The 288,358-nt window shown below is 39.7% G+C and overlaps 3 protein-coding genes across 12 annotated transcripts; 2 read left to right on the top strand and 1 right to left on the bottom strand.

The window, feature by feature from the left end:
• The first annotated feature begins 557 nt into the window (after positions 1–557).
• Positions 558–31,538, top strand: CDKN2A (cyclin dependent kinase inhibitor 2A). 5 transcript variants are annotated; one of them, XM_063650484.1, is made up of 3 exons: positions 558–4,689; positions 28,024–28,330; positions 31,048–31,538. In XM_063650484.1, the coding sequence occupies exons 2-3, from the start codon at positions 28,027–28,029 to the stop codon at positions 31,059–31,061; spliced, it is 318 nt and encodes a 105-aa protein (XP_063506554.1). In that variant the 5' UTR covers positions 558–4,689; positions 28,024–28,026; the 3' UTR covers positions 31,062–31,538. The 5 variants fall into 5 exon arrangements, with proteins under 5 accessions (XP_063506554.1, XP_063506555.1, XP_063506556.1 ...); XM_063650485.1 differs by lacking the exon at positions 558–4,689 and adding an exon at positions 4,868–4,963; XM_063650483.1 differs by lacking the exon at positions 558–4,689 and adding an exon at positions 5,243–5,377.
• A 39,226-nt stretch (positions 31,539–70,764) lies between these two features.
• Positions 70,765–72,742, top strand: LOC129043710 (prothymosin alpha-like). Its single transcript, XM_063650488.1, has one exon. It carries the CDS (start codon positions 71,687–71,689, stop codon positions 72,041–72,043), a length of 357 nt encoding a protein of 118 aa, XP_063506558.1. The 5' UTR covers positions 70,765–71,686; the 3' UTR covers positions 72,044–72,742.
• Positions 72,387–211,338, bottom strand: MTAP (methylthioadenosine phosphorylase). Of its 6 annotated transcripts, none has more exons than XM_054500601.2 (8): positions 210,848–211,338; positions 198,094–198,180; positions 196,844–196,902; positions 195,417–195,584; positions 175,492–175,594; positions 158,602–158,841; positions 154,025–154,147; positions 147,446–151,472 (listed from the first exon to the last, which is right to left on the bottom strand). In XM_054500601.2, the coding sequence occupies exons 1-8, from the start codon at positions 210,878–210,880 to the stop codon at positions 151,434–151,436; spliced, it is 852 nt and encodes a 283-aa protein (XP_054356576.1). In that variant the 5' UTR covers positions 210,881–211,338; the 3' UTR covers positions 147,446–151,433. The 6 variants fall into 6 exon arrangements, with proteins under 6 accessions (XP_054356575.1, XP_054356573.2, XP_054356574.1 ...); XM_054500597.2 differs by having other exon boundaries at positions 210,681–211,015; XM_063650487.1 differs by lacking the exon at positions 210,848–211,338 and adding an exon at positions 210,051–210,599.
• Positions 211,339–288,358: the final 77,020 nt, after the last annotated feature.

Here is a 288,358-nt window from a genome sequence, read left to right on the forward strand (position 1 = left end):
ACAAATGTGTCCATACCTAAAATACATATATACGTATGTATATATATGTGTACATATGTGTGTACATCTTCCCATACTTACAGATATGTGTGTACATATGTGTATATAAAGATATGTATTATATATATGTTTCATACATGAGTTATAGGAATAGAATTGCTGAGTCAAAGGGTGTATGTAAGTATATAGATTATATACACAAACATATAACATACATACGAACTATGTATACTATATAGTATATATGTGTATATATATTTCCATACATTATTTGTGTGTGTCTTTATATACTTAAAATAGTGGAATAGCTGAGTCAAAGGGTACATATATTCTCATACAGTTTTGATAGATATTGTAATGCTGCCTTTCAAAATAATTACGCCAAGTTGTAATAGTAAGAGTGATTGTTTCCTGACTTTGTCAAAGTAGTCTTTTTTCTTTCTGCCACACTTGTGGTTATATGCCATTGTTTCTGTTTACATTTGTTTATTAATGAGTAAGATTATCTTTTTATTTTTTACCATTTGCACATATTCTACTATAAACTATTATATCCTTTGCCTTTTTTATTGGATTGTTGTTTTACTGGATTATGTATTTATTTATATAGTCTAGTAATTAATCTTTTGACATATATGATCAAATAATTATTTTTTATTCTTGCTTATGGTATCTTTTTTCTTATGACTTTGGGGTTTTGAGTTTGAGCATGTGCAATGTTAGGAAAGTTTCTCATGAAATTTGGATAATCAAGAGTTACCTAAGGGATAAAGCTAGTGTCATAGGACATTAAGTTGGGGGAGGAGGAGAACAAGACAAGGGATATTCAGTAAGATTTTTCTCTCCTATCCCTGCCTATGGAATGAATTTGCTGATCTAAAACAGAAAATTATTTACCCCTTTTTAAAAAAACTCAATTAACTCAGGTTTTTAGGCCAGTGGAAGAGAACCCCAAAAACTTCCAATATTCAGTGATTCTGTCTGCATAAGTGACCCACAGATAACTCACTCCCTATTGACCCTGGCCTTTGGGACAACAGAAAAGGCACAAGGCTTGTAGCCCAAAGGCCTGCCTGATGATTCCAGCCCTGGCTCTTGCTGGCCATGAAGTGTTCAAGATTTGAGCCTTTCTAGGCCTCATTCTTTCCACCTGTAAAACAGGAGTAATCATCCCAATTTTGAAAGGCCACTGTGAGGATAAAATAAGTAATATAAGTGAAAGTACATGCTCAGTTCTTCATTATTAATTTTTTGGAGAGCACATAGCCAAAAGTCACTCCGAATTCCAGAAGTATTTGGAATACCACATACCCATTGTTATGCTAGAGAGTCATCTTCACCATTGTATTTTGCTGAGACTAATACTAAACTTAGAATTCCCCTGCATACTGCAACTGAAAGAGAACAGGTATTGGGCAGCGGCAGTGGGGGAAACCAAGATGGAATTTAGATGTTCAAATTTTAATATTTACATTTTTTGAACAGAGAGCTTACTATATAATTATCCTCTTGTACAGATGGCATTCCTCTGAAATAAGCAATTACCCTTATCCCTAGGTCTAGTTCCTGTGGAGAGAAAATGATTCTACTTTGAGCTATATGGGTCCAATAAATAAAGATAGATCCCTCAATTTAAATTTGATCCTCAGAAAACTGAGGGTCAGAGAACTCCTCAGGCATGATGGGATAATGTGACGGTTAATTTGGTATGTCAACTTGGCTAGGCTGTGGTACCCAGTGTTTGAGTCAAATACCAGTCTAAATATTGCTGTGGAGGTATTTTTTAGATGTGATTAACATTTAAGTCAGTAGACTTTAAAAAGCAGATTATTCTCAATAATATGGGTGGTCCTCATCCAAGCAGTTGAAGAGCTTAAGAGAAATGACTGAGGTCCCTCAAGGAAGAAGAAATTCTGCTTCCAGATTGCCTTTGGATTCAAGTCTTGCAACAACAACTCTTCCCTGGGTCTCCAATTTGTCAACCCCACCATCTTCTGAGACAATTCCTTAAAATAAGTATTTTCTCTCTTTCTCTTTCTCTCTCTCTTTCTCTCTCCCTCCCTCTTTCTCTCCCCCACATATGTGTGTGTAGACACATAATGTATGTATATATAAAATTGTATGAACACACACAGTCATGTGCTGGATAACGATGCTTCAGTCAACCACAGTCACATATTGGTGGTGTCCCATAAGATTATAATGGAGGTGAAAAATTCCTATCCCCTAGTGATGTCCTAAAGTTGTAGCACAACATACTACCTTTTCTATGTTTAGATATAAAACTACATTTTGTTACAATTATCTACAGTATTCAGTATAGTAACATGTTGTACAGGTTTGTAGCCTAGGAGCAATAGACCATACCATACAGCCTAGATGTATAATAGACTATACCATCTAGGTTTGTATATGATGTTTGCACAACAATGAAATCGCCTAAAGATACATGTCTGAGAATGTATCCCTGTTGTTAAGCAACCCCATGACGGTGTGTATATACATATACATATGTGTGGTACTGGCACGCACACACACACAATTGTTTCTGTTTCCCTGGAGAACCGACTGATATAGATAGCGACTTCAAAAGATGTTTAATATGTGCCTTTTCTCCTTTCCCCACCATGCTTTATTGCAACAACTAGTTACATTGTCTAGGCCCAAGAAAGCCTCACCGCCCCCACTCCATTCCTCCAGTATCTTTAAATGACACTATGCTGGCATCCGACATCGTTTTTCTTCCAGGATGAACTAACCCTTTCTAAAGGGCCCTTCCTCTGTGGGACAGAAAACCTAATGCCCTCCTACAGAGGCGGAGGCCGGGTGAAGGTGGTGGTAGGAGGGGAACGCTGGGGGCGTGGCATAGGTGCACAGGAAGACGCAAAAAAGATCTGGTTCCCATGGAGCTGACATTCTACACAACAAACAAGTAAACAAATACATAAGTAAAATAATCTCTTCGTCCTAAGTGCTATAAAGGAAAAAATCACCGTGGTATGAGGGTGCCTGAAAAGGGAAGCATTTCTGAGGAGGGGCTACTTCAGAAGAGACCTGAAGGAAAAAGAGCTAGATTTGTGAAAAGGGAGAAAGAGCAGCCATACTAGACAGACAGGTGGCATGTGGCCCCAGCACAAAGCACGGTGTTGGGTAAATTCTGAGTGAACTCTACCTACCGGGGAGGTGCATTTGTAAATATCTAGATAGATATTTAGAGTGGCTACGTAAGAGTGATCGCTAAATCTCACTTTTTCCAAAGGGCCCCCGTTTTGTCTTGGGTTTCTACCGAGGTCCGGCAGCAACGTCAAGTGATGGGGCGGGGGATGGGGAAAGAGAAGTCTGCCGCTCCTCTAGGCTACCGCACCGCCTTAAGTGGGTGGCTCGGCCAGTGCAGGCCTCACTTTCCTCCCCTGTAAGGTCAGGGGGGCTTGACGTCTGATCTGTAAGGCCCTGTCGGCTCACGCTGTGGTTCCACTTCTTCAACTAGGCCACTAGGCCCAAGCGCATGAACAGGAAGCCACTGAGAAGCGGGCCACATTTCCAGGTTCCCGGAGCTGGGCCTAGTCCCGTATCCTCTGGCACACACCCAGCCACTCAGGCCGCGGGTCCAGCCCGCGAGGTTTAGGACAGATCCAGGCAGACCGCAGGCTCCGAGTCGGGGCACCGGGTCAGCGCGCCGGCCAGAAGGCGGCGTCCTGGGCTCGACTTCCCGCGCGCGGAGAGCCGGCGAGCCCGCGTCCGAGTTCCTGGGCGAGAGCCGAGCCTGGCTTAGACCGCGCAGGACCCGGCTCCTCCACATTCTCGGGCTGCCCCTGTGTCCTCGACTCACCCCTCCTTTCTGCCGCTCCTTCCTTTCCTTGCCCTGCTTTTACTGTTCCCAAACAGGACCGCTTTTCCTGTCTCCCAGCTGGAAAGGAGGAAGGGAGAGAGTCCAGAAAGCATCGGTGATGTGGAAGAAAAGGGGAGGAGGGGACATGGAGGGGGAGACCGGAGAGAGAACGTACGCCGAGGAGTTAGGCGGCGGGATCAAGGGGTGTCGGGGTGTCTGGGCGCGGGGCAGAGCGTGGAGGCGGCTGCGGCCAACGGTCGCCAAGACAACCATTCTACGCCAGGACGCGGCAACAGGAGAGGAGCGGCCCGCGGGGGAGGGGAGCGCGGGGGGAAGAGGAAAGAGGAAGAAGCGCTCAGATGCTCCGCGGCTGTCGTGAAGGTTAAAACCGAAAATAAAAATGGGCTACACACAAAGGACTCGGTTCTTGTCCCAGCTAGGCGCCCTCGCAGACGCGGGCAAATGGGAGGGGAAGGGGCGCCCGGACCCAGCTGGGACCCCCGGTGCGACTCCACCTACCTAGTCCGGCGCCAGGCCGGGCCCGCAGCTCCGGCAGCGCCAGCGCCACGCAGTGTCCAGATGTCGCATCAGAGGCGTGCAGCGGTTTAGTTTAATTTCGCTTGTTTTCCAAATCTAGAAGAGGAGCGGAGCGGCTTTTAGTTCAAAACTGACATTCAGCCTCCTGATTGGCGGATAGAGCAATGAGATGACCTCGCTTTCCTTTCTTCCTTTTTCATTTTTAAATAATCTAGTTTGAAGAATGGAAGACTTTCGACGAGGGGAGCCAGGAATAAAATAAGGGGAATAGGGGAGCGGGGACGCGAGCAGCACCAGAATCCGCGGGAGCGCGGCTGTTCCTGGTAGGGCCGTGTCAGGTGACGGATGTAGCTAGGGGGCGAGCTGTCTGGAGTTGCGTTCCAGGCGTCCGGCCCCTGGGCCGTCACCGCGGGGCGCCCGCGCTGAGGGTGGGAAGATGGTGGTGGGGGTGGGGGCGCACACAGGGCGGGAAAGTGGCGGTAGGCGGGAGGGAGAGGAACGCGGGCCCTGAGTCGCCCGCGCGCGCGCCTCCCTACGGGCGCCTCCGGCAGCCCTTCCCGCGTGCGCAGGGCTCAGAGCCGTTCCGAGATCTTGGAGGTCCGGGTGGGAGTGGGGGTGGGGTGGGGGTGGGGGTGGGGGTGAAGGTGGGGGGCGGGCGCGCTCAGGGAAGGCGGGTGCGCGCCTGCGGGGCGGAGATGGGCAGGGGGCGGTGCGTGGGTCCCAGTCTGCAGTTAGGGGGGCAGGAGCGGCGCTGCTCACCTCTGGTGCCAAAGGGCGGCGCAGCGGCTGCCGAGCTCGGCAGTGGAGGCGGCGAGAACATGGTGCGCAGGTTCTTGGTGACGCTCCGGATTCGTCGCGCGTGCGGCCCGCCGCGAGTAAGGGTTTTCGTGGTTCACATCCCGCGGCTCGCGGGGGAGTGGGCAGCGCCAGGGGCGCCCGCTGCTGTGGCCCTCGTGCTGATGCTACTGAGGAGCCGGCGTCTAGGGCAGCAGCCGCTTCCTAGAAGACCAGGTAGGAAAGGCCCTCGAAAAGTCCGGGGCACATTCGGCACTTGTTTTGTTTGGTGTGATTTCGTAAACAGATAATTCGTTTCTAGCCCAGGCTAGGAGGAGGAGGAGATAACCGGCGGTGGAGGCTTCCCCATTCGGGTTACAACGAGTTAGACATGTGGTTCTCGCAATACCATTGAACCTGGACCTCCCTTCACACAGCCCCTCAATCGTGGGAAACTGAGGCGAACAGAGCTTCCAAACCCACCTCAGAAGTCAGTGACTCCCGAATATCCTGGGTGGGAATGACTAAGACACACACACACACACACACACACACACACACACAGACGGTAGGAAAGGTGTATTTCAAGCATACTTTCTTTCTCCTTGGGGAGAATTATTGCTAACCATCTATCTAAGTTTTCTGGAGGCGGCCTTTTTCTTCCCCAGCCTCCCGGCGGGGTCACCCTCTCTCACCTTCCAGGAGAGTAGAGGACCCGCGAGAGAAGGGGCACGCAGGCAGCGACTTCCTGAAATGCTAACAAGGATCGTAGGATCAGTTACTGCTGCGAAGAGCAAGCACTTGCTTCTTGGGGGAGTTTTGCAGCCAACAGGGAAATGGGCTTTCTTTGTGAGTTAGAGGTAGAGGTCCGGCGGCCTGAGTGATTGAAACTGCTCGGGACAATGCTCGTATGTTTAACAAACGACAGAACTGTAGAACTGTTCCTGAGAAATCCTAACTGATAATATTTTAGTCATCTCAGACGACAGTTAGCACAGTTTAAAAATGAGGCCTACTTCTTGAAAAACAGAATCCGAGGTAGTTTTGTCCTCACATTGACAAATGTTGACACAGCCAGTGTAATTTCCTATAACCAGGAAAACTGAAAGAATATATATACAGTTAAAATATGTACAATGCTAATTAAAACTTGTATAATAAGTCTAAAAGTAATTTAATGAGGCTTCACTTTTATGACCGTCCTTGTGGTATGCTTCGCCAGGAATATATAGCTTCAAAAAGCAAAGGCCAGCGGAGGGGTAATTATTTTTTTACTGCAATGTTAATTGTCTCTCTGACATGGAAATATAAACCTGTTAAAACTATCAGTGTTTAATTTAGTGTCTCAATTTCTATTAGCAAAAATTTATAATCTATAGGATAAATGCACATTTTATTTTTTTACTTTTCATATTATGCAAGTTAATTTTTTTAATTTAGTCAAAGGAGCTTATAAAGGATTTCAGGGCCTGTTGCTGGATTTGATTTTAATTCATTTTGAAACATTGACAAGACCCTGGTTGTTGTTTTTTTCAACAGTGGTTTATCCGTATCAGCAAAAGTTTAGCCACTGTGATCTGTAACTGTATGAATATAGTTCTTAATATTATTGTCTATATAAAAATATTTATTACTCTAGTTAATATTATTCTATATAACATCATTTGTTTAAGTTGCCTCTGGAAATCTATAGTAACAGTAGAACATGTCAATGTATATAAATGCCATAATTATGTATTTTTTAGTTTAGGCCTATAAAACATAACATTGTGGTGATTTTAAGTTAGAGAAAATATTTTATAGTATGTTAATGTATATGCATGAAATGCAAAAATATTTAAATGATAGGTTCATTGAAATAGATCATTTTTTGTTATTTAGGTATAAATCAGTTTTCAGGACGTATGTGAAAAGCCCAATCTTCACGAAGTTTCTGAAGATAGAACACACAGCTTGGATAGAATGTTTGTCTTGAAATATATGCGATTTTCCAATTTCATATGTAAAATGATATACATAATATAAAATCTAGCAGTGTTAATTATAATGATATGTAATTATATATTTCACATTAATATATTTTATGCCCACGGTTATATTGATTTGGGAATATATATGGATACTAATTATGTTAGGATTCATACAATTCCTTGAGAGGCACACGTGCTAAAAATTACTTGTATGAATTATTTAATATCATTGCAAATAAGATGTTATTTTAACTTTTTTAAGTTTCTGCAAATATGTTTACTATGACTTTTTATTTTTATATGACTGGAAATATGTATACTAAAATTCCACGTTACCAGTTTCTTAACCACAGAAACCTGATAAATTGCCTCAGTTGATTTGTTACTTCTACCTTGGTGCATTTACAAAATAGTCATATTTTTATTATGAAGTTAAATATTCATTTGTTTATAGCTACTTCAGAAGGCTCAGATTATTTTTTTCTTTAATAGCATAGAGTCCTCTCAAGGTAAGCACTGTGCAGTTAGCATAAACCATTATTCCCAATGTGTACATGATTCACAGTTTGTATTGTGTTCCAAGTGAACCATAGCCCTTTCAGAAATCAAGGCTTAATATTCATTTCACTTCTTTGAGTACTCTTGAATTTTAGAAAGTCCATTATGATCCTAAGGTAGCAACAACATAGCCTATTACCGTCTGTGATGGTTTACAGATCTATTATTCCATGTTAGTTCATCACTATCAACTACCGTGATAGAGTTAAGCTAAACCATTTTCCCAACATATGAACAACTCCTATTAGTAAAGTAATACAAATGGTATCAAAAATACTTTTTTATAGCAAGGTTGAACAGTGGGCCCAGTGCTTTTACACTTTTTCAAAAGTCCTTGGAGAAACAGAGAAAATCTCACTTGCCTTCTGTACTAAAACATTCTAGGCCAAACTAAAACTGAAACTTCATAGTAGAACACTGTAGGCCAGGGGTGTTCAATCTTTTACCTTCCCTGGGCCACATAGGAAGAAGAAGAATTGTCTTGGGACACACACTAAATACACTAACACTAACAATAGCTGATGAGCTTAAAAAAAAAAAAAAAAAACTCATGATACTTTAAGAATTTGCGTTGGGTGGCATTCAAAACCATCCTGGGCTGCATGTGACCCTCGGGCCCACAGGTTGGACAAGCTTGCCCTAGCCCCTCCATCTGCTGCAAAGCCCAGCCTGATACAAAAACCAACCTGATGAAAAGTTTTTGTGGTGCTTTATTTCGGCAGTTTAAGTTATATAAACAATGGGTACAGTTTCATTTTCTAAATATAAAATTATTACATTGAATATGAATTTTTAAGACAAATTATCTGAATTCTGATTCTCATATACCTAACTACTAATATCTTCTCTATTTGTTGCCCAATGAGATTAATCCACCTCTTAAACACCTCACCATCAAGAAAAACAATTTTGTATTTTAAAATGAACCCATCCACTTTCATTCAGCTATTTTATATTCAGGCATCATCCTAAGGAAAGAAAGGTTCTGACAAAGATTAATACAGATGGATAAGTAGCAGCAAGAAATCAAAAACTGCATAAAATTCTAGCAATAAAGTGTTAAATTATGGTACAGTTACATTCTGGATCATCAGGTATCTGAAGAATATTTCATAGACTGTTAAATGATTGCATCATAAAGTCAGGTTTTTTTAAAGCAAGATTCAAAACAGTAAAGAGTTTCTCTCTCTCTCTCTCTCTCTCTCTTTCTTTCTCTCTCTTTACCAAATTAGTTATAATGGTTTCCTCAGGATGAGAGGGGTTGGGGAAAAGTTGGTGATATTTATTTTCTTCGTTTCACTTTTGAATTTTCCAAAGTGCTATGACCATCATCAGTAAAATATACATTTCCAAAGCCTTTGACACGGTAACAATCCTACACGGTGGATGAACTAAGAGCTTCTCTAGCCTTAGGTGGGTAGGGAGGGAGGAAAGATAAGGAAACTGAGTTGTTTAAGTGTCATACACGAGAACGTGGCTTTAAGGTCTGGGAAAACCTGCGAGGGCTGTGACTTCAGACTGTGTAATGCACGCTATGTCCATTCACCAAGAAGTTCCATTTTAAAACCCATAAATCCGTAGCTATACCTGTTTCCAAGGTGCCTCGTGTTAGGCCTCTGGTCACAGCAGTTGGCGCCCTTCTTGGGATCCCTTCTCTCCGCCCCCACTACCCCACCCCACAAGCACACTCTAGTCCCCTCCAATCAATTTCAGGCAGGTCTCGCCGCCTTCGGAGCCACGCTGGGGGTGCAAGGGCCCTGGACCCCAAAGAGCGCCCGACGACAAGAGATGAGATGCACGCTGCTCCTCCACTCCGCAGCCCCCACCATCCTCCTCCTGGATCCTAACTTCCCCACTCTCTCAATTCCTAGAGACGCTGCGGATCCCAGAGGCTTAACTGGCAGCTGGAACGAGGTCCTCCATCAAGAATTTAGACGCTTGGTCCAATTACCACTCCACCGCGCGCACTTTCCGCAGGAGCAATGTGATCCGTTATCATAACTGTGGACCTGGGGTTCCACGTGGAAGACGATTGGGATTTCACTGGCCGCGGTGGGGGTGGGAGCAGACAGAGTCTGAGTGGGGTTAGTGGACTCGAGACGAAAGGCAGGACATGACAGAAGGCAACTCTGGGTCACCTCTCCAGCTTGGCACTGGCTAGGCCTTGTTTTGGAGGGGATGGGTAGATGAGAAGTGAGTCAGGGTTACCCGGAGGAACCACGGGGAAAGTGCGCTTCTGAGACTCTTGACAGCCATTTCGTTCCCTTCCAAGCCAGATGGAGACCCAAGAATGTTGAAAGGCCACGCCTTCCCTCAGTTTCTCCATCTGGGGGTGCAGGATGGTATAGAGAGTGGCCCGTAGTATTTTTCCAGTGATGATGTCTCTCCATTGTTTTTTTCTTATATTGCAGCTTTCCCCGTGTTTGAAAATTTTCTTTTCAAATGAAATCATTGATTAGAATAAAAAAAAGTCAGTAGCTATTAAAACAAGATCAATTTCCATGACAGTAAGCCAACCGATGGAGAAAACCTTGGGAATTAATAAATGAAGGATTTGTTTGGTAGATGATAAAAGATCCTTTTAAAGGGTCTGACTCTTCCTAGAACAACCCACCAACTTGGGACCTCAACAGATTCACCATATCCTAATTCATGCTATTTTAATGTGTATTCAGCAAACCCACATGTGTTTACAATTGTCGAAGCTACCAAATGTCAATAGCGTTTATTTTCTATTTGTTGAATGTGAATCTCATGTACGAAGCCATCTAAACAGAAGAAATTACAGGAATGATTTTAAATCACATACAAAACCAATAGTATTGCTAGAGGAGAATTAGTCAAGGACGGCATTATGAAGAAAGTGAGGGAGAATTTCCAAAGTGCAGAAAGATAGGGCTTGGTGGACCAACGAACGTTTCCATCTAAAAGGAATGGCAAATACTTACAGTCTCTGAACCCAGTGAGTCTTGGACTATTTAACTAATATTTGTAGTTCCAGATATAGCACAGTGCCTTGTACATAGTGGTATTTTTAAAAATATAGTGCCTCGTAGATTTTTTTTCAACTTTTATTTTAGGAGGAGAGGGCACATGTGCAGGTTAATTACAAAGGTATATTGCACCATGCTGAGGTTTCCAGTACGACTGAATCTGTCACTCAAGTAGTGAGCACAGTACCCACAGTAGGTAGTATTTCAGCCCTCGCTCATTCCCTTTCTCCTCCGTCTAGTAGTCCCCAATGTCTATTGTTCTCATCTTTATGTCCAATTAGCATTTGTTTTTTAAAAAGGGTGGTTGAAGAAATTCTGAGTGCTTGTCAGTGTCTCTTAGTGCATTCATTTAATTCATGAGCCCTGGAATGATGGTTGCATTTCGGCAGAACTATACAATCAAAAAGAAGTAATAAAAGGAAAAAAAAAGTGAAAGCCATCAACTACAGGATTGAAATTCCCAAAGCATCAGAGGTCCTTTCAAAAAATAGTATGTTGATTTTTAATTTTTATGACATATTGGCTTTGTTCATGAAAATATAAACATGTTATCACAAAGGATTTTTTAATTCTTCAACTATTTCTCAGTTTTCTCTTTCACCTTCAAAATAAAATATCATAAATTATTTAAATGGTTGTGAAGGCAGTAGGATTTTTTTAAGAGAGAAAGGTTTTATAGAGGTTCAGAATGACATGAACAAAGACATGTAATCTCTTAAGCAAATTGAAACTAATAAAATCGTACAATCGAGGTAACATAAATAAAAAAGCCTTTGCTTTCTTAATTGAATTATGTGAGTAACTAGAAATTTTAAAAGTATAGCAAAGGTTAACAACAGCATTATTACCTGGGCTGCCTTCAAAAATACATATTTCTGGGGTTCACATTCAGAAAATTTGGTTCAGATTTGCTGTGGGTCTCAGAAATCTGCATTTTAAATAAACACTTGAGGGAGATACTATTACAAGTGGCCCATTGGGACACAATTTGACAAATATGACCAATTTTACTTTTTAAACCTTATTTCTGCTTATTTATCTTTGAATTGAGGTCCAGGATTTTAGGTAAGATTTTAAGTTTAGAGTCAGTTTACTGGATCCCAGGGAGGAGAGTCTGAGTAATCAGTGGAAGAGTTATTTCACCAAATGAAGGAGACCCTTTATTATTATGTGACCCTTTGTCTGAATTGGAAAAGAATGTCTTGTAGATACCACATTTTTACAATCAGAACATAGTTTGAGAGAAAAAAAATAACAAGATATATTTGTGTTTTAAAGCTTACAGAACCAGACAGAAAATTTCCACATAGGCTATATAAGATACGTTGTCTTTTTAAAACACTATATACACTTACTTCTGTTTGTGCAGGATGAATGGATCTCTGTGTGTGTGTGTGTGTGTGTGTGTGTGTGTGTGTGTGTGTGTGTTGTAATAAGGGGTTTCTTTCATTTTATGATCCAGACCAGGCTCGTAATAAACATGACAACTTAAAATTTTGTAAGAAAGAAAAATCAAAGCACAGTGTTTCACAGGTTTAGCTTGTGCTTATCTAAGATCGGGGCAAGATTGCATGAAAATGTAGCCATAACAGAATAAAGCATTTATGGACAAAATGATGGGTCTTTATGTCTCTGTAAAAGCACAGTGATGAGGGGGGAAATATAGATGAAAAATGTAAGCTAAAAAGTAACAATTATAAGAAAAACTAAAATATCATGCCTTTCAAATGATCATTTTTCTGCTTTTAAGCTACAATTTGTCTAATATTACACCAGTGACTTTGCTGATGTATTAGGAAAAAGCTTGTTTTGCTTTCTTTTCTCGAGTGCCACCATTTTCTTGCTCTCATTCTCTTTCAGACTGCCAGATCATCTGACTCAGCAATTGTATAACTCTCTCACCCAATTTAAAGAAACAGCAGCTATCTAGAGAACAATGACTCCCCCAATTGAAAATCTAATTGTTAAATGTCCAACATCAGACACTTTGAATTTTACTCCATGCAATTTACATGCTGAATAGTTGAAGTTGAATATATTATATTTAACATTTAATTTTTAAAAGAAGCTTATTGAAACTTTCTTCCTAAATCACATGGTAAAGTTATCGTTTTCTTCAAAAACAATTAGGAGGAGCTTAACAATAATAGGACACTTCAACTTCCATTATCTAATTTAATTATCACAATATCCTTATGTTTTCGATGTTTCATTTTTTCATTTCGTAGATCTGGAGACTGAGGCTCAGATAGGTTGCATGGCCTGCCAAAAGTCATTGACTAGTAATTCATATATAGTTGAACTTGGTTGCCCATGGAGTGCTATAAATATGTATATGGTTTCAGTTCCATCTCTTTTAGTTAATTATTATTTTGAAAGTCACTTAACCCCTTTGAGCCTCTACTATACTCAAGCATCAGCCATATAAGTCACAGTAAATATTTATTGGTTGAAAGGAGGTTAACATCTTTCAAAAATTAATTTTTTGACCAAAATAAAACCGATGAAAAATTATCATATGCCTGTACATATAAGTTACTTATTCCTACCTTCAGTTAAAAGCAATAAGTGGGATACCTATTCACCAGCACAGGAACCACTTGAAGCATGCAGTTGAAAGATTATTTTCTTTAGCATTCACATGACCTGTGAGCAGATTCTATTTCTTTTACTTATTAGCTGTCATGGTACCAGAATGAAGTATGAGAAACTCTCAGTGCTTTCATGTTCTCATCTGTAAACCTGAGACCCTATGGTAGTCCCGTAATAAGAGGTAGATAAAACAGTACATGTGAAGATTCACTGTAAACTTTTGAACAGCATACGTTTGTCAGTTATTATAGTGCCTAATTAAACTATGCCCTTAAGAAAGCACGTTAGTTTTTTACAGTAAATACCTACTTCATTATAATTTTTCAGTGTAGCTAGAAATTTCTAAACTCCACTTTAAAAATATACATATCATAATAAAAATATATTTATGTATTCAGACTCCTGGTATGTTCCAAGGTGTTAGGTAAAATCAGTGTAAATTTGCATACTTTTAAATTCACATCTGTACAGAAGCTCTATATGGTGGCCTTTAGGGTATGCCTCTAAGCTCTTCCAGTATTCATAATCATTAAAGAGATATTAAGCAGTGTTTGTGAACCCCTGTTTTCTAAGGCAGGAAATCAAGGTAGCTTTAGAAAACTGGAAAAAAGTTATTAGTCTATCTATCTAATAACCCAGAATAATAATTTCCAAAGGAATCACTGAAGATAACTGGATTTTTAATTCCTTCAGAATGGTTGTCACAGTCTGAATATCTGAATCAACAGTTTTGACCAAAACAATTTTCTAAAAATTCTTTAGTATAAAAAATTATGTGTGTGTGTCTGTGTGATGAAAGGAATGATAGGCAGAAACATTACTGTCATCCTTAAGACGTTCAAAATGCCTACCTTGGAGGGTGACCTTCAGTTATTTTTATGCAAATGTGAAGAAGTTATTTAGAAGTAGGATACCAAAGAATAACACAAAATACACTAAATAGTATGCTTTCTTAAGGCCAAATTGACTTGGGGGTTTTAAATCAGTACAGAGTAAACATACAGTATATTCTGTTATCATTGCCTTTTTGAAAAATTAATTATGGAAGTTATCATCTTAACTGTAACAACACAAAAGATAAAACTCTACCCTCAACCCAGAGACTCAAAGGAAAACATGAGTGGAAATGTTAAATCTGTATGTGAAAAGTGCTAAAACATGAATAGGAAGCATTTACTTATTTAATCAAAGTTTATTACATTTCATCAAGAAGTTGATTCCCTTGAGTGGAGTTGAATCACATTATCAGGTGAAGAATGTGATTTGGGGAAGAATAGTCTAACACAAGAAAATTTTCTTGCAATCTTTAATAATATCAGAGGGGAGATTGGCTTCAGAACTCTCCTAAGTTCAGGAAAGGACACAGAAAATTGAACATAACAGTAAGACTATAGAGTCCCAAGAAAGCAAGCTACTTTTAAAGGATAGTTTTTTAGAGGGGCAAAAGGGGGACAACCATTCTCCATTTGATGAGAAAAGCTTCCATGTAGATGGTCCCCCTGAAATTAGAGTATCCTAAACCATTGTTAAACCTATCAGTGAAACATGAATATTAAACCTCCACTCCCAGGAGTGAAAACTGAATACATTATTATTTATCTGTGACTTTCAACATTATCTCAGAACTCTAACAGCACATACATACATCAGCAGCATAAGCAGAAATGAGATATTTTATATGCTTGTGTTAGCAATTTAAAAGGACAGCATGTTTGAGAGGGGAAAATCTGTCCTATCAAGAATGAAAAAGAGGGAGGTTAGGAAAAGTAGTTTAGAGAAAGTAAATTTTGCAATTCCTCAGTTTTAACTGTAGTTTCTCCATCGTACCTTCCACTTGAAATGGACTCCAAGCAGTGGAGGTGGGTAGCAATGAATGCAGAGGAAACACTGAACACAGTGACACTCTCCAGTGTCACTTCTCATGATTTAATGAGGGGTTTTTTTTGGAAATTCTTCTGTCATAACATGGGAAACTTTGTTACAAAGAAGCTGTTTTTTCAGAGGGTTAGAATTCAGAGGTAGCATCATACCTTTTAGAAGAGAATTTGCTTGTTGAAACCACAGATACCTGCTAGAATGTACAGGAATTAATGAAAAATTACTCAAAAGGACATTTATTTTGATGACCTAAATGAATAACTTCATAATAAATGTCATATATATTCTCAAAAAATTAAAAAGCACCATTTATTGCGAGCCTACCATGCACCCAGATTTTTATATATCTGACATTCTTTATTCCTCACAGTAACCTTATGGGGTAAATTTTGTTTTCCCCACTTTGTGAGGTGAGGAAATAAAGGCTCAGAAAGTTTACATAACTTATTCAAGCCCACAGAGCTTGTAAATGAGAGGTCAGTTCTATCTAAGTTTAAAGACTACGCTTGTCCCACTTGCATATGTGTCATTTCCAAAATTATGATTAAGGATATGGTTGGCATTTCCCACCACCCACATTAAGTCCAATTAAGTAGCTGTGGCCATAGAAAGAATGGAGAATGGAGAGAGGAACTGAGTTCAACAGCTACAGCAAACATTTATTAGCTGAGTAACCATAGCTACATAGTTCCTCAATATGTACCACTCCTCCATTTTGTTATCTATAAATCAAAATGGTGGCTTTTTAAAAAGCAGTTTTGCAATATATTCAAGAGCCTTCTACCCTTTGAAAAACTGCAATACTATTTTTAGTAGCAATTAGAAACACCTTAAATATCTGACAACAGGGACATCATTAAGTAAATTATAACTATTTTTCCAGTGGGATGTGTTACAGCTGTTAAAAGTAGCATTTATGAAGTGTTTTTGGAGAAGTTTGGAAAATGCTGTAATAAGTTAGAAAAAGCTCATTTCAAAATTGCATAATATTCACAATGTAAAGATTAAGCAAAGAAAAAGGAAGAAGTATTTCAAAATGTTAATAATTATTGCTTTGTGTGGGGTAGTTTTTCATTTTCTATATGCAGCTAATTCCTTAATTATTTTTAAATATGTGAGCTTTAATCAGGAAAGCAAATCATTCAAAAATGAGGGGACTGAATTAAGTGACTTTCAGGGGACTTTGCGTGTCTTTGAGTTCCAAATTTCTATCAGTATATATTACTACTGAAGAATAATCACAGAAGCACAGTAGTTTCTGAAAATGGAAAGTCAGTAATCTTGGCCCAGGTTTTGCAACTTGCTGTAAAGCAGAGTCCTCAAAGAAAAGGAAGCATTGATGAGTTGTCCACAATATACTGGATAAATTATCATTAAGAAAACAGATATTGTAGTAGGGAGAGTGAGGACCTCTCAAACAGAACTAAGAATCTTAAGTTTGAACTTTATCTTCTTTTCCTTATTACTTAAACACTCTGAGCCTTTTTTTTGTCTGCATTATGAAGAAAGAATAATACTCTCTATCCCATGGGACAGCTGTGGGATTATAAATTACACATATAAAACTGCTTAATGCTTGTCACATAGTTGGGGTTGAAAAAATGATAGCCATTATTTTCTTGGCAACTTTTAATGAATTTTTTATTATCTCTATTTCTTTCTGCCTATCTCCTCTAATTATGTTTATTACTTATTTTGTTCCTCAGGATGAGGCCAATTCTCAATATCTGTGCTGTACATAGTATACATATATACCAAATATGTGCATATAGTATGTACATACATACATACTGTGCTAATCTTTTAGTGTTCTCAGCTGATCAAATAGCTACAAATAGATATAACTAATTTGCCACAAGTAATTTATCAACGTAAAAAACATTTACAAAAAAGTTAAGGAATAATTGTTTCCATGAGCTGCAAAGATTCCTCATTTCACAAGAGTACACCCTAGAGATATTTTAATAGTAAATTTCTCACATAGATTTAAAATCACATTTGTTTTGCACATAATTTAGAAAAGACACCTGCCATATAATAAGTAATATACTTTTAAGTTTCCTTCAAAATATTCTTGGGAAGATGATACTAGGTAATGCTAATTCTATACCCAGTTAACATTTTGGAAACTAAGGTTGAAAATTGTGACTTAACTATACTTATGCGTTAAATCTACAACACATCAAAGAATTTTGCATTTTGTATTCCTTACTAAGATTCAGTTTGAGTAGGAAGATAAATTTTACAGTAATTCTGAATGAGCGAAGATAGCACAGAGTTTCTAAAAGAGTACCTTCCTTATAGCAAATACTAAATAATTGTGCTATATTGAATTTAATTAAATAGAGAATAGTAAAAGGGAGAAAGAAACATCCTCTGTTTTGAAACTTCTAGAGATCTACTCCCAGGGACACATTGTTTTTTCTTAGCAAATCTGTTTGGAGGTCTGCTCTACTTTCTCAGAGGTCTCCCTTTCATGCTGAAGCTATCTTTTTTCCTTGTGGAACATAAATAATTAAATACCTTGCAATTATTTACCTAAGAAAGTGTTTCTTTCCCGTTTAAAATGCTCTTACCACCCACATTGGACCTTGATTATCAGAATTTTTATCCGAGGCAGCTTCAGGAGCACTTTGGCACTTCGAGGCTAAACCACAATCTGTTTTTACATGTTTGTGATTATACCCATTTTGTAGATCAAGACATTGAAGCTAGTAAAAAAAAAAAAAAAGTCATTTTTTCAGGGTAACAAAGTAGGTGGTAGAGCTAGGACAAGGACTCTAATTTCCTTACATTATTGCTTTTCTAAATTAAAGGGATGCATGGAATTATTCCTCCATTGCCTTTGCCTTCGAATAATTATCTATTGCACCCAATATCCTATTCTAGAACTCATCTATGAAGGCTTAACACAGCTGTACCTGGGAGCTCCATTACAGGGCATATATCTTGCTCTCATAAGCTACTTCCTAAGGAATTCTCTTTAATTATGGGATCTTCTCCAGACTCTGAAATCTTTTTTTCCTGGTAACACAAGTGTGAGGTGTCATTTATCAGAATGCATCACCCCAGTCTTCCCTCCTCAAATGATTACTGTAGGCTCCACTCAAGAGCTCATTCCAGTTCAAGACCACCTTCCTCCTCCAGAGAAGCAAATATATATATATATATATATATATATATATATATATATATATATTTTTTTTTTTTTTTTTGGAGACAGAGTCTCGCTCTGTTGCCCAGGCTGGAGTGCAGTGGCGCGATCTCGGCTCACTGCAAGCTCCGCCCCCCAGGTTCACGCCATTCTCCTTCCTCAGCCTCCGGAGTAGCTGGGACTACAGGCGCCCGCCACCTCGCCTGGCTAATTTTTTGTATCTTTACTAGAGGTGGGGTTTCACCGTGTTAGCTAGGATGGTCTCGATCTCCTGATCTCGTGATCCGCCCGCCTCGGCCTCCCAAAGTGCTGGGATTACAGGCGTGAGCCACCGCGCCTGGCAGAGAAGCAAATATATTGATGGTTGTTACCAATACATGCTCTTGACTAAGAAACCTTCTTTCTTAATTAATATTGACAACTTTAAGCCGAGTGCCTGACATATATTAGGTACTCAGTTACTCTTTTTCAAATAAAGTTATGAATGATGATTCTAATAAAAGTAACTTATTTGTCTACTAGTTTTATTATGTTTATTTAATTCATTAGAACAGCCATGTACATAGTACAAAATTCAAACAATACAAATCATGGAATGTGAAAAGTAAGTCACATGCCCATCCCAGTTCTTCATTTCCTTACCTCACAGGTAACAGCTTTTCCTGTATCTCCCCAGAGATATTCTATGTATATTTTATTTTTAACACCAAGCTATATTTAAAACAATTATCTTTAATAATAATGTTAATATTGAAACTGGTAAAGAAATATATGTGTATTATCTCACCTCAAGCGTAAAGAATAGAACAAGAGAGAGCCCATTTTGAAAATTATGGACAATGAATCTAGAAATAATCTCAAAAGATTTTGCAGTCAAAAAATAATTCATTAGATACATGAGAACTCACTTGGTCTCAGTGTAGAGCTATTGCCTCAACTCCCTTTATTTTCCTAACAAAATCGTCTTGCTTATCCCATGAAATATGTGCATATCGTACCTTGCCAATCCTATGATGCCACGTCAGAACCAGAACCCAACTCTGGAACACTACCTTCTCAAGTATCTTTCTGTGTCTTTCTGGTAATATGTTGAATTAATATTCACATCTAGTATGACTAGTCTTTGATTCGTAGGGTTGCTGAAGTAGTAGCACCACTGCAGGGCTTTCTTTAGTTTAAAGAAAGTAATCAGGTGTCCCTACTGTGTCATGATCTCCACCCTAGCTGGGTTCTCCAGTCTGATTTTAAAGAACAAAACAAAAGGCTTCTCTGTCTGAGTCTTACTCAGCCCATCCTCTCTACTTATAAGAGGTATTCCAAACCTTTAGGATTCTCAAACTTCCTAACCCACCATCTTATTTTCACTCTGCAAACAAGCTAACCTCCTCATTCATAGAAGGAAGTGCCTCAACTTCCTCCCTGTTCTGACCTTCTCTCCCTCCCAAATCTATGTATCTCTTGTGACAAAATCTATAACCACCGCTGTACTTTGAGTTCTATTTCTTCATTACTTTTGAGGGACCTCGCATCCTCAAAAATGTCCTATCTTGCCTGTGTACTTAACTTTTCTTTTATTCTCTTCTAACTTTCCCTTCTCTTCACTTGGCCTTCCAGGTATGTGTGTGCTCAGGTCTCTTCCACCTTCCATCTGCCTCACTTCATGGCATAGGGCCTTGAACTATCACAACCAAGCTATGAAAGAGTAGTCAATGCAGTGTCCCCACTTCCTTGCCATCCCATCATCCTAGTTTTTCTTCTGACTCTCTGAGGAGTCCTTCACAGGCTGTTTTTCAGGAATAAGTCTAAATGAATTACTTTCAGTTTTCCTAAACTTCTATGCCTTTGCACATCCTCTTACCTCTGCCTAGAATATCTTTCTCCTTCTTTTCCATCTTTAAACTCTCACATCATTCTTCAAGACTGGGATCAGCTCTCAGCATCCAGAAGGCTTTGCCTACTAGAGACAAATGAGAATGAGTTTGATCCCCTTTTCATTTTCTTGTATCATTCTGTGCTTTATTTTGCTCTTCTAAGAGCAATACATGCCTCATTTAATCCCTAAACAACTGTTTGAGGCAAGTACAGTTATTATCCTAATCATGCAAATGAGAAAACAGAGGCCCAGACATGTTGAGTAACTTTGATAAAAGTTAAAGAACCAATAAGTGGAACAGTTGAGGTTTGAACCCTGGCAGTCTGACTCTAGAGATACTATGTTTGACCTACTCCCCTCTACCCCCACCCCATGTCTGCCCTTAGTTTCTGAGCTTGTTGAATGAACGAACAGGTGGTAGTCTTTTTTTGTTATAAGACTGATCAGAATTAAGACGGGTTTAAATTTCACAGTGCAGAATTTTCAAAACTGCGAAGGCAGTGCAAATCTAAAAAAAGAATGGCATTCTCAGGAAAGAGGAAAAGTAAGTGTGAGAATAATAACAATAACCAACAAACTTTAGTAAATTCTAGTAAATATAGTAAATTTTTACATTAAAAGCTTTTGGACATACATTATCATATTTTATGGCCACATGAAATATATTATAATCCCATTTTGCACATAGGAAATCTGAGACTGGCATAAGGAGCACCAAGATCCAGGACTTTATATTTTCATTTTTCTAGGATTTTGCACCTCAGGTCGATAGGTATGAGTAAACTGGGAGCATGGTGGGCTCTTTAACAGAAAAACTAGGAGTTTTCCCACTATTATTAACTATTTACATAAGATTTTTTTAAATTTTATTATTATTTATACTTTAAGTTTTAGAGTACATGTGCACAATGTGCAGGTTTGTTACATATGTATACATGTGCCATGTTGGTGTGCTGCACCCATTAACTCGTCATTTAGCATTAGGTATATCTCCTAATGCTATCCCTCCCCCCTCCCCCCTACATAAGATTTATAATAGATAATGGACTTCAATTTCTAGAGCAAAATGGCCCCACCCAAGGATGCCATAATCCTTCCAGAGCTCTACTGCATGATATGAGATATACATATCTAAAACTTGTTCTTGGTATTTCCAAAGCAATCAACTTTTACACCTGTTTATAATGCATCCAAATGTTGTTTTTATATGGTTGCATCTCCCATCTTCTTCACCAATAGCTATATATATTTTTCACGAGAGCTGAAAGAGTTCTTGATGTAGGAATCCATGGTAGAGTTTCAGAGAAATCCCTGAATTCCCTGAAAGTTTTATCTAGAAATACATGTGCAAGCGAACACATCTTTTTAAAAAAAATCATTACATACTTTCTTTTTTGAGAAGAAGGTATTTCAACAGACTCTTGAAGGAGCCTACTCTTCCCACTCTCCCACCCCCATTAAGAACCACTGTAGGCCGGGTACAATGGCTCATGCCTGTAATCTCAGCACTTTGGGAGGCTAAGGTGGGTGGATCACCTGAGGTCAGGAGTTCGAGACCAGCCTAGCCAACATAGTGAAACCCTTTCTCTACTAATAATACAAAAATTAGCTGGGTGTGGCAGCATGCGCCTGTAATCCCAGCTACTAGGGAGGCTGAGGCAGGAGAATTGCTGGAACCCGGGAGGCAGAGGTTGCAGTGAACCGAGATCGTGCGGTGCCATTTCACTCCAGCCTGGGCAACAGAGCGAAACTCCATCTCAAAAAAACACACAAAACAAACAATCAAACAAAAAGAACCATTGTATTAGTGATGGAAATGTGTTCCCTCCTTCCCATCCTGGCAACCACTTTTTCTTCCTCCTGCATCATAAAATACCTTAAACTAAACAAAAATAATTTTATTTATCGATAGTTTGAATTTTCCATATCATTGCTACACAGCTAATTGAGAGGTATCCCAAGGAAAATATAAATGGTACAGTAATGCATTGTAGATTTTAATAACATACTTGACATCCCAAATTGTTTTCATTAACTTCATTTTAAAAACTACATGTTTTAAAATCAAGCAGACACTAAAAGTACAAGATATACTGGGTCTACAAGGTTTAAGTCAACCAGGGATTGAAATATAACTTTTAAACAGAGCTGGATTATCCAGTAGGCAGGTTAAGCATGTGCTTAAGCCATCAGCAAAGTCTGAGCAATCCATTTTTTAAAACGTAGTACATGTTTTTGAAAAGCTTAAAAAGTAGTAGTCACAGGAAAAATTAGAACTTTTACCTCCTTGTGCTTGTTATACTCTTTAGTGCTGTTTAACTTTTCTTTGTAAGTGAGGGTGGTGGAGGGTGCCTATAATCTTTTCAGGGAGTAGGGTCTTCTTGGTCTTTCTTTCTTTCTTTTTTTCTTGAGACCGAGTTTCGCTCTTGTCTCCCAGGCTGGAGTGCAATGGCGCGATCTCGGCTCACTGCAACCTCCGCCTCCTCCTGGGTTCAAGCGATTCTCCTACATCAGCCTCCGGAGTAGCTGGGATTACAGGCATGCGCCACCAAGCCCAGCAAATTTTGTATTTTTTAGTAGAGACAGGGTTTCGCCATGTTGGTCAGGCTTGTCTCGAACTCCTGGCCTCAGGTGATCCGCCTGTCTCGGCCTCCCAGAATGCTGGGATTATAGACGTGAGCCACCGCATCCGGACTTTCCTTTTATGTAATAGTGATAATTCTATCCAAAGCATTTTTTTTTTTTTTTTTGAGTCGGAGTCTCATTCTGTCACCCAGGCTGGAGGGTGGTGGCGCGATCTCGGCTTACTGCAACCTCTGCCTCCCGGGTTCCTGCCTCAGCCACCTGAGTAGCTGGAATTACACACGTGCGCCACCATGGCCAGCTAATTTTTGTATTTTTAGTAGAGACAGGGTGTCACCATTTTGGCCAAGCTGGCCTCGAACTCCTGACCTCAGGTGATCTGCCCGCCTCGGCTTCCCAAAGTGCTGGGATTACAGGTGTGAGCCACCGCGTCCTGCTCCAAAGTATTTTCTTTCTATGCCTCAAAACAAGATTGCAAGCCAATCCTCAAAGCGGATAATTCAAGAGCTAACAGGTATTAGCTTAGGATGTGTGGCACTGTTCTTAAGGCTTATATGTATTAATACATCATTTAAACTCACAACAACCCCTATAAAGCAGGGGGCACTCATATTCCCTTCCCCCTTTATAATTAAGAAAAATGCAAGGTATTTTCAGTAGGAAAGAGAAATGTGAGAAGTGTGAAGGAGACAGGACAGTGTGTAAAGCTGGTCTTTGGATCACTGCAACTCTGCTTCCAGAACACTCAGCACTTTTTCTGGTCTAGGAATTATGACTTTGAGAATGGAGTCCGTCCTTCCAATGACTCCCTCCCCATTTTCCTATCTGCCTACAGGCAGAATTCTCCCCCGTCCGTATTAAATAAACCTCATCTTTTCAGAGTCTGCTCTTATACCAGGCAATGTACACGTCTGAAAAACCCTTGCCCCAGACAGCCGTTTTACACGCAGGAGGGGAAGGGGCGGGGAAGGAGAGAGCAGGCCGACTCTCCAAAAGGAATCCTTTGAACTAGGGTTTCTGACTTAGTGAATGCCGCGCTCCCGAAAATCAAGGGTTGAGGGGATAGGGGGACGCTTTCTAGTCGTACAAGCGATTTCGATTCTCGGTGGGGCTCTCACAACTAGGAAAGAATAGTTTTGCTTTTTCTTATGATTAAAAGAAGAAGCCATACTTTCTCTATGACACCAAACACCCCGATTCAATTTGGCAGTTAGGAAGGTTGTATTGCGGAGGAAGGAAACGGGGCGGGGAGGGGGGATTTCTTTTTAACAGAGTGAACGCACTCAAACACGCCTTTGCTGGCAGGCGGGTTAGCGCGGCTGGGAGCAGGGAGGTCGGAGGGCGGTGTGGGGGGCAGGTGGGGAGGAGCCCAGTCCTCCTTCCTTGCCAACGCTGGCTCTGGCAAGGGCTGCTTCCGGCTGGTGCCCCCGGGCGAGACCCACCCTGGAGCGACTTCAGGGGTGCCACATTCGCTAAGTGCTCGGAGTTCATAGCACCTCCTCCGAGCACTCGCTCACGGCGTCCCCCTGCCTGGAAAGATACCGCGGTCCCTCCAGAGGAGTTGAGGGACAGGGTCGGAGGGGGCTCTTCCGCCAGCACCGGAGGAAGAAAGAGGAGGGGCTGGCTGGTCACCAGAGGGTGGGGCGGACCGCGTGCGCTCGGCGGCTGCGGAGAGGGGGAGAGCAGGGAGCGAGCGGCGGGGAGCAGCATGGAGCCTTCGGCTGACTGGCTGGCCACGGCCGCGGCCCGGGGTCGGGTAGATGAGGTGCGGGCGCTACTCGAGGCGGGGGCGCTGCCCAACGCACCGAATAGTTACGGTCGGAGGCCGATCCAGGTGGGTAGAGGGTCTGCAGCGGGAGCAGGGGATGGCGGGTGACTCTGGAGGACGAAGTTTGCAGGGGAATCGGAATCAGGTAGCGCTTCGATTCTCCGGAAAAAGGGGAGGCTTCCTGGGGAGTTTTCAGAAGGGGTTTGTAATCACAGACCTCCTCCTGGCGACGCCCTGGGGGCTTGGGAAGCCAAGGAGGAGGAATGAGGAGCCACGCGCGTGCAGATCTCTTGAATGCTGCGAAGATCTGAAGGGGGGAACATATTTGTATTAGATGGAAGTATGCTCTTTATCAGATACAAAATTTACGAACGTTTGGGATAAAAAGGGAGTTTTAAAGAAATGTAAGATGTGCTGGGACTACTTAGCCCCCAATTCACAGATACCTGGATGGAGCTTATCTTTCTTACTAGGAGGGATTATCAGTGGAAATCTGTGGTGTATGTTGTAATAAATATCGAATATAAATTTTGATCGAAATTATTCAGAAGCGGCCGGGCGCAGTGCCTCACGCCTTGTAATCCCTTCACTTTGGGAGATCAAGGCGAGGGGAATCACCTGAGGTCGGGAGTTCTAGACTAGCCTGGCCAACAGGTGAAACCTCGCCTCTACTAAAAATACAAAAAGTAGCCGGGAGTGGTGGCAGGCGCCTGTAATCCTAGCTGCTCGGGAGGTTGAGGCAGGAGAATCGCTTGAACCCGGGAGGCTGAGGTTGTAGTGAACAGCGAGAGGGAGCCACTTCACTCCAGCCTGGGTGACAGAGTGAGACTGTCGAAAGAAAGAAAGAGAGAAAGAGAGAGAGAGAGATAAATTATTCAGAAGCAACTACATATTGTGTTTCTTTTTAACTGAGTAGGGCAAATAAATATATGTTTGCTGTAGGAACTTAGGAAATAATGAGCCACATTCATGTGATCGTGCCAGAGGTAATATGTAGTTACCATTTTGGGAATATCTATTAACATTTTTGCTCTTTTGCTATCTTTAGCTTACTTGATATCGTTTATTTGTGATAGAGTTTTCAATTCCTCATTTTTGATCAGTGGTGTTTCTCCTCTCCCTACTCCTGTTTTGTGAGAGAGTTAGGGGAGGATTTAAAAGTAATTAATACATGGGTAACTTAGCATCTCTAAAATTTTGCCAACAGCTTGGACCCGGGAGTTTGGCTTTGTAGTCCTACAGTATCTTAGAAGAGACCTTATTTGTTTAAAAACAAAAAGGAAAAACAAAAGTGGATAGTTTTGACAATTTTTAATGGAGAAGGGAGAAGAGCATGTAGAAAAGGGGAAATGATGTTGGCTTAGAATCCTAACTACATTGGTGTTTAATATAGGAACATTTATTTATATAACATTTTAAAGTACTAAATTCATATTAATATATTATTAAGTGGGTTTAAGCATCCTACACATTTTAATCCAATTGATTCATTTTCTTTTTGCTTTGGATTTCTATCATGATTTAAATATTTACATATGGGTTACTTTTTAGATTTTTTCATACTATGAAATATAAGAAAAACCTTTAAGGCTAGTTTTATGACCAAGATGAAGGACTTCACTGAATACACAAAACAATAAATATACTGCAACATTTTGTCTTTCTTTTTGTAGCTGCAATTTGGTTTGCTTATACTTTCTCTTTGTCTCTTTGAAAACTGAGTCAGTTTCACTTTCTCAGGACAGGATTTAATTAACCATAATATAATTTAGTATAATTCTTTGATTTAGGCAAATTATGCAATTTGTGTTTAGTATGAAATGTACCTAAAAATAAGTAACTCCTCTTTAACACCACCATCCTCAAACTAATATAACAAATAACAATTATCCTAAAATAAATTGTCTACTTCCACCATGCAACACTCAAATTTTAAGGTTGCTGTGACTGCAGACAGTATTTTAAAATTCCTCTCTGGAAATGGCTTTGTTTCCAAGATGATTTAGGAACCAAAGAGGTGACGATCTCTTGTTTAATGAACTCTCAAATCATAAACCTGGGAAGTGTTTTAGTTTCCTACTGCTGCTGTTACAAATTATCACAAATGTGTTAGCTAAAACAAACACAAAATTATTATTTTATAGTTCTAGAGATCAGAAGTCAAAAATGGGTCCACAGGGTTTCATTCCTTTTGGAAACTCTAAGGAGCAATCTGTTTCCTTGTCTTTTCCAGCTCCTAGTGACCATCAGATTCCTTGGCTCATGGTCCCTGTATTTTCTCTGTGGCCTGTGCTTCCATTCTTATATCTTCTCTCTGACTGTGACCCTCTAATAAAAACACTTGGGGTTATGTTGGGCCCACCCTGAAAATTCTGGATAATCTTCCTCAAGACCATTAATTAAATCACATCTGCAAAGCCTCTTTTGCCACATAAGTTAATATATTAACAGTTTTTGAGGATTAGGACATAGACATTGGGGGGAGCATTATTCAGCCTACCACAGGAAGGAATTTTAGGGCTAATTAGACCAGCCTTCTTATTTTATACTTGAAGAAATTGAAGTTTTGGAATTGGAGAGCATTATGCTAAATGAAATAAGCCAAACACAGAAAGACAAATATCACATGTTCTCACTTATCTGTGAAATATAGAACAATTACATTCTTAGCAGTAAAGAGTAGAATGGTGGTTACTGGAGCTGGGGGGTGGGAGGAATGGGGAGATGGTAATCAAGATACAAAGCCTCAGTTAAGATGGGAGGAATTAGTTTGATTTTTTTTTTTTGAGATGTGTTTCACAGCATGATGAATATAGCTAAATAGTAAATCCCAAATGCTCTCATTTGACAAAAACGTCAAATATTTGAGATGATGGATAGGTTACTTAGCTTGACTTAATAATTCCCCATTGTGTTCAAAGATCATAACGTCATATTGTATACATAAATATATACAACTGTACTATGCCAATATATAATTTTAAAGCTAATATAATGAAAAATAAATTGAAGTTCAACATTCCCAGAAGCTAAGGGTAACTTAAAAGTTTTGTGAGAATTTGTCTTAACAAACAAACAAGTTTTCTCTTTTTAACAATTACCACTTCTGCGCTTGGATATACAGCAGTGAACAAAAAGAAAAAAAAATCTCCAGGCCTAACATAAATTCAGGAAGAAATTTCAGTAGTTGTATCTCAGGGGAAATACAGGAAGTTAGCCTGGAGTAAAAGTCAGTTTGTCCCTGCCCCTTTGCTATTTTGCCCCTGCCTCACAGTGCTCTCTGCCTGTGACGACAGCTCCGCAGAAGTTCGGAGGATATAATGGAATTCATTGTGTACTGAAGAATGGATAGAGAACTCGAGAAGGAAATTGGAAACTAGAAGCAAATGTAGGGGTAATTAGACACCTGGGGCTTGTGTGCTGGTCTGCTTGGCAGTGAGGGGGCTTCACACAAGCTTCCTTTCCGTCATGCCGGCCCCCACCCTGGCTCTGACCACTCTGCTCTCTCTGGCAGGTCATGATGATGGGCAGCGCCCGCGTGGCGGAGCTGCTGCTGCTCCACGGCGCGGAGCCCAACTGCGCCGACCCCGCCACTCTCACCCGACCCGTGCACGACGCTGCCCGGGAGGGCTTCCTGGACACGCTGGCGGTGCTGCACCGGGCCGGGGCGCGGCTGGACGTGCGCGATGCCTGGGGCCGTCTGCCCGTGGACCTGGCTGAGGAGCTGGGCCATCGCGATGTCGCACGGTACCTGCGCGCGGCTGCGGGGGGCACCAGAGGCAGTAACCATGCCCGCATAGATGCCGCGGAAGGTCCCTCAGGTGAGGACTGATGATCTGAGAATTTGTACCCTGAGAGCTTCCGAAACTCAGAGCATTCATTTTCCAGCACAGAAAGTTCAGCCCAGGAGACCAGTCTCGGGTCTTGCCTCAGCTCACGCGCCAATCGGTGGGATGGCCTGAGTCTCCCTATCGCTCTGCCCCGCCAGGGCGGCAAATGGGAAATAACCCCGAAATGGACTTGCGCACGTGAAAGCCCATTCTGTACATTATACTTCCCAAAGCATACCACCACCCAAACACCTACCCTCTGCTAGTTCTAGGCCTAGACTGCGGAGCAATAAAGACTCAAGAGGCTAGAGGTCTAGTGCCCCCTCTTCCTCCAAACTAGGGCCAGTTGCATCCACTTACCAGGTCTGTTTCCTCATTTGCATACCAAGCTGGCTGGACCAACCTCAGGATTTCCAAACCCAGTTGTGCGTGGCATCATCTGGAGATCTCTCGATCTCGGCTCTTCTGCCCAACTCAACTAACCCGACCCTCCTCAACTAATCTGACCCTCCGCTTTATGCGGTAGAGTTTTCCAGAGCTGCCGCAGGGGGTTCTGAGGACATCAGGACCGAGACTTCGCTGACCCTGGCAGTCTGTGCACCGGAGTTTGCAGCACTCTATGGCAGACAGAGGCCCTCTCCTTTCCCTCTTAAACTTGTGCAAGAGATCGCTGAGCGATGAAGGTAGAATTATGGTCCTCCTTGCCCTTGCCTTTCCCTTTGTGATCTCAAAGCATCCTCCCTCCGCCCCCATTCCATGGCCCCAGTTCCCTACCCCCACAGCTGTCTGCTGAAAGTGCCAACATTACTCAATTGTTTCTGGGGGAGGAACACTTTTTTTTAAAATAAAATAGATATATGAAGCAGTACACGGGAATAAACACGAATATTTAAGGTAAAACATGACCTTGAAGATTATGAAATCCATCTTATTTTGGCCCAGAACAGGGACACTGGGCTCCTTGGGCCATAGGGGAGCCAGGGAGGACAGGGTGGAGAGTTAGCTCTAAGCCCTCTGCTTGGAGATGCTGTAAATACAGAACGCAAAATCACCTTCGAAGTTAAAGACGCGAAGTTCTTTACTCGGCCCTTCTCCCCCCCAATTCCGTCCAGTTACAGCTAGCATCCAGGTCCCAGTGAAGAAGGAGACTTCGGCTCCAGTTACAACTAGCATCCGGGTCCCGATTTAGAAGGAGCTGCCAATTACAGCGCAGTTCCAGGGCTGAGCAAAAAGCCGGAGGAGCCAAGTGGGAGAGGGAGTAAAACTATTGAATTGGGCCACAAGCAAATGAATAAACTGAACGACTCTTAACCAAACCTAATATATTTAATCCAAACACACAAGTCTTTCATTTCTTCCCTCCTCCCTTCCTTCTCTTACTCTCCAACACCCCCTCTTCAAGCACAATTAATTATATGGTTAGATTCTACTGCATGATCAGCCCTGTTCTAGGTGGTGGGCACGCCAAGGTGAATGAGACCAGACAAGAGTCTTGCCCTCATGGGGTTTACATTTGGAGACAGGGTCGATCTGTTGCCCAACCTGGAGTGCAGTGGCGCGATCACAGCTCACTGCAGCCTCAACCTCCCTGGCTCAAGGGGTTCTCCCACCTGAGCCTCCCGACTAGCTGGGACCACAGGTGCACGCCACGACGCCTGGGTTTGTTTGTTTGTTTGTTTGTTTAATAGAGACGAAGGTCTCACCATGTTATCTGGGCTCAAGCGATCATCCCCCCTCCTCTCCTAAAGTACTGCGATTACAGTCCCAAGCTGTCGTGCCCGACCTGGGAAACAGACGTTAAGGAAGATAACAATCTATTTTCAGAGAGCGAGTTTATAAAACCAATGCAATGGGTAAATATGAAGTGTGAATAGGAGGAGAAGCTAAAGAGTGGTCGGAGAATCTAATGATAGCTACGGGAGGAAGAAACTCAAGTGCAAATGCTGCCTCAGGAATAAACGTAAAAAGAGACTCTCAAGTGCAAATGCTGCCTCAGGAATAAAATAATCTTGAGACTCTCAAGTGCAAATGCTGCCTCAGGAATAAAATAATCTTGAGACTCTCAAGTGTAAATGCTGCCTCGGGAGAACCGAACGGCGAGCTGGAGCCCACACGCAACGAGATTAGAGAGGAAGGCAGAAGCCAGATCACATGAATAAATGAGCATCCATTTTGTTTCAGAAATGATCGGAAACTATTTGTGGGTTTGTAGAAGCAGGCATGCGTAGGGAAGCTACGGGATTCCGCCGAGGAGCGCCAGAGCCTGAGGCGCCCTTTGGTTATCGCAAGCTGGCTGGCTCACTCCGCACCAGGTGCAAAAGATGCCTGGGGATGCGGGAAGAGAAAGGCCGCATCTTCACACCTTCGCGCCTGGCACTGTGAGCAACCACTGAGACTCATTATATAACACTCGTTTTCTTCTTGCAACCTTGCGGGCCGCGCGTTCGCGCTTTCTCTGCCCTCGGCCGGGTGGACCTGGAGCGCTTGAGCGGTCGGCGCGCCTGGAGCAGCCAGGCGGGCAGTGGACCAGCTGCTGGACTAGGGAGGTGTGGGAGAGCGGTGGGTGGGTACATGCACATGAAGCCACTGCGAGAACTTTGTCCATAAGTATTTCAATGTCGGTAGGGACGGCAAGAGAGGAGGGCGGGATGTGCCGCACATCTTTGACCCCAGGTTTCTAACGCCTGTTTTCTTTCTGCCCTCTGCAGACATCCCCGATTGAAAGAACCAGAGAGGCTCTGAGACACCTCCGGAAACTTAGATCATCAGTCACCGAAGGTCCTACAGGGCCACAACTGCCCCCACCACAACCCACCCCGCTTTCGTAGTTTTAATCTAGAAAATAGAGCTTTTAAAAATGCCCTGCCTTTTAACGTAGATATATGCCTTCCCCCACTACCTTAAATTTCCATTTATATCATTTTTTATATATTCTTATAAAAATGTAAAAAAGAAAAACACCGCTTCTGCCTTTTCACTGTGTTGGAGTTTTCGGGAGCGAGCATTCACGCCCTAAGCGCACATTTATGTGGGCACTTCTTGCGAGCCTCGCAGCCTCCGGAAGCTGTCGACTTCATGACAGGCATTTTGTGAATTAGGGAAGCTCAGGGGGGTTACTGGCTTCTCTTGAGTTACACTGCTAGCAAATGGCAGAACCAAAGCTCAAATAAAAATAAAATAATTTTCATTCATTCACTCATTTATTGTCAACATTTACTGAGCACCTATTACAACAATTTCATTGCATGGAAGACAGCATCGTTTCTGACACTCACTGTTGTTTCATGTATCTCTTAGAAAAACGCTGCTGTTAGACATCTAACACTATTTATCTTGAGGTGATAAAATATCAAAAGCCGTGTCTCAAGATCGATGAAATGCGGTTAAAATGATGAATAGAAACTCTAGGGGGAACCTCATAACGATAGACTCTAGACTGGCACATCTGGAGATCCGTATTTATCCGGCTTCCGCTTCCAAATCACGCGAGGTTTGGGATATTTTGCTCACTAGGCCTCAGCCAGGTAACTGAATCCAGCCAAACCTAGCCCACACAGTCTCGGAATCCGACTCGGCTCCCAGTCCCCGCCTCGGCGTTCTGAGACCCCCAGGCTGGGGTTCCAGAGGGCTGTGAGGTGGCGAATGACTGCTGCCAAACCGGAAGGAACTCTGCGGTTCTCTGCCACAGTGGGATTGTTGCAGGCACGCGGCTCAGACTTCACTGCGGTTGGGAGATGCTCCTGTCCACGCTGCCTCATCCCATGCTGGAGCACTGCACCTCTATTTTTTTTTTTGAGGGTACACGCCACATAAAATAAAACTCAAAATTTTAAAGAGCAGAATTCAGTGACATTTAGTACAATGTTATGCAACCATCACTCATCACTCTTATCTAGCCCAAAACATTTTCGTCAACTGCATAGGAGGCCCCATTAAGCACACCTGTTAAACCCTTCTTGCCTCCAACTCCTGGCAACTACAAATCTCCTTTTGTCTCTATGGATTTACCTATTCTGAATATTTCTTATAAATGGGATCATACAATATGTGACCTTCCGTGTCTGGCTTCTTTCACCAAGTGTAGTGTTTTGGGGGTTCATTCCTGCTGCAGCATGTATCAGTACCTCATTTCATTTTATGGCTGAATCATATTCCATTGTATGAATATACTGGAAATTACTCATCTACTCATCCAGTGATGAACATCGAGTTGTTTTTTGGCTTAAAATTATTCATAGTGTTCTCATATAAATATAAATATGTAATTATTATTTTTATTCATATTTATTACATTATTATTTATATTTATATATTTATTGTATTATAATATAATAATTTTATAATATTATACTATGATAATATAACAGACCGACTCCTATGGTCTGTCGGTGTGCTCTTCCACTGGCGTGCTCCCTTCCGCTGGGGTGCCCCGCTCCACGTCCAGCTCCTCCGATGAGTTCCTCTGGACATAGAGCCGCTTGTGTGTCTGCCTGCTGGGATCTCAGGGTTTTCACAGGCAAAGGATGGGGGCGTGGCGGGACAGGGTGGTCTTGGGATATGCAACATTTGGGCGTGAAGGAAGGAGTGCCTGTCCTCACCTAGGTCCAGTGGGCACAGGCCCAGGGGAGGGCCCTTACCAGGGACCCGTCTTTGTCTACCCAACACTTCCCTGCCCCTCTTCCCTGTCATTGCGTTTCAGTTACCTTTGCCTTGGTTCAGCACTCACTGCTGTAAAACTTTCTTACTGTTTCCCAGAGTTCCCACGAAGTCAATTCTGGCAGCTTTTGCTTATTTTTCTGTGTTTCTATATAGGAATGGGCCCTACGAGCTCACTACTGTGCCACTTTTGCTATTATCTTTTGTTGTTGTTGTTCAATTTGTTTTGTTTGAGGGCAGGATGGTCAAATGCTTATGATGTGCCAATTTCCTGCCTCCATATATCTCCTGTGCCTGGTACGCAGTGCCCATGCCCGGCATCCTCGCTTTCTGGGCATCTGTCTGTCAACATTTCTCTGAAGCTCGCTAGCTCTACCACTCAGCTGTCCCCCTGAAAATTTTCTCCACCTTCCCCCGCAGCTGTAGGAAGCTCACCTTCCTCCTTACCCTTCCTTAACCCCACTCCTGTTCTCTCCCTTTTTCCCCTTTCCCCCCTCCCCCCCATTTCCCCGACTTCTGCTGGGGATGGGAGGGATAACCGATTCACAGACATTCCCCTCCCCCTCGCCGCTTCTCGGGCGATTGCTGATTCGCAGTCCTACGCTCCACTCGCCAGCAGGCTCCGCTGTGGTGTGAGCACCTCGGGGAGCGCAAAGGCGTCCGCTTTGAGGCACTGGGCCTCGGGCCAGGCAGAGGCTATCTCCGGGACCCTTTTATGGAGATCTGCTGTTAAAGCCCACGCGTGTTTCCCGAGCACACCGAGCACACGCACACTGGCCTGACGACTCCAGGGAGGGACCTGCTCCGGAACCGCGAACTAGACCCGGGTCCCAGAACTACCCGTGGAGGAGGACGCAGTAACCTGCGAAGCAGGCTGAGAGACTCGGATGGGCTTTCTCCAGTGAAAAAAAGGAAGCCAGAGGGGAAGGGTGGATGGAGCAGGAAGAAGGACGGATTCTAAGCATGGCTGTTCGAGGCCCTGAGGCTGCAGAATTGACTGCAGGACTGCGGTTTGGAGGCGGGGACTTTCCATAACCACGGACGAAAGAAACCTCCGAACCAACCGATTGAGCACGAGGGCTTTGCAGCAGAAGGGCAATAAAAGGCCCTGCCCACCGAAACCTGTAAAAGTTTCCTTTGGCAGCACGCGTCACGAGCGAGGGTGACAGGCCCAGGAGCGCCCGGGTGCGGCGACCTCGGAGCCCGCGGGACGGGAGAGCAGCCCTTCCTTTGGGCGGGCCTCCAGCACCAAAACTGGCTGGGATCCTTCCTGGGGCCCACGCCAGTTGCCACACACCCCAAGTACTCTGTATGCAGGCCAGGTGGGAGGGTCTTCACTTCTCCTCCACCTCCTTCCAGATCTCACATGTCTCATTTACGTAATAAAGTTCAGGAAATAGCAGAAAACAATTTTTTTTTTTTTTTTTTTTTTTGAGACGGAGTCTTTCTCTGTCGCCCAGGCTGGAGTCCAGTGGCGCGATCTCGGCTCACTGCAACCTCCGCCTCCCGGGTTCAAGCGATTCTCCTGCCTCAGCCTCCTGAGTAGCTGGGATTACAGGCGCCCGCCACAACACCTTTTTAGTAGAGATGGATTTTCACCATTTTGGCCAGGCTGATCTGGAACTCCTGACCTCAAGTGGTCCGCCCTCCTCGACCTCCCAAAGTGTTGGGATTACAGGCCTTAGCCACCGTGCCGGTCCAGAAAAGCATATTTAAAAACTACAGATTGATATCCCTGTTGGGCATTGATGCTAAAATCCTTAACAAAATACTAGCTAACAGAATCCAACAACATATCAAAAAATAATCCACCATGACATGATCAAATGGGTTTCATACCACTAATGTAGGGATGGTTTAACATATGTGATACACCACAAAAACAGAATTAAAAACAAAACATCACATGATCATCTCAATAGATGCAGAAAAAGCATTTGACAAAATTCAGCATCCCGTTATGATTAAAACTCTCAGCAAAATTGGCATACAAGGGACATACCTTAATGTAATAAAAGCCATCTATGAAAACCCACAGCCAACATAATACTGAATGGGAAAAGTTGAAAGCATTTCCTCTGAAAATTGGAAAAAGGATGCCCACTCTCACCACTCCTCTTCAACATAGTACTGGAAGTCCTAGCCAGAACAATCAGATGAGAGAGAAAAATAAAGGGTATCCAAATCGGTAAAAAGGAAGTCAAACTGTCACTGTTTGCTGACGATATGATCGTTTACCTTGAAAACCCTAAGGACTCCTCCAGAAAGCTACTAGAATTGATAAAAGAATTCAGCAAAGTTTCTGGATACAAGATTCATGTATACAAATCAGTAGCTCTTCTATACACAAACAGCGACCAAGCAGAAAATCAAATCAAGAACTTAACCCATTTTACAATAGCGGCAAAAAAAAAAAAAAAAAAAAAAAACAAATCAAATCAAATCAAATACTTAGGAATACGCCTTACCAGGGAGTCAAAAGACCCTACAAGAAAAACTACAAAACACTGCTGAAAGAAATAATAGACAACATACAAATGGAAACATATCCCATGCTCATGGATGAGTAGAATCAATATTGTGAAAATGGCCATACCACCAAAAAAATCTACAAATTCAATGCAATCCCCATCAAAATACCACCATCATTCTTCACAGAATTAGAAAAAACAATTCTAAAATTCATATGAAACCAAAAAAGAGCCTGCATAGCCAAAGTAAGACCAAGCAAAAAGAACAAATGTGGAGGCATCATGCTACCTGCTTTCAAACTATACTATAAAGGCATAGTCACCAAAACAGCATGTACTAGTATAAAAATAGGCACATAGACTGATGGAACAGAACAGATAACTCAGAAATAAACCCAAATACTTAGAGCCAACTGATCTTTGATACAGCAAACAAAAATATAAAATGGGGAAAGGACACCCTTTTAAACAAATGTAGCTGGGATAATTGGCTAGCCACACATAGGAGAATGAAACTGGATCCTCATCTCTCACCTTATACAAAAATCAACTCAAGATGGATTAAGGACTTAAACCTAAGACCTGAAACTATAAAAATTCTAGACAATAACATTGGAAAAACCCTTCTAGACATTGACTAGGCAAGGATTTCATGACCAAGAACCAAAATGCAAATGCAATAAAATCAAAGGTACATAGCTGGGACCCAATTAAACTAAAGAGTTTTTCCACAGCAAAAGGAACAGTCAGCAGAGTAAATAGACAACCCACAGAGTGGGAGAAAACCTTCACAATCTATGCATCTGACAAAGGACTGATGTCCAGAATCTACAATAAACTCAAACAAATCTGTAAGAAAAAAACAATCAATTCCGTCAAAAAGTGGGCTAAGGACATGAAAAGACAATTCTCAAAAGAAGATATGCAACTGACCAACAAACATATGAAAAAATGCTCAACATCACTAATGATCAGAGAAATGCAAATCAAAACCACAATGCTATACTCCTGCAAGAAAGGCCATAATCAAAAAATCAAAAAACAGTAGATTTTGGCATGGGTGTGGTGAGCAGGGAACACTTTTACACCACTGGTGGGAATGTAAACTAGTACAGCCACTATGGAAAACAGTGTGGAGATTCCTTAAAGAACTAAAGGTAGAACTACCATTTGATCCAGCAATCCCACTACTGGGTTTCTACCCAAAGGAAAAGGAATCATTATTTGGAAAAGATACTTGCATACACATGTTTATAGCAGCACAATTCACAATAGCAAAATCATGGAACTAACCCAAAAGCCCGTTAATCAATGAGTGGATAAAGAAACTGTGGTATATATATATATAATGGAATACTACACAGCCATAAAAAGGAATGAATTAACAGCATTTGCAGTGGCCTGGATGAGAATGGAGACTATTATTCTAAGTGAACTACCTCAGGAATGGAAAACCAAGTATTGTATGTTCTCACTGATATGTGGGAGCTAAGCTATGAGGATGCAAAGGCATAAGAATGATACAATGGACTTTGGAGACTTAGGGGGAAGAGATGGAGGGGGCGAGGGATCAAAGACTACAAATATGGTGCAGTGTATCCTGCTCAGGTGAAGGGTGCACCAAAATCTCACAAATCACCACTAAAGAACTTACTCATGTAACCAAACACCACCTGTACCCCAATAACTTATGGAAAAATAAATTAAAAATGAGCAGCATTTGCTATCCTTTGAAATTGGAAAAAATAGAACAAAATAAATGAATACATCATCATTTCCCTTTTCCACTGTTTGAACTGTTCTTTGAGTGAGTTGTCTTACAACATTTCAGTAGTTTTCTGAATTCTCAACTGTCTCTCAAATAGCTAACATCATAATTGACTGTTGCTACAATTTATCTATACACTGTTTGGTCTTAGAGAACTATTTCTCTAGGGAATAGAAGCCAAAGAACAGATCAGAGAACATTGCTGTTACATTTTCTGTCTATGGATTAGTATTTGAGATTATTTAAGTTGTTACCTCCATTAATATCTTTAAGGCATTTCTGAAGAAATCGAAAATAAGCACTGCAAAATCCCTGTCTCCATTCAGAAGGATAATGTAGCTGCCCCAGAGCCTGTTTGCACTCATTACTAAAAAAAGATATATGAAATCTGGAAGGAAGTAATGCGCAGAGCTCTAACTCTGTAAGTAATATTCTTATTCCTTACTTCATTCAAGAAATAATCAGTGGCCACCTACTGTGTGCCAGGTATTGTGCTAGGTAATAACAGTAAAGGACTAAACGTCTATCTCAAAGGGAAGATAAAACAAAAGTATGAAGTACTGGTGTTGTTCATAAACTTTTCAATGTTCTGTTCTAGATGCTACCTTCTGAGAGAGTCTTCCCCATGGCACAGAGAAAAATTTATTAACAGACTAAATCCCTCCTGTTCCCCTAACTAAGATGAGCCTTCGTGATTTGGTAGAGTGCCAAAAAGATTTAAAAAACAAATTTGGCTGGATGCGGTGGTCCACGGCTGTAATCCCAGCACTTTGGAAGGCAGAGGCGGGTGGATCACATGAAATCAGGAGTTCGAGACCAGCCTGACTAACATGGTGAAACCCCATTTCTACTAAAAATACAAAAATTAGCTGGGCGTGGTGGCACTTGTCTGTAATCTCAGCTACTCCAGAAGCGGAGGCAGGAGACTCGCTTGAACCTGGGACGTGGAGGTTGCAGTGAGCAGATTTTGCAGCATTGCACTCCAGCCTAGGTAACAAGAGTGAAACTCCATCTCAAAAAAAAAAAAAAAAAATTGAATAGCTCTACCCAGAAAAAGCTGGGGATAAGTATTTTCTCATAATTGGAGGTGGGGAGAAAGAGAAATAGTACTCTCCCAATTATAAATCATTTAATAAAATAATTTTTGATGTTAATGACTTAAGTGAGAAAACTGTTGATACGATGAGATTTGAAGTTAGCAGCCCAGGAATTAAATTTTAGGATCCTTCTACCTGTCAACCTCTAAGTCATCAAGACTGATTAACTGCTATCTTCTTTTAAAGCTAAGGTTAAAGCTAATTTAACATGTAGAATGTTTTTATTAATTACCATACTTTCAAGCTTTAGATAGGAATAGTAAAGCAAAACAGATTTGACCTCTAAATCAAAGACTTTATGGATGGGGAACTGAAGAAATAAGTATTACAAAGCTAAATAATAATCAAAAAAAGTGTTTTCTAAGGACCTTTGAAATGAGATTGATGAAAAGAGCAAGGAGAGAAATGGAATGTATTTCACATTGTTAGGGAAAATATCTCAAGTAAGTAGTTTACAGGAAAGTGAGGTTGTCCACTGGGTACTGCCACAGGACCAAAGAGGAATACTTCAAGAAAGTGTGGTCAGAAAGTGACCTAGGGTTGCAAGAGGCAATCTGCTTGGAGGCAAATTTGTGTAATACACAGATGAGCAGAATGAATAATCTCCATCCCACTCATACATAAAGTAGGCCACTATTGTATAAAATAGAAAAGAAAGAATGTGATCTCAGAGTTTCAGTTGGAAAGTAGTATTAATATTATTCCAGGAAATGGGGATGGTGAGGGTAGGGTTGACTGAAATGCATAACTTCTGGGCAAGGCAAAAAAAAAAAAAATCTTTAGGTGCCTATAGGCAAATTAGATTGATTTTTCTTTCTTTCTTTTTCTCTTGTACAAGAAAGTGTTCCCTTAGTATTGGAAAGGGTATGGATAAACATTGCTGAGGGGAAGTATATTTGTATAACATCTATGGATAAAAATTAGCAATATCTATGAAAAGTTTAAAGACTCTTTGCCTTTAAATTTGACTCAGCAACTCTACCTCTAGAAATTTATTCTGCAGATATATTTGCACATGTGCAAAATGGCCCATTTATAAGAATGGTCACTGAAGCTTTGTAATAACAAAAGATATGAAACAACAATCATAAATGAGTAGGGATTTGAATAAATTTTGAGGCTTTCCTACAACAAATAACATAGAGCTATTAAAAGAAATTCAGCAGATCTAGTAATATATAATGATTTTCAAGATATATTGTTAAGTGAAAAAAAAGAAAGATTTGGAGTATGTAAAATACTCCAAATTAAATTTTAGAAATATTCGTATATGTGTTGTATATACATAAAATATTTCTGTAAAGACATGCAAGAAGTTGTTGACTGTTGCCTGAGGGTAGTGTGTGAAGGAAGATTTACTTTGTACTAAATACAATTTGCTACCAGTTTTTGATCTAAGTGTATGAATTATCTAATAAAAAATACAATAATAAAATAAGCACTGGTAGGATGAAGTTTCTCTAGAACTGGCTACATTCTATTTAGTAACAATTGTGTAACTGTCAAATTGCACTAACAGGAAAAGAAAAAAGAACACACCAGGATAAATGAGTTAGTCTTACTTTCCTCATTTATAAAATGGGTACAAGGGTGACTACTTTGTAGTGTTGTTGTTTAGAGTAGACATAAAAAGTATAAACTACCATAGTGTCAGATATACGGTAGTTATTTATTACCTACCAGTACACACACACACACACGCACACACGCACACAGTCCTCTGGTTCAGGCTTCCAGTTTCCCCAAGCAATTCCCAGACCTAGCTGGGCTTGAAGCAGAAAGAATTAGGCATAACCAGAGCATCTTCTCACCATCACAGGATTTAGCATTAACCGTATGTCCATCTCTTAGACTTCCTAACATTACCTGTTAAGGTACTATACTGGGTGTTTGGATACAATGATGAGCAATACAAAACTCCAATACCTTAAAAAATATTATGCAGTTTGTACACGGATGTATTCATGTTCAAACAATACAAAATAAAATTAATGTTTCTCCTCACTACTACTCCTTTCCCTAGAGGTCACTGGTGATATCAGTCCCTAAGAAAAATGATAAAAAATTATAAATTCAAAACTAAATATAGGCCTTAAAGGGGAGCGATGCAGCTGAGGTTTCCTGATGGTTAAATGGAAGTTTACCTTCAACTTCAAGGGAAGTTTACCTTGATCTCTGGTAATCCTATAATCCAGTGCTGTCCAAAAGAACTGCCTACAATGATGGAGATGTGCTATATCTACAGTGTCCAACGCAGTAGCCATATGTAGCTATTTAATATTTGCAATGTCTTTAATGTGACTGAAGAACTGAATTTTATTAAATTTAAAAAGCCCATGTTCCTTGTGACTATCATATTGGACAGTATAGCTGTGGAATAAAGATGTGTAGAATAAAGATGTGCAGAATAAAATAGATAGGATATAGCAGAGAGGAGATACAGAAAAAGAGAACATCTTGGGCTTCCTATAGCACTGCAGTTTCCAGTTGTAACTTTTACCTGCATTTCTGTCCTCTTTCTGCTATAATCTACCTACAGTTGATTTCTATTACTTACAATCTAAGATTTTGTTTTAGTTTACTAGGGCTTCCCTACAAATACCATGGTACATGGTATACCACAGACAGGGCGGCTCAAATAATAGCTGTTTTTTCATAGTCTGGAGGCTGGAAGTACAAGATCAAGATGTTGATGTTGACAGATTTGGTTTCTCCTGAGGCCTCTCTCATTGGCTTGTAGATGGCCGCTTCCCACTGTGTCCTTACATGGCCTTTTCTCTGTGCCCATGCACCTTTGGTGTGTCTTCCTCTTCTTGTAAAGACTCCAGTTCTACTGGATTGGGGCTCCACCCTTACAACCTCATGTAGCTTCAATTACCTCTTTAAAGGCCCGATCTGTAAATATGGTCACATTGGAGGTTAGAGCTTCAACATGTAAATCTTGGGGGAACACAATTCAGTTCATAGCAGATTCCTAATTAATACATCTAATTGATTTCTTTTTTTTTTTTTTTTTTTTTTTTTTTTTTGAGTTGGAGTCTCGCTCTGTCGCCCAGGCTGGAATGCAGTGGCGCAATCTCAGCTCACTGCAACCTCTGCCTCCCAGCTTCAAGCGATTCTTCTGCCTCAGCCTCCCGAGTAGCTGGGATTACAGGCGCCTGCCACCACACCCAGCTAATTTTTGTATTTTTAGTAGAGATGGGGTTTCACCATACTGGCCAGGCTGCATCTAATTGATTTATCTGTATCTTATTCTTACCACAATTTAAAAACCTAATTAGATGAAGAAACTCTGGTAAAAATATGTATTTATAGGAGCCCATAGCTTGTGGAAAGGTCTAGTTTCAACAAAATTTGTGGTGATACTTATTTGGGAATATAATTCTCTTGACAAGATGTCTAGTGGAAGTATCAATCATGCTTGTGGTTTGTCTCTTTAAGATTGTACCTACTACTTATAACCTCATATGTTCTCATTTATGTTGCAAATAATTCCCACATTTTTGATAAGGAATGTGTGTACATAGCAATTTGCTAGTAACTGTTTAACTACAAACAACAAAAAATAAATATCTACATGTTTATTATAAATTTTACTGACATAAAGGATACGTAATACAAAACTTACAAATAATAATAAAATATATAATATTCTCTATTCTGTATAATGAACTTATTCTCATAGAATGTTCTCACTGATTTAGCCAAACTCTTGTATCTTTAGTTAACCTATGGTTGCAATTAACAAATGAGAGTAACTGTGAAATGAATATCAATTGACATTTTCATTTGTATTGACGAATAAGATGAGAGTATAACAATAGAATTGAATGAAGCTGAATCTTGTTAACAATATCAGTTAACCTCTTTGCTGAGTTTAAAACTGTTTTCAAACACTTAAAGAATATTCCTCAATATTTTGTGCTATTCAAATGTAACAGCTACAGACATTTTAGAGTGTAACCTACAGTATTAACCGTGATAACATTTTCCCCCATCTTTTTAAGGCCGGTTATTAAGCACGTCCATCTTTTTAAAGGAAACAATCAACAAAACAATAACTCAAGCTCTGATTTAAGTTTTTTCAATATCCATGGTACAAATATTCCACCCATGGTCTATTTCATATCATATCAATGATATGATGTCATATCAGGGTGACATCACCAAATACAGAATCAAGAAGTAGCACACAAGTATGTAGTATTTCCATTATAGAAATACAGTAGACTTAACCTCAAAAGTATAGATAATAGTAAAATAAGTAGAAGTAATGATATTATTTATAACCTTTGCTTTTAATATGATTTACTTAATTGTAACTTTATCCTTTAATTTTTAATAATGGATGTGCTTAATAAATGGCTTGCCTCATTCTTGAAAATTTAACAACTGGGTCTCACTAGCTGGTTTGAGACAGTTTCAGCGCACCACTGTATATGTATGTGGATGTGTATGTGTGTGTGTTTGCCTGTGTGTGCACATCCCCAACTCAATACCATACTAGAAAGTTAGGATAGTGAATGGAAGAAGGTAGAATATAACAGAGGGCAAGCCAATAGTTGACATTAAGAAGTTTTTTAATCTGAGCTGAATGATTAAAACAAAGAAGTATCATTCAAACCTCCAGAGCTGAGCCAACACACCCAAGCTAAGCTGCCACTGGATGTTTTTAAGAATTGGGCTCAATGGGAAAGAAAAGTAAATGGAAATGGCTGGGCAATGTGGCTCATACCTGTAATCTCAGCACTGTGGGAGGCCAAGGTGGGCGGACTGCTTGAGCTCAGGAGTTTGAGACTAGCCTGGGCAACATGACAAAACCCCATCTCTACAAAAAATATAAAAATTTGTCGGGCAGATGCACATCCCCAACTCAATACCATACTAGAGAGTGACTATAGCGAATGGGAGAAGGTAGGATATAACAGAGGGCAAGGCAATAGTTGACATTAAGAAATTAGGTGTTGTTTTTAATTTGAGTTGAATGATTAAAACAAAGAAGTATTATTCAAACCTCTGAGGCTGAGGTAGGAGAATTGCTTGAACCCGGGAGGCAGAGGTTGCAGTGAGCCAAGATCACCCCACTGCACTCCAGCCTGGGTGACAGAGGGAGACCCTGACTCAAAAAAAAAGAAAAAAAAAAGTAGTACAACAGAACCAAGACAATCAGTAATATTTTTAAAGTAAACTTGATTTTTACAATAGTTTTAGATTTACAGAACTATTAGAATATAGTTTAGCGAGTTCTCATTAACTCTGTACCCAGTTTCCCCTTTACGAACATATTACATTAGCAAGGTATATTTATTGCAATTAATGAACCAATATCAAGACATTACCATAATTGACAGTCCATGTTTTAATCAAATTTCCTTAGTTTTTGCATAAATTCCCTTTTGCAAACCAAGAACCCATCCAGAATATCATATAACATTTCATCATCATGTCTTCTCAGGCCCCTCTTGGTTTTGACAGCTTTTCAGTTGTTCCTTGCTTTGGTCATCTTGACAGTTTGAGAAGAATGGGTCAGGTATTTTTTAAATATCTATCTTTTGGGATTTGTTAGATGTCTTTATCATTATCAGACAGGGATAATGGTTTTTTGGGGAAGAAGACTACAGAGGTTAAGGGCGATTTTCAGCCAAGCGCGGTGGTTTACACCTGTAATCCCAGCACTTTGGGTGGGATGGGGAGAGTGGACCACCCAAGGTCGGGAGTCTGACACCAGCCTGGTCAACGTGGTGAAACCCTGTCTCTACTAAAAATACAAAAATTAGCTGGGTGTGGTGGCAGGCACCTGTAATCCCAGCTACTCGGGAGGCTGAGGCAGGGGAATCGCTTGAACCCAGGAGGTGGATGTTGCAGTGAGGCGAAATCACTCCATTGCACTCCAGCCTGGGTGACAAGAGCAAGACTCCATCTAAAAAAAAAATAAAATAAAAAGGATGATTGGATGATTTTCGTCGTATCATATCAAGAGAACATACTGTTGATATGATTTATTACTGTTTATGTTGACCCTGATCACTCTGCTGAGGTAATTTGTGCTTGTCAGACTTTTCCATCACAAGTTACTCTTTTATTTCCCTTTTTCATACTATACTCTTTGGAAGAAAGTCACTATGTGTGGCCTGAACTGAAACAGTGAGGAGTTATGCTTTATCTCCTTTAGGTTGGCGTATCTACATAAATCATTTGGAATTTTTCTGCATGGAAGATTGTTTCTTTGCCCCCATTTATTTATTTATTCACTTATTTACTTGTATTAGTGTAGACCCATGGTTATTTATTTTATACTTTGTGTTACGATTCAATGCTGCTTTATTTGGTTCCCCAAAGTGTTCCAGATTTGGCATCAGGAGTTCTTGGTATTGGCTCTTTCAGTACATCCATTTGACACAGCCCCATCTTTGTGGGCTTGTTTTTGTTGTTAGCACTTCTTTACTTTCTGGCACTACAAAATGTTACAGGCTCATCTTGTATATTTCCTGCCCTAGTCCTAGAAACACCAATTTTTCTAAGAAGCCCTGTTTCCCTTTATTGCAGAGTGCTATTACAAACCATGAACTGGATGCCAGATGTGCTTGTCACTACTGGGGTACTGTTGCTTCTAGGCCTTCCCATTTGTCAATGGAAGGGAACGTTTGTGTATACTAATCATGTATGTACACATATCTATATGTGTCTATATGCAGCCATGTGTACATGTATGTAGCCATGTGTATCTACATTAAGCCAAATATGATTTAATATTAATATATCCAACTGTAATCCATTACCACAGAGATTATTTTAGCTCCCTCCCTTTGATTAGGCATAAACTCTCACTCCAGCAGAGAGAAACCAGTCTCACTACCCACAATTTACCATAATTTACTTAACTGCTCAATTCCAATACACATGTATAGAAGTGTTAGAATTGTTAACCCATATCCCTGTGAAAAACAAGAGTGTGGTGTTTATAAACAGTTTTTCGTTTAGTATTACAGACTCCACTAATTTCCAAAAGTTACTTAGGTCTGCACTTCTTTCACCACCACCTGCAGTGAGGTTGTTTCACACATTTGTAATACAGTTCGATTATTTTGTCATATTCTACACTCTATCCTTGATATAGTTTGGATCTGTGTCCCTAAACAAATCTCATGTTCAATCATAATCCCCAATGTTGGAGGTGGGTCCTTGTGGGTCTGATGATTGGATCATGGGGGTGGTTTCTAATGGTTTAGCACCATCCCCATAGTGCTATTCTTGTGATAGAGTTCACAGGAGATCTGGTTGTGTAGGTGTGTAGCCCCTCTACCTTCTCTCTCTTCCTCCTGCTCCGGCCATGTAAGACATGCCTGCTTGCCCTTTGCCTTCCACCATGATTGAAAGTTTCCTGAGGCCTCCCCAGAAGCTGTCATGCTTTCTGTACAGCCAGTGGAACTGTGAGCCAATTAAACCTCTTTTCTTTATAAATTACCCAGTCACAGGTGTTTATTTATAACAGTGCAAGAACAGACTAATACAATCCTGGAATTTTCTGATGTTCTAAATGATTTTTAAAAATATTTATTTACTTATTGTAATAGTTATTTTAGGTTCAAGGGTACATGTGCAGATTTGTTATATAGATGAACTGTGTGTTAGAACGGTTTGGTGTACAGAAAATTTCATCACTGGGCAATAAGCATAACACCCAACAGGTATTTTTTCTGATCCTCTCCCTCCTCCCACCCTCCACCCTCAAGTAGGCACCAGTGTCTGTTGTACCCCTCCTAGTATCCATGTGTTCTCATCGTTTAGCTCCCAATTATAAGTAAGAACATGTGGTATTTTGGTTTTCTGTTCCTGTGTTAGTTTGTTTAGCATAATGACCTCCAGCTCCATTTATGTTGCTATAAAGGACATGATCTCATTCCTTTTTATGTCTGCATAGTATTATGTTGTGTATATGTATCACATTTTCTCCATCTAATCTACCTTTGATGGGCATTTAGGTTGATTCCCATCTTTGCTACTGTGAATAGTGCTGCAATGAACATTTGTGTGCATGTATCTTTCTGGTAGAATGATGTATGTCCCTTTGGGTATATACCTGATAATGGGATTGCTGGGTTGAATGGTAATTTTGTTGTAAGTTATTTGAGGAATTGCCACACTACTTTCCACAATGGATGAACTAATTTACAGTTCCACCAGCAGTGTATAAGTGTTCCCTTTTCTCCACAACCTTAACAACATTTGTTACTTTTTTGCTTTCTATTAGTAGCCATTCTGACTGGTTTACGATGGTGATATGGTTTGGCTCTGTGTCCCCACCGAAATCTTATGTCAAATTGTAATTTCCTCATGTCAGGGGAGGGACTTCATGGGAGGTGATTGGATCATGGAGATGGATTTCCCCCATGCTGTTCTCATGATAGTGAGTGAGTTCTCACAAGATCTGACGGTTTAAAAGTGTGGCACTCCCCCTGCAACCCACTTCCTGCCACCTTATAAAGAAGGTGCTTGCTTCTCCTTCACCTTCCCCCATGATTGTAAGTTTCCTGCGCCTCCTGAGCCATGTGGAACTGTGAGTCAATTAAACGTCTTTTCTTTGCAAATTGCCCAGTTCAGGTAGCTATTTATAGCAGTGTGAGAATGGGCTACTATAGATGGTATCTCACTGTGGTTTTGATTTGCATTTCTCTAATAAATAGTGATGTTGAGCATTTTTTTCATATGCTTGTTGTATGTATGTATGTCTTCTTTTGAGAAGTGTTTGTTCATGTTCTTTGCCCACTTTTTAATGGGGTTATTTGGTATTTTTTTTTTGTAAATTTATTTAAGTTCCTTATAGGAACTTAAGGTGTGTGGTGTAAGATAGGGGCCCAGTTTCAGTCTTCTGCATATGGTTGGCCAGTTATCCCAGCACCATTTATTGCTTGTCTTTAGGGCACACAAATGAACATTTGTGTGCATGTATCTTTATGGTAGAATGATGTCAGCTTTGTCAAATATCAAGTGGTTGTGGCCTTATTTCTGGGCTCTCTATTCTGTTCCATTGGTCCACGTGCCTGTTTTTGTGCCAGTACCATGCTGTTTTGGTTACTGTAGCCCTGTAACATAGTTTGAAGTTGGGTAACGTGTTGCCTCCAGCTTTGTTGTTTTTGCTTAAGATTGCCTTGGCTATAAGGGTCTTTTTTGGTTTCATATGGATTTTAAAACAGTTTTTAATTTTTTTAGGTTCTGTGACTAATGGCATTGGTAGTTTGTTAGGAATAACATTGCATCTGTAAATTGCTTTGGGCGCTATGGCCATATTAATGATATAGATTTTTCTTATCCATGAGAATGAAATGTTTTTCCATTTGTTGCATCGTCTCATATTTCTTTGAGCAGTGTTATATAATTCCTGTTGTAGAGATCTTCCACATCCCTGGCTAGCTGTATTTCTAGGTATTTTGTTCTTTTTATAACAATTGTGGTGGGATAGTGTTCCTGATTTGGCTATCAGCTTGAAAGCTATCGGGGTATAGGAACGAAACTGACTTTTGTATGTTGATTTTGTATGCTGAAACTTTGCTGAAGATGTGAATCAGATTAATGAGCTTTGGGGCAGAGACTATGGGGTTTTCTAGGTATAGAATCATGTCATTTGAAACAGGGATAGTTTGACTCCCTCTCTTCCTATTTGGATGCCTTTTACTTCTTTCTCTTGCCTAATTGCTCCAGCCAGGACTTCCAATACTATGTCAAATAGGAGTGGTGAGAGAGAGCATTTTTGTTTGTACCAGTTTTCTTTTCTTTCTTCTTCTTCTTTTTTTTTTTTTTTTTTTTTTGCTTTTGTTGCCCAGGCTGTAGTGCAATGGCACAATCTCAGCTCACTGCAACCTCCACCTCCTGGGTTCAAGTGATTCTCCTGCCTCAGCCTCCCGAGCAGCTGGGATTACAGGCATGCACCACCACGCCCGCTAATTTTGTATTTTTAGTAGAGACAGGGTTTCTCCATGTTGGTCAGGCTGGTCTCGAACTCCCAACCTCAGGTGATCTGCCTGCCTTGGCCTCCCAAAGTGCTAGGATTACAGGCCTGAGCCACCACGCCTGGCCTCTTTCTTTTTTCTTTTTTTTTTTGGCAGGGTTTCACTCTTACCCAGGCTTGAGTGCAGTAGTGTGATCATAGCTCACTGCAGCCTTGAGCTCCCAGGCTCACGTGATCCTCCCATTTCAGCCTCCCGAGTAGCTGGGACCACAGGTGTGTGCCATCACATCTGGCTAATTTTTGTTATTTTTTTGTAAAGACAGGGTTTCCCTACATTGACCAGGCTGGTCTCAAACTCCTGGGCTCAAGTGGTCTGCCTGCCTTTGCTTCCCAAAGTGCTGAGATTACAGGCATGAGCCATCGTGTCTGGCTTGTTCTAGTTTTCAAGGGAAATGCTTCCAACTTTTGCCCATTCAGTATGATGTTGTCTGTGGATTTGTCATACATGGCTCTAATTATTTTGAGGTATGTTTCTTCAATACATAGTTTATCGAGAGTTTTTAACATGAAGGGATGCTGAATTTTATCAAAAGCCTTTTCTGCATGTACTGGAATTATCATGTGGTTTTCATTTTTAGTTCTGTTTGTGTAATGAATCACACAAACATATGTTTTGTATATGTTAAACCAATCTTGCATCCCAGGGATAAAGCCTGCTTGATAGTGGTGGATTAGCTTTACACTGTGCTGCTGGATTCAGTTGCTAGTATTTTGTTAAGGAGTTTTGCATCTATGTGCATGAATGACAATGGCCTGAAGTTTTCTTTTTTTGTTTTGTCTCTGCCAGGTTTCGTTATCAGGATGATGCTGGCCTCACAGAAGGAGTTGGGGAGAGTCCCTCTTCCTCAATTTTTTGGAATAGTTTCATTATTAATGGCACCAGCTATTCTGTCTACATCTGGTAGAATTTGGCTGTGAATCTGTATAGTCCTAGGCTTTTTATGTTTAGTAGATGATATGGTTTGTACCTCTGTCCCCACCCAAATCTCATGTTCAATTTTAATTCCCAATGTTGGAGGTGGGGACTTGTGGGAGGTGATTAGATCATGGGGGTGGTTTCTAATGGTTTAGCACCATCCCACTACTGCTGTTCTCATGATAGAATTCTTACAAATCTGGTTGTTTAAAAATGTGTAGCACCTCCTCTCTCTCTCTCTTCCCCCTGCTCTGGCCATGTAAGACATACATGCTTTCCCTTTGCCTTCTGCAATGATTAAAAGTTCCCTGAGGCCTTCCCAGAAGCTGTCATGCTTCCTGTACAGCTTGCAGAACTGTGAACCAATTAAACCTCTTTTCTTTATAGTTACCCAATCTCAGGTATTTCTTTATAGCAAATGAGAATACATTAATACAGTTGGCTTTTTATTACTGATTTAACTTTGGAACTCATTGTTTGTTTGTTTAGGGATTCAGTTTCTTCCTGGTTTATGTGTCTTGGAATTTATCCATTTCTTCTAAATTTTCTTTTCTTTTTTTTCTTTTTTTTTTTTTTGAGATGGAGTCTCGCTGTGTCACCAGGCTGGAGTGCAGTGGCGCAATCTCAGCTCACAGCAACCTCCGCCTCCCGGGTTCAAGTGATTCCTCTGCCTCAAGCCTCCCAGGTAGCTGGGACTACAGGCACACGCCACCGCGCCTAGCTAATTTTTTTTTTTTTTTGATATTTTAGTAGAGATGGGGTTTCACCATGTTGGCCAGGATGATCATGATCTACTGACCTCGTGATCCACCCTCTTTGGCCTCCCAAAGTGCTGGGATTACAGGCGTGATCGTCCGTACCCAGCCTTCTAAATTTTCTAGTTTGTGTGCTTAAAAGTGTTTATAGTAGTCTTTGATGTTTTTTTTTTTTATATCTATGAGTTCAGTGGTAATGTCTCCTTTATCATTTCTAATTGTGTTTATTTGGAACTTCTGCCTTTTTTTCTTTATCAGTCTAGCCAGTAGTTTATCTATCTTATCAATATTTTCTAATAACCAACTCCTGGATTTGTTGATCTTTTGTATGGTTCTCAGGGTCTCAGTTTTCTTCAGTTCAGTTGTGATTTTGGTTATTTCTTGTCTTCTGGTGGCTTTGGGGTCTTGCTTTGCTCTTGCTTCTCTAGTTCTTCTGGTTGTGATGTTAGGTCGTTAATTTGAGATCTTTCTAAATTTTTGATGTGGGTATTTAGTGCTATAAACTTCCCTCTCTTAACATGGCCTTAGCTGTTTCCCAGAGATTTGGATATGTTATATCTTTTTCTCATTAATTTCAAAGAATTTCTTTATTTCTGCCTTAATTTTATTGTTTACCCAAAGGTTATTCCAGAGCAGATTGTTTAATTCCTATGTAATTTTATGGTTCTGAGTTGTGTTCTTAGTACTTATTTCTATTTTTGTTGTGCTGTGGTCTAAGATTGTGGTTGGTATAATTTCTGGGTTTTTTTTATTTGCTGAGTATTGTTTTATGTCCAATTTTGTGTTTGATTTTGGAGTATGTGCCATGTGGCAATGAGAAGAATGTATTTTTTGTTGTTTTTGGATGGCAAGTTCTATAGGTATCTATTCGGTCCCTTTGGTCAAGTATTGCATTCAGGTCTTAAATATGTTTGTTAATTTCCTGCCTTGATGATCTGTCTAATTCTGTCAGTGGGATGTTGAAGGCTCCCACTATTATTGTGTGGGGGTTCTAAGTCCCTTTGTAGGTCTCTAAGAACTTGTTTTGTGAATCTGGGTGCTCTTGTGTTAGATGTCTATCATATTTAGGATAGTTATATCTTCTTGTTGAATTGAACCATTGAATTGAAGGGTATTATATAATACCCTTCTTTATATTTTTTGATGTTTGTTTGTTTAAAGTCCATCTTGTCTGAAATTAAGATTGTAACCTCTGATGTCTTCTGTTTCATAGACTTTTCTCCGCCCCTTCATTTTGAGCCTATAGATGTCGCTGCATGTGAGATGGTTCTCTTGAAGACAGCATACCATTGGGCCTTGCTTCTTTATTCAGCTTGCCACTCTGCGCCTTTTAATTGGATCATTTAGCCCATTAGGTTAGTACTAATATGTGTGGATTTGATTTTGTAATCATGCTTTTAGCTGATTATTATGCAGACTTTTTTTTCTGTGGGTGCTTTTCAGTGTCATTGGTCTGTGTACTTAAATGTGTTCCAGTAGTGGCTTGTAATGGTCTTTCCATATTTAGTGCTCCTTTCAGGACTTTTTATAAGGCAGGTGTGTTGGTAATGAATTCCCTAAGCATTTGCTTGTAAGAAAATGATCTTATTTCTTCTTTACCTGTGAAGCTTAGTTTGGCCAGATGTAAAATTCTTGGTTGTAAATTTTTTCTTTAAGAATGCTGAATATATAGGGAGGCCGAGGCGGGTGGATCACAAGGTCAGGAGATCAAGACCATCCTGGCTAACATGGTGAAACCCCATCTCTACTAAAAATACAAAAAAAAAAAAATTAGCCCCGCATGGTGGTGGGCACCTGTAGTCCCAGCTACTCAGGAGGCTGAGGCAGGAGAATGGTGTGAACTCGGGAGGCAGAGCTTGCAGTGAGCCGAGATCGCACCACTGTACTCCAGCCTGAGTGAAACAGCGAGACTCTGTCTCAAAAAAAAAAAAAGAATGCTGAATATAGGCTCCAAATCTCTTCTGGCTTGTAGAGTTTCTGCTGAAAGGTCTCCTGTAAGCCTGATGGGATTCCCTTTGCAAGCGACTTGCCCATTTTCTCTAGCTGCCTTTATCTTTTTATTTTTTTTTAATTTCAACCTTGGAGAATCTGATGATTATGGGTCTTGGGGATGGTCTTTTTGTGTAATATCAGCAGGGGTTCTCTGCATTTCCTGGACTTGAATGTTAGCCTGTCTCATGAGGTTGAGGAAGTTTTATGTATGACATCCTAAAATATGTTTTCCAAGTTTCTTGCTTTCTCCCTGTCTCTTTCATGGATGCCAGTGAGTCCTATAATTGGTCTCTTTACATAATCCTCTATTTCTTGGAGGTTTTGTTTATTCTTTTTTAATTTTTTATCTGAATGAGTTATTTCAGAGAGCCAGTCTTTGAGCTCTGAGGTTCTTTCCTCAGCTTGGTCTGTTCTGCTGTTAATATTTGTAATTACATTATGCAATTCCTGTAGTGTGTTTTTAACCTATATCAGATCAGTTGGGTTCTTTTTTATGATGGCTATTTCATCGATCAACTTCTGTATAATTTTATTGTGATTCTTAGCTTACTTGGATTGGGTTTCAACATTGTCTGAATCTCAATGATCTTCATTCTTATCTGTATTCTGAGTTTTATTTCCATCATTTTAGCCATTTCAGCCTAGTTAAGGACTCTTGCTGGGAAACTAGTGCAGTTGCTTGGAGTAAAGAAGGCATTCTGGTTTTTTGAGTTGCCAGAGTTCTTGTGCTGGATCTTTCTCATTTGTATGGGCTGTTGTTCTTTCAGTCTTTAATATTGCTGTAATTGGAGTGGATTTTTTTTTTTTTTTTTGCTTTTTTCTTCTTTGATGCCCTTGGGGGTTTGATTATTGTATAAGGTGGCTTCGGTTGACTGGTTTCAATTCTAGTCCACTCCTGGGTCTTGGAGGGGCCCCCTCCAATTACTGTCTCTGTGCCTATGTTTCTTTTGTTGGGTGTTCGGGTCCACAGTGTTCCCTCAGGCAGGAGCTGCTGTTGGCAGACAAGCTGTATCCTTGCCAAGTCAGCACTAATATGCTATCCATGTGCTTCTTGGGGAAACATGGGCTTGTGCCTGTTCACAGAGTTCAGGTGGAACAGAACTGCTGGGTTGGAAGCTCTAGTGGGTGGGCCTCGTCTGGCTATGGGAGGCAGGTGTGAGTGGAGTTGCTCACCCTGCTCTCTGGGTGTTCCACGGCAGCAGGAGGTTGTGACCCTCAGCAAATTCTGGCAGAAGTAGGACCAGTGAGCCAGAAGTTCTAACAGGCATGGCTCACCTGGCTTCCAGCAGCAGGGGTGTTTGAGGACACCCACCCTACCATCCAGATGCTTCTTGGGACAACAGGAGGCTGTGCACACTGGCTGAGTTCCCACAGATATAGGACCTATGGGCCAGAAGGTCTAGGAGGCATTGCCCGCCTGGCTACCAGTGGCGGGGATGGGTGGGGCTACACACCCTGCTGTCCTTGTGTTTCCTGGGACAACGGGAGGCTGAGCCCTCCAGCTGAGTCCCCATTGAAGTAGGAGCACTGGGCCACCTGGCTATCAGTGGTGAGGATGGGTACATTCTCCTTCCCTGATGTCTGAGTGCTTCCTGGGACAACAGGAGGCTGTGTCCATGGGCTAAGTTGACACAGAAGTGGGACTACTGGGCTGGAAGCTCTATCGAGGGTTGCCTGCCAGGATACCAGTGGTGAGGGGTGGTTGGAGTGGCCAGACAAGTTCAGGCTGAAGTGGGACTGCTGGGCCAGAAGCTGGCATCAAGCCCTGTCCAGCAAGAGGGGGTGGGGCAATCTTACTTCTCCCAGGCACTGCAACTGTGGCCTCTTTTGGGGCTGTGGCACCAGTGCTGGTCTGCTCAAGGGGCCAAGGCTTGTAGAGGTCCCCTTGGACTCAAGAGTTGCCCCTGCAAAACATCTAGGTGGCTCTCTGCCTCGGTCTAGGAGCATGTGGTGGCAGGTGTGCAAGGGGTCCAGGGGGATTCTCCCATTCCAAGTCTTGTGCGGGTCCCTGTGCAGAGTGTGAATTCCTCTGGGGGCTCTCACTCACTCACCCTTTCCCATGTTGGAGAGGTTCTCTTGGCTTCACTCTGAGTCCTGAAAGGCTGGTGCCCAACTTTGCTTGTCTCTGTACTCTGTGTTCCCCCACTGCCTTGATGGATCCCAGCATGGTTTTTCAGATGATCAGCCTGGAGAGTCAATGTTCACTAGCCCTTTTGTTTCCTCTCTATGAGAGCAGCACACATGAGCTGCTTCTAATCTACCACCTTGGCCCTGCCCCGTCCTAAGTGATTTTTAAATTTTGCATACCTTAAATTCATTCTTTGTATTGTAAAGTCCAATGGGTTATGAAAAAACATGTCATGCATACACAATTACAGTATACAGAATAACTTCACTGCTCTAAAAAATCCCCTGTCCTTCACCTATTCAATATTTCTCTCCTTCTCTTGAACCTCTGGCAGTCACTAATCATTTTACTGTCACTATTCACAGGTACTGGGGGTTAGGTCTTGGAAATATCTTTGTGGGAGACACTATTCATTGCTTTTTCTTCTAGAACTAGAGGGGGAAAAGGGCACAGGACCAGAGGTAGATTTTCCAGAGACTAGCCCAAAAGATGAAGGCCCTGGCAAGATCAGTATAAAACATGCAGAATCTCTGGGGAATAAAACTAGAGACCTAACCGAACAAGAATTTTTGAGTAAGCCCAAAGAGGATAAGGATTTGACTTTTTTGGCCATTAGGAAAATCTGGACAAGATTTATCTCCCATAAACTGAAGTGGAGCAACTAACTGAAATGGCCCCTTGATAGCACCAGGTGGATTAAGGAAAATAAATCAGCACACAGGATGAACTCACACAAGGAAAGAGGAATGAGATAGAATGGAGTGGAGCTGCCTTCCTCGGGCGTCCTCTTATGGTGCATTTAGACACAGTCACAGAACACAATCCTGGCCCAAAATAACTAGGAAAAAAGTAACTAGGTGTTACTTTTCTATTTCTCAAATTACTTTTTACAAATAAGATCTCCATAAGTTGTTATTACAGTACTCTAAAGCATTACTATGACAGTTTTAAAATCAGAAAATAGAGGATCTGAGAGATCACACAGTTTATCGAGGGCATGAGAATCCTCCAGCCCTTCAATAGTGATACTGAGACGTACTACACAAGCTTCCTCAACTAAGTGTTATTATTATACTCATTTTAAGAATGAGAAAGCTTGGTCTTAGAGAGGTAATGTAACTGGTCCAAACGCACACATCTAGTGAATGATGGAGCCAGTAATTGATTCCAGTTCTGGCCAGGAGAACAGAGACTATACCTATTGGGACTGACATTGTTCTGGACTGTGCAGTCTAAATTCTTTGGCCTTTCTCAAGAAGGCATTTGAGACTAAAGCCACCACACTTCTCACTCCCATTTTCATCAGTCAGAGATATGAATAGAAGCAATTAATCCTGGTCAATTTATTTTACCTTCCCATCATCCCAGTAATGCTCTCTATACTTCCTTATTTTTGACTCAAACTTCTCCACCTCCCAAACTTTCCACTGTGCTCCTTTGTACTTCTACTCAATAATCAATCTATACAATCTTTATAGCCTCAACCTCCTCCTCAGATAGTTTCAGCCCCCATCTTGGTATAAACACAATCCAACTCTCCTTTGAGAACACTGAATCTCCTGAAGCGTTTTCAAGTGAAAGCTTTTTGTTCCTCATGATTAACCTAGCTAAGCCAGCAGGTAAATTTCAAATTTTCTTTGCTCCCATTGTCTCTTTCTCAACTGGTATGGGTTGTATTGTATCTCCCCCAAAAATACATATGTTGAGGTACTAACTGCAATACCTCAAAATGTGACTTAGTTTGGAAATAGAATCATTGCAGGCATAATTCATTAAGATAAGCTTACACTGGATTAGGGTAGACTCCTAATCAAATATGAATGGTGTCCTTATAAAAAGAAGAAATTTATTCACAAAGACACAGAGAAAAAAATGCCATGTGGAGATGAAGGCTATCTCAGTCTGTTTGGACTAACAACAAAAATACCATAAGCTAGTGGCTTAAACAACAGAAATTTATTTATCATGGTTCTGGAGGCTGGGAAGTCCCAGATCAAGGCACTGGCAGAATTAGTGTCTGGTGAGGGCCTGCTTTCTGCTTTACAGATGGCCCCCTTGTCACTGTGTCCCCACATAGCAGAAGGGATGAGAGAGCTTTCTGGAGTCCTTTTTCTAAGGGTACTAATTCCATTGATGAGGGTTGCACACTCTACCTAATTACTTCCCCAAAGAGCCACCTCCTAATCCCATCACATTGGGGGTTAGGATTTTAACACATAAATTTTAGGGGGAGACAACATCAGTCGATAACAAAGGCAAAGGTGTACAAGTCAAGAAACACCAGATTTCCAGCAAATCACTAGAATCTAGGAGAGGGTCATGAAAAAGAATCTCCCTCATCAACCCAGAAAGAAACAGCCTTACCAGCACCTTGATCTAAGATATTTAGCCTCCAGAGCTTAGAGGCAATACATTTCTGTTACTTAAACTACCCAGTTTGTGATACTTTGTTACACACCCCTAGTAAACTAATATACCAACCCTCAGGTATAAACCCTGTCTCATTTTAAGATTTATGCCATTCAACCCAACTCTTCCTTCAGCTCTCAGTTTAATGATTATTTCCTCCAGAATACTTCTTTGATCAGGATCTTTGATATAAACTTTTACAGAACCTTTTCCTTGAGCACTTATCTACCTCAGTTTACAATTACACAAGATTTAATGTTGCTAGATTAATATTGGCCTTACCTCTATATTCTAAACTCCATGATAGCAGCAAAAATTTTTTTACACGCCATCATATCCCTAAAATAGGTACTTGGCAAATATTTGTTGAATGAATTAAAGCATTCCTTTGTCTCAAAAGTTGATTCCTTTTTGAAATACAAATAACCTTTGTCAAATATAATCCACCAAGCCTTATCAGTTATACAATATTTAATATGTACATGAATGTCAGCCCTAAGAGGGCACTGAGCTTTGTTATCAGATAATTGTTTCCTAAATGACAACTGGCTTCTTTCTGAATTCTATTTTTCTTTTATCTTGTCCACTTTGACCATTATTTTATTGACTTCCACAGGCCTTTGGTCTCCAGAGTCATCTTTATGGTCTTTCAGCAGCAGTTGCCTCTGATACTTTTGTGGGTATCTTGGCAGCAATCGCCAGATTTTAATTTGTTAGAGGCATTACCTGACATCTTGGCCACATTCCTACCTTTGACAATGTTTGTCTTCTAGTAAGGTTTTAGAACATTCAGAAGCATATAGTCTGCCATAAATTTTAGTTTCGAGTAGAGAAAACTTTTTTTTTTAACTTCCAATACTCTGTTGAATAGGAGTGGTGAGAGACGACATGTAGAGAAAACTTTTCTAAATGGTATCTACAGACAGCTAGTGCTAATCTTGATATTAGCCAGGGATATACTATTACTCACCTTGGCGAAGATAATACCATGATGCTGAGTGTGGATGCAAGGGAACCACAACCTGTGAGATGCTTCTTAGATTTTTTCTTTAAATGTATTTTCCCAATTGGATCTCCAATGGCAGATATTGTACAGGGAAATGATGGTAGATTCAGATACCAGACAAAGCCAAGGGAAAAAGTACCAAAATTCAGCTGCATAACTGGTACATTTTAAAATTTAATTTAAATTTTAAGTAACTATTATACGTGCAGGGTTTGAAAATCAAATATTACTATAGGATGTCATGATTTCATACAAATATATATTTGGTCTTTGCTCCAACTCACTTTGAAAAGTTGTCACCTGAAAGCAAATATAAGAGGGTTGTAACTTTTAGCACCCCTTTCCACTTCTCCGGGTTGGGGGAAGAAAGGGAGTAAAGATAATGTTCAAGCACCAATGGTTGGCAATTTAACTAATCATACCTATGTAATAAAACCTCCATACTAACCTCTAAACTTTGGGGTTCAGAGAGCTTCTGGGTTGGTGAACACAATGAGGTGCTAGGATGATGGTGCACCTGGAGAAGGCATGGAAGAAAGAGCCCCCATACCTTGCCCCATGAATCTCTTCCACTTGGCTATTCCTAAATTGTATTTTTCATTATAAACTGGCAATCATAGGTGTTTTCCTGAGTTCCCGTTAATCATCCTAGTAAATTATTGAACATGAGGAAGAGGTCAAGGGAACCCTCAAATTTGTAATCAGCTCAGTAGAAGTCACAGCCAGATACTGGAGGAAATCAGAATTCAGGATCCAGTTCAGTTTACAAGTAGACAACAAAACCTCAAAGACAGTGAACTAGGCTAGAATCTAACAATGGGTGTGCTATAGTTTTCTACTAATATATACTTTTTCTCTTTATAGTCATGCCCATTCCAAAAATAATCACAGTAAAACTGATTTGTTTGCAAAATAGGCCTAGTCCCGTTACACTTGGCCTGATTACTTACATAAGTATAGTAAGAATAGTGATTCATTATATAAGCTTTTTCAAAGTATACTTTGCTGGGACTTTTAATAAGGAGTCTCAAATTAGAATTTAAAAAGTCTTTCCAAGCTAGGAAGGCAAGCCAAGGACTTGTCATCAGACTTCATCTGCAACGCCTACAATTTTGGGTGAATTCTCTTCTTCATTAGGTTCTTAAAATCTCCTTGAGGGTCCTGACCCTTCAAAAAAGTGAACTTTCTCTCAATCTGTAAAGTCAGGAATCCTGTGAGCAAGGTACCAGGACAGTTTTTTCCAAGGGGCTTTATTGGGCTCATAAAGTCAAACTTAGTTCCTAAAAAATGTATTGTCATACAATTTTTTTTTTTTTTTTTTTTGAGATGGAGTTTCGCTCTTGTTGCCCAGGCTTGAGTACAGTGGGGCGATCCTGGCTCACCGCAACCTCCGCCTCCTGGATTCAAGCGATTCTCCTGCCTCTGCTTCCTGAGTGGCTGGGATTACAGGTGCCCACCATCATGCCCGGCTAATTTTTTTGTATTTTCAGTAGAGATGGGGTTTCACCATGTTGGCCAGGCTTGGTTTCAAACTCCCGACCTCAGGTGATCCACCTGCCTCGGCCTCCCAAAGTGCTGGGATTACAGGCTTGAGCCACCGCACCTGGCTGGTCATATAAAATTTTACACATATTTTTAAATATGATATTCTATTTAAAACCTTGGTAATATAACCAGTGTTTCTAATTGTGTCCTGTTACAGGAAGAATATATTCTTTTTTTTTTTTTTTTTTGAGACATAGTCTCACTCTGTCACCCAGGCTAGAGTGCAGTGGCACAATCTCAGATCACTTCAGCCTCCACCTCCCAGGTTCAAGCAATTCTTGTGCCTCAGCCACCTGAGTAGCTGGGATTACAGGCATGCAACACCATACCTGGCTAATTTTTGTATTATTATTTATTATTATTTTTTTCGTAGAGATGGGGTTTCACCGTGTTGGCCATGCTAGTCTCAAACTCCTGGCCTCAAGCGATCAGCCCTCCTTGGCCTCCCAAAGTGCTGGGATTACAGGCATGAGATACTGCGCCCAGCCCAGAAGAACATATTCTTATTGCAGTTATGCATATAACTATATTGCCTTGGAAATAATAATACTTGCTAATAGCTTCTGAATTCTGGAGGGATCAGGTAAGAGAAAAAGTATATGCTTCTTTTCTGTTGATAAAGGTATAATCTGCTAAATTTCTGTAAGCTATAGATAGCTTAAGGAAAAAAAGAAAAAGTTACGTTAAATCTGAAAAATTAGACATTAAAGAAACAGCAATGTTTCAAACAAAAAGTCATAAAATTATCATTATTATCAATACATTTTATCCCATGTGCATTACTCGATTTTCACACTGCTGATAAAGACATACCAGAGACTGGGAAGAAAAAGAGGCTTAATTGGACTTACAGTTCCACATGGCTGGAGAGGCCTCAGAATCATGGCAGGAGCTGAAAGGCACTTCTTACCTGATGGTGAAATGAGGAAGAAACAAAAGCAGAAACCCCGATAAACCCATCAGATCTCACGAGACCTATTCACTATCAGGAGAATAGCATGGGAAACACCAGCCTCCATAATTCAATAACCTCTCCCTGGGTCCCTCCCACAACATGTGGGAATTCTGCGAGATATAACTCAAGTTGAGATTTCTGTAGGGACACAGCCAAACCATATCACCATGTAATTAATTTTTCTTCTACTTGATCTTGGGTTAGCAATTTTATAAATTTAGTTTTTCCAATAGAGTCCTGGAAATTCTTATGCAGTCCAATGTTATGATCTTAAAGTTACCAGAAACCCATACATTTCAATCTTTTCCATAAATCTTCCTGAAAACAAAGCATTTGGAATAACTTTCAGGAAAGTATCAGAGTAAAACTACTGTTTGTGGATGACAACAGACTTAAAAATGGCCATGGTTAAAGATCTGATGAAAGTTCATTATAATGCAATTGACAATGTAATTTGTTATTTCTGAGAAATACAACATTTTAAGGTAACTAAAATTATGACTGATAACATATCAGGACATATCAGAGTTGTAGAAGTTCACAGCACATCTGGAAAACTTACATGAATAATATTATAACATAAGAAGGTTAAACATCACCCTTATTTGACAACTTCCTATGCAATTCTTTTTTTTCTTTCTTTCTTTCTTTCTTTTCTTTCTTCTTTCTTTCCTTTCTTTCTCTCTCTCTCTCTTTCTTTCTTTCTCCCTTTCTTTCTTACTTTTCTTTTTTTTTCACGGTCTCACTTTCTTGCCCAGGCTGGAATACAGTAGCATAATCATGGCTCACTGCAGCCTGAACCTCCTTAGGTTCAGGTGATCCTCCCACCTCAGCCTCCCAAGTAGCTGGGACTACAGGCATGAGACACCATATTAGGCTAATTTTTTTTTTTTTTTTTTTTTGAGAAGGAGTCTCACTCTGTTACCCAGGCTGGAGTGCAGTGGTGTGATCTTGGCTCACTGCAACCTCTGCCTCCTGGGTTCAAGAAATCCTCCTGCCTTAGCCTCCCAAGTAGCTGGAACTACAGGCGCATGCCGCCATGCCTGGCTAATTTTTTGTATTTTTAGTAGAGATGGGGTTTCACCTTGCTGCCCAGACTGGCCTCGAACTCCTGAGCTCAGGCAATCAGCCCGCCTTAGCCTCTCAAAGTGCTAGGATTACAGGCATGAGCCATCACGCTGGGCTGCGAGGCTAATTTTTGTAGATAAGGGTCTCCGTATGTTGCTCACGCTGGTCTCAAACTCCCAGGCTTAAGTGATCTGCCTACCTTGGCCTCCCAAAGTGCTAGAATTACAGGCCTGAGCCACTGTGCCTGACCTCTCTTTCTATAAGGAAAGAAAATAAAGTCTTTTGAGATAGTCCAGGAATCCATCTGGAAAATCCTACTTAGCTTGAGGTTAAAAAAAAGATTTAGTTGAGAATTTGGTTTTAGGAAGTCTGGCAAAATTATCAAATGTTTTAAACACTTGATTAAATATATCAAAAGTCACTGTGAAGACACAAAAAGTAACAACTAAGAGGTTTCAAAGGCAAATACAGAAAGTTTAATAACTGTAAAACAAAACAAAACAAACAAAACTTTAGCTCTTTCATTGGGAAGATTCAATTTTCTTAAGTAATTAAAGACCAAAAAAAGGCAACATGAAGCACAAAGAATTATTTTGAGAAAACACAAAATCTTCATTTTGTAGGCCGATTAGTTACAAGGGAAAGGAAAATTTTTCACAATCACTTTTAAAAACTGGAGCAATACTCTTTAAAAAGAAAACTGTCATTTTCACAGAGAAGACCAAATTCTAGTTTTGCATCGGTTTACTTTTGATATTAAGACTCTTTTTTTTTTTTTTTTGAGATGGAGTCTCACTGTGTCGCCAGGCTGGAGTGCAGTGGTGTGATCTCAGTTCACTGCAACCTCTGCCTCCTGGGTTCAAGCAATTCTCCTGCCTCAGCCTCCTTAGTAGCTGGGACTACAGGTGTGCACCACCACGCCCAGCTAATTTTTATATTTTTAGTAGAGATGGGGTTTCACCATGGTCTTGATCTCTTGACCTCGTGATCTGCCCGCCTTGGCCTCCCAAAGTGCTGGGATTACAGGCGTGAGCCACAGTGCTTGGTCAAGACTCATTTTTAAAACCTTATAATACATTCAGTTCTAGCCAACTTGTCCATACAAGAGTCATTCATTTTGAGTGTGTGTCATCTCTCTTCCTTTTTGTATCCATTTAGATTTTACCTTTCATTCATTCTGAAACAACCTTTAAATCACCTCCAAACTAGACAAAATTATTCTTCCTTTTCCTTAAAAAAAGCACATCCTTATACCTTATGGCTTTCCTTACCAAAAACATGTCTTACTTTCTTTGCATATAGTTATCTCCCCTATTATTTTTAGTCTTTTTAACTATTCTATATTAGTTAAAATTGTTAACTCTTAGTAACTTCAGTTTCTAGTGAAAACTAGGAAATAAGAAATTGTGAACTGTTATGGGGCATTCCATAAATTGGTAAATCTATAAATATACCATTTTGTAATTTCTATAGAAGTATATTCTTTCTCGTTTTTAGGGAGCCAAGATGGCCGAATAGGAACAGCTCCGGTCTACAGCTCCCAGCGTGAGCGACCCAGAAGACGGGTGATTTCTGCATTTCCATCTGAGGTACCGGGTTCATCTTACTAGGGAGTGTCAGACAGTGGGCGCAGGACAGTGGGTACAGTGCACCGTGCGCCAGCCGAAGCAGGGTGAGGCATTGCCTCACTTGTGAAGCGCAAGGGGTCAGAGAGTTCCCTTTCCTGGTCAAGAAAAGGGGTGACAGACAGCACCTGGAAAATCGGGCCACTCCCACCCTAATACTGCGCTTTTCTGATGGGCTTAGGAAAAGGCGCACCAGGAGATTATATCCCGCACCTGGCTCAGAGGGTCCTACGCCCACGGAGTCTCACTGATTGCTAGCACAGCAGTCTGAGATCAAACTGCAAGGCGGCAGCGAGGCTGGGGGAGGGGCACCCGCCATTGCCCAGGCTCGCTTAGGTAAACAAAACAGCCAGGAAGCTCGAACTGGGTGGAGCCCACCACAGCTCAAGGAGGCCTGCCTGCCTCTGTAGGCTCCACCTCTGGGGGCAGGGCACAGACAAACAAAAAGACAGCAGTAACCTCTGCAGACTTAAATGTCCCTGTCTGACAGCTTTGAGGAGAGCAGTGGTTCTCCCAGCACGCAGCTGGAGATCTGAGAACAGGCAGACTGCCTCCTCAAGTGGGTCCCTGACCCCTGACCCCAGAGCAGCCTAACTGGGAGGCACCCCCCAGTAGGGGCAGACTGACACCTCACATGGCCGGGTACTCCTCTGAGACAAAACTTCCAGAGGAACGATTAGATAGCATTTGCAGATCACGAAAATCCGCGGTTCTGCAGACACCGCTGCTGATACCCAGGCAAACACGGTCTGGAGTGGACCTCTAGCAAACTCCAACAGACCTGCAGCTGAGGGTCCTGTCTGTTAGAAGGAAAACTAACAAACAGAAAGGACATCCACACCAAAAACCCATCTGTACATCACCATCATCAAAGACCAAAAGTAGTTAAAACCACAAAGATGGGGAAAAAAACAGAGCAGAAAAACTGGAAACTCTAAAAAGCAGAGCGCCTCTCCTACTCCAAAGGAAACACAGTTCCTCATCAGCAATGGAACAAAGCTGGACGGAGAATGACTTTGACGAGTTGAGAGAAGAAGGCTTCAGATGATCAAACTACTCTGAGCTACAGGAGGAAATTCAAACCAAAGGCAAAGAAGTTGAAAACTTTGAAAAAACTTTAGACAAATGTATAACTAGAATAACCAATACAGAGAAGTGCTTAAAGGAGCTGATGGAGCTGAAAGCCAAGTCTTGAGAACTACATCAAGAATGCAGAAGCCTCAGGAGCCGATGCGATCAAATGGAAGAAAGGGTATCAGTGATGGAAGATGAAATGAATGAAATGAAGTGAGAAGGGAAGTTTAGAGAAAAAAGAATAAAAAGAAACGAACAAAGCCTCCAAGAAATATGGGAGTATGCGAAAAGACCAAATCTGCGTCTGATTGGTGTACCTGAAAGTGACGGGGAGAATGGAACCAAGTTGGAAAACACTCTGCAGGATATCATCCGGGAGAACTTCCCCAATCTAGCAAGGCAGGCCAACATTCAGATTCAGGAAATACAGAGAACACCACAAAGATACTCCTCGAGAAGAGCAACTCCAAGACACATAATTGTCAGATTCACCAAAATTGAAATGAAGGAAAAAATGTTAAGGGCAGCCAGAGAGAAAGGTCGGGTTACCCACAAAGGGATGCCCATCACACTAACAGTGGATCTCTCGGCAGAAACTCTACAAGCCAGAAGAGAGTGGGGGCCAATATTCAACATTCTTAAAGAAAAGAATTTTCAACCCAGAATTTCATATCCAGCCAAACTAAGCTTCATAAGTGAAGAAGAAATAAAATCCTTTACAGGCAAGCAAATGCTGAGAGATTTTGTCACCACCACGCCTGCCCTAAAAGAGCTCCTGAAGGAAGCGCTAAACATGGAAAGGCACAACCGGTACCAGCCGCTGCAAAATCATGCCAAAATGTAAAGACCATCAAGACTAGGAAGAAACTGCATCAACTAACGAGCAAAATAACCAGCTAACATCATAATGACAGGATCAAATTCACACACAACAATATTAACTTTAAATGTCAATGGACTCAATGCTCCAAATAAAAGACACAGATTGGCAAATTGGATAAAGAGTCAAGACCCGTCAGTGTGCTGTATTCAGGAAACCCATCTCACGTGCAGAGACACACATAGGCTCAAAATAAAAGGATGGAGGAAGATCTACCAAGCAAATGGAAAGGAAAACAAGGCAGGGGTTGCAATCCTAGTCTCTGATAAAACAGACTTTAAACCAACAAAGATCAAAAGAGACAAAGAAGGCCATTACACAATGGTAAAGGGATCAATTCAACAAGAAGAGCTAACTATCCTAAATATATATGCACCCAATACAGGAGCACCCAGAATCATAAAGCAAGTCCTGAGTGACCTACAAAGAGACTTAGACTCCCACACAATAATAATGGGAGACTTTAACACCCCACTGTCAACATTAGACAGATCAACGAGACAGAAAGTTAACAAGGATATCCAGGAATTGAACTCAGCTCTGCACCAAGTGGACCTAATAGACATCTACAGAACTCTCCACCCCAAATCAACAGAATATACATTTTTTGCAGCACCACACCACACCTATTCCAAAATTGACCACATACTTGGAAGTAAAGTTCTCCTCAGCAAATGTAAAAGAAAAGAAATTATAACAAACTGTCTCTCAGACCACAATGCAATCAAACTAGAACTCAGGATTAAGAAACTCACTCAAAACCGCTTAGCTACATGGAAACTGAACAACCTGCTCCTGAATGACTACTGGGTACATAATGAAATGAAGGTAGAAATAAAGATGTTCTTTGAAACCAATGAGAACAAAGACACAACATACCAGAATCTCTGGGACACATTCAAAGCAGTGTGTAGGGGAAATTTATAGCGCTAAATGCCCACAAGAGAAAGCAGGAAAGATCCAAAATTGACACCTTAACATCACAATTAAAAGAACTAGAAAAGCAAGAGCAAACACATTCAAAAGCTAGAAGGCAAGAAATAACTAAAATCAGAGCAGAACTGAAGGAAATAGAAACAAAAAAAAAACCCTTCAAAAAACTAATGAATCCAGGAGCCGTTTTTTTGAAAGGATCAACAAAATTGATAGACCGCTAGCAAGACTAATAAAGAAGAAAAGAGAGAAGAATCAAATAGATGCAATAAAAAATGATAAAGGGGATATCACCACCGATCCCACAGAAATACAAACTACCATCAGAGAATACTACAAACACCTCTACGCAAATAAACTAGAAAATCTAGAAGAAATGGATAAATTCCTCGACACATACACCCTCCCAAGACTAAACCAGGAAAAAGCTGAATCTCTGAGTAGACCAATAACAGGCTCTGAAATTGTGGCAATAATCAATAGCTTACAAACCAAAAAGAGTCCGGGACCAGATGGATTCACAGCCGAATTCTACCAGAGGTACAAGGAGGAACTGGTACCATTCCTTCTGAAACTATTCCAATCAACAGAAAAAGAGGGAATCCTCCCTAACTCATTTTATGAGGCCAGCATCATCCTGATACCAAACCCGGGCAGAGACACAACCAAAAAAGAGAATTTGAGACCAATATCCTTGATAACATTGATGCAAAATTCCTCAATAAAATACTGGCAAACCAAATCCAACAGCACATCAAAAAGCTTATCCACCATGATCAAGTGGGCTTCATCCCTGGGATGCAAGGCTGGTTCAATATATGCAAATCAATAAACATAATCCAGCATATAAACAGAACCAAAGACAAAAACCACATGATTATCTCAATAGATGCAGAAAAGACCTTTGACAAAATTCAACAATGCTTCATGCTAAAAACTCTCAATAAATTAGGTATTGATGGGATGTATCTCAAAATAATAAGAGCTATCTATGACAAACCCACAGCCAATATCATACTGAATGGGCAAAAACTGGAAGCATTCCCTTTGAAAACTGGCACAAGACAGGGATGCCCTCTCTCACCACTCCTATTCAACATAGTGTTGGAAGTTCCGGCCAGGGCAATTAGGCAGGAGAAGGAAATAAAGGGTATTCAATGAGGAAAAGAGGAAGTCAAATTGTCCCTGTTTGCAGATGACATGATTGTATATCTAGAAAACCCCATTGTCTCAGCCCAAAATCTCCTTAAGCTGATAAGCAACTTCACCAAAGTCTCAGGATACAAAATCAATGTACAAAAATCAAAAGCATTCTTATACACCAATAACAGACAAACAGAGAGCCAAATCATGAGTGAACTCCCATTCACAATTGCTTCAAAGAGAATAAAATACCTAGGAATCCGACTTACAAGGGACGTGGAGGACCTCTTCAAGGAGAACTACAAACCACTGCTCAACGAAATAAAAGAGGATACAAACAAATGGAAGAACATTCCATGCTCATGGGTAGGAAGAAGCAATATCGTGAAAATGGCCGTACTGCCCAAGGTAATTTATAGATTCAATGCCATCCCCATCAAACTACCGATGACTTTCTTCACAGAATTGGAAAAAACTACTTTAAAGTTCATATGGAACCAAAAAAGAGCCCGCATCGCCAAGTCAATCCTAAACCAAAAGAACAAAGCTGGAGGTATCACGCTACCTGACTTCAAACTATACTATGTCTACAGTAAACAAAACAGCATGGTACTGGTACCAAAACAGAGATATAGATCAATGGAACAGAACAGAGTCCTCAGAAATAATGCCGCATATCTACAACTATCTGATCTTTGACAAACCTGAGAAAAACAAACAATGGGGAAAGGATTCCCTATTTAATAAATGGTGCTGGGAAAACTGGCTAGCCATATGCAGAAAGCTGAAACTGGATCCCTTCTTTACACCTTATACAAAAATTAATTCAAGATGGATTAAAGACTTAAACGTTAGACCTAAAACCATAAAAACCCTAGAAGAAAACCTAGGCATTACCATTCAGGACATAGCATGGGCAAGGACTTCATGTCTAAAACACCATGTTGTCAATTTTGGCAACAAAAGCCAAAATTGACAAATGGGATCTAATTAAACTAAAGAGCTTCTGCACAGCAAAAGAAACTACCATCAGAGTGAACAGGCAACCTACAAAATGGGAGACAATTTTCACAACCTACTCATCTGACAAAGTGCTAATATCCAGAATCTACAATGAACTCAAACAACCTGACAAGAAAAAAACAAACAACCCCATCAAAAAGTGGGCGAAGGACACGAACAGACACTTCTCAAAAGAAGACATTTATGCAGCCAAAAAACACATGAAAAAATGCTCACCATCACTGGCCATCAGGGAAATGCAAATCAAAACCACAATGAGACACCATCTCACACCAGTTAGAATGGCAATCATTAAAAAGTCAGGAAACAACAGGTGCTGGAGAGGATGTGGAGAAATAGGAACACTTTTACACTGTTGGTGGAACTATAAACTAATTCGACCATTGTGGAAGTCAGTGTGGCGATTCCTCAGGGATCTAGAACTAGAAATATCATTTGACCCAGCCATCCCATCACTGGGTATATACCCAAAGGCCATAAATCATGCTGCTGTAAAGACACATGCATGCGTATGTTTACTGCAGCACTATTCACAATAGCAAAGACTTGGAACCAACCCAAATGTCCAACAATGATAGACTGGATTAAGAAAATGTGGCACATATACACCATGGAATACTATGCAGCCACAAAAAATGATGAGTTCATGTCCTTTGTAGGGACATGGATGAAACTGGAAATCATCATTCTCAGCAAACTATTGCGAGGACAAAAAACCAAACACCGCATGTTCTCACTCATAGATGGGAATTGAACAATGAGAACACATGGACACAGGAAGGGGAACACCACACTCTGGGGACTGTTGTGGGGTGGGGGGAGGGGGGAGGGATAGCTTTAGGAGATATACTTAATGCTAAATGGCGAGTTAATGGGTGCAGCACACCAGCATGGCACATGTATACATATGTAACTAACCTGCACATTGTGCACATGTACCCTAAAACTTAAAAGTATAATAATAATAATAATAATAATAATAATAATAACTAAAAAAAAGTATATTCTGTCTCATAGTACATTTTAAAGTGTTTTTTAACAGATGTAAATATATTTAGTTCCTTTGTAATAAAACCAAAAGTAGATTAACTTATGTTAATCAGTTAATGTTTCAGCATTTTATGTTATTTGGAAATGATCTAAATATTTAATGAATGTCCATTATCTAATTTAATTTAGCAAAACTCTACAGGCATAAGTTAACAATGAGAAGCTATTGAGAAAGAAAAGTAGCTCAGAGCAGTCTGAACTATGTGAGGTATGCAAAATTTATCATCATCTGTCTGGATAGACATGTCCAAACAATACCATGTGTTTCCAGGAGATGAAGACATCAAATACCATGGCCTCCAATGTGGAATGCCATCAAATACAAAACTCCCTCCAAACACCTTGGAAGCGACCATATCTGTATTGTTAACCAGTACTTGTGGAGTTAAATTCAAATACATTGACTTATGGATTCATAATTTTTATTTTAAAAAGGCAGCTCTGCCTGAGTGGACAACCTCATCACTGGAGATCTCCTATACATTGATCTTTAGATCAGCACAAGAAGTAGAAAACATATTTATTTGGTTGCCTTCGGAAATAAAAACATTTTTCAGATCTGGCTTTTGTTAGTAATTGTCTTTATTTGCATCACGTCTTTTATTCTCAAATTGATTACACTTTGCACTTCTAGATGTCTAAAATCAACAAAAAAACTAAAATAATGATAGCTAGATGCTTAGAAATGATCCAACATGCTATGGCTCCTTTGTAAGCAGATGACCTGAAATACCATTGCCCTGTCCCTTTGTGTTGCCAATCAACTTGGCCTTCAGACTTCACTGCATTCTTAAGCCATTTTATCTCTCCTCTCTTCCTCCAATGTGGGATGAGACTAACTGACACTAAGTCTTCCAGTGACACGGGACAAACTTACATCTAAAATGTTGATCATCAATACTTTCAGAAGAAAAAAAACTCAACCAAAAGGAAGAGAAAGAAACGTAGCTCAGAAGAGTCTGAACTATATAAAGGATGCAAAATTTATCAGGCCCAGAGAGACATGAGTATGAGATTTTTGTCACACCCTGCCCCAAATCCATGCCCAGGGGATGTGACCCTCACCCATTATGTTCATGCTCCTGGAATTTATGGTTAAAAAAAAATGTATAGCCAATCAATAGTTTATATGCAACTAAAGAACTGCCCCTTCTTTAAAAAAAAAAAACCGCTTGTAACTGCTGCTAATTGGAGTTTATACTCATAGCAACTTGAAGACATGTCTCCCACATTGCAGTTCTCAAATTTGGCCCAAATAAACTGTTTATATTAATTTTGCCTCCATTTCTTTTGTTAAGAAGTTGACACAATTTTAAGTATCCGTATTAAAAAATAATTACTATTGAAAAGTTCATTTACAATTTCTATTCTATTTACAATTCAATTATTGTATTCAACAATTGTATTCAATAGAATTCAATTGAATTCTATTCTATAATTCAATTGTTCTTAATTGTAATTGACTTACTTATGAAATTTCATTAGACAGACAAAGCTAGTCAACATCTCGTTATTAATGTTTTCCTATTAACTATTTTTGCAGCATATGTATGTTGGCCAAATATCACAAAAGCAAGAACCTAAAAAAAAGTTAAGGCCCAGCTTGGTGGCTCATGCCTGTAATCCCAGCACTTTGGGAGGCCGAGGCGAGCAGATCATGAGGTCAGGAGTTCGAGACCAGCCTGACCAACATGGTGAAACCCCATCTCTACTAAAAATACAAAAATTAGCTGGGCATGGTGGTGCATGCCTGTAATCCCAGCTACTCAGGAGGCTGAGGCAGGAGAATCGCTTGAACCTGGGAGGTGGAGGTTGCAGTGAGCTGAGATTGCACCACTGCATTGCAGCCTGGGCAACAGAGCGAGACTCCATCTCAAAAAAAAAAACAAAAAACAGTTAAATACTTGTTTTTTTTTTTTGCTTTACTGCTATACTTAATATATACTTGCTTTACTGCTGTACTTAATAAAGTAATAGCTACTACATTTTCACTTTTGCTCTTAGATTAAACTGACAGTTTTATAATCTTGAACATCTACTTACAAAAACAAACTTATTTGCCTAGTAACCCCTGGTAGAAAAAACTGTATGTACGTATTATATTTAATGTTGACAACTCTAAAGACATGCCTGCTTTAGTTAATCCAACAAACTTAAAGTAATTTTTATTTACTGAAGATTATCCCATATCATACTATTAAAGAGAACTAGAGATAGCCTGAGAAGGACTCCATACTTTTATATTCGAGTCCTTGTGGATGAATTGTAACCTAACTTAACAGGTAGACAAAATTGAAAACCTAACTTAGGAGTAGGTTCCTGTAACAATAGCCGAGTCTTGGCCAATTCTAGTAGCCATACTTCAACCACTTAGACACTGCTGAGTGTTCAAACTGTGTTCAAATAAGGCAAACACCAACCTGTAACCAGTCCAGCTGTTTCTGTACTTCACTTCTAATTTCTGTATGTCACGTCCCTTTTTTTGTCTATAAATTTGTTCTGACCATGAGGCATCCCTGGAGTCTCCATGAATCAGCTGTAACTGGAGGCTGCCTGATTCGTGAATCATTCATTGCTCAATTAAACTCCTTTAAGTTTAATTTGGCTGAAGTTTTTTCTTTTAACAATATCAACTTGAAGAACATTTGGGCTAGGTCTCATTTTTCTGAAAGTTTAAAAAAATACTTAATTTGGACTGGCTGCTCTGAAAAGCCATCTTTGCATTGTTCCTCGTCTGCCTCCTTGCTCGCCGCAGCCGCCTCCGCCGCGCGCCTCCTCCGCCGCCGCGGATTCCGGCAGCTTTATCGCCAGCGTCCCTGAACTCTCACTTTCTTTTTATACCCCTGCATGGGATCACCGGCGTGCCCCACCATGTCAGACGGAGCTGTAGACACCAGCTCCGAAATCACCACCAAGGACTTAAAGGAGAAGAAGGAAGTTGTGGAAGAGGCGGAAAATGGAAGAGACGCCCCTGCTAACGGGAATGCTAATGAGGAAAATGGGGAGCAGGAAGCTGACAATGAGGTAGATGAAGAAGAGGAAGAAGGTGGGGAGGAAGAGGAGGAGGAAGAAGAAGGTGATGGTGAGGAAGAGGATGGAGATGAAGATGAGGAAGCTGAGTCAGCTACGGGCAAGCGGGCAGCTGAAGATGATGAGGATGAGGATGTCCATACCAAGAAGCAGAAGACCGACGAGGATGACTAGACAGCAAAAAAGGAAAAGTTAAACTAAAATAAAAGGCCGCCGCGACCTATTCACCCTCCACTTCCCCTCTCAGAATCTAAACGTGGTCACTTTCGAGTAGAGAGGCCCGCCCGCCCACCGTGGGCAGTGCCACCCGCAGATGACACGCGCTCTCCACCACCCAACCCAAACCATGAGAATTTGCAATAGGGGAGGAAGAAAGAACCAAAACTTCCAAGGCCCTGCTTTTTTTCTTAAAAGTACTTTAAAAAGGAAATTTGTTTGTATTTTTTATTTACATTTTATATTTTTGTACGTATTGTTAGGGTCAGCCATTTTTAATGATCTCGGATGACCAAACCAGCCTTCAGAGCGTTCTCTGTCCTACTTCTGACTTTACTTGTGGTGTGACCATGTTCATTATAATCTCAAAGGAGAAAAAAAAACCTTGTAAAAAAAAGCAAAAATGACAACAGAAAAACAATCTTATTCCGAGCTTTCCAGTAACTTTTTTGTGTATGTACTTAGCTGTACTATAAGTAGTTGGTTTGTATGAGATGTTTAAAAAGGCCAAAGATAAAAGGTTTCTTTTTTTTCCTTTTTTGTTTATGAAGTTGCTGTTTATTTTTTTTGGCCTGTTTGATGTATGTGTGAAACAATGTTGTCCAACAATAAACAGGAATTTTATTTTGCTGAGTTGTTCTAACAAAAAAAAAATACTTAATTTGTAGAAGTGCTTTTTCTTTAAGGCAATTAAATACAGCTCTTTATAAGTTAATTTTAGGATAGTCTCTAGAGGTAGAAAAATATTACACATACGTGCATACCCAGACATACACAAAATACAGAGAGAAGCAGATTTCACAGTTTTCATTTGAAAACTGTAGCCATGTGCCAGGTACAATAATACAAAAACAGTTTATAAAAGAATTTCTGAATCCAAATTGTGTTTCTGGCAGATGGAACAAGTTAAGATTATCTACAGGATGGCTAAAGCTTTTCACTGTTTCTGGGAGAAAAAACAAGATTTTTTTATTTGCTCAATTTCCAATTAGCTCTTTTTCTTCTTATTCTTCTGGTGAGTAATCTCCCTGGCATTTGCATATCAAAGAGATAACCCTCAGGTCCTAGAGGAGACAGGGTGGAAAAGGTAGATCTTAATGGCAGAGAGCCAGAAAAAGCACCTTAAGCAAAGGTAAGGTTTGTTACTTAAACTCCTTCTCCATTGGTTAAGAGTGTCTGGTGATTTAGTCCTTCTTTTCTTCCTGATGCAGAGAGAGAGACAAGCTTATAAATGGAGACTTCCTTTGTAGATATAAATTTCTCTTACAAAAAGTCTCAAAATAACTCTCTCAAAATAATCTTTATGACAGATAGCATATTTTGGCAACGAATTCAGCTAGATCTGTGTCTTCCCAACCCAGCTTTAAAAAAAAAAGCTAGATTACTGAGTTCAGGGTGGTGCCCATGAATAAATAGGGCAAAGCATGTTCTATACCTAGACTCACTGTGGATAGCTTCAGCAAATTTCTGAGAGTTTTCCTTTGGGATAAGAAAGCCTTTCACTATTGCCTCTGAGCTTAGATTTTGACTAAAGCATACAGGTGGCTAAAGAAAGCCCAGCTGGTTTATTCTGAGGGACTAATTTCATAAGGCATTTTTTTTCTAACTTTTTGTCTTCAAAGTGGAAAAATAACTGAGTGAAAAAGTTAGTAATTCAGAGTAATTAGGCAGAGGAGGGTAGAAAGAAGGATATTGTAAGGACTCAACGGGTTCTTCTTGTCTGCTGCCAAGATAGAGCTGATTTATCATTTATCAAGGCAGGGGAATTGCAATAAAGAAAGAGTTTTACACATTAGAGTTGGCTAAATGGGAGACGTGTTTCATTACTGCTCAAATCAGCTTCCCTGGAAATTTGAAAGCTAGGGTTTTTCATGGATGGTTTGGGGGAGGAATGGGGCTGTTTAGGCAGTAAGTGCTTGCTGCTAATTGGTTGGGGGTGCAATCATAGGGGTGTGGGAAATAGTCCTTATGCATGCTGAGTTGCTTCTGGATGGGGCCACAGGAGTGGTTGGTGGGTCCAGGTGGAGCCATCGGCAGTCAGACACACAAAAAACCTGAAAAGACATCTCAAAAGGCCAATCTTAGGTTCTAAAATACTGATGTTATCTGCAGGAGTAATTGAAGAAGTTGCATATTTTGTGACCTCCAGAATAATGGCTGGAAACTGTTTATATCTACACCTTAGCAGAATTTAGACTCCTCTATCCTCCTTGCCTGGTGGCCTCTCATCAGCTTTGCTGAGGTGGTTGAATTTTAGGGAAAGACTATTATCATTTAAACTATAGACCAAGTGTCTCCCAAAGTTAGCTTGGCCTAAGCCCAGGAATAATTATGGGCAGCTTGAAGGCTAAAGGCAAGATGGGGTTTGGCTTGATCGGATCACCCCTACTGCCATAATTTTCTCACTGTTATAATTTTTGCAAAGGTGGTTTCAATTGAAGGAAGAAGCAGTTGGAGTTAAGTCAGTCAATGTACATTTTTAGTTCCATTATCATTTTGCCTTTTGTAAAAAGTCTTTTTAAAAGAAAAAAGAATAGAGTCTCATTCTGTTGCCAGGCTGGAGAGCAGTGGCATAATCAAGGCTCACTGCAGCCTTAACCTTCCGGGCTCAAGCTATCCTCCTGTTAGCAGCAGCAAATCTGTATGGGTCTGCAGCAGCTTGATTTTTGCCTTCTTGAAGGAAATAATTCTTCCAAGGGGCATAAGGCAGAGTGAAAGACTGAGGCAAGTTTTTGAGCAGCAGTGAAATTTAAGAAGTTTTAAAGCAGGAATGAAAGGAAGTAAAGTACACTTAGAAGAGGGCCAAGTGGGCAACTTGAGAAATCCAAGTGCCCTGTTTGACCTTAGACTTGGGGCTTTATATATTGGCATGCTTCTGGGGTTTTGCATCTCTCCTCTTTTGATTTTTCCTTGGGGCAGGCTGTCCACATGTGAGTGAGTTATGTGTTTCTAGAGGAAGTCTGTATACCAGTTAAACTCCACCACTTTGCCTCTTAGTGCACATGTTTGAGCCTGCTTGCTCAGATCCTGAGATCTTACTAGGAAGCTGCTGATCACCAGCTTCAGGAGTTTTCTATCTATTGGGAGATTGTCTTTCCCTGCTGCCAGTTGCAACCTATTATTATTTTAGAAAGAGAGTTTAACAACCACCTGACGATCATCTGATGCTCACCTGACATTCCTAGTTGGAGGGGGTCTCTCCTCCCTTGCTCATGTCTGCCTAATTACCTACTCTAACATTTTCCCCCACAAGAATCCACGACCCAATTCTTTGGGAAACTGGATGAAGTTCAGTCTTCTGTAACTGCTTCCTGCTGACAGAGGTGTGGTGGTGATTGTTCCGTGGGTCTTGGCCTCTTGCTAGCTGACAGGGCAGGGTGGCTGCATGGGTTGGTGGAAGCAGTATCCAGCCAGGTCTAAGGGAGACAGGGGCAGGATTTCACCTCTGCCATGTCCCACTGATGGGAAGTCTAGGAGTCCTCTGTAGAAGGGTGACTCTTGAATATTGAAAGGATGGTATCCCTCACTGACGATCATCTGGAACTTGATCATCTAAAGGTGAGAGAAAGGAGACAAATTGGGTTATTAGATTTTTGAAGACATGGACTGAAAGGAGCAAGAGTAGAGGCTAACATGTGGGCCTAAAAAGGGAAGAACACAGGGAAGATCCCATTTCCAGTTTCCTTACCAATCTAACTAACCATGAGAGGCTTGTTCTTGTAAGCTGGAGGCTCGATTTAGGAGTTATCTGATGTTGTTTTGTACTTTTACTGATTGATTTACCCAAAAGCAACATTTTTCATCTGAAGCTAAACAAACTCCTCCCTGTACTGCCGTTAACATATCTAGTCCTTGACAATTTTGGAGGACTACAACTGCTAAAGTGTTAATTTGCTCTGGCCATGGTTAAGGTTTTAGCCATGATATTAAAATTGCTGGCTATTTCCTTTCAGAGTTGGCTGTAGGTCAAGGAGGCTTTTGAGACTCCGGCAGTTTAGGTTCCCATACCAGGTATAATGCTGAGGCCCATAAGAAGGGGAATTAATTGGATAGCCCTTTTCACCCTGGGCAAGATAGAATTCCCATGGATTGGTACTGGAAGAGAGAGATTGCCAGGGAGTATAAAGATGTCCAGGGGTATATAATCTATGGTACAAGTTCCAATCCATTTAGTGAGGACGCATTGGTAAACTGACTGGCCACAAACACAGAAGGCTCCTTGGGTTTTAAGACAAGTAGAGATGTCAAAACAAAATAAGAGATGAGGACAGCCCCCGAAAATACCAAGGAAGACAACACACCCAGGTAGCTGGTAGCTACATTCATGCCTGCTAACACTTGGGTGCATGGGGTTTGGCTCTGATTAGCTCCATTGGTTTCATTTTCCCAAAAAAAGGGAATTTTGAGTTTAGTCCATTAGAACCCATTCTGCTGTGGAGCTGAGGTTGGCAATTTGCAGACATTGGTTATAATCATCAGGCTGGAACTAGAAATTTCAAGTACTGCACGAGCTTGGGCATTGCTGGCAAAACTGAATGGACTTATTTAGCAAAGTTTCCTGAAGAAAGATAATATTTGAAGGTTTGGGGAATCTTGGTTGATGATGGAATTGGTTTTGGGTATATGTTCGATCAGTCTGTTGGTTAGAATCTACAGAGAGTAACATTACAAGCTATACTGGGAAAGAGCCTACATCCACTCCATTTTTTTCTTTTGGCCATAAGACAAATAGGGGTTATTCCCATTAAAGTGATATTAGAAAAGATTGATCCAAAAATGAGAGGTTCCTTGTGGATGTCAAGGAAATACAGCTTTGCTTTTGCAAAAAATGTTATTTGCAGACCCAAATAGCTCTTTCAGATTAGGGGAAGAAATACGTAATTCTATGTCTATGCTTGTCCAATCTCTGGTACAGGCTGGATAAGCTCTCCCTAGTGTTTTAGGGAAGAGCTAGTACATAACCAGCATTTGGTGGAGTAAGGGGATCCTGTGTTTTGGAGCAATTGCTGAGCTTTTTCTAATAATGGGAAATCAGGATGGCAGTGTGCTGCCAGTAAAGCATTGGGTATGAGAACAAACAGGAGCAGAGCCATGGTGACCTAAGGTGATTGTGAAAGAGAGAAACTGATCACAAAGCAAGCTGCCACTGGAACTCCTGGCGGTGTATAAGTTGGGATTAAAATAGTGATAATAATCAGAGCAATTGTTAGTAAAATTCCTAATACTAGGATCACCTTACTTTGAGGTGAAAGGATGTTGAGGGGGCATTACTTATGTTTTCACTAAAAGAGAAATTTCAGGTCTTCCAGTGCCTCACAAGTATATTCTGGAGCTGAGGGTGTTGGTTCTGGCTCTGGTGTTTCATGGCCTTTCCATGACTTCACCCAGGTATAATGTATCCAGCTGGCTATCTCTGGTACTTTAATGGCTGTGGGAATAGATACTGGAGCAGTGAAGTGGCCCCCCCAGACTAGAGTTAGTTAGGAATTTGGGGTTTCAACCTTCCAAGGTTTAATGAGAACTAGAGCCTGGAAGATACAGAGGCTGGGATTTTTTCCTCTTCCTATATTGGGTTTGTTTTTAACCCATATTCCCAGAGAGTCTGTTGGAAGCCTGCTAAAGAAGAAACATACTGGGTGATTTTGGCAGTTTCTTCATCTAGTATCAGATAAGTCCGAATACAGAAATGGCCTAACATATAAGATCTCAAAGGGGCTTAATTGCTAGGGAGCCTTAGGGGAAATACAGATCTGAAGGAGGGTTAAAGATAAGAGGTCCTCCCATGACTGCTATTTCCTGACAGAGATTATTGAGGATGCATTTCAGGGTTTGGTTAATTCTTTCCACTTTTCCTGAAGATTGCAGTTCTCAGGCAAAGTGAGGGTACCACTTTATGCCTAGGGCATTACTAACCTGTTAAGTTACTTGGGGAAAAAAAGATGAATCATTGTCACTCTGCAATGACCTGGGGAGTTCAAAGCAGGGAATGAGTTCCTTTAGGAGCAAGTCAGCTATCTCCTGTGCCTTTTCAGTCCTTGTGGGGCAGGAGTCTTCCCATTCTGTGAAGGTACCCACACAGACCAAGAGGTACTTACACCTGTGCCATGTGGGTAGCTGAGTGAAGTACATCTACCAGTCCTCCCCAGGGTATGTACCTCTCCTTTGGATTTGACTTATTATGGAGGGGGCTTCCCCATCTAGGGATTATTTATGGTGCACAAGGTGCAGGCTTGACAAACCTGTTGAATAGTTTTGTTTAGTCCCTTCCCACTGAACACCCATTTACAAATTTGCCCTAGACTGTCCTTTTCAAGGTGGCATGAGTCATGTAAACACTTGATGACTTTCCATCGGGAGGCATTAGGTAGATGGAGAAGTTCTCCCAACATGTACCATCCGTTGGTTTCTTCTTTATACCCATGCTGGATGACCCAATCTATTTCTTCCTTAGTGTACTGGAGAAGGGCAGTTCGCTGGGGAGAGAGGGGAGTAAGGTCCCCTTGGAGGTGTCTTTTGAGATGGCTGCCTCTTTAACTTTTTGGTCAGATAACATATTTTCCCATGCAGTTTCATCAAAACCCGTCTGGTGTTCTTTACAGTGCACTGTTGCCACTTCCTGAGGCAAATGAACAGCGTCTAGTAGCTCTAAGATAGGAGGTCTCTATGTAATAGGAGTATTCTAAGCTGTTAGGTATCCCCCCTTCCTTCTGGATAGCCATGTGGGTGTGAAGCACCAGGAAGGCATACTTGGAATCTGTATACATGGTTATTCTTTTTCTTTCCCCAAGTTTTAGGGCTCTGGTCAATGTGATGGGTCGGCTAGTTGCACTGAGGTCCCCAGGGACAGAGCTACCACCTCTGTAACTGGGTGAGGGGACATATAGCATACCCTGAATATCTATCTCCATTCTTGACAAAGCCAACCCTATCTGAAAACCATATTTCATCTAGATAACCTAGGGGCTGATATTGTAAGTCTTCCAGGCTGGCATAAATTTGGTTAAGTATCTCACAACATGAATGTGTTCAGTTATCCTCTTCTAGTAGTGGCAGTAAGGAGGCGGGGTTAAGAGTGGACCACCACTCAACTGTTACCTGCGGGTTTTCTGACAACAAGACTTGGTAGTTTAGCCGTCTGTTGTCAGTGATCCATTGCGGTCTTTTTATATCCAATAAGGGGCCTATTTGTTGGAATGTCAGGAGCCTGACTGACTGTCCCATTGTGATTTTGAGGGCCTCCTTGAGTAAAAGGGCTGCCGCAGCCACTACCTTTAGGCAGTGTGGCCACCCTTGCACTACTGGGTCTAGGTTCTTTAAAAAATAACCTATAGGACATTTGATGGCCTGATGGTTTGAGTTAGAACTTCCAGGGCTACAACTTACTTTCAGTGATGAAAAGCTGAAATGGTTTGGTTAGTATGGGTAGCCCAAGGGCTAGGGCTTGTGAGAAGGCAGTTTTTAGTTCTCTAAAGGCTTGCTTCTGATCTTTTTCCCAGAGAAGTGGGTCCTGATCAGTCCCTTCTTTTAGAACCTGATATAAGGACTTAATAATTCCACCATATGCCAGTACTGAAAGTCTGAATATCTTGTGATCCCCAGAAAAGCCCAAAGTTGCTTTTGGGTGGTTGGGGTAGGTATTCTAAGGATGGCCTGTATCCATTCTGGAGAAAGCTTATATTCTCCGTGGGATCAGGATTATCCCCAGGTATTGGACCTCTTTTCTTAATCGCTATGCCTTGGCCTTAGACATATTGTACCCTCTGTGAGAAAATCTAGTGTCTGGACTAGATGCAGGATTCATAACTCTTTTGCAGGGGAGCAGATTAACAGGTCATCTGTCATCTATGTACCGTAGGAGACACCCTCAACCCTCAAGAGTTAGGTCCTTAAAATCTCTAGCCAAGACTTGCCCAAACAAATCAGAACCATCTCTGGAACCTTGCAGAAGTACTATCCAGATGAGCTGTAGACTCCTTCCTTTTTCATTCCCCCATTCAAGTGCAAATAGAAATTGGGAGGATGAGTCTAGGGAGACACAAAAGAAAGCATCTTTGAGCTCTAAGACTGAGAACAAATGAGCATCTGGAGGTACGTCTAGAATAATATATGGGTTGGGGACCATTGGGTGTATTGGGACTACTGCCTCATTTATGATTTGCAGGTCTGGGACTAGCCTATATTGTCCATTGCTCATTGCTCTTTTTAACAGGTAAGACAGGGGTGTTCCATAGCAAGTTATAGGATATTAATAATCCATGTTTTAGACATTTTTCAATTAGGGGACGAAGTCCCTTTTGGCCAGAGGCCAAAGAGGAAGCTGCCTTCTACAAGGTTAGCTAGAAGGATCCATGAGCTGAGTTACTATAGGCGTTGACATTATGACCTTTCCTGGTATTCTTGAGCCCCAGACTTCTGGATTAATGGAAAAGTCTGGAAAGTTCATCCTTGTGTGTGACTTCCTTGAGGCATAAGATTGCATTTGGAAAAGGTTAACTAAGCCCCTGGTCTAAATAAAATATCTCTACCCAAAAGCAGTGTAGGACATTCTGCTATCATTAAAAATGAATGAGAAAAGACAGTCTCCCCTCACAGGCAGCAAAGATGAGGAGTGAACCTTTGGGTTATGGGCACCCAATTTACCCCCATCACCTTGGAGGATAATTGCCCATGAAGAGATAAGCACCAAGCAGACCATTTCCCAAAGAAAACTTATAGTCCTACCTGCCACATCCAAAGCAGCCCTTAGCTCTGTCCCTTCAATAGTAAGGTTCAGTCTAGGAGCTGGCTGGAGTGGAGGGCCCCTTCAGCTTAAGGCCATCAGGAATTGGGATTCTGTTCTAGGGACCCTTCAGCTCTCAGGGCAGTTCCATTTCCAGTGGTTGAGTTTGTGACAGAAAGGGCAAGCCATGTAGGGATTTTTCCCATCTGTCCCACTGTGGCAGTTTGTCTTCCAGTGTCTTGGCTTTCAACACTGATGGCAGTTAACTGGGAGAGTATTCTGAGGGCGACTTGGAGAGGGCTGGTGGATTTTTAGGGCAGCCAATAGTTGGAGCTGCTGCTTTTCCTTGTGCCTCTTCTTTCCCTGGGCACTTTCCTCTTTCTCCTAGTCCTGGTTGTAAAAGACAAAGGAAGCTATTTTGAAGATATCAGGCATAAGGGTGTTGGGGTCTAGTGCTAGTTTTCAGAGTTTCCTCCAAATATGTGGGGCTGCCTGAGTTAAAAAAATGGTCCTTCAGGACCAGTTGCCCTTCTGATGTCTCTGGATCTAGGTTAGTGTGTTTCACCAGGGCCTCTTGTAGCCTCTCTAGGAAAGTGCTGGGGTTTCCAAGAGGTCCTTGATCTATTAAGACCAATTTTATTATAGTTTACAGGCTTGGCTCTACTAGCTTTCATTCCTTCTACCAGACATAGGAACATGCAATTCTTTGCCCATATGCCCCATGGGTATTGTAATCCCAGTTGGGGCTGACCCAAGGAACTGTGGTGGCCCATACAGGGTAGCCACCAAGGTCAGTCATGTGCATTGCATTTGCAAATTGTTGGGGTGCCTCCATAATGGAGTCATGTTCTCCCTTAGACAGGGTTTGTCCTAGTATGACTGAGAGATCCCTCCAAGTGAGTTCAAATGTTAAGCCCAGTTTATGGAACCCTTTGATGCATTTGTCACAATCCTCCACAAACTTCCCTAGTTCTGTTTTAATTTGACTCAATTCTTGCATATTAAATGGAGTCTGAACTCTAGTAGGTCAACTAACATCTTGAAGGGAACATAACTTAAGGGGGTGGTATCCAGAGGATGGCCCTGGGTAGGGAAGGGAAGGCTCCAGGGCCAGGAGACTTGGATATAATGGGGCCAAATGGTAGGGTTTGAGCTAAGCTCCACTCTTGGTTCCTCCAGGGCTTGAGCCCTGGGTAAACCCAATGAGGGGTCTCCTGAACCAAACAGATGGGGCAGCATGATTATGGCTGCTATCATCACTGGATCAATTTTACAAGCCCTACAAAGGTCTGGGTTGTTTCTTAGGGCCTGTACATAAGGAATTTCCGTCTATTTTCCCTGCTAGTGGCAAAAAAAATCTAGTTGATAGAGCATATTAAAATTTATGCTTCCACTTTCTGGTCAAGATTCCTGCTCCTGGAGCTTGTATTAAAACCAGGCTGTGATACAGAAAAATATTAGCCATTTCCTTTTCAGGGTTTTGGGGTCAAACTTTCAGTTCTTCAGGATGCATCCAAAGGGTTTGTACTGTAGTAGGGAGATGTGATTACCCATCCGTGAAGATACAACAAAGGAGAAAAAAAGGAAAAAGAAGGTATCTCCTTTTATTTCCCTATTATCCTTTCCTGAACAGGGCATCCCCCATTCATCCTTAGGGTTCCAGAATGAACCTGTCTTACTGGGTACCCAAACCTCTGTCCCATCTCATCACAATTACCCACTTGAGAACAGAGGAAATACCCAAGTGAACAGGGGTCCCCTATTTAACCTTGGAGTTTCAGAATGAACCGGTCTTACCAGGTACCCCTAAGCTTGCCTTCATCTCTGTTCTAATGGTAATCTGTTCTGTGCCGGTGGCCTGGGACCAGCCTTTATCTCTCTCTGTCCTATGGGTACTTTGTCTCTTGCACCTGCAGCCTTGGGCTGGCCTATATCCTTATCTCCATGATCTTATAGTGACTCTCAGTTAGAGCATTCTGGCAACAAAATGATTATCTCTTTTTTTTATAATCCATTTCCCATGTTCTTTAAGTAGATGAGAAGCTTGTTTTTCAGCCAACTGCTGCAAGAGGCTGGACTTCCCTCCCTTTAAATATGACCTTGAGAGTCCTTATGCACATTGAGGAGGGTGTGGAAGTGATTAGAGGAATGGAGAAAATTTTGTATTTGAGGTTCCCTGTCCTCTTAGGGTAACATCCAGAACAAATGTTTGAGTAGACAGGACAATCCCTCTGCTACAGGAGAAAGTGGGAGGAAGCATGAGGAATACTGACGGAAAGCCTTCATATGCTCACATAAACAGCAGCCCTGGGATTCAAAACAGCAATGTTTATTTGCCCTCTTGACATAAAGGGGAATCTTTGGAGAACTTGGAGCTTGGGATAAGAGCTCACAAATGTCAAAGGAAGAATTTTCTCTCCTCCCAAAGGGGGTGCTAACTCAAAAAAAGCAAGTAGGTGAGATCCTTAAAGAACCACAGAGTGATGTCCTATGCAGCCGTAAAAACTGCTTCAAAAGCCACCAAAAACTTGACCCTGGAGCATAACAGGGATGAAAAGTGTGTGGTAAGTCATAAGGAGCTGACAGAACTGGGGTTCTGATTAGTGTCTATCCTGGCAATGAGCCAGTGGACATCTGCAGGGAGCCTGTTTCTCTGCTGCTGTACAAATGCAACAAGAGCCATGGGTGAATGAATAACAGGGAGTGTGCGTTTAAGGTAGAGAAGGAAGTTGCATGGCATACAAAGTGAAAGAAGAGAAAAGACAGACTTGCCCCTGAGGCAGACAGTGTGGTGGGCACACAAGGCCATTTCAGAATACACACAGAGAAAACAGGAGAATAGGTGGTGTGGGTTTTGGGGAAAAAGCTAATTGTATTTGAAAAAGCAGAGGAAATTGCAGACATTGCACAGTCTTAGGCTTTAGCCCTACCACACTCATGAGCCTCCTGTCTAGGAGGGCCATTAGTATTTCAGGTCTACATGGTGTGGACTCCAAGGTCCTTCCCACCCCTGTAAGCCACCTGTCAGGGTAAGCTGAGAGATCAGCAAGGGGGTGCAGAGCCACTGTGGCTGAGAGTAATAGTTCTGGGAATTGGTTAGTAAGCAGGAGAGTGAAAGGGGAGAAGAAAACTGTACAGGTCTCCTTCTTCTCCAGCCAAAGAAGGAGAGGCATAGAGATTTCTTACCACTGGGGAACATATCCAAGCCATGTGGCATCAAAGTATGTTAGCAGCAGTTAATCTGTATGGGTCTGCAGCAACTCGATTCTTGCCTCTTCAAAGGAAAGAATTTGTCTGAGGGGCATAAGCCAGAGTGAGAGACCAAGGCAAGTTTTTGAGCAGAAGTGAGAGTTTATTAAAAACTCTTAGAGCAGGAATGAAAGAAAGTAAAGTAACTTGGAAGAGGGCCAAGTTGGCAATCTGAGAAATCCAAGTGCCCTGTTTGACCTTTGACTTGGGGTTTTATATGTTGGCATGCTTCTGGAGTTTTGTGTCTCTCCTCTCTTGGTTTTTTCTTGGGGTGGGCTGTCCATATGCACAGTGGCCTGCCAGCACCTGTGAGCGGCCACATGCACAGTGTATTTACTGAAGTTGTGTGCATGCTCACTTGAAGCGTTTTTCCCTTGCCAGTCAAGTGTTCCTAGAGGAAGGTCATACACCAGTTAAACTCTGCCATTTTGCCTCTTAGTGCATGCTTGAGACTGCTTGCCCAACTCCTTATTGGGAAGCTGTTGGCCACCGGCTTCAAGTGTTTTCCATATATTGGGAGACTGCCCTTCTCTGGCACTGGCTGCAACCAATTATTATTTTAAAGAGACTGCTTAACAACTACCTGACCATCACCTAATGGTTGCCTGACATTACTGGTGGGGGATGGACTTTTCTTCTGATGTTCATGTCTGCCTAACTACCTACTCCAACACTCCCACCTCAGCCTCCTGAGTAGTTGGGACTGCAGGCTTGTGCCACCATGCCTGGCTAATTGTTATTATTATGTTTATTTTTAATAGAGATGAGGTTTCCCTATGTTGTCCAGGCTGGTCTCAAACTCCTGAGCTCAAGCCATCTGCCCTCTTCAGCCTCACAAAGTGCTAGGATTACAGGTGTGAGCCACTGCTTCTGGCAAGAAGTCTTTAAGAGAGGCAAATTTTGATTCATTGAGTCTCTTGGAAGGCTCTGCATGATAATCAAAATCTACATTCCATTATTCTTGAGGAATTCAGAATTTCTTCTTTTCCAATCCACTTCATAAATGAACAGTTTTGTCTAGGTTAAAACTTTCTTACAATGACCACTGTAATTCTACATTATCTTTGAACTTCAAATTAACAACCTAATGATGCACCTCAGGAGCTAGAAAAGAGAACAAAACAAAACCAAATTTAGTAGAAAGAAAGAAATAATAAAGATCAGAGCAGAAGTAAATGAAATCGAGACTAAAAAATACAAAATATCAACAAAAAGGTTTTTTTGAAAAAATAAATTAACAAACCTTTAGCTAAACTAAGAACAAAAGAGAAAAGACCCACATAAATAAAATCAGAAACAAAAAGGGAGAGTTAACAAATGAGACCACAGAAATACAAAGAATCATTAAAAACAATTATGGACAACTTTTTCCAAAAGAAACCACAAGTTTCTTTTGGAAAATCTAAAAGAAATTGATAAATTACTGAACACATGCAACTTATTAAGATTGAATCATAAAGAAAAAAATACCTTGAACAAACAAGTAATGAGATCAAAGCTATAATAAAAAGTCTCCCACTAAAGAAAAGCCTAGGACCTGATTGCATCAATGCTTAATTCTGTCAAACTTTTAAAGAAAAAACTCAAACTCTTCCAAAAAAATGGGAGAAGTGGTAATACTTCCAAACTCTTTCTACAAGGTCAGCATTACCTTGATACCAAAACTGGACAAAGACACAAGAAAAAAAGAGTGTTAGGCCAATATTTCTGGTGAACATAGTTGTAAAAATCCTCAACAAAATGCTAGCAAACCAAATTCAACAACACATTAAAAAGATCATTTAGCATGATCAGGTGAGATTTATCCAAGGGATAAATATTTCCAGATTAATACACAATTTCTGGCTTCCAAGGCTTGTTTACCACTTAATAATTATTTAATCGTTTAACAATATTCTTTGCTCAGAAAGCCTGGATCATGCAGAAAGGTGAAAATATCCATAGAGAATTGTTTCCCAATAGACCCTTTCGAGTGGGCTATTGGAAGGTAAGTGGATAATGGGTTTGCATAATTGTACTTTTTTGTTGGTAAAATTTGGGAAAATAAAAATTTTACATTCTTTCCTTAAAGAAAGTCCTCCAAACTAAGTAAGTTTCAGGTCACATAAAACCTGAATTTGCCCATGGTCACAACTGTGCCTGCAATTGTTTATTGTTGAGGGAAAAAAACACGTTAAAAAAGCGTCACACAGTGGTCAAGGAAAATCTCTTTTCGTTGCTCTAATGGAATTACAGCTCTCCCTCCTGCTTATCTTACAGTCTTCTTAGGTGGGCACTGTTTATTTATACTCTCACAGCTCTCTCTGGTCATGGGCTAATTTTTTCTTGATCCTCATTGCTATGTTCAGAATATACTCCTTCCTTTCTAAAAGCCACCAGCCACTCCCATTCTGTAATTCAACTCATTTCTCTATGATTTTTGCTCTTGAGCTTAGTCTCCTTATCATTAAATCTACTCTAGTCTAATTCCTTAACCCATTTCCTGTTTGCCCCGAGAATATTCTTGTTCTCTTGTCTCTAATCCTAATGTAATATCATATACATTTCTGTTACATTAGGATTAGAGACAAGTTCTGTTTAGAAATAACTCCATGAACAGTTTTTATATTTTATTTTCATATTGAAAAATCAGTCAGATTTGCTTTAGCCTCAAAGAGTGTGTTTATGTAAAATTCAATAAGTGCTGGCAGCAAGCCACACTTCTTTTTTTTCTAAACAGGAAATGGGTTAATATACACGTTGATGAACATTCTCTGGCTTATTTCCTGTAAGCCCGCTTCTCTGATTAACTTGTGCTCTTTGAACACCACCACTTTATTACCCCACCTTGACCTCTAATCTATGATTCTATCACCTTGTCAGTGTATTTCACCCACTTTATGTCACCACTCCACTCCTTACCCAGCTAAAATGCTTATGGTCACACAGTCAATTATCAAAGGATAGTGATCATTCCTTTGCATACACCCTTGAACCTCACACTGTTTTATGCATGGCAAAACCAAAACCCTGGTTAAATCCAACTCTCTTGCTAGTCCACATCTGAGCCCAGGGATCCAAAAGTGGTTTACAAATATCTTCTCTTAACCTCACTTCCACCTGCAAATTACCATCTGTTTTTTTGCTCCTTTTACAGAAAAAGAAAAAATGCAAGAGCCTCAAAGCAGAAGTCTAAATTTTTATGAATAAAGTTAAATTATTTTTTCAGAGTATCTTCAAAATAATCTAGTAAGGTAGGGACAGAGGGAGTGGGGAAGTAGATGAACAACATTGGCTATCAGTTAAAAACAATTGAATGTGGGTGATGGGTTTCATTTTTTGTTAATTCATATTTTTATATGCTTGAAATCTTCCCTGATAAAAATTTCAAGTGTCTATAATTGCTGTCTCCAATTTCCTCTCTTTCAGCTACAAACCCACTGACAAAGCTTTTACTTTCAACACTCTGCTGAAACTATTGTTCATCCTAGTCACAATAATCTTTATATTGCTAAATTCAATGATGGATTCTTAGTTCTCACTTTTTCCTATCAATAGTGTTTGAGGGACCATCAAACTATGCTTTCCTATGTCACAACTTGGTGATCAATTTGTGCTTCCCTTTCTTCAAGTGGATTCTAGTACAGGTATTATTTTATTAATCTGTTCTCACGCTGCTAATAAAGACACCCCCAAGACTGGGTAATTTATAAAGGGAAGAGGTTAATTGACTCACAGTTCACATGGTTGAAGAGGCCTCACAATCATGGCAGAAGGCAAAGAGGAGCAAAGACACATCTTACCTGGCAGCAGGCAAAGAGGGCATGTGCAGGGGAACTCCCCTTTATAAAACCATCAGATCTCGTGAGATTTATTCACTATCACGAGAACAGCACGAGAATGACCCACCTCCATGATTCAATTACCTGCCACCAGGTCCCTTCCACGACATGTGGGGATTATTGGAGCTAAAATTCAAGATGAGATTTGGGCGAGGATGCAGCAAAACCACATCAATCACAATTTTTTTTAAAATTTCAATAGTTTTTGGGGGTACAGATGGTTTTTGGTTAATGGGTAAGTTCTTCAGTGCTAATTTCTGAAATCTTAGTGTGCCTGTCACCCAAGCAGTGTACACTGTACCCAATACTCTCTTATCCATTACCCCCTCCCCCATCGAGCCCCCAAAGTCCATTAATCACTCTTATGCCTTTGCATCCTTATAGCTAAGTTCCACTTGTAAGTAAAAACATAGAATATGTGGTTTTCCATTCCTGAGTTACTTCACGTAGAATAACGACCCCCAGCTCCATCCAAGTTGCTGCAAAAGACATTATTTTGTTCCTTTTTATGGCTCAGTAGTATTCCATGGCGCATATATATATATATATACCATATTTTATATATATATATACCATATTTTATTATCAACTCGTTGGTCGATGGGCACTTAGGATGGTTCCATAGTCTTGCATTTGCTAATTGTGCTGCTATAAACATGCATGTACATGTGTCTTTTTTATATGACTTCTTTTCCTTTGGGTAGATACTCAGTAGTGGGATTACTGGATTGAATGGTAGTTCTACTTTTAGTTCTTTAAGGAATCTGCATATTACTTTCTATAGTGGTGGTACTAATTTACATTCCCACTAGCAATGTAAAGATGTTCCCTTTGCACAACATCCATGACAACGTCTATTGTTTTTTGACTTTTTAATTATGGCCATTCCTGCAGGAGTAAGCTGGTAACTCTGTGGTTTAATTTGCATTTCCCTGATGATTAGTGACAAGCTTCACAATTTCTTAGTCTTCCTTTTTCCTCACCAGTTGCTCCCTTCTAGTCTCCTTTGCTGATTTCTTCTCTTTTCCTTGACCTACTAACATTGCAGTACCCAGGGTAGGCCTTGCTTTCGTCTCCAATCTGCATTCCTTAGTGATCTCTTTCAATCTTGTGCCATCTAATGGCTGAAAATGCCTCTGTTATGTGGACCACTCACAAATTTATATCTTTAGCTGAGACCTCTCTCCAGAATTCAAGACTTTTATGTACAACTGCCTACTTGACGTCTCCACTTGGGTATTAAATAGGCTTCTAAAACTTAACAACTGGACTCTTTGTATTTCCCCTGAGTGCTGCTCCACCCAAAGCCTGCCTCATTCAGTTTATGGCAACATCTTTCCAATAGTTTAGATTAAAAGTCTTGGATTATTCTTGATTCCTTTATTATTCCCTCAAAACCTACATTCAATCCTTTGGTAAATCCTATAGCTCTACTTTCAAAATATTTCTAGATTCTGACCTTTTTTCTTCACCTTGACTTCTATCACACTAGTCTGGGCCAACTCTATTTCTCACCTAAATAACAACAATATCCTCTATTCATTTCCTGGGGCTGCCGTAACAAAGTACTGCAAGTTGGGGGATTTTAGCAACAGATTTTTTTTTTCTTTCACAGTTCTGGAGGATAGAAGTCCAAAATAAAAAGGTGTTAGCAGTGCCTTGCTCTCTATGAAGGATCCAGGAGCGATGTAGGTTCTTCTTTTCTAGATCTGGTACATCTAGTGTCAGTGACATCAGGGATTTCTTGGCTTGTAGATGCAACATTTCAATCTATGTGTCCACCTTCACATGGATTTTTTTTTTTCCTGTGTCTGTGTCCAGATGTCTCATTCCTTTTTTTGAGATGGATTCTCACTGTCACCCAGGCTGGAGTGCAGTGGCATGATCTCGGCTCACTGCAACCTCCATCTCCTGGGTTCAAGTGATTCTCCTGACTCAGCCTCTCAAGTAGCTAGGATTACAAGTTCCCGCCACCATGCCCAACCAATTTTTGTATTTCTAGTAGAGATGGGGTTTCACCATATTGGCCAGGCTGGTCTCGAACTCCTGACATCAAATGATCCACCCATCTCAGCCTCCTAAAGTGCTGGGATTTCAGGTGTGAGCCACCATGCCCAGCTAAAATGTCTCATTTCTTATAAGTAAACCAATCATTAGATTAGGGTCCACCTCAATCCCGTATGACCTCATCTTAACTGATTACATCTGCAAAGAACCTATTTCCAAATGAGGCCACATTCACAGCTTCCAGGTATACATGAATTTTGGAGGGAAGCTATTCAACCAAGTACAAACTTTTAACTAGGTTCTTTTCCTTCCTTCCTTCCTTCCTTCCTTCCTTCCTTCCTTCCTTCCTTCCTTCCTCCCTCCCTCCCTCCCTCCCTCCCTCTCTCTCTTTCTCTCTGTCTTTCGAAACAGGGTCTTGCTCTGTCACTGAGGCTGGAGTGCTGTGGTGTGATCACAGTTCAACCTCAACCTCCTGGGCTCAAGTGATCCTTCCATCTCAGCCTCTCAAATAGCTGGGACTATAGGCACATATCATCAAACTTGGCTAATTTTTGTATTTTTTTGTAGAGACATAGAGGGTTTATCTATGTTGCCCAGGCTGGTCTCCAACTCCTGGGCTCAAGTGATCCTCCTGTGTTGGCCTCCCAAAGTGTTGGGATTACAGATGTGAGCCGCCATGCCGGGCTGCTCTGCTTTTTTAAAAATTGTTATCTTATAGTATATTCTCAACACCATAGTCTGAATTATCTTTTAAAATGCAAGTCAGATTATATCACTCCTCTTTATACTTATTGAAATAAGTATACTCAGAGTAAAATTCTGAAACTTATGTGGAGTTACCATACGGTCCAATAATTCCACTCCTAGGTTCTTACCCAAGAGAAATGAAAAATTTACCTATGCCAAATCTTGTACAAGAAGGTTTATAACAGAATTATTTGTAATAGCCAAAAAGTGGAAACAATCCAGGTGACAAATGAATAAACAAAATGTGGTACAACCATAAAATGAAATATCATTCAGCCATGAAAAGGAACAAAGTGGCCAGGCGTGGGTGGCTGACACCTGTAATCCCAGCACTTTGGGAGGCTGAGGCAGGTAGATCATGAGGTCAGGAGATTGAGACCATCCTGGCTAACATGATGAAACCCCGTCTCTACTAAAAATACAAAAAAAAAAATTAGCTGGGCGTGGTGGCGGTTGCCTGTAGTCCCAGCTACTCGGGAGGCTGAGGCAGGAGAATGGCATTAACCCAGGAGGCGGAGGTGGAACTTGCAGTGAGCCAAGATCCCACCACTGCACTCCAGGCTGGGTGAGAGGGCGAGACACTGTCTCAAAAAAAAAAAAAGAAAGAAAGAAAGAAGAAAACAAAGTATTTACGTGCTACACTATGGATGAACCTTGAGAACGTTATGTCAGATGGAAGAAGCCAGACACAGAAGGCCATATATTATATGACTCTTTTCACATAAAATGTCCAAAATAGGTAATTTCTTTTTTTTTCTATTTTTCCATTTTATTTATCGTATTATCTGTATGATTCCCAGGGATACCATTTGTTTATTTATTTTTTTATTATTATACTTTAAGTTCTAGGGTACATGTGCACAATGTGCAGGTTTGTTACATATGTATATATGTGCCATGTTGGTGTGTGCTGCACCCATTAACTCGTCATTCACATTAAGTATGTCTCCAAATGCTAACCCTCCCCCCTCCCCCACCCCACGACAGGCCCTGGTGTGTGATGTCCCCCTTCCTGTGGCCAAGTGTTCTCATTGTTCAATTCCCACCTATGAGTGAGAATATGCGGTGTTTGGTTTTCTGTCCTTGTGATGGTTTGCTGAGAATGATGGTTTCCAGCTTCAGCCATGTCCCTACAAAGGACATGAACTCATCCTTTTTATGGCTGCATAGTATTCCATGGTGTATATGTGCCACATTTTCTTTATCAGGTCTATCATTGATGGACATTTGGGTTGGTTCCAAGTCTTTGCTATTGTGAACAGTGCTGCAATAAACATACGTGTGCATGTGTCTGTATAACAGCATGATTTATAATCATTTGGATATATACCCAGTAATGGGATGGCTGTGTCAAATGATATGTCTAGTTCTAGATCCTTGAGGAATCGCCACACTGTCTTCCACAATGGTTGAACTAGTTTACAGTCCCACCAACAGTGTAAAAGCATTCCTATTTCTCCACATCCTCTCCAGCACCTGTTGTTTCCTGACTTTTTAATGATTGCCATTCTAACTGGTGTGAGATGGTATCTCATTGTGATTTTGATTTGCATTTCTCTGATGGCCAGCAATGATGAGCATTTTTTCATGTGTCTTTCGGCTGCATAAATGTCTTCTTTTGAGAAGTGTCTGTTCATATCCTTCACCCACTTTTTGATGGGGTTGTTTGATTTTTTCTTGTAAATTTGTTTGAGTTCTTTGTAGATTCTGGGTATTAGCCCTTTGTCAGATGAGTAGATTGCAAAAATTTTCTCTCATTCTGTAGGTTGCCTGATCACTCTGATGGTAGTTTCTTTTGCTGTGCAGAAGCTCTTTAGTTTAATTAGATCCCATTTGTCAATTTTGGCTTTTGTTGCCATTGCTTTTGGTATTTTAGACATGAAGTCCTTGTCCATGCCTATGTCCTGAATGGTATTGCCTAGGTTTTCTTCTAGGGTTTCTATGATTTTAGGTCTAACATTTAAATCTTTAATCCATTCTGAATTAATTTTTGTATAAGGTGTAAGGAAGGGATCCAGTTTCAGCTTTCTACATACGGCTAGCCAGTTTTCCCAGCACCATTTATTAAATAGGGAATCCTTTCCCCATTGCTTGTTTTTCTCAGGTTTGTCAAAGATCAGATGGTTGTAGATGTGTGGTATTATTTCCACGGGCTCTATTCTGTTTCATTGGTCCATATCTCTGTTTTGGTACCAGTACCATGCTGTTTTGGTGACTGTAGCCTTGTAGTATAGTTTGAAGTCAGGTAGTGTGATGCCTCCAGCTTTGTTCTTTTGGCTTAGGATCGACTTGGCAATGCGGGCTCTTTTTTGCTTCCATATGAACTTTAAAGTAATTTTTCCAATTCTGTGAAGAAAGTCATTGGTAGCTTGATGGGGATGGCATTGAATCTACAAATTACCTTGGGCAGTATGGCCATTTTCATGATATTGATTCTTCCTATCTATGAGCATAGAATGTTCTTCCATTTGTTTGTGTCCTCTTTTATTTCGTTGAGCAGTGGTTTGTAGTTCTCCTTGAAGAGGTCCTTCGCATCCCTTGTAAGTTGGATTCCTAGGTATTTTATTCTCTTTGAAGCAATTGTGAATGGGAGTTCACTCATGATTTGGCTCTCTGTTTGTCTGTTATTGGTGTATAAGAATGCTTGTGATGTTTTCACATTGATTTTGTATCCTGAGACTTTGCTGAAGTTGCTTATCAGCTTAAGGAGATTTTGGACTGAGATGATGGAGTTTTCTAGATATACAATCATGTCATCTGCAAACAGGGACAATTTGACTTCCTCTTTTCCTCATTGAATACCCTTTATTTCTTTCTCTTGCCTGATTGCCCTGGCCAGAACTTCCAACACTATGTTGACTAGGAGTGGTGAGAGAGGGCATCCCTGTCTTGTGCCAGTTTTCAAAGGGAATGCTTCCAGTTTTTGCCCATTCAGTATGATATTGGCTGTGGGTTTGTCATAGATAGCTCTTATTATTTTGAGATACGTCCCATCAATACTTAGCTTATGGAGAGTTTTTAGCATGAAGGGCTATTGAATTTTGTCAAAGGCCTTTTCTGCATCTATTGAGATAATCATGTGGTTTTTGTCTTTGGTTCTGTTTATATGTTGGATTACGTTTATTGATTTGTGTATGTTGAACCAGCCTTGCATCCCAGGGATGAAGCCCACTTCATCATGGTGGATAAGCTTTTTGATGTGCTGCTGGATTCGGTTTGCCAGTATTTTATTGAGGATTTTTGCATCGATGTTCATCAGGGATATTGGTCTAAAATTCTCTTTTTTTGTTGTGTCTTTGCCAGGCTTTGGTATCAGGATGATGCTGGCCTCATAAAATGAGTTAGGGAGGATTCCTTTTTTTTCTGTTGATTGGAATAGTTTCAGAAGGAATGGTAACAGGTCCTCTTTGTACCTCTGGTAGAATTTTGCTGTGAATTCGTCTGGTCCTGGACTTTTTTTTGCTTGGTAAGCTATTAATTATTGCCTCAATTTCAGAGCCTGTTATTGGTCTATTCAGAGTTTCAACTTCTTTCTGGTTTAGTCTTGGGAGGTTGTATGTGTCGAGGAATTTATCCATTTCTTCTAGATTTTCTAGTTTATTTGCGTAGAGGTGTTTATAGTATTCTCTGATGGTAGTTTGTATTTCTGTGGGATCGGTGGTGATACTCCCTTTATCATTTTTTATTGGCATCTATTTGATTCTTCTCTCTTTTCTTCCTTATTAGTCTTGCTAGTGGTCTATCAATTTTGTTGATTTTTCAAAAAACCAGCTCCTGGATTCATTGATTTTTTGATGGTTTTTTTGTGTCTCTATTTCCTTCAGTTCTGCTCTGATCTTAGTTATTTCTTGCCTTCTGCTAGCTTTTGAATGTGTTTGCTCTTGCTTCTCTAGTTCTTTTAATTGTGATGTTAGGGTGTTAATTTTAGATCTTTCCTGCTTTCTCTTCTGGGCATTTAGCGCTATAAATTTCCCTCTACACACTGCTTTAAATGTGTCACAGAGATTCTGGTATGTTGTGTCTTTATCCTCGTTGGTTTCAAAGAACATCTTTATTTCTGCCTTCATTTCGTTATGTACCCAGTAGTCATTCAGGAGCAGTTTGTTCAGTTTCCATGTAGTTGAGCGGTTTTGAGTGAGTTTCTTAATCCTGAGTTCTAGTCTGATTGCACTGTGGTCTGAGAGACAGTTTGTTATAATTTCTGATCTTTTACATTTGCTGAGGAGAGCTTTACTTCCAACTATGTGGTCAATTTTGGAATAGGTGCAGTGTGGTGCTGAGAAGAATGTATATTCTGTTGATTTGGGGTGGAGAGTTCTGTAGATGTCTATCAGGTCCGCTTGGTGCAGAGCTGAATTCAATTCCTGGGTATCCTTGTTAACTTTCTGTCTCATTGATCTGTCTAATGTTGACATTGGGGTGTTAAAGTCTCCCATTATTTATTGTGTGGGAGTCTAAGTCTCTTTGTAGGTCTCTAAGGACTTGCTTTATGAATCCGGGTGCTCCTGTATTGGGTGCATATATATTTAGGATAGTTAGCTCTTCTTGTTGAATTGATCCCTTTACCATTAGGTAATGGCCTTCTTTGTCTCTTTTGATCTTTGTTGGTTTAAAGTCTGTTTTATCAGAGACTAGGATTGCAACCCCTGCCTTTTTTTGTTTTCAATTTGGTTGGTAGATCTTCCTCCATCCCTTTATTTTGAGCCTCAAAATACGCAATTTCATGGAGGCAGTGAGGAAATCTGTGGTTTCCAAAGGCTGGGGGATGCGGACTTGAGGAGTGGTTGCTAATAGATATGGTGATTTTGTAGAGTGATGAAAATACTCTGGAGTTGGACTGTGATAACGGTAGCACACCTGTGTGAATATATCATAAGCTACTGAATTGTATACTTTATAAACTTTATGATATGTGAATTTTATCACTGCTATTAAAAAACCAACAAACAAGGACTCCCCCCAAAATACCTCCAAACCTTTCAGTGATTTTCATAATTATACATGTCTCTTTTACTTTATTTCCTACTACTCTTTCACTGGATCATTTACTTCCATCACACTAGCCCTCTTGCCGGTCCTCAGGCATGCAGGTGCTTTCCCAGTTTAGGGATATAGAATTGTCTTCTCTGGCTGGAATCTTCCTCAAAGACAAATTCCCTCATTGTCATATGTCATCTTCCGATACTGACCACCCCATTTAGTGTTGCCTGCTTCTCTGATGATCACACTTACCTACACTAGTTTTATTTTTTCGTCTTCACTTTCAAATATACTATATAATTTACTTATTTCTTTTTTTTAGCTGTTGTTTGTTTCCTTCCTCCCTCATGCTAAGATACAAACTCTTTAATGGTGTGAATCTTGGTGTGTTTTGGTAATTTATGTATCTTACCTACTTAGAACAACACCTGGCCCATCGCAAATGTTTTATACATATTTTTAATAAATGATGGATTTCCTTTCAAATAATATCTTCTTATGGAGATATTATACAATGGTGATTGCTACATAGCAAATGAATAAATGAAAGAAACAAATATCATTTTTGAATACTTAAAAGTTGACATTTTGTCCCTTTTCTGACCCAGGCAAGATGGGTTAGAGTTCCCTGGTGCAATTTAATGCTGTGAAAGATATCACTATCATGTAAATGTTAAACAGCATAGACAGCATGGAATCAAAGACAGACTGTATGGATTTAAATTCTGAATTCTGGTAATGCCACTGTTATTATGCGTGGCTTGGGCAAGTTACATAACATCCCGAGCTTTAGTTTTCTCATCTATAAAGTGGGGAAATTAGTAGTATCTGCCTCAAACAATGTATTGTGAAAACAAAAATAGTTAACACATGTTAAATGAATACCATACTATCTGGCACATGGAAAGTGTTAAATGAATGTTAGCTATTTTTATGCTTAGCACAGTTATTTTAATACTTACCATTAATCTTTCTCTCCCTTTTCAGGGTGACGGTAGAGTTAACTATTTACAAATATTGAATAAGCCACTTATATTGCTGATGTTGAGGAATAAGAGAAATATCCAGTGTTGAGAGAGAGTGCAAGAGAATGTATATAATCCATATAGAATTAAATTTGTGTCATGGTGGGGTACTCTATAATGGTTTTGCTGTTCAGTATAGAGCTGGGCATTCTCAAATTTAATCTTCATGCATTAAGCTATTCAAAACCAACTACAAACATGCTTGATATGTAGTGTGTTATATTTCTAAGGCATATATTTACCTTGTGGTGTTATGAATTTGTTGTGTAAGCGGCATACTAAGCTAATAAGTAAGCCTAGATGCCCATTCAGTGTAGAATCTATGTGGCCTTGTCTTCATAACTCCCATGAAGTAATAGTAAAAATAGTATTTAAAAGTAATTCATTTCTTTGTTTCTTTTCTACTCCCTCTGCTTAATTTGACTAATCTTAAAAATTTTTAAAGTAATACCTATATGAAAAACTGCCAGTGGTGGTGGTAAAGGTAGAGAAATAGTTAAATGAAATTCTAAAACTTATGAATATAAGATGGTAAACCCATCTCAGAAGGCAGAGCTCCAAAATGATAAAGCTCTACTCTTCTTAAAAGACAAATTCAAGTATTTGAAATATACTTTTAAATTAGAAAAATTAATACTATTCAACTTTAGAAAAAAGTAATAAACTAAACTAAAAGAAAATAAAATAGGACTTCTGCTTTCAGGAAGATGAAGCAAGATGTACTTTTCACTAGTCCTCTAGCTAAGCACAACTAAAGACCTTGGATGTTATACATAAAACAAACATAAGAAGATTTTGAAATGTGGAGAGAAGGAAGAAGAGCAGGTCAGAAACTCAGCAAAGGAAAAACACAATGATGAGTTTCCTAGGTTTTCTTTTTGACTCCTATATCCCAGGCCTGGAGCTGAAAACCCAGCAAGCTGGAAATACCAATGGGCACAGATTAAAAAAAAAAAAAAAAACAAAAAAAAAACAAGAAAAAAAAAGGCTCCCAAAAAATCTTGCTTTCTCTAACCAAAGGACCAAATAAGGGGCAGACTAATAAGAAAAAATTTTTAGATAATACCTGCTTTACTCCAGCCAAACACCATAGAAAAAAATGTCAACCCAGCTCACTGGGTTTTTCAGCTCTAGGCCTGGGATATAGGAGTCAAAAAGCAAATGAAAAAGCAAAATGTCATCCCAACTCCCCATCTTCACTAGCAAAGGCTCAGTGGGAAGCCCAGACTTTCATTTTTGCTAGGCTGTAATTAGACTGTGTAGGTAGACAGCACAGTCATCACACCTGCTATTAATAAATCTCCCTCCTTTTTGGTGTCAATGGACACAGAACTCCTGGTGCCAACCAGCAGTTACAAGGTGCTCCCATCCTTGGGTGCCAACAAAGGCCAAGTGGGGGAACTTGTTACTTCTGTCTCTGTCTGTACTTCAACCTCCACCTGCACCTGTACTCCCCAACCCTTACTCTGCTACAGCAATGCCAAGAAAGCTAGCTAAAATAGAAGGGTTAAGTAAGATCCAGAGTCTCATCATATAAGACAAAAATGTCCAGGTTTTAATTAAAAGTCACTTATTCCAAGACCAGAATCTCAAGCTGAATAAAAAAGACAATAATGGATGCCAAACCAAGATACCAGAGTTAGAAATAGCTGATGAAGATTTTGAAGCAACCATGATAAAAGTGACTCAATGGGTTATGACAAATTGATTTGAAAAAAATTGCAATAAAAAAGAAAGCCTCAGTAAAAAAAATAGAAAGTCTAAGCAAAGAAATAAAAGATACAAAGAAAAACCAAATGAAAATCTTAGAATTAAGAAAACACAATAATCAAAGTTAAAAGGTCAGTGGATGGACTCACCAGTAGAATGGAGGAGACTGAGGAAATAATTAGTGAGCTGGAATATAGAACAATAGTGCAATTTAATGGCAATTTGAATAACATAGCGAAATAGACTTAAAAAAAAAAAAAAAGAAAGAAAAGAACAGACTACAGGGACCTGTGGGCATATAGCAAAAGATCACACATTCCTGTCATCAAAGTCCCTGAGGAGAGGAGACATAGGGCAGGACTGAAAAAGTACTTGAAATAATAGCCCAAAACTTCCCAAATTTGACAAGAGATATTAATTTACAGATTCAAGAAGCTGATCCAATCCCAAATAGAATAAACCCCCCCAAAATCCATGCCAAGACACATTATAACTAAACATCTGGAAACTAAAGACAAAGAAGAAAATCTCAAAAACAACTATTGAAAAATGATGCCTTACCTATAGGAGGAAAAATTAGAATGACCAAACATTTCTCATAAAAAACCACGGCAGGAAGGAAGTGGCACAATATTTTTTTTTAAGTGCTAAAAGAAAAGAATTGTCAACCCAGAATCCTATACCCAGTAAAAATATACTTTAGAACTGAAGGGAAAATTAAGACATTCTCAGTTAAAGGGAAACTAAGATAATTTGTCACTAGCAGACCTATTCCTTTTAGGCTAAAGGAATTTTTCTAAACAGAAAATGAATGATGACAGAAGGAGCCTTAAAACAGCAAGAAGGAATAAAGATAGTAAGCAAAAATATGCATAAATGTAATTAGTTTTCCTTTTCTTCTTAAATTTTGTTAAGTTATGTTTACCAGATTAAGCAAAAGTTATTACACTGATTGATGTGGTTCTAAATATATGGGCAGGAAATAGTTATAATAATTATACTATAAATGGGGAAGCGTAAGGGAATATAAAGAGATGAGACTTCCATATTTCACTCAAAATAATGACACAATAGACTGTAATAAGTTATGTGCATATAATGTAATATCAAGTATAATTTAATATCACTAAAAAAAGCTATACAAAGAGATATGCTCAAAAACACTGTACTTAAATTAAAATAAAGTTGTAAAATATTCAAGTAACCTGTAGGGAAGCAAGAAAAGGAAAACTAAAACAAAAACTAGAGAAAACAAATAGAGGAAAACAACAACAAAAAATGTCAGGGTTAAGTCATAACACTATTCTAACTACACAAATTAAAAGACAGATTGTCAGAGCGGATTTAAAAACATGACCTACTATATAAGAAACTTACTTCAAATGTAATGATATGAAGTTGGAGCTTGTTAAAAAACTAAACATGCAACTACCATATGACCCAGCAATTTCACTTCTGGGCATTTATCTCATAGAAATTAACACATGTAACACAAAAAACCTGTACATGAATATTTATAGCAACTTTACTTACAGTAATCAAAAACTGGAAACACACAAATGTCCTCCAACAAGTGAATGGTTACACATATCCATACCATACAATACTATTTAGCAATAGAAAGGAATAAAAGTATTGATACAGGCAACAATCTAGGTGAATCTCCATAGAGTTATGCTAAACAAAAAAGTCAATCCCAAAATGTTACATACTGTACAATTCCATTTTATATAACATTATTGAAATGATGAAAGTATAGAAATGGAGAAAGAATCAGTGGTTACCAGATTAAGGAACAAGTGAGGGAAGAAGGAAAGTTGAGTGTGACTATCAAAGAACAACTTCAGGGATCCTTGTGGTGAATGAAATGTTCTGTATCTTGACTATATCAATGTTAATATCCTGACTGCGATATTGTACTATAGCTTTTCTTTTCTTTTTTTTTTCTTTGACAGCCTACCATTGAATGTACTATAGTTTTTCTATACTAAAGGTACTAAAGATGTTACCATTGGGAGAAACTGGGTAAAGGGCACCCAAGATCAGTCTATTATTTCTGAGACTTGCATGTTGGCAATTATCTTGAAATATAAAGTTGAATTAAAAAAATTAAAATCAACTTAAAATGTCCTAAAAGGCTGATCAATATTTTCTCTGGGTGGTAAGAGTAAAGAAAATTTAAAATTTTTTCTTGTGACTTATATATGTCTTTCAAATTTTCTATGACCACCAGGAATTACTTTATAGTAAAAAGAACACCCATACAAGAATTATTTATGAGAAAGGATATCCCTGAAATTTAAGGAAAGTATGTGAAACACACTGCTACCTTTGGTTTATTACATACAAATAATTTTTGTTGTTGTTGTTTTTGAGATAGGCTCTGACTCTCTCACACAGGCTGCAGTGCAGTGGTGCTATCTTAGCTCACTGCAACCTCAGCCTCCCAGGCTCAAGCCATCCTCTCACTTCAGCCTCCTGAGTAGCTGGGACTACAGCACCTGCCATCATGCCCAGCTAATTTTTGTATGTTTTTGTGGAGATGGGTTCTTGCCATGTTGGCCAGGCTGGTCTTGAACTCCTGAGCTCAAGCAATCTGCCCACCTCGGCCTGCCTTGGCCTCCCAAAGTGCTGGGGTTATAGGCAAGAGCCATCGCGCCTAGGCTTATATACAAACTATTTAATCACTAAGAGCATTACGTGACAGCCTTTACAGGTTATTGCATTAGAACCTAATATAAGTTAAACACTACTGACCACCACCGTGTTTCCGTCTAAATATCCAAACTCTAGATGAATTGACTTCAACATCTGGGATTGTGCTTTGTCATCACATGCTATTTCTTCAATAAGCATACCCACTCGCCCTCCTTAACCCAACCACATTCCTTCATACAATCACATACCCTTAGTTGGTGGAAAATAACTATGACATAACATTAGTTTAAATTACTGGGTTCATCTTTCAGTTTCCAGGCTATTCTGCTAATTTACTGAATTACTGCCAAGCATTCTTTGACAGGAGATGATTCCATCTTTTTTCTTGGCAAAAAGCGTTTATTTTTAAAATCAAAGGGCATGTTTTACTCTACATTTTGGTAATTGTTTCCATTAATTTATATGTGTATTACTGCTACTGACATAAATAATTGCTGTTATACCAACAAATGTTCTTTTATAGATAATCTTTACCATTTTATCTTTAGTTGCTTTTAATTTAAGCTAAATTAATTTCATTCCTCCAGCTTGGAACTTATTTTCTTTTCTGAATCTAAGTATTTAAGTGTTTCTATAATGTGGCAAAGATTTTCATTCATTGTATTTCCTTCAAATATTGCCCACCAATCCTCCATTTTCTCTGTTCTTTTTGTCTGGCCCTCTTAGTAGATTTTATGTCAGTCCTTCAGTCCTCTTGCATCTTCTCTCTCTTCTCTGCTCTCCTCCTCTCTCCTCTCGTGCATTCTGGGTAACTTCTTCAAATCCATTAACCAGTTAACAAATTCTCTCTTCAGTTGTGTTCAATCTGACGTTTAACCCTTTCAATGATTTTTATTTTTAATGTTTTTTTTTCACATCTTCAATTCTACTTTGTTTTCTAAAGTATATTTTAAACACATATATATATATTTTCTTTTATCACGTTTTCATTTCCTGCTTTGACATCTTATCTTTATTTGGAAATTTGAGCTGATAATTCTATCTCTTCTTCTGCTAACATTTGTGCATGGAAGATTGTTCCTTCTTGAGTTTTGTATTTTGGAAGACAAGTTCATTTTAAGAAGGGTTTTACCTATAGAAATCTTGTGTAGTCTGGGTTTTAGGTGAATTCTTTAGAAATGTTTTGCTTCTGTTTGTTTCTTTCTGGCCTCACAAAAATACTACCAATTTGTAACCAGTTATTCAGTTAATTTCTTAGCTTGAAGGTACTCATACCGTGTAACTAAAATAAACACCAAACCCACTTGAAAGCAGCCTTTTACACAAAATATTTCTCCCCACCCAAAGCCACTATGGTAATATAAGTGTTGTCATCTCCCTTTGCAGTATTTTCAGGATCTCCTTGCCATCATTGTATAGCTCTTCAAATGATCTGATTCTGTGTACGGATTTCAATTCTGAGTCCTTATTTTCTTAGTCTCAGAAAGTCTTGTCTCCATTAGGGAGCAGCAGGTATAACCCAAATCTTGATTCCTAATATCAGAAGCTCCTTCTTACTCTCTTAGTGCTGTTTTTCAGTTCTCTCTTGTTTTGGGTCACTTGGGAATTATTTCACTTTACTGAACTCTCACCTATGCACTTAACACAATGTTTGCTACATTTTGTCCAGCATTTCTAACCTCCTGTAGTGAAAAAATTTTATATTTTCTAGTCTTCCATGTTCTTGGAAAAGACAGTGATTTTATGTGTGTGTGTTTTTTAAATTTGGAGGGGAGAAACATAACTAATTTAAACTTTTTTTCAATTGATGCTGGTTTTAATTTATTGCCTTATGTTTAAAATGCAGTCTATTTGATACAGGGAGGGGGGTAGGGAAATGCCACGCCCCCCATCCCGTGCCTGTAAAAACCCCCGAAACCCTAGCGGGCACACACATAGGCAACTGGATGCTAAGACACTCCATTCCCCTTCTGGCTCACCACCCATCTGCTGAGAGCTACTTCCACGACCCAATAAAACCTTGCACTCATGCACTCATTCTCCAAGCCCACGTGTGATCTGATTTTTCCGATACACTAGGGAAGGAACCCAGGATACAGAAAACCCTCTGTCCTTGCAATAAGGTGGAGGGTCTAATTGAGCTGATTAACACAAGCTGCCTGCAGATGGCAAAACTAAAAGAGCACACTGTAACACACGCCCACTGGGGCTTTAGGAGCTGTAAACAACTCAAGACACTGCCATGGAGTCGGAGCCCCAAAAATGCTCCCCCTAGAGGTTTGAGCAGCGGGATACCACAGAAGTGAGCCACACCCCTGTCACATACCCTGTGAGAAGGATAAGAGAACACTTCTCCCATTTCATATTCACTAAGGAATAATGAGTGGGTAAAAACTTAATGATAATAGCTATAAGCAATTTTGGACATTTTCCACCATAAAATTACAATCCCTGGACAAATTATGTTGACCTTAATGATGTTCTAAGTAGATCGAGACAATTATATGCAGAAATATTTGGTGTTAAAAAACCTTACTAATCAGCAACAACAACTAAAACAATCTCATGAGTCAGATAAATCTCTTTTTGCCCGGTTTTCTCTGTTTCATACTGGCTGATATATTTTTCTTTTTAGTGAGTCATGATAATTTGTTCATGCTGTTCAACAATTACTGAGGCCTGTCTGGATTGGTGGTAGAAAGTGACTTATACAGTGTCTGTGTTCAACAGAGTATGACCAGCAGAGAAGTGGTTTTTGACGATATTATTGATATGGGAGTGCTGGGAAGGGAAGAGCATGGTCCCTTTAAATGATACGGAAGTGGGGAAGGGAAATGCTGGGTAGAGGAGGAGGTCGTGGTCCCTGGCTAGGGCTCCACCCATGACCTGGGCCAGGACAGGCATTTTTGTTTTCCTGCCCAAATGTTGCATTTCCCAAGACCACCCTGGCCTGCCACACCTCTAATCCTGTGCCTGACACCCTCGCAGGCAGACACACAGGCGGCTGAACGTGGAGAGGAGCACATCAGCAGAGGAACATACAGGCAGCTGGATGTTGAGAGGAGCACATCAGCAGGCACCAGCACACTGGCAGGCCACTGACCAGCAGAACAACATGGAGTTTGGCCGGGGCAGTCGGAGGACAGCCCAGGCCGCCCAGGCTGCCGAGTGGCCTGACCCAAGGGGAAAACCATCTCCCTTCTGGCTCCCCCATCGGCTGAGAGCTACTTCTACTTAATAAAACCTTGCACTAATTCTCCAAGCCCACGTGTGATTCTTCCAGTATATCAAGGCAAGAACCCGGGATACAGAAATCCTCTGTCCTTGTGATAAGAAAAGGGGTCTACTTGAGCTAACACAAGCCGCCTACAGACAGGTAAACTAAAAGAGCACCCTGTAGCACATACCCACTGGGGCTTCAGGAGCTGTATATATTCACCCCAAGACACTGCCATGGGGTCGGAGCTCCACAGCCTGCCCATCTGTATGCTCCCCTAGAGGTTTGAGCAGCAGTGAGCCACTCCCTCATCGCATGCCCTGTGAGGGACACAAGGGAACTTTTCGCACTTCATTATAAGGGTAGCTCAGAGTGTCTCTGGAACAGGAGCAGCAATGTGAGAAGCTGAAAAGGATTGTCTTCTCCCAATGAGTCTGTTAAATATTTTCAGGAAGTGACTCATACAGTGCTTGGGTTCAACAGAGCAAGACCGCCAGAGAAGTGGTTTTAATGATGTTACGGGGGTAGCTCAGAGTGTCCCTAGGACAGGTGGCAGCAATGTGAGAAGCTGAAAAGGACTTTCTTCTCCCAACAACTCTGTTCAATATTTTCCATCTCCTTTATCCAGAAGCATTTTCTTCTGGAAATTCTCCTTTGCATATTATCAGTAAAGGATGTTTCTGAGTTGGGCCTGAAGATTTTTAAAAAAAATCTTTTGTCATATATTTCAGGATAACTTGTTCACGAAAGCCATGGATCGTTGTTTTGCAGCAAGCCTAAGCATGCCTCCCCCAGACTCACTGGCAGCTGGAGTCTAAATATAGTATAGTCCATGTATCCACCTTCTGAAATATCCTGCAATTGAAGTCATCTAACAAAGCAGGCCCCATTCAATGCTACAGAAAGCAGCCGGAAATCCTCCAATCCTCCTTCCTCATTTGTAATCACTATACTTAAGGAGAAGACAACACAGCCTCATTTTCAGATAGCTGCACATTTAGTTGAATTCATCTTTTCCACAATGCCTTTTTATAATGTTTACAATTTACCTTTTAAATTCTTTACATTTTGGTGGGAATTTCAGTTTTTATTTATATAGAAGATAGTTTCATTTTAAAGTAAACAAGCATAATGTGTTGATATTTCTGTTCTTACCTTAATCATTTGCTTTTGTAACTGGTGAATTCAGTTTTGTTTAACAGCCCTTAAAGGTAATAAAAGAGATTTTCTATTCTCTCCACAGCTCCAGAAATTCTGGGTTCTGTTCTGGTAGATCCCAGAATAACCTAGACCAAGTTAAATTGATCCAAGAAAGTTACATATATGGATGTATTAAAAACCCTGATGAAAACAGTAAATAAATGCAGGATTATAACTACATTATTGGATTGAGAAGACTTAAGTCAGAAAGTTCATAAGGGCATAAGTAACAATTTGTAATCTTAATTTAAGTCCCTCTAAGGACTGACTTCATTGGTTATGTAGAAAACTTGAAAGTGGATGGTGTATGGTTATTGTCACAACATTTGTCATGTTGCTTTGGTTGTGTACCAGTATAACTAGTTTTTATGTTTGGGGAATTCATAATATTACAGACGTGGTAAGGGTGGTTGATCCATTATAGGAGCTAAAAATACCATATACTTACTTTTCCTTCCTCTTTTGCAGGTAGGGCATAGGCATGTGACTTAAGACTCTGAACTAAATGCTACCAGATGGGATCTGACTCATGAGCTACAGGAAACAAGGGTTTGAAGGGACACTAGCTTAGCAGGTGGAAATGGTAGTATCTGTGGAACTGGAGGAAGCTGTTTTATCTCCAGACCAATTCTAAAACATGCTTCAGTGTGTCTTTCCTAGTGGCTTAGCCTTGAGCCTGTACTTCTATTCTTCCTAGTAGATTTTGTGAGCTATTGCAATATCTGTTTAGCGAATTACTCTCGCTTAACTCAGCTGGAGATGGCACCTGTTCCTTGCCTGTAGGAACCCAGACTGAAAGCTATTTCTTATACATTCTACTTAGGGATTTCATGTGGACTTAACATGTTGCCTCATTTCTACTTTTGAACACTGTAACATTTGTCGTATTTTCCTTTTTGTTATTTCTAGCAGCTAGAAAACTCAAACAAATTTGGAACTTGATCATAGCACACAGAGTAATCTCTACAATCAGTAAAACTAGCTTACTTCTGTTCTTCTTCACTGTTTTAAATTTATTTGTATTGTGATGGCATTGGCTGTAAATAGCCTATGAGAAAATGTCACAAGCTTCTCCAGGCCCATGTGGGTTCCTCATAACCTCATTTCTTCCTTGTGGCAAACCCCTGAGACTCAGTTGTTTTCCTTTGCCCTTATAGCTGCTATTATCCTTTTTTAAAAAACTCCGTACACCTGGCAAAGGAGGTTGAGGTAGACTCCCTAGTCCTTTATTCCCTTTCTTTGATTCCTAATAAAAGCTCGTTTATAGGTTTTATAGTTAATAATCATATGAAAAACTAGCAAAATTCAAGTAGCCAAGAATCTAAAATGTGGCAATTTTCTGTGCCTGATGTCTGATTCTTTATGAGATAGTCAAAGTGTCATTAGGATTCTGTATCCCTTTTAATTTTCAAGCTTCATTAATTTTCCTCCTGTGCTATTAAACTTAAAATTGTTTTTGTTATGAATACTAAAAAAATTTAAAAGGCTCAACTCTTCAATTTTTTAAACTGGAATTGTATTGGATAGTTTATATTAAGGAGAACTAACATTTTTGTAACACTGAGCCTTTCCATCTATGAAGACCTCTGTTTATTTAGGTTGTCCTTAGTATCTTCTTTTTCTTTTGTCAATGTGTATTTTGGTATTTTCTTTACAACTTTTGTTTTAGGGGTACATGTACAGGTGTGTTACAATGGTAAACTGTATGTCACGGAGTTTGGTATACAGATTATTCCATCACCCAGGTAATGAGCATAGTACCTAAGAGGTAGTTTTTCAATCCTCACTCTCCTCTCTGCATCCTTAGGTGGGCCTTGGCATCAGTTGTTCCCTCTTTGTGTCCATGTGTACTCAATGTTTAGCTTCTACTTATAAGTGAGAATATGTGGTATTTGGTTTTCTGTTCTTGCGATAGTTTACTTAGGAGAATCACCTCCAGCTACATCCATGCTGCTGCAAAAGACATTATTTTGCTCTTTCTCATGGCTGCATAGTATTGCATGATGTATATTTACCTCTTTTTCTTTATCCAGTCCACTGTTGATGAGCATCAAGGTTGATTCCATGTCTTTGCTATTGTGAATAGTGTTGTGATGAACATAAGCATGCATGAGTCTTTATGGCTGAACAGTTTATATTCGTTTGGGTATATACCCAGTAATGGGATTGCTGGGTTGAATGGTAGTTTTGTTTTTAAATCCTTTGAGAAATCTCCAAACTGCTTTCCACAGTGGCTGAACTAATTTACATTCCCACTAGTAGTGTATTAGTGTTCCATTTTCCCGGCAATCTCACCAGCTTCTGATATTTTTGGCTTTTTTAATAGTAGCCATTCTGACTGGTGTGATATGGTATTTCATTGTGGCTTTGATTTGTATTTGTTTAAGTATTAGTGATGTTGAGCATTTTTGTCATATGCTTGTTGGCTGCATGTTTGTCTTCTTTGGAAAAATGTCTGTTCATCTCGTTTGCCCATTTAAAAATTTTTTTTCTTGTTAATTTGTTTAAGTTCCTTATAGATTCTGGATATTAGAGTCAGTTGCATAGCTTACAAATATATTCTCCCATTCTGTAGGTTGTCTGTTTAATCTGTTTATAGTTTCTTTTGCTGTGCAGAAGCTCCTTAGTTTAATTAGGTCCCACTTGTCAATTTTTGTTCTTGTTGCAATTGCTTTTGGAGTCTTCCTGATGATATATTTGCCAAGGCCTATGTCTAGAATGGTATTTCCTGGTTTTCTTCCAGGGTTTTTATAGTTCTAGGTTTTACATTTAAGTCTTTAATGCATCCTGAGTTGATTTTTGTGTATGGTATAAGGAAGGGGTCCAGTTTCAGTCTTCTGTATATGGCTAGCCAGTTATCCCAGCACCATTTATTGAACAGGGAGTCCTTTCCCCATTGCTTGTTTTTGTCAACTTTGTCAAAGATCAGATGATTGTAGGTGTGCAGCTTTATTTCTGGGTTCTCTACTCTGTTCCATTGATTTGTGTTTCTGTTTTTGTACCAGTACTGATATGGTTTGGCTCTGTGTTCCCATCCAAATCTCACGTTGAATTGTAATCCGCCTAATACCTACATGTCAAGGGCAGAACCAGGTGGAGATAATTGGATGGGGGTGGTTTCCCCATGTTGTTCTCATGACAATGAGTGAGTCTCACAAGATCTGATGGTTTTATAAGCATCTGGCATGTACCCTGCTTGCACTCACTCTGTCCTGCCACCCTGTAAAGAAGGTGTCTTGCTTCCCGTTCACCTTCCACCATGATTGTAAGTTTCCTGAGGCCTCCCCAGCCATGCTGAACTGTGAGTCAACTGAACCTGTCTCCTTTATAAATTACCCAATCTCGGGCAGTTCTTTCTTTTCTTTCTTTCCTTTCTTTCCTTTCCTTTCCTTCCTTTCCTTCCTTCCCTCCCCTCCCCTCCTTCCCCTTCCCCTTTTCCTTCTTTCCTTCCATTATTGTACTTTAAGTTATGCGGTACATGTGCACAACGTGCAGGTTTGTTACATACGTGTACATGTGCCATGTTGGTGTGCTGCACCCATTAACTTGTCATTTACATTAGGTATATCTCCTAATGCTATGCCTCCGCCCTCCCCCCACCCCACAACAGGCCCCAGTGTGTGATGTTCCTCTTCCTGTGTCCATGTGTTCTCATTGTTCAATTCCCACCTATGAGTGAGAACATGTGGTGTTTGGTTTTCTGTCCTTGCGATAGTTTGCTGAGAATGATGGTTTCCAGCGTCGTCCATGTCCCTACAAAGGACATGAACTCATCATTTTTTATGGCTGCATTGTATTCCATGGTGTATATGTGCCACATTTTCTTTATCAGGTCTATCATTGATGGACATTTAGGTTGGTTCCAAGTCTTTGCTATTGTGAATAGTCCACAATAAACATACGTGTGCATGTGTCTGTATAACAGCAAGATTCATAATCCTTTGGGTATATACCCAGTATGGGATGGCTGGGGCAAATGGTATTTCGAGTTCTAGATCTTTGAGGAATCGCCACATTGTCTTCCACAATGGTTGAACCAGTTTACAGTCCCACCAACAGTGTAAAAATGTTCCTATTTCTCCACATCCTCTCTAGCACCTGTTGTTTCCTGACTTTTCAATGATCGCCATTCTAACTGGTGTGAGATGGTATCTCATTGTGATTTTGATTTGCATTTCTCTGATGGCCAGTGATGATGAGCATTTTTTCATGTGTCTGTTGGCTGCATAAATGTCTTCTTTTGAGAAGTGCCTGTTCATATCCTTTGCCCAATTTTTGATGAGGCTGTTTGATTTTTTCTTGTAAATTTGTTTAAGTTCTTTGTAGATTCTAGATATTAGCCCTTTGTCAGATGGGTAGATTGTAAAATTTTTCTCCCATTCTGTAGGTTGCCTGTTCACTCTGATGGTAGTTTCTTTTGCTGTGCAGAAACTCTTTAGTTTAGTTAGATCCTATTTGTCAATTTTGGCTTTTGTTGCCATTGCTTTTGGTGTTTTAGACATGAAGTCCTTGCCCATGCCTGTGTCCTGAATGGTATTGCCTAGGTTTTCTTCTAGGGTTTTTATGGTTTTAGGTCTAACATTTAAGTCTTTTATCCATCTTGAATTAATTTTTGTATAAGGTGTAAGGAAGGGATCCAGTTTCAGCTTTCTACATATGGCTAGCCAGTTTTCCCAGCATCGTTTATTAAATAGGGAATCTTTGCCCCATTTCTTGTTTTTGTCAGGTTTGTCAAAGATCAGGTGGCTGTAGATGTGTGGTATTATTTCTGCAGACTCTATTCGGTTCCATTGGTCTACATCTCTGTTTTGGTACCAGTACCATGCTGTTTTGGTTACTGTAGCCTTGTAGTATAGTTTGAAGTCAGGTAGCATGATGCCTCCAGCTTTGTTCTCTTGGCTTAGGACTGACTTGGTGATGCGGGCTCTTTTTTGGTTCCATATGAACTTTAAAGTAGTTTTTTCCAATTCTGTGAAGAAAGTCATTGGTAGTTTGATGGGGATGGCATTGAATCTACAAATTACCTTGGGCAGTATGGCCATTTTCATGATATTGATTCTTCCTATCCATGAGCATGGAATGTTCTTCCATTTGTTTGTGTCCTCTTTTATTTCGTTGAGCAGTGGTTTGTAGTTCTCCTTGAAGAGGTCCTTCACATCCCTTGTAAGTTGGATTCCTAGGTATTTTATTCTCTTTGAAGCAATTGTGAATGGGAGTTCACTCATGATTTGGCTCTCTGTTTGTCTGTTATTGGTGTATAAGAATGCTTGTGATGTCTTCACATTGATTTTGTATCCTGAGACTTTGCTGAAGTTACTTATCAGCTTAAGGAGATTTTGGGCTGAGATGATGGGGTTTTCTAAATGTACAATCATGTCATCTGCAAACAGGGACAATTTGACTTCCTCTTTTCCTCATTGAATGCCCTTTATTTCTTTCTCTTGCCTGATTGCCCTGGCCAGAACTTCCAACACTATGCTGAATAGGGGTGGTGGGAGAGGGCATCCCTGTCTTATGCCAGTTTTCAAAGGGAATGCTTCCAGTTTTTGCCCATTCAGTATGATATTGGCTGTGGGTTTGTCATAAATAGCTCTTATCATTTTGAGATACATCCCATCAATACCTAGCTTATGGAGAGTTTTCAGCATGAAAGGCTGTTGAATTTTGTCAAAGGACTTTTCTGCATCTATTGAGATAATCATGTAGTTTTTGTCTTTGGTTCTGTTTATATAATGGATTACGTTTATTGATTTGCATATATTGAACCAGCCTTGCATCCCAGGGATGAAGCCAACTTGATCATGGTGGATAAGCTTTTTGATGTGCTGCTGGATTCGGTTTGCCAGTATTTTATTGAAGGTTTTTGCATCGATGTTCATCAGGGATATTGGTCTAAAATTCTTTTTTTGTTGTGTCTCTGCCAGGCTTTGGTATCAGGATGATGCTGGCCTCATAAAATGAGTTAGGGAGGATTCCCTCTTTTTCTATTGATTGGATTAGTTTCAGAAGGAATGGTACCAGCTCCTCTTTGTACTTCTGGTAGAATTCGGCTGTGAATCCATCTGTTCCTGGAGTTTTTTGGTTGGTAGGGTATTAATTATTGCCTCGATTTCAGAACCTGTTATTGGTCTATTCAGGGATTCAACTTCTTCCTGGTTTAGTCTTGGGAGGGTGTATGTATCCAGGAATTTATCCATTTCTTCTAGATTTTCTAGTTTATTTGCATAGAGGTGTTTATAGTATTCTCTGATGGTAGTTTGTATTTCTGTGGGATCGATGGTGATATCCCCTTTATCATTTTTTATTGCGTCTATTTGAATCTTCTCTCTTTTCTTCTTCATTAGTCTTGCTAGTGGTCTATCAATTTTGTTGATCTTTTCAAAAAACCAGCTCCTGGATTCACTGATTTTTTGAAGGGTTTTTTTTGTGTCTTTATCTCCTTTAGTTGCTCTGATCTTAGTTATTTCTTGCCTTCTGCTAGCTTTTGAATGTGTTTGGTCTTGCTTCTCTAGTTCTTTTAATTGTGATGTTAGGGTGTCAATTTTAGATCTTTCCTGCTTTCTCTTGTGGGCATTTATTGCTTTAAATGTGTACCAGAGATTCTGGTATGTTACGTCTTTGTTCTCATTGGTTTCATAGGACATCTTTATTTCTGCCTTCATTTTGTTATGGACCCAATAGTCATTCAGGAGCAGGTTTTTCAGTTTCCATGTAGTTGAGCAGTTTTGGGTGAGTTTCTTAATCCTGAGTTCTAGTTTGATTGCACTGTGGTCTAAGAGACAGTTTGTTATAATTTCTGTTCTTTTACATTTGCTGAGGAGTGTTTTACTTCCAACTATGTGGTCAATTTTGGAATAGGTGCAGTGTGGTGCTGAGAAGAATGTATGTTCTGTTCATTTGGGGTGGAGAGTTCTGTAGATGTCTATTAGGTCCGCTTGGTGCAGAGCTGAGTTCAATTCCCAGAGGTGGAATCTACAGAGGCAGGCAGGCCTCCTTGAGCTCTGGTGGGCTCCACCCAGTTGGAGCTTCCCGGCAGCTTTGTTTACCTACTCAAGCCTCAGCAATGGCGGACACCCCTCCCCCAGCCTCGCTGCCGCCTTGCAGTTCGATCTCAGACTGCCATGCTAGCAGTGAGCAAGGCTCTGTGGGCGTGGGACCCTGTGAGCCAGGTATGGGATATAACCTCCTAGTGTGCCATTTGCCAAGGTCATTGGAAAAGCGCAGTATTAGGGTGGGAGTCTCCCACTTTTCCAGGTACCATCTGTCATGGCTTCCCTTTGCTAGGAAAGGGAATTCCCGACCCCTGGCATTTCCCGGGTGAGGTGATGCGCCACCCTGCTCTGTGGGCTGCACCCACTGTCTGACAAGCCCCAGTGAGATGAACCCGGTACCTCAGTTGGAAATGCAGAAATCATTGGTCTTCTGCGTTGCTCATGCTGGAAGCTGCAGACTGGAGCTGTTCCTATTCAGCCATCTTGGAACCTCAGGGCAGTTCTTAGAGCAGTATGAAAAGACTAATACAAGTACCATGCTATTTTGGTTACTGTTGCCTTGTAGTGTACTTTGAAGTCAGGTCATGTCTGATGCCTCCAGCTTTGTTCATTTTGCTTAGGCTTGCTTTGGTTATTCTGGCTTTTTCATGTTCTGTATGAACTTTAGAATGGTTTTTTCTAATTCTGTGAAAATTTTCATTGGCAGTTTGATAGGAATGGCATTTAATCTGTAAATTGCTTTGGACAGTATGGCTACTTTAATGGTGTTGATGCTTCCTATCTATGAGCATGGAATATTTTTCCATTAGTTTGTATCATCTCTATTTCTTTGAGCAGTGTTTTGTAATTCTCCTTGTGGAGAACTTTCACTTCCTTGGTTAGCTGTATTACTAGGTATTTTATTCTTTTCATGGCTATTGTGAATGGGACTGCATTCACAATTTGGCTCTCAGCTTGGATGTTATTGATGTATTGAAATGCTACTGAGTTTTATACATTGATTTTGTACCCTAAAATGTTGCTGAAGTTTTTTTTTTTAATCAGATGCAGGAGGCTTTGGACAGACACTATGGAGTTTTCTTTTTTTTTATATATATGTAAGTTTTTATTATACTTTGAGTTCTAGGGTACATGTGCACAACGTGCAGGTTTGTTACATATGTATACATGTGCCATATTGGTGTGCTGCACCCATTAACTCATCATTTACATTAGGTATATCTCCTAATGTTATCCCTCCCCCACCCCCCACCCCACAACAGGCCCCGATGTGTGATGTTCCCCTTCCTGTGTCCAAGTGTTCTCATTGTTCAATTCCCACCTATGAGTGAGAACATGCAGTGTTCACTATGGAGCTTTCTAGGTACAAAATCATGTTTGTGAAGAGAGATAGTTGACTTCTTTTTTTTCTATTTGGAAACCTTTATTTCTTTCACTTGCCTTATTGCTCTGGCTAGGACGTCCAGTACTATGTTGAATAGGAGTGGTGAGAGTGGGCATCCTGGTCTTGTTTCAGTTCTCACAGGGAATGCTTCCAGCTTTTGCCTGTTGCGTATGATGTTAGCTGTGGGCTTGTCAAAGATGGCTCTTATTATTTTGAAGTATGCTACTTCAATACCTAGTTTGTTGGTTTTTTTTTTTTTTTAACATGAAAGGATGTTGAATTTTATCAAAAGTCTTTTCTGCATTTATTGAAATGATAATGTGGTATTTGTTTTTTGCTTTGCTTTTGTGACAAATCATATTTATTGATTTGTGTATATTGAACAAACCTTGCAGAAAAAGAATAAAGGCTACTTGATCATGGTGGATTAGCTTTTTGATACAATGCTGGATTTCATTTGCTAGCATTTTGTTGAGTATTTTTGTATATATGTTCACCAGGAATGTTGGCCAGAATTTCTGTGTGTGTGTGTGTGTTTGTGTGTGTGTGTGTGTGTGTATCAGAATGATGCTAGCCTTATAGAATGAGTTGGAGAGGAGTCCTTCCTCCTTTGATTTTTTTTTGAATAGTTTCAGTAGGATTGGTAATAGCTTTTGTTTTTTACATATGGTAGAATTCAGCTGTGAATCCATCTAATCTAAGCCTTTTTCTGTTTGACAGGTTTTTGTTACTGATTCAGTTTTGGAACTCATTATTGGTCTGTTCAGGGTTTCAATTTTTTCCAGGTTTAATCTTGAGAGGTTGTACGTTTCCCAGAATTTATCCATTCCTTCTAGGTTTTCTAGTTTATGTGCACAGGAGTGTTCATTTAGTCTTTGAGGGTTTTTTATATTTCTGTGGGGTTGATGGTAATGTCCCTTTGGTCATTTCCAATTGTGTTTATTTAGATCTTCTCTCTTTTTTTATAAGTCTAGCAAGCACTCTTTCAATCTTATTTATTTTTTCAGAAAACCAACGTTTGGTTTCATTGATGTTTGAAAACAATTGTATGTATTTTGCACATTAACTTTGTTCAGTTAAGTTCTGATTTTGGTTATTTCTTTTCTCCTTCTATCTTTTGGGTTGGTTTGCTCTTGTTTTTCTAGATCCTCTCGGTAGTTAGATTGTTTATTTGAGATTATTTGTGTTTTTGTTTTTGTACCAGTGCTGATACGGTTTGGATCTGCGTTCCCACCCAAACCTCACCTTGAATTGTAATCCCCATGATCCCCAGGTGTCAAGGGCAGGACCAGGTGGAGGTAATTGGATTGGCAATTTTAATGTCGGCATTTAGCACTGTACATTTTCCTCTTAACACTGCTTTCACCATGTCCCAGAGTTTCTGGTATGTTGTACTTTTGTTTTCATTGTTTTCAAAGAATTTCTTGATTTCTGCCTTAATTTCATTGTTTAGCCAAAAGCCATTAAGGAGAAGGTTGTTTAATTTCCATGTAATTGTATAATTTTGAAATATCTTTTTGCTATTGATTTCTATTTTCATTGCACTGTGGTCCGAGAATGTAGGTTGGTATGATTTGATTTTTGAATTTGTTGTGAACTGCTTTATGGTCAAGATGTGGTTCATTTTAGAGTATATGCCATGTGCAGATGAGAAGAATGTATATTCTGTTGTTGTTGGGTGGAGTGTTCTGCAGATGTCTGTCAGGTCCATTTGTTCAAGTGTCAAGTTTAGGTCCTGAATATCTTTGTTAATTCTCTGCCTCAATGATCTGTCAGACACTGTCAGTGGGGTGTTTTAGTGTCCCACTATTATTTTGTGGGAATCTAAGTCTCTTTGTGGAATCAAGGTCTTTAAGAACTTGTCTTATAAATCTGAGTGCTTCAGTGTTGGCTGCATATATATTTAGGATAATTAAGTCTTCCTGTGGAATTAAACCCTTTATCATTATATAATGCCCTTCTTTGTCTCTTTTGATAATTGTTGGTTTAAGGTCTGTTTTGTCTGAAATAAGAATAGCAACCCCTATTCTTCTCTCTGTTTTTTATTTGCTTGGTAGATTTTTCTCCATCCCTTTATTTTGAGCCTATGGGTGTCATCACATATGAGATGGGTATCTTGAAGATAGCACAGAGTTGAGTCTTGCTTCTTTATCCAAATTGCCACTGTGTGCCTTTTAAGTGGGGCATTTAACCCATTTATATTCAAGGTTAATATTGCTATGTGCAGATTTGTTCCTGTCATTGTATTGTTAGCTGGTTGCTATGCAAACTTGATTGTGTAGTTGCTTTATAATGTAAATAGTCTACATACTTAAGTGTGTTTTTATGGTGGCTGGTAACAGTCTTTTGATTCTGCATTTAGCACTTCCTTTAGGACTTGTACGGTAGGTCTGATGGTAACAAATTCCCTTAGCATTTGCTTTTCTGAAAAAGATTTTATTTCTCGTTTTCTTATGAAGCTTAGTTTGGCTGGATAAAATTCTTGGTTAAAATTTCTTTTCTTTAAGAATGTTGAATATAGGCCACAATCTCTTCTGGCTTATAGTGTTTCTGCTGAAAGGTCCATTGTTAGCCTGATGGGGGTCCCTTTGTCAGTGACCTTCCTATTCTGTCTAGCTGCTTTTAGTATTTTTTTCTTTTGTGTTGACGTTGGAGAATCTGATAACAATGTGTCTTGGGGATGGTCATTTTGTATAGTATCTCACAGGGTTTCTCTAAATTTCCTGCATTTGAATATTTGCCTCTCTAGCAAGGCTGGGGAAACTTTTGTGCACAGTCTCATTAGATATATTTTACAAGTTCCTTGCTCTTGCTCCCTTTCTGCCAGGGATGTCAGTCATTCATAGGTTTGGTTTCTTTATATAACCCCACATTTCTTGGAGGTTTTTCTTCATTCTTTTTTATTTTTGTCTGAGTTGATTTGAAGAACTGGTTTTCAAGCTCTGAGATTATTTCCATGTGTGGTTTATTCTGCTGTTAATCCTGATGGTATTATGGAATTTTTGTAGTGAGTTTTTCAGCTCTATCAGATAAGTCTGTTTCTTTCTTAAAATGGCTATTTTGATCTTTTAGCTCTTGTATCATTTTACTCTATTCCTCACATTCCTTGGAGTAGGTATCACCTTTCTCCTGAATCTCAATGATATTCATTGCCATCCAGATTCTGAATTCAGTGTTTGTCATTTTAGCCATTTCAGCCTGGTTAAGAAACATTGCAAGGGATCTAGTGTGGTCATTTTGAGGTAAGAAGACACTTTGGCTTTTTGAATTGCCATTGTTTTTGATCTGGTTCTTTTTTATCTGTGTGGCTTGATGTTTCTTGAATCTTCAAACATACTGCCTTTTGGTTGGGAATTTTTGCTTTTATATTCGTTGGTTCCCTTGATGGTTTGACTATGGCCACATAACCTTCTTTCAGTTATGCTAGAACAGTTGTTCTCAAACTACGGTTCCTAGACCAGCAGCATCAAAGTCTCACGGCAACTATCAGAAATGCAAAATATTGGGGAAAACGGTGGCTAGAAAGCAGGACTAACTTGCAGCTCCCACTTGGACGAACAGAACAGTATGTGGAGGCTTACATCATAAACTTTTGCTCCAAGAATGACCACAAGAATATACCAGGAAAACTGAAATAATTCACAGACCTTTTGAAGGAAACAGCTTGCCACTGCAAGCTCTGTGAGACAGCCAAAAAACTGGGAGTGCCCAAAGTGTCAGGGGGAATGTCCATCTCCAAACACACATCTTCAGTGGGGAACGTGAAAATTCAGATCACAGAAGAGGGCTTTAACCTTACCTAGAGTTGAAATGAATTAAGAGAGCCCAGCAAAATGTAAAGGTAGAAGCAGCAGCAGTAAGAGCCCTGTGGGCACTCCTGATCCTCAGGGAAGCCATTCCTCACTTTTTCTCACAAGGGTCCTTGGGGAGGGCTGCCAGTGGAATTGGGAAAGAACCACAGAGAGAAGAAAACATCCAGTTGAACTTAGTAATAATTTTGACCAATCATGAATTTTCCTGGGCAGAATCCAGAAGTGAGAGATCAATGAGAAGTGCAGATATGAGCACAGAAGCCATGGCAGGTGAGAAGGGACTGGGCCTGAAAGCCCTGCTTGGATTCTCAGCAAGGAGGCATGTAGCCTGGGGCAAGATCTCAGCCGTGATTGCTGGTTGCCTGAATATAAACTTGGTCCTGGTGGTGGGAGTGAGACTGGCCTTGCTGGCTGCATGGGAACTGGGTGAGGCTGGTCACTATCAGCTTTCCCCCACTTCCAGGTGACCTATATGATGCAGGAGAGGCAGCCATAATCCACCTGGGAACATAACTCCATTGGCTTAAGAACCACACCCCATCCCCCACAGCAGCCACAGCAAGCCCCACCCAGGGAGAGTCTGAGCTCAGACACACCTAATCCTGCCCCCACTTGATGGTCTTTCTCTACCTGCCCTGGTAGCCAAGACAAAAGACATAATCTCTTGGGAACTCTATGGTCTTTCCTATTACCTGAGAAACTTGAATAGTTACATGGGCAATTTTAGGGCAAGCTTGTATCAGCTGATGCTCTCTTGAAAGAGCCACCTTCTGGCTAAAGGTCAACCAACCACTAGCACAACCAGCATTAGAGAAAACCAGTGCACTAAACAAACATACAACCAAGGACCTTCACAGAGTCCATTTCACTCTCCTGCTACCTCCACTGAAGCAGGTGCTGGTATCCATGGCTGAGAGACCCAAAGACAGATCACATCACAGGACTCTTTGCAGACACTCCTCGGTACCAGCCTGGAGCCTGGTAGCTCTGCTGGGAGGCTAGACCCAGAAGAACAATAACAATCACTGTAGTCTGGCTCTCAGGAAGCCCCATCCCTAGGGGAAGTGGGGGGACAGGACCATATCAAGGGACCACACCCCATGGGACAAGAGAATCTGAACAGCAGCCCTTTAGTCCCAGACCTTTCCTCTGACATAATCTATCCAAATGAGAAGAGAACAGAGAAATAATTCTGGTAATATGACAAAACAAGGTGCTATAACACCCCCAAAAGATCACACTAGATCACCGGCAATGGATCCAAACTAAGACGAAATCTCTGAGTTTCCAGAAAACAAATCAGAAGGTTGATTATTAAGTTACTGAAGAAGGTATCAGAGAAAAGTGAAAACTAACTTAAAGAAGTTAAAAGAATAAAACAGGATATGGATGAAACAATTCAACAATAGGATCAAACAAGTAGAAGAAAAAACTCCAGAGCTTGAAGACAAGGCTTTTGAATTAACCCAATCTGACAAAGACAAAGAAAAAAGAATTTTAAAAAATGAACAAAGTTCAAAAAGTTTGAGATTATGTTAAATGACCAAACCTAAGAATAACTGATGTTCTTGAGAAGGAAGAGAAATCTAAAAGTTTGGAAAATTTATTTGAGGAAATAATTGAAGAAAATTTCCCTGGCTTTGCTAGAGATGTAGACATTCAAACAACTTGTTTTGCTTAAGGAGGCTAAAGATAGGACCCCACTCTCTTCTAGCGTGTAGGGTTTCTGCTGAGAAATTTGCTGTTAATCTGATAGGTTTTCCTTTATAGATTACATGATGCTTTTGCCTCACAGTTCTTAAAATTATTTCCATCATATTGACTTTAGATAACCTGATGACTATGTGTCTAGGTGATGATCTTTTTGTGATGAATTTCTTGGGTGTTCTTTGAACTTCTTCTATTTGAATGTCTAGATCTCTAGCAAAGCCAGGGAAATAAGTCTTCAGGAGACTCACCTAAAACACAGGGACTGACAGAAAGTTAAGGTAAAGTGGTGGAAAAAGATATTCCATGCAAATGGATGCCAAAAGCAAGCAGGAGTAGCTATTTTTGTATCAGGCAAAACAGACTTTAAACCAACAACAGTTAAAAAAAGACCAAGAGGGACATTATATAATGATAAAAGACTAGTCCAAAAGGAAAATATCACAATCCCAAATATATATACACCTAACACTGGAGGTTCCAATTTTATAAAACAATTACTACTAGACCTAAGAAATGAGATAGACAACAACACAATAATAGTGGGGCTTCAATACTTCACTGACAGCACTAGACCGATTATGAAGACAAAACATCAACAAAGAAACAATAGACTTAAACTATACCCTAGAACAAATGGAATTAATATATTTACAGAGCATTCTACCCAATAACTGTAGAATACACATTCTATTCATCAGTACACGGAACATTCTCCAACATAAAGCATATGATACACCCCAAAACAAATCTCAACAAATTTAAGAAAATCAAAATTATATCAAGTACTCTTTCAGACCACAGTGGAATAAAAGTGGAAATCAACTCCAAAAGGAATCCTCAAAAGCATGAAAATACATGGAAATTAAATAACCTGCTCCTGAATGATTGTTGGGTCAACAGTGAAATCAGGGTGGAAATTAAAAAATTCTTTGAGCTGAACGATAATAGTGACCTAATCTACCAAAACCTGTGGAATACAGCAAAAGCAGTGCTAATTGGAAAGTTTACAGCATTAAATGCCTACATCAAAAAGTCTGAAAGAGCACAAATAGACAATTGAAGGACACACCTCAAAGAAGTAGAGAAACAGGAACAAACCAAACCCAAACCCAGAGGAAGAAAAGAAATAGCAAAGAACAGAGCAGAACTAAACTAAAGTGAAATAAACAAAAAATTACAAAAGACAAATGAAACAAAAAGCTGTTTCTTTGAAACAATAAACAAAATTAATAGACCATTAGTGAGATTAACCAAGAAAAGAAGAGACAAGATCCAAATAAGCTCAATTAGAAATGAAATGATATTAGCTCAACTGATATCACATAAATACAAAAGATCATTTAGGGCCACTATGAACATCTTTATGTGCACAAACAAGAAAACCTAGAGGAGATGGTTAAATTCCTGGAAATATACAACCCTCCTAGATTAAATCAGGGAGAAATAGAAACTCTAAACAGACCAATAATAAGCCGTGAGATCAAAATAGTAATTTTTAAAAATTGTGAGCAAAATAAAGCCCAGGACCAGATGGATTCACAGCTGAATTCTCTCAGACATTCAAAGAATTTGTACCAATCCTACTGAAACTAATCCAAAAGATAAGGAGGGAATCCTCCCTAAATCATTCTATGAAGCCAGTGTCACCCTAATACCAACACTAGGAAAAGATATAACAAAAAAAAGAAAATTACAGACCAATATCCCACATGAACATAGATGCAAAAATCTTCAACAAAATTCTAGCTAACCAAGTCCAACAGCATATCAAAAACATAATACCCCATGATCAAGTGGATTTCATACGAGGGATGCAGGGATGGTTTAACATATGCAAGTCAATAAATGTGATACAACACATAAACAGAATCAAAAACAAAAATCACTGGATCATCTCAATAGATGCAGAAAAAACATTTGAAAAAATCCAGCATTCCTTTATGGTTAAAACCCTCAGCAAAACTAGCATACCTTAAGGTAGTAGAATCCATCTATGACAAGCCTACAGCCAACATTATACTGAACAGGGAAAAGATAAAAGCATTCCCCTTGAGAACTGGAACAAGGCAAAACAAGACAATGATGCCCACTTTCACCACTTCTATTAAACATAGTTCTGGAAGTCCTGGTCAGACCATTCAGACAAAAGAAAGAAATAAAGAGTAAAAACTCACTAAGGAGGAAGTCGAATTGTTACTTTTCACTGATGATATGATCGTATACATAGAAAACCCTAAAGATTGATCCAAAAAGCTCCTAGATCTGACAAATTAATCCAGTAAAGTTTCAGGATAGAATATCAAGTACACAAATCAGTAGTACTGCTATATCCCAACAGTGACCAAACTGAGAATCAAATCAAGAACTCACTTTTACAATAGCTGCAAACCTCCCCCCTAAAACTTAGGATATATCTAACCAAGGATGTGAAAGTTCTCTACAAGGGAAACTACAAAACACTGCTGAAAGAAATCATAGATGACACACAGGAAACAACAGGTGCTGGAAAGGATGTGGAGAAATAGGAACACTTTTACACTGTTGGTGGGACTGTAAACTAGTTCAACCATTGCAGAAGTCAGGGTGGCAATTCCTCTGGGATCTAGAACTAGAAATACCATTTGACCCAGCCATCCCATTACTGGGTATATACCCAAAGGATTATAAATCATGCTGCTATAAAGACACAGGCACACATATGTTTGTTGCGGCACTATTCACAATAGCAAAGACTTGGAACCAACCCAAATGTCCAACAATGATAGACTGGATTAAGAAAATGTGGCACATATACACCATGGAATACTATGCAGCCATAAAAAATGATGAGTTCATGTCCTTTGTAGGGACATGGATGAAGCTGGAAACCATCATTCTCAGCAAACTATTGCAAGGGCAGAAAACCAAACACCACATGTTCTCACTCATAGGTGGGAATTGAACAATGAGAACACATGGACACAGGAAGGGGAACATCACACATCGGGGCCTATTATGGGGTGGGGGGAGAGGGGAGGGATAGCATTAGGAGATATACCTAATGTTAAATGATGAGTTAATGGGTGCAGCACACAAACATGGCACATGTATACATATGTAACAAACCTCCACGTTGTGCACATGTACCCTAAAACTTAAAGTATAATAATAATAAAAAAAAGAAATCATAGATGACACAAACAAATGAAAACACATCCCATGTTCATGGATAGGGAAAACCAATATTGTGAAAATGACCATACTGCCAAAAGCAATGTACAAATTCATTGCAATTCCTATCAATATACCACCATCATTCTTCACAGAACTAGAAAAAACAATCCTAAAATTCATATGGAACTATAAAATAGCCCACATAGCCAAAGCAAGACTAAGTGAAAAGAACAAATGTGAAGGTATCATATTATCCAACTTCAAACTATTCTCTAAGGCTATGGTGACCAAAACAGCATGGTACTGGTATAAAAACAGGCACATATACACCAATGGAACAGAATAGAGTACCCAGAAATAAAGTCCAATACTTATATCCAACTAATCTTTGACAAAGCAAACAGAAACATAAAGTGGGGAAAGGACACCCTATTCAACAAATGGTGCTCGATAATTAGCAAGCCACATAGAAGAATGAAACTGGATCCTCACCTCTCACTTTATACAAAAGTCAACTCAAGATGGACCAAAGACCTGAAACCATAAAAATTCTGGAAGATAACATCAGAAAAACCCTTCTAGACATTGGCTTAGGCAAAAAGTTCATGATGAAGGACCCAAAAGCAAATGCAACAAAAGCAAAGATAAATAGATGGTACTTAATAAAATAAAAAAGGTTCTGTACAGCAAAAGAAATAATCAGCAGAGTAAAGAGACAACCCACAGAGTGGAAGAAAATCTTCACAAACTATGCATCTGACAAAAGACTAATATCCAGAATCCACAAGGCACTGAAACAAATCAGCAAGAATAAAACAATCCCATCAAAAAGCAGGCTAAGGATATGAACAGACAATTCTGAAAATAAGATATGCAAATGGCCAACAAACATGAAAAAATGCTCAATATTATTAATTACCAGGGAAATGCAAGTTAAAACCACAACGTGATATGACCTTACTCCTGCAAGGATGGCCATAATTAAAAAATAAAAAAAAATAGATGTTGGCATTGATGTAGTGAAAGAGAACACTTTTACATTGCTGGTGGGCATGTAAACTAGTACAACCACTGTAGAAAACAGTGTGGAGATTCCTTAAAAAAACTAAAAGTATATCTACCATTTGATCCAGCAATCCCACGACTGGGTATTTACATCTACCCAGAGGAAAAGAAGTCATTATATGAAAAAGACGCTTGCATAGGCATGTTTATAGCAGGACAATTCACAACTTCAAAAATATGGAACCAGCTCAAATTCCCATCATTCAATGAGTGGATGAAGAAAACGTGATCTGTATACACACACATACACACACACACACACACACACACACACACACACCATGAAATACTACTCAGCTATAAAAAGGAATGAAATAATGGCATTTGCAGCAACCTGGATGGATTTGGGGATGATTATTATAAGTGAAGTAACTAAGGAACAGAAAATCAAACATCGTATGTTCTCACTTAGAGCTACGCTACAAGGATGCAAAGCCACAAGAATGATATAATGAACTTTGGGGACTCAGTGGGGAAGGGTGGGAGGTGGGTGAGGGATAAAAGACTAGATATTGGGTACAGTGTACACTGCTTGGGTGATGGGTGTACCAAAATTTTGGAAATCAACACTAAAGACCATCCTCAGGTAACAACACCTGTTCCCCAAAAACTATTGAAATAAAAAAAATAAATGCAAATTATTGGGCCCCACCCCAGACCTACTAAATCAGAATCTTGGGGGATGGTGCCCAGAACCTTTAGGTTATACTAATCCTGCCCAACCTATTAAGAACAAATATATTGGAGTATACGTGATTCAAAAAAGAGCTTTCTCCAAAGTATTCTTTGGAAATAAGTGCATAAAATTAGGATTATTCCTTCCATAAATGTATGACATACTTTGCCTACAAAATCTCTGGGTGGGCCTGGCTGGATTTTGTTGTTTCCTGGCATAAACTGTTTTTCTTTTTAAAAGATGTGACATATATAGACAGAAAAGCACATAAAATTTATATATAAAGTATGAATCATAAATAAGCATTGATAAAGCAAACATCAGCTTAACTATCATCAGATTGAGATAGTTCCGGTACCCTGAAAGCCCTTCCCACCATATATTCTTTCTCTATCATAACCTTTTCCCTCCCTTCTAAAGGTTAGTAAAATCCTGAATTTTATGGTAGTGGTTTCCTTACTTCTCTACAGTTTTACTAATTGTGTATGCAACCTTGAATAATATAGTTTAGTTTTGCCTAGTTGGGGACTTGATATAAAGGGAATTATGCAATTTTATGGACTATATGGTTTCTGTCTCCCCTAAGTTCATATGTTGAAACCCTAACCCCCAATGAGATGGTATTCAAAGGCAGGAACTTTGAGAGCTGACAAGGTTTAGATGAGGTCATGGAAGTGGAGCCCCCATGATGGGATTAGTGTCCTTATAAGAAGAGAAAGAAACTAGAGTTCACTAGCAGCCATGTGAGGCTACAGCAAGAAGTCTACAAGCCACAAAGTGGGGCTCCACTACATACCACATCTGCCAATACTTTATCTTGGACTTCCCAGCCTTTAGAACTGTGAGAAATAAATGTTTGTTGTTTAAGCCATCCAGTCTACAGTATTTTTACAATAGCTTGAATTGACTAAGATATGTAATTTGTATTATACAGTGTCTTGCTTTTTTCCACTTAACATTATGTTTGAAAGGTTCAGCCATATTGTTGCACAAGCTCCACCTTGTTGATTTTAATTCATGTTATTATTCCATCATATAAGTATACCACAATCATTTATCCATTCTGAGCATTGTGTTGTGTCCATTTGGGGCAATGAAAACAAAACGTCTATGACCGTTTTTATATACGTGTTGGTATATCCAACACAAATTCATGCATTTCAAATTACAGGGTATTTCCATTAGCAATTGATCACTTTTCAGCTCTAAATGTCCCCTTCAATATATGGTCTACAACTAATAATAGAATTCTCTCGAGTACTTCTCTTTTAAAGTGAGCATTATGTTAACTTTTTTTCAGTGAGGATGTTGAAGGGACATTGCAGGATAAAGAAGCTTCTTGCAATTTTTTCAGAGGTGTGGATGTGAGGACATCCACTAGAAACCACTAAGGCCTGAGATTACTCTGCAATATTGCAGCCTCACAGCCCTCTGGACATAAAAACCAAAGCTCTCACATGACCTTCACAACAGCCCCCCGTGGCACAGAGGCTCACAACACAGAGCTGGCACTTCCTGTGCGGGCTCCTGTGTATGGGTATGCTTTGGTCTTCTGCTTTCATCCCCAGCTTCCTATTGCAGGCCACACTAGGTATTGCTGATTGCCTGTTTCCCTACCTGTACACTAGAGGGTTCCCTATTGTTTGCTCGGAAACTCCAGACCAACTGTGGTCTGGCTACATCAGCAGATTTTTTTTGCTATCTAGTGGCCAAACACACGTTCTCCAATGAGGTCTGAAACTCTTTCAAGTTTGTCTTTCCTTAGGTACTCTTTCCTCATATTTTATAATTGCTATTTAATCATAGGTATTAAGTCTGATATTAAACTTCCATGTTTAGCCTATTGTGGGGTTTCTATCTCCTGATTGGATCCAGACTGCTACAGTAGGCTTATCTTCAATTTAGTTGGATAATGTCACATTATTTTCTCCATGTGGTTGTATCAATTTATGCTCTCACTAGCACTGTATGAGAATTCTTGATGCTCCACATCTTTGCCTAAACTTGGAGTTGTCAGACTTAATTTTTTGTTCAACTGATGGGGTGTAGAGGTATCTCACTGCGGTGTTTTAAATTTTCATTTCTCTTATCACTAAGAAGGTTGAGCATTTATTCATATAGTGATTGACCATGCAGAGTTTCTCTTTTGTTGAACTGACTATTTAAATCTTTTACTCCCTTTTCTAATTGATTGTCTGCCTTTTTGTCAGTGATTTGTTAGGGTGTTTTTGGACATTCTGGACACCAGTTTTTGTTTTTTTTTCAGTTATAAGTATTGCATATATCTTCTCCTGTTCTGTAACTTATTTTTAAATATATCCTCCTTGTTTTCTACTTCATTAATTTAATCAAGTTCTGCTTTTCTTTTTAAATCACTTCTTGAGTTAGGGGCCTCACTTAATTTTTTGTTTTTCTTTTTGAAAATAAGCATTAAAAACTATAAATTTCCCTCTGAACATATTCGGCTGCATCTCATGGTTTGACAGAAAACCAAAATTTCCAGTGACACTTTATTCTTTGATATATGAATTATTTAAAAGTGTACTTTATAACTTCCAAATAAGATTTTTAAAATTATTTTTTACTATTAAACATTAATTTTGTGTTGTGATTAGATAAAAACCCAGAGTTACTTTAAAATTTATTGAGACAATTTGTTCTAAAACATCATCAGTTCTTGTAAACGTACCATGTGTTCTTGAAAGAATGTATAGATATTTTCTGATTATTGCATATAAAACATTTACTTAATCAAGTTTGATAATTATGTTGTTCAAATTTTCTATATCAAAACTTAAGCTCTGTCTGACACATCAATTTCTAAGAGAGAAAAATAGAAATCTCATGCTGACTGTAGTTTTTGTAAATTTCTCCATTTAATTCTGTGTTGAATACATAGATCAGTTACAAGAATATTGCCATCCTAACAATCTAATATTAACTCTTCTGATCAATAAACACAGGATGTTTTTCTATTTATTTATTCTTTATGTTAACAATGTTTTACAGTTTTGAGAGTAAAACTTTTTAAAGGTTGTAGCAAAAGTCACCTAATCCTAACAATTTTTAAGTACACAGTTTAGCAACAGGGGTAGCATGCAAACGTAGTATAAAATAAAATATTATCGAACCTTAAAAAGGATTTCCTTTCTTTACAGTTGTTCGTCTTGTGTTTTTCAATCCACTTTAATTTTTTTAATATGATGATGAGTCCAACTTCATTCTTTTGCATTTGTATTTGCAGTAAAAAGGAAGGAAATCCTTTTTAAGGTTGAATATTTTATTTTGTACTACATTTGCATGCTATCCCTGTTGCTAAACGAAGGAAATACTTTTTAAGGTTGAATAATATTTTGTTTTATACATTTGCATGTAAATTGTATTTTCTTTATCTGTGCATCTCTTGATGAACATCCATCTCTTGGCTCTTGTTAATAATGCTGCTATGAATATGGGTGTGCAAATTTTTTGAGATCCTGCTTTCAATTCTTTTAGAACATATGCAAAGGTGTGATTGCTGAATTGTATGGTATTTCTATTTTTAATTTTTGAGAAAACCCCATACTGTTTTCCATAGTGGCTGCATCATATTATATTCCCAATAAAAGTGAAGAAGGGTTCCAGTTTTTCCACATCTATGACAACATTTTCTGTTTTTTTTGATAGTAGCCATTGTAATGGGTGTGAAGTGATATCTCAATGTGGTTTTGATTTCTATTTCTCTAATAATTACTGATGTCAAGCAGCAATGCATGTTTATTGGTTATTTGCATATCATCGTTGAAAAAATGTCTATTCAAGTCTTCTGCCCACTTTTTCATTGGATTATGTGTTGTGGCATTACAAGAGTTCTTTTCATATTCTGGATATTAACCCCTCATCAGATATATGGTTTGCAAGTGCTGCTCTTTTACAATGTTGATTGTGTCCTTTGATGCACAGAAGTTTTAAAGTTTGATCTAGTTCCATTTGTCTATTTTGGCTTTTGTTGCCTGTGCTTTTGATGTCATATCCACAAAAATAATGCTAAATTTAATGTCATAAATCTTTCCCCTGTATGTTTTCTTCCTTCTAGTGCTTTCATAGTTGTTGGTCTTGTGTTTAAGTTATTAATCCATACTGAGTTAATTTTTGTATATGGTGGTAAGAGTCCAACTTCATTCTTTTGCATTTGCATATCCAGTTTTCACAGTAGCATTTGTTAAAGAAACTGTCTTTTGCCCATTGAGTGATTTTGGCACCCTTATTGAAGATCATTTGACTATATATACAAGGATTTATTTCAGGGCTCTCTATTCCTTTCCATTTGTCAATATGTCTGTCTTTATGCCAGTACCACACTGTTTTGATTACTATAGTTTTGTAATATATTTTGAAATCAGGCATTGTCAGACTTCCAATGTCTTTCTTTTTCAAGATTGTTTTGGTTACTGGGGGGTCCTTTGAGAATTCATGGAAATTTTAGGATGAATTTTTATGTTTCTGCAAAAAAATGCCATTGGGATTTTTATAGGGATTGTGTTGAGTCTGTTAGATCACTTTGGGTAATACTGACATTTTAACAATATTAAGTCTTCCAGTGTATGAACACAAAATGTCTTTCCATTTATTTGTGTCTTATTTAATTTCTTTCAGCAATGTTTTGTAGTTTGCAGTGGACAAGCAGAGTATGTCTTGCACTTATTTTGTTAAGTTTATTCCTAAGTATTGTATTCCTTTTTATAATAGGATTATATTTATAATTTGATTTTGGATTGTTCATTGGACATGTATGAGAATAAAATTGAGTTTTGTATATAAATGTTGTATCTTACAACCTTGCTGAGCTTGTTTATTAGTTCTAGTTGTTGTTTAGTGGAATCTACAGGATTTTGTAAATACTGTATAAGATTATGTTGTCTGGGAATATAGAAATAGTTTTACTTCCTTTCCAATCTAGATGGCTTTTATTTCTTTTTCCTGCCTAATTGTTGTCTTAGTCCATTTTCTGTTGCTGTAACTAAATACCATAAACTGGATTATCTATAATGAATAGAGGTTTAGTTTATGGGTTTGGAGGCTGGGATGTCCAAGAGCATGGCACTGGCATCTGGTGAGGGCCTTCTTGTTGTAAAATGATATGGCAAAAGGCATCACATGGTGAGACAGAACAAGTGTGCTAACTTAGCTCTCTTCCTCTTCTTATGAAGTCACTTATTCCTTTATGGGGGATCCACCTTGATGACTTCATCTAATCCTAATTACTTCCTAAAAGCTCTACCTCCAAATGCCATCAATATATACATTTAGAAATTAAGTTTCCAACAAATGGAATTTGGGGGACACATTCAAACCATACCTACTTGCCTGGCTATTAATAGAACCTTCAGTGTTATGGTAAATAGAAGTGATGATAGTTAACATATTTGCCTTTTTTTCTGCTCTTACAGGGAAAATATCCAGTCTTCGATTATAAAATATGATGCTAACTATGGGTTTTTAACAGTTATTCTTTATCAGATTAAGAAATTTCCCTTCTATTTCTAGTTTTTGAGTGTTTTCATCACAGTGTTGGATTTTGGCAAGAGCCTTTTCTATAGCTATTGATATGATCACATAGATTGGGTTTTGGTTTCAGTTTTTATTTTATTTTATTATTATTTTTTGAGACGGACTCTCGCTCTGTCAGCAGGTTGGAGTGCAGTGGTGTGATCCTGGCTAACTGCAATCTCTGCCTCCCGGGTTCAAGCAATTCCCCTGCCTCAGCCTCCCGAGTAGCTGGGACTACCGGCATGCATCACTATGCCCGGCTAATCTTTTGTATTTTAGTAGAGACGGGGTTTCACCATGTGGGCCAGGATGGTGTCAATCTCCTGACCTCGTGATCTGCCTGCCTCAGTCTTCCAATGTGCTGGGAGGTTTCAGTTTTTTTAATTCTATTGACTTTATTTATTACATGAATTCACTTTTGGATCTTAAGCCAATCTTGCTTTCCCATGATAAACCTCCTTGGTCATGTATATAAGTATTTTTATATGTGCTGGATTCAGTTTGCAAGTATTTTCTTTAGGCATTTTGCATCAATATTTGTGAGATATTAGGTTAGTAATTTATTTTCTTTGTGGTGTCCTTGTCTGATTCTATTATCAGGCTAACATTGGCCTTTTAACATGAGGTGGGAAGTGTTCCCTCTTCTTTTTTTTTGGGAAAAGTTTGTATAAAATTGGTATTAAGTATTCTTTAAATGTTTAGAATTCAGTGGTGAGGCCATCTAGGCTTGGGTTTTTATTATGGGCAGTGTTTTTATCACTAATTTAATCTTGTCACTTGTTATAGATCTACCCAGATTGTCTCTCCCTTCTTGAGTCAGCTCTGGTAGTTTGTGTGTTTCCAGAAATTTGTGCATTTCATCTAGGCTGTCTAATTTGTTGGCATACAATTGTTTGTAGTACTATTTTACAATCCGTTTTATTTCTGTAAGATCAGTAGTGATGTCCTCCTTTCATTTCTAATTCTAGTAATTTGAGTCCTATCTCTTTTGTCTTGATTTATTTAGCTAACGTTTTGTCAATTTTGTTGGTACTTTTTAAAAAGCAGATTTTTTCATTTGTTTTGTTTTTATATTCTGTATTTCATTAATTTCTTCTCTAATCTATGATTTACTTTCTTCTACTTGTTTTCATTTACTTTGCTCTTTTTGCCCCAGTATCTTAAAGTGGAAGGTTCAGTTATTGATGTGAAGTCTTTCTTCTTTCTTAACATAGGCCTTTGCAGCTATAAATCTCTCTCTGAACACTTCTTTTGCTGTATCACATAGGTTTTAGTATGTGTCTTCATTTTCACTCATCACAAAGTATTTTCTAATTTCCCTTTTGATTTCTTCTTTGACCCATTTGTTATTAAGGAGTATGTTGTTTAATTTACATGTACTTGTGATTTTTTCAATTTTCCTTCGTTATTAATTTGTATTTTTTTCCATGTGATTGGAAAACATTTTACATTACTTCTATCATTTTAATCTTTTAATTATTTCTATCTTCTGTACTTTAAATTTATAGAAGTTTGTTTGATGGTCTGTGGTTCATCCTAGAGAATATTTCATGTATACTTAAAAAATGTATACTCTGCTTTCATTCCTTGGAGTGTTGTATAAATATATCTCAGGTCTAGTTGGTTTATAATTTTGTTCAAGTATTCAATTTTCTTGTTGATATTCGGGTTAATTATTCTATCCTACTCACTAATGAAAGTGAGTTATTGAAATCACCAACTATTGGGAGGTGGCCAAGATGGATGACTAGAAGCAGCTAATGTGCACTGCTCTCACAGAGAGGAACAGAAGGGGAGAGTAAATACAGTACCTTCAATGGAAACATCCAGGTACATGCACTGGAACTAACTGAGGAAACAACTCGAACCACAGAGAATGAGGAAAAGCAAGGCAAGATAACGACCTACCCAGGAGCAACATGGAGTCAGGGGAACCTCTCCTGTCTAGGGAGGTGGTGAGTGGATGAGTGACCCTAGAAACTCATGCTTCTCCTACAGATCTTTGCAATTCATGACAATTCATGGAAAATCCCCTCATGAATCCATTCCACCAGGGTCTTCAGTCTGACACGCAGAGCTATATGGAATCTTGGCAGAGCAGCCATTCAAGCACACATGGAGCCCTGTGAGCCTTAGATACCCGGGCTTCCTGGCAAAAGCAGGTGGAGCTCCATCAAAGAAGGTTAGGCCCCTATATGTACCCCTAGGAAAGGGGCTGAATCCAGGGGGCTGAGAAGTGACAGGCTGCAGACCCTGCTTCTACAGCACCTTGCAGGATAAGACCCACTGGTTTGGAACTCCAGCCAGCCACCAGTAGCAGTGTTACACCTCCCTGAGACAGAGTTCCCAGGGGGAAAGGTGGGCTACTATCTCTGTTGTTTCACAAACTCAGCCATTGTCGCCTTAGGGCTCTAGGGAGTCTGAAGCAACTAGGGATGGGAGTAGTCCCCAGCATAGCCCAGCAGCTCTATGGAGAAGTTGGCAGAATGCTTATTCACATGGATACCAAATCGTGTTTCTCTTCACTGGGCAGAATTTCCTAACCCTGGTTGTTTTCTGGCTGACAGCAGTTTCAAATCTCCCTGGGATGGAGTTTTGATGGGCCATCATCTTTGTTGTTTTGTTGACTTAATCATTCTTGTCTTTGGGCTTTGGAGGGCTTAAAGTGGCCAGGGGCTGGAGTGGATCCCCAGCAGGGCACAGCTGCTCTATAAAGACATGGCCGGACTGCTTTTTAAAGCAAGGCCCCAATCCTGTTCCTCCTCAATGGGCAGGACCTGCTGACTGGGGTCTCCAGCCACCTCCTACAGGTGCATTTGGGCTGGCAACAGGTCTGTACCTCTCTGAAATGGAGCTCCCAGAGTGAGGGAGAGGCTGCCATTTTTGCTGTTTTGCAGCCTTCACCATTGATTCTTTCAGGTACTGGAAAATCTGAGGTGACTAGTGACTGGAGGGGACCCCCAGCGTACCACAGCAGCACTATGAAAAAGTGGCCAGACTGTTATGTGGGCACCTGTTCCTTCCCGTATCTCCTCACTGGGTGGGTCCTCCAGGCCCACCCCTCCAGCCACCACCCACTGGGGCTATCAAGCCAGTGGCAGTTTTGTAACTCCCTGGACAGAGCTCCCAGTGGGAGGGGTGGGTTGCCATATTGTTGTCTTGCAGCCTTTGCACCCTTGCTGTCTCCAGGCTTGGGAGAGTCTGCAGGGACCAGCAGCTGGTCTAGTCCCCCAAAACAGAGCAATCACCTTCCAGAAAATTGGCCAGACTATTCTCCATGGAGATCTGGTCCTCACTTCTCCTCACTGGGAAAGGCTGCCTGGCCCGGAACTCCAGCACAACCACTCTGCCCTTGTGTGATCACCTCAATAAGAGACAGCCCAGTATTTCTCCAAGAAGGAAATCCTAGAGCCAACACACAACCTCTCAACCACTACAGATGCAGTGGTACAGTCCTAACAGCCCTCAAACTGGGGAAGGAACAAAGGGCCTAGTCATTATATCGGTACCTCCAGCACACCATAGCCACCCTATGAAGAGGAGTCCAGCTCCTCTTCCTGGGGAACCCCCAGCCCCACTCTTCACCACACAGGGCCCCCAGATCATGAATGCAGAACAGTTGCCCCACACACAGGTGAACATACCTGCTGGTAGTGACCCAGAGTCTCCCTGGGGAAGGCTCCCAGAGGCATATGATAGCCCCTCTGCCACTGCCACAGTAACAGTTCTATCCCTGCTGCCCTTGGTTTGGGGAAGATACAAAGAGCCCAAGGGCTACACCCAAGTTTACAGCACGCTTTACCCACCATACAGAGAAGAAACCAATCTATCCTTCCTGTGAGCTTTTTACCCCTTGCTCTCCAACAAGTGGAACCCTAGGCTCATGCCAGCAGTGCAGGCATCCCACCCCACTGCCTGAACACTTCCAGTAACAGTGGCTCTGTGTTTCATGGAGCCTCCAGGGCAACCAAAAGGCTCTCTGCCACTGCCTCTACAGTGGAACAGCCTTTGCTACCCTCAGACTAACAAAGGAACAAAGATCCTAAGTGCCCTATCCACACCTCCAATAAACCGTTGTTGACACAAGGAGAGAAGGCCAGTCTGTCTCCTGTGGGTCTCACCTATCCCCCTGCTCATCACCAGACAGGATACCCCAGCTTGGACCCACATCACAGACCATACATCCTGGGCTGATTACACTGAGTGATTACTGATCTGCACCTCTGGGGTGGAGCCCTCACCAGGAAACAAGCAAAAGACCCTTGGCCACAGCCACTACTAAGGTCCCTTCCTCTGCTGCCTTCAAGTTGGGGAGGGAACATAAACCTTGAGATCACCCCAGAGCTGTGTTATGAAGCCCAGGAGTGCCAAGCCACTATCTACAGCCAGTACTCAAGAGGGAGAGGAGCCCACACTTTCAGATCATTGAGAGGGAACATGACTACAACTGTGAGGAAATATCGGGGAGCCACACAAATGAGCAAGAGCCTACCAACTGACCAGTACACCTATGCACCACCTACCAGATCAGACCTCAAAACCTCAACACCAAAAGTACCTCACTAATATATCCCCCTGTGAAACCAGAGAAGAAGTGAACTGCAAACAGTGACCTCACACAAAGCACTGGCCCTGTGAAACCATCCAGAAAAGTCTATCAACTGCATTCAATCTATATTGCAGTTAAAGGAACACCCACATGCAGAGATGAGAAAGAACCAATCCAAGAACTCCAGTAACTGAAATGGCCAGAGTGTTGTGTCCTCCAAGTGATTGCACCAATGGTTCCTAACCAGGCTGAGCTGGCTGAAATGACAGAAATAGAATTGAGAATATGGAAAGGAACAAAGATTATCAAGATTCAGGAAAATGGTTAAATCCAATCCAAGGAAACTAATAATTGCAATAAAATGATACAGGAGATGAAAGGCAAAATAGCCAGTATAAAAAAGAACCTATCAGATCTGACAGAGTTGAAAAAACACACTGCAAGAATTTCACAATGCAACTCGAAGTATTAACAGCAGAATAGAACAAGCTGAGGAAAGAATCACAGAAGTTGAAGACTGGCTCTCTGAAATAAGACAGACAAAAATAAAGAAACTAATGAAAAGGAATGAACAAAACTTCTGAGAAATACGGGATTGTATGAAAAGGCCAAATCTATGAATCACTGGCATCCCTGAAAGAGATGGGGAGAAAGCAAACAACTTGGAAAACATATTTCAGGATATCATCCATGAAAACTTCACTAACCTTGCTAGAGAGGCCAATAGACAAATACATAGAACTCTTGCAAGATTTTACGCAAGATCATCGTGAAGACACATAATCCTTAGATTTTCCATGACTGAAATAAAAGAAAGAATGTTAAAGGAAGCCAGAGAGAAAGGGCAGGCCACCTACAAAAGGAGCCCCATCAGGTTAACAGTGGACCTCTCAGATAAAATCCTACAAGCCAGAAGGGATTGGGGGCCTATATTCAACATTCATAAAGAAAAAAATCTTCCACTGAGAATTTCATATCCAGCCGAACTAAGCTTCCTAAGCAAAGGAGAAATAAGATACTTTACAGATAAGCAAATGTTGAAAGAGTTTGTTACCAACAGACCTGCCTTATAAGAGATCTTGAAAGGAGCACTATATTTAGAAAAGAAAGACCATTACAAAAACACATTTAAGTACCAATGACACTATAAAGCAGTCACGCAAGCCAGCATAGTAACCAGTTAACAACACAATGACAGGATCAAATCCACACATATTGATACTAACCTTGAATGTAAACAAGCTAAATGCCCCACTTAAAAGGCAGAGAGTGGCAAGCTGGATAAAAAAAAACAAGATTCAGTGGCATGCTGTCTTCAAGAGATCCATCTCACATGTAATGACACCCATAAGCTCAAAATAAAGGGATGGCGGAAAATATACCCAGCAATGGAAATCAGAAATAAGCAGGGGTTGCAATCCTAATTTCAGACAAAACAGACTTTAAACCAACAAAGATAGAAAAAGATAAAGAAGGGCATTATATAATGGTAAAGGATTCAATTCAACAAGAAGCCTAAATATACTAAATATATATGCACCCAACACAGGAGCACCTAGATTCATAAAGCAAGTTCTTAGAGACCTACAAATAAACTTAGACTCCCACACAATACTAGTGAGAGACTTCAGCACTCCACTGACAGTATTAGAACATCAAGGAAGAAAATTAACAAACATATTCAGGACCTGAACTCAACATTGGACCAAATGGATCTAATAGACCTCTACAGAACTCTCCACCCAAACCGAAGAGAATATACATTCTTCTCACTGCCACATGGCAAATACTCTAAAATTGACCACATAATTGGACATAAAACAATCCTCAGCAAATGCAGAAGAACCCAAATAATATGAAACATACTCTAGGACTATAGCACAATAAAAATATAAGTCAAGATTTTAAAAATTGCTCAAAACCATGCCATTACATAGAAATTAAACAACCTGCTCCTGAAGGACTTTTGGGTAAATAATGAAATTAAGGCAGAAATCAAGAAGTTCCTTGAAACTAATGAGAACAAAGATACAACTTGCTAAAATTTCTGGAACACACAAAACAGCGTTAACAGGACAGTTTATAGCACTAAACACCCATATTAAAAATTTAACAAGATCTTGGCTGGGTGCAGTGGCTCATGCCTGTAATCCCAGCACTTTGGGAGGCCATGGCAGGTGGATCACTGGAGCCCAGGAGTTGGAGATAAGCCTGGGAAACATGGTGAATCCCTGTCTCTACCCAAAATACAAAAATTAGCCAGTCTCATAACCTGGTCTCTAAATAAATAAATAGAATAAAAATTTTAAAAGTTAGAAAGATCTCAAATTAACCACCTAAAATTACAACTAGAGGAACCAGAAAAACAAAAGCAAACCAACCCCAAAGCTAACAGAAAACAAGAAATTACCAAAATCAGAGCTAAATTGAACAAAATTGAGACATGAAAGAACATACAAAGCATCAACATACCCAGAAATTTGTTCTTTAAAAGAATAACTAAGATTGATAAACCACTAGCTAAACCAGTAAAGAAAAACAGAGAATATCCAAATAAACACAATCAGAAATGACAAAGGAGACATTACCAATGACCCCACAGAAATACAAAAAGAAAACCTCAAAGATTCTACAAACACCCCTATGAACACAACTAGGAAACAGAAGAAATGGATAATTTCCTGGAAACATACACCTCCCAAGACTGAACCAGGAATAAATTAAATTCCTGAACAGAACAATAATGAGTTCTGAAATTGAAGCAGTATTAAAAGGCCTTCCAATCATAAAAAGCCCAGGTCTAGATAGATTCACAGCCAAATTATACCTGATGTGTAAGTAAAAGATGGTACCAGTCCTACTAAAACTATTCCAAAAACTGAGGAGGAGGGACTCCTCCCCAACTCATTCTATGAGGCCAGTATCATCCTAATACCAAAGTCTGGCAGAGACACAACAAAATAAGAAAACTTCAGGCAAATATCTTTGATGAACATTGATACAAAAATCCTCAACAAAATACTAGCAAATCAAATCCAGCAGCACTTCAGAAAGCTTATCCACCATAATCAAGTTGGTTTTATTATTGGGATGCAAGGTTGGTTCAACATATGTAAATCAATAAATGTGATTCAGCACATTAACAGAAGTAAAGACAAAACCCACACTATTACTTCAATAGATGCAGAAAAGGCTTTTGATAAAACTGAACATCACTTCATGTTAAAAACTCTCAGTCAAGTAGGTACTGAAGGAACATACCTCAAAATAATAAGAGCCATCTATGACAAACCCACAGCCAATATCATACTGGATGGGGAATAGCTGGAAGCACTCCCCTTGAAAACCGGCACAAGACAAGGATGCCCTCTCTTACCACTCCCATTCAACATTGTATTGGATGTCCTGGCTGGAGCAATCAGGCAAGAGCAAGAAATAGAGAGCATCTAAATAGGAAGAAAGGAAGTCAAACTATCCTTGTTTGCACATGACATGATTATCTATATAGAAAACCCCAGTCTCAGCCCAAAAGCTCCTTCACCAAATAAACAACTTCAGCAAAATTTCAGGATACAAAATCAATGTACAAAAATTACTAGCATTCCTATACACCAATGACAGTCAAGCAGAGAGCCAAATCAGAATGCAATCCCATTCACAACTGCCACGAGAAGAATAAAATACCTAGGAATACAGGTAATCAGGAAAGTGAAAGATTTCCACAAGGAGAATTATAAAACAATGCTCAAGGAAATCAGAGATGACAGAAACAAATGGAAAAGTATTCCATGCTCATGAACAGGAAGAATCAGTATCATTAAAATGACCACACTGCCCAAAGCAATTTATAGGTCGAATGCTATTCCTATCAAACTACCAATGACAATTCTTCACAGAAATTATTATTTTTTAATTCACATGGAACCAAAAAGAGCCCAAATAGCCAAGGCAATCCTATCCAAAGAGAACAAAGCTGGAGGCATCACGTTACCCAACTTCAAACTATAATCCAAACTACAGTAACCAAAACAGCATAGTACTGGTATGATACATAGACCAATGGAACAGAATAGAAAGCCCAGAAATAAGGCTGCACATCTATAACTGATCTTTGATAAAGGTGACAAAAACAAGCAATGGGGAAAAGATTCCCTATTCAATAAATGGTGTTGGGATAACTGGTTAGTCATATGCATAGGATTGAAGCTGGACCCCTTTCTTATACCATATACAAAAATCAACTCAAGATGGATTAAAGACTTAAATGTATAACTCCAAACTATAAAATCCCTGGAAGACAACCTAGGCAATACCATCCTAGACATAGAAACGAGCAAATATTTCGTGACAAAGATACCAAAAGCTATCACAACAAAAGCAAAAATTGACAAGTGTGATCTAATTAAACTTAAGAGCTTCTGCACAGCAAAATAAACTATCAACAGAGTAAACAGACAACCTATAGAATGGGAGAAAATATTTGCAAACTATGCATTTGACAAACATCTAATATACAGCATCTATAAGGAACTTAAACAAATTTACAAGAAAAAAACCCCATTTAAAAGTGGGCAAAGGATATGAACAGGCACTTCTCTAAAGAAGACAGACATGTGGCCAACAATCATACTTTAAAAAAGCGTGATATCACTGATCATTCGAGAAATGCAAATCAAAACCACAGTGAGACACCATCTCACAGCAGTCAGAATGGCTATTATTAAAAAGTAAAAAAAATAACAGATGCTGACGAGGTTGTGGAGAAAAGGGAACACTGATACTGGTGGGAGTGGAAATTAGTTTAATCGTTGTGGGAAGCAGTGTGGGGATTCCTCAAAGAGCTAAAAATGGAACTACCATTTGACCCAGCAATCTCATTACTAGGTATATACCCAGAGGAACATACATCAATCTACCATAAAGACACATACAGCACTATTCACAACAGCAAAGACATGGAATCAACCTAAATACCCACCAATGACAGATTGGACAAAGAAAATGTGGTACATATGTACCATGGAATACTATGCAGCCATTGAAAAGAAGGAGACCATATCTTTTGTTGGAACACAGATGGAGCTGGATGCCATTATCCTTAGTAAAGTAACACAGAAACAGAAAACCAAATACCACATGTTTTCACTTATAAGTGGGAGCTAGATGATAAGAACTCACAGACACAAAGAAGACTCACAGACACTGGGGCCTACTTGAGGGTAAAGGGTGGGAGGAGGGTGAGGAGCAGAGAAAATAACCAATTTTTGCAATCTATCCACCTGACAAAGGGCTAATATCCAGAATCTACAAGGAACTTAAACAAATTTAGAAGAAACAAACCACCCCATCAAAAAGTGGGCAAAAGATATGAACAGACACTTCTCAAAAGAAGACATTTATGCAGTCAACAAACACGAAAAACAGCTCATCATCACTGGTCATTAGAGAAATGCAAATCAAAACCACAATGAGATACCATCTCACACCAGTTAGAATGGCGATCATTAAAAAGTCAGGCAACAATACAGTGCGGTGATTCCTCAAGGATCCAGAACTAGAAATACCATTTGACCCAGCAATCCCATTACTGGGCATATACCCAAAGGATTATAAATCATTCTACTATAAAGACACATGCACACATATGTTTATTGTGGCACTATTCACAATAGCAAAGGCTTGGAACCAGCCCAAATGCCCATCAATGACAGACTGGATAAAGAAAATGTGGCACATATACACCATGGAATACTATGCAGCCATAAAAAAGGATGAGTTTATGTCCTTTGTAGGGACATGGATGAAGCTGGAAACCATCATTCCAATAGAAAACCAAACACTGCATGTTCTCACTCATAAGTGGGAGTTGAACAATGAGAACACATGGACACAGGGAGGGGAACATCACACACTGGGGCCTGTCGGGGTGTGGGCTAGGGGAGAGACAGCATTAGGAAAAATACCTAATGTAGATGACGGGTTGATGGGTACAGCAAACTACCACGGCACATGTATACCTCCGTAACAAACATGCATGTTCTACACATGTATCCCAGCACTTAAAGTATAATTTAAAAAAAAAAAGAAAAATGATTAAAAAAATAATTTTCACTAGTCTTTCTGGGAACTGAATCCAGAGTTCTTTTCTGCACAGCGGAAGAAACTACCGTCAGCATGAACAGGCAACCTAAAGAATGGGTGAAAATTATTTTAAAACAACCAATCGAAGTCTCTGGAAATGGTCAATGAACATACAGCAACTTAAGAAACATTCAAGGACATTTACTAAAAGAGATGGCCTAAAATAAAAGAAACACAAAATATGTATTAACCAATTGCAATGTACAGACTTTACTTGGATCCTGATTTAAATAAACATGTAAAAAATGGCATTTATAATACATTTGAAATTTTGAATACTCACTAAATATTTTCTGACACTAAGAAATTTTTATTCATTTTTTTATGTGTGCTAGTGGTATTGTGGTTATCTTACAAGTATTTATCCTTTAAAAGTATCATTGAAATATTCATAGATGAAATCATACATGAGAAATGCTTCAAAATAACGTCAGAAGTGAATAGTCGGTGGAATTATAGAATAAACAGATTGTCTATGAAGTAATTCTTGAAGCCAGGTGGCAGACAGGGGTTCATTATATTGATCTTTGTATTTCTGTATATATTTGAAGTTGACTTTCCTATTACTTACTGCTTTAGCCTTGTAATCTTGATTCCTAAAGGGTGGGAATTTGTAAACTAAAGTGAGGTCAAACGGAGCAGCTAATGAACACATCATCACATTCCGATGTGTGGAGTTTTTAAGACTGAATCATCTATAAAACTGAGGGCACAGTTTGATAACACTATTTCCTGTTAATCTTCCCTAAATGAAATAATCAAATGTTTTTATTTTTTATTCTGAAAAAAGTGCTCTGCAACAAAATGATTATTAAACCAAGAACATGTCCTTTTTTCACTTATATGCTGAATTCTGAAACATTTTCATGTTGATATTTATACTTTTTCAAAAATAACTTCCTTAGGATCCATTTAGTATGACTGTTGTTCAACTTCTATAGCTGTTCCTTTTAAATTGCTGATTGAGGTAAAATGAACACTTTTTAGTGGCTGCTGTCTTAGTCCTTTTGGGTGGCTATAACAAAGTATCTCAGACTGAGTAACTTAAAAACAATAGAAAGTTGTTTCTCACAGTTCTGGGGGGTGGAAGTCCAAAATCAAGGCACCAACAGATTCAGTGTCTGATGAGGGCCCACTCTACTTCATAGATGCCACCTTCTAGATGTGTTCTCACATGGCAGAAGGGGCAAAAGAGTTCCCTTGGGCCCTATTTATAGAGAAACTAATCGCATTCATGAAGGAAACACTATCATGACCTAATCACCCCCAAAGGCTCTACCTCTTGATACTATTGCATTGGAGATTAGATTTCAATATATGGATTTTAGGAGGACACAGAAACTCAGACCACAGCAGCTGTTCATTAAGTACAAATCATGTGCCAGGCCCTCAGGAGTGGCATCTAAATTAGTTCACAATTTATAGAAGCCTACAGTCTCAAGAAGACAAACTATAAGATAAAAAACAAAGTAAATAACTGCCAAGACAACAGAATACATTTTATGTAATTTTTTTCCCAACTTAAAACACAATATTCAGAATTCCAAATCCCTTCCGTCCTAGGTACTTTTTCAACTTTATTACATCCTGATTAACTCCCACCTCTGTTAAGGTAATAAGGGGGCATGAATTAGGAAAAGGCCAGAGACAAGGAGGAGCCTGGCCTGCTTGGAGCTGGAGTCAAAGAGTTGTGCTAATACATCACTAGCCAAGTGTGGCTGTTGAACACTTAAAATGTAGCTAGTGCAACTGAGCAAATGAAATTAATTTTATTTAGTTTTAATTAAGTTAAATTTAAAAGTTCATAGCTGCTTCAATATAACTGGAACAACTTAGGTATGTGAGTCTATTTTTTCAAAGTAAATTTTACAAAATTTAAATACAGATAGAACATTTTTTATAAAAATTTAGCCTCACAGCCAGGCATGGTGGCTGATGGCTGTAATCCTAGCACTTTGTAAGGCCAAGGCTGGTGGATCACTTCAGGTCAGGAGTTTGTGACCAGCCTGGCCAACATGGTGAAACCCTGTCTCTACTAAAAATAAAAAAATTAGCTGGGCATGGTGGCAGGCACCTGTAATCCCAGCTACTTGGGAGGCTGAGGCAGAATTGCTTGAACCCGGGACGTGTAGGTTGCAGTGAGCTGAGATCATGCCACTGCACTCCAGCCTGGGAGACAGAGAATCCATCTCACAAAAAGAAAAAAAAAAAAATTTAACCTCTGCATTGAGATGTACTGTTAGTATAAAAGATCTGATTCCAAAGGTTTAGTATTTGAAGAATAAAAATTCATAATTTTTAAATATTACATCTCCATAACATTTTGGATATATTATATTAAAATATATTATAAATAATTACAACTGTTTTTTACTATGTAAATGTGGCTCCTAGAAAATTTAAAATTACATATTGGCTCACATATTTCTATCAGACAGCGCTGATTTAAAGTGCCATGAGGTGTGGGAGGTGAGAAAGAGGCTGGAGTAAGTCAGAACATGCACGGCTTTGCAAGCCATATGTATTGGGAAGCTGTACGTTCAAGATAGTATTGGCTGGAAGCCTACTAAATCCCAAGCACTAGTCTGGTCATTTAGGATATCAGTAAATGACAAGTTTCCTGCTGTCACAGAAGTTCTACATTTTGGAGGAAGTGTGTGTGTTGGGAGTTACAAAACAATAAACAAATACATACAAATACTAGAGTATACAGGGAGAAGTTAAGAGCTATGGGAAAAACAAAAATGTTGTGCTTTTAAGAGTCCTTAGGAGTACTTTGGGCATGGAGTGAGGGGCATTATCATCTGTTGAAATACGATGTTTGGAGTTGACCCACTAAGGTGATTTTGGAGCAAAGATTTGAAGGAGCTGCTGTAGTGAGGCCAGGTGGTTATCTGCTGGGAGAGTTTTCCAGGTAGAAGGAACACAAACCAAATACTCTAATGTTAAAGGCAGGAGGCAGCCTGGAGTGTTCCTGGAAAGGGGCTGGAGCAGAGTGAGCAAGAGGACAGTAGTGACAGGAAGTCAGAGAGATAGGAGGGCAAGTGCAAATCACATGGGGATTCATAGGCTATCATAAAGATGTGGGATTTTAATACAAGTGAAATAGCATTTTGTGCAGATCATTCTGCCTCCTGGGTTGCTTGCTCTAGGGAGCAAAAGTAGACACAGGACCTGTTAGGGTTTATTACAGTATCCAGGTGAGATGAGAGTGGCTCAGACTAGGTTGGAAGCAGTAGCTGTAGTGAGGAATAGTCAGTATCTTGACATATTTGGATGGTAAATAAATTTTTCCTGGTTTTAATGTGGGTTTTGAAGAGAGGAGTCAAGGACTTCAAGTTTTTAGTCTGAGGAACTAGAAGGATGGAACTGCTAGACTGGGATGGGAAAGCAGGTGTAGGGGAAGTTGAGGAGTGACCACCAAGGAACAAGTGAAGATGGGGAAGTCCAAGGATTGAGCCCTAGGGCAGGCAACATTAAAAGATCAGGGAGAAGGCAAGAAATCAGCAAGGGAGACTAAGAAGCAGCAACCATCAATGAAGGAAGAAAATCAAGAGTGTGGTGTCCTTGGAAGCCAAGTAAAGAAAACTTCTCAAAGAGGAGGAAGGGGTCAAGTGTATCAAATGTGGCTGATAGGAAACTAAGGGTTAAGTGTGAAAATTGACATGCAGTAAATCGGTGACCTTGAGAATCTTGTTGGTGCTGAAGATGGTGCACTGGCAAAATCGGAAATGAAGAGGACTAAGGAAAAGACTGGAGAAGAGGAACTGGAGGCAGGAGAATCAATAACTCAAGGGATTTTATGCCAATGAAAAGCTTAAAAATGAGACAGCACATAGAATTGGGGTCAAGAATTTTAATGGGAGAAATAAAGTATATTTGTGTGCCGAAAAAGTGATTCAATAATAAGGAGAAAAACGATTATGAAACGGATAGTTACTAGACTGACGTCCTTACTAGGTGTGAGGTATGGGGTCTGGTGTGTAAGAGAATGATCAGGGAGAAACATCTATGACAGGAGTTCTCAAAGTGGGACCAGCATCATCTGGGAACTTGTTGGAAATGCAAATTATCAGGCCATGCTCCAGATATCCTGAATCGGAAACTCTGGGGTGGTGCCATGCAACCTGTTTTAATAAGCCCTCCAGGTGACGACAATGCATGCTCCCGTTTGAGAAGCACTGTCACAGATGGTAACAGGAGGGAAAACAGTTTGGGAGAGAGCAACAGAGGGGGGGTCTTGAAAGTGTTCTGCTTATGCTTCAGTTCTGTCTGTGAAGAGGGAACTAAAGTCACCTGCTGAAAGTGAACATGGGGAGGTGTTTGGGAGAGCTGATGAAGGATTTTAAGTAGGAAAGAAATGTAATCAGATTTTAATTTACACAAATATTTGTTGAGTTTGTGCTAAATACAAGGAAAAGAGGCTCCTAAACTGATGAGTTAAAAAAACAACTCCTGCCTTTACAAAAGCTTACAGAACAGTGAGGGAGGCACATGTCTGTAAGAGAATGACAGCCCCTAAACAAAGTTCTCATTCAAGGCTTTCTCCTAAGTAGTTAGATATACTTAACCCATTTAAGTATTACATATGTGGCACGGTTTTTTCAGTCCCTTCACTCTTCTCTTGGTGCTTTTTCGATAGTCATCCTGAAAGCATTGTGCCCAGAACTGGACACAGTGCCCCAAGCACAACCTATCAGAAGTTAATGCCAAGAATCATATATTTTATCTCATGTTACATAAACTGCTATGAAGCTAGGTCTCCTCTAGTATCCACTCCTTAAAATATATCAATTAAAGGAACAGTTGCCTGTGGTGAAAAGTTCAACCACTATAGAAAGGTATGAAGTAGACAGTTTAAGTCTCTTGATTCATCCCTCAGAAGCTATCAGTAAGTTTCTTTCCAGAAACTTTCTGGAAATATAAAGTATAAACATCCTATCTATACATCACCACAAACTTATACTTATTTTACTCTATGTATTTTTGATTTCCCCTTTTGTCATGAACATTGTTCCATACTGGTGCATAAACAGATATCTATTCTTTTTGACAACTACACATTACTTATTTGAATTGATGTACCTTAGTTTATTTAAAACATCCTATGACACTGAGAATTTTAGCCATTCTCAAGCTTTTGCCTATAACAGTTCCAAGATGCATTTATAGCTGCAAAATATTTTTAGGTATCAAATGTAACCTGCTGTTCCAGCCTTTTTCAATCTTTTTGGTTAACAAATTCTGTATATAAACAACTCAGGCTGTCGTTGTCTTTTTTTTTTTAAGTTTATTTTTATGTTAAAAATATATGTTTGTAAATGTGTCAAAATTAACCAAGCCCTGACACCTGACAAGACTTACAAGAAAGGAAAATCACAGACCAATCTGTCTCATGAGCATAGATGTAAAAATCAAACAAAATATTTGCAAACCGAATCCAGCATTATATAAAGGGGATAACATATCATGACTAAGTACGGTTTATATCAGAATGCAAGATCAGTTTAACGTTAAAGAATCTACATTAACAAAATAAAAGAGAAAAGTCAAGATTCTCTTAATAGATGCAGGAAAAAGTACTTGGCGAAATTCAACATGCATTCATGACACTCTTGGCAAAACAGGAATAAAAGGGATCTTCAATCTGATAAAGACATGAAACGGAAAAAACCTATAGCTAACATATTTTAACAGTGAAAAACTAGATGCTATCCTCTGCTGTTGAGAATAAGACAAGAATAACAACTCACACCACTTCTATTCAACATTAGGTTGAAGGTCCTAGCCATTACAACAAAGCAAGAAGAAACAAAAGGTAAACTGTTGTTATTCATATATGACATGATTGTGTACACAAGGTATCCCTAAGGCACTTGCAATAAAATAAAAATAAGAACTACTACTGAAACTAAGTGAATTTAATAAGATTACAGAATATAAAGTCAATATACAAAAATAAAACATATTTCTGTATACCAGCAATAAACTTAAAAATGAAAATTAAAGTACTATTTACAATAACATTTCCACAAAATATTTAGGAATACATTTAACAAAAGATATACAAGACTTCTTCACTAAAACTACAAAATATTGCTGAGATAAATTTTAAAAGACCGAAATAAATGCAGAAACATACCATATCCATCGATTGAAAGGTTCAATATTGTCAATTCTTCCCAAATCGACCTAAAAATTCAGTGCAATTCCAGCAGATTTTTTCTTAAAGAAAAATGGACAAGCTTAATATAAACTTTACAAAGAAAGGACCTATAGCCAAAACAATCTTGGAAAAGATTGCAAAGCTTAACAATACTTAATTTCAAGACACCATAAAGCCACAATAATCAAGACAGTGGGGTACTGGCATAAGAAGAGACACATAGATAAATGACATAAATAGATCATCCAGATCCACAGATAAACGGTAAATTTTGACAAGGGCACACAGGTAATTAAATGAGTAGAAAGGTAATTAAATGAGTAGTCAAAATTAAATGATTTTAACAAGGGCACACAGGTAATTAAATGAGTAGACAAAGATTTCTTGGAACACACAAAAAGCACCAACCATAAAAAAAAATTGATAAACTAGGCTTCATCAAAATGAAAAACTTGTTCTTTGAAAGATATAATTAAGAAAATGAAAAGGCAAGCTACAGACTAAGAATAGTCACAATACACACATCTGAAAAAGAGCGTATCCAGAATATATAAACAATTCTTACTATTCAATGATAAAACAAAACAATCTAATTTTTTAATAAACAAAAATATTTGTATAGATAGTTCACAAAATATGTGAATGGCCAATAAGCACATGAAAAGAAGTTCAACATCTTTAATCAGAAAAATGCAAATCAAAACCACAATGAGATATCAAAATATACCCAACAGAATGGCTAAAATTAAAAACACTGACAATACCAACCTTTGTCAAGAATTCTTATAAATTACTGGTGGGAGTATAGGCATTTGCACAAGTGAAAATATGTTCACAAAAAGACTTGTAATTTCATGCTTATAGCAGCTTTATTCATAAAATTCCTCAAATGGAAAAAATTCAAACATTCATCGACAGGTGAATAGATAATCAAATTGTAAGATAGGCATATGACAGAATACTACTAGGCAATAAAAAGGGCACAAGCTACAGATGCATGCAACATGAGTGAATCTTCAAAACAAAGAAATAATGCATGCCGAGATTGTCTTTCTCAAGAAATTCCCCTCGTTCTTTGGGATCCTGAGGTTCTCAAAGGCATAGCTGGCGACAGGCCCTGAAACAGCTTCCTCTGGATTACCCTATTAGTCTTGGTAGATTTCCTCGATCTTTGGCATTCCTTCTTTTCTTCCATGGTCTTCATTTACTGTTGTCCTTCTTGCCTATCTTGAATTATTCTATACTATTATGAGAACACAGGTTCTTCCATCCTGGAACTTCAGTTCTTTGCCTTGCTGGGCCAATACATACATTGAGCCAGATTCTGTGCACACTGGTAGTTCCAAGGTGCAACAATCTTCAAAACATTTCAGGAGTGTATTAGTCCGTTCTCATGCTGCTGTAAAGGATTGCCCAAGACTGGGTAATTTATAAAGGAAAGAGGTTTAATTAACTCACAGTTCCACATAGCTGGGAAGGCCTCAGGAAACTTACAATCATGGCAGAAGGGGAAACAAACATGTCCTTCTTCACATGATGGCAGGAAGAAGTGTTGAGCAAAAGGGGGAAAAGCCCCTTATAAAACAAACAGGTCTTGTGAGAACTCATTATCATGAGAACAGCAGTGTGGGGGTAACCACCCCCATGATTCAATTACCTCCCACTGGGTCCCTCCCACAACATGTGGGGATTATGGGAACTACAATTCAAGATGAGATTTGGGTGGGGACACCGCCAAACCTTATCAAGGAGGGACTCTGCAAATGTGGCAAGAACTCCTCATTTTGTGACTTCCTAACCCAGCAGATACTCCTTGAAACCTTATCAAATTGTTTCACTGGATAAGTGCTGGCTAAATGCTTGTTGAGAAAATTAAAAACATGTTCAGGCCACTGTCACAAGAATAAATAATTATTTGGAAAATAGGTGTTGGTGGGGCCACAACCATGCCCCTGAGGTAGCAGCCAGAGAAGAGCCTCCAGGAGTGTCCTGTGGATACCAGAGCAGGCTCACGTGGCACCTGCAGGGCAGCTGGCTCAGGGCAGGTTGGAGGTCACCTTAGTCACTCCCTCTTCAGGGAAGTTCACTGTCCTCTGCTCCTGAGGGTGCCACTGTACCGGAGTTTCCTTCCTTGAAACAAGCCATGTTAGCTACCTCCAGCTCTGCACAGCAACTCGTGCTAACGAATGGGGCAGTGAACAGGGGCCAGGTCACAAGGACCATGACCTTCGGGGACCACGACCCTCGGGGACCACAGGGCCAGGATGTCATTCTCAAAACCATGAAAATCAATGCCAAACATAACAGCAGATTATAAGGCCAACAAAGACTTCTACGTACATGCAAATCTATTAATCACTAAGGGCTAAGTCACTAAACTACAGCTTTCCCATGATGCTCACCATCCATCCTTTGCGGAAACCAAAATGCTCACAACTGACCATGGTGTTCACTTAATATACTAGCTTAAATTAAAAAAAAAAAAAAAAATTAGTACAGCATCACAAGTGAGAAGTGTTCCAGGAAGTGTTCTTCAACAATATCCTCAAGCATAAGGTATGAGGAAAATTATATTGGCTTTGCATAAGGAGTGAATGATTGAGAACAAAGAAAAGAGTATACTGCATTCATTTGGTTAGTCTGAAAATGATGTTGCTAGAGAAGGCTATTTAATCAAGAAAAGTACCTCTGCAAGTTGGAGAGAACTGTACTTTCTGAACATAGCAAGAAAAATGCCCATATTTTTGCCCTGACATTCTTAGACACCTACTAAGAATGAAGAAAAGTAAGGTACCATCTATGTATCATATGGTAGTGAAAACAATCACAGGTTACAGAGCTAGAGAAGCCTGGGTTCAGGTTCATTAAGTTCTCTACGGATTGCTAATGGATAACCAGAGTTGAAATTTAATACTACATCAGGGAATCCAAGGGCCATAATCACACTTGACCCAAATGGCTCACACTAATGAGTCATATTAATACTGGAGGGTAACTGTTTTGTTTACAATTAGCAGCTTATTATCTTGAAGTCAATCTCAGAGACACAAACAAACACACTGACTTTACAAACTCTTTAAATAAAAGGTTCTATATCTTGATCCTGAAGTATCCTATAATAGCCTACAGTGAAAAGAAAATAATTCTGAGGAAAAAGATCTCCCCATGATAAAAAACTGAAGAAAACAAAAAGCATTTCACTCTTTTTTTTTTTTTTTTTTTTTTTTTGAGACTGAGTCTTACTCTGTTGCCCAGGCTGGAGTGCAATGGCATAAGCTCGTCTCACTGCAAGCTCTGCTCACTGCAAGCTCCACCTCCCAGGTTCACACCATTCTCCTGCCTCAGCCTCCTGAGTAGCTGTGACTACAGGCGCCCGCCACCACGCCCGGCTAATTTTTTGTATTTTTAGTAGAGACAGAGTTTCAACGCGTTAGCCAGGATGGTCTCGATCTCCTGACCTCGTGATCCACCCGTCTCAGCCTCCCAAAGTGCTGGGATTACACGGGTGAGCCACTGTGCCTGGTCAACAAAAAGCATTTCTATTAAAATAACAATAAAAAAAGAGTTAAAAAAGCAAGCTTCCACTTTATTAAAAAGCAAAAATTACGAACTCGTATAAAATAATTTAACTCATAAAAAGGAGAATCAAACGTTACTTTTTAAAAATATCAGACACCATAAAATGTGCATTTAGTCTTTTAAATAGTTAAACTTTTAGTTAAACTATTAAACACCTAGCTTTTTTCAGAAAGCTGTTGCAAACCCAAGTACTGTTCTGACTGTACAGAAATCAATGATCCTCTTCTTTAGCAGAATAAAGATGTAACTCCCTTAAATGACATTCACCTTAATATTACCAACTTAAATTCTGCTTCATTACCAGCAACAGTGTTTTCAAGAACTGGATCTTTCTAAATCCACTTTAATTTTTACAACAACTTTACTATTTGATTATATTCACTGTAGAAAAATGTGAAGACACAGAAAGATTCAAAGAAAATAAAAATTATCCCAGTATCCCTCCCCCAAATACAATAACAAGGTTATATATATTTCTTTCTAGTTTTTTTGTATATTTACATAGCATTTTAAAGCAAAACTAGTACTATAAAATGCTACCATATCCTTTTTTCATTTCATATATAGAGCAACCATGTCTTTTTAGGACATTAAAATATGCAAAAAGGATTTTCAGTTGGCTGATTCACAATCTAATTATAACTAAGACATAATTTACCTCCAATTGCTTGGTATTCAGATTGTTTCAATTATTTATTATTATAACTATCATTATTAAACACCCTTCTTTATATATAATTGTTTGTATGCATCTCTGATACGGTTTTAAAGAGAAATTCCTAGATGTAGAGTTCCCAGCACAAAGTATGTCCATATTTTTAAGTCTTTTGATGCATTTTACCAAATTGCCCTCCAGAAATACTGTACCAATTTACAGTCGCATCAATAAATAACCAAAGAATCCCATTTCTTCCTCACATTCTTTGGCACTATAGGAAAGTAGAGATTACCCTCCACCCTTTATTGTTGCAAATTTAATAGGGGGAGAAGAGAATGGTGTTTTTTTTATTTTTCCACTTAAATGTAATATTTTTTCCCACGTTTACTGGTCATTTGCTTTTCTTCTGTATTTTGAAGTTGTCCAAATCATTCAGGAGTCTCTTAATACACACAATGTCTTGTCTTTCTTACAACATACTCTTTGACAGGCAAGGGCATGAAAGCTGCATGTCTTTCCCATATTTTTTTCAAGTTAAGCAGGAATTCCCAAAATGACTGGAATTAGAATGTCTTCTTTTCTCCTGGGCAGCCATGCTACTTTAATGTCTTGGTAATAAAACAGAAAACTGGGCCATATTCTGAAAGGAAGAAAGGAGGCAGTGATATTTACATGTTGGTGTAATTACTGAGATGTTTGTTAAAAAAACCAAATTTTGATTTTCTAGATCAAAGTGAGGACGCAGGAAACATACACTTTAAATAAATTCTACAGATAATTTTCAAGTTCACTAACCAGATGTAGAACTTTAGGTACTCTAAACTCTTGGTTCCTCACCTCCCTTTCCTGTAAAGTTCCTCACCTCCCTTTCCTGTAAAGTGAGGTTAATAATGCTTATCTCAGAGCATTGTTCTGATAATCACTTATTGCCATACCAGCCCCCAGCCTGGAATATTGTTTATGCAACCCCTATCCCCTTATCCTTATCCCACTGTAAGAAATCATTGAAATTTTTATGTGTCTATATCTCCAAACACCACAGGATCATCATCACAACTCTTTATCTTTGCAAACCAGACCTTGACATATAGCAGGTGCTAAGTGTTTCTGAAATGACTTGGTGAATGAATGATACACATTTCAGTGCTTAGAGGACTAAAAATACTACCCCAGAAAAAGGGATTATTAGTATGGTGTTCCTTAATGCTGTAGAATGAAGACCAAGATTCTCTGTTTTGTCTAGAGCAGGAATTCCTCATTTTCTCTCTTTAGGTTTTATATGTGTGTGTGTGTGTATGTATGTATGTGTGTATATATATACATATATATGAAATCCTCCTTTGAAAATCCGATGAAAGCTATGTAAACTAAGCCTCTTTAAAAATGCATACAAATAAAATCACACAATTTTACAATTTCAGAAGCTCCAGGAAAGGAAAACAATGATTTTTACTCTTCAAGCATTTTTACTTAAAAATAAAGCTAAACCAGTAAATATATTACTTGAGAAATTAACTTCAAGCTTTTGAAAGACTATGGTCAAAGTGGGGTTAGTTGGGAGACTTAAAAAAAATAAACTTGGCTGGGCACAATGGCTCAAACCTATAATCTCAGCACTTTGGGAGGCCAAAGCGGGTGGATCACGAGGTCAGGAGTCCAAGACCAGCCGGACCAACATGATGAAACCCTGTCTCTACTAAAAATATAAAAATTAGCTGGGCATGGTGGTGCACGCCTGTAATCCCAACTACTCAGGAGACTGAGGCAGGAGACTCGCTTGAACCCGGGAGGCAGAGGTTGCAGTGAGCTGAGATCGTGCCGCTGCACTCCAGCCTGGGTGACAGAATGAGACTCCGTCTCAAATAAAAAACAAATAAACAAACAAACTTCTATGACATTTTGCTAATAATAGTACAAGTATGAGTCACATTTCTGGCAAACCAATGTGTTTTTTTATGCAAGCTCCAGTTGTGCCATTTGACTGCACTCAAGTGTATTTTTTCCCTTTTAATTCTAATAATAAGGGTTTCTTGCATCTCTATTATGATAAAACACTTCATGGGGGAAAGGAGTATCATTTATTCATTAAATAACATTTAGCTCCTAGGTATACAGTGTTGAAACCAATAGATTTATTTCTTAATAGGGAAGATAAACTACAAATTCCAACATTCTTGACTGTCAGTCCTAACTGCTGAGAGACACCTTAGTTACAGTGGTGTGCTGGATCCTGTTCGTACCAGCTTGCAAGAGCTGACTGTGTGTATCACTTCTCAATTCATCAGTGGCTTCACATTAGTAGTGTGAAACTGGCCGTACTGGAGCACTTGTACCACGTAAATCAGCAAACATTACAAATCAAGGCTCTGCCATGCCCAGTGATTGGCAGTCACTTACTACCATACAACGTCCTCATTATACTACAACTGTGGCTCTCTCATTACAGAGCTCCTAGGTGGTAATTCAGGTAAGGAGGGCTTAGATCAACCTTTCAAATCCTCTCTCCACCACCACCAGAAGACCCAAAAGTACAGGTGTATTTTAGGAGACTTCGAGGTATGGTCCTCCTTGGATAGTAGGGGAATGCAATATCTGATCAGTTTGAGGCAAGTCTTTCCCTATGTGGTTAAGAAGAGTCACAAAGTGCCCAAAGAAAAATCATGCAACTCTGAGTTTATCAGTTAGTTTAAATTATATTCTGAGAATACTAGAGTTGGTTTATCATTAATTACTGTTCAGTTTGATGCATGATTAACCTTAAGCAGATATTTTCTGGCACCATTTTGGTACTATTGTCAGAGTTTTGGCTTTAAAGGATTGCCACAAATTTGAATGGATCTGCCAAAGAGAAAATAGCTTTGTCAACAATGTAAGTGATATGCAGAGAAAGCACTATCAATCTTTTGAAGTAAGACTTAGGGATACTACAGAGCAGGGCAATGTGAAGAACCTGGCACACGAGATAATAAAACTCTCTCAACCCTAGCTTTCAATGGTCTTGCATTACCAGCCAGAAAATAAGACTACTCAATTTCACAAGTGGTTGGTATAGTAGTAGTAGATGTCACAAAAACTTGCTGAAAACATCTAGGCTGGCATAAAATACATGAGGACCAAAGGTGAAATGCAAGTAAGAAAAGAAGACAATAGAGAGTCTACGGACATGCCTGATTGTACATGGCTGACACTTACCTTCAGGTTATGGAGGGTTTCTGACCATTCTGTGGACCCTATCTGAGGTATGGTAGTGAGCAGTAAGCTTTTGGCTTTATTAGCATTTTCTTTCAGGGTCTTTAAGACCCGGTCCACCGAAACCTAGAGAAACAATAGCACTGGAGATTACTAGAACTTAAAATTCCACAGCTTGTCATAAAACATTTTTCTGAGTTCCAGCCTTGCTACAGTCTAAATGTTTGTGTCCCCTCAAATTTATCTGCTGAAACCTAATCCTCAATGTAGGGTATTTGGAGGTTGGGCATTTGGGAGGCAATTAGGTCGTGAAGGCAGAGTTCTCGTGGATAGGATTAGTGACCTTACAAAAGAGGCCCCAGTGCTATTCTTCGAGGGCCCCTTCCACTGTGTGAGGTTCCAGTGAGAAGATGGCTGTCTACGAGAAAGTGGGCTCTCACTAGACACCAAATGTGCCAGTCCCTTGATCTTGGACTTCTCAACTTACAGAAATGTGAAAAATAAACTTCTGTTATTCAGAAGCCACCCATGCTATGGTATTTTGTTACAACAGTCCAGACAGACTAAGAAAAACCTGACTTGTGAATTCTGTTTATTCTATGTTTAAACCCCTGAGTTCAAGCTCTGCATTTATCAAGATGGTCTTAGTCCTAGCAGGGAGGTCCTAGAGAAACTCAGTGACATCTCTGAAAAGAACTGATGAATTTTGCTGTGGTTTGGATTTGTGTCCTCACCAAATCTCATGTCGAACTGTTGGAGGTGGGGCCTGGTAGGAGGCGGTTGGATCATGGGGTTGGATTTCTCATGAATGGTTTAGCAGCATCCTCAGGTGCTGTTTTACTGATAGTGAGTTCTTGTGAGATCTGATTGTTTAAAAGTGTACAGCACCTCTCCTCTCACTCTCTCTTGCTCCTGCTCCCACCATGTGAGATGCCTCTCTCCTTTTGCCTTCCAACATGATTGGAAGTTTCCTGAGGCCTCCCCAGAAGCTGAGCAGATGCCAGCATCACATGTCCCGTACAGCCTGTAGAACCATAAGCCAATTAAACCTCTTTTCTTTATAAATTACCCAGTTTTAGGTATTTCTCCATAGCAATGTGATAACAGACTAATACAGATTTCAATATGGTATCTGAGAAAATATCTCAGATGTATAATGGGTTAATATGGTCCAGAAAGATGTGGCTGTTCTCTTCATGCCCACAGCCGAAGGGATTACAATGTTAAAACTGTTGCTACACTGGAAAACCAAACAGAAGTACGTTTCTCCTTAGAAAATTATTCCAGCTAACGAAGAAAAATATTATGGAATTAAAATACCGCCATTTTTATGGCTCCCAGTGAATTAATGGATTGGCTGCTAACATCACAAACCGAACCAAACAAACAAAATCCCAAATAAACCACTCATTATGTGCTTCCTGATGAAAAAATAAAATGCTACCTTAAGATACCTGAATCTGATTAAATCTCTAAATCTAGCTACCAATTTATAGACAATACAGAGGACAGAGACGCCTATTAAACTACTCCAAGGAGATGATTTCAGCAATTCAGACTGTGGGAAACTCAACAGGACAAATGATCTGGTTCCTTCATAAAAAGCTTGCAACCAAAAGAATAATTTAAGGCATTTAACCAGAAATTTAAATTTTGGCTGGGTATATTAAAGAATTATTATTGGAGAATGAAAACGATAATGTGCTCATGTTAGATACCTCCTGAAGTGTTTATGGATAAAATTATTGATGGGAGCAATAATCATATTGGTTGTAAGTTAATATAAAATGGTTGAAGCTAGATGCTGAATTCATGGAAGCTCACGCTATTGGCTACTTCTGTATATGACTAAAATAGCTTCATAAGAAAAAGTTGAAGAAAGTGAATACAAAATTACCATCAGAGATAGGGTACTTGACATGCCTTCCTATGCTTCGAAGAAATCCAGCATTCAGGGACACAAGGATTACACCTTTCTATTTCCTTAAGTATAGTCCAGATCCCACCCACAAACACCAAGATGTGTAGAGGAAAAAATGATGAACACTGTAGCAGAGGGGAGTTTGCACTACTATGGGAACACAAAGCAGTGACAGGCTGGGTATCTGCCAGGCACATGTAAATGATATGTTTTAAGCTGAGTCTTTGAATGCAGAGACATGAAGCATCCAAGAAATTTGCCTTGTATTTACTTATTTCATTATATATTTTTCCTGTGACTGGTTATTTCTGTATAGACACTGACCTCCCTTCTCTTTGTTCCAGCTGTTGGGCTTCACCCAAAATGTCCTTCCTACTGACCTTCCCACAATAAACCCTCTCTTCAAGGTGCAGTTTAAATGCTTTTCCCTGATACTACCCACCTCTCAGGCCCCCCACTCCATCAGAGCCACCATCTGATGACCACGCTCTTACAAGCCAGCATTATACTAGCTGTTTTACATATCTCATTTGGTTTAATTCTTCCAGTAATCTTTCAAGGTCTAACTGACTGAACAATGACTAAACAACCTCCACTCCTCACCCAGAGCCCTGGCTTCATTCTACAGAAGAGTAAACAAGTGAAATAACTCGCCCAATGTGACAAGCAAATGGAGCAACTCGAATCTGAAGATGGGTTTAGAGAACTCCAAATCCTTCTTGCCACACCAGGCTGCAACACACGATAGGCTGAAATAATGCCATCTTAATGTGGGCCTTCCTTGTAGCATTTAACACTGTCTTCAAGCCTTTCCACTTACAGAGCTTAATTTCTCTGCTTTTCAATAAAGTAGCTCCAGCTGACTATTTCCCCAACCTCATTTGGCTACTAAAGGAAATCACTGCTGGTTCTACAGAGGAGGAGACATATGTTATTAGACTGAGCAGAACGCCACAGGCAGGAAGCAAACCGCTCTCAGGGTGTGGCAGGGGCTGGAGTTTCCTATTAATTGGAAGCAGCTTCTTGACATTACAAGGCTGAGTTGTTCCTTAGGTTACCAAAGCTGCCAAATAAGATATTATGTTGTGACTTAATGTAATAATTTGCAAATCTCTTACATAAAAGGCATCCTAGTACTAAGCAAACAGTTTATTACACTGAGGAGTCATCATAAGGAATTCATGAAAAACAAAGAACCTGTGTTCATCTACGACCCAAAACACTGTACACATTAGATAGTAAAACAAACTCTCTAAAACGGTGGTACAATATTAGGCCTCTCTGGAGATGTCACTTACCCTAAATGTGCTCAGAAAGTCACCCCTAAATTTTTTCCTTACTTCAAAAGTGACTGCAGTTTTGTCGTCCCTTTATCTTAAAATGAGATAAATGACAGGACGAACGATCTAGTTTATTCAAGTAACACAAGGAATAAAAAGAGAAAGAGGTGAAAATTAGATTAAAAGAGACAAGAGGTAATCATTAAAATACAACATATGGATTGTAAGGGATTCTGATTTGATCAAATTGTTAAAAATTATGAGACTGAAGGAAAAAGGAATAGTCTGAATATTTGATTATATTAAGAAATTAATGTCATTATTTCTGTACAATGATGGCATGGTTATAACTTAATTTTAAAAAGACCTTTTAGGAAAATATTTACTTCACAATGAGGGCAGGGGAGAGAGAAACAGGTAGGGACATACCTATGACACAGGATTGGCCATGGCTAATTGTGGAACCTAAGTGATGGGTACTTGGAATTCATTATATTCCACCCTGTACTTACACAGATGTTTAAAGTTTTGTTTTGTTTTGTTTTGGAAGCTGACCTCATTGTTCCAGTGCCCTCATATTCCAGCTGGATCCTGCTGCCTTCCCTGCCTGAACCCCTCACTGACCTTCCATCTGAAACCCTTACCATAGTCTATATGGCCTGGCCCTGCTGTATTGCATCCCTCGTCTCTCTCCCTTCCCCCCAGTCTCCCTCCTTTCCACTCTACTCAATCATGCCCTTCCTGCCCATCACACTTAAAACAGGAAGGCTTCTCATACTTCAAATATTTGGTCTGGTCAACTCTATTCAGTTGACCTACTGTACCCTTGTACCTCACCATTCTATTTCTTTATAACCGTTAGCTTTCTTATATTGGTTTGCTTAACTTCTATCTCCATCCGACAGAATGTCGGCTCCTTAAGGACTTGTCTGTTTGCTGTCACACTTCTATGCTGAACATAGTATCCAGCCACAGTAGGTTAAATAGATGGATGTGAACATACAGCCCTCTCATGAGGAAAGGGTTAATGGATTTTTTTCCTTCTTGAAAACAAAAAACAGTAGCATAGCAGCAGAAATTCGCAATCAAAATACACCTTTATCCTGAAAATAAGGCCCCAGTCTTAGTATGATTCTCAACACATCTACATGCCTACAATGTACTATTTTCACTATTGATCCTCGGGTAAAAGTGTCTCTTTCTTTCCTATGATCTTTGTTCTTACCTTCCAATGGGAACTATAGAAAATATTGACAACTTCAAAACCTTGTAGAAAGGTACTTTCTGAAACTAATGTAATAGAAACAAACAGTTAAGATACCCTCTTATTGGCATCCAGAAACCCATGCTATATGTGCTCAGAAAAGAATTCCACCTACTGCTTCCTCGTGCTCCTTCCAGCAGTCATAATCTGTCGCCATGGCGATACTTGCGTAACAAATTCCAGCCTCCTTAGCAAGAACCACCTCTGGAACTGTGGTCATGTTGATAACATCCGCCCCCCAGGTGCGGAACATGAAGCTTTCTGCCCGGGAGCTAAAACGAGGTCCCTCGATTGTGACCATTGTCCCCTTAGAGTGGCACCGGAGTCCTAGCTTCTTAGCAGTCTCTATAAGAACCTAGAAAAGAAAAACCAGAAATTTCAAAACATACAAGCACATGCACAACTTAAGGCTGCATTTCCCCCCAGTGTTTAACAAGTTGATTTCTTAAAGATGATTTGTCACTATAATAAATGCCTACTATCTGCCAGGCTCTCAGAAAAAACCTAGAGGACCACAGAAGGGTGTTTCCTGGACCCTTTCTCATTCATATAATCCTATTTCCCCAGCCCTTTGCATGTAGAAAGTAATAGCTACAGAAGCAAGCACTGAGCTCTTTCTACTCACCAGGCATTTGTTTATATGCTTTAATCTCATTTGCTTCTTAACAACTTTAAGAGACTAAGCTGGTTTGAGAATACAGACTGGAGTCTTAACTTTTAACCTCGCAGGCTAAGCTAAGGTGCCTCTCGTCGCTCATCTTCTCAAACAGGTGTGTTGAGTTCTATTTCCAGGCTTCTGAAAAGTTAATTCTCATTACTTTTAAAAATACAGAATCTGAAGACTTCTGTGAAAGCTTTTTCTGGTTAGAAAGTGATTTCTCTTTTGCCTATTGCTTTTCCACAGACTTGTACTGATTGTTTTTCTGTTCACAGGGATAAACATCTTGGAATTCCTTTAGTGGCAAGGCTAGGCATGGATTTTTAGAAACATCATTGAAAAGTTCGATCGTTTTCTCCAGTGTTTTATTTAATACTGCACATCTAATCTTCAAGTTATTAATTACCTTCATTTTTTCTTAGCTTATTCAATATTCCCTTTTAATTAAAAAAATAGTCTTTTCAACTTAACTGTTAACCTACTGAAGCACTGTTGAAAAATCATCTCTGCATGCCTTAGTTTTCTCAAGTGTAAACTGAGAATAATGATATCGCATAACTCAAATGTATGAGGAAGATTAAATGAACTAAGGTATATACAAGCATAGAAGCATGCCAGGTGCGCTGTAAACACTGTATGCACTAAGCTGGTCTTCTAACAATCATTAATACTGGCAGCTTCTACACATATTTGGCTAACCTTCCTGGGATACTATATAAATAAAGTGGAGTGACTCAAAGTCAAAGTCTCCAATCTGGGCAAAGTCTCACCTGCACATGTGTTCATCACATAAACAAATTAACCTATTTCCTTAAAAAATAACTTACACTATGCCACCGCAATGGGAAACGAATTTTCACAAGAGTCTTGGCAACTCAAAATTTAGCAAGCTATGGACAATGAACAGTTGATGGTACATCTTGTTTATCTTATAAATGCTGAAAATAAAATTATGCTTAATTAACACTTTTCCCTAAAAAGTATATGTTATAAATGCAAAAGCCTAAATCTCTACCCCACCTCCTTTCCCCCCCCCAAAGTTAAGACATAACAAGCCCACTCCTGCTGGTTCAATAATGTCTTTAAAGATCTTGAATAACTGAACTGTATGCTTGGCTAAAGTTCACAGTGCTTCTAGAGATGAATGGCTCTTGACAAGTCCTCACTGTCACTCTGGCACTTTGGGAGATAGGTACCATGCTTATAAAGAGGAGGAAGAAATGGAGGCTATGAATATATGTCAGCCACCTGAACCAGCATTTTGCACTCCTTCAAGAACAGCTAATACTATCTTAAGGCAGCAAAAAATATCAAATACAGGGTCAAGGTCCAGGTCTGAGGTTAAGATGATTTCATTTTCTTACCTCGTGTAATCACTGAACTACTGAACAGACCGATGTGGTAGTGAAACTACCACAACCCTCACCAAGGAACTAGCAATATTAGATCACCAGCCTAAACAAATTTAATATCAGGACTTACATATTAACTCCTAAAATGAATAGAAGTAACACTGCTTTTGGAACACATATTTGTACATGGTACAAAATTTAAATAGTACAAGGAAAACCACTGTCCCTTCCCAAGGGAAACCATTATTACCAGGCTTTTTTTTTCATTTCAATAGTTTTTGGGGAGGAGGTAGTTTATTATGATGTATATAAGTTCTTTAGTAGTGATTTCTGGGATTTTGATGCACCCGTCACCCAAGAAATGTATACTGTACCCGATGTATAGTCTTTTATCCCTGATCCTCCTCTCCCACTTCCCCCCGAGGCCCCAAAGTCCATTATATCATTTTTTTTTTTTTTTTTGAGATGGAGTCTCACTCTGTCGCCCACACTGGAGTGCATTAGCGCGATCTTGGATCACTGCAACCTCCGCCTCAGGGGTTCACGCAGTTCTCTGCCTCAGCCTCCCGATTAGCTGGGATTACAGGCACCCGCCACCACGGCCAGCTAATTTTTTTCTTTGTATTTTAGTAGAGACCCCTTTCACCATCTTGGCCAGGCTGGTCTTGAACTCCTGACCTCATGATCCACCCACCTCGGCCTCCCAAAGTGCTGGGATTATAGGCATGAGCCACCGCGCCCGGCCCCATTATATCATTCTTATGCATCCCCATAGCTTAGCTTTGCATCCCCATAGCTTAGCTCCCACTTACAAATGAGGACATAACGATATTTAGTTTTCCATTCCCGAGTTACTTCACTGAGAATAATGGTCTCTAACTCCATCCAGGTTGCTGCAAATGCCATCATTTTGTTCTTTTTTATGGCTAAGTAGTATTCCATTGTATTAGTCAGAGTTCTCTAGAGGGACATAACTAATAAAGGGGAGTTTATTAAGTATTAACTCACACGATCACAAGGTCCCACAATGGGCTGAGGAGCAAGGAGAGACAGGCTGAGGAGCAAGGAGAGACAGTCCAAGTTCCAAAACTGAAGAACTTGGAGTTTGACGTTAGAGGGCAGGAAGCATCCAGCATGGGAGAAAGATGTAGGCTGGGGGACTAGGCTAGTCTCTCTTTTAACAATTTTCTGCCTGCTTATATCCTAGCCATGCTAGCAGCTGATTAGATTGTGCCCACTCAGATTAAGGCTAGGTCAGCCTTTCCCAGCCCACTGACTCAAATGTTAATCTCCTTTGGCAACACCCTCACAGACACACCCAGGATCAATACTTTGTATCCTTCAATCCAATCAAGCTGACACTCAGTATTAACCATCACAAGTCCACATGAATCCATACACATCTCCTGAGATCATACATAATCTTCAAATAAAGACAATAATAAGGTCATAATTACACCTAATACAGCTATCCTTTGTGCAACTGGAAATGCACCAAACACCAACCCAAATACTACTGCATAAAGTTAGCAATACTTAAATGTTGATGTGAAGTCAATAAATCTCATGTCATATGATAAAGGAGAAAGAAAATAAAATGAAGATATTTTCTTAGTACAACTGTATATATGCACAAACATGTTTTTAACAAAAGGAAGAGGAAATACTCATGACAATTACAGTCCTCATTTCTGTAGCTGGTCATATGGTTGTAGCTGGTATCGATGACTACCTTCTTCTACTACCCATTCTGTATTCCCTTTGCCTTTAGCCAGCACCTCAGTAGGTTGTGGTTTTTTTCCTTGTGGAGTGATTGAAATCTTCATTCCTGAAGAGTCTGGGTCATTTGCAGTCCTGCCTGGATTGGGCTGTTGTAGTTTCCCAATGGCCTTAATTATAGGGCATGGTAATACTAAGAGACACCCTAATGGATCTCCTGTATTCCATGTGTACTCTTCTTTAGCTCCATTGTGGAGCAGTAGACTGATTTCACCTTGATAGTCTGGGTCAATCACCCCAGCCAGCACTGTAACTCCCTTATTAGCCTGTTGACTTAAAGGTAGGAGGAGCCCAAACTGTCCAGGTGGCAAGGATGGAGGACATGCACGGTCATAGCAAAGTGCCTTCAGGACCTGCTTAAGCCCAGTCATATATATACCATTTCTATTTGACAACTGAATGCTGCTGTGCACAACCCACTTTATGGCTAGATGAGTCAGAAAGCCCCCAGTTCATGATAGGCAGTTCAGGTCGCATGGTGACTTGATGACCCATAGTCAAAAGCTCACTTTCCACCAAAGTCCAATAACAGGCCAAGGGCAGTCTCTCAAAAGGAGAGTAGTTGTCTGCAGAAGATGGCAGGACCTTGCTCCAAAATCCTAGAGGGCTCCACTGTAATTCACCTATGGGGGCCTGCCAAAGGCTCCAAACAGCATCCTTATCTGCCACTGACACCTCAAGGACCATTGGATTTGCTGGGTCATATGGCCCAAATGGCACAGCAGTTTGCACAGCAGCCTGGAACTGTTGCAGAGCCTTCTCCTGTTCTGGACCCACTCAAAATTGGCACCCTTTTGGGTCACTCAATAGATGGGCCGGAGTAACACACTCAAATGGAGAATGTGTTGCCTCCAAAATCCAAATAGGCTCACTAGGCATTGTGCCTCTTTCTTGGTTGTAGGAGAGGAGAAAAGCAGCAACTTATCCTTCACCTTAGAAGGAGTATCTCGACAGGCCCCACACCACTGGACCCCCTAGAAATTTTACTGAGGTAGAAGGTCCCTGAATTTTAGTCAGATTTATTTCCCATTCTCTGGCATGCAAATGCCTCACCAATAAGTCCGGTGTGTTTGCCACTTCTTGCTCACTGGATCCAAACAGCATACTGTCATCAGTGTAATGTACCATTGTGATATCTTGTGGGAGCAAAAAGCGATCAAGGTCTCTCTGAATAACAGTGACACAAAACTGGAGAGTTGATAAACCCCTGAGGTAGGACAGTCAAGGTATACCGCTGGCCTTGCCAGCTGAAGGCAAATTGCTTCTGGTGGGCCTTATGGACAGGAATGGAGAAAAAGGCATTTTCCAAGTCAATGGCTGCATACCAGGTACCAGGAGATGGGTTAATTTGCTCAAGCAATGAAACCACATCTGGTACAACAGCTGCAATTGGAGTCACCACTTGGTTAAGCTTATTGTAATCCACTGTCATTCTCCCCAAGACCTATCTGTCTTCTGTATGGGCCAAATGGGAGAGATAAATGGGGATGTGGTAGGAATCACCATCCCTGCGTCTTTCAAGTCTTTAATGGTGGTACTAATCTCTGCAATCCCTCCAGGGATGTGGTATTGTTTTTGCTTTACTATTTTTCTAGGTAGAGGCAGCTCGAATGGCTTCCATCTGGCCTTTCCCACCGTAATAGCTGTCACTTTACCAGTCAGGGAGCCAGTGTGGGGGTTCTGCCAGCTGCTAAGTATGTCTATGCCAGTTATGCATTCTGGCACTGGGGAAATGACCACAGGATGAGTCCAGGCACCCATAAGACCCACTGCAAGTCAGACCTGAGCTAAAACTCCATTAATTACCTGACTTCCATAAGCCCCTACTTTAACTGGAGGACCACATGACATTTTGGCTTCCCTGGAATCAACGTCAGCTCAGAGCCAGTGTCCAGTAGTCCCTGAAATGTCTGATTATTTCCCTTTCCCCAGTGCACAGTTACCCTGGTAAAAGGTCGGAGGTCTCCTTGGGGAAGGACGGGAGAAAGATTCACAGCTTAAATTGTTGGTAATATAGTGGGGTCCTTCCTCAAGGGGACCTGGCCTCCCCTTCATTCAAGGGGTTCTGGGTCTGTAAACTAGCTCAAGTCTGAAAATTGGTTGAGGGGCTGTGATTCTGTTTTTATAATTCAAATTAGTTTTTTGTCCACTGGACCTAGAAGTTTCTGCTTATATAAATTAAGTAGGAATGCAAAAGGCTTCCTATGAATTTTACTTCTAAGAATGCTGTAATTAATTAGCCAATGCCAGAGCTTTACACGAGTCAGACTATTCTGATTGCCGCTTTGCCTCTGCTGCCCATTATGGTAGCTATGCCCACCTTGCCTTTGACAGTTGAGTGCCACCATGGCCCCTGCTGCCTTGGAATCCAATTATTCCTACTGTATTTAAGTTTTGTAGTTGAGTGACTGCGGTTCCCACAGTTAGATCTGACATACAGAGAAGAGCAAGTACAGGGGCTCTTCAAAGATCCCAGTGCTGCCCTCACAAATCTGTTTTGTAAGGCATTGGTCAAGGGCATATTTTTTGGACCAGCAGGGATGAATAGGTCTAAAGTGACTAATCCACTCCACCATCCAAATTTCCATAAGCCTTTGGATCCCCTCCTCTAAATTAAACCAAGGGAGATCAGGCATTTCCAGTTTGTTCACAGTGGGCCACCTTTTAATCCATATTTCAGCTAACCAAGCAAGTAAATAATTAGAACCTTTTTTAACTCCCAGAGCTGCAACATTAAATGCAGAATCCCTACTTAGTGGGCCCAAATCAATAAATTCAGACTGATCCAACTCCATTTTCCTTCCACCATTATCCCACACCCTTAGTATCCATTCCCATGCCTGTTCTCCAGATTTCTGTTTATATAAATCAGAAAACTCAAGCGGTTCTTTTTGAGTGTAGCACACCACCTCAGGGGTCACAATCTCAACCTCACCTCTAGGGGCCTGCTGGGACTTCAGTCCAGTTATAGGTCTAGAAGCAAATGAGGGTCTTAGGGGTGGCTCCTGAGAAGAATCAACATTATCTTGCCTGGCAACTGCCTCAGGGGAGGCCATCACTGTTGCCTCAGGCCGCACAGGGTTTATCTCCTCAGACAAAGGTGAAAAGGCTGATGGCAGCATAGGTCAGGGAGGGGATGCTGCCACTTCTGGGGATGGGAAAGCTGTTTCTTCTGGTAAATAAGGTTCATCAGAGTTTTCAAACTCAGTGTCCCCAGCTTCATCAGGGTCGTCCCACACATCCCAGTTCCAAGTTGCAGGGTCCCATTCATTTTCAATCAATGCTCTCACTTTAACAGTAGACATCTGGCGAGGCTGTGCATGTACCTTTCATTGCAGGTCAGCCACTCACATGATAAGAGCTTGTTTCTGTTTTTCCACAATTTCAGCTCTTTCTCTACAGGAGATAAGACTCTCATTCAGAGCAATCTTAACAGATTTGAGGCTCAGTATCTGCTTCTGGAGGTGGGAAATAGAATCCCTGAGTTCATTATTTTCTTTCATCATTTTGTCCACTGAACTTAGGAGCAACCAACCAGCTTCATTATGTTCCCTGGTTCTCCATATATGGTCAAAGGTATTATGTACAGAGTCACTAAGGGTGATTCCACATATGGTCAAAGGTATTATGTAGAGTCCTTGCCTCTCACGAGTGATGAATCAGGAGTCTCAAATATATTTATTTTGCATAACTCTCTAAACAGTTTATGCCAAGGACTATTAGTGTTCTCCATATTATTAGAAGTAGAGTCCTTAGCATCTTTGGGTCTAATCATATTAAGCAGTCAACTCCAGAAACCTCATACCAATAAAAGAACTCTATCCTTAATATTCTGTTCCTCTAGAACCACTCCTGGTACCAAAATCTGTATTAGTCAGGGTTCTCTAGAGGGATAGAACTAATGGGACAGACAGATAAAGGGGAGTTTATTAAGTATTAACTCACATGATCACGAGGTCCCACAATAGGCCGTCTGCAGGCTGAGGAGCAAGGAGAGCCAGTCAGAGTTCCAAAAATGAAGAACTTGCAGACTGATGTTTGAGGGCAGGAAGTACCCAGCACAGGAGAAAGATGTAGGCTGGGAGGCTAGGCCAGTCTCTCTTTTCACATTTTTCTGCCTGCTTATATTCTAGCCATGCTGGCAGCTAATTAGACTGTGCCCACCCACATTAAGGGTGGGTCTGCCTTTCCCAGCCCACTGACTCAATGTTAATCTCCTTTGGCAACACCCTCACAGACACACCCAGGATCAATACTCTGTATCCTTCAATCCAATCAAGTTTACACTCAGTATTAACCATCACACCCATGCTGTATATGTACCACATTTTCTTTATTCACTCATTGGTCAACGGGCATTTAGGTTGGTTCCATAGTTTTTACAATTGTAAGTTGTGCTGCTACAAACATGCATGTGCAAGTGTCTTTTTCATATAATGACTTATTTTCCTCTGGGTAGATGCACGGGAGTGGGATTGCTGGATCACACATGGTAGTTCTACTTTTAGTTCTTTAAGGAATCTCTATATGGCTTTCCATTGTACTAGTTTACATTCACACCGGCAGTGTAAAAGTGTTCCCTTTACACCACATCTACACCAACATTTATTATTTTTTGATTTTTAAATTATGGCTATTCTTGCAGGAGTAAGGTGGTATCGCATTGTGGTTTTAATTTGCATTTCCTGGACTAGTGATTTTGAGCATTTTTTCATGTTTGTTGGCCATGTGTTTTGAAAACTGTCTATTCATGTACTTAGCGACTTTTTAATTTTTTTTTTTTCTTGCTGATTTGTTTCAGTTCCCTGTAGATTCTGGATATTGGTCCTCTATTGAATGCATAGTTTGCGAATATTTTCTCCTTTTCTGTGGATGGTCAGTTTATTCCACTGATTATTATTTTTTGTTGTTGTGCTGAAGCATTTTAGATGAATTAGGCTGCATCTATTTGTCTTAGTTTTTGTTGCATTTGCTTTTAGGTTGTTGATCATGAACTCTTTGCCTAAGCCAAGGCCTAGATAGGTTTTTCCGATGTTATCTTCTAGAATTTTTATGGTTTCAGGTCTTAGATTTAAGTCTTTGATGCATCTTGCATTGATTTTTATATAAGAGAGATGAAGATCCAGTTTCATTCTTCTACATCTGGCTTGCCAATTATCCTGCATCATTTGTTAAATAGGGTGTCCTTTCCCCAGTGTATGCTTTTGTTTTGCTTTTTCAAAGATTAGTTGGCTGTAAATATTTGGCTTTATTTCTGGATACTGTACTCTGTTCCACTGGTCTACATGCCTATTTTTATACCAGTACCATGCTGTTTTGATAACTATAGCCTTGTAGTATAGTTTGATATCAGGTAACGTGATACCTCCAGACTGTTCTTTTTGCTTAGTCTTGCTTTGGCTATATGGGCTTTTTGGTCTCATATAAATTTTAGGATTTTTTTTTTTTTTTTTATGTTTCTGTGAAGAATGATGGTGGTATGGTGGTACTCTGAAGGAAACTGCATCGAATTTGTGGATTGCTTTTGGCAGAAATATAATATTTTTATATTTCTGTGAAGAATGATGGTGGTACTCTGAAGGAAACTGCATTGAATTTGTGGATTGCTTTTTGGCAGATTGCTTTTGTAAGAATTCTTACAATATTAATTCTACCCATCCATGAGCATGGTATATTTCCATTTTTTTGTATTATCTATAATTTCTTTCAGCAGTGTTCTGTAGTTCTCCTTGTAGAGATCTTTCATGTCCTTGGTTAGGCATTTTACTTTTTTTTTCCTGCAACTGTTGTAAAGCAGGTTGAGTTCTTGATTTGATTCTCAGCTTGGTTGCTGTTGGTGTATAAAAGTGCTATTGATTTGAGTATATTGAATTTGTATCTTGAAACTTTGCTGAATTCATTTATCTACGAGCTTTTTGGATGAGTCTTTAGGGTTTTCCAGGTATATGATCATATCATTGGTGAACAGCAACAGTTTGACTTCCTCTTTACTGATTTTTTACCCTTTATTTCTTTCTCTTGTCTGATTGCTCTGGCTAGGACTTCCTGTACTATGTTGAACAGAAGTGGTGAAAGTGGGAATCTTGTCGTTTCAGTTCTCAGAGAGAATGCTTTCAACTTTTCCCTGTTCAATATAACACTGGCTGTGGGTTTCTCATAGATGGCTTTTTTTTTTTTTTTTTTTTTTTGAGACGGAGTCTCGCTCTGTTGCCCAGGCTGGAGTGCAGTGGTGTGATCTCGGCTCACTGCAAGCTCCACCTCCCAGGTTCACACCATTCTCCTGCCTCGGTCTCCCGAGTAGCTGGGACTACAGGCGCCTGCTACCACGCCAGGCTAATTTTTTGTATTTTTAGTAGAGATGGGGTTTCACCGTGTTAGCCAGGATGGTCTTGATCTCCTGACCTTGTGATCCGCCCGCCTTGGCCTCCCAAAGTGCTGGGATTACAGGTGTGAGCCACCGTGCCCGGCCCATAGATGGCTATTATTACCTTGAGGTATGTCCCTTCTATGCCAATTTTGCTGAGGGTTTTAATTATAACTAGATGCAGGATTGTGTCAAATGCTTTTTCTGCATCTATTGAGATGACCATATGATTTTTGTTTTAAATTCTGTTTATGTGATGTATCACATTTATTGACTTGCCTATGTTAAACCATCCCTTCATCGCTGGTATGAAACCCACTTGATCATGGTGTATTATCTTTTTCATATGCTGTTGGATTTGGTTACCTAGTAATTTGTTGAGGATTTTTGCATCTATGTACATCAGGGATATTGGTCTGTAGTTGTCTTTTTTTATTATGTTCTTTTCTGATTTTGTAATTAGGGGGATACTGGCTTCACAGAATGAATTAGGAAGGATTCCTGCTTTCTCTGTCTTTTGGAATAGTTTCAGTAAGATTGGTACCACTTCTTTGAATGTCTGATAGAATTCAGCTGTGAATCCCTCTGGTCTTGGATGTTTTCTTTGTTGGCAATTTTTTAAAATTACTGTTTCAATCTTCCTACTTGTTATTGGTCTGTTTAGGGTTTCCATTTCTTCCTGATTTAATTGGGGAGGGTTGTATACTTCTAAGAATTTACTCATCTCCTCTAGATTTTCTAGTTTGTGTGCATAAAGGTGTTCACAGTAGCCTTGAATAGTCTTTTGTATTCTGTGGTATTGGTTGTAATATCTCCTGTTTCATTTCTCATTGAGCTTATTTGGATCTTGTCTCTTCTTGGTTAATTTCACTAATGGTCTATCAATTTTAAATTTTCAAATATTTTTGTTTCATTTATCTTTTGTATTTTTTTGTTTCAATTTCATTTAGTTCTGCTCTGATCTCTGCTGTTTCTTTTATTCTGCTAGGTTTGGGTTTGCTTTGTTCTTGTTTTTCTAGTTCCTTGAAGTGTGACCTTAGATTGTTGATTTGTCCTCCTTCAGACTTTTTGATGTAGGAATTTAATGCTATGAACTTTCCCATTAGCACCACTTTTTCTGTATCCCAGAGGCTTTGATAAGTTGTGTCACTATAATCATTCAGCTCAAAGAATATTTTAATTTCCATCTTGACTTTACTGTTGACCTAAAGATCATTCAGGAGCAGATTATTTAATTTCCAAGTATTTGTATAGTTTTGAGGATTCCTCTTGGGAGTTAATTTCCAATTTTATTCCACTGTGATCTGAGAGAGTACTTGATATAATTTTGATTTTCAAATTTGTTGAGACTTGTTTTGTGGCATATGTTCTATTTTGGAGAATGTTCCATGTGCTGATGAAAAGAATACATATTCTGCAGTTGTTGGGTAGACCGTTCCATATATATATGTTAAGTCCATTTGTTCTAGGTTATAGTTTAAGTCCGTTGTTTCCTTGTTGACTTTCTGTCTTGATGACCTGTCTAGTGCTGTCAGTGGAGTACTTAAGTCCTCCACTATTATTGTGTTACCATCTATGTCATTTCTTAGGCCTATTAGTAATTGTTTGATATATTTGGGAGCTCAAGTGTTAAGTGCATATATATTTAGAACTGTGATACTTTCCTGTTGGACTACTCCTTTTATCATTATATAATGTCCCTCTTTGCTTTAACTGTTGTTGCTTTAAAGTCTGTTCTTTTCTGATATAAAACTAGCTCCTCCTAATTGCTTTTGGTTTCCATTTGCATGGAATATCTTTTTCCACCCTTTTACCTTACATTTATGTGAGTTCATGTGTGCTAGGTGATTCTCCTGAAGACTGCAGATACTTAGTTGGTAGATTTTTACCCATTCTGCCATTGCGTATCTTCTCTTAAGTGGAGCATTTAGGTCATTTACATTCAACATCAGTATTGGGATGTGAGGTACTGTTCTATTCATCATGCTAGTTTTTGCCTAAAGACATTGTTCTTTCACCATTGTATTATTGTTTTATAGGTCTTATGAGATTTACACTTTAATGAGGTTCTATTTTGGTGTATTTTGAGGTTTTGTTTCAAGATTTAGAACTCCTTCAAGCATTTCTTATAGTGCTGGCTCAATAGTGGCAAATTCTCTCAGCATTTGTTTGTCTGAAAAAGACTATCTCTCCTTCAATTATGAAGCTTAGTTTCACTGGATACAAAATTCTTGGCTGAGAATAATTTTGTTTCAAAAGGTTAAAAATGGAACTTCAATCCCTTCTGGCTTCTGGCTTGTAAGATTTCTGCTGAGAAGTCTGCTATTAATCTGATAGGTTTTCCTTTATAGGTTATCTGATATTTTTGTCTCACAGCTCTTAAGATTCTTTCATCTTGACTTTAGATAGCCTGATAAATATGTGCCTAGCTGATCATCTTTTTGCAATAAATTTCCCAGGTGTTCTTTGAGCTTCTTGTATTTGGATGTCTAGATCTTTAGCAAGGCCAGCAAAGTTTTCCTCAAATAAGTTTTCCAAACTTTCAGATTTCTCTTCTTCTGCAGGAACACCAATTATTCTTAGGTTTGGCCATTTAACAAAAACCCACATTTCCTTTAAAATTTCATTTTAAAATTCTTTTTCTTTGTCTGATTCAGTTAATTCAAGAGCCTTGTCTTCAAGCTCTGAAGTTCTTTCTTCTACTTGTTCTAGTCTATTGTTGAAGCTTTCCACTACATTTTGTATTTCTCTAAGTGTGTCTTTCATTACCTGAAGCTGTGATTTATTTTTTCTTTATGATATTTCTCTGAAGAAGTTTTCATCCATATCCTGTATTGTTTTTTAAAATTTCTTTATGCTGGTTTTTACCTTTCTCTGCTACTTCCTTGAGTTGCTTAATAACCAATCTTCTGAATTCCTTATCTGGCAATTCAGAGATTTTTTCTTGGTTTGGATCCATTGCTAGGGAGCTGGTGTGATCTTTTGGGGGTGTTACAGAACCCCATTTTGTCATATTACCAGAATTGCTTTTCTGGTTCCTTGTCATTTTGGTAGACTATTTTAGTGCAGAGGTTGAAACTCAAGGCCTGCTGTTCAGATTTTCTTGTCTCATGGGGTGATCCCTTGATGTGGTGCTCTCCCCTTTCCCCTAGGGATGGGGCTTCCTGAGAGCTGGACAGCAGTGACTGTTATTGCTCTTCTAGGTCTAGCCACCCATTGAGGCCACAAGGCTCTGGGCTGGTGCTGGGGGATGTCTGCAATGAGTACTGCGATGTGATCCATCTTCAGGTTTCCAAGCTGTGGCTACTAGCACCTGCTCTGGTAGATGTGGCAGGGAAGTGAAGTAAACTCTGCAAGAGTCATTGGTTGTATATATGTTTAGTGTGCTGGCTCTCTTGAATGCTGCTTATACTAGCAGTGAAGTTGTCATGTGGACATATTCAGGATCTCTGGTTAGCCAGGATGTTGCAGGCAGTGAAATTACGTGTTGTCTTTTCCGTCCTGGGATCAGGGTTATTGTTTTATGAGTTGCTGTAATGGCCTCAGTTGACTGGCCTCCAGCAAGGAGGTGGAGCTTTCAAGAGAGCACCAGCTGCAGAAGTAGCAGGGGGCTCTAAGCTTGCCCTAAGATGCCCAAGGTAACTATTTTGGTTTCTCAGGCAATAGGCAGGGCAATAAATATTTTGTGTTTGGCTACCAGGGTGGGTAGGGAAATACCATCAGGTGGGGGCAGGGTTAGGTGGTTCTGGGCTCAGACTCTTCTTGGGCAGGGCTTGCTGCAGCCACTGTGGGAAATTGGGGGATGCTGGTGGTTTGTCAGGCCACTGGGTTTATATTCCAGAGGAGATCTTGACTGCCTTTGTTGTATCATAGACTTCACCAGGGTAGTGGGGGATAGCCAGCAGCAAGAGGCCTCATCCAGCTACTATGCAGTTGGTGAGGCTAGTCTCACTCCTGCAGTGCCCTGCTCAGACCTTGCCCCAGGCTGTGAGCTACCCCACTGGGAAAGCAAGCATGGCCTCTGGACCTCACCCCTTCCCATCTGCCCACTCCATCAGCAGCAGCTCCTGTACTCACTTCTATCTGCTGTGGCTCCCACTAGTCCCTTAGACTCTGCCTGAGAAAATTTGTGACCAGCTGAAACCACTACCGATTTCATCTGGGAGCTTCCTTCGCCCTGCCGTCACTCTCCAATTCCACTGGCTGCCTTTCCTGAGGGCCACTGTGAGATATAGTCACGGCTAGCTTCACTGGACTCAGGCTGGAGACCGGGAGTACATCCAAAGCACTTCCTGTTGCTACTTCTACTTTCATATTTCACGTAACCCCCTAAATCCGTTTCATCTCTAGGTAAGGTTAAATTCTTCCTCCATGATCTGGATTTTTAGATTTCCCCAGTGGGGATGTGTATTCAGAGGTAGGTTCTCCCCGACTCACACTTTGGGAACTCAGTTTTTTGCCTGTTTTGCAGCATTTGCAGTGGTGTGCCACTTCTTTCAAAGGATCTTTGAATTCTCTTGGTTTTCCCGGTAAGTTCCTACAGTGGTTCTTGGAACAAAAGATCATAGTGTCTCTATATGCTATTCTGTCTGTCCTTGTGGAAGCTGCACATCAGCCCTGTCTTTTCTTTACTTTTTTTTTTTTTTTTGGACACGGAGTCTCTGTCACCCAGGCTAGAGTGCAGTGGCACGATCTTGGCTCACTGCAACCTCTGCCTCCCGGGTTCAAGCGATTCTCCTGCCTCAGCCTCCCAAGTAGCTGGGACTACAGGCGCCTGCCACCATGCCTGGCTAATTTTTCGTATTTTTAGTAGAGACAGGGTTTCACCATGTTAGCCAGGATGTTCTTGATCTCCTGACCTCATGATCTGCCTGCCTTGGCCTCCCAAAGTGCTGGTATTACAGGTGTGAGCCACCGTGGCGGCCAGCCCTGTCTCTTATCTGCCATCTTCCCCGTTTCCTGTTACCAGCTTTTTTTGTTAACTTTCCAAAAATATTTTATTTGCATATAAATATTTACATACTTACTTCTTTGTATATATACATACTTTAACATAAATGGTAGAATATGGTACAACCACTAAGTATCTTGCTTGCCACTTGACAATTCATCATGACAGTCCTATTCCATCAGTACATGAAAGATCATGTGGATGTTAAAAGTGAAAATTACCAAGTGGCAGCACTATTTACTCTTCATGTTTTTGGACAATATTTAAAAATTTCTTTCTGAATGCTTATTTTGCCATTTTCTTAAATTGCCTTTCCCAGTATTCTCTCAGTCTTTATGTAGGGTCCTTTAGCTGAATTAATCTGGCTTCAAGGGAGGCTAACTTGGATTACTGGAAATTATCACCACAAACCCACATTTACATGTGCTCTATACAGCTCCGTTGTGCTTCCCCCACCTACCTCTACTCCTAGTTCCCCAAGTCACTGTATTTTGCCTGAGAACTGACCTCAGATTCATACGAGCATGCATATTCTCTCCTTAGACTATTTCTTCCCAAGCTGCCCCCATTTTGAAGTGGACAAGAATTTTATCCATACTCCATTTCCCCCAGGATAGCAAATTTATTATGTGGACAGATCTGTGCTTCAGAGGAAGACTAGCAGCATTCTGATACATTCTGTGGATAACTATCCAGAAACATGCTATATATACATATACAAACTTCACCTGCCACTTTTTTTTTTAAACAAGTAAAAAACGTACTTTCCTAGAAGTCAGAGAAAATCAATGCACAGTGGTTATCTCTGAAATGGCTTCCCTCGGTACTCAGTTTTAGATTCCAAATTCTTGTTTGAGACTAGAAATATTTCTCCCATCCCTGTGTCCTCAGTTTAGGTGCCCTTGCTGTTAACTATAAGGAAATGGGTTTTCTGTGATTATGTAGGATAAAACATAAATGCTAAAAGAAATCATCTACTCTCTATATGCAGGTGTTAATATTATCTGAATGACTAATGTGTTTAGGTATTCATATTCTCTAAGTTAACTCATAAGGGAGATTTTATGAAGCAGTTAATCTCTAACAATACTTCTGATCTTTTGAGTTGCACCTGACTTTCAAACCTGGGATTATAAGTAGCACATGTGGACCAAGCCATAGGCTTCTTAGTCATGGTAGCCATTTTTGTTCCTTGGGAACTAAAACTGATTCCACACCTTATACCACCACTGGCCCTTGTGGGGCTGTCCCCATAGTTCTGTGATTTGGCTATAATGGTAGACAGAAGGCTGGGCAGTAATGGCCAAACTCAGGTCAAAGGCAACAGCTGCCAATCTGACCATTTTTAGATCAATAATAGTAATTTAATTCATAAAAGCAGTTACCAGCCATTGGATGTTCCATAACTGACAGGCATGGTTCAGAGACTTCATTAAGTATTAACTCTCTCATCCCTCACACAGTCTTATAAGGTACATGCTATAATTATCTTCATTTTAGAAATAAGATAACTGAAACCCACAGATGTCAAATAATTTGTCCTCTTGGACACAGATACTTTGTTGAAGAGCAGAGATTTGATCCTAAGTAATCTGGCTCCACACTGCATACTCTTGAGTAATGTGATATTCTATGTTAAATCATTTTATCTAGATAGCAAAATCAAAGCTTATTAAAAAGATAGGTTGCAACTTTGAGTGGTTCAGCTTAAAATGAATGAGAGTAACAGAGGAACAGGAAATTATTAGCAACAGGAAATAACTCTTCATAAAACTTTGCATAATATAAAGCAAACTTGAGTGAGGGTATGGGGCCACTTGCTCTGCCAATTAACCAAATGCCAGATGCCACCCCAAGCCCACATGATTTATTCTGGTACATCTTCCAAAAAGACTACACACCTCTCTGGTTTTGGGGCAAAACGGCTCAGCCATTGGAATATGGCACACTCCTCTGGCACAAGAATGACTTCCATCATAGAAGGACTGAGGTCTCATAGTGGTCCTACAAAATAAAGCAAAAAAGGTTTTTGTTTTATTTTAAGGCCATCTTTCCATCCTCCGAGGGCTGGTGAGTCAACTTTATCTAGGTCAATATTTTAGTCTTTACTCCAGGCTCAATTCCTCTGGATAAGCTAAAGACAATTGTTTATAAAAGCTTCAGGGTGGTATTCAGCTTTTTTGGCTCTGGGCTGGCAGCAACACACCGCACAACAAGAATTAAAGTGTCTGTGGTCTGGCAGCTGTGACGGGGTAACCACTTTGGATTGCAGGTGCAACTCAACTGTGGGCTCAGAAAGGCCAGGTAAAACACTTAATAAGTCAATACAAAAATGTTTCATCATCACAGATGTGGAAAATCATATACTTAACACCATATACACATCACCCAGATTCAACAATTTCTTAAATTTTGTCCAACTTGCTTCCTCTATTAGCTTTTTCACAGACACAAATCCCAGGCTTTGACTCAGAGCAGATGTAAATTTCCCCAATGTCTTAAAAAAATTTGTTTTTAAACAGTTGCTTTGTTAGTTTCAGGGTCCAAACAAGGTACTTACCTTGCATTTAATTCCCATGTCTCTAAGTAATTCCTGCCTGTAACCCCAACTATATTTTTTCATGCCAGTGACCCACTGAAATAAAGAGCCACTTGTCCTGCTCCATATTTAGGAATCTTTGCTGCCTCATTTAGATTGTTCTTTTTCCCAGCTGTAATTAATTCTAAAGTGTCTTAGTTCAAGTCTTCTGACAAAACAGTTTTGAATCCATAAGAGAGGCTAAAATTAATCTAGCACCAAGTCACCTGGAAATTTCTTGTCAGAAGTTTTCAGAACAAGCCACTTTCTCTGTGCATTCAATTATTCTAAATTTGAACTGATGAGTAACACAGGGAGGAGGGGACAGCATGGGAGAGATGGGTCAAGAGAAGCCAACAGGGGCAGGTAGATAACATGATGTCCTCTTCCAGGGGTGGGAGGCAGCACTGAGAAATAGTTTCACTGGTTCCGTTTACACAGCTGGCAAGTCTACTGGCCAAAATTAACCTGTTACTTCTAGTCCATCGCACACTAAACAGTGGCATTAGCTGGCACCAAGGCCACCTCACTCAGAAATAAGGCCTCAGCGCTCTGGAGGAATGAAAACCCCATCCGAGCTCCTCCCAACCCACTGTCATATGTGCTTTAGGGGAAATGCTAAGTTAACCCCAAAGCAATTCCAGATGGAGTTGAAGAACAGGTCAAATGACTGTTTCAGCCTGTATAAACAGAGGCTTTTCTCTTTTTGAAAGATTAACCAATAAAACGGTGACACGTACTCAACTTCAGCTCTGGCTTTGTTTCAGCCTTTGATGAGTCAAGCATTAGCAACATCCCACTTATAACTATGATATGAAAACAGGGCCACAAAAGCCTCCAATGGCTACACTCCAACTGACTTCCACACCATAACACCCGCATCTCATCTACCTCTGCCCATCTCCTGTCTATCCCCACCCATTTACCTTGGAACCCCCGCCTTTGTTTTGAACTTTTTAACCTTAAGAATAACATGTATTTATGTTAAGCTTCATGCAACGTTAATATGCACCTGATAATTATTAACTACAGTCTTAATTTCCTCTCGTGCATTTTTCTTTCTCAACAAAGCTCCCTAACTACTAGCTATGTGGACTTAAACCAAATTGCCATATCTTTTTGATTCTTCATTTTGCAATCATAAAACATAGTATTCATCCACCTATTTACAAGGATGTTAGGAAGATTAAGTCAACCAAGATGTCCAGATAACTCATAGCAGCTCACAAGTGTGGGTCTGGGCTAGAGACAGAATTGGAGTCAGCACCAGATGGGGCCTCACAACACTCAACCTTTTAAGGTGCAAGCAAAGAGGGTAGCCCTGGGGAAGAAGCAAGGGCTTAAAACCATTTTTGGGCTACACTATCAAGATACTAGAAGGGAAGGTGCAGATGAGAAACACCTCTTATAGTTTGCCAGGCTATTTGTAGTTTTCTGTGTCATCAACTTAACTGTCAATATATTCAGTATTGAAACGTTTAATGATCTAAACTTAAATTCCTATAAACAGCAACACACCTGCACAGCATAACAGGATGTTCATTGTTAATGCTGAATGAAATTCTGACCAAGAGCAATGGGGTTTACAATCACAGCTGAGGGGAGTGGATGATGCCCTCAAAAGAAATTCTAGAATGAAATGTATATAATTTTAATAGCACCAGTCCTCCTTCTGAAGGTCTCTATCAGATAAATCACAAGTTTTATAACTTAGCAAGAAGGAATAAGCCTGCCGATCACACCCCACAAAGTGGGGACTGTTGCCCAATTAAGCCTGCCTGTTCACTTCCAAGTTCTAGCCAAAACAGCTCTTCTATATTAAGAATCATATTTCTCCCTCATGCTGAATTTTCTGAGTGACATAGAGAAAACACAGGAAATATAGTTTTGTCCCTGGATTCGAATGAATTTTTGTGTGGTCTTGGGCAAATTACTCAGCTTCTTCAAGTTCTTTCTTCATGAGGTATTAGCAACATCCCTACTGCTATGGTCTGAAGTTTTGTGTCCTCCCAAAATTCCTGTGTTGAAATCCAAACTCACAAGATGTGATGGTATTAGGAGATGGAGCTTTTTGGAGGTGATTAGGCAGATCTCTCATGATTGGGATCAGACCCCTTATAAAAGAGACCCCAGAGAGCTAGGTCGCCCTTCTACCACCATGTAAGGACACAATGAGAAGGTGCTACCTGTGAGAAAGTAGGTCCTCACCAGACACCAAATCTGCTGGCAACTTTTTTTTGGACTTCCCAGCCTCCAGGACTGTGAGAAATTTCTGTTGCTTAGAAGCTACCCAGTCTATGGTATTCCGTTATATCAACCTGAACAGACTAAGACACACATATACACCCTTGCTTAAATATAAAAACAAGGCTGCAAAAACCTCCAGTGGCTACCTCCCAATAGACTACGATGCAATAACATCTCCATTTTAGATTTCAAATAATGGCCCCTCCAAAGATGTCCACATGCTAACCCTTAGAACCTATGAATATATTACTTTAGATGGCAAAGGGGAACTAAGAGAGCAAATGGAATTAAGGTTGCTAACAAGCTGACTTTAAAATAGAAACGTTATTCTGGATTAACTAGGTGTGTGGCATGTCTTCACATGAGTCCTCACATGTGGAAGACAGAGGCAGAAGAGTCAATGTCAGCATGATAAGAGGTGAGGACTCCATTGCCATTGCTGGCTCTGAAGATGGATGAGGGCCATAAGCCAAGGAATGTGAGTGGCAAAAGGCAGGGAAAGGGATTCTACCCTAAGCCTCCAGAAAGGAATGCAGCCGTGCTGACAATTTTTCTAGTTTCAATGAGACCCACGATACACTCCTAACTTACAGAACTAAAAGATAAGGTCTGCTTCTTCCTCTTGCTTTAACCAGTAAAGCCCTCTAGCTAGGCAAGGGTACTAATTTTTATCTCCCCATTAGCTTGGGATCCTACTGGAAAACATGGATTTCAGGGACTGACTTATCTACTGGCTTTACCACTCACTAGCTGTGTGCCTCTGGGAAAGTCACTCTCGTCTCTCTGCACCTCAGTTATATCAGTTTCCTTAAATGGGAGTAATCCCACTTACCTTATAAAGTCCCCGTGAAAACTGAATGAGACAACATGAAGCAAGTGCTTGGCACTTGTCACTATCATTTATGGAAAATATGCTTCTAAACATTTCTTCTGCCAATCCCAAAGTATGACATATTGATGGGCCTCAAATCAAGGGTATCCAACAAATTGCTTAAGGTTGTCAAGCAGGGATATGTGATAAGAAAAGCTAGTAGACAAATGAAAAAAAAAACAGCCTGTGGAAAAGTAAAGGAGACAAAATGATGTGTGCTGGCAAGAAAAATGAGTTCAAGAGAGTGAAAGAGAGAACACTGGCACTTTCAAAGAGAGGGAGAAAAGCCTAGAAATAGACTGACTGGTAGGTTGTTTCTTGAATCAAGACTCTTACATTGGCTTGAAAGATAGCTGTTAGTTAATACGTTTCCTTTGAGGAAATGTGGTGTTACAAACAAGCTGAGGGCAAACACCCATCCCCTGGCAGAAGCAAACACAATCATCGACCTCTGAGGACATTTCAGAATATGGTCTGTATCCACAACAAGCCCCAACATGCAGAATCGTGAGTCAATTAATTTACTGGCAGAGCAGAATAACGGCTGCTCATAAGGAGGACGGTTTAGGGGAAGTGAATCTACCCATCATTTAAAATATATCCCAAGAATCAAACAGCAGCATGAATAGGCAGTTATGAGAAAAAATTCTGACAGAAACATCAGACTAAGAAGTGGAACAATTCTGTCTTAATAACCAGAAGGAAGTGAGGCTCACACATGTAATCCCAGCACTTTAGGAGGCCAAGGTGGGTGGAACCCTTGAGTTCAGATGTTCAAGATCAGCCTAGGCAACATAGTGAAACCCTGTCTCTACAAAAACATACAAAAAATTAGCTGGGTGTGGTGTCACACACCTGTAGTCCCAGCTACTTGGGGGGCTGAGGTGGCAAAATCACCCGAGCCTGGGAGGTCAAGCCTGCAGTGAGCTGTGGCGCCACTGTACTCCAGCTTGGGCCACAGAGTGAGATCTTGTCTCAAAAAAAGAGAAGTGAAAACTTATGAATTTGGACCAATATCACTAAGATCCTCCCACTGTTCTGGTATCAAGAGTGCCCCTGAGTGCTTATGGTGACATAAAAAAGGAGGAAAACCAATGGATGTTTATATCCCAGTCAAGCAAGGCTGCTCAATAAACAGGTACCATAGTTTCCCCTTATTTTCTATTATATTTCATGAGATCATGCTAAACAATAGCACAAAAATAAAAATCCTCGCTCTACACAGGTGGTGACAACAACCTCTTTGGGCCTCAGTTTTCTCACCTTTTGTAAAAGGGAAGGATAAGGTAGATAGAAGATGTCTTCTAGAGCTGTGATAATAAGCAGTGTCAGAAACATAGTAAGGGCCTAAGTTTCTTCAACTATAAACTGGAATAATGACTGCTGTATGCCATAAGTGGGATTAACTGATTGTGACACCTAATAGGAACTCAAAAATTGGTAGTGTAGGATTTTTAATAAAAGGATGTATGATGGGAAGTTAATAACACAACTAGGTTATGGAACAGAACGTAAGAATGATCCTCATCCAGGGGAATAGTGGACACCACTTCAAGGACAGCTACAGACAAGAGGATGACAAAGAACGGGGACGCAAATAACTGGGGAAAGGGAAGGTGAAGGAAAGTGATGAGTTTATGCTTAAGTTTCTGTCTTCTCTATAAAGGTGGAGGTGACATTCTCAGCTAAAGAGTGAGGGAAATGAGTAAGAAGCGGTAAGAACAGTAAGGGTTAAAAATAGCTGTTGACAGGAATGGGAGAAAGAGCTAAACAAAGGCTTCTTGCATAACTCTTTACCATAAAACGCTTTCTAGTCATCAAGAGGCAGAAAGAGAATGATCAAATACTTGACATCAGAGCATACTCCCAACCACAGGGCCCAGACGTGGGCCTTTATCCTATGACATAAAGTTCTAGGGGAAGCCCAAGGCAGGGCTGGTCTCTGGGAGAAGGAAACAGACTGACATAACTGATCCCTCAGCACTGTGTTTACAGCGGGACTTTCCTGATGAGTAAGAATGCGTGACAAAAGCAAAGTCGAACCTCTCCCAGTTCTACCAAGAAAATAAGTTGAAGAAATAATCTGAAGAGGGGAGGATACCAGAACTTTTAGGAATCAGTTCAACACCCTCATTTAGCAGATGAGGACACTAAGTGACAAAGGAATTTCATGGCACAGCCAGGAAAGAATTCTGGACGTCCTCACTTCTAAGCTGGGATTCTTTCACTGCATTCTTTGAGAAGGCAGAACCCAAACACAGGCCTTAGGCACAACAGGCCAATGTTATTAGCCACATTTTACAGAAACTGCTTAGCACCGGGAATCACACTCTGCTTCCTTTAATATTCAGTTTTTGGTCATATTTTTTTCATTGTAAAAAAAAATCAATATCTGCAAAACATTCCTGATGAAGAAGACTATTAAACAAGAAATCTCATCCTTCTCCTTACTGATATGTTTGCAAGTTTCACCTTGAGATATTTCTGACAGTGATAGCAGTTGAGCAAGTCCCACTCATCTGATCCTTTTTTAAAAAATATGTAGCTGGGTGCAGTGGCTCATGCCTATAACCCCAGCACTTTGGGGAGGCCAAAGCAGGAAGACTGCTTGAGGCCAGGAGTTTGAAACCAGCCTGGGCAACATAGTGAGACCCCACCTCCTTTAAAAAAAAAAAATTACCAAGCACAGTGGCAAATTCCTGTAATCCTAGCTACTAGAGGGGCTGAGGATTGCTTAAGCCCAGGGGGTAGAGGCTGCAGTGAGCCGCGATCAGGCCACTGCACTCTACCCCGGGCAACAGAGAAAGATCCTATCTAAAAAAACAACAAAAAAATACAATGTGGACATCTGTTCAAATAGTTTATAGATCTAGCTGTTTTTCTTAGATTTGCATAATAAATATGGTGTACTGATTTCCTACAATCATCAGGATTAATGGTAAAGAGAAAGAAGAGCAACTGTAGAAACTGCTGGAATCCCCTGTCCATGTATCTTTAACGGCATGGACAGTTAGTAGTTGGGGGTGAAAGAAAGGCCATATCATCAGTTCTCCCATACATACAAATGAATGTGCAAAGGTATCTAACAAGAACTGGGCTAGAAAATGGAGGGCCCATGTGCCACAAGTACAGGAGGAGACAACAAAATGCCTCATGACTTGAATAAAGCAGCTAGCAGGGAAACAGTCTTGCTTTGCTCCAATGGCAAAAATCTCATTAAAAACCAATCCTGTACACCACTTTATAATGCATCATCGAAGTCGAGCTTTAGAAGTCCGGTGGGTGTGGGAGGCAGGAAAGAGTCATGCCTTTCTTCTCCATGGCTGATGAATAAAAACTAAGCAAAGGCCCAGTGATGCATAGTCATGCTTCTACATTTCTCTGAGTCTCATTTACTTTGACTCTTTTATGAGGTCTTTTTTCCCCTATTAATAGAACATCTTGCTTCAGTTTCCCATAAGTGACTCAGTGAGAGCCAGGTGTGCATACATACAAGGGTGTGTACCACAGGAGAGAAGTTCCAAAATTATGAATCTGGGAGTACATATCTTATGAGAGCCTTTTAATGTATAAATAGTCTGATGACTTTCTTTTAGGATAGATCAAAGGTCAAATACTTTCCCCAGTTCAAACAGACTGTTTAATCGCTGCAAAGAAGTGGAACAAATCCCACTCCTAACCATCTTTTACCCTCAGTGGCCAAATGACTTGTGGCTCTAACAATGGGGACCTTGTACAAGTTAAAAGAAACGGATTAATCAAACACAATCCAGCAGGAGGCATAGGCACTGAAGAAACCTACTGCAGACAAGCCTCCTAGACAAAGTTCTCGATACAGATTCTGATTTTCCTATTTTTAATTTTTGGTTTGGGAAGAACACTGCACACAGAGCCCAGGGCCTATGGCAAGGAAGCATCAGGAAACTCGTCCATGTGCAACCAAAATTGGAAAATGAAAAATATAATACATTCTTCTGGAATTTAAGTTCTAGACCGAGATATATGTTGCTTTCCATGGATGCTGTACTCACAAATGAAAGATGATTATTTTCACTTTAATTGCTATGGAATTTACTTGAATGAGAAAGACACAAAGACTGACTGCACATACCCAAACATACTTGAACCCACTGCACTCTCTACCTCTTTTTCCAGGGCAGTCACACCCAGGGCTCCCCTTTTCTTATGCCCAGGCTTTCTAACTTCATCAGCTGTAATGCAGCATGAGAGAGAGAAGAAAAAAAAAGATTTTCGGAAAAGGATGACATTTTTCTTAAAAGAGCTTCCAACACTGTCAGAGTCCTTCTAGAGTATATTTCATTATTAGAGCAGAAATCTAATGTTTCTAAAAACAACCCTAAAAATCAGCCACATGTCTTTCTTAAATCTGAGGTTGGTCCCCCGCCCTGCTCATGCTGGCACTGAAGGAAAAGAAAGTGATGTGCTTTAGCTTGGCCATCTATAAAATAAGAATAGCCGTATTATTAAACAATCTCGCTAGCCTTTGAAGAACACTTTAGGATTAGGATTTTTTTTTTTTTTTTCTGAGACAACGTGCTGACAAAGTTACGGCAATAGGCCAATGTGTGTGGTTCTAGATAAGTCCCTGGAGAGAATACACGGGCAGTGTAGGGAAAAGGAGCCTGGCCAGGCACAGTGGCTCACACTTGCAGTGAGCTGAGATTCCATTACTGCAGTCTAGCCTGGGCAACAGAGTGGGACTATCTCAAACAACAACAACAACAACAACAACAAAAACAAAAGAATGAGAGAGAGAGATGGTGCAATTCAGCCCTCCATTTGGAAGAAAGAACCAACATGCAGTGGGTAAAGTGATTTGCACAGGGCCAAACAGAGTCAAGATGAAACCTCCTGATTCAATGCTCCTGCCCCAGCTGCTCTGGAATTCTATAATCCACGGGGTGGCTTTACAGGATGTTACAATTCTGTTAAACAAGTTGAGGCTGTGGGTATGACTCTGGGAAACTCCAGGCTAAAAATGGCACAGCCTATTTGTATCTGATGCCATCAACAAGTGGAGGTAGGAGGTGCCTGTCTCAACACACCAAGATTCACTTTACTAAGAAATGTGCTATCAGTAAAACACACACAGGGCATTAACCACAAGGCATCTTCTGCTATGAGATGTTCAAACACATAATGAATGACATACATGCTCAAACCACAAGGCATCTTCTGCTATGAGATGTTCAAACACATAATGAATGACATACATGCTCAAACCACAAGGCATCTTCTGCTATGAGATGTTCAAACACGTAATGAATGATACATGTGCTCAAGCCTGGTTAATTGGAACCCACTCAGCTCAATCAAAGGCAGCAGCACTTAAAAGATGCATCCAACAGCAATATGATGTTAGCCACCTACGTAATTTTAAAATTTCTAGTGGTCACTGAAAAAGTAAAAGAGAAACAGGTAAAATTAACTTTAAAATCTTGTCTAACCTAATATATTCAAAACGTTATCACCGCAAATAAGTAATCAATGTAAAAATTGAGATTTCACACTAAATTATATTCTCTTAGGGATCCTTCTTTTTTTTTGAGATGGAGTTTCACTCTTGTTGCCTAGGCTGGAGTGCAATGGAGCAATCTCGGCTCACTGTAACCTCTGCCTCTTGGGTTCAAGCAATTCTTCTGCCTCAGCCTTCCGAGTAGCTGGGATTATAGGTGCTCACCACACCTGGCTACTTTTTTTTTGTATTTTTAGTAAAGATGGGGTTTCACCATGTTGACCAGGCTGGTCTTGAACTTCTGACCTCAGGTGATCCGCCTGCCTCAGCCTCCCAAAATGTTGGGATTACAGGCGTGAGCCACTGCACCCTGCCAGGGATCCTTCTTTTAATAGATTCTTTCCTCCTGTTGTTGTAAAGTAGTGTCAACTAGTGGACCCTCCAGCCAGTATGCCCGTACTCTCAATAATGGCATTCAGTTATTGAGAAGGTTAACACATGCAAGATCCCACAAAAGGCACTTGTTAGAGACTTTGAACTTCTAAGGAAACATTAAGAAGGCAGGTTATCCATATGTCTCATAAACAGAAAAATAGTAGAAGATCTTAAGGTTACCTGGCTAAGATAGAATGAAACCAGATCTGATGGCAATACCTGTTCTCTTTCTAGTCTCCATCTTCTGACCCAACTGCTTTCTTGAAAGAGCCAGTAAGTGAAACATCTACATTTAAGACATGTGAATAAAAGATCTGGGAAATGCAACAGCATATAGTTATACCGTTTAAGTAACAAATTAACTCAAGGCTCAGTGCCCAATTCAGACTTTACAGTATCATCTGTAATACTTTATAAATCTGGATCATCCTGAATATGGAGTTTTGTATTCAGCTCTATTTAGCAATCATATTATAATCATTTTCTTAAACTATTATCTCCAAACACATGGACGTTGACAGCCATTGAGAATTTGATCAAGATGTCTCCAAAACACAAACTCCAGGCTATCTCTCTATTCAAATGACTATGTTCAAGCCCTCAAAAAATACTGACAGAGCAAAGATGGGCCAGGAACTGTTGTGGGTGTTGGTGATATGGTACAAACAGGGCAGACAGTGCCTTTGATCTCACATGGCTTATATTCTAGAGGGAAACAGGTCACAAATATATAATGTCAGGTATAAATACATGATAAGGACATAACTCAGGGTGAGAAACATGTAACCATTTTAGTCTAACCCCATTATTTATTAGGTTGAACGACATGAAACTGCTGATATTCAACCATTTCTAACCTATAGAATGGGCAATTTCAAAACAGTTTCATTCCATCAGGAAACAACCAAGAATGCTTCTGATGGAATGGAAATTATAATGAATCCCTGAAAGGCAGAAGCCACAGTGGCCTGGACTGGACAACCCTCTCTCCCATAGCAGAAGCTCTAGGAGAGGGCTGTGAGTGCAGTAAGCTCAGAGATAAGTGATGGGAGGAGCAGCATGGACTGAGGTGGTAGCCAGGGTGACTGGACGGGGGACTGTGGAAGGATCCCCAAATGATTTAACTCTGCGCTACTCCCCACTCTCCATCCAGCCCAGGAGGCTCCAGTCTTCACCCAGAGCATTCTAAGAGGCAATTATTTCTACCAGGAATAGGGGAGGGGGTGGCCCTAGTACAGCGGCCCCTAATCTTTTTGTCACCAGGGGCTGATTTCATGGAGGACAATTTTTCCACAGAGAGGGTCGGGGGGATGGTTTCAGGATGAAACTCTTCCACCTCAGATCATCAGGCATTAGTTAGATTTTCATAAGGAGTGCACAACATAGATCCCTTGCATGTGTAGTTCACAATTGGGTTCCTGCTCCTATGAGACTCTAATGCTGCTGCTGATCTGACAGGATGGGGAGCTCAGGCGGTAATGCTCACTCTCGCCCCACGGCTCACCTTCTTCTGTGCAGCCTGGTTCCTAACAAGCCACAGGGGTGGGGGATCCCTGACCTAGAGACCACCACTTTCCCTTGTGATTTCAACTACTTCTAAATGCAGAAAAGGTCCAAAAACTTCGCAGTCTATTATTGTTGTTTTTTTGGGGGGTAAAGGAACAATATATATTACTTGTGCAGTTAAATAATAATAATAATAATAATAATAATAATAATAATAAACAAAACCCTAGCACCTCTGGCACCTGATTGATCGCATTATGAAGAGACAACTGGACATCACATGCCTTCTGACAGGATGCAGAAGGAAGGATCCTTGCCAAGAATTCAAACCTGGTTCTGATCAGGCCACCAGAACTAAATCCAGTTTATAGCAAACACAGGGGCCAGGAGAAGACACTAAATGACACTTGATACAATTAGTAACATCCAGAATGTGGATGGGCAGTAAAAGGAAAAGGAAAAAAGAAGGTGGAATCTTCCAGACTAGAAGGCTTATTAAGCTTATGTGTGTAATGAGTGGACCCTTATTTGAATAAATCAACTATTAAAAAAAAGTTCATGAGACAATACAGAGAACTTTCTAGATATCTAATACTAAGGAAATACTAATTTATGCTCTTTTTAAAAAAAAAAAAAAGAAAATGTTCTCTTGAAGCTAGGAATTAGGAACTTAAAGAGTCCCTGATTATTATTCTTTTGTGTATATGTTTAAAAATTCCCATAATATAAAGAGACAGCCTATAGATATGAAAAAAAATGTTTACAAACCATACCTCCGATAAGGGGTTAATACCCAAAATACGTAAGGAAACTAAATGAAAGAAAGTTCCAAAAACACAACCTGATTAAAAAAATAGGCAAAGGACTTGAATAGACATTCCTCAAAAGAAGACACATAAACGGACAACAGCTGTATGAAAAATGCTCAACATCACTAATCATCAGGAAAATGCAAATAAAAACCACAATAAGATATCACCTCACACCTGAATGGCTTTTTTCCTGTCACCCAGGCTGGAGTGCAGTGGTGCATTCATGAATCATTCTAGCCTTGACCTCCCAGGCTCAAGCGATTCTCCCACCTCAGTCTCCTAAGCATCTGGGACAACGGGTGTATACCAACATACCTGGCTAATTTTTGTTTTATTTTTTATAGAGACAAGGTCCCACTATGTTGCCCAAGCTGGTCTCAAACTTCCGGGCTCAAGCAATCCTCTTGCTTCCACCTCTCGAAGTGCTAGGATTACAGGCGTGAACCACTGCGCCAGGCCACAATGGCCATTATCAAAATGACAAAACAAAGTAAGTGTTGATGAGGATGTGACAAAAACAGAACCCTTGTATACTGCTGGTAGGAATATAAATTAATACAGCCATTACTAAAACTCCCCCCAAAACTGAAAATATCAACTACCACATGATCCAAGAATCCCATCTCAGAGTGTATAAGGAAATGAAATTTTATGTCAAAAAAGACATCAGCACTTCCATGGTCCCTGTAGCATTATTCACAATAGCCAAGATATGGAAGCAACATAAACGTCCATCAACAGATGAACAGATAAAGAAAATGTGGTAGAGGCGGTTCCAAGATGGCCTAATAGGAACAGCTCCAGTCTACAGCTCCCAGCATGAGCAATGCAGAAGACAGGTATTTCTGCATTTCCAACTGAGGTACCGGGTTCATCTCACTGGGGCTTGTCGGACAGTGGGTGCCAGACAGTGGGTGCAGCCCATCGAGTGTGAGCCGAAGCAGGGCGAGGCATTGCCTCACCTGGGAAGCGTAAGGGGGCAGGGAATTCCCTTTCCTAGCAAAGGGAAGGGGTGACAGACGGCACCTGGAAAATCGGGTCACTCCCACCCTAATACTACGCTTTTCCAGTGGTCTTAGCAAACGGCACACCAGGAGATTATATCCCGTGCGTAGCTCGGAGGGTCCCATGCCCACAGAGCATCGCTTATTGCTAGCACAGCAGCCTGAGATCGAACTGCAAGGTGGCAGCGAGGCTGGGGGATGGGTGCCCGCCATTGCTGAGGCTTGAGTAGGTAAACAAAGTGGCCGGGAAGCTCGAACTGGGTGGAGCCCACCACAGCTCAAGGAGGCCTGCCTGCTTATGTAGACTCTACCTCTGGGGGTAGGGCATGGCCGAACAAAAGGCAGCAGAAACCTCTGCAGACTTAAATGTCCCTGTCTGACAGCTTTGAAGAGAGCAGTGGTTCTCCCAGCACGGAGTTTGAGATCTGAGAATGGACAGACTGCCTCCTCAGGTAGGTCCCTGACCCCCGAGTAGCCTAACTGTGAGGCACTCCCCAGTACGGGCAGACTGACACCTCACACGGCCGGGTACCTCTCTGAGATGAAGCTTCCAGAGGAACGATCAGGCCGGAACATTTGCTGTTCAGCAACATTCGCCGTTTTGCAGCCTCCGCTGCTGATACCCAGGCAAACAAGGTCTGGAGTGGACCTCCAGCAAACTCCAACAGACCTGCAGCTGAGGGTCCTGACTGTTAGAAGGAAAACTAACAAACAGAAAGGACATCCACACCAAAACCCCATCTGTATGTCACCATCATCAAAGACCAAAGGTAGATAAAACCACAAAGATGAGGAAAAAATAGAGCAGCAAAGCTGAAAATTCTAAAAATCAGAGCATCTCTCCCCCTCCAACGGAACACAGCTCCTCGCCAGCAATGGAACGAAGCTGAATGGAGAATGACTTTGACGAGTCAAGAGAAGGCTTCAGACAATCAAACTTCTCTGAGCTAAAGGAGGAAGTTTGAACCCAACGCAAAGTAGCTAAAAACCTTGAAAAAAGATTAGGCAAATGGCTAACTAGAATAACCAGTGTAGAGAAGTCCTTAAATGACCTGATGGAGCTGAAAACCATGGCACGAAAACTACGTGACGAATGCACAAGCCTCAGTAGCCGATTCCATCAACTGGAAGAAAGGGTATCAGTGATTGAAGATCAAATGAATGAAATGAAGCGAGAAGTTTAGAGAAAAAAGAGTAAAAAGAAATGAACAAAGCCTCCAAGAAATATGGGACTATGTGAAAAGACCAAATCTACATCTGATTGGTGTACCGGAAAGTGATGGGGAGAATGGAACCAAGTTGGAAAACATTCTGCAGGATATTATCCAGGAGAACTTCCCCAACCTAGCAAGGCAGGCCAACATTCAAATTCAGGAAATACAGAGAATGCCACAAAGATACTCCTCAAGAAGAGCAACTCCAATACACATAATTGTCAGATTCACCAAAGTTGAAATGAAGGAAAAAATGTTAAGGGCAGCCAGAGAGAAAGGTCGGGTTACCCACAAAGGGAAACCCATCACACTAACAGCAGATCTCTCGGCAGAAACTCTACAAGCCAGAAGAGAGTGGGGGCCAATATTCAACATTCTTAAAGAAAAGAATTTTCAACCCAGAATTTCATATCCAGCCAAACTAAGCTTCATAAGAGAAGGAGAAATAAAATCCTTTACAGACAAGCAAATGCTGAGAGATTCTGTCACCACCAGGACTGCCCTAAAAGAGCTCCTGAAGGAAGCACTAAACGAGCTCCTGAAGGAAGCACTAAACGAGCTCCTGAAGGAAGCACTAAACATGGAAAGAACAACTGGTACCAGCCTCTGCAAAAACATGCCAAAATGTAAAGACCATCGATGCTAGGAAGAAACTGCATCAACTAACGACCAAAATAACTAGCTAACATCATAATGACAGGATCAAATTCACACATAACAATATTAACCTTAAATGTAAATGGGCTAAATGCTCCAATTAAAAGACACAGACTGGTAAATTGGATAAAGAGTCAAGACCCATCAGTGTGCTGTATTCAGGAGACCCAACTCACGTGCAGAGACACACATAAGCTCAAAATAAAGGGATTGAGGAAGATCTACCAAGCAAATGGAAAACAAAAAAAGGCAGGGGTTGCAATCCTAGTCTCTCATAAAACAGACTTTAAACCAACAAAGATCAAAAGAGACAAAGAAGGCCATTACATAATGGTAAAGGGATCAATTCAACAAGAAGAGCTAACTATCTTAAATATATATGCACCCAACACAGGAGCCCAGATTCATAAAGCAAGTCCTTAGAGATCTACAAAGAGACTTACACTCCCACACAATAATCATGGGAGACTTTAACACCCCACTGTCAACATTAGACAGATCAATGACACAGAAAGTTAACAAGGATATCCAGGAATTGAACTCAGCTCTGCACCAAGTGGACCTAATAGACATCTACAGAACTCTCCACCCCAAATCAACAGAATATACATTCTTCTCAGCACCACATCACACTTATTCCAAAATTGACCACATAGTTGGAAGTAAAGCTCTCCTCAGCAAATGTAAAAGAACAGAAATTATAACAAACTGTCTCTCAGACCACAGTGCAATCAAACTAGAACTCAGGATTAAGAAACTCACTCAAAACTGCTCAACTACATGGAAACTGAACACCCTGCTCCTGAATGACTACTGGGTACATAACGAAATGAAGGCAGAAATAAAGATGTTCTTTGAAATCAACGAGAACAAAGACACAACATACGAGAATCTCTGTGACACATTTAAAGCAGTGTGTAGAGGGAAATTTATAGCGCTAAATGCCCACAAGAGAAAGCAGGAAAGATCTAAAATTGACACCCTAACATCACAATTAAAAGAACTAGAGAAGCAAGAGCAAACGTTCAAAAGCTAGCAGAAGGCAAGAAATAACTAAGATCAGAGAAGAACTAAAGAAGATAGAGACACAAAAAACCCATCAAAAAATCAATGAATCCAGGAGTTGGTTTTTTGAAAGGATCAACAAAATTGATAGACCACTAGCAAGACTAATAAAGAAGAAAAGAGGGAAGAATCAAATAGATGCAATAAAAAATGATAAAGGGGATATCACCACCGATCCCACAGAAATACAAACTACCATCAGAGAACACTATAAACACCTCTATGCAAATAAACTAGAAAATCTAGAAGAAATGGATAAATTCCTGGACACATGCACCCTCCCAAGACTAAACCAGGAAGAAGTTGAATCCCTGAATAGACCAATAACAGTTTCTGAAGTTGAGGCAATAATTAACAGGCTACCAACCAAAAAAAGCCCAGGACCAGATGGATTCACAGCCGAATTCTACCAGAGGTACAAGGAGGAGCTGGTACCATTCCTTCTGAAACTATTTCAATCAATAAAAAAAGAGGGAATCCTCCCTAACACATTTTATGATGCCAACATCATCCTGATACCAAAGCGTGGCAGAGACACAACAAAAAAAAGAGAATTTTAGACCAATATCCCTGATGAACATCGATGCAAAAATCCTCAATAAAATACTGGCAAACCGAATCCAGCAGCACATCAAAAAGCTTATCCATCATGATGAAGTGGGCTTCGTCCCTGGGATGCAAAGCTGGTTCAACATACACAAATCAATAAACGTAATCCAACATACAAACAGAACCAAAGACAAAAATCACATGATTATCTCAACAGATGCAGAATAGGCCTTTGACAAAATTCAACAATGCTTCATGCTAAAAACTCTCAATAAATTAGGTACTGATGGGATGTATCTCAAAATAATAAGAGCTATTTATGACAAAACCACAGCCAATATCATACTGAATGGGCAAAAACTGGAAGCATTCCCTTTGAAAACTGGCACAAGACAGGGATGCCCTCTCTCACCACTCCTATTCAACATAGTGTTGGAAGTTCTGGCCAGGGCAATCAGGCAGGAGAAAGATATAAAGGGTATTCAATGAGGAAAAGAGGAAGTCAAATTGTCCCTGTTTGCAGATGACATGATTGTATATTTAGAAAACCCCATCGTCTCAGCCCAAAATCTCCTTAAGATGAAAAGCAACTTCAGCAAAGTCTCAGGATACAAAATCAACATGCAAAAATCACAAGCATTCTTATACACCAATAACAGACAGAGAGCCAAATCATGAGTGAACTCCCATTCACAATTGCTTCAAAGAGAATAAAATACCTAGGAATGCAACTTACAAGGGATGTGAAGGATCTCTTCAAGGAGAACTACAAACCACTGCTCAACGAAATAAAAGAGGATACAAACAAATGGAAGAACATTCCATGCTCATGGATAGGAAGAATCAATATCGTGAAAATGGCCATATTGCCCAAGGTAATTTATAGATTCAATGCCATCCCCATCAAGCTACCAATGACTTTCTTCACAGAATTGGAAAAAACTACTTTAAAGTCCATATGGAACCAAAAAAGAGCCCACATTGCCAAATCAATCCTAAGCCAAAAGAACACAGCTGGAGGCATCACGCTACCTGACTTCAAACTATACTACAAGGCTACAGTAACCAAAACAGCATGGTACTGGTACCAAAACAGATATAGACCAATGAAACAGAACAGAGCCCTCAGAAATACTACCACACATCTACAAGCATCTGATCTTTGACAAACCTGACAAAAACAAGCAATGGGGAAAGGATTCCCTATTTAATAAATGGTGCTGGGAAAACTGGCTAGCCATGTGTAGAAAGCTGAAACTGGATCCTTTCCTTACACCTTATACAAAAATTAATTCAAGATGGATTAAAGACTTAAATGGTAGACCTAAAACCATAAAAACCCTAGAAGAAAACCTAGGCAATACCATTCAGAACATAGGCACGGGCAAGGACTTCATGTCTAAAACACCAAAAGCAATGGCAACAAAAGCCAAAATTGACAAATGGGATCTAATGAAACTCAAGAGCTTCTGCACAGCAAAAGAAACTACCATCAGAGTGAACAGGCAACCTACAAAATGGGAGAAAATTTTTGCAATCTACTCATCTGACAAAGGGCTAATATCCAGAATCTACAATGAACTCAAACAAATTTACAAGAAAAAAATCAAACAACCCCACCAAAAAGTGGGCAAAGGATATGAACAGACACTTCTCAAAAGAAGACATTTATGCAGCCAAAAGACACGTGAAAAAATGCTCATCATCACTGGCCATCAGAGAAATGCAAATCAAAACCACAATGAGATATCATCTCACACCAGTTAGAATGGTGATCATTAAAAAGTCAGGAAACAACAGGTGCTGGAGAGGATGTGGAGAAACAGGAACACTTTTACACTGTTGGTGGGACTGTGAACTAGTTCAACCATTGTGGAAGACAGTGTGGCGATTTCTCAAGGATCTAGAATTAGAAATACCATTTGACCCCGCCATCCCATTACTGGGTATATATCCAAAGGATTATAAATCATGCTGCTATAAAGGCACATACACACGTATGTTTATTGCGGCACTATTCACAATAGAAAAGACTTGGAACCAACCGAAATGTCCATCAACGACAGAGTGGATTAAGAAAATGTTGCACATATGCACCATGGAATACTATGCAGCCATAAAAAAGGATGAGTTCATGTCCTTTGTAGGCACATGGATGAAGCTGGAAACCATCATTCTCAGCAAACTATCGCAAGGACAAAAAACCAAACACCGCACGTTCTCACTCATAGGTGGGAACTGAACAATGAGAACACTTGGACACAGGAAGGGGAACATCACACACCAGGGCCTCTTGTGGGGTTGGGGGAGTGGGGAGGGAAAGCATCAAGAGATATACCCAATGTAAATGACGAGTTAATGGGTGCAGCACACCAACATGGCACATGTACACATATGTAACAAAGCTGCACGTTGTGCACATGTACCCTAGAACTTAAAAGTATAATAATAAAAAAAAAAAAAAAAAGAAAATGTGGTACATATACACAACGGAATACCATTTAGCCTTAAAAGAGAATGCAACTCTGTCAATTGCCACAACATGGGTGAACCTGGAGGACATTATGTTAAGTGAAATAAACCAGCCACAGAAAGACAAATACTGCATGATCTCACCTATATGTGGAATCTAACTAAGTCAAACTCATAGAAGTAAAGAGTAGAAAGGTTACCAGGGGCTGGGGTTTGGGGAGACATTGATCAAAGCACAAAATTTCAGTTAGACAGGAGGAATAAGTTTTTGAGATTATACTGCATGGTGATTATCGCTAATGACAATGTATTATGTATTTCAAAATTGTTAAAGTAAAAATCAAATGTTCCCACCACTAAAGATGATATGTGGGGTAATATGTTAATTAGCTTTGCTAATCATTGTACAATGCATACATATATCAAAATATAATGTTATACCTCATATATACATTTATCATTTGTCAATTAAAATTAAAAAACAAAAACTCACAATGAAAAGCTTAACACAGGCTGGGTGCGGTGGCTCACGCCTGTAATCCCAGCACTTTGCACTTTGGGAGGCCAAGTCGGCTGATCTCCTGATTCAAGACCAGCCTGCCCAATATGATGAAACTCCATCTCTACTAAAAATACAAAAATTAGCTGAGCATTGTGGCATGTGCCTGCAGTCCCGGCTACCTGGGAGGCTAAGACAAAAGAATTGCTTGAACCTGGGAGGCGGAGGTTTCAGTGAGCTGAGTTCATGTCACTGCACTCCAGCCCAGGAGACAGAGTGAGGTTCCGTCTCAAAAAAAAAAAAAGAAAAGAAAAAAAAAAAAAAAGGCAAGCAAGTCTGTGGCCCTGCCCTCCCAGTTTCCCTGCCGGTTCCCACGCATCGTCCATTTGAGCTGAAAATGACCGGCTACATTAGCCTAAAGCATTTTGTATGACTGCTTACCTGTCAATGAACTGATCAACAATGACAATATCGCCAGGCTGAATCTCCTCCCTCAAGGAGCCACAAGCTGTGGTCACTATGACATGTGTACAGCCCTCTTCCTTCAAAGCCCAGATGTTCGCCTGGTAGTTGACCTTTGAAGGCATGATGGTGTGCTGCCTTCCATGCCTATAGAAGGAGAGAAGAAACTGTTAACTCGTGACGAGTACACCACCAATTGTTTTCTCCTAGAGTCTAGAAAAAATTAAGTGATTCTCTAGCAATGACCACAGACTAACACAGGGGGTCTCCTAGAACCCACTCCAGTGAGCAACTAAAATTTAGGTTCACTGGATTCGGAGAAGCCACTTCTGTTTCAAAAATGTAGAGTGGCAGACAGACCCTAGCGTGGACCCCACTGTCATGCTCTGTATAAAGTGTCAGTGAACCTGGGACTTGCATCCAGCCAATAGAAAAATGGTAAACGTGCTATAAGTCACTCCCACGATTAGGCTCTACCTTGCAAGCATGCACGAGAGATTCTCCTGCCGGCCTCCTGCATGCTTGCAAGGTACAGCTTAACCATGGAGGTGACTTCTAGCACCTTTGCCATATCCTAATAGCAAGAAGCAAGCTGCAGTCAAGTGAACAACAGCCTGTGGAGCAGGCCACACGGCAGGGAATGTGAACCACCTCTAGGAGCCAAAGGCCTCCGCCCTGTAACTTCTAGGGAGTGAATTCTCCTACAACCACACGAGCTTGAACAAGGACCTCAAGCTCCAGATGAGGACTCAGTCCCTGAATATGCCTTGTAAGGCCTTGTGCAACCCCAAGCAGACGACTGGCTAAGCTGTGCCAGACTTCTGACCAACAGGAACTGGGAGATGATGTGTGCTCTTTTAAGCTGCTAAATTTGTGGTAATTTGTTACACAACAGTAGAGAACTCATACATGTATCTTGTCTAACTTCTAACAATGGGATAAAAATGACTTGGCCTCCTCTGTAATATGGAGCAGCACCAGCCTCCTTAAGGAAACAACAGCACAGACACAAGTAACCCACTTCAGAAGCCCTAAGCCCACTTCCCACAGACATATAACTACTACTTGCAAGAGGTCATTAATGATGCATTGTTTTTCTTTATCTTTATAAGAAGGGGGAAAAAATTGAACAAAACATTTCTTCTTGCAGTTAGAACTAAAACCAGAGCTTTGATTTTAGTCATCTGATCTACTTTCCCAATCTAAGGGGCAAGAGCATGAGATCTTTGATCTCCTAAGTCAATATAACTTAACCAAAAATGAAACATTGTAAATAAAGGTTACTAAGATGTTCTGATTCTGCCAACATATAAAAGCTCATACCTGTATCTTTACTCTTTCCAGAATTTAAGTTAAATTTAAATTATCCTTTAGTAGTAACATCCAAAAAGCTTAAAATACCATACCTTGCAAGAAGGACGCAATCAACATTTTTTATCTTCCCCAAAATTAAGGCATCAGATGGCTGCATGCAATGAAAAAATGACATTTAACTCAGTGATTTAAAAACAGGTATGTAAATTAAAATTGTTCAACCACAACAGGACTCATGGAATCTGAAGAGTCTGAGGATACAACTTAGAGAAGAGGCAAGATCTGATTATCAATATAATCATTTAATCAATTACTTATTCATCCTCTGCAGGCATAGATTCACAGGACTCAAGGTTACCATGGGCACCTGTGTAGGTACCATTTAGTCAGATCTATTTGTAACGAGTACCCCAGGGAACTCTGATGGTAGACTGGTCAAATTTAGATGTGTCAAGGTTATTGGGCAGGTTTGAGAACAGGTGTGAAGGTGAAAGGCAGAAAGGATAAGAAGCCACTGTCATGACATTAAGAATTCAGCACTGGAAATGTCTGCTTGTGTTAACCAGGTCTAAGATGATCATGGAAATGACTTGAGGTAACAAAGGCTGGAAAGATCCTTAGAACCGAGGGGTTTAAGAAAATGAACCAGGATGACTGCAGGACTGGGAGCACACAAGGTCAACCTAAGAATTTAGCTGAAAAGGAGGGTTTGGTTGGGACAGCCAGATAGAGAGATCTTACAGAAGGACCAGAGGACGTAGCAATATGGAATTAGGAGAATGCAGACACCCTCACCCTGGCCTAGGCTGAGTGACATGGGCTTGGAGAACAAGCAACCTCTCCTATAAAAGGAGGAGCGTTTTATTTCTAGCTCAGTTACACATTCAACTAACATCAGGTATGTTCTCATTCCCCAAAACAATTCTTTCCACTCAAATGCCACTTCGTAACAATAATTCATCCTATTAGTCATCAGCCTGTCCCCTAATTAGTGTGGTGTGACCTATTGGCCACAAATTAGAAGATTTGAATGTAGAGTTGAAAAGTACAGTCTGAAATCAGTCTGTGGTCTGAAATGAGTATCTGATTTCCAGCAACAGAATGAGTAGTGGCTCACATACTCAGTAGCCATTTTCTCAAAACATCAAAGTCTGAGGCACCCATCAGACACCTTCTCAGCTGATGGAACCCAGAAGCAGAACTTCTGGCCCTCTCTGCTGGGAGCAGACAGCCCTGGGCTGCCAAAACAAAAGCAATTCTTTTTTTTTTTTTTTTAATTCAAAAATCAAGCCAGCAAGGAGAAATGAAAAAACTAACATGTCTCCACAAGTTGGATATTAACCTTGCCAAATGGAGTATCCACATATTTTTCAGTTCTTCCTTCTAAAATTTCTGGATCATCCAGGCCTGTTCCACCAATTATTCCAATCTAAGAGAGAAAAAGACAGAGAAGATTATTGTATTTGGTAATTTTTATTAGAAATAAAATTCTAAGCAAATTCATTTATTCATATGCTCTTCTCCATTCCTGCCAAGCCCTAGTTATTTTTTTGAAATCTGAAAATTACTGAATATCAATCAACAAATATTTCAAAGCCTTCCATAAAAATCAACAAACATTTGAAGGCCTTCTATATTCTATAAATAACCAAAACATAAGGCACCTTTTTGGACTACATCACATTTACTTCTGACTGTCTGAATTACAAGTCAGCATAGAGAGGCACTTTAACCAACTCAAGTTAGAAAATCAAACCTAAAAGTAGGCAAATATGGTAGTGGAAAGTACCTTCTGATCAATTTTGTTTCTCTGTCAAATGGACTACAGAGTAAAGAATGTTCAGAAGACTGCTGGGATATAAAATATTAAGTATTCCATTTGGTATTGATTTCTCCTCACTGTTCAATTTGATAAAGAAATGAGAGACTATCTTTCCCACGCCATTAGAATCACAGAGCTAGGAGAGAATGCAGACAGAGGAGACTGAAATTGCATGAAAAGTTACCCGCATATACATTTATGAAAACAATCATTCATATATGTATGCAAATTCATATTTATATATTGCAAATATACATATAGCATACTCATGTATATTACTCAGTAAATACATTTATGCAAATATAAGTAAGTAATTCAAAAGGTAGTTATAAGTTTTTTTTAAGTTCATGCATTGTATTGCATTTTTCAGAGATTATCTTGAAAGTCCTTGTCTGAGTTAAAGAAACCTAGCACTACCCTCTGACAGTTGATCTAATTTGATGATTAAGAAAGACAAACAAGAACAATTACAAAAATAAATAAATATTAACTAAACTGTTAAAACTAAAAATAAGTAACACATCATTAGGGAAATTTCCTTGGGCTGGTACTTCCTAAAGGAGAGAGTAAACAGTGCCAGGCTAACTTTATTAGAAACCTAATTAATGCGAAGTGACCTGAGCATTGTTGTTTTTCAATGAAAAGCTTTAAATCTATTGTCACAAGGGTAACTAAATAAAATAAAGTAGGCCTCAAGAAAAAAATTCCAGAGTTAAGAATTCAGTGAACACTGAATTAAATAATTTTCAGGTCAGGTTACACAAGCTGAGTCCTATCAACACGTAAAAAAAATGGTTACCTTTCTGGCTCAGTTTCCTGAAAAAAATAAAACACAAAAAAACAAAAGCAACAACAACAAAAAACAAATAAGAAAATAAGGACAATTAACAAGAAAATAAGGACAATTTCTTATATGAGTATGCTATGTGTATATTTACAATATATAAATATGAATTTGCATACATAAGGAAAGTGAGGTTTTTACTGAAGAACTCCGCCTGTTTCCCATGACATGGTTACATAATTTGTGACTGTCCACCACAATTTCCTTAAGTGGCGAAGCCAGGCTTTGATGTTGGCGCCATCTTGTGGAGGTATATTATTAAAACCACCGCAGGTTAACATACTTTATGTCAACGAACTTAACATTATTGTTAAAGAGTAACCAGTATTATAGCTTTCAAATCAACAGAGGTGTTCACTTAAGTCAATACATTTAAATAACGGCACTTCAATAGAAAATAACAAAAATTCATACTGTTTTAGGAAATCCCAATCCTTCCTTAGCCTGGCTTCTCCATCTTATCCTTCATTCCGTGGACCTCTGAAGCACCACAAGTCATGAGGAGGCTAAGAAACCATCCAGCCCATGTCCTCACCTGGGTCACAGATATGAACTGCTGACTCTGAAATTACTCTCAGCCAACTACCTGGGGATTCAGCTACTAGCTTTTTAACTTATCACCACTTTGACCTGGCTGTTTCTGTGTGTTCCCTGAGCCATGGCATCTCAGATTCTGGATTCAACACTGGATGCTTGGGATCAAATACACAAATCGAGTTGGGCTTTGTTTGGAGCCACCCTCTGAGTTTAGGTGAACTTGCCCAGCATTGTAGCAGTTGTTGAGAAGTGCTAACCAGGTGTCCCGCTGAAATTCAGAGCCCCTGAGCTCACTCTCAGCAACTCCAAGCTTCACTCTGCACCACCTGGCTGCATAATGACTCTGCACTGGGTAGCTGGCAACTCAGCCCTCAGCAAGGAACATGTAGTAGCCCTGGACATGAAAGCAAGAGTGGCTACTGCTCTGGAATGATCTGCAGGCAAGCCCATCCAGTCACTTAACTAGGTCCAGTTGTTTACGGAAACCCACATTGTGCAAGGGATACAGGGACATGTGTAGCAACTGAGTCCCGCCATCCCAGGAAACTGGACTTCTAAGATGGAGGCCAGCAGGGCCAAGATGTGGCCAATGTCGCCACCTGCTGGCTCCACAGCAAAGTACAACTGGGATGAAGTACCCAAGCACTGATGGCCCAATTCTATCCACATTCCTTTGAGTCTCTAAGTTTGTGTCAACTCAGGACTGCCTTAGTAATAAAGCAACTGTGTCTGTGGACTTACATGTTAAAGGCACTGTGCTAAGTGCTTCAGTGGCCTTACCTTATTTCATCAGGACCATAAGATGGGCCCTATAGAATGTTACCCGTTTTGCAAACGAAGAAAGAGAAGCACAAAAATTAAAAACCTCGTCCAAGGGCAAATCATAAGGAGCAAAGCTGGGATAGAAATCTAGGTCTTTCAGGCTTAACCACTATGATGTGCCCTCTCCCAATATCCCCTGGAGTCCTTCATAACATTACACCTTATTAGAAAAGTTTTTTTGTCTCCATGTTATGAGGCAACATGCTCAGAGAGGTCAAGTTCATGACGAAGGTCACAGAACAAGCACAGAAACAGTGACTCCAGGTATCTGAGTGAATCATCTCAAAGGGGAGGAAAACTCTTTCTCAATGACCTCATCCACCCTCAGGAAACAATGACCAGACCTTGCCAGGCCTCCTGGACGGGAAGCGTCAGTCCTCAGTCCAGTTAATTCTAGACTGTGTAGGAAATGTGTTCAAGACCTGAGATGGAATTTCTGCCCAGCCAGGACTTCTTTATTACACAAGATAGAGTTCTGAAATAGGGAGTCAATCAAGGTCCTTGACAGATTTTAAAAGCTAGTGGCTCATGCCACACTTTTCCACTGACTGACCATCAAACCAAACTTCTCAAAACTAGACCTTCTGCACTGATAATAAATACAGCTCTCTGTGACATCTGCTTCAGAATCCTAAAGCTGCCCACACCTATCTACAGTTACTTGAACCACCTGGTGTCTGCAACCATGAGTGGGGTCACCATCTGTCTGCACTTCCCTGGCCAACTCAATGCTGACTTGCAGAAGCTGGCCGTGAACATGGTCCTATTCCCCCACCTGCACTTCATGTATGGCTTCCCCCTGCTGACCAGCCGGGACAACCAGCAGTACTGGGCCCTCATGATGCGTGAGCCCACTTGGCAGTTGTTTGATGCCAAGAATATGATGGCTGCCTGCAACCTCTGCCATGGCTGCTACCTAAAGGTAGCTGCCATGTTCAGGGGCCACATGTCCATGAAGGAGGTGGACAGGCAAATGCTTAATGCCCAAAACATGAACAGCAGCTACTTTGTTGGTTGGATCCCCCAAGATATAGAAACAGCTGTGTGTGACTTCCCACCCTGGGGGCTAAAGATGTCCGGTCACCTTCACTGGCAACAACACTGCTATCTAGGATCTGATCAAGTGCATCTCAGAGCAGTTCACAGGTGTATTTCGGTGCAAAGCTTTCCTGTACTGGTACACGGGTGAGGGCATGGACGAGATGGAATTCACCGAGGCTGAGAGCAACATGAACGACCTGGTGTCTGAGTACCAGCAGTAGCAGGAGGCCACAGCTGAGGAGGAAGAAGAGTTTGAGTGAGCCAAGGAGGAGGTAGGTGGCCTAGAGCCTTCTGTTACTGTGTAAAGGGTGGAAGTGGTGTGAACCATTTATTCACACACAATCTGTTCTATGACAGCCATGTCTTACTGTATGTGCACTTGCTGTTGTGTCTTGACATCACATGTTCTAAAGACACCCCAAAGAAAGCATTTTCATAGTGAAAAAAAAATTTTTTTTTGTTCAAGAGCAAAGGAATCCAAGGGTCTGACTTCTCTGAGACTGTGAAAGCATTTATCCAAATACCAGCTCACTTGGTCAGAACAGTTACTTCTAGCAATGTGGAAAGGGTGCATACTAGCCCCTACTCTGTCTATTTCCACTAGTACCTAGCTACAAGAGATTTTACCAACCCTTCTTTGTCCCAGAAACCATTCACCATCACTTTGAGGCCTGGGTGTACTGCCGTAAGGAACCCAGCACTCTATAATGGCATTCTCAAAATACCATGACCCCAAGCGGTTGAGACTAGCTCATGCCAGGGAGATGGGCTGCCTCTGAGTGCCTCAAGCTCATAAGGTAAGCGAGCCAGAGGTGGAGCTGGCACAGCCCGATCTGAGCATTGCAGTCTTTTAGCTCTGGTTGCCATAACAATTTTGGCAAGCACAGCAGATGGAAGCCTTCATTATTAGGCTGACATGGCTTTGAAGCCTGTCAGGGCCTTGCAAAATCCTGGAAGCCTAGCTGTATGGGAGGGAGCAACCAACTGTCTCAGGCTGTGAAGACTGTTAAAAACCTGCAATAGGGTCCACAGGGATAGCTGGGGGCTCCATCTCTGACAAGACACCCCCTCTGTAGGCCACCCTTGTAGGTAATGGTTATGGATGGAATTGTGTCTCCCCTAAGTTCATATGTTGAAGTTCCAACTCTCAGTACCTCAGAATGTGACTGTATTTGCCGTTTTTAAAGAGGTAATTCAGATCAAATGAGGTCACCGGGATGGGCCCTAATGCAGTATACCTCATGTTATGGTTTGAATGTGGTCATCTTCAAAACTCATGTTGAGGCTTGGTCCCCAAATATAGTGATGCTGGGAGGTAGTACCTTTAAGAGGAGTTTGAGTCATGAGTCATGGTAATACTCCACCCCCATTAAGGGATTAATGCAGTCCCAGGGGAGGGTGTTCTTGCTCTCATTGGGTTGGACTAGTTCCAGTGAGAGTGGGTTGTTATGAAGCAAAGTTTGTCTCTCTCTTTTTTGTTTCCTTTTCCTATCTCCCTCGTCTCCCTTTCATTTCTTTTAAATAAACCTCTTCTCTTTATAAATTACCCTGTCTCAGGTATTGTGTTACAGCAACAGAAAACAGACTAAGAAAACTGTTGTCCTTATAAGAGACTGGGATGTAACCACATACAGAGGGAAGACCCTGTGAAGACAAATGCAGAACATTGCCATCTACAAGCCAAGACTGACCTTACAAGAAATCCACCTTGATCTCGCCTTGATCCTCGACTTCTAACCTCCAGCGCTGTAAGGAGACAATGCTTCTGTTGCATAAGCTACCCAGTCTGTAGTGCTTTGTTATAGCAGTCCTAGCGAACTCATACAGTGACTCTATATTTTAGTCAGAGAAGCTTGGATGATGCAAGCGCTCAAAACATCCATGGTTTTTATTTGACCAAACGCCCCTTGCAAAGTACGGATACCAGTCTAAAGGGCAGACACCCTCTTAAAGACACACTTCACCTGCTGAAATGGCCAGATATTTTTAGAGGAGGGTTTTCCCTAATGCATACTTTGTTAGAGCTCTCCTATGCTTGTGGAGCAACAGTGGGACCCACCCACCCTCCTGAGCCAGCTGCTGGATACTAGGACATTCCCCCTCTCCAGCTTTCAATACCAGAGCCCAGGCCCCAGGGATTCTGATTAGTTGGGCAAGGCGTAGTTTGTTTTTAAAGCTCCGCAGGTGGTTCTAAAGTGCCCTCAGAACTAAGCAACCTGCTCTAGGGCCTAGACCATAAATTTCTTTTTTTTTTTGAGACAGTCTCACTCTGTCGCCCAGACTGGAGTGCAGTGGTGCGATCTCGGCTCACTGCAAGCTCCGCCTCCCAGGTTCACACCATTCTCCTGCCTTAGTCTCCCAAGTAGCTGGGACTACAGGAGCCTGCCACCATGCCCGGCTAATTTTTTGTATTTTTAGTAGAGACGGGGTTTCACCGTGTTAGCCAGGATGGTCTCGATCTTCTGATCTTGTGATCCGCCTGCCTCGGCCTCCCAAAGTGCTGGGATTACAGGCATGAGCCACCGCGCCCGGCCCCTAGACCATAAATTTTTAAAACATGGGCTGAATGTGGCAAGCTGAACAATGCCCCTGTCCCAAAGAGATCCTAGCTACATCCTAATTCCCAGAACCTGGGAATGTTACCTCAAATATGATTAAATCCAGGATCTTCAGATGGGGAGATTATCCTAGATTATCTGGGTGGGACCTAAATGAAATCACAAGAAGGCAAGGTCAAATGAGGAAGAAAGTGATATAATGATACAAGCAGAGGGAGAGAAAAGGGGACATGATGTGGGGCCATGAGCCAAGAAGTGCTGGTGCCTCCAGAAGCTGAAAAAGGCAAGGAAATGGGTTTTCCCCATAAGCAACAGAAACTTATCTCCTCACAGTTCTGGAGGCTAGAAGTCCAACATTAAGGTGAGATTGGGATTGATTTCTTCTAAGGTCAGTCTCCTTGGCTTGTAGATGGCAACGTTCTCCATGTGTCTTCACATGGTCCTCCCTCTGTATGTGTCTGTGTCCCAATCTCTTATAAGCACAACAGTTTTCTTAGTCTGTTTTCTGCTGCTATAACAGAATACCTGAGACAGGGTAATTCATAAAGAAAAGAGGCTTATTTAGCTCATGGTTCTACAGGTTCAGAAGACTGAAAAAGGCAAGGAAATGGTTTTTCTAAGACGAACCAGCCTGATACACATGTTAATTTTAGCCCTGTAAGACTCATTTTGGATTTGTGGACTCCAGAACTGTAAGAGATTACGTTTGTGTGTGTGTGTGTTTTTTTTTTTTTTTTGGAAACAGAGTCTCACTTTGTCACCCAGGCTGCTGGAGTGCAGTGGTGAAATCTCAGCTCACTGCAGCCTCAACCTCCTGGGTTCAAGTGACCCTCCTGCCTCAGCCCCCAAGGAGCTGAACTACAAGTGTGCACCACCACACCTGGCTAATTTTTTTGCATTTTTTGCAGAGATGGGTTTCACCATGCTGCCCAGGCTGGTCTTGAACGCCTGAGCTCAAGCAATCTACCCACCTCAGCCTCCCAAAGTGCTATGATTACAGGCATGAGCCACCATGCTCGGCCTCATGTGTGTTGTCTTAAGCCACTCCATCTGTGAAAATTGTTATAGCAGCAACAGGAAACTATTACACTAAGGGAAGAACTTGTTAAAAATGTAGATGGCCACCCTTTCCAAAGCTCTCTAGGTCAGTGGCTGTCAAACTTCAGTGGACATCTGAATATTCTAAGGCTCGTCAACACCTAGATTGCTGGGCCCCAGCCCCAGAGTTTCTGATTCACTGGGACTGGGGTGGGGCCTATGAACTTGCATTTCTAGCAAATGACCAGGTGACATGAATGCATGACATGCTTTGAGGACCACTGCTTTAGATGCTTTTGAGGCACAGGCTGGAATGCCGTGACTACAACCACAGGTAAGGATCCAGAATCCACTGCATACAAACATTTTCCTTAACTGCTTCCTCAACTGTACCTATAAGGGTAAGATTTTTACTAATCCATACAATTATCAAGAGAATAAAGTGAAATAATGTATTACTATCAGTCACTGTTTCTGTATACCCTACCACTCCCGGCAAAAATAAAAAATCAAAATAAACTTCCTCAAAGCAACAAAAAAAGCCCTTATTTCCTCCTTTTACTCTGCTGAGCAGTACAAAACCTGGCTGCTCCTACCTCTCTTCAGCAGGTAGTCTTTTTTGGGATTTAGCCTTGGGGTCCTCAACTAAATGTCAAACAGCTCTCCTGGGAGTGTCTGGAAACAGGGCTATTTCTGGCTGTCATGACTAGGGGGAGTGCTACTGGCATTTCTGCGGAGGGGGTTAAGGGTTGTACTCCATGTCCTGCAATGCTTGGGACAGTCCTACAAAAGAAATAATTGTCCTGCCTAAAATGCACTCGTGTCCCTAGGCAAAAAAAATGAAGGCTTGTTGGTCATTTGATTTTCAACTGGGGCTTGCGGGTTGTCCTCAGTTTCAGATAGCCACACAAGGACTTTCAGGCTGAAGGCCCTTGAGGGCCACACTCGAGAAAGCAAAGCAGAGTGTAAAGGCCCATATTTCACAGTCTACAAACCATGACTTGTCCATCTCCCTTAATATCATTATGTTTGTAACTCACTACCAACCTACAATGGGACCATATCCCCTCCTTGTCACAGCAACCATGATTAACAAGTTGTTGTTATTATTACTATTATTATTATTTTGAGACAGGATCTTACTCTGTCGCCCAGGCTGGAGTGCAATGGCGCAGTCTCTGCTCACTGCAACCTCTGCCTCCTGGGCTCAAGGGATTCGCCTACCTTGGCCTCCTGAGTAGCTGGGATTACATGCGTGCAGCACTGTGCCTGGCTAATTTTTGTATTTTTTGTAGAGATGGGGTTTCACCATGTTGCCCAGGCTGGTCTTGAACTTCTGAGCTCAGGTAATCTGCCCAGCTGGGCCTCCCAAAGTGTTGGGATTACAGGCATGAGCCACTGCGCCTGGCCAAGTCTTATTTTTAATCTCCCAGAATGAAAGCTGGGAGGCTGCCCAGGGGAGCCATGGTACTCTGCAGGAGGCCTCCAGAATGCCCTCTATCTGGGTGCCAAAGACTGGTCTGGCCCTCTGTCAGGAATACCACCTGCCCTTGGCTGATGCTGGAGGACAATGTCACCCCGAGGTCCTCTCAGACAATGGCAGTGTTAATCCCATAGCCTCTGGCTCCTGCTGCCTCTCACCATGGCTACCCCCCAGGTAATATCCTCACTCCCTGCCTGGACCATCTCTCACTGCAGTGAACTACAAAAAAGACTGTTTGAATTACTCTCACTCCAGGTGGCTTCCTCCCTCCCTCAACCTGCCACCCACTCTGCTCCTACAGCAAAGAGGCCCCTCAGCATCCCAGCCTCTGGCCCCCTAACCAGCAGTATCTGGGTGGAAGGAATCCTACATTCACCCTCCTTGGCTCCAAGGAGTCACTCGTGGACCCTTATCGCCCACTTTGAAATGATCCACCAGTATCATCATCTTTTTGGTTTTCCAGGTCAAAAGCAGAAATCATCCTGTTCTTCTTCCTGCACTCCCCACATCTTACCCATCTCTCTGTTCTACCTGCAAATTCTATCCCCAATCTGATTATTCCTCACCACCTCCATGGCTCCCACCCTAGACTTCAGCCCCAGCACCAAGACTTCTGGCCTGATCTCTTAGCTCTTCCCCTGCCCACAGGCTATCCTGTACACAACAGCCAGGGTAATCATTTTGAAATGTAAATCAAATGCTACCTCCCACTCTTAACCCCTCAACAGTTTCCAAAACATTTAAAATCAAAATTCTTGATCACGGTCTACAAGGATGGCCTTATGAGCTGCGTCCACCCAATTCTCACTGTGCATCCGTGATTTCCATTCCTACTACACTGAGCTCACTTCTGCGACATCTTGGTTTTCGCTCTGCTACCCCCATCTCTCTCCTCAGGTCTTCACTTGGATCTTTATCCTTATTTTCACTATCAGCTTAAGTCCATTCAGGCTGCTATAACAAAGTATCTTAGGACTGGGTGGCTTATAAACAGCAGAAATTTCTCATAGTCTGGAGACTTGGCAAGTTCAAGTTCACAGCAGATTCAATGTCTGAGGAAGGCCCACATTTTGGCTCATAGATGGTGTCCTCTCACTTAGTAGAGGGAATAAGGCAGCTCTCTGGGGCCTCTTTTGTAAGGGCACTGCTTCCATTCATGAGGGCTCCACCTTTATGACCCAATCACGCCCAAAGGCCCCATCTTCTAATACCATCACATTGGCGATTAGGTTTCAACATACAGATTTTGGAGGCAGACTACTGCACAGCTTAAAATCCACCTCCCTAGGAGTCTTTTCTGACACCCCTCACCCAATGGAATCTTATTGCTGTTTCACTTTCATGTCAGTTGGTTTCCCACCCTGACTAGAATATAAACTTGAAGAAAATAAATAAAGGCCTCGCTTACTCAAAGCTGCATCCCCAGTGTCTAGCAGGTACTCAATAAATATTTTTGAACAGGATTTCACCAGTAGATGGCTAGATTTGAAAGATATGCCAAATATTATACTGCCAATCCAAAACTCAGTGGAATCTTTCACTTGCATGAGTTAACTGCACCTCTAAAATTGAGAATGAATTTAAGATCCACCCCCTGTTCATATCTCTATTTTAAGAAGAGAGGTACTTGGGCTGACATTAAACGAGTACCTAGAACTGGGCTGAGTGTGTTACATGTTACTGTATTTAAATCCAGCAACCTCTCAAAGGACCTGCCAGTGACATCAGTGGAGTTCAGACACACATGTGCCTCCTATACCTATACCTGGGTGGTGTCCAGCGGGCACTGGAGGCAGCCTGCTTTCTGCATGCACTCTGCCTCCCTCTTCAAAATGGACATTCTATCAAGTCACAAGAAAACAGGGCAGAGAGACCACACTTCAGATTTCAGAAATGCCTCACATCTAGTTGGTGGAATGCCAGGCTCTAGGCCCAATTCTGTCATTATCTAGGTCCAGCTGTGTAATTCTGGACACCTTAGCTGACCTTTCTGGGCCTCAACTTTACACCCGCAAAAGGGATTTGTGTGGCTATACGGATGGTCTTGAAGGAACACTCCAGCCCCATCATTCTATAATTTGGGAATAGGACGTGGTTTTTATTAACCTATTTTGCTGTGGACACTGGCACCTCACATTTTCTATACAGAGTGTTGCCTTAGAAGTCTGGGGAATACGGTGCTGGCATCATGGAATCTCTACAGCAAAGCTGTCATCTGTTCTAAACTAAAAGAGAAATCAGCAGGCACTCCTAGCACCACATGTACCTCTTAATTTTATATCCAGAAGCTTGCCAAGACCAAAAATACACATTATTCAATATTTACATCAGGTCTCTGAGAATCACATTGCCCATTCTGCACTTAAATGCACTGCATTAATTTGAAGAGAAACGGTGTGGCAGGGAGAATGCTAACCAGATTAAAGTAAGACTGTTTTAAACACCCTTTCTCCGTTTTTAATGGCACTTGAAGTGTATTCCTGCAAGGATAAGATGAAAAGTTGTGGCCTAATGATACCTAACACAATAACTTCATAATTGTTGGGGAAAAAATCATTCAAAATTAATCTCAGTTCCCCCACTTATAAGCACTACCACTTAATAAGCTTCTACCATGTGCAACATAGACAATATAATTCTAGCCCTCCTAGCAAATTCTGCAGTAAAATTCTCAGTTTATAGATGAGCACCTAAGAGAAGTCATACTTCACAGGAGTTTCATGAAAACCATTTCTGCCTTGTTTCCACCAAACAATGAAGGCAGGGGAGAGAGGCCTTCTATAAATATTTGCTGGATGCAAGATTCTTTTCAAAACGACAAAATAAGTTTCATATGTAAGTCTGGATGCAACACCCTTCACCATTCCTCTCATTCTAAGTGGCTCATTTAAACCTGGAAGGGCTTAATAAACTAATCTGGCTGATTGTACACTGACCGCAGAGATTCGCCTTCTCCCGGGAAAACTGCAGTCGAGTGTAGGGAATCGAGATACTTTGGAGAAGATCGCAGACCTTCCTATTCCATAGGCCAAAAATTTCTAAAAATCAAACAAGTTAACTGCGTTCTTAGCCAGTAATAAACTGCCTAGAAGAGGTCTTAAGTTTTATCATCAATTTTTCTTTATGTGCTGTAATTCTCTCTCGGAATACTAACCAGGAGATAAGTGTTTAAAACCCCAGGGAAGTCAGCTGCTACTCTCAGAACTCGTGCCCTCCTCAGCACAAAGCTTCCCACGGCACAGTGATCCATTGTATCAACGCCTCTCAGGGCCTAGGGCACAAGGAAATTGCAAGGCTGCAAAACAAAGCAGTTTCAAGCCAGAGGCCTCCAAACAGTGCAGCCCTAAAAACGGACGCCTGTACTCGTTTTCGAAGAAAGTCTCAGAATCCTTACAGTATTACGCTGCTGGGGAAAACTTCAGCAGTGAGAAGGCCTAAGTTTGGAGGAAAAAGAAGCCGGAAGCATACAAAAGAGCAAGTAACCAGTTCTCCCACGTGGGCCGCAGGCAGCAAGCAGAGTCAGAGAGCGGAAGCTGGAGTCCCGCAAGGCACCAGGAGACGGTCACAGAAGCTGCAGGCGCCCGGACACCTGCTGACTCCAGCCGGGTGTCTTTCTTGGGAGAAGAGTGGTTCTCAGGAATGGTGGCGGCATGGGCGCAGCCTCTCCCATCCATGATCCCTCTCTCTAAAGGGGTGCCTACGCCCTACGGGGTGCGGGTGCAGATACGCCAAAAGGTGTTGTGTGTGTGTTGGCGTGCGGCAGGGGGATCATTTGCAAGCGTACCCTCTCCTCGCGCGGGAAGTGAGTCCCGAGTGCCGCGCCCCAGTCCCTCCCCGCGGCTGCAGGGGCGCACGGGCCGGGCGCATGGCCCCGGAGGCTCGGTCCCCCGGGGCGGGGGCGAGAAGGCATCCGGCAGGGCGAACCGCTGCGGCTGGGAGGGCTCATCTCACCTTCACGGCGGTGGTGGTGGTGCCAGAGGCCATGTCTGCACGGTAAAGGAAGCTGCAGTGGGCGAGCGCTCGGGACTAAGGGAACCAAGCCAGCCACAGGCTGTGCCAACCTCACTGCGCGGGAGTGAGCAGTGCGGAGACCCGGGGCGGGCCTTGACTCCTCCTCTTCCTCCCCGGGACAGCTGGATTGGCTACTTGTGTGGGATCTCCCCCGCCACCCCTTCCCCAAATCGAAGTTCCCGCGTTCCGCCCCTTTTGCAGACCTTTCCGGTTCTCCAGGTTTTTGTCGTTTTTTTTTTCATCTCCAGTTATAACTAACGGATAATGATAATAATGGAGACCATTTATAGAGCGCTGTATTGTTCCAGACTGTGTGTTTTGCACTTTAATTGGCTTACTTAACTTTCGCTAAAACCCTATAAGGAAGAGCAGCACTTCCCGCTTGGCCCAATATTAGTGGCGTCGGAGGCCTCAGCTGCAAAATCTGGCCCGGCGGCATTCCAGAAGTTCTCGCGGGAGGGAGAATCCTCACCAAGGCGGGAACTGGCCGGCCACTGAGATTCTCTTAGGCAGCTAACGCCGGGCGGCCGCCGCGTGGGGGGGCATGGTTTGTCCTTCCTGCGGCTGCGAACCCACCGCGGGTTTGCGTATTTCCCTTGATTCCTGGAGGACAGAGCTGGGATGGACTTGACCCAAGACTTCAGGGATGACGAAAGGGAAATAAACAGTAACGTACTACTGGATAATCTTTCTGATTTACGAACTATGATTTACTCATCTTCAATTTGAGGGGCCGCTTTTAAGGGATGGAGACCTTGCGCAACTCCCAGTCTGGCTCTACCTGGCTGGGGGCATCTTTAACCCATTCTACGCCGGAGCGGCATCGAATACACCTGGATTCAGAATCCAGACTCAGGTCTCCATCATTCAACACTAGCAGGACGCGCGCACACACACACACACACACACACACACACACACACACACACACCCACCCACCCACCACTAGCCCTTTACAGGGATAATCCCTCATGCTCAAAGCCCCCATCCCTTCCCTACTGGGATAATCCAATTTAACCTTCCTTGATGGATTAAGCGTTCTGAAACAAAATAATGGGTGGCAAGGATCTTAAGGGTGGACTCTGAGATGTAGAAATGCTGCAAATTAGCCTGGAGGTGGGAGGAGGGCCGAGAAAGGGGATGCTTTCCTCTTTCCTTACAGCGGCAAAATACGGAAACAAAACACAAGTACAATTTAATTCAAAATACCACTGTATGATGTTAGCCTGGATGCTGCTCATAGAACCTATTTACTTAAACAGTATAGACTTTCGTCCTCTCATTACTATATGCTTTAGGTCTAAATTTTCTCACAATGTAAAGTTTTCTTTCTTCTGTTACAATCATCTATTTCTTTTAAGTTATAAAATGCAATGGCAAAGAGGAATGAAAGTAGAATCTGAGTGCTCCTTTGAGGTACAGGAGACAGAGAGTCCTTCGTGGATGAAGACAATGTAGCTTTCTAGGGGCCTTTCTGCCGATTGCTCTATTGAGGAGCAGGAAGCCCACCACTCAGAAGTGAACCATTGATGGCACAGGGATGCCCTAGGCTTTATGGCCGCTACCTAAGTAGGGGATCCTAGCCAACTTAAGTGACTTGATATGATTAACAAGTCCAGTTTCTACTCAGCACTGCCTCTCTGCTAAAAGTTAGACGCTGTAACCAAGTTAGATCCTGTAAGCATAAAATACCCCTAGGCACAGGAGTTGGAAACTCGGGGAGGACCAGGCTGGACTTCTGGACTTTTCTACTATAACTTGCATGTAAGGGCTCAAGCATTTGCTCTTGAAGATGTGATGTCTGTGAAGAGGAAATTCTTCTAAAGTTTGAATTTCATATAAACTTACATGTGACAAAATACTATTCTACTTTTGATATTTTCTCAACCACTTAAGATTATAAAAAAACATTCTCAGTTCAAAGCTGTACAAAAACAGGTGGAGAGCTGGGTTTGGCCGACGTCTTGGGCCATTGTTTTCCGCTCAGGGTAGTGCCTGAATCAAATGACCCCTTGCTACCCAGACTTGGATAACCCTTGGGTAAGCTTGTGGGACAGTGCTTTCTTTAGTGCAGTATCTTTGAAAAGGTAGGCAGTAATATTTTTGCCTTATTTCCAAGTTTTGGGTCATGTTTTTTCTTAGCAAGCCCTAAAATAAAAGGAAGACAAAATTTTCAATAATTTTCAATACGCAGAAATTTTCAGTGGTCTCCCTTTTTGATTACAGTGTCAACAAGACAAGGAGAGTCAGTCTATGAACATAGAATTTGCCCTGCCGTTCTGTTCTTATCCTATAAATCCCCCTCTGTTAACCTGTACCCTTGCTTTTCTAAAGATAATTATCAAGAACTAGGTCACCTTACAACAATTCTGATTATGAAACAGTATAAAGGTTTCAACAACTTCTCCCCTTTTTGATAATCTCTCATAAATGTCTTCCCAACTTCTAGGTCCTAGCCAACAAAGTACTGAAATGGTTATCACCAGTAGCTGACTATGTTGGGTCTTGAGCAGTGGTTCTTCAGTGTCCTCCAGTTCCCTTTTACTAAACATGTTATTTTTGAAGTCGTCTCCAAACCATTCCAGAATCATCAAATATTCAGGAGGAAGTATTCACACAAATGCATGAAATGTATCACCTCAGCCAACCATATCAGCTTTCCCACTGAATTGTTATATTTCCGCCCCTGACCAGTATGTCTGTCCTGGATGGGTACTACAAAATGGGCCCAAGCTGGCTGGTAACCCATCCTCATCTGAAGGTATTAAAGCTGGCAAGTTGTCATGGCCTAAGAAACTCACATAACTCCCCACTACCTTGTAGATATTTGGGCCAAAACAAAAATTCTAAATAACATGGAGGTGTACTTAGAGATCCCCAATTGTGTGTGAATCAGATCTTTTTACAATACACCTGTATCACAGCCACAATGAGTAGGGACATTTTGGCCACTACTTTTGACAATGGATTAGAGTCCCACATTGGAAGCTTTGTGAAAAACCTAAAGTTCTATTAGCAAGCAGCCACTCTAGATTTAGCAGAACATTGTTGAAAAAATATCTGGGGGAACAATAAGTAAACTAATTGTAATAATGACAGTAATACATTTTAAAAATTATTGCATCTTCAGATTCTCAGCCGGGCAAGCCTATGCCAGCATGAAGAAGCCAAAGATGTCTGAACTGGTATAAATTCAGGTTCAAAATCCACAACATCATCATTGTGCACAGTGTGGTCATTGGGAAGAAAAAAGTTAACCTCAGAGAGACTCAATGCCTTTAATAAAATTGTGTCCAAAGAAACTTCTCCACAGGCAATTATCAGAATAATCAACTTCTCTTTACCCTGCCCAAGAAGGAAAAAAAATGTACTGAAAAGAAAATAGTGGCTAGTGTTTATTAAGAAGCAAAATATATGCAAGTATGTACCAGGCCAGTCCTTAGGTAAACGTCTGAAAAAACATTGAATATAATTGGGTAAGTTTATAAGAGATTTGTCTGCAATCCAAGTTCTCTTAACACTCTTGATTGTAAATAACTGAACAAATTATTGATCTAAAAAATACAGCTATGTGTCTTTACCCTGACTCTGCAGTATAGACCATGATACCACATAAACATTAACATTTTAGTAACTAGAGACTTAGATATTTTTGTCATAGAAAGCCTAACTAATTGAACCTTTCTAAATTTCTTATAGGTTAGTATGTGACTATTACTCTAAAACTTTAAGGAAATAAGAACAAAAAACAAAGAGAAGTGTTCCATTCTCCCATTATCATAGTGATAAAACAAAATAAGTAGTATGTCACAAGTGAAGAAAATATTACTGAAATCTAATATTAAAAATGAATTTATTGCAGGTACTTTATAGAGGGAATTGCAAGTGATATACTAGGTTTCTCAAAAAATATTTACATCACATTTTAGGTGGCAATTCCTTATAATGACCTTTAATGAAAGTGGAGAGTCCAGTTATAAAGTGTAACCTGGCATCTGTGTTTTGGTTGAGGAAAGAACCCCATGCTTTAAAATGAGATAAGTAGGGTCAGTTTTGACAGTCTGCTTTAAAGTTGGTATGCTCCAGATAGTTGGAATTAGCCATATGTTTCTTGTTGCAATAGAATCAAGTTCTCCTTCAGTTTTCTTTATTCGTTACTTCTATTCGAAGTCCCCTTTACCCTAGAAATAGACTTCATTGCAAGTCACCTTGTCTTGTCTTCAAAGTTCACTTCAAATTGTATCTCCCCTATCATTTCTGAAACTCTACTGAAGATGACTCAAGTTGCATATAATTTGGATTTTTTGAAGTAAAATCTCCCCGTTTTTCACTTTTCTTAGATTAATGCTGCACATTAAAAGCATATTCAGGTTAACAGAATAGCCATCTACCCTGGAATCCCAGGATCTTCACATATCTGTTATAAATAATAATAGGTATTATTATTTCTGTTATAGGATAAGCAAAGTGTAAGATTAAGCCCTGAGCCCTATACCTTCCTCAGTGAAAGAGAAAGTATGTTCAATCTTGCTCTAAAGAGACATGATTCTCAGCTTCTGTGCTTTGTATAGAAAAGGGCCAAAAAGTAATAGATACTCAGATGTATTTTAATATCACAGATGCAACATAATCTCTCCTTAGCATGTCAGGATCTAGGCTATGATGAAAGACCCATATAATGAGCTCTTATGTGACCCACTGCTCTTTATTCCACTTTAAAAACTTAAGGCAGGAAATAAGTCTAAAAGCATTGCTTTTCTTCTCTGCCAAATCCATGTGCTGTCTGTACATACAATCCTAAAAACAAATTGGGAACACAGTCGTCATATTTGTCTTCTGAGCATCTTCAAGAGCAGCAACAAAACAGCTAATATTTATTAAGAGCCACATATTCTTCATTTAATCCTCACAGCCATTAATGTGGTTGCTATTATAGTTTCCATTTTACAGAGGAGGAGAGACAGAGAAGTTGAATTGCTATAACTTCATCTTTTCTGCTTATTTGCCTCTCCCCAAAGCTTCCTTGTCTGTTTGGAATCTTCAGGACTTCCCTCTCTCTAGCCCATCAAAATGTCAATCAAACCTATCAAACCTGTTAAGTTGCCAAAATCAGCTTAAAATGTTACCTCACCCAGGGGTTTATGAATTTTACAGGTATTAAGCCTTAAATTGAGATAATTAAATTCTAGGTAGGATGTGATGTTTGAGAAAGGACAAGTGTCGGTGTTATTATCACTATCATTGCATGAGGAACATGAGGCTCAGAGCATTTAAGAAGTCTTCTCAAATTTATATAATGAAAGTATTTGAGATTCAGTCCTGAATCTGTCCTAATTGTAAAGTCTAAACTCTTGATTAATTATTATTTTTTCCACGGTTGAGATTCAGAAAACAACACCCCAAAAATGAAGGCCTCAGAAGCAGCCTCCAAAGCAAAAGTTTTTGTCTGACCTTCTCCTGCCTGTCTTTCATGCCCATTATCCCCCTGATGCTACTATAGAAACTAGAATCCTTCTTCCCTAAGGTGGATAATAGAAACCAGAAGACCTTTTCCCTAAAGCCAGCCATAAAACCTAAACATATTTCTCTAACTTTCCCTCTGCCTTTCTGTGTAGAAGGTAAGAACCAAAAGATATGCAAATATGGCCATGAAGAAATTATCTGACCTATCTTGTTTGACTGTGGGTTATAAGACCCCCATTCCAGAGAGAAACCTGACTCATACCCATAAGGAAGGAATCCTACACAGAGAGGCCAAGAAGAATCTAGACAGTTTGCTGGGTTTCCCCACTCAGTCTGTTAGCAGTATGTCATGCCCTTTTTGTCCAATCATATTTCTACATGGCTGTCCATACTTTTTTGAACCTGTGGAATATAAATCATTAAGCCAAGGGAAAAATGACTAAGCCAGGGGAAAAGTCAAGCCAGGAACTATGTTAGGCAAACCTGCTTCCCATTTTATTCCTGGATAAGATCGCTACAAATATAAGAAGCTACATACCTCCCTCACAATTTGCCCAAGGAAATTCCTTGTGGACAAAAGACAGACAGAACTCAAAGTCATCCCTCTGAGGCTCACCTGAGACAAATGCATATCTGATTGCTTTCTCTGCCCTATTGTTTATGTAAAAATGCAGATTCACTGAACCAGACTAAATTGTGTATGCAGTGGAAGGCCGATCATGGACCTGAGGCTGTGTCACCGGTGCATCCTTAACCTTGGGCAAAATTATCTTTTGAAATTGACTGAGACCTGTTTCAGATATTTTGAGTTAACAAAGCTAATCATAAAAATAGAAAATTTTCCCTGGATCTTTGGTCTTCATTCTGAAGGCTCCTATGTGTTCACGTGAAATAAATTTGTATGCCTTGTCTCCAACAGGAAAGTTTCTCTACACCATCATGTGCTAGTCCTTAAACTTAGTGCTAAGAGAGAAAGATGTATGATCTGTATACTCTCTGAGCCCTTAAGAAACTCCTGATCTGGTGAGAAGAGTCAGAAAGAGAAGTCAAATATTATAAAACAATGTGATAAGGGTAAGGTTGGATACTGTGAAAACACAGAGCTGGGCACCTTTTAGAGTGTTCCTGGAGAAAGTGAGTCTTAAGGGATGAGCTAAGAAATTAGAGAGGTGAGGTGTGTGTATGTGTTGTTAGTGGGGAACTTGGGTATGAAGGAAATTGAAGTGCAGGAGATAGTCATTTAGATAATGAATCATGTGGTCCATTAATACTAAGAAAAAATAAATTTGATTAGATTTGATTAAGAAGTTGTTAATGGCCTTTATCCTGAGCAAAAACAAAAATTTGTTTCAGAGCCAGAAAAATAGTATGAAGGAAATGCCAAAGACAATGAGATGCCATTAAAATGACTTTGCTAGTAGAAGGTGGTCTCTTCCATCTGGCTCTACCATCCTCTGATCATCCCTGTGACTTTAGAGTTGTGACCTCTTGGAAACATTAAAAGCAACCCATGATGATGGTGGTGGTGACTTCTATCTACCCAAATCAGGCAATAAAGAAAGTGAGAAAGAATTAATCACAAAATCACTTTGATGGTGTAAACTTGAAGTCCCTGGTTGATGAAACAGTTGTAAAAAACCTCAGAGGTCCCCCTGCAAGACAGATGGAATCACTGAGGAAGCAGATCACTCTCAGGACCTATTTCTGGTCTCACTCACATCTCTGACCTATGTAGCCGTATTGTGAGCATAAACGCTTGACCCACAAAGCTCTGCTCATCCAAATTGTAAATGATTCCCTACACTTGGACCAGGAAAGAGTGACCATCAGCCTGGTTTGGCTGGGATAGTCCTGGTTTATACCTACTGTAGATCAATTAACAAGTTTTCATTATTTTTAGTGTTCCCCTTTTCCCTCTCAAATGTGTCCCAGTTTAGAAGATATATTTTTTGCTCACTCTAGGTAAGTGCCTTTCCACCATGGGATGGTTTTGAATTAAATATAGAAATGTTGAAATAAAGCAAACATAGCATTTGTGCTAAATTTAAAGAAAAACTCTGTTTCTTATTTAAAACTTTATACAGTATATAAAATACATAGAATTTCAGAGGTTATCCTCATAATTCCAATTGAATGTGCAATTGATTTTAAGTTTGATTTTAAGCTAAAAGGCAAAAATAATTTGACTAAGTTTCTGTATATTATCAGATTATATAAGGTACTTTGATTTGTTATATTTCCTGAGTATAAATAATTTTATTTCAAGCATTATCTGAGTTCTTGGAAACATTTTGTTTATAGGTATTGTAAATTCGTCCTGTCAGATATTTGAAATGCTTAAAAATTAATGTCAAATTTTTGAAAAACTGTTTAAAATATTTAATCGAATATAATTAAAGTACTGAGGAAAATTATTCTGTTCAATTTAGAAATGTTAATCCAAAAATAGCTAATACAGTAACCAATAAAAAAGTAAAGGTGATATTTCTCATTATACTCAACTTGTAAACAGTATAACAAGATTCGTAAGTTGAACAGAAATGCTTAAGGAAGACTTGTTTTTAAATTTTCTGACTTTTAATACAATTTAAAACCCAAATAGCTTTTAAATACTTCTTCACACACAGAGCTCTCATCCTTATTTTACCCTGGAATTTTTTTTTTCAAATACCCAATACAAAACTCACATGGACTATTGCCTCAAGAACAAAACTCTGGCAAATTGGAGAGAGTGTGAACAGCCTGTGGATGAGGAAAAGAAACAACAAACCTGTACTTCATAAAGTCTGGATGAAAAGGGAGGACATACTGGGAGAAGAACAGCAGAGGATAGGTAGTCAATGGGGTATTTTTTTTTTCTTTTACTAATGAGAGAGTTTTGAGCATGTTTGTAAGCAGGTGAAAAGAAGTTGACAAAGAAGAAAAAGTGGAAGACACTAAGAGAGGTATGGCTAATGGCCCAAGATCCCAGAGGAATGGGATCAGAAGCTCTGACAGAAATCATAGTCCTCTATTAGAATGGAGACATGGGGCTGGAAGAAAGGAGGTAAGAATGGGGCCTCTAGATAATTTAAGAGTAGGTGCTGTGAACCTAAGAAAGACGACTCTTGATGGTATAATTTTCTTAATAAAGTAAGAGATAAGGGTTGCATAATGAGTTTGAGAAAAGATGACAAAGATTTGACCATGTCAGATTAGAGACCATGAATCAGAAATGGTATCAATATGCAAGGGCGTGTAACTTTTTCTGACAGCCCCTCACCCTTGTCTGATCAGATAGGACCTCAAGGAATTGAGGATGTTGGGGAGTATGAGTTTATCTTATCAATCAAAGAAAGCCAGCCCTGTGGGGAACAATGAAGCCATGAAGGACCTGGATGATGGGGGAAGGTGGAGGATCAAGGGGGTGGAGGATCAAGGGACTGGAGGGCTTAAAGGAATCTAATAGCCATGAGGGTAGGGTGAGGGAATGTGAAAGAGGGAAGGAGAGGAGGTCCTGGAGGGAGATATCAGAGCTCAAGGTTTTAGAAGAGTAGTAAGTTCTAAAGGTTATGGCAAGATCCAAGAAGTGAGCAACTGAATTAGTCAGATGGGGGAAAGGGGGAAGGTGGTTTGTTTGTTTTTTTAAATCTCTGTGTGTGTATTGTCTACATTCATATTGCGTCTCCTAGAACTGTGGCAGATAGGACTTGGGGTAACACGAAGACCATGATACAAGGTCCAGCTGTTGGAGTGGCTGGTAAATCAAAGCCACAGGGATGATCAGAGGATGGTAGAGCTGGATGGAAGAGACCACCTTCTAAGAGTATTAGTTTTTCTAGAGGCCATGGAAGCAAACCAACCGGGAGTTGGCAATGAGAAACCAGGAGATTGCTACCCTTCATCACAGTCCCCTAGTATGTAGGGAATGGAAGAATATCAACCTCCTTAAGAGAAAGCTGTAGAGTAAAAGGATAGGCAGATTTCAGTAAAGGAAAATAGATGGAAACGGTGACTTAAAATGAGGGTGCAGTGGTAAAGAGGCTTACTAATTACTAAACTAGCACTTCGTAAGAATGCAGTGGGAAATGTAAAGTACTGAGGGAAAGTGGAAGAGGAGTCTTTTTTGCTTGCTATATTTTTCTTAATTTTATTGTTAATTGACAATAATTGTATATATTCAGGAGATACATGTATATATATCCTGAATTGTATATATTCAGGAGATGTTATATATGAACATATATGCACTTTATAGAATAATTAAATCAAACTGACGTATTTTCTACCTCAGATACTTAGCATTTCTTTATGTAAGAACATTTCAAATCTACTCTTTTAGTAATTTTGAAATATATAAAACATTATTCTTAATTATAGTCACCATGCTGTGCAATAGATCACAGACTTATTCCTTCTGTCTAACTGAAACTTTGTGCCTTTTGATCAACATCTTCCCTTTCCGCATTCAAATAATCCCCACCTCCAAATCTCCAGCCTCTGGTAGGCACCATTCTACTCTCTACCTCTATGAGTTTGACTTTTTTAGATTCCATATATAAGTAAGATCATGCAGTACAGTATTTGTGTTCCTCTGCCTGGCCTATTCTACTTAGCATAATTTTCTCCCGGTTCATCCTCATTGTCACAAAGGGCAGAATTTCCTTCTTTTTCTAAAGGTTGAATAATATTCAATTGTGTTTCATCTTTATCCATTCATTCATAATGGACACTTAGGTTGCTTTCATGTCTTGGCTATTGTGAACAATGCTTCAATAAACATGAAAGTGCACGTATCTCCTTGACATACTCATTTCATTTTCTTTGGATATATGTCCAGAAGTGGATTTGCTGGATCATGGTAATTGTATTTTTATTTGTTTAAGGAAACTTTGTACTGTTTTCTGAAGTGATTGTACTAATTTACCTTCCTACCAACTGTGTACAAGGGTTCACTTTTCTCCGCATCCCCCTCCAACACTTGTTCTCTTTCATCTTTTTGATAATAGCCATTCTAATAGAAATGACTTGATATCTCATTGTGATTTTAATTTGCATTTCCCTGATGATTGATGATGTTGAATAGTTCTTCATGTATCTGTTGGCCATTTGTCTTCTTTTGAGAAATGTCTACTTTGGTCCTTTGCCCATTTTTTAAATCAGGTTATTTGTTTTCTTGCTACTGAATTGTTTTAGTTCCTTATATATTTTGGATATTAGACCCTTATCAGAAGTAAGATTTGCAAATATTTTATCTGAATTCATGGGTTGTTTCTTTACTCTATTATTTCCTTTGCTGTCCAGAAGCTTTTTCTGTTTGATACAGTCCCATTTGTCTATTTTTTCTTTTATTGCCTATGCTTTTCAGGTTGTATCCAAGAAACCACTGTCCAGACCAGTGTCAAAGGGCTTTTCTTCTATGTTTTCTTTTAGAAATTTTACAGTTTTGGGCTTTACATTTAAATCTGTAATCTATTTCGAGTTGATTTTTGTATATGGAGTGAGATGAGGGTCTAATTTCATTCTTCTGTGGGTGGATATCCAGTTTTTCCAACACCGCTTATTGAAGAGACTGTCATTATACTCACTGTGTGTTCTTGACATCTTTGTCAAAACTAAATTGACCACAAATAGGAGTTTATTTCTGAAATTTCTGTTGGGTTCCACTGTTCTATATGTCTGTTTTTATGCCAGTACCATGCTAGGATTTTCAAATTGTTGTTTTTCCTTTTATTGTTAGTTGGCACAAAATAATTGTATGTATTGTGGGATACAGTGATATTTTGGTACATGTATATCATGTTGTTTGGGAAAAACTCTCAAACCATTTTTCCTGTGCTCTCACACCATAACAATCAACACAGGAGACTTCTGTGATCCAAAAATATGTGTTTATTTTCCCCCTCCAGCAAGCAAGCAGTCAATTCTGCAGGAGGACCCAGCTGGGTGTCCTCTAATTTAATTCCAACTATCTACCCAGATATAGCATCAGATCCCACAGGTTAGGAGCTTACTCCCACAAGACCATCCCCTCCTTCCCCCCGGTTGCAAGTCCAGGCTTCTGGAACTTCGGACTGACTGGCTTCAAGTTGGGGTTTCCGTGAACCACCGCCCCTGCCTTTGGGTTCGATTAATTTGCTAGAGTGGCTCACAGAACTCAGGGAAGCACGTTTACTGATTTATTACGAAGGGTATTTGAAAGGATACGAATAAACATCCAGATGAAGAGATACATAAAGTGAAGTTTAGAAGGGTCCTGAGCACAGGAGCTTCTGTTCCCATACAGCTGGGGTGCACCACCTTCCTGGCACGTGGAGGAGCTCTTCATATCATGGAGATATGGCAGTCCTGTTGTACTGGTGATTGTTTCAAGTGGCTAGATTGATGAGTAGGCATGGAGTATTGGTGATCATCTAAGAAGCTTCTTATCCAACTGTGAAAATATCTCTGGAGTAGAGGTGTGTAAAGGGATATATGATGTTGCTGAGGGCTTCCTAGAGCTCCCCAAAAGTCACGTACCAGATACACAGTTTTATCCTAGACCATCTCACAATAATTGCCACAATTAAGTTAAAGCATTAGACACAAATCTTGCTCATAAAGTAATATATTCCCATCAACCTCATTTATCTCTTTATTTAAAAGTGTTGGCTGGGCACAGTGGCTTCCGCCTGTAATCCCAGCACTTTGGGAGGCCGAGGCGGGCGCATCACCTGAGGTTGGGAGTTCGAGACCAGCCTGACCAACATGGAGAAACCCCGTCTCTACTAAAAAATACAAAAATTAGCTGGGCATGGTGGCGCATGCCCGTAATCCCAGCTACCTGGGAGGCTGAGGCAGGAGAATCGCTTGAACACGGGAGGCGGAGGTTGCAGTGAGCCGAGATTGGGCCATTGCATTCCAGCCTGGGCAACAAGAGCGAAACTCCGTCTCAGAAAAAAAAAAAAAAGTGTTATGTTTATAATGCACTTAAAGAGGAAGCAACAAGTTGTCTGTTCTGTGTGTCATGAATGGATTATATCATGTTCACTGATCCAGCCCATCCTCTCCTTCCTCCCCTCTCTTCCCTTCAACTTCTACCCTCTTTTCCTCTCTTCCTCAGGTTACTTATAAGGCCAGCCATCACAAATTTGCTACAACTGAACTGAGAAACTCGAAGGACACTTCAAAACAGATTTCAATTGAATTTGGTCTTGAGATTCTTCACTTTTCTTTCCTTGTCACGTTGGTCACAATTTGGTATCCAGTTATCTCAAATAGAGCATAATTCATAGGTTCATGATATAGTTATATTCATTAGATGAATGAATAAGTGAATGACTAAATGAATGAATGAATGAAAAACACATTATTATGGTTTTAGTTTTAGCAAAAGAGAAAGTTCAGAAATGCTAAGGAACGTGAACACCAGGGGGCATCAAAAGTTTGCTTTTTTTTTTTTTCTCAAACCTGCCGTTTAAAATAGTCTAAAACCTGAGTCATATTGGCTTCATAAGAGAAAGTGCGAGAGAGAAAGGGGGAAGAGGAAGAGAGAAGTTATAACTTAAAGGTTAATTCTAAAGTGGTAAGTGTACTCTACTGCAGTTAAGTTGCTTCTGTAACAGTGCATGTGGTTTTTCTTATATAGTTATATACCAATGACCAGCAGATGACACCACTTCTTTTGACCAGCAGATGGCACCACTTGACCTCACGGGTCAAGGAGTACAGTGTAGGACCAGATTTTGGAGGATAAACAAACTTATATATAGGGGATGAAATCTTTCACAAACTTTCTGTAGAAAAACTACTAAAGTAAAATAAATATTAAGTAGAGGATTAAGCCCTGTAGGTCTCAAATACCTTAATTTTTAAAAGGTAGAATTTTAACCAGAGGTATATTTTTCATTTTGAAACAAATAACTAAAATGTTTTTAAATGTCAAATTTAAGACTGAGAAAAGGTGAGCTGTAATTGAGAGAAATAATATGGATTTCACTGTGTACTTTTAGAATATTCCTTTATCAGATTTTTCAATGACCAATTAATTTACAGATATTAGCCAAAAGAAAGACAGTTGCACACAGACACAATACTGTTAGATTACTGATTAATAGCACTAAATGATTTTCTCCATTGTCCTTGGCTATATAATTTAAGTGTCAACAGAGTACTTCAGGTTCTCTTATGTACTATCAGTTATTTACCTTTTCTAAACATTTAACTACTTTAGTTGGATACTTATAATCAGATAAAAACCGGAACAATGTCTGTAGTTAGAGTACTTGTAGTGCAAACGAAAATGCAGACCCACTGGTTTTTGAGAGTGACAGCACTTGACCCGAAACCTTAAACATGCTTGTGAAACTTCCATCTGGGTGAAGGAGCAGAGGCCAGACTAGCACTTAGTTTTCTTTTTAGATCTTCCATGCCTTAGTCATGCAGATAAGTAGTAACTGCTTGAATGGGAATAAAAAGCATTCCGTCGGATTTCTGTGTATAATGAAAAGTCCCCGTCTTTGGCTCTTTGATTTCCCACATGAAGCTCAGCTTGGATATTACTAGGATAACAAAGAGCTCTAGAGAAAACAAAAGGGCATATTTGCTTAAATTGCTGTTTGCATCAAAAGAAACTGCCTAATGGGGTTATCGCTAGGTCAGACTGCACTCTGTTTTCACCAAGGCTGAATCAAGACCAGATGAATACAGGAGGGCTGGGTGGGATTAGAGTCTTTAAGCACCAGTATTTTAATAAAATTCTTCTTGGCAAAACTATCTCTGAGCCTTCTGTTTTATTAGCAACTGAAAGATACATAAGTAAGAGATTGGAAATACTGAAGTGATCAACTACTAGGAAATGACCCTTAGGTTTAATTTTATTTCCACACACACACACACACACAAACAAAACAAAACAAAACAAAAAAACCACTGTGCCATATGGGAGAAAACATGATAGAGAAGCAAGGTCTAGACCCATACTCTCTGACTCTACACTATTTGGTGTTGAAGCTTATGACACTCGGCTTCAGTTTCTTCATCTGTAAAATTAGGGTGATTATCCAGGGTTTGTGTGAGAGTTCAAGTTAATACTTGTAAAGCACTTGGAACATGGTAAGTACCGAATGTGTTAATTATGATGATGATTCATTCATTCATTTAGTCATTCATGATGATGGTATACTAGCTACTGCATGAGGTGCTGAGAATACACAGATTGAAAAGATACTGTCTCTGCCTTTGGGGAACTTAGTCTTTTAGGAGTCAAGAAAATAAATAAGAGCAAAATATTATAATAAGGAGGTTATATAGAGTTTTGGGATAGGGAGTGACAAGGGAGGGTATGGTGAGTTTGGCCTGGGTAGGGGTGAGGGATGCCTTGAAGAAAGGCCCTTGAGCTGAATGAACTGTGCAATATGTATTTGCAGGCAAGAAAAGGGAACAAGGAAGGGCTTTTGGACATGTGGTGAAGGCAGACCTGGGCAATATGTGTTGAAGGGCACCAAAGTAGGAACCAGTGTGGTACATTCAAAGAGCTGCCATTCTTGGAATGTGGTCAGAGCACAGGGTGTGAGTATAAGGGGGCAGAGTGAGAGATGAAGCCTTTCGGGTGGACATAGGTCAGAGTCCAGCATTGGAAACAGGAATCCAGGGGTTAATTTGGAAATTAGATGAGGTTTGTTTCGCTCATTCATTCATTCATTATTTATTTATTTATTAGAGACAAGGTCTCACTGTATTACCCAGGGGGGCCTCAAACTGCTGGCCTCTAGGAATCTTCCTATGTCAACCTCCCAGGTAGCTGGAATTACAGACATGTGCCACCATGCATGCCTAGTATTTTTTAAAAATAAGCTGTCAACATTTACAACTTAGAAACCTCTACATGAAAAAATAGGGATTTCCAAGCTTTCTAGAAAATTTGGAGTGTCTTGCAATATCATTCTCTAATTCCAACACAGTATCAGTGGATGACATGTGCACTGACCAGTTTGTCCCTGGCCTCTTCCTCTCACATTCAGTCCCAGCCTTGCCTCTAATCCCATGAGCATTGGTGTTTCTGACCTTTACATAGCACCCTAAAGACTTCTGATATTATTCTACAGGGCATGCAGAGCATTGAAATGTTTTAAGCAGGAGGTTCTACTGGAGGAGGGATTGAAGGACAAGATGGTAAATTGTTTTCATCTTTTAACAAAGTTCTGAGGCGAGCCAAGACGGCCAAATAGGAACAGCTCTGGTCTACAGCTCCCAGAGTGAGCGACGCAGAAGACGGGTGATTTCTGCATTTCCATCTGAGCTTTGAAGAGAGCAGTGGTTCTCCCAGCATGCAGCTGGAGATCTGAGAACGGGCAGACTGCCTCCTCAAGTGGGTCCCTGACCCCTGACCCCCGAGCAGCCTAACTGGGAGGCACCCCCCAGTAGGGGCAGACTGGCACCTCACACGGCTGGGTACTCCTCTTAGACAAAACTTCCAGAGGAACGATCAGATAGCAGCATTCGCAGTTCACGAAAATCCGCGGTTCTGCAGCCACCGCTGCTGGTACCCAGGCAAACGGTCTGGAGTGGACCTCTAGCAAACTCCAACAGACCTGCAGCTGAGGGTCCTGTCTGTTAGAAGGAAAACTAACAAACAGAAAGGACATCCACACCAAAAACCCATCTGTACATCACCATCATCAAAGACCAAAAGTAGATAAAACCACAAAGATGGGGATAAAACACAGCAGAAAAACTCTAGGAAGCAGAGCGCCTCTCCTCCTCCAAAGGAATGCAGCTCCTCACCAGCAACAGAACAAAGTTGGAAGGAGAATGACTTTGATGAGTTGAGAGAAGAAGCCTTCAGACGATCAAACTACTCTGAGCTACAGGAGGAAATTCAAACCAAAGGCAAAGAAGTTGAAAACTTTGAAAAAATTTAAATGAATGTATAACTAGAATAACCAATACAGAGAAGTGCTTAAAGAACCTGATGGAGCTGAAACCCAAGGCTCGAGAACCATGTGAAGAATGCAGAAGCCTCAGGAGCCGATGCGATCAACTGGAAGAAAGGGTATCAGTGATGGAAGATGAAATGAATGAAATGAAGCTAGAAGGGAAGTTTAGAGAAAAAAGAATAAAAAGAAATGAATAAAGACTCCAAGAAATATGAGACTATGTGAAAAGACCAAATCTGCGTCTGATTGGTGTACCTGAAAGTGATCGGGAGAATGGAACCAAGTTGGAAAACACTCTGCAGGATATTATCCAGGAGAACTTCCCCAATCTAGCAAGGCAGGCCAACATTCAGATTCAGGAAATACAGAGAACACCACAAAGATACTCTTCGAGAAGAGCAACTCCAAGACACATAATTGTCAGATTCATCAAAGTTGAAATGAAGGAAAAAATGTTAAGGGCAGCCAGAGAGAAAGGTCAGGTTACCCACAAAGGGAAGCCCATCACACTAACAGTGGATCTCTCGGCAGAAACCCTACAAGCCAGAAGAGAGTGGGGGCCAATATTCAACATTCTTAAAGAAAAGAATTTTCAACCCAGAATTTCATATCCAGCCAAACTAAGCTTCATAAGTGAAGGAGAAATAAAATCCTTTACAAACAAGCAAATGCTGAGAGATTTTGTCACCACCACGCCTGCCCTAAAAGAGCTCCTGAAGGAAGCACTAAACATGGAAAGGCACAACCAGTACCAGCCACTGCAAAATCATGCCAAATTGTAAAGACCATCAAGGCTAGGAAGAAACTGCATCAACTAACGAGCAAAATAACAAGCTAACATCATAATGACAGGATCAAATTCACACATAACAATATTAACTTTAAATGTACATGGACTAAATGCTCCAATTAAAAGACACAGATGGGCAAATTGGATAAAGAGTCAAGACCCATCAGTGTGCTGTATTCAGGAAACCCATCTCACGTGCAGAGACACACATAGGCTCAAAATAAAAGGATGGAGGAAGATCTACCAAGCAAATGGAAAACAAAACAAGGCAGGGGTTGCAATCCTAGTCTCTGATAAAACAGACTTTAAACCAACAAAGATCAAAAGAGACAAAGAAGGCCATTACGTAATGGTAAAGGGATCAATTCCACAAGAAGAGCTAACTATCCTAAATATATATGCACCCAATACAGGAGCACCCAGATTCATAAAGCAAGTCCTGAGTGACCTACAAAGAGACTTAGACTCCCACACAATAATAATGGGAGATTTTAACACCCCACTGTCAACATTAGACAGATCAACGAGACAGAAAGTTAACAAGGATACCCAGGAATTGAACTCAGCTCTGCACCAAGCAGACCTAATAGACATCTACAGAACTCTCCACCCCAAATCAAGAGAATACACATTCTTTTCAGCACCACACCACACCTATTCCAAAATTGACCACATAGTTGGAAGTAAAGCTCTCCTCAGCAAATGTAAAAGAACAGAAATTATAACAAACTGTCTCTCAGACCACAGTGCAATCAGACTAGAACTCAGGATTAAGAAACCCACTCAAAACCGCTCAACTACATGGAAACTGAACAAACTGCTCCTGAATGACTACAGGGTACAAAACAAAATGAAGGCAGAAATAAAGATGTTCTTTGAAACCAGCGAGAACAAAGACACAACATACCAGAATCTCTGGGACACATTCAAAGCAGTGTGTAGAGGGAAATTTATAGCACTAAATGCCCACAAGAGAAAGCAGGAAAGATCCAAAATTGACACCCTAACATCACAATTAAAAGAACTAGAAAAGCAAGAGTAAACACATTCAAAAGCTAGCAGAAGGCAAGAAATAACTAAGATCAGAGCAGAACTGAAGGAAATAGAGACACAAAAAACCCTTCAAAAAATTAATAAATCCAGGAGCTGGTTTTTTGAAAGGATCAACAAAATTGATAGACCGCTAGCAAGACTAATAAAGAAGAAAAGAGGGAAGAATCAAATAGATGCAATAAAATATGATAAAGAGGATATCACCACTGATCCCACAGAAATACAAACTACCATCACAGAATACTACAAACACCTCTACGCAAATAAACTAGAAAATCTAGAAGAAATGGATAAATTCCTCGACACATACACCCTCCCAAGACTAAACCAGGAAAAAGCTGAATCTCTGAGTAGACCAATAACAGGCTCTGAAATTGTGGCAATAATCAATAGCTTACCAACCAAAAAGAGTTCAGGACCAGATGGATTCACAGCCGAATTCTACCAGAGGTAAAAGGAGGAACTGGTACCATTCCTTCTGAAACTATTCCAATCAATAGAAAAAGAGGGAATCCTCCCTAACTCATTTTATGAGGCCAGCATCATCCTGATACCAAACCCGGGCAGAGACACAACCAAAAAAGAGAATTTTAGACCAATATCCTTGATGAACATTGATGCAAAAATCCTCAATAAAATACTGGCAAACCAAATCCAGCAGCACATCAAAAAGCTTATCCACCATGATCAAGTGGGCTTCATCCCTGGGATGCAAGGCTGGTTCAATATACGCAAATCAATAAATGTAATCCAGCATATAAACAGAACCAAAGACAAAAACCACATGATTATCTCAATAGATGCAGAAAAAGCCTTTGACAAAATTCAACAATGCTTCATGCTAAAAACTCTCAATAAATTAGGTATTGATGGGACGTATCTCAAAATAATAAGAGCTATCTATGACAAACCCACAGCCAATATCATACTGAATGGGCAAAAACTGGAAGCATTCCTTTTGAAAACTGGCACAAGACAGAGATGCCCTCTCTCACCACTCCTATTCAACATAGTGTTGGAAGTTCTGGCCAGGGTAATCAGGCAGGAGAAGGAAATCAAGGGTATTCAATGAGGAAAAGAGGAAGTCAAATTGTCCCTGTTTGTAGATGACATGATTGTATATCTAGAAAACCCCATTGTCTCAGCCCGAAATCTCCTTAAGCTGATAAGCAACTTCAGCAAAGTCTCAGGATATAAAATCAATGTACAAAAATCACAAGCATTCTTATACACCAATAACAGACAGAGAGCCAAATCATGAGTGAACTCCCATTCACAATTTCTTCAAAGAGAATAAAATACCTAGGAATCCAACTTACAAGGGATGTGAAGGACCTCTTCAAGGAGAACTACAAACCACTGCTCAATGAAATAAAAGAGGATACAAACAAATGGAAGAGCATTCCATGCTCATGGGTAGGAAGAATTCAATATCATGAAAATGGCCATACTGCCCAAGGTAAATTATAGATTCAATGCCATCCCCATCAAGCTACCAATGACTTTCTTCACAGAATTGGAAAAAACTACTTTAAAGTTCAGACTTCAAACTATACTACAAGGGTACAGTAACCAAAACAGCATGGTACTGATACCAAAGCAGAGATATAGATCAATGGAACAGAACAGAGCCCTCAGAAATAATGCTGCATATCTACAACTATCTGATCTTTGACAAACCTGAGAAAAACAAGCAATGGGGAAAGGATTCCCTATTTAATAAATGGTGCTGGGAAAACTGGCTAGCCATATGTAGAAAGCTGAAACTGGACCCTTCCTTACACCTTATACAAAAATTAATTCAAGATGAATTAAAGACTTAAACGTTAGACCTAAAACCATAAAAACCCTAGAAGAAAACCTAGGCATTACCATTCAGGACATAGGCATGGGCAAGGACTTCATGTCTAAAACACCAAAAGCAATGGCAACAAAAGCCAAAATTGACAAATGGGATCTCATTAAACTAAAGAGCTTCTGCACAGCAAAAGAAACTACCGTCAGAGTGAACAGGCAACCTACAGAATGGGAGAAAATTTTTGCAACCTACTCATCTGACAAAGGGCTAATATCCAGAATCTACAATGAACTCAAACAAATTTACAAGAAAAAAAAACAACCCCATCAAAAAGTGGGCAAAGGACATGAACAGACACTTCTCAAAAGAAGACATTTATGCAGCCAAAAAACACATGAAAAAATGCTCATCATCACTGGCCATCAGAGAAATGCAAATCAAAACCACAATGAGATACCATCTCACACCAGTTAGAATGGCAATCATTAAAAAGCCAGGAAACAACAGGTGCTAGAGAGGATGTGGAGAAATAGGAACACTTTTACACTGTTGGTGGGACTGTAAACTAGTTCAACCATTGTGGAAGACAGTGTGGCGATTCCTTAGGGATCTAGAACTAGAAATACCATTTGACCCAGCCATCCCATTACTGGGTATATACCCAAAGGACTATAAATCATGCTGCTATAAAGACACATGCACACGTATGTTTATTGCGGTACTATTCACAATAGCAAAGACTTGGAACCAACCCAAATGTCCATCAATGATGGAGTGGATTAAGAAAATGTGGCAGATATACACCATGGAATGCTATACAGCCATGTAAAATGATGAGTTCATGTCCTTTGTAGGGACATGGATGAAATTGGAAATCATCATTCTCAGTAAACTATCGCAAGAACAAAAAACCAAACACCGCATACTCTCACTCATAGGTGGGAATTGAACAATGAGAACACATGGACACAGGAAGAGGAACATCACACTCTGGGGACTGTTGTGGGGTGGAGGGAGGGTAGAGGGATAGCTTTAGGAGATATACCTAATGCTAAATGACGACTTAATGGGTGCAGCACACCAGCATGGTACATGTATACATAAGTAACTAACCTGCACGTTGTGCACATGTACTCTAAAACTTAAAGTATAATAATAAAATAAAAAATAAAAATAAAAATAAACAAATAAAAAAATCAAAAAAACGTTCTATCATGAGCAATGACTGGACACATACGAGGGCAATTGAGTATCACTGGATTTTACTATTAAATTTCATTAGAAAATATAATCTATTCTTTGAAAATTGGAATATTTAATCTGATTACGGAAGAGTGATCTATCTTCTAGTCAATCCTGTATTATTTTTATTTTTAAGAGTAAGCAGAAGTTCTAAAATTTTAAGAGGAAAGCCCATCCTTCTTTGGCAGCTCCTTTAAGGATCAACAGATAGTCCTCTTGGAACTGATAATGAAATATAATCCAATCTTAACATACCTGGAAAAGGGCTAAAGGGAATGCATACCTACATTTCAATAGGGGAGGAACTGGTACAAAGCAATAGTTACTAAGAGGCAACAAAGAATTTATGGAAGAGTGGGTTTTGCTATCTAAAACCTGCTTTTTGTAATAGAGACAGCCTCTCATCTCCAGATACTCCGTGACTTTCAGGAAGAAAGGCACATAACTTAAATTGAAGTGATAGATAAAATAAACCCATGGCCTTTTTGGTTTTTGGGTCAGGCCCCTGTGAAGTTAGCAAAGGCAGCAGAAGCAGCTATGCTTGCATCAGAATGCAGAATGATGCCCATCCTCAGGAAGCATTTCACACCACTTCCTTTCCATCCATGGAGTAAGGGGACAGGGAAGTTAATTATGAGAAGGGGGATGAACTAATCCTATACTCATTCTCTGGCCTTCTGTAAAAACACTGGTTGGCTTTTAGCGGGAAAGTTATGCCAATTATATTAGGATTCTCCAGAAAAACAGAACCAGTAGGATGTGTGTGTGTGCATGTGTCAAGTGTATGTCACATACACACACACGTGTATGTGTGTAAGTGTATGTCACACACATGTACTTATATACATATGCATGTATATATCTATATCTATATATTTGTAGGGGCTAAGTCTGAAATTTGTGGGGCAGATTGACAGTCTGGAGATTCCGGGAAGAGTTGATGCTGCAGTCTTGAGTCTGAAGACGGTCTGGTGGCAGAATTCCTGCTTTCTTAGGAGACCTCAGTCTTTTTTCTTAAGCGTTCATTTGATTGGATGAGGCCCACTTATGTAATAGATGGTAATCTGCTTTATTCAATCTACTGATGTAAATGTTAATCACATCTAAAAAGAACCTTTGCAACAACGTCTAGACTGGTGTTTGACCAGAGTACTGGGTGCCATAGCCTAGCCAAGATGACACATAAAATTAATGACCACGTTGGGGCCCAGACTGGTCTGCATGATATAGGCTGGAGAGGAGAGGAAGACCGTGCTACTGAGCTATGCCCATCTCTGAGAAACCAAATTTTATCTTGCAAGTTATATCTGACATTCATCGAACAAATGTGGAACACCTGCTATGTGCAAAGTTCTTTGCCAATTATTCTCTGCTTTTCGTGGGTCTTTTGCTGTTGTAAATTGAAGGAAGAGTACAGATGCAGACAGACACCCTGGGAAGCAACTTAGTATGGTGGAAAGGCCCTGAGTTGTAGAGACAAGAGTACCGGTTTTGGCTGTGTGACTTTGTGCAAGTTTTCACCCTTCAAAACTCATTGGTGATTCCATTTTATCAAGGTCTGCAAACTGTCTAAGCCTTATATTTATCTATAAAACCATCATCATCATCAGCAGCAGCAGCAGCATCATTGCCCCAGGATTTAACAGAATAAAACATGTAACAATTTCTGATATATTACAAGTCACCAACAATTGTTCTTTGTCTTCCTTCTCTATCACATCGCTAAATAAAAAGGGGTGTGAGAAACTATGATATGAGAGGCAGAGTGAGGGAAATGACACCAGGCATGATGTTGCAGTCTTAAGTCTGAAGGTAGACTGGAGGCAGAAAATTGGAACCTTTAATCAGGTGTACCCCATAGTCAACTGGCCAGCTGACTATATGGGGCAGGTCTGTGGTGCAGGTGAGGCTTCATATTTATCTATTATTTGGTAAAAATGAGGTGCTGTTCCTGAAATCTAGAATCATGATGGTATGACTATAAACATTTCAGAATGATTCTCACCCTTTTTAATCCCTTATGTCACAATCTCCATTTATAGTTTTGAGTTTTGAATTTTGAGCCATGTTCTAAAAATTCCGAAGTTCAACTCTTAGAAAATCCCAAGTAGTCTAAGAGTGTTTTACACCAAAATAGTCACAAGATTATGTTAGACAAGTTAAAATACATGCATTTTAGTATATACTTTGCACAACCTCTCTGAAATGTCTTGTTCAAAAACAGAAAACTCAAAGCTGCTCAGATGTTTGTTATGGTCTCTTAGTTCGATAACTGAAAGTGACAGGCTATACTTTTTCCAAAGGCTCCCACACCAATTTGTGGGTTGGGCTAACATCATATTGCTTTTCTCTCACTGCATTCTCTGGCATGTGTGTGTTCTACAGAATACCTATATTAGGTCCACAGATGTCCAGTGAAAAGGAAAAGAAAAGTTTATGGTTTTTGATGCCTTATTAAAAACAAGCACAACAGGTTTTCTAGTCTGTGTAAGATGGGAAAAGGGATGGTAAGGGGATCACATACATTATCTTAGTCCTTCAAAGGTGAATTCATTGCTTCAGCCGATGATTTGATTGAAGTGGACATTATTATTTTAACTTGACCATCAGTTGCTAGTTAATAGTACCTGCACATACTATCACTAGTGGTAGATAACAATGGGAAAGCTGATACTGGTATCTCTGTAACTTTGTTAGAGTTTTGGGCAAGTGAGCCAAACCAAGTTCTAACCCCAAGTAGATCTTCACTTATCCTCAGACACACCAAGGTGATAAGACTGGAGAGGACCAGGTCATGATTAGAGAATAATTATGAAGGGATGACATTATATACATTTGGTTGGCTCAGCTGTTCATGACTGTGGGTGCAGATCACACAGATAAATGCATAGCTGATTAAGCTGGCATCCCACTCTTACTGGTGCTGTGCCAATCTGGGGGCCATTTCCAAACAAGAACATAAGAATTCAACTCAAGGGAGTCAGAGTTGTATAAATTCCAGGCTATCATACATGGGAAATACAGACTTCAAAACAAGATACTTAGAGAAGGAATTGGAAAAATTAGAGATTTGTAAAGATGGAGGTACAGTAAGAAATAAAGTAAAAAAAAAAAAAAAGGCTTTTTGGCACATTTCCATTACCACCTTGAGCATACAAGAAGTCCTCTACAGATGCTCATTGAATGAATGAATTGAAAGATATCCCTCTCCTCCTGCCAAAAGAAAAGAAAAAAAAGAAAACAGAAAGACAAAACTCACAAGGCCCTAAGAGCAATTCCAGAGAAAAACAGAAAGAAAAAGAAGTTACCTGAAGCTCGGATAAGAGGGGAAATAAGAGTTGAAAGAAAAGCTTAAAAATTGGAAGAAAAGCAAGAGGTTTGATTCAACTGAAGGATTCAACAAGCTTTTCCTCCCCAAATTCTTGCTACATATAATGGCATGATACAGAGCTAAGTATATTTTATGAATTATTTTATTTATTTCTCAAAGTAATATGAGATGTCTGCTCATATTATGCCCATTGTAGAGATGAGATCAGAATCAAGTCTGGACCAAGTCTGTGTGAGACCAGAGGTACACTTGTAGCTGTTGTCCAAGATTGGACAGTAAACTATACGACACCCTAGCTGTAGGGTCCACTTGAATGAATAAGACACAGATTTTGGCCGCTAAGGAGCTTATACTCTACTGGAGGAAATCAACCTGAAAACAAATAATTTTAATTCAAAGCAGAGTGACATGAGAGTGTATTTAAGGAGCAAAGTGGTAGGTTTATGGCCCAGAGAAGAAGCACTTAATTCTGATTTGTGGGTGGGTTTAAACAACCAGTGTTAGGGAAGAAATAAATGAGAATGTAGTTTTCCCCACCTATTTTTTGTGTGTGTGTCCTAGAAACAATTCCTGAAAAGGGATCTTACAGCCAGACAGACCGATTAGAGGTGAATATATTCTAACCTCTGCCTTACATAGAAATTAAATCCTAGCAAACCCTCTATAGGTTTAAGGAAGTAAATTTATATTCCTACGCAAGGCAGCAGGTACTTCCTAGTCATTTCAAATCATGATCACTTTAAGGAAAACCAAAAACGCTGACTGGAAATTAAAAAAAAGAACTTTCAGCTGGAGGCCTGTGAAATCTTTCCTAAATTTTTGTTTAAATTGTTATAAATCTGATGCTGAATCATACTTTATTTACAAAAACAGCCTGTGTCCCAATGAAATCTTTCTTTATGCCATTTCCATGTAGACCCACTTTCTTAAAAATAAATTTGTAACACTGTTTTTTTAAAAGAGAAATCTCAACTAGCAGATGTATATTATATATATTATCAAATAAAATATGTCACATATAAAATACATAAATTTTCTCCTTCAACATAGAAATGCCTCTTAATATATTAAAATTATTCCTTTATTAAATTATATCTGCATAATTTGTCTCAGCATAGCATTAAAGATGGTCAATGTAATCTAGTGTTTTGCACTTTGTAGAAAAAAAAATCCCATTAGGAGAAATTCAAAATGTTTTACAAATATGCCATGGAGTAGGTTTTAATCATTGCCCTTCTCTTCACCTGGACAGTAAGTGAAAGCAAGACTGTTGGGTGAAATGACTTATGCAAAGGTGAGAAGCACTAACAAAGTTTAGCCCTGACTCTGACTGCTAACACCGTCGTTCTGTCCCAGAAGACATGTCATCTAACTGCTGGTCAGTCATGAAGAAAGCATTTCTGAAGCCTCACCCCTAAGTGAATTTGCTTGGCAGTAGGTAGAGGGGATAAATTAGTGACTTCCTTCTGCCTACTGAACAACTTGCTGAATATCTTGTACACAACCCAGGTCACTGAGATACAATCTAGGAAAAAAAAAATCAGCACATTCCAAAGAGAGTGAAAGCAGTTTCTATTCGAAAGATAAATCAATGGAGTTGTCATAGGTGGAAATTATTTTTTGTGTATTTGTTGTTTTCTTCTGTCTCAGGTCTCTTTCATTATTGCTGAAGACTTATAGGAAAAGCCCCTAAAATATTTAAATATTTATATATTGGAAAATTTTTTTAAAGAATATTGATTCTTAGGAACGAGCTAGATAAGAGGACTAGTTTGGAGAGATTAATCAGTATTTGGGGTTTACTGAAAATGTCACCACAATCCAGTGGCCCCAAGCTATGCAAGACAAACCAGTATATTATTTCTCTAAAAGGAATCTAAACTGAGTGTGTATACACACGATGACACTCAGATTTACCTTTGTTCTTGAGTGAAAGCAAAAGAGATTGGTATGTCATCTGTTAACAATGTTTAACTTAGAGAATTCCCTGCAGGATTTTATTTGTGAAAAGGTAAAAAAAAAAAAAGGTTGTTACACATTTTTTTCTAACCTATGCCTCTGCAATTAAGAAAAGTATGATTTTCTATAATTTGATTGTAGTTGTTTCTTTAGTGTAGGAGTGTTCACCTACAGTAGAGTACTGTGTGTTCACCAGGTAAGTGAGAACATATGATAATAATCTTTGTTCCAACAGGCACGGTAGAGCTGATAGTTCCTGGAAGCTGGTGGCATTAACTCTCTTTAATCAAGTTATAGCTGAAACTGGTTTATTAGGAATGATACTAGGATGTGGAGTGCTGATTCTTGTTTTCCCAGGTTCTTTTTAAACTAAGTAATCCTCAAAGAGTTAAAGAAATCACCACAGAATTTGGTAAAGCACTACAGAGATATGTTTTCTACACATTTAGCTTTCTTGGAGTGGAAAACATTACAGAAAATTCCTTCTTTTAAAAATAATTTGAGCAATATTTCAATCATAATATAGGACAGCATGAAAAAGAAAAATAATCTGTAGTTCTATTTTCATGAGGTCACATCGCATAGGTTTGAATTCCACCTATTCCCTTTTGTAGCTGAGTGAACTTGAAAAAACTTAAGCTTCTTTGCACTTCAGTTTCCTCACCTATAAAATAGAGATATTAATAGTAGCTAACGAATGAGGTTGTTTCAGGATTATATTAGATTAAATATACAAAGTACTTAGAACAGTGCTTGACACATGGTAAGTGCTTAGTAAATATTAGCTACTACTATTATCAATTTTGAAATGAATATAGTTCTAGGGTACATGTGCACAACGTGCAGGTTTGTTACATATGTATACATGTGTCATGTTGGTGTGCTGCACCCATTAACTCGTCATTTGGATTAGGTATATGTCCTAATGCTATCCCTCCCCTCTCCCCCTACCCCATGACAGGCCCCGGTGTGTGATGTTCCCCTTCCTGTGTCCAAGTGTTCTCATTGTTCAGTTCCCACCTATGAGTGAGAACATGCGGTGTTTGGTTTTTTCTCCTTGTGATGGTTTGCTGAGAATGATGGTTTCCAGCTTCATCCATGTCCCAACAAAGGACATGAACTCATCCTTTTTTTATGGCTGCATAGTATTCCATGGTGTATATGTGCCATATTTTCTTAATCCAGTCTGTCATTGATGGACATTTGGGTTGGTTCCAAGTCTTTGCTATTGTGAATAGTGCCACAGTAAACATAAGTGTGCATGTGTCTTTATAGCAGCATGATTTATAATCCTTTAGGTATTTACCCAGTAATGGGATGACTGGGTCAAATAATATTTCTAGTTCTAGATCCTTGAGGAATCGCCACACTGACTTCCACAATGGTTGAACTAGTTTACAGTCCCACCAACAGTGTAAAAGTGTTCCTATTTCTCCACATCCTCTCCAGCACCTGTTGTTTCCTGACTTTTTGATGATCGCCAAGGAAAGTAGCTCCTTTTAATCTTAATCCAAATTCTATATGTGTTTATGGGGGTAATCTCAGTATGCATACAATTTTAAACTTATTTTTTCTTTTTTCTGCATAAATATCTTTTTGATGTGGCTATATAGACTTTATGTGTTACTTTTAATAGCTCCATGAAGTTGTTGCATCATTTCCTGCAATAGTGCAAGAATGCCACATACCTTTTATAGTATTATAATGATACTTTTGTTGTAATATGTACAGGTTGTTCCTATTTTTATTTTATTATATATGCAAGATAGCACTCAGATTTACCCTTGTTTTTAAGTGAGGCAAAATATAACTATATTTCATAACTGTAAAGTAATGTCACAATGAACACGTTGGAAAATTTATATTAATTCTATTGTTTTTTGCTTAAGGAATATAATTGCCAAAGATAAAATGTGAACTTTTAGAAGAATGACATTTCAATAAAACTTTCTAAAATGGTTGCCCTAAGTTACAATATCATAAGTATTATGTGAATATTTTACAGCATGTCCTCACTAGAATTTGTATTATTATTTGATAGATATAAACAAATGTTTATATCTCTTCTTGTGTGAAGTCTTGTTCATATCATTTGACCACTAAACTCTTGAAATTCTTTTCTTTTCTTTTTTATTGAGACAGAGTCTCACCCTGTCATCCGGGCTGAAATGCAGTGGTGCAATCATGAATCACTGCAGCCTTGATCTCCTGGGTTCAGGCGATCCACCCACCTCAGCCTCCAAGAAGCTGAGATTGCAGGCATGTGCACCCACACCTAGCTAATTTTTTTATTTTCTGTAGAGATGGGGTCTCCCTACATTGCCAAGGCTGGTCTTGAACTCCTGGGACCAAGCAATCCTCCCAGGTTGGCTTCCCAAAGTGTGGAGATTAAGGTGTGAGCCACCTTGCTTGGGCAGAATTATTTTCTTATACACTTAAATTTAGATATGAACCATTTTTTTTACATCTGATGAAAATGATTTTCCCTTCCATTGTAGTTTTTTGATTTACATAATTGTGATTTTTCAAATTTTTACATATTTGAAAATTTTTCTTTGAATCTTTTTTATTATATCTGGTTTCATCCAGATAAAAGTATCTTGTTCTTCTATTTTTTCTTATAAATAAATTCTTAACTTTGCGGTTTATTGTGATATGCCACATGAGAATGATTGAAAAAAAAGCATTGTTGCAAACCATCACATTGAACATCTGGTATTTGGTTTTATGAGATAATAATTATAAGAAATACAACAGGATTTACTCACTATAGAAGCTGAGAGCAGAAGGCAGATTTTTTGAAGAGAGGGTCTCTTTACTTTCCACATTGCATTAGATCTCCCTGATCCAAACAACAAGCTCTGAGAAAGGGAAAAAAAATCTATGCCCCAAATAGAGCAGAGTTTAGAACTAAAGACAATGCTGGCATCTCATTGTCTCCTTAGGTTAGCTGATCTAATTTATCTTTTCTTTTCACGAAATTAACCTCAAGCAAACACACTGTTCATACTTTTAAGTTAAGGGATGCTTAATGTGCTTAGTGCAAGCTAGAAATATTGATTTCTTAATGTAACACTTAAACACATATATTATTGCATCAATTCCTGGCAGAAACTATTTTAATCCTTTGAACTAGTAAAAAAGGAAAGTCTTGTTTGTGGTTAAAAATATGAGTGCATTTAGTAACACTTCCGGCCTGGTAAAATTACAATCCAGAAATGCTAACAAAAAATGTTGCCTTATTTGGTTACTTCACTTTAGCACAACAAAACCTTGTCTTTGGTTCTTTAAGCAGTTAACTTCAGTACCTCAAATGTTTCTTTATCTAGACGCTGAAAATGAAAAGACAAATAAGAAAAGATTTCTGCTGGGGCAATTTAAAGCCTAGTGCAGACAGATACAGAAAATTGATTGCAACATAGTTTAGTAAATCTTAAGAACCAGACCATTTCACTGCTTGTGTCAAAGATTTTAAAGGAGACTCACAGTTCACAGTTAACAGTAGAGGGGCTATTATCCTATCTCCCTTTTGACACTGCCCCCAGCTTGACTTAAAAGTGCTTCAGAACCTACCAGGCTCCTTGCCCACCACCTCAAGCACCTAGCTCCTCAACCTGCTTCATCATCACATACCCCCCAAGGATACTATCCCAAGAAGGAAGATATACTTAGAATTAATTTTCCACCTTTCCTTCAGAGGCTATGGAACTAATCATTATGTTTCATACTCCCTTTGGCCTCAGCCACCATAGAAGTCCAAGCATTCCAGGTCATCACAGGAACTCTCCTCCATATGTTTCTGTATATCCCTTGATCCGACTCAATCTCCCATTCCTTCCAAAACTGCAATCCCTTCCAATGCAGCTGCTAGAATTCAGGGCTTGGAAAGCACAGTCTCTTTTATTTTCCAACTCTTCTTCAAACAACACCTTCACCTTCTTGCTCTAAGCCCTGGCTCACCACCCAACCCAACCCATATCCTGTTTAACTTCAGCCTTTGCAGGGGGTGGTGGTTTTTGCTCCCACACCCTATGCTTCCAGGTCCTGGAGGTGGGGATAGGAATGCTCCTTATTTCTCATTGTTTTTCGTCTTTCAAAAACCCTTCATCTCCTATTTTCCAAGCCATTCCACTTCACGATGGAAGATTTCAGCTGCTGGCTCATTGCATTTGCTTCTACCATGACTCCTGTCATCATATTTAATGACTTCAACATTTACGTATGTCATTATTTTTCAAATTTGGCTGCACATTTTTATTACCTCATGATGTTTTAAAAATCCTACCTGTGTTCAGTTCCTCCCCCAAGCCAAAGAGGTACTGATTTAACTTAGTCAAGGTAGGATTTAGACACTAGATTTTGTTTTGCTTTAAAAACAAAACAAACAAACAAAAAACCCCCACGACTCCTATGATCTGAATATGCAGCAGGGTTCAGCACTACTTACTTAGATCAGTTTCTCAGTAAGCCTTTTCAATTATTTGACCTTCTGACTCCAACATCTCTTTCTTTCCCCAACCCCATCATGTTCACCCTAGTCATACCCTAGAGTTTGTCATTATAAGTAGCCTCCAATATCTAGTTTTTCATCATTCCACTTTCTGATATTCACAGCATCTCTTTCTGACTCCTCACTTAAGTACAACATCATTCCAGTAATCCATGGACCCACTCCCAGTCTTTGTCCTAATCATCTCCCTCGCTTGTCTTTACTTTTCCCTACTCATCTTAGATTCCATGGTTTGTCACTACAACTCTTCTGCATGTACCCTCAACTCTTTTGTCCTTCTCTCTGCCCATTATATTTGCCTAGCAAAACCCAAACCCTGGTTATATTTAACTCTGCTTAATCTATATCTGCATTCAGGCAGCTAAATGGGATGAGAGAACAACACACACATTTACTTTACATTTTGGCTACAAATCTCTGGTGGGTCCTCAGCACTTCAGGAAATTTTTTATAGTAGAATTCTCTGGTCAGTTCTTTGTCCAGACATCTGTTTGATATCTTTCCCCCTTTTTAAACCTCCAACATTCCCTCCTTGTCTTCACTCTCAGCTGATAACCTAGATTTTTATTTCATAAGAAAATAGAAGTAAGCAGAAGAGAACTACTTCCTTTTCCCTTTACCAAATCTACCAACCTCCTTGCTCCACACCCAAGTGCTCCATCTTCTCTTTGATCACAGACGATAAACAGCTCCTGCAGCCTGACTCCCTAGACCATTTCATCCAGGCACATGGCCTCACATAGCATCTTCATGCTGATGATAATCCCCCTCCATCCTGTCTCCTAAGCTCTAGGTTTAAATATCCAATTGCCTAGTAGGTACATTCATTTGTGTATCTAATAAGCATAACATGTTAAAACCAAATTTTTTTTTCTTCTCACATCTGCTGTTTATATGGATTCCTCTTGGCATATCCATCCCCTAAATTGCACAATCAAATATCTAGGCACTATCCTTTTTATTTTCTCAAATTTGACTTTTTTCTTTCTTTTTTCCTTCTCTTTTCCTTCCTTCCTTCCTTCCTTGCTTCCTTCCTTCCTTCCTTCCTTCTTCCCTTCCTTCCTCTCTCTCTCTCTCTCTTTCTTTCTTTCCTTCTTCTTTCCTTCTTTTTTTTTCTTAAGGCTCTTACTCTATCACCCAGTCAGGAGTGCAGTGGCATGGTAATGGCCCACCACAGCTTAATCTTCCCGGGCTCAAGCAATCCTCCCACCTCAGACTCCCAAGTAGTTGAGACTACAGGTATGCACCACCACACCTGGTTTTTTTTTTCCTATTTTTTTTGTAGATATGGGGTGTCTTGCTATGTTGCCTGGGCTGATCTTGAACTCCTGGGCTCAAGCGATCTTCCTGCCTCAGCCTTCATTAAGTGCTGGGATCATAGGCAAGAGCCATGGTGCCTGGCTCACACTTGGCATATCTATCATCAACAAGTCTTGTCACCTCTACTTTAAAAAGTGCCTTGAATTTGAGAATTCTCACTGTCTCCACCTCTACCGTTTTGGTCCACACTATTATTGTATCTGAGTGTTGTGTTAATCTCCTAACGTGTCTTCCTATTTCTGTTCTTGCATGCTTTCAATCAATTCTTCACACAGCAGCAGATTGTTTTCAAAATATAAATTTGGTCAATTAACCTGGCTTAAACCATCCCATAGTTTGCTGTTACACTGAGAACATGGTAAGTCCTTACTAATGCTCACAAGGCTGTTTGTGATCTGGCCCCTGACCCACCTTTCTGATGTCATCTTTACCAGCCCTCCCTTACTCCAAGCTGGCTGAATTTGCTTCCTGGAGTGCACCAAGCTTGCTCTATCTTTTGGGTCTTTGTACTTGATCCTTATACAGCTTATTCCCTTATTTCATAGACGAGATACCTTCCAATTCTGAGATCTCCCTTATCTAAAGTGAAGCTAAGGCTGCACATTTTATATTCTGTTACTTTCTGATATTTCCTCCATATTATTCATGGGTACTTGAACTTAAATATTTATTTGTTTACTTCATTATTTGTTTCTCTTGCTAGAATATAAGCCTCCTGAGGTTAGAAATTTTATGTCTTGCTTATAGTAGCATCCCCAATGCTTACCTGAGAGATCCTCAGTAAGCATTTGTTCAATGAATTAATAAAATGTTGTCACTAAAACTGATGTTAATATTCATGAAAAGAGATTACCTTACTGATGTTACCTCATTATTCATTGAAAACAAACATGAAACTATTCATGTGTTCATGTGCCACCTAAAACCATCTTGCCTAATTTTGAATGCCACTCCAGGTACAACACTTTGATTAACACTATTTTCTATCCTGTGAACATTCTACCCAGGGTTTGTTGGCCCTGATTGGTTCAATCAGGCATGGGTACCTGGCCAAAGAACAACCAATTTATTATGGTTTGATTATCCACCGGATTTGAAACTGGCCAAAACATGCATTATTACCTAGTTAGGCTGAAGCTTGCTTTTGGATATGATGGAATACCTAGCAAATGACTATCATTACTGTCTTATTTATAATATTAGAAAACTTAAATTATCTTGAATGTCCAATATAAGAGGACTGGGTAAATACATAGAATGAGATGCTATATAGCCAGTAAAATGATGAATTAAAGACTTTTGAAAGATATGCTTACTATATAGTGTGTATTTTGAGTGAAAAAATCAGAGAGCACAATTGTTTATGCAGTATGACTTTAGTTTTATTAGTTTTTTCTCTTTGTATATATAGTTTCACAAAGAAAAAAAAACCTAAAAGTTAAAAGGGCTTCTTTTTTCCTGGATGCTACCAATGAGGATACCAATGTAGGAACATCCCATTGTAGGTGATTTTACTTCTTCCATATAGTTTTATAAATAATTTCAAATTAATTTAATTAGAATAAAAATTATGTTATTTAGAAACTTTCCATAAAAAGAGCATGCTAAAATTTTATGCATTGTTTAAAACTAATTTATATTCTTGCATTATATGTGCATTTTATATACAACTATATATAAAGTATTATATTATTATATATGGTTATGCATTATATATTTATATCAAGTAACAGATTAGAATGGATTGTATATATTATTTCTACACACACACATAATTTCATAGTTTAGTGAATTATTTGGCAACACTTGAGCTACTACTTCAGTTCAAATTCTGAAGAGTGTTTTATGATGATTCCTTTAAATAATTGCCAAACATTTGCTTTTGTTCTAAAGAAACTACAATGAAGATAAATAAGTCTAAGTGCAATTATATCAATTTATGAGAATTAAAAAGTTAAAGTCCTATTGTTTAAAAGTCAAACTGTGGAGTGATGAGAGCTTCATTGTAACATTATCATTCATTTTATAAATTCAAACATATTCTGATTAGATTATAATGACCTCCTCTTTAACCTCTAAATACTGCATGCATGTAAAGTAGAAAAGTCAGCTGTTACACAGTAAGTCTCTAAGAGTAGTTTATTAGAATTCAAATATTAAGGCTGAGGACTGACAATTATGTGGAAGAACAGCCTAAAGATGATGTGTAAGAGCATAATAAACATAAATTTTGAGTTGAGAAGTAAAAGTAATGGGCTCAGTTTGTATTTAATTAGGAAGGCTTTCAGTTTCTCTAAAATCCAGGCTCAGCCATAATTCTTTTGTTCATTTATTTGACAGATATTTATAGAGCATCTGCTGTGCCAACTGCTAAGATTCCAGTGGTGAAAAAGAGAAATAACTCCTACCTTTTTGAAATAGACTGTATGCTAGTCAATAATTACACAATTTATCAGAAAATTATAATTATAATCCATATGAAGACACTGAAGTGGGGTAACATCCAGTCTGAGGTGAGATGTAGAGACTCAAGGGATCTTTCCTTAGAGAGGAATATTTAAAGCTTCTCAACCCTATTGACCTAAAGCACTCTGGCAGGGGGTGAAATCTCTTTCTTTGCAGCCTAGTTGGAAACTGATTGTACAATTAGACACTGACATGCTCAAAATTTCTTACTTCAATTTCCTTTATGCTATAGCACAGAATACTGAGTTGAAGAAGAAGAATGAGGACAAAGTCAGGGACTTGCCAACCAATGAGAAAGTCCCCAATGTCATGGCCCCAAAATGCCATTGATGCCTACTGACTGTTCTAAATAGGCAAACAGAAACATTTCTAGGGTGGGATGCTGGGTGAAAGGACAGGGAGAAGGGGAAAGACTAAGGGCTTAGAAGAAAATCAGTTTCCATTGTTTTCAGACTCCTATTATGTGCCAGCAGTATTACATGTGTAATATCTAATATTTGCAAGAATTCTGCAGCACAGACATTGTCACAATTTAAAGGTGAGGAAACAGGCCACGAAACCTTGAAGGACTTGCTCAGGGTTACTTAGCAAGTACATTATAGATCTGTGATTAAAATTTAGGTCTTTCAAACTCTATACCTAGCATAATTTATATATTCTTCAGCACTAGTAGCAGAATATATACAAAGGTGGGAAATGAGGAGAATAACTATTGGAGGAGGTGCAGATGTATTATAATTATGCTAAAAATGCAAGAATTAAAAGTGCTAGCAAATAAAACCATCTAATGCGATCTAAATTTGGAACGGCCTAATCTGATTTATTGCTGGGAACTCATAGCTCTTCCAACTGTAGTTTTTTTCTTCATTCTCCTTTACCTCACTTCTTCCAGGAATTGGTTCACTAAGAAGCTTAATCTATTCTATGATAGGGGCCACTGTAGATTGACTGTTTGGTCTGAATTCTTCATTGTCCCATGACAGGTTTTTCTTATTCCCTCTCTCGCCTTGCTCTCATGTGAGTGAAGTGTATTTTTCCTACTCTTTGACTTTGGGCTTAAACATATAACTTGCTTTGACTACTAGGATGTTAGTGAAACAGAGACTAGAAATGTGCTTGAATGGTTCTGCTTGCCCTCCTGGGCTGAAGCATTCCACCATGAGAAGCACTTGCCCTGGATAGCAGGTTCCCCATCAGTCTAGCCCCAGAACAAAAAACTTGGAACAGACCTGAAGTGAACCTGCAGTCAAGAGCCAAGGCCAGTCAACCCACAGCTTGAAAGAGAGCCTCAATTAGCCAAACCATATCAGTTACAGATCCACAAGTGTAAGAATAAATGTTGTTGTAAGATGCTGAGTTTGGGGGATCATTTGTTATGCAGCAATATTGTGGTTCTAGGCAACTTATATAGCCATGATGTCCACATAAAATTACTGGAGACATATAAGAAGAAAAATACTTTTATTATTTCTGAGTCATCCAAGACAGGAATGCAATGAAGGGCTGTGACTAAGAGATTTGAATAGATGGCCTGAGCACATATGAGAGGACTGTTTCTGAATGCTTATTTGCTGGGCTGGGGCAGCTTCAGAGTAAGGAGTGGAGGGGAGCCCTGCCAGTGTGAGAGCTCTTTCCCAGCCAGACTCTTAAGCTTAGCCCTAGGAGACAACCAAAAGCTGCCTGTCAGTAGAAATAAGTTAAGGAAGAAAGGATTAAGGCAATGGTTGCCTTGGCTCTCGGCTCTGCTGCCTTACAAATAAGATTAGTAAATTGCTAAACATAGTTTTTGTGTAAGTAGTTGACTTCATTTCATTTCCCTATAGAATAGTGTATTCAGCCAAATAGGGCTTAGGCTTCATTGGATTTATCAGTATATACTTTGCTTATGAAGTAAGCTAGAGATTAAAGTCACTGGAACAAAGCACTAAAAATGAAAGTGCTTGAGGCAATTTTAGTCTCAGTCTAGATCATTGCCTGGTGAAGGATTTATCACAGAAATAACTTATTTAAAAATATGCAGGTGAGGTTTTACTGTAATATTTAATAAAAACACACATGGGGCTTATCATGAAATATGCTAGTGTGATGTGTCTGTCACCCCTAAGGAATCTGGCATCAGCACTAAAGCTCTGCTATATGATGCCAAAGACACTAATACGAAGTAGTTTACTTGAAGAGATATAAGTACCTAATTTATACAGTACACATCAGAAAACAGCACTTTAGCTCAAAAACATCCATATTTTATTTCCGGTTTCAAGTTATTTTCTGATAGACATAAACCATTTTCTGATGGACTTCGTCACTTGGCTAACTCTCTTTTGTGGACTCCTTTAGTTTTTGGACTTCTTACATGGAAAATTGTACTAGAATTTTGGGGATTTTTTTTTTGGCCACTTGAGCTACATGGTATTAATCCATTCTTGCACTGCTATAAAGAAATACCTGAGACTGGGCAACTTATAAAGAAAAGCAGTTTAATTAGCTCATGGTTCTGCAGGTTGCACAGGAAACACAGTGGCTTCTGCTTGGCTTCTGGGGAGGTCTCTGGAAATAATCATGATATAAGGTGAAGGGGAAGCAGGCATGTCTTACATGGCCGGAGCAGGAGGAAGAGAGAGAGGGGGTAAGTACTACACACTTTTTTGGGGGTGGGAGGATGGAGTCTCACTCTGTTGCCCAGGCTGGAGTGCAGTGGTGCAATCTCGGCTCACTGCAGCCTCCACCTCCTGGGTTCAAGCGATTCTCCTGTCTCAGCCTCCTGAGTAGCTGGAATTACAGGTGAGCACCACCGTGCCTGGCTAATTTTTGTATTTTTAGTAGAGACGGGGTTTCACCATGTTGGCTGGGATAATCTCGAACTCCTACTCTCAATTGATCCCCCAACCATGGCCTCCCAAAGTGCTGGGATTTCAGGCGTGAGTCACCTTGCCCAGCCAACACACTTTTATTTTTTTTAATTTTTAAAATTTTTCTTTTTTGAAATGGAATCTTGCTCTGTTGCCTAGGCTGGAGTGCAGTGGCACAATCTTGGCACACGGCAACCTCTGCCTCCTGGGTTCAAGCGTGTGCCACTGTGCCTGGCTAATTTTTGTGTTTGTAGTAGAGATGGAGTTTCAACATTCTTGAACTCCTGACCTCGAGTGACCCACCTGCCTCAGCCTCCCAAAGTGCTGGGATTACAGGCCTGAGCCACCACGCTCGGCCTGCCAACACACTTTTAAACAACCAGATCTCACAAGTACTCACTCACAAGAACAGCACCCAAGGTGTTAAACTATTCATGAAGGATCAACCCCACGATCAAATCACCTCTCACCAGGCCTCTCCTCCAACATTGGGGATTACAATTCGACATGAGATATGGGTAAGGACACAGATCCAAACCACATCATATGTGATATTTATCCCATGGTTGTGAAATAAGGAATATTTTGCAGAAAAATTCCTTTATTATAAGCAGGTCAAGTTTTTAGATTTTAAGGTCATATGCTATATGGCAATATATGCAGTCAACCAGTGCTATACATCCATTTGGAAAGATGGGGGTAGAAGAAATAATAATTTCATCTTAAAAAGAAAAACAGGAACTTTGTCAGATTGCCTTCTTCCTAGTCCAAACTATGAGACTGCCTTAAAACAAAGTATTTGTTTATTGAGGTAATTAACTCCATCTAGGGCTCAAAATTTTATATCTAATATTCAGGACTATCATAGTACTTGCTTGTATTAGTTACCTACTACTGCCGTAACAGAGGATCATAAACTGAGTGGCTTGAAACAACACACATTTATCTTTCAATTTTGCATGTCAGAAACCTGATGTGGGTCTAAGTGGACTAAAATCAAGGTATTGGCTGGACTCTCTTCCTTCTGGAGAGTCCAGAGGAAAATCTGTTTCCTTGCCTTTTCCAGCTTCTGGAGGCTGCCTAATTCTTCAGCTTGTGGCTTCCTTCTATCTTCAAAGTTAGCAATAGCCAGCCGAGTCCTTCTCACATTGTATTACTATGACACTGACTATTCTGCCTCTCTCTTCCACATTTAAGAACTCTTGTGATTATATTGGGTCCATCCACATAATCCAGGATAATCTCGCCATTTTAAGATCAACTGATTAGCATTCTTACCTCCATCTGTTACCCTGTTACCCTGATCCCTAATTCTCCTTTGCCATGTAACGTAACATATTCACAGGTTTGGGGTTTAGGATTTGGGCATCTTTTGGCGGCCATTATTCTGACTACTACACTCTCCTTGTGTGGTTGTTATAAAAATTAAAAATGAGATAATGCATATATAAAACTGGCTACAGCAAGTGTTCAGTAAGTGTTAGTTAATATTATTGTTGCTTTGTAAAGCCAGAGTTTCAGATGTGTTACAGCAGATTGAATGCTCACCAATCACAAATACTACCACCCTTCACACTTAGATAAATATTCAAGGATATTGGATTTTGAAAACTCCAAAATCTTACTAAGACTCTGCTGCTAGGCATTTGCAAATCTCAATATATGCCTAGTGCATAAAGGATGGGATCAGGTAATTGGGAAATGCTATGATTTGCAAAATGTGGCCTTCATTGATAGGACAGTCATCTAGAAACAAATAGTTGTACATTTTTCAGTGCCCAAAAGGATCAAGAAATAAAATGGTACTCAATCTAAGTTGGTGTTTGATAGCCACAGGAGACAGAGAAATTTCCCAAGTGATTAATGTACTTCCAAGTGGCCTGCTTGCTTTACGTCAGGGCCTCTCCCAGTAGATAAAGAAGGTAGACTCCACTCACAGTAAAACGTATCTTGATGGCTGGGATCCAGCCAAAGGCAACCCCAGACCCAACTGGGTAAACAGAATACACAATAGGAAACTAAAGTACAGGTTCAATACTGAACCATAGAGCAAATAAGCCAGATGCTGGGCTAAGAAAGCATCCTGGTGGGATCACCCTGTATCTTGACCAAGGCTTCCAGAGAGAGTTGCCTGCAGGAACTCAGCATCTGCTGCCCTGTGCCACTTCAAATTTCCGCTCTCCCCATTCTGGTGCAGCATTCCTTGACCACCCCAGCTATAATTCAAGCCAGCCTCAATCCAGCTTGGGTCACTACTCTGGAAGGGGTAAGTCATAAACTTTGACAGCATCTAGATGGGGCTAATTGTGAAGGCTCATGAAATACAAGAGCTGCGGAGTCATGGCTTCTTTCACCTAGATTTAAAAAGATTTCTCAGACAGCCTTGGTGTTCAGACAGAGACTTGTCATGAGGCAGAGCCACTACAGAAAGTTCCACTAGGACAATACCTCTTGGAGCCACAGAAGTCAGGTTGCTGTTGAGACTCCACAACTGTAGAGCCACCATCATGGAACACCAGCCTGGGAGGGCTGCAGACAGGAGAATCCAACATGCAAAAGCTGCTGTGTGGGCTGTCCCCAGCATAGTCATAGGGGTGGGACTTCCCAAGGCCTTGGAAGCCCAACTCCTATCCCAGTGTGCACAAAGAAAGGACATTGAGTCAAAAAAGATGATTCTACTGCTTTAAGATTCAACATTGCTTACCCTGTTGGATTTTTTTACTTACCTGGGATCAGTTTCTCATTTCTTCTTGCCTACTTCTTCCTTTTGTAATGAAATGGCTATCCTATGCCTATCTCACCATTATGTTTTGCAATTATATAGTTTATTTTTATTTCACAGGCTCCCAGCAGTAGAGGAATTTGCCTCAGGATGAATTGTGCCTTGAGTCTCACCTATACCTGATTTAGGCTCTGGACTTTTTCTGAGTTGATGCTAGAGCGCATTAAGACTTTGAGGTTATTGGGATGGAATAAACATATTTTGCATGTGAGAAGAACATGAATTTTAAGGACCAGGGGCTAAATGCTGTGGTTTGAATGTATCCCCCAAAAAGCATGTGCTGTAAAGTTAATTTCCAATGCAACAGTGTTGGGAAGTGGGTCCTAATGACAAGTGATTAGGCCATGAGGGCTCTGCCCTCATGAACAGATTTATGCTGTTATTTTGGGAGAGGGTTCATTATAAAAGGGGGAGTTTAGTCCCCTTCCCTTGCTCTGTCTCTCATCCTCTCTTGTCCTCTCACCTTCTGCCATGGGGTGACACAGCAAGAAGGCCCTTTCAAGATGCCAACCCCTTGCCAATAGACTTCCCAGCCTTCAGAACTGTGAGAAATGTTTCTTTTTATTTAATATATTACCCAGTCTCTGGTCTGCTGTTATGGTAGCACAAAACAAAGACAGTTATTAGTTTAGCAAATAGTTATAACCATTGTGCATATATTTGTATATGCTGTGGGGTCTAAGGGAAAAGTGGTGGAAAGAGTACAGGTTTCATTTATAGATTAATTGTATTTAAATTTCTTCTAAAAATTATGACTTGTGACCTGGCACAAGTTGCATACCTCTGTGAGCCTTAGGTTCTTTATCTATAAAATTATACACAAGATTGTAAGGATTAAATGACATAACATGCTAAAGCACCCAGAACGGCCTAGCACATAGTGGAAACTCAATAAATGATAAATGTATACCAATTTAGCATCTGAGGGTAAAGTTTCTTTTTTACTTTCCAACTACTTAACCAGGAATGAAGACCTTTGTCCTCGTGGAAAAGAAAGTGCTCTTTGTAGAGCTATAGCAGGCTCTGTGAAGTAAGCCTCCAACTCCAAAGGTTTCCTGAACCTCCCTAAAGCCAACTCACAATATCACATTAGTATTCATCCTGTTTGAAATGCACTGAGCTTCCTGAGCCTTTGGATCAAATTAAAAAATTTGATCCATAGTTTTTAGTCAAATTTGAACATTTTTCAGCTAATATGTGTGTACAGATACAGATATACACATATTGAAACGCATTGTCTTTCTTCTTTGCTGAAACATTAATTATACACATTAGACTGGTACTGTCCCACAGATCCTTGAAGCTTTGTTAGATTTTTTCAAACTTTTTTCTCTCTCTTTGTTTAAGTTTGGATGTTTTTTATTAAGTAGTCTTCACACTCATTAATCCATTATTTCTATTGTATCAAATCCACTGATAATCTTATTAAATGATTTTTAAATTTCAGATGTTAAATTGTTTTAGTTCTAGAATTTTCATTTGTTTTTGTTGTTCTTTTCAGTTTACAAATCTCTCCCAGAATTTCTCCCCTTTTCATCAGCTGAAACCATATTTGAAATAATTGTCGTGATTATTTTAAGGTTCTTTTATGGACCAGCATTGTAGACCTATTTCTGTTAACCAATTTTATCATTTTTTGGACACATTTACTTGTTTCTTTACATTACCAATAGTTTTTAATGGCATTTGGGATGTCACAGATAATACATTGTAGAGATTCTGGATTATACTATATTTCTTTAAAGGGTGTATTGGAAAACTTTTTCTATAAAGGGATATATGGTAAATATTTTAGGCCTTGTAGGCAACCTTTGGTTATTGGTATTTCTTCCCTTTCCCTTCCTCTTCCTTTTCTTCTTCCCCAGCCCTTCCTCTTTCTTTTCTTCTTCCTCTTCTCTTTCCTCCTCTCCTTACTTCCTCCTCCTCCACCCTTTCAGAATGTAAAAATCTTCCTTATCTTGAGGGTCATACAGAAATAGGACATAGGTTTTAGTTTGCTAACTCTCACACTAAATAGAGGTAGTTTTATTCTAGCAGATAGCTAAATTATAGGCAGATAATTTTGAACTCGTGGGGTTTGGTTTTATAATTTGCTAAGTTAAGCCTGTTTTAGTTTTGTCTCAAGTTGAAGAGCAAATAATCCCTTAGTCCTGGAATGTGGTCTTTACTTTATATGTGTAACCTTTTTGGAATTTCAGTGGAAAACTCACAGTGTTTTCTAAGCCCCTCTAATTTGGTTGAACTTGAACTCTAAACTGTTTCTCTGCAGTAGGTAGCAGCTGAAATATATGATCGATTTTTCATCCTTTCAATGTTTTAGCTGTGGTTTTCCTCCCGGCTTCCTTGGAGTTGCCCCCATGCACAAGCAGTCAGCCAAGGATTTTAGGAGATATTATTATGCAACTTTTGAGGCTTCCCCTTCTGTGACTCCATCTTCCCCTTCTGTGATTCCATTTCCTGAAAAGGAAATTTCTAATTTGACTTCAATAAGAAGGCAAGTTTTATTTTGTTTTAGTTCTATATGCTAAATATTGCGGGGATCAGAGAGGGCCTCTGGGGAAAAACTATAAAACTCATGTGACTCTCTAATTTCAAGGATTAATTCACCACTAGTTTCTGTCTGCTTTTGATCACTCTTTAGTGCCTTTAAATTTTTGTTTTTAAAATACTTTGTACACAATTTATAATTGTTTTCTGAGGATGGGTTTGTTGGATACAAGATATTCAGTTATTGTCATACTGGAAGTCTCCGCAATCATAACATTTGAAATTCCGTTATAATTTTACAAAGAAAGAATAAAAACTATATACTGAAAGAAGCAGGAATGATGATCAAGGGGTTTAGACAGAGTGTGACCTGGTCTGAACTGTGTTTTAGATTGATCTGTCTGGTGGAAGGGTGAATGATAATTTAAAGGAAAAGTGAGGATTCAATGCAGAGAGTCCAGTTAGGGGAATATTGCAATAATTCAGCTAAGTGATATCAGGGGCTAGGAGGTAGATCTATATGACAAAATTTGGACTTGAGCAATATTTAGGAATTACAATTGGCTGAATCCAGAGATTGCCTAGATGACAGGGGTGAGGTCTAGCATGCTTCCCAGATTTTGTTTTGGTGCCTAGTAGCTAGGGCGAACCATCAAGGACACAGGGAACATAGGAGGATAAACAAGTTTAGGGGCAGAAAAGGTGAGAAATTTGTATTGTGTCACACATACACATCCAGGGTAGATCTATAAATAAGACAGATGCCAAACTCTTTACTCAGCGTAGATTTGATTTGAATATTTTTAGAAAAAATGAAACAAAACTGTAAATAGTATTTCATCATAATATATTGATTATCAGGGCTTCACATTCATTATCATTTCCCCTAGTACTGTTGGCTTTCTAAAATATATTCCTGGCATATTAATACTGATCAGGACAGAATTCAAACATTCATTTTTAATATTTTTGTTTCCTTGCATCCCCTGTAACATTCACTATATGATGAAGTAAGATTGGTCTGATAGGAATTGTTGGTATGGGACCATTTTTCAGTATCTTTCTCTTATCAATAATTTATATAGATACAGAACATATATTACATATTTTTTAAAGCACCACATATAAACATTGACTACTCTCCTATGTCATGAACAGATTAATATTCTATGTTCTTTTGGTAATTCTTAAGATAGAATCTAGCTATGTAAATCCATTAGGTTTTTTGTTTGTTTCAATTATTATTACATAAAATATATAAATTGTTCATACCTCTTAGAAAATATATGTCACATAGAGTATATTCTTTTTGCTGTATAATTCAAACTACTTTGCATTCAAATTTTCTCAATCTGAACTTTTTCAAATTATGCTAAGGAATTTAATATTTATACATAGATCTTTTATAGAATGTCAAATATATAAACCTTGGATTTCTTCCTACATGTGGGGGTGGCTAACTAAACTCTGAATGAAGATGGTTATTTCACAAAAAATACTGTGAATTGAGCTTACAGCTAGAGGTGACTTAAAAAATTAAATGGCTTCTCAGCACTGAATGACTAGTTAATACTTATAAAATAATTGAACAAGAAAGACTCTGAATCATTTATTTTTTAGTCTTTGATAAAAACAAAGCTCTATGCTGAAATTCCTGGAATCATATTTGTTTTGTTTTGTTTTGAGACAGCATCTTGCTCTGTTCCCCAGGCTGGAGTGCAGTTGCACCATCATGGCTCACTGCAGTCTCAATCTCCCCAGCTTACGTGATCCTCCCACCTCAGCTTCCCAAGTAGCTGGGACTACAGGTGCATGCTACTATGCCTGGCTAGCTTTATATTTTTTGTAGATACAGGGTTGCCCAGGCTGGTCTCAGACTCCTGGGCTCAAGTGGTCTATCCACTTCGGCCTCCGAAAATGCTGGGATTACAGGTGTGAGCCACCAGGCCCAGCCTGGATTATATTTTTGGTTTTCAGTAAATACCCTTACTTTCAGGCTATCATCTTACTTCCCCTGTATCCATTGTCCGGCTTCCCTTTTTCTCCTTCCCCTTTGCATTCAATCAATCTATAGTAATTGACCCTTTAGAAATGTCCTGACTCCATCCAGTCCTCCCTGTGTCCTCAGCTACTATCCTAGTCCAAATCGCAACTACTTTTCATAGCCTCTTAACTGGTCTCCTTACATCCTAACTTGCCCCTAATTCGTTGGTCACATTGTTGCCAGTGATGTCCTTTCTAAACTTAAAGTATAATAATAATAAAATTTAAAAAAAGACCTCCAATGGCAATTTTCCTTAGGGAAAAAAAATTACAAATTCCTTAATATGGCTTGCAATTTTCACCCCAATATGACCTTGTGTTTCATACTCATCTCATATCCCCTTCACCCTCTCCATTTTAATTCCAACCATTCTAAGTTTCTGTCAGTTCCATGTTGTTCCACCATGCTCTCATTTGCACTAGTGAATGAATGCTTTCGTGAGTGCTTCAAACCTCCTTCTACCTCTATTCCTTCTTTTCATGACTAATTCCAACTCACTCACCCTTCGGGCACTTTTGAGGTAGCACTTCTTCCAGGAGTCCTTTTCTTTACTTTTGCTTAATACTAGAATATCCCGAATTTCCTCTGTCATAATATACCCCAAACTTTGTCATAACTTCTTCTCTAATTAGCTGACTGATTCCATACTGCAAGCTCCATAGGAGCAGAAACAGCATCTTACCATCTCTAGTTATCTAGCATTTAGTAGATTCTCAATAAATATTGTATGCAAATTGTCCCCTCTTTTTTAAAATCTCTTGAAGACAAACCGTTTACTATTCTACCAGATTTAAAGACTTAGATTCAGAAATTAGATTCTTAGACTTAACTTGAATCCCATTTGTACTGATCTGAGCCTCATCTGAATCCGCCTGGTTTCAGTGGGAAAAGGGGAGCCTTCTGACATCCCACCATCATTATCTTTTTTAATTATATCTAAAGAGGCTGAAAAATTTGGGGAATGTTTGCTGAGTGAGAGTATGTAGACTATTTTTCTTCATTGGACAATTAATCAGCATCTTTCAAAAACGTCCATTGAGAATTATGACTTGGTTAAAATGCCAAGTCATGGTCAACTAGGCTGAGATCCATACATACCAACTTATGTCTGTAGTGAAAAATCAGAAAGAATCCCACTTAAAATTCAACACTGAAAGCAACTTTGAAAACAGCAGCTGAATGAGAGCAGGGTTTATTCATTCTGAAAGCCACAGTGGTATCCCAACACTTTCACTCATGGTGATTCAGGCAAGAAGCCTAGTGGATTTGACATTAGCCACATGAAAGTGTCATCACAGCTCTGCTTCTTGTGGTAGGGGCTAAAAAAGAGCAATTCAAAACAGAAATAGAAATAACAAGAGCAATAGAAATATAGTTGATGAAGCCTGCATGGCTGAGATGGAAAACTTGCATTTGCAGCTACAAATTTAGAATGGTTGCAAAGGGCACAAAACTCTTCACTCTTAGATTATCCTGTTACCAGGAATTGACTAGACAGGTATAGAGCAGTGTGGGGTACAGAAAAAATAAACAACAAGGGATAGAAATATAAAAATTCAGGACACAAGTGAAGGGCAAATCCAGACTAGTACTGACACAGATCCCTACTCTGGCCACACTCCCTGAAGTACAAACAAGTGCCTTTCAGAGTTAGAGACTAGTGCAGAAGGGAGTCCTGTGGCTAGAAATGAATGTGCTCTGTCAGCTTTTTACATGTAAGGAGTGCTTGGTCCTTGTTTTCAGCAGATTTCCCTCCACCATGGTGACTGTCCGGATAGAGAATAGCTGAAAGCATGTGAATTAATGAAAGAGCAACTGCTGCCCTTGATCTTCAAGTGAGCTTTTCTAAGATACGCTTCCTATCACTCAGTACTAACCCACTCAAAGTGGATTCAAAATATTTTCTCCACAATTGGTTGTTTTAGAGCTTTATTTTAGCTGTCATATTTTATATAGCTTTCATGTCTGATTTTAGTAGTTCTCTTGAAGAAAGGTATACAATTTAGAGATCACATTAAAGGAAAGACTTTTACCTGGGTATTGGAAGGGGAAAAGTATCCAAAGAAACAAGAAGGGGATAAATATTTATGCTTCATTTGCTGATGTCTAATCATGTGTCTGTGGAGCAGAAACCTGAGATTCCTGATATTTGGCTTATGAGCTTTGGGTTCCCCAGTGGAAATCTCATACAGCAATTTTTTAAAAAAGGTTTGATCAGAGATCCCCTATGAAAAGTTGATAAATTAATAAACCCTCTCCCCAGAAAAAAAGGGGATCCCTTAAAATTCCCTGGTGGGCCCTAAATTAGAAATCTATTCTATCAAGTGTAAAGGAAATAAAATGGTATAGTTAAATCTTGGTAGCATAATTATTCTTTCTTGTCCAAGCACTATAATCTAGGTTGAGCTTCTGCAAATATGCACTTCTATAATAATCTATCTGGCCTACTATAACAAAATACCCTATACTGGGTGGCTTAAATAACAGAAATGTATTTTCTCACAGTTCTGGAGGCTGGTAGTTCAAGATCAGGGTGCCAGTACATTCTGTTTCCTCCTGGCTTGTTGAAGGTGCCTTCTTGCTCTGTCCTCACAGCGGGGAAGATCAGAGAACTGCAGCATCACAGTAAAGGCAAGTAAGGGCAAGCAGCCATTTGTAAAACTTGTTGATGTGATTTCTTTTTGCCTCTTGTAGAAATACATTGAGAAAACCTGCTTCTTTAAATCCAGGCTTTGGCAAAGTTTATAAACAAAAGCCAAGAACTAACTATCTGTGATTAGTAATAAGGTTGCTGAATTAAAAGTGGATGACCTAGCACAGGTTAGACTGCGTAGACAGGAAAACACTAGGTTATGCAAGAGAGGGAACAGATGAGTCTAGAACTATTTTCTTGGCCTCAGTGGTCAAGATTTATCAGCTCTTTCTTAGGGAGGCATGTGTAGACATATCTTTTAGAGTTAACTGAGTAAAAGAATAAATGATAAACCATTTTTGGATTTTATTTTATTTTTCATTTTTTATTTTTGAGATGGAGTCTCTCTGTCACCCAGGCTGGAGTGTAGTGGTGCAATGTTGGCTTACTGCAACCTCCGCTTTCCAGGTTCAGCGATTATCCTGCCTCAGCCTCCCAAATAGCTGGGATTACAGATGTGTACCACCATGCCCAGCTAATTTTTGTATTTTTAGTAGAGACAGGGTTTCACCATGTTGGCCAGCTGGTCTCAAACCCCTGACCTCAAGTGATCTGCCTGCCTTGGCCTCCCAAAGTGCTGGGATTACAGGCATGAGCCACTGCACCTGGCCTTGGATTTTATTTATAATGTAAATGTTTTCTCATTTTTTTTTTACTGCTCTTTTTTTATTGCCATCAAAAAGTTTTTAAGTTAATAAAAAATTTTAGTACTCACATAAGCGTGCTGAGGTTAGGTAGACCAGAATGGAATATGAGAATTATGACTCAGGTTTCTTGAGTAGGTAAAAATTTCTTAGGAGTGCCTCCAATAAATATCTGTCTTTAAAAGTCTAATTTATTTCCGAGCTATAGGTTGCATTTAGAAGACTGGGACTCCAATTCTGGGCTCTCTCTCTCCCTCTCTTAACTGCCCAGTGCCTAATTCTCCACAGCACAGGAACACTCATATATTTCTGGGACAAAGGCAAATATACACAGTCTCCGCAGGTTGACACTGGAATGAGCTCTCCTGACAGGAAAAAGGAAGCCAATATGTTTTAGCAATCGCTTTTCCATAATAAACTGTAATGCTTTTGCAGAAGGTGGGTCCTGACACAAGGCTTTTTGAGGATTAAGTAGATTTTAGTCATCAAGCTTGATTCCAGCTAGGGCTTTGTTATATTTTCTTTATATCAGATAACTGTATTTTTTTTTTTTTTAAAGAAGTATGATTTCTCTAGGGCAGATGTTTGATGGAAATTTATGGGCAAATTAGATCATCACTGAACTGATTTATTCTCTTGGTGTGTAACATTTAAATATTGATGGTGACAGTCTCTGCCTTCAGAGAATTTACAGGCTAGTTATCGAGACACACAGCAAATTACAACATAATGTTGAAAATGCTATCAGTGCAGTGGGAACCCATAGCAAGGAGTGCCTCAGTAAGATACTTGGGGGTAGGGGATAGGAAGACTGCAGCTTGGGCAGCATCTGTGTTGTCCTGGTAAAGGGAAAGTTATTAGTAGATGAAGGACCTTAAGAGTGAAGCTAACACAGCCTTCGTGCTGAGCTGAAGGGTGCACATAACTAATACCTAATGATATGTGATGAGAGGCGCAGTGAGAAGTGTGGATCAGATTAGATACCTGGGAAACAGTGGAGAACCAGAAATTGTTGAAAGATTACTGTTGATCCCAGTGCTCTTCAGTATAGCTTCAACGCACTTTCAAGGAGATAAGTGTGCACATCAACTTCCTTCCTTTCCCTGCACAGAGACTTTCGTCTGAGTGGGCCAAAGTTAGACTCAACCATTCAGGGCCTGAGATTCATTTCTTAAGACCAGTGCTGTTCAAGAGAAATATAATATAATGCATGCCATGTGAGCTACATATGCAATTTTTTTTACCAGTCACATTAGAAAAATAAAAAGAAACAGGTGAAATTAATTTTACTAATATACTTCAACTCAATAGATCAAAATATTTCAACAGGTAATCAACACAAAAATTGAGATGTTTTGCTTTTTGATACTGATATATTTTATATATATGTAGATATATATAGATATTTATACTGTCTCCTAAATCTAGTGTGAAGTTTTACACTCACAGCACATCTCAATTCAGATTATTCATACTTCAGATACACAATAGTAACATGTGGCTGGGGGCTACTGACAAATTAAAGCTACCCAGACCACTCCCTGCACAAGAGTATAAGTGTGTTTTGGTTCATCTCTTCACCAATTAAGGATGCCAAGTCCTGTGACGTCCTAGAAATCATTCTGTTACTCAGGCATTTACTCATTCATTCATGCCCTTGTTCTTTGAACAGACATTTATTGAGCACCTCCTATATGTGAAATACTTCACTGTGAGAACAGGAACATTGACCATAAAAATGAATAATACCATCCAGTATCAGAAAGAGAGGCGGAAACAACATTCACAAGATGTTATGGCAACAGTAATAACTGGAGCAGTGATTGTCCATGGAATAGGAAGTGGATATGCCAGAGTTTATGCTGAGATGGGGGTGGGGAAGGGGAGTTGTGGGTGTTTCAAATTAAACTCATACCGTGGAAATTTCAACCTCACAAGAGAGAACCATTGTTGTCTCACCCATAGGAAGCCCCTTCTCATATAAAACCCCACTGAGACAGCATTACTGACAGGATCATGCCAAATCCCAGGGGTACTAACGTGCAAAGAAGGTTGCAGGACATTGAATTAAGAGGATATACAAATTTCTATGGGACACTGGGGGATCCTGAAGGACTTCATTGAAAAGGTGGTATTTTTGTTGCATTTTGAAGGATAAGTTTATCAATTTAAAGAAGAGCATTCTAGGAAAAGGATACAAAGAATACAATGTGCAAAGGCATGGAAGTGGGGAAGGAGGAAATGTATTATGTTTAGTAAACAATGAAGATTCATGTAACTGCAGCATAGGGTGGTGTGTGTGTGTGTGTGTGTGTGTGTGTGTGTATGCGTGTAAAGTGGGTTAGACATGTTTGATAGTATAGTTTGGGACTATATTTTGATGAGTGATGTGTATTCCATTAAAAAGTTCTCACCCTGTGTTTTAGGGAATTAACATTATTTCTCCCCACAATCAATACTTTATTCATAGTCAAATTCAAATTTCAGGAAAATCCTTGATTAGAATTACATCTCTCTGGCTTCTCTTCTACCCCTATCTCTTTTTTTCTAGACAACTGAATTTTCAGACATTAATATGAACCAGTGACTGAAAAAAATTTCCTCTGTCAACTAATTTATCTTCTTACTGAATGAATAATCAAATTCAATTGGGTTAAACAAGCTGTAATACCACTGTCAAAAGCCATTAGCTATATAAGAGCCTCAAGCCATAAAGAACTCTTTTTGTATATCTTAGAGTTTTCCTCATGAAAGGAAAAACTCAAACTAAAGGAAATAATGTGTTTCATTACAAGCTCTCAGTCCTTTAGAGTCTTCTCATCAGCTCTGTGGTTTATTTTTTTTTCTTTTCTTTTTCTCAAGATTAAGAGTAGTGCTGTCTACTTGATTATCTCAAAAGTACAATGTTTTCTTGGCAGGATTAAAAAACTGGATGTATGAAAGCTTGCACATTATCCAAATTTTGAAATAAAAAACAATGAAGGGACATAATGAAAACCAAGGAGGAGGGGTGGGGAACTTGATACCCCCTTCTTCGTTTTGAGAGATCATTTTATCCACTTCCTGGAGCTATTGTACTTTCCCTGAAAGAATGACACTTTACATTTCCTAAATTTGTATCTCGGCCAATTTCCTGCAGATATACAGGTAGAGAGGTTGGCTACTGTAATTGACAAGATGTCAGTGACTCATGGGACTGTCAGGAATACAAAACATTGGCGAAGCTACATAAAACCTGTAAATGAGCCATAAATGGACCTACACTTAAACAATCCTAGTGCCACTTTCAACTGATCATTTTTCTTTAAAAAATGCTATTGCAGACTAAAGTGATGCATGATGTGTTCTATTTAATAACTTTACTAAAATCCCAAGAAAACAGAGGTTACTTATGCCTGCTTGATGCATTTTCCAATATACATACCATCACTGCTACAATGGTCAATCAAGCCAGATAGACAAAATGAAATATAAACCCTGATATGGCTTGGCTCTATATCCCCACCCAAATCTCATGTCGAATTGTAATTCCCAATGTTTGGGGAGGGACCTTGTGGGAGGTGATTGGATCATGGGGATGGATTTCCTCCTTGCTGTTATCGTGATAGCGAGTGAGTTCTCATAAGACCTGTTCGTTAAAAAGTGTGTAGCACTTCCCCTTTCATGCTCTTTCTCCTACTCCTCCATGTAGTACATACTTGCTTCTCCTTCACTCTTCTGCCATGATTGTAGTTTTCCTGAGGCCTCCCAGCCATGCTGCCTGTAAAACCTGCAGAACTGTGAGTCAATTAAATCTCTTTTCTTCATAAATTACCCAGTATCATGTAGTTCTTTATAGCAGTGTGAGAATGGACTAATACAAACCCATACCACATTTTCCCTTCTCTTTTGAACCTGATCATCTCAGTCACATGATGATCCTGGGTTGAAGTAAATGAAAAAAGAAAAAAATATATAAGAGAGTTTTGCTGCCTCCTAAGACTTCATTTCAAAAAGTGCTAGAGGGCAATATTAAAAATAACAAGGGTGTATCAGGCACTCTTGCTCTCCAGTGCCTCTGAAAGATTTTCTCTCTTGTGAAGTTTAGGCATAAGGATGTGAACTGTAGCCTTAACTGAATCTTCTTGTATTAGAGATTTGGATAAATCCCTCAAGTTTAATCTTGACCTTTGTCATTGGGTCTCCAATGACAACCTCTGAGAGCTCAGTTTACAAGGAGCTCTGTCAAGGATCCTTAAACACTGCACATGTATTTCTTGTGAGAAAATGCTTTAACGCATTGAAGCACAGGGGAAATAAGTTGCTGATAGGCCTTCTCCTTCCAAACCGTGTCATGGCAACAACCCTAGACAGGAATCTTGCTTAAATGGCTCTGTTTATCTTCCCTGCTCTGCTCAGCACTGGAATCTTGAGCATAATCATCAGTTAGAATTTTTCTGACTTAGCTTCTCATCTTTGATGCCTAAAGGGACCTTCTATACTCTAGACTTTACTCTAGACTTTACTCCTATACTCTAGACCTCCTATACTCTAGACCTCCTATACTCTACACTTCAACTAAAACAAGAGTTTTAGTTGAAATAGTTGAAACTAGACATTGGGATGGAAACTGTCTAGAAGTTATAGTACCTTAAGTATAATTATTTATAAACTCTAAATAAAATGATTGTAGGTTTCTGTCAAAATTTGTAATCCTTCCTTTCCAACAGTTAGCCAAATGTGTGTCCAGTTTGGTTTCATTTGGGTTCCTTTTCCTTTGTTATCTATATCCCACTTATCTCTATAATTCTTGCTGTCCCCAACTGACCTTCATTAAAATGGTCATTTCTTTTTATATCTGTTTGTTAGTAACAGCAAAAAAAAATCTTGGTCATTGAATTATTTTACTTAGATCTTGAAGTGTATTGAAGGAAGGTGATTGTCCCTCACACTGTTGGCCTCAAGACCCCTCCAGAATGATTTGCCTTTCTGTTTCTCTGGATCTACTGTTTTTTGCCACTCTTGGGCATCATCTGACTGCTATCTTTCATTCAGTCTGTTCTGTCTACAATCTCCGTAATAGTAGAACTAGAGGGAATTGTTAATTCTGTTCCCTTTGGAAGGAAGAAAAACTTCCAGACTGAGTTTGAATTGAAAGGTAGATCTTGTACTTGGTAGAGAAATGGATGCCAAGATCGCTTCTATGTAAATACTATCAAATTTCTTCCTGCACTGGTGGGGATGTTCAGGGCTATTATTTTTTAAAAAATCATATGTGACATCTGCAGTGTCACAAAACATTTTAAAGAACATCCAGACATACTCCCCAGAAGCTCTTAAAATGTAAAAAATAATTTAATAGACATATTCTGATACTGTAAGAAGAAATGCATGGAGCATGAAATCAAGCAAACTTCAATAATCAATCAACACAAATACATTTACTGAACACCTGTATCATACTTCCATTGACTTGCCTATATCCTATTAGCAATGATGGATTATGTACAAAGAATTATTTTTGCTGTTTGTTATATCATCGTTTGTCATATAAGGTGATTTTCATGCAGTTATAACACACTTTAAAAATGCTTACTGTTCAGGTTCTGTCAGATAAATATGGCACAATAAACAAAAAACATTTTGAACACTGATAGCATAGCATATATTTTTAAGATAAATTAGAAGCAGGTGTGTGTGAGTGTATACCTGTTGATCAAGGAGGCCTTGATGTTTCCCTCAGCTTGACTAAACTTGACAGGCTTCTCTCAGACTCTGAGTCCCTGACCTCTTTTTTTCCTAGAGCATTTATAAAAGAAAAAATTGTAATTGTAAATCCTTTCTCTGCCCCTTTGAGATGTAAATATTTTTAAAAGCCTCTTGCCTGTTGTACTACTCAGGGAAGTCTTTCTCAAGGAGCTGGGAGCCAACCCTTTGAAATGTAATCATCATGAAAGATAGCACTCCTGTCTACCAGTCTCTAAGGGAGGGTAGGAGCCTAACTTCAATGGGTGCCAATTAGCAAGCAGAGATGACCTAATCACAGAGAAAAGTATTTTGCAAACTCAGTGTGCCTCACACACCCCAGTGATCAACCTGCCCCCATCCTCCAGTGTTCTCTAGTTCCCTTCCACTAGCTCATACCAGTCCCTAAAGTTCCTCCCACCCCTTGTTATAGTGGAGTTGAGCAGGCTGATTTCTGGCCTCTCTCTCCTATTGTAATTGCTTTGAATAAAGTTTGTCCTTGCTGTTTAACTTTGTTGGATGCAATTTTTGCTTTCACAATATGTATGTATACTCACCTTCATATAGCTAACATACAGCTACTGATTGAAAGCCACCCAGAAAAAACAAAAAAAAAAACATTAATGCCTCATAATATTACAGTCTCTAAAGGGTTCAGGTTTATGTATGCATTCTGGGGTACATATTGTATGAGAACATATACCACTACTTTGTTTTTAATTCTTGTGTTGCCTTTCTATCTCACTTGTCTATTTTCCCACAGCATTTATCATTACCAACATACTATGTATTTAACTTATTTATTTGTTATTTTCTATCTTCTCTGCCTAGAATGAAGCTCCATGGGAGCAGGGATTTTTATGTGTTTTGTCCACTGCTGTATCTTCAGTGCCTAGCTCATGGAGTTGCTCAATAACTATCAGTTGAATAAATGAATACATTAGCTATTAATAGTTTTGTTATTGTTAGTATTAGATTCTGTTTTGTCTAGGAATTCTAAAAGCTAACCCAGGATTGAGCCAGAAGGCTGCAGACTGCTTCAGAGTGGGCTCTTTTCAGGATTATTTTATACAGTCACATTCTGGTATGTTGTCATCAGCCTACACTGAGGGAAAAATGCATGTATTGCTAGAATATTATTGAGGATATTATTCATTATTTTTGTGACGTCCTCTCTGTGCAGACCAATAGTGAAATTTCTCTCTGCTGTTGTCAGTTTCAGAATTTTTCAGGCCATTGGTTCATTTTCGGTTTGTGGATACTACAACTCCAGTAGCTGATGGTGTTTTCTTCCTTGTGTCAGCTGCCAGAAAGCATAGAACAAAATGTGTGTTCTATCACTAGCAAGGATGGCATTTATGCTATGCACTGATCTTGTCCTTACCTGTTTGCTTTGCAACTTTTCTCATCCCTTTGCCTTACTTTTGTTAATTATCTTAAATTCATGTTATATTAGTCTAGAGTCTTCAAAAATCCTTTTTTTGAGATGTAAAAGTTGATCTAAATTTTAGTAACATTAAAGTTAGTAAGCTTTTTATTAACAAAATTACTCTTATGGTGATAATAATAACAATTTAGTATTTAGAAATGCTTTCCTAGATATAATGTATTCAGTTCTTACACAAGTAATGAGAGACAAGCAGCTTAGGAATTGTATTTTCATACTGTAGCTGGGGAAACTGAGGCATAGAATGATCATGTGATTTATCCAAATTTAAATGGTTAACTAAACTGAGGAAGCCAGAGGGAATCTAGACCTTCGAATGGTTCCTCCAAAGATCTCACCTCTGGTTGATATTCCTTCACTTGGTTCAACTTTTCTGGTTAGATAAACATTTTTCACATTATGTCTGGCTCAGTAGCACTTCCATTGGATGACATGTAGCTTCCATTTTTGCCATGGAATTTCATCATTTATGAGTATTTAACTTACAGATAGACTTGAGAATCAAATTCAACTGCAGAAACAGAATAGGGCCTGGGCTCTGTAGTCAAGACTGTCTGTGTTCAAATCCTAGATCTGCTAATTACTAGCTGTAGAAGCCTATGAAAGATGCTCAACATTTCTGTGCCCTAGTTTCTCATATCATCTATAAAACAGAAGTGAAGATACTAAGAATACCTATGTCATTGGATTGTTTGGAGAAGACAATGAGAGGATACATTTAAAGCTCCTAGAACAGTACTGGGAACATAGTAGGCACTGAATAATTGTTAACTGTTTTCTTAGGCTAGGTCCCAGGGAAATGAGCCAAACCTCAGCTTGTGTGCTAAAATATAAGACAGTTATTTGCAACTGTGATTCCAGGGAAGCAAGAGAGAAGAATAAAAGAGAAATGAGGTTGGGATAAAAGTAAAGAAAATGCAAGGTAGTATGTTTTTAAGCTGGCCATAATGTCATAAGATAACAAAGATGAATGCTCAATCTTGTGGGACTTTATCCATGTAGGCTATACTGAACCACTGCATTCAGGGACAGTCCATTGAGGACAAAGGAGTAGAATATATATATATATATTTATATTTGATATATATAATATATATATATTTATATTTTATATATATTTATATTATTATATATATTTTCTGCTTAATCCTTCTTATCTTCTGTTTCTCATTGATCAAATTTCAGTCCATGGAACATTAACTCTCCTCTACTTCTAGCAGGTTGTGATACCTGGCCAGATCCCAAGTCCTCAGATGTAGCATGGCCTCATCGGAGCTCAGAAGTATGAAGAACCAAAGACTTTGTAAGTTTGGCTGCCTGGGATGAGCATCAGATCTGCTGCAATTTCTGCCACGGGGAGTGCAGTAAAAGCTGAATATGAACCTATATCTCATCCCAGGGGAGCTGAAGCAGTTGCTAGTGTTAAGAGGTACAGGGGTGTTGAAGGTGGCTGGGACTCTTCTTTGAGAAAGTGGCTGAAGTCCAGGGACTGGCGAGGCTAAGAAAATGTGGGCAAGTACTAAATTAGTTCCATTACTACCATTACCTCCTGAAATCTTCTGTAGCAGACAAAGACACACATTGTTCAGATGTCCCTTCAAGAAGGGACTTGCTGCTATGATGAACTCCATTAGCTGAAGGCCATCAGCTATGATCACCTTCACAGTCCATCTTAGTTCTCAAGTAAAAGGAAAACCCATCTGGGTGAACTCTGGAATAAGCAAGATGTTGGTGGCCAAGGTTTTATACTTCTCAGGATGGCTCTGGCCAAAAATTGAGCAAGGCAGGGGTAACAAGGACTTAGCCTTTTCCACCAAGCTCTTGACGACATTACCAAGCAAATCTTGCTCTACAGCTCCTCTTTGGCCTAGACCTTGTCAGCCTGCAACAGGTTTGATGGCTATCTCTGCCCAATCCTGCCCTCTTCTCTTTCACTTTACTTCCCAGTAAATAAACCTTTCACATTTCTCGCTACATCACAGGGTCTGCTTTCCAGAGAAGCCAATCCCAACACTTCCCTGAAGCAAACACATATATTAATAGATATTAATTATATGAAGGCTAAATCCTAAAATAGAAAGGAGGAAATACTTTAGTCAAGCAGAAGCTACCCGGGAAAATTTTAATACAAATGAATAGTCATCAGTGTATATTTACTATACAAAAGGGCCAACCATAGGTTCTTATTAGATACCAAGAATGTATTCAAAATTACTCCAAAATTAATTTTAAAAAGCTTAGAAAATATGACTATGAGAAAACAAAATTTTTCTTATTGTAAATTATATAATATTAACAAGAACTGCCTTTTTGAAGACCTATGTGCTAGGTTTTGTGGTAATCATATTATATATACTTTCTTGTTTAGTCTTTGCAGTAACTGTGTGCTATTTTCTCTTGGTTTAGACAAGAAAATCAAGGCATAGAAACTAAGAAAATTTTCAAAGATCTGACAGAGGCAGGATTTAGATCTAGGTAAGATCTAGGAAGCTCAGATTCTTCACCATTACTTTATAATAACAGCTTGCAAATGCCAATGTCGTACATGCACCAGGCTGAACACTACATGTACTATTTAATCCTCACAATAGCCCCTTAGAGCAAGTGCAGTTGGTATCCACAGTTGAGGCCAAGTGACTTTGTATGACTCAAGAAGGTTAAGCCTAACAGGTAAAAGAATTGGGGTTTAAAACAAAGACAATTTTATTTAGGAACTTATCACTATTCTATGCTGCCTCCATCAGACATAAATAGTTTGCCCTTGACCTGCAGTAGTCCATCTTACACAAATCCATGGTAAGAGCATTACTGGTTATACTCAAGTTAAACTCATCCACAGTAAAACTGGGAACTATCTGTCAATTTTGCTAAAGGACATACTGTACTTCCTTAACTTGAGTCTCAACTTAGTGTTGACATGGGGGATCCTATAAGTCAAGATTATTTGCCTATTAAACCTGTCATCTGCTTTTATAGAAATTCAAGTTTAATATGTGGTAAGCCCCAGAAAGCCATGCATGCTTTTATATGCTTAGAGATTTTCCAGGTGTTCAAATGATAGTTGAGACCGATAGACCGGTCTTAACTTTCCACTGAAACATTTAACCAGAGCAGTCTCTAGGTCTGAGTCTTTCTTCTTTGGGATGTAACAGGGAAACGAGTAGACAGAATGTCTGTCTAACTGCCATTTCTCCAAGGACCACTGTCATGTCTCTGGGCCATTCCTCAAGCTGTTCCCTTTTACTAGAATTCCCTTCACTCCTTTTACTATCGGACTTAAATCCTTTTAAGTCTTGAAGATCTGGCTCAACCCTTACTTTTTCCTGTGAAAACTTCCCAACCCTTTTCCTCTGGACTACAACTAACCACACTCTTTGCAAGAATGACTAACTTCCACGCTCTCACTTTTTTATACCTCTATTCCAGAATCTTTCATTATGTATATGGTATATGTACATCCTTCATTGTTGGTTCTTTGAGGGCAAGAGCCAAATATTTTAATGATTGTTGAACTTGCTGTGCGTGGTGTAATAACTGGTACATATGGGTGCTCAGATTGTTCCATTATTATTTAAGAATCAGAATATTCAAAGGCATAAGAGAAACATTACTTATCTAACCACATTCTATAGGACTGGAATTTCCAATAGGCATGTCAGGAACAATTCGCTAACCACAAGTCAGGAAATAATTTTTTCTGGGACAATGTGAGGGCAGGGACCATGTCTATCTTATTTCATAACAGCATCTCTAGCTTCTAGTGTCATATCTGTCACATAGTAAGTTGCTGATCCAACACTATGAAACTATTGTTTTCACAATGCTGCCATAGACACACTATGTACACTTCCACCAATATATTATTACTATGAGAATGCTCTTATTTTAAAAATTACATTCCCATGCCAAACTAATTGGGAGAAACTCTTAGTTTAGACATCGACTTGGCAACCTACTATATCAATGTACACACAAATTTCTTTTTTCAGGCTCTCCATGATATAATTTTGCAACAATCAAGATTTCTATGACTTTTCCACTCTCCCATTCTTTATTGGCTCGTATTACAACTAATTGTAAAATAGAGTTCTTGTAAATCACACCTTTATGTGAGCACTGAAGAATAGCCTAATGAACTAGTGGGCTAGGTTTACTTATCTCACTCAAATACCTCTCTTTGTCTGGCAGCTCTTCCACCACTACATTCAAATCGAGCATAATTTGGCCAGGCCTCCACAGCTGGGGAGTCTTTTTATGCTTCTGAACACAAATTCAACCCTTTACACCCACACCCACCCACTCATTTAACCATGTCTTTTCCCAGCCTAAGCTTCATAATGGATCTGATGCCACATCTACAATGACCCTTTCCTTCTCCCCTGAGGGTCCTCATATATCCTTCAGTAAACTCAGTGCCATGTAATTGTTGAACAAATAGGTAATGAATCAGCCTGCAAGTGTGGATGATGATAGCTTGTTTAAAGTGAGAATGATGGAAGGGCCCCAGAGAAAATAAGAAATGTAGAAATTTGCCAGAAGTCAACTTAAAAAAATAGTGAGGAATTTTCATCACTATGTTCTTTTAGTGCAGGTTTTAGCTTCTCCTCAAAGCATACAGCTTTTCTCTTTATAAAGTAATTTTCTACATGAATATTTATGGCAACATTGTTCATTATAGCCAAGAGGTGGAGATAACCCAAACATCTATTAACTGATTAATGGATAAACAAAATGTGGGATATTCGTACAATGGAGTTGTAATTGGGCATGAAAAGGAATGCATTACTTCTTGAACAATACATATGACAACAAGGAGGAATCCTAAATTCACGCTAATGAAGAAAGCCAAGAATACACCACATGTTATATGATTCCATTTATATGAAACATCCAGAATAGGCGAATCTAGAAAGAAAATAAACTAGATTAGTGCTGGGGAGGATGGGGTGATAGGATGTTGATAGCTAAAGGCACAGGGTTTTCTCTTGAGTGATGAAAATGTTCTAAAATTGACTAATGGTGATGGTTGCACCTATTTGTGAATATCCTAAAACTACTGAATTAGACACTTTAAATGGATGAATTGTATGGCATATTCATTTGCAAGGGCTGCCATAACAAAGTGTACCATAGACTGTGGGTGGATTAAAAAACTGAAATGTATTCTCTCACAGAATGGGAGGCTAGAACTTTGAGATCAAAGTTTTGGCAGGGTTGGTTCCTTCTGAGGGTTATGAGGGAAGGACCTGTTCCAGGCCTTTCTTTTTGACTTGTCATTGGCTGTCTTCTTCCTGCCTTCACATTGTCTTCCCTCTATACATGCCTGTATTCAAATTTCCTTTTTTTAATAAGGACAGTAGTCATATTGGATTAGAACACCCTAATAACCTCATTCTATCTTAATTACCTCTGTAAAGATCATATCTCCAAATACAGTTACATTCTGAGTTACTGGGGCTTAGGACTTCAGCATATAAATTTGATGGAGTGAAGAGGAGGGGAGGGACACAATTCAGCTTATAACATAGGGTATGTGAATTATATCTCAGTCAGACTGCCACAAAAAGAAGAAAATTTCCCCTAGACTTTGAGCCTGCTTCTTAGATAGGACTGACCTGAGTAAGAAGCAGTGAAGTAAGGAACACACTTGTTTTCCATAGAGCAGTCCTTTGTGGCTTCTGTGATTGGTCTGGGATCACTTTACTTAGTGTAGTTGAGCACTAAGTCCAAAGGTGCTCAACTACAAGAATGCAGTAGGAATAAACCAAAGTTCATAAAATACAGCCTGTAACTTGAATCCAATAACTGACATTTCACTTGGCCTACACCATATTTTCACAATTTTTGAATAGAATCTCTGGATTAAATGCATGCAGGCATATTCCAGCTTGCCATAGTCCCCACCATTGCCTACTGTCTCATACTTAGCTTGCTTCACTCATTTGTTAACTGTCTGAAAATTTGAGCTTGAGGCCTCAGGAACAAACACATTGACAGACTACAACATCTCTTGGCACATCTAACACATAGCATTATTATTAAAAATGGCTGTTTCATAACTTCCTGATTAAAAGTCATAGTGCAGAGGGACACTTGCACAAGAGTTCAGATTCAAACTTATTGTGTGGAGTATGTTTGTTGGACTGTATGCAGCAGTTATAAATATAGGCAAGATCTAAATCTAAAAAATTCAGTTACAAAGGGAGAATTGGGTAGTTGGAGGTTTCAGACATAAGAAAATGATTATCCTTTAATCTGTAAATCTAAAGGTCTTTAAAATGAGAAACTAGCATACATTCGAGACATTTTCCTTCCATAGGTTAATAAATCATATGTATGAGCAAGTAGTAGAGGACTTTGTTGTGGTAGAGCTACAAATATTTGGATATACCACGGGTTCCATTATTTTTCTTCAATAGAGAAATTTCATATGATAAAACAGTTATGTATCTGGGTTAGTTTGCACTGGTGGTTTACAAAGTTAAGTGCACCAGCATCACCTGAAAGGTTTTTAAAAAGAGATTCCTGGACTCTGTCCCCAGAATTTCCCACACAGTTCAGTTTAGGGTGATGCCCCCAAATTTGCATTTTTAATAAGTTTCCAGATGATGCTGATGCTGCTGGCTTGGGACCATGCTTTGAGTGTCATTGATCTACACAATGAATGTGAGCTCTGTCCCTCGAATTCAGCTCAAATATACCCTCAAACTAATTTTTAAAACTTTTGAAAAATTCTGGGGAAGGAGTGTGTCCAGTTTGTCAGTGCCCAACCCTTTGATCAGTGAGGCAGGTGAGTCTGTCGGGGGAAACACACAAGGCAGGCACGCTTAGCAGGCTAAGACAATGTTCACCACATTCTTTCTTTCATTAGGGGAGAATAGAGTTTTTAAAGAAACTATTTTTTCTTTAGTGTTATGGAATCATCTGCTTATTTTCTGTGTGATAACATAGTTTGAGATTGTCAAATTCAAGGGCTTGATCAAATGATTAGTGATGACTAGACTTTTGTGTTTGGCATTGTGATCTAGGAAATAAAGCACGGACAGATTACATTTGTGAAATATGTGATGCCCTGCGTGGGTCTTAAAAATGAGGGGGAAAAACCCAGGAGAAAAGGAATAACGCTACTCATTTGTTCTTAAGAGCTAGGCCTTATTTTATGACAGAGTAAAATTTGTTTTATAAATTTAGACTAATCTCAAAATTGTATTTCTTTAAACATTTGGCAATGTCCACTGAAGTTTTGTTTCTATATCTACTGAAAATGCTGAAAGTAATAATTATTCACATAACTTCCACATTTTTACATAGGTGTTTTGTACATGTTAACTAATTTGGGCCTTACAACAACTCAACCAGGTATCATTGTCCATAATTATCCAATAATATTATCTATTACTATCCTTTATGTAAATTGAGGCTTAAAGTGTTCTAGTCACTTCCCCATGGTTACACTTCCAAATCTGACTTGCTTCAGGCTTGGATTTTTTCTACTTTTTCATACCTCTTTCACATGATATCAAAAATGTTGTACCAGATAGTCACAACAAGGAACTGACTAAGGACATGAGAACAGTAAAGCAAAATAGCGATCCTTGAAATTCTCAGAGATTTGTATTTCCTTGGAAATAGAGATAAACATTGGGATTGTTTTTGGAAAGCATAAGGCTACTTGTTGGGGAAAAAAGAATAACATAATTTATATATTTTATTAACTTTTGCCCACATTTTTAAGCCAAATTTTTGTTACCGTGCCCACATTTTGAGAGAAAAAAACTGCCAAGAACTGTGGGGAAGAAAAAAAAACACACAGAAAAAAAGATATTTATGACTAAAATTTTACAACAGGATAAATTTATTTTTGCACTAAATCCTTAACTTCAAAGTAATCTGCTATATTATTTCATTTCTGTCACGCATCCAAGTTTGCATTTCTTCTTTTATAGTTCCTGAATTTAGGTCAGATAAAAGTATACATTATTTTTTTAAGGCTGAGAAAACTCAGTGGCATTTTCCCTGCAAGACTTAACCACAGGCTGACTGAGGTGATGTCATCTCCCAGTTAACCAGACAGGAATAATGTTTACCATTGTTAAACTTAAATGTGTGCAGACCATATCCTGTCCTTTAAATGACACACTCCAGTAGTTAATTCATGCTGATGTATGAAAGACGTAAGAAAATAGCCACATGTCACCTTCTGTTTGCATGTGAGCATAAACGTATAAATCCATCCTGTATCTGCCTTGGTTTCTTTGCTAGGTGATTCTACTTACAGTCCTACAATTTCACGGTCCAAAAGCATCAGGATCCAGCTTGACTCCTCTTATTTTCCTCCATGCTATGTCCTATCTATCAGCATATCCTGTCGGCTTTAGCTGAAAAATATATTTGAAATTTGACCATTTCTCGTCACTTCGCTGCTTCTCTTCTGGCCCAAGCCACCATCATCTCTCATTTGGGTCATTGCGATGACTCCTGACTGAATTCTCTGCCTCTGCCTTTGCCCCCTTGCAGTCAATTTCAACAAAGCAGTGGCTCCTCTTTCCCTCTTTGAGCTCCTCTCTATGCTGCAGCTACACCGGCCTCCCGGATCTCCATGCAACCCTTTCCCTCACTTTCTTCAGGTTGTTGCTCAAATGTTGACTTCTTTTCTATAAAGTTTTCCTTGACCACCTTATTTAAAACTGACCACTACCTGTCTCCCTGACACTCCTTTTTCTACTTTATTTTCATTACTCTGGTCATCATTTTATATACTTGACCTATTCTAAGTATTTTTTAAAACATCTTTCTTCTTCCTCTGGAATGTAGGCTTCATGAGGGCAGGGATTTTTTGTTTGTTTATGTTCATTGTTGTATCCAAAGTGCCTAGAATTGTGCTGGACATATAGTAGGCTCTCAACAAATGCCTGGTAAAATGAATGCCTTTCAGACAAGAGTTACTTCCCACTGCACTTAAGACATCTCAAGTGAATATTTATTTTGGAACAAAGCCAGAGATTAAAACAAGCTTCTTGCCATCTCCCCTGGACTAGCAAGGAAATTGACTGAATATAATATGGTGTGGTGTGGGAAGGTGCAGTGTGGTGTTCCAGAGCAGGACAACAAACACTCAGGAACACTTTTCAGAGAAATTATACTAGTCCATCTGCACCCTGTTGTCCCATCTCTGCAGTGCATTTATGAGTTGGATGATTAGGTTAATGGCTTTAATCAGATCATGAAAGATAATGAGTTTAAAATTTAAATGGATTTAGCCATATCTCTGTCTTTGGAGAACTGTTTTCGTACTAAGCAATCAACTGATCAACTGGTCACTGATACCATTGATTTAAAGGTGGTATTAAACCGTGGGCATCTGATTTAGATCTAGAGAAACCGAGAAGAAACCATCCCTGACAATGCAATAGCATGTGAGTAAGATGTAGGTAAAACTGTGATTTCCCTAAGCAGAAGTCAGTATGTTAGTTTCATGGGTACATCTGTGCTGTGCATTCTACCCACCACGAGGTCCTGAGGTGCCAGCTGTGTCCCACGACTGCTAAGTGCCAGCCTTCTTGATCCTGTTGTGAATTGTCACAATCACTGAATAGGACCTTTTCTCTTTTAAAAGAGGCATGAGTTTTTGTGCTTCATAACTCCTAACAGACACGCCAAAAAGCTTAATAAATTATGCTGAATCAGAAGCAACATGGACTGCCAATTCACACATGTCAAAGGTTTCTTAGCACTACTCAAAGTTTGCTTTGACTACCAAAGCCTATGATGGTGTGAGTTTCCAGCATGTCTGGAATGAAAGATCTGGCAGAAAGTTATTTTTTTTCTTTTCCTTGACAAATTTGCCCCCCTACATTTTCCTGACCCTCCTGACACTCGTTATGCCATGCCTCATCACGTTTAGGTCAAGCAACATCCCACATGCTGAAAAAAAATCCAACAATTTTAAGAAAAGTAGAGGATTAGGTATCTGTGTAGAGTTTGTCCTGAAAACTCAAATAAATAGCTCCTAGGTACACAGTTTGCTGTGGTCATGGGTGCTAACACTGAAGGCTTCTACAGTGCTCACTCTACTGGGCTATTAATCTAGTAGTGGAGCCAGGTATTAAATCAAATTGGTGTGATATGGATGGAAAGCCAAGAGCTAGAACTGTGGAATAAGAGAAGAAAAGGTTAGGAAGAGTCATGCAGATATACCTAAGGAAGAATGACAAAACCAATAGGAATTCTTTTACAGAAATATTAATATAAATGAGTTTTTGGTTACTTGCCCTTGTTAAGCATCCTGTGTATTGACCCGCCTGTCCTCTGGCTCCATTATCCACCTTTTCTGCCCTGCTGTGTGCCTACGTTCTCTTGTTAAGACCCTGCCTGATATAGTAGTTGGTACCAAGAGTAGCCTCATGAAACAGACATTCTGGAGAAGATTCTGAAACTAGAGTGGCTCATATGTTTTATGGACACATGAATAAACTCCTTGCTAGACAGAAATCGCACCCTGTTAATGGGTGACAGGTAGCAGTGCCATGATTTCTAAAATTATCATTGGTGATGGTGTTAGGTGATGGAGAGCAAGGTTTTGAGTGATCACATAAAGGTGGCATCTGATTGCTATGCAACAATGGTGGTTACAAAGGTTATAGACACAGTGTGTCAACTGTGTCTGACTGTGTTAGAGAGCTTATTAAAATAAAACAATAAGTTTAGGGCCTTGAACTGAAAACTTAAATCAGGAATCAAGAAAAGACTTTTATAACATCACAAATAGGGGTGGGTATGAGCTCAGCCACAGCACATCAACAACGCTGATCTGGCTATGACCATTGCTGTAGCACAGAGGCCAACGATGAGCCCCTGATAGAATATAATTCCTGGGAAAAATAGCTGGCCACCTGGAGAAGGCAAAGATGTGTCCACATGGAACAGAGATGTATTCCAAATTCAAATTTGCTTTCCGCTCTTGCAGCGCTTTTGCCCAGACCACTATTCCTGGATGACAGTGTGCCTTATTCACTGCCATCATATCCTTTTTCATAAGGCTTTTATCCAAGGAACTTATTTTACAGCAAAAGGAGTGGCAATGTGATAATACTCATGGAACTCACTGGTCTTAGGACAAACTACGTCACCCAAAAGCAAACCAAAGTGGAGAGGAATGGTAGCAGTAGAAGTGATCTGCTTGGGGTGCAAGGAATAAGGGGTTGAATTGCCTGCTGAGAATTAGAACCCACTAAAAGCCAGTTGCTTTTCATAAACACTAGGTACTTGCAATCCTAAACAACATCAGTGAAAAGAGTCTCTCCTCAAAATTTACTCCTTCCTCTTTCCCTTCTTGGTTCTCCATTGAACATTAACTAAGATACCATTTATATTTTTAGATAATTCTTCACCAAAAATAACGTGCTACTGTGTGGGCTATGGGGTTTCAAAAAAAGGTTTTTCTATAGAGTCTTCTTCCTGTCATGAGATAGTCTCTTACATTCTTTTACATTATGAAGTAGAAAGCTTTACATCTGTACCTGAGGATTGCACCGTGAAAGGAATCAGTTGGAGGTGCAAGTGTATTATAAATAGGGTGGCAGCATTTTTCTTGGAATTGGATTCAAATCATTTAGTAAGAGAGTGAGAACAACTCCAGGTTAAAATGTTGGAAGCTATTATTGAGTAAGAACAAATCCAAGAATGAGAGGGGTAAATATGAAATTATAACACTAAAAATAGAGAATCATTTTTAAATTTGTGTCCTTCATTTTATCAGATAGGATGTGAAAACATTTATCTCTTCTGTTTAATACTGAGGACCTAACAGATTCTTTATGCGTATCAGGTATTACAAACAATTTTCAGAAAGTCTTTGGCAAAGGATGGAAAGGGGGAGTAAAAGATAGGATTAGGTTAGAGGAGAGAAAAGAAAAGTCTAGCAGACCTGTGATATGCCAGAAACCATCTGGATTTCAAGGTTTATTTCATCTTTTCGGTGCTCCAGGCATGGTGCTTATGATCTTTTCAATGACTGCTGTAGTGAACACTCTGTCCTGCCCAGGTGCTTCCCTCTCCAATTCCTTTCACCAGCACTATGCCCTGTCCCCTCAGCGTCTGTATTCTCTTTTGCTAAAGGCTCCCTTACCTCTGCAGAGGACTGTCTTTGGATATATAAACTGTCTCATCAGTGAGGGAAGTGCCTGAGAATATTCCCATCCACTGGCTGACAGCTGGTGATTGACTGATGGAAGGGTACAAAAGCCCGACTTATTTGCCTCAACAAGTGGGACAAGCCTTGCCATGTGATTTATACTCTAGAGCTCCCCATAGGATTAGGCTGAGATTGGAGCTTTATCTGCAATTACAGCCTTGCTTGGGTTCTTCCCCTTCCCAGTCTTGCCCTGACTTCCCCACTATTTCTTTCAAATCCTTATCATTTTCTCCTAGGAATCCTTCTGTAATAAAACACTTGTTCATGAATCTTCATGTCAGGTTTTGCTTCTAGGAAACCTGACCCAAGACAACTAATAAAAATATTAGACAGCTAAAAACAAATTGGCATCAAAATAAGAAAACTACCACACTGAAATAAATAAATACATTAAAATAAGTAAAATAAATAAAGCTACCAAATGAAACAAACGTATAAAAAATTTGACAATATATCAAAGCATCAAGTGTAGCAGAATTTAGTCAATATAATTACATATACTATATTTAATCTACATGAATATATTTTAATATATTAACTGTGATTGGGAATGTCATCTTCAAAGGCAAGAAGGCCACAGCCCTACCTAATTTTAGGAGCTGGTGGAGAAGGGCAGTACCCTCTTACTGACATTATTAATAGAAGCTAGGCATGGTGGCTCACATCTGTAATCTCGGCTCTTTGGGAGGCCAAGGCAGGAGGATTTCTTGAGCTCAGGAGTTAGAGACCAGCTTGGGCAACATGGGGAGACCCTGTCTCTAATAAAAATAAAAACATTTGCCAAGTCTGGTGGTACATGCCTGTGGTCCCAGCTACTCAGGAGGCTGAAGTGGGAGGATTGCTTAAGCCTGGGAGGTCAACACTACAGTGAGCCATGATCATACCACTGCACTCTAGCCTGTTCAACAGAGAGAGACCCTGTCTGAAAACAACAACAAACAAAATAGATCTGCTCAGGAAGCAGGGACCATCTGGGTTGGGAGACCAGATATTGTCCTTGAAGAAAAGATTCTCTCTTTTCAAATGAGAGAGACTGCCTATGGCTTGCAGTTATCTGAAGTCTACTGAATAGGAAAAAAAGACCTTTCAATCTACAATTATAGATCAAAGGCAAACAATAGATCTACAAATACTTCTTGAGTAGTATATAGAGTGTGTATAGAAGCATATACAGTCACACTAAAGTCTAATTGGTTATCCATCAACCTGGGTAGATAAACCAAGTCATATCCTTGCCATTTTGAGTTGAGTTGAGACAAAGGCTGGCAGGCAGACTTAAGGGAATTAAATCTTTGAAAAAGAGGTGGTTGTAAGGAACATAGCAAAATGGCACTTGCAGGGAGGTTGTGGGGCATAAGACAATCTCAGAACAATTATTCTTGAGCATGGTCTAGCTTTTCTTCAACTGAGTAATAGTATTTTGGAAACTATCTCTAAGGAGAGTCAACATTACCTCTAAGATAGGTCAGTACAATGATAAAACTGTAGACTTCTTCTGTTTCCTAATTTGGCTCTTATTTTGTTAGATTAATGATGTTAGACTAGTTTTTAGAGAGTCTTTCAGCAGGGTGCTCAGCTAGAAACTTAATTAAATTTTATTAATAATAATATTCACCCACTTAATGCCAGAACTGCTTCAGGCATCCCAGCTGCGAAAGCTTTCTTTAGGAACAGCACTCAATTTGTGGTTGTTCAAGTGTGGTCTACAAATTATTTTCAGTGGTCTCTGAACTGGAAAAGACTGAGGCCTAAACATTTGTTTCAGGCATTGTAAAGCTTATATGAATGCAAATGGTTTTCTAGAGATTTTCTTCTTCTTTTGCAAAAAAACAGGGTCGCTTGGAATGTATTGTATTGATTACTGATACAGGCTTTTTTAAGATTATGAAAAACATCATATTCAGATGTTCTTGAAATAGAACTGTTCTCCAACTAATCCTTCTTACATCAGCAACTTCAGGTTATTTTTTTTGGTGTGTCTTCTTATCCTGTAGATCACATTGCTTTAGGGCTTCCCACTCATTGAAACAATGGGTTTCCGTGCTTCAGGGAAAAGGTGTCAGAACGTAGTCCCCACCAGAACACAGGGGAGTCCTTGTCCAGCTTTGACTGTCAAATTAGATTTTAGCTTGCGTCTACAACTTGAAAATAAGTTCAAAATCCAGGCTTTGTCAGGAAAAGCAGTCACATTTTTGTAGCATACCCAGACTCAAGTCTGGTGTACTCCTCATGTTTCTTCTGTAGTGCAGAGAGCAGGACAGAGAGGATGTCCCTTCCATTGATGATCCTCTTCCTTAGGCTTGCTGAATAGAGAGCAGATGCAATGAGGAGCAGTGCCTCTCAAACTATCTGTGGGAGAAACCACTTTTAAAAAGTTTCTAACACATCTTGTTCTATTGAAAGAAGTAAAAATATTTCACTCCCATAGACACTTCTTTCACATATTTTGAGATGGCTGTTCAGAGGGACTGCAAACGGAAGTAGCCTTGCAAAGCTCTTTTGTGGAGATTTGCATCTAAAGAGAAAATTTACGTTGATGCATCCAGGCTTTCTCTGAAACCTTCCCTTGACTGGATCTAGGAAAGATTAATGAGAGCCTGACACCTTTAAAGGTCTGAAAGAAATATTTACCATTTATTCTCTTGGAGGGATATTACCCGTGAAGTTTCACCTAGGCAACATGACCATCTTTGCCAGCCAAGTCTCTCCTCTCCCTGTTACCTGTCTTGCCAGTAAATCCTGATTTACCACCATAACCATTTTGGCCATGCTCTGAGCCTTCATTCTTTCTGTAACCTCAAGATTGTAAATAAGATTTTGCATCCCATCGAGGGGTTGTAGGAGTCACTCTGTGGTTCTCTCCATGTACATGTTAATAAATTTGTATGCCTTTTCTCCAATTAATCTGCCTTTTGTCAGTTGATTTTTTTAAGCAAAACTTTACAGCAGGGGCCCCAACCCCTGGGCCACAGACGGATACTACTTCATGGCCTGTTGGGAACCAGGCTGCACAGCAGGAGGTGAGCGGCAGGCTAGCGAGCATTAGCGCCTGAGCTCTGCCTCCTGTCAGATCAGTGATGACATCCGATTCTCATAGGAGCACGAACCCTATTGTGAACTGCACATGTGAGGAATCTAGGTTACACTCCTTACGAGAATCTAATGCTTGATGATCTGAGCTGGAACGGTTTCATCCTGAAACCAACCCCCAGCCCCCATTTGTGGAAACATTGGCTTTCATGAAACTGGTCCCTGGTGCCAGAAAAGTTGGGGACTGCTTCTTTAGAGGTTGAAGACGAAGTTTTCCCTGGGCTTCCACACTATCATTTAAAAAATACAATAAAAATGAGTTATGAGAAAAATGAAATAGAAAAACAAAGACACATAAAATAAAAGCCTAACATTTTAAATTACATTTGGTAGATATGAAATTACCCTGTTAAATTGTATCTAGAAATTTACTCTTCATTTTTGTGTGTATGTTATTGTGGGCCAGTGATAGTCCATGGCCTGGCACTAGTCTGGGTAGCACTGGTGTAGGGAAATTGAAAAGCCAGAAATCTGCACCCTCTATTTCTAGAGATGTTGGAGGAGAAGAGAGAAAAAGAGCAAGAAGACAGAATACAAGGCTCTTGCAGTCTTTCTACTCCACCGTCCTCCAAACTGGCTTTGTAGAATTCTACCTTGGTGGCATCCACTTCCTTCACGGCCAAGGAAAATGCCACACTTCACTGGCTGAAGGTAGCAAGGAAGGCAGATGAAGAAGTCAGGGATGCCCGCATGTTCCTTGCAGATGCTGAAGGAATCTGATTTGTGCACAGTGAGTTACCATTGAGCTTTGAGGCAAGGCATCAAGTGACTGGGTTGGGTAGCCTAGGCCAAGATATAAATGAAGAACATGCCACAGTCTTAGAGGGGTCTGCAGTATCAGTGTGATCCATGGTGAAGCTAAATCACTCAGTCATAGTTAGATGTGACTGAGAAAGGGACTATTTGGAAAGGGAGAGCAGTCCAGAACAGCCATGCCTCAGCAGAGAAAAGAGAGGACAACACAAAGTGTGACTTCAAGAGCACTGCTCTGCTAGGGTATCATGAGGTCATGTAAACCCCATACCTTTCCTATTCATCTAAAGATCTTCTTGGGGAGGATCTGGGCAGGGGTATATGGAATCTGAAGGACTGAGCCTTCTACCTAAAAAACATTAAACAATTACCAAATAGACTATTTATTGAATCAGACTATATTTATGAAGTTGAACTAAAGTATAGTGTCCCCATCCCTGGTCGTAAGGAAAACATGATAGGTTACAGAGAAAATAAAGAAGTTATATTTTGTCTGCACATCTGGGATGTAGTGTTTAAAACTGCAACCACTGCTTCCAAAGAATATGCACACCTGTGAACTGGAGAAGCAAGCCCTTGGTAAATTAACCATCCTGTTCCTACCCTGACATGTTTCTTTGAAGGAATGTAGAGACAATAACTTTACTCATAGTTGTATCATTCCTGGGATGGGCCTTGTCAGCAAAGAGACTTCCAATATCCTAACTTATGTATAATTCATTTTCCTTAAGAATGTCTGAAAATGATGGTAGACTCAAGGAAAATAAATCATCTGCCTTCTAGTCAAGTCACCTGCTCTTCCTCATGCCATTCATTTAGAGCTTGCCTACAAGTGAAATTACATTGGTAAAAGGGAGAGAAGACTAAATTTCCAAGGACTTTGTAGGCCTTTAAACGACACAGTCAAAACCTCACCCTTAAACAGAAAACAAATGAAAGTATATCACATTGCCAAAGGATCCAGTTTCTAGATTTAGTAAATGTAATTTTTATCGAATGGCACATGTCTTCCCAACCTCCAGGGAAAAATGGGGGCTCACCTTTTTTTCATTATCAATTTCTTTCAAGAGTATATTTTTAAAATAATCATTTTATAAAATTGTGTGGAAAAGTTGTGAGAGACATTCTAAAAAATTATTTGACATCTGGAACTTAGAGAAGTATAGTCAAATAACTACTCAAACATCAAAGAGACAATATTTAATAAGGTTTTCTAGTACAGTATATCTCAAAATTCAATATGCAAAAGAATAATTTGATTCAACAGTCTGAGATGGGACCCAAGACTCTACACTTCTACACGTTTCCAGTTGATGCTAGCGCTGCTCATCCAGGAGCTGCTCTTCAAGTAGCAGAGTGTAGAGGAGTCTCTAATTTTTCCATAATGCAGAGCTACTTTTCAAAAGTTTAGACTTCTCTGAAATCTAAAATTGACCAGTGCAGTCAGGGGTCCTTGACACAAGTTCTTGAACAGAGAAGGAGATACACTTCATTTCCTTATCTGTCAACCTTTGTATATTGTTTGGAGACCTTCTTGAGGAAGGAAGGGCTGAACTTTAATTCCCTCGCTGTATTTCCTCTGCCTCTACATTCTCCATTATCCTAAGATTGATTCTGCTGATTTTCTCCATGGTCATGTTAACTTCCTTTCCATTTCTGACCTAGGTGATTACAGAAAAGCAGTTAATTATAATAGATCTGGTTTCAAAATTTTAATGCCTCTTCTTCATGAAGGAGGCTGGCTATCATAGAGGTCTATATGTCACTGACAGATCTTAGAATAGTGACCACTTTTAAAATATCTCAAATGTATTCTGCGACTCACAATGTTCGGTAGTTTATTTTGAATTCAAGTAGTTTTACCTGACATAGCATTTAACTTTGCTTTTTTTCTAGAAATTTCAAACAGATATTGCTATGAATAGTGGAATGGTTGCTTAATTCATTCAATCACTTATTAATTCATTCCTATTTTGTTGAGAAAACAGTGTATGTTAGGAAGTTGGGAGAAGAAAAAGATAAGAAATGGTTTGGTTTATGTTCTTGAGGAATTATTTATTCCGAGATTAAATTTCAGCTAAATGTAACTGAAAACCATTAAAGTTTTGGTTTGAAAAACACATTTATTTTCCTCACATAGTAAGTCCAGTCGTGTGCTATATTAGCATTTGTTTTACACCTTGGGAGATCAGAACAGAGATTTCTGCAATGTTCTTGGTACTTTCCTTATAGTTAGCTGATGGCTGTTGAAACTCCAGCTCTAGTAATTGTGTCTATATTTTTCAGACAGAAGGAAAGAAGAAGACAGTAGTGTTTATTCCAAGAAAAAAAATGTCAGAAGTGTGCACTTGATTTCTGCTTACATTCATTGGCCAGACCTGTGTCACGTGACCTATCCTTAGCTGCAAGAAAGATTATGAAATGCATGTGTTTTCTTTTTGTTTTGTTCTGTTTTAAGATGAGCACACTGAGATCTCCAAGAAAATCATTAATTTAAGAAATGGAGAATAGATACTAGGTAGGCATGTAGTTGTGTCTACCCAAGAAACTTAATGGGATATGTTATTAATCCTGTTTAACTTTTCTTCTAAGGAGTACAGAAAATTTACTCAGTGCACATATGCCAAAACACATCTTTCTAAATTCCCTCAATTAGAAAATCAAGACTCACTTCTGAAAATTTTGACCTGCTTAGATCACCTGCTTGAATATTTACCAGAAAAACATTGAAAATGTTACATGCGTTCCATTAAGGAGGTTTGTTTCACTGTGCACGTGCAAGTTCAGGCAGTGTTTCCCTTTTAAATTGCTGGTGTTCACAATGAGATACCATCTCTCACCAGTTAGAATGGCAATCATTAAAAAAGTCAGGAAACAACAGGTGCTGGAGAGGATGTGGAGAAACAGGAACAGTTTTACACTGTTGATGGGACTGCAAACTAGTTCAACCATTGTGGAAGACAGTGTGGCCATTCCTCAGGGATCCAGAACTAGAAGCACTATTTGACCCAGCCATCCCATTACTGGGTTTATACCCAGAGGATTATAAATCATGCTGCTATAAAGACACATGCACACGTATGTTTATTGCGGCACTATTCACAATAGCAAAGACTTGGAACCAACCCAAATGTCCAACAATGATAGACTGGATTAAGAAAATGTAGCACATATACGCCATGGAATACTATGCAGCCATAAAAAACAATGAGTTCATGTCCTTTGTAGGGACATGGATGAAGCTGGAAACCATCATTCTCAGCAAACTATCCCAAGGACAAAAAACCAAACACTGCGTGTTCTCACTCATAGGTGGGAAGTGAACAATGAGAACACTTGGATACAGGAAGGGGAACATCACACACCGGGGCCTGTCATGGGGTAGGGGGAGAGGGGAGGGATTGCATTAGGAGATATACCTAATGTAAATGATGAGTTAATGGGTGCAGCACACCAGCATGGCACATGTATACATATGTAACAAATCTGCATGTTGTGCACATGGACCCTAGAACTTTAAGTATAATAAAAATATATATATATATATATAAATAAAATAAATTGCTGGTGTTGGTGGCAGTTTTTATCTGTCCATGACTGAACATAGATTATTTTTATAAAATTCATCTATCTTCATGCAGGCCTGTGCATTCCACAAAGAAAAACTTGATATTTTGTTTTCATTTTACTATGGATATTGTTTATTCTCTCTGTACTGATACGGACATAAAACAATACAGACAGATTAACGGATTTCAAGGGCACGCACTTGTTGATGTTTTACTCTGCAGATTATAAACCAGTTAAATATATTAGAAAACTCTGTTCTATATTTCCCCTTCATCAAACCGTAATATTAACAAGTTATCACTTTTCCCTTAATAGTATGTTTCTAACTGGCTTCAAGATCAAAAATAGTTACTGAGAATTTTTACCAGTTTGGATATGTTTCTGCCGTAGCATTCGATGATTCAGCAACTGTGTGATTAAAACCAGAAAAAAGCAGGAATGGAAAGAAAATGGCATGTTGAGCCTTGATTTATAGTTAAGCAAGTGCCAAGTCAGAGCAAAATTTATACTTACCTGGAGGATGGTCCTAATGGCCTCCCCATCTATCTGGCCATCTATCCATCCATCCATTGATTCATTATTCAACAGATGTTTATTGGAGGGTAAACAATGATGAATAAGACAAAATGTTCCTGAAGAACCTAAATCCTAATAGGAATGATAACATAAACATACATTCCTTATAAAAAAGAAAGAGATTCTTGAATTTTGGGTTGGGGTGTCAGGGATGGTGGTGGAACATGGCCAGAGAAGGCTTAAAATGATAGCGGCACAGAGCTTCAAACCTGAAAAATGTGAATCTATGGACATTGGGAGGTGAGGTGGAGGGGATGTTTGCATTTTAGTCAGAGAAAACAGAATACACAAACATCATGAGTAAAGAAATGGCAGAATATGTGTAAGAAACTGTGGACTATTCAATTTGCCAGGAGCAAATAACTTACAAAGGGGAGTAACCAGAGATCATAGATATATATCTGTTACTTTCTCAGGAAGATCTTTCCTGTGTCTCCAAGGTATCCAGGTGCCCTTGTTGTCCTCACATAGTAGTATCCTGTGCTTATCTCTATCATAGCCCAACAACTAAACTATGGCATAAAAGTCTGCATGGGCAGTGTGTTTCAATCTGCAAGTTGTAGATTGAAATCATTTTATCTATTTTTTACAGTTAATATTCATTTCGGTTTACCTACTTATTTATTTTTTCTTGTGCTCTTTGTGTCTTCTTGTATGACTAACCTTCCATCTGGAGTAATTTTCCTTATGCTTAAAGAACTCCACTAAATATAATATTTCAGTAGTGGCAACAAAATTCCTTTTTTATTTGTCCAGACATTTTTATTTTGTCCTCAGTTTTCCTAGATGAAAAATTATAAGTTGGCAATTATTTTCTTTTAGCATTTTAAGAAGGTCATTTTATTTTCTTCTGGTGTTCGACACTTCTGTTGAAAAATTTGAAGAGTCAGCTGTTGGTCTTTTGTTATTCCTCTGAAGGTAGTAATATTTTCCTTTGAGTGGTCTTAAGATTTCTCCTTGTTTTTAGCTTTCAGTGGTTTGTATCATAATGATGTCTGTAAGCATGGTTTTCTTTGTAGTTATCCCGCTTGGGGTACAAAGAATTACTTACATTTCTGGTGTCTTTCATCAGTTTTGCAAAATTTTTGCCCAGCATTCCTTTTCTTCTCCTTTAGCAACTTCAGTTACACATATGTTGATCTTTTCTCTCAGTCTCAGCTATCCTTTATGCTCCTTTTTGTTCCTCCTTTTGTCTTGCTGTACATGAATTTTGGTACTTTATATTGAACTCTGTTTCAGGCAATTGCTTCTGCATGCTGCTCTCTATGGCATTAAACTTGTTTCTTGAATTGAATTTTAATTATGGTTATTGTATTTTTAAAGTCCATAATTTAAATTGCCTTTTATTATAGATTCTAGTTATCCAGTAAAATTTTATATACTTTTAAATCTGTTTTCTTGAAAATGTTAATCATAGTTGTTTTAAAGTCTGTGTTTGATAACTTCAGTATCTGTATTATTTGTTGATCTATTTCCATTGTTTATTTTTGCTTTTTGGCTTCAGTAATGTGATTCTTTGTATAGACATACCTGTCAACTTGGATTGAATGTTGAACATTGTCTATGAAAAATTGTCGGAGATGTTAATTTTCTCCAAAGAGAATTTAATTTTCTTTTAGTAGGACAATACAGTACTAGCTGGATACCTTGGTTCAGTTAGGGAACTAATTGATTTGAAACTAGATTTCACAATTTGTGAAAACTGATACGTTTATAATTTGTCTTTGTTCCTATGGACTAAGCCTTTAAGGCTTTTAGGTGAAATCCTGGAGT

Source organism: Pongo pygmaeus, chromosome 13 (genome assembly GCF_028885625.2).
Source record: "Pongo pygmaeus isolate AG05252 chromosome 13, NHGRI_mPonPyg2-v2.0_pri, whole genome shotgun sequence".
In the NCBI taxonomy this organism is placed as follows: Eukaryota; Metazoa; Chordata; class Mammalia; order Primates; family Hominidae; genus Pongo; species Pongo pygmaeus.

What these genes read in the sequence shown, in the direction of transcription:
- CDKN2A (XM_063650486.1), top strand. Translation starts at nt 5,062, where the DNA reads ATGGGCAGGGGGCGGTGCGTGGGTCCCAGTCTGCAGTTAGGGGGGCAG. An exon ending in GCCGCTTCCTAGAAGACCAG is followed by an intron (nt 5,378 to 28,023) that starts GTAGGAAAGGCC and finishes TCTCTCTGGCAG; the next exon opens with GTCATGATGATGGGCAGCGC.
- LOC129043710 (XM_063650488.1), top strand. Translation starts at nt 71,687, where the DNA reads ATGGGATCACCGGCGTGCCCCACCATGTCAGACGGAGCTGTAGACACC.
- MTAP (XM_054500598.2), bottom strand. Translation starts at nt 210,842, where the DNA reads ATGAGCCCTCCCAGCCGCAGCGGTTCGCCCTGCCGGATGCCTTCTCGC. An exon ending in TTTGCCCCAAAACCAGAGAG is followed by an intron (nt 158,842 to 175,491) that starts GTGTGTAGTCTT and finishes TTTCTTTTCTAG; the next exon opens with GTTCTTATAGAGACTGCTAA. An exon ending in GGAAGGAGCACGAGGAAGCA is followed by an intron (nt 75,638 to 158,601) that starts GTAGGTGGAATT and finishes TCTCACCTTTAG; the next exon opens with ATGATCAAGTTCCAGATGAT.